Source organism: Idiotropiscis lumnitzeri, chromosome 1 (genome assembly GCF_059441095.1).
Source record: "Idiotropiscis lumnitzeri isolate Australia: NSW breed Sydney's pygmy pipehorse chromosome 1, RoL_Ilum_1.0, whole genome shotgun sequence".
Taxonomy (NCBI): domain Eukaryota; kingdom Metazoa; phylum Chordata; class Actinopteri; order Syngnathiformes; family Syngnathidae; genus Idiotropiscis; species Idiotropiscis lumnitzeri.
The window spans coordinates 185,153-469,327 of record NC_142391.1 but is presented as its reverse complement, the minus strand read 5'-3'; the positions used below and the strand labels follow the sequence as shown (position 1 = coordinate 469,327).

At 48.5% G+C, this 284,175-nt stretch overlaps 10 protein-coding genes, 2 long non-coding RNA genes and 1 other non-coding gene across 18 annotated transcripts in view; 5 read left to right on the top strand and 8 right to left on the bottom strand.

The window, feature by feature from the left end:
• sptbn5 (spectrin, beta, non-erythrocytic 5) overlaps positions 1-12,781 on the top strand; it is a 41,617-nt gene extending 28,836 nt beyond the window's left edge. Inside the window, exons 56-79 of the mRNA XM_088305379.1 lie at positions 30-107; positions 181-353; positions 429-519; positions 890-1,036; positions 1,124-1,297; positions 1,665-1,832; positions 2,336-2,424; positions 2,496-2,682; positions 2,896-2,964; positions 3,026-3,169; positions 4,228-4,424; positions 4,511-4,715; positions 4,794-4,973; positions 5,466-5,621; positions 6,312-6,529; positions 8,929-9,118; positions 9,204-9,380; positions 9,449-9,556; positions 9,626-11,464; positions 11,543-11,626; positions 11,986-12,077; positions 12,165-12,311; positions 12,410-12,531; positions 12,635-12,781. Of these exons, the coding sequence (XP_088161505.1) occupies positions 30-107; positions 181-353; positions 429-519; positions 890-1,036; positions 1,124-1,297; positions 1,665-1,832; positions 2,336-2,424; positions 2,496-2,682; positions 2,896-2,964; positions 3,026-3,169; positions 4,228-4,424; positions 4,511-4,715; positions 4,794-4,973; positions 5,466-5,621; positions 6,312-6,529; positions 8,929-9,118; positions 9,204-9,380; positions 9,449-9,556; positions 9,626-11,464; positions 11,543-11,626; positions 11,986-12,077; positions 12,165-12,311; positions 12,410-12,531; positions 12,635-12,753 (5,154 nt within the window). The 3' untranslated portion in view covers positions 12,754-12,781. The remainder of the gene's footprint in view (positions 1-29; positions 108-180; positions 354-428; positions 520-889; positions 1,037-1,123; positions 1,298-1,664; positions 1,833-2,335; positions 2,425-2,495; positions 2,683-2,895; positions 2,965-3,025; positions 3,170-4,227; positions 4,425-4,510; positions 4,716-4,793; positions 4,974-5,465; positions 5,622-6,311; positions 6,530-8,928; positions 9,119-9,203; positions 9,381-9,448; positions 9,557-9,625; positions 11,465-11,542; positions 11,627-11,985; positions 12,078-12,164; positions 12,312-12,409; positions 12,532-12,634) is intronic.
• A 4,331-nt stretch (positions 12,782-17,112) lies between these two features.
• On the top strand, positions 17,113-19,821 carry foxg1a (forkhead box G1a). The gene has a single exon (XM_088303741.1). It carries the CDS (start codon positions 17,359-17,361, stop codon positions 18,835-18,837), a length of 1,479 nt encoding a protein of 492 aa, XP_088159867.1. The 5' UTR covers positions 17,113-17,358; the 3' UTR covers positions 18,838-19,821.
• Positions 19,822-64,883: 45,062 nt separating this feature from the next.
• Positions 64,884-83,615, bottom strand: prkd1 (protein kinase D1). Its single transcript, XM_088307874.1, has 21 exons — positions 83,186-83,615; positions 79,161-79,299; positions 78,641-78,772; positions 77,944-78,092; positions 77,841-77,864; positions 77,308-77,515; positions 76,873-76,950; positions 76,586-76,772; positions 76,122-76,245; positions 75,665-75,742; positions 75,427-75,585; positions 74,805-74,904; positions 73,886-73,938; positions 72,353-72,425; positions 72,104-72,210; positions 71,267-71,428; positions 70,409-70,507; positions 70,161-70,321; positions 68,290-68,396; positions 65,831-65,916; positions 64,884-65,609 (listed from the first exon to the last, which is right to left on the bottom strand). The coding sequence occupies exons 1-21, from the start codon at positions 83,390-83,392 to the stop codon at positions 65,403-65,405; spliced, it is 2,640 nt and encodes an 879-aa protein (XP_088164000.1). The 5' UTR covers positions 83,393-83,615; the 3' UTR covers positions 64,884-65,402.
• Positions 83,616-98,110: 14,495 nt separating this feature from the next.
• Positions 98,111-99,682, top strand: LOC148342496 (uncharacterized). The gene is made up of 3 exons (XR_015843158.1): positions 98,111-98,158; positions 98,786-98,952; positions 99,476-99,682. It is a non-coding gene; the product is annotated as an uncharacterized LOC148342496 (long non-coding RNA).
• A 1,853-nt stretch (positions 99,683-101,535) lies between these two features.
• trnad-guc (transfer RNA aspartic acid (anticodon GUC)) lies at positions 101,536-101,607 on the bottom strand. Its single transcript has one exon. It is a non-coding gene; the product is annotated as a tRNA-Asp (tRNA).
• Positions 101,608-104,691: 3,084 nt separating this feature from the next.
• Positions 104,692-108,602, top strand: eapp (e2f-associated phosphoprotein). The gene is made up of 6 exons (XM_088307843.1): positions 104,692-104,865; positions 105,602-105,789; positions 106,027-106,128; positions 107,796-107,895; positions 107,967-108,092; positions 108,204-108,602. Exons 1-6 carry the CDS (start codon positions 104,795-104,797, stop codon positions 108,451-108,453), a joined length of 837 nt encoding a protein of 278 aa, XP_088163969.1. The 5' UTR covers positions 104,692-104,794; the 3' UTR covers positions 108,454-108,602.
• Positions 108,603-111,321: 2,719 nt separating this feature from the next.
• sptssa (serine palmitoyltransferase, small subunit A) lies at positions 111,322-113,420 on the top strand. The gene is made up of 2 exons (XM_088307858.1): positions 111,322-111,716; positions 112,983-113,420. Exons 1-2 carry the CDS (start codon positions 111,614-111,616, stop codon positions 113,084-113,086), a joined length of 207 nt encoding a protein of 68 aa, XP_088163984.1. The 5' UTR covers positions 111,322-111,613; the 3' UTR covers positions 113,087-113,420.
• Positions 113,421-115,480: 2,060 nt separating this feature from the next.
• Positions 115,481-190,342, bottom strand: npas3 (neuronal PAS domain protein 3). Of its 2 annotated transcripts, none has more exons than XM_088307828.1 (12): positions 189,821-190,342; positions 171,245-171,346; positions 160,305-160,549; positions 151,110-151,192; positions 141,086-141,175; positions 133,971-134,157; positions 128,192-128,310; positions 127,881-128,074; positions 123,324-123,430; positions 122,025-122,172; positions 121,010-121,125; positions 115,481-120,935 (listed from the first exon to the last, which is right to left on the bottom strand). In XM_088307828.1, exons 1-12 carry the CDS (start codon positions 189,967-189,969, stop codon positions 119,575-119,577), a joined length of 2,901 nt encoding a protein of 966 aa, XP_088163954.1. In that variant the 5' UTR covers positions 189,970-190,342; the 3' UTR covers positions 115,481-119,574. The 2 variants fall into 2 exon arrangements, with proteins under 2 accessions (XP_088163954.1, XP_088163958.1); XM_088307832.1 differs by lacking the exon at positions 189,821-190,342 and adding an exon at positions 187,100-187,634.
• Positions 190,343-194,988: 4,646 nt separating this feature from the next.
• LOC148342491 (uncharacterized) lies at positions 194,989-198,499 on the bottom strand. Of its 2 annotated transcripts, XR_015845717.1 has the most exons (4): positions 198,392-198,499; positions 197,379-197,447; positions 195,615-195,984; positions 194,989-195,570 (listed from the first exon to the last, which is right to left on the bottom strand). It is a non-coding gene; the product is annotated as an uncharacterized LOC148342491 (long non-coding RNA). The 2 variants fall into 2 exon arrangements; XR_015845716.1 differs by having other exon boundaries at positions 194,989-195,984.
• Positions 198,500-198,527: 28 nt separating this feature from the next.
• Positions 198,528-204,304, bottom strand: LOC148342490 (A-kinase anchor protein 6-like). The gene is made up of 2 exons (XM_088307815.1): positions 200,080-204,304; positions 198,528-199,498 (listed from the first exon to the last, which is right to left on the bottom strand). Exons 1-2 carry the CDS (start codon positions 202,192-202,194, stop codon positions 198,758-198,760), a joined length of 2,856 nt encoding a protein of 951 aa, XP_088163941.1. The 5' UTR covers positions 202,195-204,304; the 3' UTR covers positions 198,528-198,757.
• Positions 202,220-245,849, bottom strand: LOC148342489 (A-kinase anchor protein 6-like). The gene is made up of 19 exons (XM_088304968.1): positions 244,910-245,849; positions 243,296-243,502; positions 242,822-242,999; positions 232,744-232,853; positions 232,511-232,664; positions 231,872-232,354; positions 231,576-231,803; positions 231,359-231,493; positions 231,155-231,280; positions 230,674-230,910; positions 227,216-227,338; positions 224,203-224,299; positions 223,814-223,959; positions 213,879-214,009; positions 213,607-213,739; positions 207,555-207,746; positions 204,522-204,605; positions 204,240-204,456; positions 202,220-202,308 (listed from the first exon to the last, which is right to left on the bottom strand). Exons 2-19 carry the CDS (start codon positions 243,439-243,441, stop codon positions 202,220-202,222), a joined length of 3,009 nt encoding a protein of 1,002 aa, XP_088161094.1. The 5' UTR covers positions 243,442-243,502; positions 244,910-245,849.
• A 1,236-nt stretch (positions 245,850-247,085) lies between these two features.
• arhgap5 (Rho GTPase activating protein 5) lies at positions 247,086-264,726 on the bottom strand. Of its 2 annotated transcripts, none has more exons than XM_088307794.1 (7): positions 264,364-264,726; positions 255,170-259,079; positions 252,812-252,965; positions 251,599-251,676; positions 249,863-249,994; positions 249,227-249,332; positions 247,086-249,157 (listed from the first exon to the last, which is right to left on the bottom strand). In XM_088307794.1, the coding sequence occupies exons 2-7, from the start codon at positions 258,896-258,898 to the stop codon at positions 248,824-248,826; spliced, it is 4,533 nt and encodes a 1,510-aa protein (XP_088163920.1). In that variant the 5' UTR covers positions 258,899-259,079; positions 264,364-264,726; the 3' UTR covers positions 247,086-248,823. The 2 variants fall into 2 exon arrangements, with proteins under 2 accessions (XP_088163920.1, XP_088163928.1); XM_088307802.1 differs by lacking the exon at positions 264,364-264,726 and adding an exon at positions 264,030-264,333.
• Positions 264,727-269,716: 4,990 nt separating this feature from the next.
• Positions 269,717-277,137, bottom strand: syt16 (synaptotagmin XVI). Of its 3 annotated transcripts, XM_088304017.1 has the most exons (7): positions 277,095-277,137; positions 274,802-274,987; positions 272,267-272,467; positions 271,855-272,060; positions 270,803-271,300; positions 270,529-270,706; positions 269,717-270,291 (listed from the first exon to the last, which is right to left on the bottom strand). In XM_088304017.1, the coding sequence occupies exons 1-7, from the start codon at positions 277,135-277,137 to the stop codon at positions 269,978-269,980; spliced, it is 1,626 nt and encodes a 541-aa protein (XP_088160143.1). In that variant the 3' UTR covers positions 269,717-269,977. The 3 variants fall into 3 exon arrangements, with proteins under 3 accessions (XP_088160143.1, XP_088160160.1, XP_088160150.1); XM_088304034.1 differs by lacking the exons at positions 274,802-274,987; positions 277,095-277,137 and adding an exon at positions 272,573-272,936; XM_088304024.1 differs by lacking the exons at positions 274,802-274,987; positions 277,095-277,137 and adding an exon at positions 272,733-272,936.
• Between the last annotated feature and the right edge of the window lie 7,038 nt (positions 277,138-284,175).

The window sequence follows — 284,175 nt, the reverse complement described above, 5'->3', positions numbered from 1 at the left end:
CTGGCCTGATTGGTTCATGATCTCTGCAGGTCTTCCTGGCCTCGGTGGAACAGTGTGAGGGTTGGATCTGTAACAAGGAAGCCATCCTGGCCAATCAGGATCTTGGGGTAATGTGGATCTCAAGCACAACTTTGATGGGTTGTTTACAAAGTGGTCATGAAGAAGTTGTGATGTCTGTAGAGCTCGGTCGCCGAGGTCGAGACCCTGAAGTGGAAGCATGTCCAGTTTGAGGAGGCTCTGGATGCTCAGCTGCATCAGGTGGACCAGTTGGAACAAGTAGCCCAGAAAATGATCCAGCAGAAACATTTTGAGTCTGACAACATCAGATCGAGGAGCAAAGCACTCGTTGCTAAGTAACCAATGGGAACAAGTTGACTTTTAGTTGGTCCAATGACATGTCCCCCTCACATGCTTCCATCTGAATATAGGCGGAGTCAGCTCCAAAAGCAGACTAGGTCTCGTCATGAAGATCTGGAACGATCCTTGCAACTACAGCACTTCATGTCCAAGTGTTACCAGGTAGATATTGGACTCCATCAGATGAGAATGGACTCAAGCGGACTCTACGGAAACTGACCGTATGGTAGTAGACATGAATGACTCTACTAGACTTGAATAGACAAATTGAATCTCGTGGAATCGACCAGGCTGTACTGGAGATGAGCAGACTTTAGTGGACAGCTACGAGACTTTAAGGAATTAACCACACTCTCGTGGACTTGAACATACTCTCGTAGACTCAACAGGACTTAACCAAACTGAAGTGAATTCGAATAAACCAAACTCTGGTGGACTTGACCAGACTGTTCAGCACTTAAAGGGACTTCATCAGACTTTAGTGGACTCTGGCGTTATCTGATCTCTGTTTGTTTCTTTGTGTGTTTTTTAGGTGTGTGTGTGGCTGGGTGAGCGTAATGTATTGGCCTCGGATGAGATATGGAGGGACCCAACCAACCTTCAGGCAAAAGTGTTGAAACATCAAAGTTTCCAAGCAGAAATCCTGGCCAACCGCTACCGAGTGGATGCTCTCATTGAGGTCTGCTCAGAGACTTATCGCACTCTCTTTGTGCAATACCTCTGCGAAGGTGGACGGAAATATATTACCGTGTGTCCTTTCTTTCAGGAAGCAGACAAACTGATGGCTGTTGAGGCCAAAGTGGGGGCAGACAAACAGCTTGCTGGTGCCAGTGCCGTTGAACCCAAGGTGAAAACTCGAGTCAAGGAGGCTACTGAGGCCTGGGCCGCTTTGGTCAGGAACTGTGAGGAGAAGAGGAATCGACTACAGGAGGCCTACCAGGTGCTAACATAGTGGGGAACGCTTTATTTGAAGTTGGTTCAAAAGGCACCGGTCATGAACATGAATGAATCATTATGACAGATGTCGTTGTCATTCCATAACCCTAAGCCTAACCCTCGCTAACCCGAACCTAACTCTTAACCCTAACCCCAAACCTCAACTCCCAACCCCTTGACCCAACGTTGCATCAAAAGTGACATCATTTACCAACTTCAAATAAAGTGTTACCTCATAGTGTAACATGCCAAAAAAGCAACAGTGCCGAATGAAATTTCAGTCATTTATTGAATGCAACAAACAGCCAAGCGCAAACACCGTAGACCAAAAAAATCAACAAGAACTAAGTGAGCAAGGGTTTCCTTTTCAGGCGCTGCAGTTCCAGCGCTCCCTGGATGATCTTGACCAGTTGGTGGACTCAGTGGAGAGTGACGTAGCCAACCATGACTGTGGGACTGACCTGCCGTCGGTCAACAGACTCCTAAAGTCCCTACAGGACCTCGAAGACCACGTAGACGGACTACGATCTAGACTGGAGGTGTTGCCTTTTGTGCTCATTCAACCCTCAAAACCAGTTTCTCTTTGCAACATTTTGTTGCGTTCGATTGATGGCCAATTCCCTAGTAGTGTTTCAAAAAAAAAAAACTTGTCCTATAAATCTAGTCACATGTAGGAGACAGGTGGATGACACAAAATTGCCAAGAATTTAAGTTTTCAACATTGTTTCCGCATGAAGCATGGCAGCTCAATTGATGACTTTTGGTATTGTTTGTTTTGGGGAAAATTCAGACCCTGAAGTCAGTTTGATTTAGCAACATGAAATTCTGAGAACATATCTCGCATGAGTAGACCCACAAAGTCTCGAAAAGACTCAGCATCTTTGCAAGTTTGATTTGAATTCATGGTCAGATTGCGCATGTGGAGGAGTCCGTCAAAGGTGAACAAGAGTTCGTCCGTCTGCTATGAAAATCACGTTACACTATTTCGGATTTTGTTATTGCATGTGGCCGAAGCTTGACAGCAAAATTTGATCCCCTGCAGAGTCTGTTCGAGACGGTGGAGAACTTCCGCTCGCAGGGAAACTTCCGGGCAGAAGAATTGCAGAACCGAGTGACTAATACAATCCAAAGGTTGAACGCATCGTTCGAGCCCTCCCCGTGCACACGTTTCGACTTGGAGATTAATGTGGGTTTGAACGCAGGTACAACAGCCTGTCACAGCCGCTGCAGAGTCGGCGGGAAACATTGGAGGCCTGGCAGCTGCTGTTCCAGTTCAGTCGGGACCAGGAAGAGGAGTTGGACTGGCTCAGGCAACGACTGACCAGTGTCACTTCCTCTGACTGGGGCGACTCTGTGACGGGCAGTCAGCAGCTCCTACACAAGCACCAGGTCAGCAAGGTCTTCCTGACTAAGTCACATGTACCTGTCCCAAGTCTGTCTCAAGACTAACCTTCAAATTTCGTTAAAATTGAGCAAGTCACGTGCGCTACCTACTCAAGTCAAAGCAAGTCAAGTGTTTCATGGGAAAAGCAAGTCATGAGTCAAGTCGTACAAATCTTGCGATGTTACAACATGTACGAGTTTGGATTCCAACTTTTCCAGGTGCTGGTACAGGAAATCTCCAGCCGTGCCACTTTGATCCAAGCCGTTCTGGAGGCGGGGCATAGCTTGGTAATAGTTCATAATTATTTGATCAACACGCTGCCGTTCCTCACGTTTTAATCACCAACAGGTAAGAGGTCGTCACTTTGCGTCACATGACATCCAGGACCGTGTGGATCAGCTCAAGCGTCTCCACGGCGACGTGAAGACAGAGGCAGATGCAAAGGGGAAACTCCTTCAAGAGGCAATCGGCATCCACGCCTTCCTGGCGGAGGTCAGGTTGGCCTCTTACGACGTGTTACAAGCGTCCTTAAATAATAGTTTGGCATTCAGGTATGTTGTGGCAATCAAGACTGACTGACACCTTTGTGGAAGCCTATGAGAGGGCAGGCCTGGAAGTCAATGTTGGAAAGACGAAAGTCCTGACACAATCCCGTCCTGCCCACCCTCTCCATCCATGGCGATACGGTCGAACGGGTGCCCAGATTTTTCTTTCTCGGGTCTTTGATCAATAACACCAACGATTCAAGCGAAGATATAAACAACAGGATTCGCTCTGCCCATGAAGCCTTTGGTAAGCTCCATCACCGCGTTTTCTCACAGCATGGTTTGTAAGCACAAACCAAGATTAACGTCTACAGAGCAGTTGTGATTCCAACCCTTACCTTCGGGTCGGAGAGCTGGAACGGAACTTGGAAAAGTTTCATCAGCAAAGGCTGTGGGCAATCCTGGGAATTGACTGGAAAGAATGCATCACCGACAACGACCTTCTAACCCGTGACGGCCTCCCAAGCACAGACGCAATCATCTTAAAGAACCAGCTGCACTTCCTTGGGCATTTATGTCGCAGGAAAGACTCCTCGCTCCCCAAATAGACGTTATTTTGTGAACTGGCTCATGGCTCTAGACTGGTCGGGGGCCCAAAGAGACGGCTGAAAGACCAGTTCAAACAGCTAGATTCCTGTGGACAGCTGGGAGGCTCTGGCCGCGGACTGTGCAGAATGGAGCGGCACAATAGTCAATGGTGTCATGAAATTTGAAGAAGCCCGGGCGCGAGCGGCTGAAGTAAAGAGGCGAAAAAGACACCAACGCCTCTTGTTACCTTGTCCGCATCCGACAATTCTGTGTCCAGACTTTCCACTCACAGCTTGGACTCTACAGTCACCAACCAGCACACAGACGGAGATATCAAAAGGAAAAGGAAACGAACAGAGGAGGAGAACTGATCCTCGTTTTACGAGGCTGCCAAGATAATGATGGCAATCAAGACACAAAGACTACATAAAACAATCACCCTAGTGTTAAAAAAACAAAAAACAATCTTGCATGCAGGTGAGCGAGCTGCGGCTGTGGCTGGAGGAGCAGCAGGGGGCCATAGAGGGCGCTGACATGGGTCGCAGCGAGGAGGCGACGGAGGCTCTGCTCAGGCGTCTGGACGTTGTGGACGTCAAGTTGAAAAACCCAAAGTGCACTTTGGACCAGCTGCGTGACAGAGGACAAATTCTGCAGCGTCTGCAACACCCCAACAGGTCACAAGCGTCTCAGACGCATTCGTCAAGAGCCGTTGTCCTTTCGGCTGTTGTGTTCGTTCATGCTGTTGTTGTCGTCCTCTCAGCCACTTGGTCAGCGAGTGCCTTCCGTCCACGCTGGATCTCTTTGAGACGATCGAGCGCCTTAGCGCGTCACGTCGCTCTGCCCTGGAGGAGCAGCTGCGTGTGTTTGCGTTCCACCGCGAGGCCAAAGAATTCATAACATGGCTGCTGTCGAGGAAGGCGGCAATCGAGTCGAAGGACTGCGGACAAGACATGGAGGAGCTTGAGGTTTGAGATCATCAGAGATGATGATGTTGTTCCACGGTCTTGAGTTGGACCATATCTGAGCTCCTTATTCCCTCACAGGTTCTCCAGAAGAAGTTCCAGGTTGTCGTGTCAGAGATCTCCAGCGTGGGTCAGAGTCGGCTGAGCTCGCTACAGCAGCTCAGTGGAGACTTGAAGCAGGACAGCCAAACCCGCAGGAGGGTGCAGGAGCTTAGTTGCTTGTGGGGCGACCTGGATGACGCCATCAGAACCAGAGGACAGGTACAACCCGGTCCCATGCCGGAGAACTGCACTTCTCAAAGAAGTCTTCTCAAGTCACCCTTCTTTAAATCTTGAAATGGCCTCGGCCCGGCTTACCTCTCTGAGCTCCTCCGCCCCGACACACCTGCTCGGGCCTCAGTTCTGCGGACCAGACGCTGTTAGAGGCACCGAGGACCGAGCGAAGGCTCAGATGGGCTCGAGCCTTTTCCGTTGCCCGGCCTTCTCTTTGGAATGAGCTTCCGCTAAACGTTAGGAAACACTTCTTTAAAACTCATCTTAAAAATCATTTTTACTCTTTGGATTTCACCCCAGCATAAGATTTGGTTTTGGTTTTACTGTTTTGGGCTTTTTACTGCCTTTACTCTTCATTTGTTTTATTGATTGTTGTTGTTTGCCTCACTTTTGCTCCATGTCCATCAAAGTGGCGGTTGTCTTGAAGTGCTTTCGAAATAGCGCCCAGAAGATGAATACGTGTTCCTGTCCTTCATCCAGAAGCTGCAGTCGGCCAGCAAGATCCACCAGTTCCATCTCGATGTGGACGAGCTGAAGATCTGGATGGCCGAGAAGGAGGCTGTGCTGGATTCGGATGAGCAGGCCCAGGACCTGCATGCGGTCCAGACCGGCCTCCAGCAGCATGAGGCGCTAGAGGTCAGCCATTGGGCGCCCAAGTCACCATGGACGTGTTCATGCAAACACAAGAACCATGGCGGATTCGCTTTGGAGCAAGCAGTAAAACACACAAAGCTGTTTGCCAGCATGTATCTTGCCCTCATTTCAAAATCGAGCCCTTGTTTGAACCCCGACTTTTAACCTCCGATTCTGACTCGAAGGTCTTCCTCTAAACTTGAATGCTGGCTTGCCATTCTAATTTACTCCAACCTTAATTTCTAAACCCCAACCATGTCTCTGATCCCTACTTTGAAAACCTGAATCCTTGTTTGAAAACCTTGACCTACCTCGAAAGCCTAATTTTAAAACCCAACTTGAAGCTCCGACCCTGTTCTGCAACTTGATATCAATGCGCTGAACGGAACTTGTCACTGAAACTTGAAATCCAAACCCTAATTCGAAACTTGAATTTGAAATCCCATCCTTCCCTTGAAACTCCAAATCTGTCTTGAAACTCGAATTTGATACGCTAACCTTATCTTGAAACCCTAACCCTGATTTGCAAACCTAAATTGTAATCCTTAATCTAATTTGAAACTGTGTTTGGATTGCTTCAACTTTTCTGGAGAATCTTCATCATTTGAAATTCAATCGCTTGTTTGCAACTCGAAACCACAACGTCTGTTTGCAATTTGAATTTGATTTTCCAACCGTGTTCCTTGTCCTCAGAGAGACCTGGTTCTCATTTCCGGCGAGGTGAACTGCTTGAGGGAGGCGGGCGGCGTTCTGCGTGAGGGTTTTGCCACTTCTGGCGGCTCGGTGACTCGCAAGCTGGACGATCTTCAGTCGTGCTGGGCCGCCGTCCAGGACAAGGCCGAGCGGCGCCGTGCTGCGCTGGCTCGGGCCCAGGACGTGCACAAGTTCTTGGCCCTCAGCGGCGAGCTCATGTAGGTTTGAGTCCCAAGACATCCTCCCTATCCCAACACCAACCAAACATACTGAAACCACCTCGGATGGAACTAGAAAAAGTAGAAAATCGAGTGACAATCTTCAAAAAAAAAAAAACAATATATATATATATATATATATATATATATGTTTTGAGAACCAATTCATATTTTTCCAAGAAAAAATAAAACAATGTCATGAATAGTTTTCAACACAATAAAAAACAAGGTGCTCAACTCCGAGAGGTGATTTTTGATTAGAAACACATTTTATTGAAGAACTAAAAGGACAATAACGTTAAGCCAATCAAAAATATTTGAAAAACATTTTTTTTTAATTATGACCAAAACAATCAGACGAGTGTGTTCGAATGCGGAAGACCCTTCTATCGATTGTGTTTGAGGTATTTGACATTACGCTTACGGAATTGTGGCATAAATCTAATGCCATAGAAAACAGGCGACACCAAACAGTGGCCCTTGGTGTGAGGGGGCGTTCCCGTTTTTAACATTTGTGGCTGCAGCTGGACCATATTGGATTTATTTCTTGATGTATATCAGACAAATTACCGTTTTTATCCCCACCGAGGCACAGCCTCAGTTTTGTCAATTTTAACGACTTCCGACAAAGCGCGCCTTTTTTTTTTTAAGTAAAGATTGCAACTTTTTTTCTTGAAACAAAAAATTCGACTTTATGATTGTCAATTTTTTTTTGTTTTTTTATGTTTCCAACAACATACAGTTTCATTTTAGTCAACTTTACTGACTTGTTTTCTTGCCAAAATGCAACTTTATTCTCATCATCTTTTTATTCCTCTTCTCTTTTATTTACGAAGCGATTTGTGTTAAATGAATAAACAAATAAAAAAAAAAAAGCTGTTTTATACGTGTCAGGTTTTGAAGGAGGGTGAGGAGGACCCAAATGCAGCAAGTGCTTTTAACCCCCCCCCCAAAAAAAATACAAAAAGAAAAGTTTCCTTTTCCAAAAGAAAACTAAAAGGCCAACAAGCAACTAGGAAAATCCAAAATACTAAACAGGATGAAAGTCACAAACAAACACTCCAAAATGACTTGGACCTGACTAGGACTAAAAGTGAGACGTGGAATACGAAAAACGGAAAGTCGCTGAGGAACGGACGCCTGACGCTTGACAGCAGACAACGAAGTCACAAGAAGTGAACGGAACCGAGGAACTAAATAGAAAGAAATTGACGAGACAACGAAGACGCTCGCAGGGAGCTGATTGGTCGACACGAGGGCGTGGTTAAAGGAACTCTGGCGGACGCAATAAGTGTTAACGAGAGACACACAAAGGAACACGAAGAAAAACAAGAGACTAAACTCCCAAACCAAGAAACAAAAACAGAAAATGTTTGTTGTTGTTGAGGCTGCATTTTTTTTTCTTTTTTGTTGCAATGTGATTTGACAAAAAGTGCAAATCTCACAAAATAAAAATCAATATGACTTTTTTTTTAAAACAAAATGCTTATTCTCATCAGATTGCGACTTTTGATTGCAATAAAATGTCAAGAAGATATTTTTTTTCATACACACAAAATACGTCTTAGTTTTTGCGAATGTGTTTTTTTTTCATTTCTGTTTCTATGCTGTCAAGATAAAACGTTGTACTTTGGGAAGAACATTTCCATGTTTTTCCAACGCCCCAAAACTATTTGAAAGATGTCATTTGTCAGAATAAGATGATCATTTTATGAAAAAAAAAAAAATCCCATTTTCCTGAGATGGACACGTTAGCATTTTTTGCCAGTCAAACGCCCGGCCTCCGGCCCGAGCTCGGTGCCGTTCCAGCCTCGACCATAAAAATGTCCGAATATATTTTAAATTGACGTCCCCCGCAGCCCAATTCGCCGAGTAGGTTGAGGTGACCTTTTAGCCGCCTCGCGAACACATCACATGCACCGGGGCCGATTCATGGGCCGGACTAAAATCCACCTCCGGCCCTTTTTTATCAATTTTGTCAGACCCCCACACTGCGCCCCAAAAACGGGCGTCCGGCTGGGCCAGAGGGCCGGACCGTTCCGGCCCTGGGGACAGACTGCCCAGCTCTGGAATTTTCCAAGCAAAATTCAAAATCTTTGCAAGCGTAGACATATTTAGTTTGGATAAAAAATCGTAATCTTTGAAGGATTATTCTTCAAGAAAAAAAATTGGAGTCTTCTGAGAACAAAAGAAACAGCCGGGGTGACTTTTTCCCTTAAAAAAAACAAACTTGATTCTCCTTTGATGACAAATAATTCTTCAGGAAAAGATGCCACTTGATTTTATTTTTGTCTTAAAGCTACAGATAAAGGTTCTAAAAGATGAAGACGATAAGACCGTCTTGTGGCTTTGTCTTATTTTTTTCTGGAGTTTGTTCAACTTTTTGAGTGTGTGCGCAGGACGTGGCTGCGAGAGATGCTGGTTGCAGTGAGGGGCGAAGGTCCGAGCGGCGATGGCTGCGAAGCGGATCAGAATCTGAGGAGGCACCGAGAATACCGAGTCCACCTGGAGAGACACGCCCACAATGCTCAGGAAATCAAGAGCCAAGGTCGCCGCCTCCTTCAGGTTGGAAAGTGTATGGCCAAAGAGGTAAGTGGCAAATTTGAAAGCCTTAACCCAATTTGAACACTCATGTCGGTTCTAAAAAGCCGAACCCTGGTTTGAAACTCGGAAGGTGGAGGAGCGTGTGCGCGAGCTGGAGGATCTTGAGCATTTGGTGTTGAACATGTGGGAGGACACGCATCGTGTGTATGAGGACGACCTGGAGCTGAAGCTCCTCCAGAAGGATCTGGACCAGGCCGAGCGCTGGCTCACCTCTTACGAGGACTCCCTGAGCGCCGCCCACTACGGCGTGAGTCTCATGACCAGAGTCCAGCACTATCTGCTTCATGTCTTATGCGTCTTGCGCTCCTCAACTAGGAATCTGTGTCAGACGTGGTTGACCTCCTGAAGAGGCAGGAGGACCTGGAAGCCATGATCATGGCGCAAAGCCAACACTTTGACGCCCTGCAAAAGAAGACCACCCAGGTTTGTTCCTCACATCACAGGGAAGAAACATCACAATTTCTCTCTACTTGCTCCCTCTTCTCTTCCCAGGGAGATAGAAGCCTTGGTCTCCTTGGAAACGGGGACAAGGGGGTCCTGGAGAGACGCCCGCTGGCCAAAGTCTCATTCATCAGGAAGGTGTCTGGTCTCAAGACCCCACAGATAACCACCTCATCTGGAGTCAGCGAGAGCGGCACCCTCTTCAGCACCTCCTTCGGTCGGACTCTCAGATCTGATGAGGAGAAGCTGTCGGATGCAAGACAACCTACTAGAGTGTCATACAGCCCAAAAACATCGGATCTAAAAACTCCAGGGATCTCCTCCATTTCCAAAGTCAATGGGACCAGCTTCTCCCACAGATCATCCTCCAGATGGCCTCGCAGATTTGACCAGGAAGAGGTGATTGAGGACACCGGCACCTCCAGAACATCTCGCGGTTCTAACCATGAGGGGCTCCCTGAGAGAACTCCTCCTGCCAGTGTTGCATCTCTACAGACGGCGAATGATCTCGAGACTCCGAGGATCTCCTCCTCCCATCGAGACAGCGAGAGCAGCACCTCACCTCGCACAACTGGCCAGGAGTATGTGGTGGGGGGTGACAACATCGCCTCCGGACCACCTCGCAAAGCCAACCACGAGGAGCCCCTCGAGAGAAGTTCACCAGCCAAAAGTCCGGAGCACTACTCCTCCTCCTGCAGAAATTCCTCCAGTGAGTCTGGCAGTTCTGAGCAGGAGGAGGTGGTGGAGGAGGACACCAGCACCTCCTGTGCGACTCGCAGATCTGACCAGAAGAAGCTCATTGACAGAGATCCACCGACCAGAGTTCCATCCCCTCAGAAAGTGACTGATGTAAAAACTCTGGGTATCGCTTCTTCCTTTCGAGTCAGAGAGACCTGTTCCTACTCCAGTTGGTCTTGGAGATCCGACCCGAGGAAAGTGGTGGAGAACACGAGCACCTCCACTCCACCTCGCATATCAGATGATGAGGAGTTCCCGGAAAGAAGACTTTCTGCCAGAATTATTTACTTTCAAAAGGAATCTGAGCCAAAACCACCAATGATTTCTCCTTTCTCCCGTGTTAGTGAGACCAGCAACTCCTCCAGAACCTTCACCAGTGGGTCTGGAAGTTCTGACCAGGAGGAAGAGGTGGAGGAGGACACCGGCACCTTCAGTCCACCAGGCAGATCTGACAACAAGGAGCAACGAGAGAGAAGACATCTTGGCAGAGTTTCGTCCCTCCAAATGGCATCTGATCTGAAACCTTCATGGATCTCCTCATCCAAAGTTGCTGAGACCAGCACCTCTTTCAGTACCTCCTCGGGTCCAACAGTCAGATCCGACAAGGAGGAGCTGCTGGACCCAAAAGTTTCATCCATCCAGAAGACAACTGATCACAAAGCTCCACACATTTTCTCCAGTGCCTCCTCCACAACTTCCTCAAGTCCATCTTGCAGATCTGACCAGGAGGATCTGGTCGAGGAGAACACCAAGCCTTGGGTCCCACATACACCGACAACTTCTCCTCCTCCTCGCGCCTCCTCTCTTCGTCCCTCAGTCAAGCCTCCTTTGGCGCCCAAACCCAGTGTGACTCCTCCGGCGTGGAGTCAGCGCAGTGAGTTCCCGGTCCACCAGGAGGGGCCTTCCCTCCCACCCGGTTCCCCTCGGCCACTCAGAGAGCTCCTCAGTCCTAGGACCAGCAAACACCTCCAGCTACAGGATTCTGGTCAGCGGCCTCCTGAAAAAGAAGAAGCTGAAACTGAGGTGAGTCAGAATTTGGGTTGCCATGGAGACGCATCGCTCAAGATGAATTTTTCCGAGGCAACGACCACGATGCTGGAGGGAACTCTGGAGATCAAATTGAAGCGTGGTGGAGGAGGAGATGGAGCTAAGGTAAGGGCCTGTCATGCATGTGATTTCTGATTGGTTGGCACCCTGGACCCTGCGTTTGATTGGCTGCTGGTGTGCCAGGGGCGGGACTACTGGGACGAGGTGTTTGCAGTGCTGAAGGAAGACTCGCTGAGTTTGTTCAAGGACCAAGAAGCTGCCAAGCAGGTGAAAATGAAGGCTTGAAGCCTTTATTTTAAAACTTCCCTTCAAACCTATCCCTGGCTTCAAAACCTAATTTGAAGCCCTAACCCTGTCTTAAAGCGCAATTTGGAACCGTAACTCTCGCATGACACCTTGATTTTGAAACCCTAACCCTAATACGCGCTCCTTTATACCCTAACCCAGGCCTGAAATCCTGGCACCCTAACAACGGATGTTACATGACAACCTTATCTTTGTTTGAATCCCGAACCCTGCCCTGCCCTGACCCAAATTTGAAGTCCAATCCTGGTCCAAGCCAGTAGTTTAGTGTGGCTAGCAATGTTGCCGCTAACAGGATGTTGACACGTGTCGGTGTTCCTCAGGGCGCCTCCAGGTGGCCTCCTGTCATCTTGAGGGGCGCCGTCTGCAGAGAAAACGCTCAATTCAGGAGCAAAGACAACACGTTCACCATCATGTCAGTCCCCCACAAACCACCACCGCTACAGGCGTGCACGCATCGGTTTTCAACTTTCTCTGTGTGCACTTGTGTGCGTGTGTTTAGACTGGACGACGGTTCTCAGTTTGTGTTTGCGGCGTCCACTCGGGACCTCCTGCAGCTGTGGTTAAAGATGCTCCAGTGTCAAAGTCCGCACAGCACCGCCCACTCGGACCCTATCGACCTTTCGGACCCCGCCTCGAACCACTCAGGGTGACAACACGCTCCTACATGACCCATCCGTCGAATTGACATTCTAATTTCATGTCTGCTCCAACTGTTGTGCTTTTTCTTTGTATTTTACCTCCCAGGCATTCCACACATGAGTGCCTGGAAGGACAAAAGCCCTCAGAGGGTCGGGCTCCCCCCAAACCCCCCCACACGTACTACCGCGCACACCGCTACCCACGGGGGGGCGAGGCCCTCTGCGAAGGTCAGACTGCTAAAATTAGCCACAAGCTAACGGCAAATCAATGAGGAGGAGGATGTGTTAGCATGCTAACATGTTAGCGTGTTTGTTGGTTGTCAATCAAAAGGCGCAGAACCGGACCGCCGTGTCCCATCTTCTTTGGTGGCTCCTCCTCCGCCAACATCTATCGACAGTGACGGCAAAACCAAGATGGCTGCCTTCCGGAAGTTCTTTGCCAGAAAGTAGATCTCTCCGACGCTAACCCAGATGAAGCCTTTGCCACATTTTAGGTTCCTTTGTGGCTCAGCGCCACAAAATGCACTATGGTAGTTGCCCTGCGTTTTTGTGACTTGTTTTTTAACCTATCCTTCATAAAACACATAAAAATTTGCATTAATTTCTAATGCATATTAATTCAATTACTTCATAAATTAAAATTCAATGAATAAACCAGGACAAACTTAGTGACGCCCGTTATTTGCCTTGTCGCTATCACCAACTAAGATGGGTGGGGCCAAGGGAACACGCCTGTCAATCACAGTCACTGTCTCACATGCCGCTATCCCGTTTGATGACGTCATTGTCCATGTTCTGACATCATAGCCTGATTTTTTTTTCACCACTTTTGTGTCATCATTGCAATGTCATTCATTGGCAACTTGTTGAGGGTGTAGTTTACATTGTAGCCACAAGATGTCAGTGTCGCCCTTTGTAAAGGCTCCTGGGGGAAGTCTGGTAAGCAACGCAAACATACTTGCGTTTGATAATTACTTTAAACAAAGACCCTACATCTCTACCTCTGAAATACAAACCAATTTAAATGTGATTCCTTCCCTCTTTTTTTAATATATAAAAAAAAAACGACACAAACAAGATTATTTGTACTTCACAGTAATAAGAATCAAGCTTGGAAAAAAAATGAATAGGTTTACGTCTGTAAACCTTCGTTGATGAATATTTTCCATTTATGTGAACGTCGAGTATTCGCGACATCTTGAAGTTGTTCTTGTTTTGGCCGCTGGTGGGCGCAATTGCCTTACTTGAAAGGACACCAAAAGTGGAAAGAAGACGCCCGGAAAAGGACTTTGGCATCCAAACTTCACGCAGGTGTTTGACCTGACTGAAAAAAAAAACACCACAAAGGTGAAACTTGAATGCCACGCAAATATTTTGACGCAAAGATTTAACACGAAGGGCTCCATTTTCGTGCACAGCACAAGTCAGGGTGAGGTTTTCTTAATTTTGGTGTTTTCAGAGACGGACAGTTTGAAATGGGGCGTTTGCGTCGTTGGCAACATGAACACAGCTGACCAGTGGGGTGTTTTAATAAATCATGAAGGTGACGAAAATAGTCATGATGTGAGTTCAATAAATTGATTTCTGCAGAGGATCGATCCACACTTGTCATATTTATGAATGAAATACCACGACATCCACCACACATACCAGCAGAGCTTGGAATCTGCCTGCACCGCAATTAAATTCATCAAAATGGCATGACACCAATACAAGACAACTTTATTTATACAGCGCATTTCATAACAGTGGCGGGTCGTGCATTTCACACTACTTAGTCCAAATTGAATGAATCCCCCTCTTATTGCTATCATTTATGACACCACGGCTGGAGAAATAATGAACAGAAAGACGCTTATGCCGGACGACCTAGCGTCTCTCGAAGGGTCCGTCTTGAAAATGGCCTTGCAAGTGTATCTGCAATTAAATCCACACTTTTCCTTCCTTTGGCCATTGTGCTTGAAAAAAGCAAGAATATATTTTAGATTTCCAAATGGTCCCCACTTATGACTTTCTGGTGTGTTGATTCCGCATCGCGCTGCCCCCTCACGAGTGAGTATCCAATCGCGAGACGCGTTCATCTCCTTCAGCGGAAGGCCAGCGAGAAGGCCTTACTGTCATCAGCTCGTGATCTGATTGGCTATCACAACTGTCTAGCAACTGTAAAAGCTCCCTTGAGACACAGAAAAAAAAAAAAAAGAAAAAAATATATATATATATATATATATATGTACCAGTTCAGGATGCGACCCTGCCTACTGCCCGAAGATATCGGGGATAGGCTCCCGTGACCCTAGTGAGGAGAAGCGGTACAGAAAATGGATGGATATTATATATATATATATATATATATATATGATAAGGACTTTTTAAATGACTTTTCAAATCTTGTTCAAATCAGGCTCAAGAGTGATCATATTTCTGATTGATTATATCTATTTGCAAGTGAAAAAAAGACAAGTTTCAGGTCAAATGTGGTGTAGCTACAAAAGAGAACATTTAGCAAACCATCACAAGCCAAGTGTGCTATCTTTTTGGTACTTCAACCCCCTTCAGCCTATTTGCTCAGATTCTTCCTTTGAAAAGTTTCTACAGCTTGGACTCTTGTTACTCGTGCTCGAATCTACATAACTTTTTGCGTTCGGCTCGGTCGCTCCAAGTCGCGCACTGCTCCACTGTCATTCGGTGTTCCACAGGGTTCAATGTTGGGGCCTCTGCTGTTGTGTCTGCTGCCTTTGGGTTCCATCTGAAGGAAACATGTTATTTCCTGCCACTGCTGTGGAAGACCGTCAGATTATGCTGGGCTGTTCCTGACCGAGGCCACTTTTGTCTGGTCGAGAGGACGAGAGGAAATCAAAGCCGGAATGGCAATAAATTTCTTGAATTTCAATGAAAAGAAAACACAAGTTACGGTGTTTGATCCCAGTGGCCCTTGCATTTTCCATCCTGCTGACGTGGGTCCGGTGTCTCCTTATCCAAAGGCAACAGTCTTGAACTTGAGTCCTAAACTGGACAGTGATTTTAAATTGGAAAAGAAGTTTTCAATTCAAGCTTTAGCAGTGACTTCTTACAAGGACTTAAAATTCACTTGAAAACTGAAAATTTAACTCGAATCCGTAAGCGCAAAGACTTGACATGTTTTTGTGGTCTAAAAAATGAAGTCTTAAGGACTGAAGATCAAGATTTCAAAGGTAAACTCTCCGCACAAAGACTGAAAATGAATCCTTTCATGAAAAGATCTGAAACAAAGACTGGATTACATCCTTCACTGAACCACGACACCGATTGAACTGTCCTTGTTCAACTCCTTGCAGAACACTTGACAGCGTTCGGTGAGTGACAGCGGCCTCGTCACGTGCGAGCACTTAATGAGGGACATCCTGCTACGGTTCAAAGGTCATCTTCAGGAAATGTTCACGTTTCTTGTCATCGTCTGTGCGTCTGTTGCCGTGGCGACGCGCAACCCTTGAGGCGCTCTGGGGGGACGTTACACCTCAGGCCGCCTTAAGAGTCGGTGGGGGAACGTTTAAGGTGGAACGAGCGGCGCGAAACAGGAAGTTGACAAATAAGAAGCAGGAAGCGGTCACGGCAAGTGCAATCGTGCTAGCAAATAAATACAAAAATATATCCTTGTTGTTAGTTTTTATTTATTTATTTACTAACCTGATTACATTTGGGCAGGTCGCTGATCAACTGGTTAGCATGTCCGCCTCACAGTTCAGAGGTCGTGGGTTCCTTCCTGTCTGGAGTTGTCATGTTCTCCTCGTGCCTTGTGTGGATTTTGTTCGGGTACTGCGGTTTCTTCCCACATTCTAAAAACATGCACGCTATGTTGATCGAACACTCTAAATAGAGCGCCGTTGTTTGTTTGTCTTTGTGCGCCCTGCAATTGGCTGGCAACCAATTCAGGGTGTAGCTCCGCCTACTGCCTGAAGTTAGCTGGGATAGGCTCCAGTACCCCCCCGCGACCCGCGTGAGGAGAAGCAGTATAGATAACGAATGGATGGATGATTACAATTTTCAGTTTGTGCTTTTTACCTTTCTACTGACAGTAACATTTTTTTTCTTCTGTCCTCGAGTGCATTTCAGTTTGTACTTTTATACTTTTTACTTAAGTAAAGGAGCTAACCATAACAATTGATTGTGACTTTTTACTTTAGTACCTTTAATACGCTCCTTACTTTTACTTAAGCAGTTGAATCAGTACATATTCCTTCCATTGACAGTAAAAAACAATTTCTACTTTGGCACTCGAGTACATTTCATAGTTTGTAATTATTTTTTTTTGGGGGAATGCAGTTAGATTACTCCCCATTTAAATAATTCTAAACCAATATTGTATCATATCAAACGTGACAAAGTGGTTCAAAGACGTGTGCGTTTGTTTGCGCGTACAGCGCGCGTTGTGCGCGTTGAGGAAAGATGACGTTTGTTTTCGCCACTGTAAGAAATGACAGGACATTCTGGCGGTCAGTTTCTTTCAACGTAACAGCATAACCGCGGTGACGTCACAGTCCATGCGGCGTCACGATTGTGTGCAATAACTTCTGCATGCAAGCATCCCCCCCCAATTTCCTGCGGCTGAAGCAGACACGTCGCGAATGGCAACGAAAGCCTCGCAACCACTTGGCCTCGTCGCGCTCGCGCTGGGCGGCAACTTCTTTCAGCGTGCGCGTGCGCGACAGCGTGCCAGCGCGAAGCGATTGGCTGCGCGCTGGAGCTCACGCGGCGCTGATTGGCCGACGAGCAGGAAGAGCCAACCAATGTGTCGCGCCGCTGCGGCTCGCTAATTAATTGCTGCTATCTGTCTCCTATCCTTGTATGCTTGCGCGTGTGTGTGCGTGGACGTGCCGCGTGTGTACGTGTGCTTGTACACGCCGCGTGTGTACGTGTGCGTGTGTTTGCCTTTTTCTCCCCAAAGCGAACATGAAATAGTTTGTTGGACTACACTTTCCTTCTTCTCCATCCAACCCCCCTTCCTTGGTTCCTTGCCTCCTTCCTCCCTTTGCCGCGCTGTCGATCGGCTCGGCGGCACACTTCCGACTCCGTTCGGTGATGTTGGACATGGGCGAGCGCAAAGAGCTCAAAATGATCCCCAAGTCGTCCTTCACCATTCACAGCCTGGTTCCGGAGGCCGTGCAGAGCGACAACCACAACCACAACCACGGCCACCACCACCATCACTTGCACAACAACAACAACAACAACCACCACCACCATCACCATCCCGTCCAGAACCACCACCACCACCACCAGCAGCAGCACCAGAACAACGAGCTCAAGCCAGCCGCCGCCGCCGCCCAGCAGGACGCCGGCAAAGCGGAAGGCAAGAGCGACCCACCGGCTCCCGAAGCCTCAATCGGCGGCCAGGACGCCCCCGAGGCGGCGTCGGCCGCGGCGGAGAAGCCGGAAGACAAGAAGGAGAGCAAAGACGAAGCGAACGCGGCCGTGGTTGCGGCCGCCGGCGGCGACGCTTGCATCGGCGGCGGCGGCAAGGAGGCCGAGAAGAAGGGCGGAAAGTTCGAGAAGCCGCCGTTCTCATACAACGCGCTCATCATGATGGCGATCCGACAGAGCCCGGAGAAGCGGCTCACGCTCAACGGCATCTACGAATTCATCATGAAGAACTTTCCCTACTACCGGGAGAACAAGCAAGGCTGGCAGAACTCCATCCGCCACAACCTGTCGCTCAACAAGTGCTTCGTCAAGGTGCCGCGCCACTACGACGACCCGGGCAAGGGCAACTACTGGATGCTGGACCCGAGCAGCGACGACGTCTTCATCGGCGGCACCACCGGCAAGCTCCGCCGGCGCTCCACCACCTCCCGGGCCAAGCTGGCCTTCAAGCGAGGAGCGCGCCTCACCTCCGGCCTCACCTTCATGGAGCGGGCCGGCTCGCTCTACTGGCCCGTGTCGCCCTTCCTGTCGCTGCACCACCCGAGGGCGGGCGCCGCCGTGGGCTACAGCGGGGCCTCGGCGGCGGCGGCGGCAGCGGCGGCGGCGGCGGCGGCGGCCGCGGCGGCCTACCCGGCCCACCCCATGTCGTACGGAGCCGTGCTGGGCCAGAACGTCCACGGCGCCGGACACCCGTTCTCGCCGCCGTCCAACGTCCAACTGGGCATGGAGCGGCTAGTCGGCGGAGAGCTGCCGTACGCCACGCACCATCTGACGGCCGCGGCGCTGGCGGCCTCGGCGGTGCCCTGCGGCCTGTCGGTGCCCTGCTCCGGGACCACGTACTCGCTCAACCCGTGCTCGGTCAACCTGCTGGCCGGCCAGACCAGCTACTTCTTCCCGCACGTCCCGGTGAGCGCGCCGGGCGGCGGCGGCGCGGCCGGCGGCGGCAGCGGAGGAGGCGGCGGTGTTCAGGCCGTCAGGGCCCCGGCCTCCGGTTCGCCGCAGGCCGCCTCGTGTGACTCCCTGAGGCCGCCCATCGGCGCTTCTCTGCCGGCCTTCTCATCCGGACTCTCTGCCGGCCTGTCCGACTATTTCACGCACCAGAACCAGGCCTCCGCGCCGAACCCGCTCATCCACTAACGGAACCGACGACGGGTAAACTCCGCAACTGTAAGTGGAACATTTCACAAAAAGAATTTAAAGTTTAGAACAAGGAAAAAAAAAAACAGGAAATTTCCTGGTATTTTTTATTATCATTATTATTATTATTATTATTATTATTGTTATTCTTAATATTATTCTTGGTGTTCTGGACTTGTGTGTGTATATATTGCGTGCGCGTGTCACGTCGACTAGAATGTTAGATTTTTATTTTTTTTTGTTAGTCGACATTTACACTTGAACATGTTTCAGTATTAACGTGACGCTGATTTCTTTCTTTCTTTCTTACTTTTAAATCTCTGACTGAAGAAATGTAAAACAAGTTGAATGACTGGCACGAACCCGCTTGTTCGTCTTTTCTTTTTTGTTGCCAACATGTCTGCTCGTATTCTAATGCCCCCCCCAAAAATATTCTGCTGCTCTTCTTTTTCTTCTTTTTCTACTTGTGTCGCTTTGACCTCAAAACAAAAAATACAAGAGTGAGGAGGAGGGAAAAATGTTGCAGTCTTGACGAAATAAAAGCTAGCTGAACTTGATCAACTTTTCTGTCAATTTTTCTTTTTGCGGCTGATGTGCACGCGCATGTTTTCTTTTTTTTAGCTTTTAAATATTGCGCGTCCACGTATGTAGGTTAGCGGCACATCAAAGTGTGTCACGCGGCTTCCGTTTTTTTTTTTGTGAGTTGCACGCGTAGGAGCAGTGTGCGTGCGTGCGTGCCTGTGCGTGTTTATATCAGCATGTTCCTCTCAAAAACACACACACAAAAAAAAAACGAACAAGGGCATTTGGGTCGGGTGATGACGTCAGCGTGTTCTTTGTTGTTTTTTTGTCTATGGCCGAAATGGTTTCTTTATGTAAACAAAAAAAAAGTCAGTGTGTTCTTTTTATTTTGTTAATAAATTCATATTGTTATTGATGTCAACATAGTTTGTTCTGAGCTTGAAAATAAAATCCAATAGTAGATTTAGTTTCTTCTTCTGGAATTATTCTGCATCCATTTTCTACTAAACACTTATTTGGAAAAAAAAAGACATTTTGTGTGGCTTAACACAACTTAACCCCCCCCCCCTCAAAAAAAAAAAAATACAATTCTGCTCGTTCGGAAAACAAAACTTATTATTATTGCTGAATGTGCTATTTCATTTTTGTTAATTTTCCTTTCAAATTCTTTTTTAACGTTTCTTTTCATTTGGGGCGGACAACTAAAACGTAAAAATAATTTGAACATAAAAGTCACCAAATGTAATGTCTGATGTAATCTGAAACGAGAGCCAGTGAAGACCTCGAAACGGCGTTCAAAGGGAGGAAGAAATAGAAACTATGGAATACAATACACAAAACTATTACGAAAAATTGTCAAATTCATGCAAAACTTTTGGGCAATCAAGTTTTTTTTTTATTCCATGAAAATGTTTTCTCCGTTCCACAAATGATCAAACATATTTCTTCTTGTTGGTATTTCAATGAAATGTGGAAACGTAGCAAAAAATCATTTGGGTGGCTGCTGACAAATATTGAATGATTCCTTCTTTTTGTCGCTTTTGAATGAAATTAAAAAGGAAAATTATCGACACATTTTTAATGTAAAGGCGCGAGTGCGTCTTTTTAAAAAAAAATTTGGGTTCATTTCGGCTTTGCAAAAAAATGTATTTATGCAATGATTATTTATTTTTTATTGAAAAAATATTCTAATGAAACGAGATGTTTTCTACCTAGCAGTGCCCATCTTCGTCTTCATCATCGTCGCCGTCGTCGTCATCCACTTTTGGGTCATGTGTCGAACCGGCTTGAATTTTCTTGCTTTCCTGGCCTTCGTGTGTGTGCGTGTGTGCGCGCGCGGTTCCGTCGAGCGGGTGTCAAATGGAACCAATTCAAAAGCGGACGATCAGAACAAGTTGGGTTTGTCGTTGTTGTTCTTTGCATTTTGAGCTGCAATCCAAATAATTAGAAAGTGAAAAAAAGTCTCCTTTTATTTGTGCCTTCCACAGTTTGTTTGTTTGGGGGGGGGGGTACAAATCCAAAATGTGCAGTTATTTTTATTAGCGTCAAATGTAAAAAAATGACGATAAATAGTTTGTTTCTTTGGACAGTAAATCACTTTTGATATATAATTAAAAAAATATTGCTTTAAAAAAAAGATATTTTTATAGCTCCAACCTCGTGATGGTCTCTCTCATTTCTGAATTAAGAGCAAATATTCATCTTTTATTTGTATTTTCTTTTTTGTGACATCATTTAGCAAGACATATTTCGGGACCGAAAATAAACAGTCCAGGATAAAATGTTTTAAGGTTGACTCGAACATTGATATGAGTTCCTAAAAAGGTCAATTCATTCCTTTTTATTTGTTTGAAAGAAGTATTTGCTCCACTTAACTTGCTGGATGACGTCAGGATTGTATTTATTAACAATACTTTAGCCATGCGAACGCGCGCGCGTGTGTGTGTGTGTTTTTTGCAAATATAGTGATATGAGCCGCATAATATATCGAAAAAGATAAGCTATGCAATATGCATATCGCAAAATCTTTTTCTCATTTTCAATGGAATTGTATTTTTTTTTTTAAATTTGCCTAGTTTCATGCAAATTGAAAGGTGCATATCCACCCAATAGTTGAAAATGATCTCGGGGGATTACAAGAAATTCGTTGAGAACATCGTGAGCTCGCCTATTTTGCCGCATGAAAAAAAAAGTACTTCTGTACTTCTTTCATTGAATCATAAAAATGTTCCATTTCTTTCGGTACATAATAAATATTGCAATAAGTGTTGGGTGTGAAGGTGGCCGAGGCGCTCGCCGGTGGTGTCACGTGTTAAATCTCGGAGTTGAAATGTCGCGGTGCTACTTGGTGGCCTCCTGCTGAACTTTTGGCCAGAACGACTTTGAGTTTGAATTTTCCTCTTCGTCAATTGATTCCTTTTACTCGGCCACTTTTCAATCATCAAATATTGTGTTTAGTTGATTCTTAGCTAAAAACGAACGTTTAGTTTTTGACACGACATGATTGTTTATTGACGTTTCCTTGCTGACTTGTATTTGTTTGTTTGTTTTGCGCAACAATTTCCACTGAAAGTGAACATTTGAGGCCTTTTCAGTCCTGCTGCGATTTTTTGGGGTTGCCTGAGCGCTAGAAAATCATCGGCATGCAGTGACCAGTTGTTGTTGTTGTTTGTGTGTGCGTGTGTGCGTGTGCGCGTGTGCGTGCGTCCTTGTCTTTGTGCGCAGATCATCAGTGTCCACTTCGGTGGAATTCAAATGAATGGATGCAAAGCTTGTTTTTGATTTCATGTCATGTGTGTTCTGCCACATCAAAACAAGAAAAACAACAGCAACAAATATTTGCAAGACAAAATGACTGAGCGACAACAACAATAATATTTTCGTTGATGATTGATTTTGATTTTAGGATCACAAACGCTGACGTATGACGATTGTTTCTCGCGTCCTTTTTGTCACATTTAGTCACAAAAGCCTTTAAAAGTTGCCAAATGTTTCCAGGTCCAAAATCACATGACGTCGGCATGGAATGCATGTTCGGGATCGTGTATGTCACGCAGGAGAACAAAAAAAAAATAAAGTACACCACGTCGATCCCTTTTTTTTTTGTGTGTATTTGCAGGAAAAAATGTTTGCCGTTTATTTTTTCACAAAGGAAGAACAAGTTGCCAAGTCGTGAATTGAATTGTCAATTGAAAGTTGGCAGTCTGACAAAATGCGAACGCGAATGTTTGGCCTAATTTGAAAGAGAGAGGCTCCGCCCTGGATTGGTCACCAGCCAATCGCAGGCGGAACCAATGAATGAATGAATGGAAATTCGTGTCAGGATTGGACGTTTCCCACATTTTGTCTCAAATGAAGGGAAATCGTGGCAAAGATTTGTGTGGCCATGCGGGTCAAAAGAACAGCGCCAGAATGCTAACAAAGAAGCTAGTTAGCAGAATGCTAACGAGAAAAACGAAACAGTCAAAAGTGACTCAAGATGAAATGCCACAAAAATGTTCTCGTGTTTTCGAAGAATGTTGAACCAGGAAGAAGAATGCGTGTGTGCACGTGCACGTACGTGTGCGTGTGTGCAAACAGTCGACGGCTCGTGAAAAATGTTTTTAATGAGTTCGTCAAAAGCAGCTGTCGGGTTAAACAAACTCAACTAATCCTTTTGTCCAAGTGCAAAGTTGTGCTGCTGCTGCGGAGCCTCAGCCGCTGCTCCCTCCTGCTCCTTCCTTCCTCCTCCTTCCTCCTTCGACTCCTCCTCGCCCCCCCCCAATGAGCAAACTCAACAACATTTCCTTCAACTTGTTCTCATGCTGACTTGTCCCAAAGTGGACGGACGCGCTCCGCTGAGTTCGCTCAGCGCCTCCTTCAACTCGCAAGCGGACATCCGCAAACCTTCCAACCTCCTCCTTTTTCTCTCCTTTCTTCATTCAAAGAAATCAAAACGACAACATCTTTGCTGCTCTTTGGAATTCTTTTCGAATTGCTTTTTTGACTTAACTTTTCTTTTTTTTTCCAAACCACTTCTTTTCCTTCCTCTTCACTTTTGATCATTTCCCCTCATTTTCTTTTCCACTCTTTTTCCAGCTTTTGTTTCACCCCCCCGCCCCCCCCCCCCCCCGCATTTGCCTCTTCTTGCTTATTTCCCACCTTTTCTATCCACTTTCACTTTTCTTCCATTTTCCTCCTATTCACTTTTTTTTTATGCTCATTGCATTTGCCTCTCCTCGTTTTCGCTTTCTCGTTTTCTTGAATCATTCTTCAACTTTGTTTTGTGAACACTCTGCAGTGTTGATTTTTTTTTTTTGGTTTATTTCAAGTTGTTTTGTTTCAATAGTTGACTTTTTATTCTTCATCTTTTGTGTCCGTTTTGGGACCATGCCGACACAGTTGAAGGAAAACATGTTTTTTGTTGGTTAAAATTAATTTGTTTAAAGGTCATTTGCCAAAATGTGTCAGTAAAAATGTTCAGAAACTTTTGAAACTTCTTTGGGTTGTTGATTTCTTCGTTCAAATATTCCATTTTTTTATGTCCTGTTTTTGAGACAGCAATGTTGGGCGGCTTGGGCTTGTCCATTGAGGGCTACGTTGTGGGGGTCTGCTTTGCGGCCCTCAACATGTTGAAGGGGCGGGGCGGCCCATCCAGACAGGAAGTGCAGAAGCCGCTTGACGCCGCGTCCGACCGCTTTAATGCCCTAACGAGGGCTCGGCTTCAACTTTGACCTCTGAACTGAGATTTGGAGTAAAAAAAAAAGGGCTGATGGCGACAACCGGTCACATGACGCAAAGTCGCAGGGCTGGGATGCTCTTAAAATCGGAGTGAAAACGAGTTGGACTTCCTGGTTTGCCCGCCAATCAGAAGGCGACTTGAGCGAGTTGCGCAATCCTTTATTTTCTCAATATTTGGAACATTTCTCATTGTTTTTGTTTTCATGCAAATCATTTTAACAGCAGCAACGTGGGCAGCGCCTCCATTTTTAGCCACTGAGCAATGTCCAACTGGTGTCAGAACCACTTTGCTACCCCAGAATCGTAACCCCGGTGGTTGGTGGTGGCGTGTCCGGACATGCTAGCCACCAAGTCGCTTCGCCTCTTGACGTTAGCCGCACGACATCTTTGCCGCTTTGCTGCCCAGAATGCTCGAGCGACCGTTGAACCTGCGAGCATCCAAACAAATGAAACCGTCATCGTCTTCACGACGTAGCTCGCGAGTCTCTTTGCTTTTTGCTGGAAATTGAGCCACTTAGCTGCCTAACATTTTGGCCACGTAACCTTCTAATATCCTTGCAATCTAAAATGATTGCCTCTTAAAAAAGCAAACCGTCGGTGGTTTTGCTCCATTTCTCAAGTTTCGCTCCTTAGCATTTGAGTTCTTTGGCCAGCCTCTTAGGCGCTTAGCCACCTAGCATGTTAGCCGGCATATACTGTACCTCAGCCGCTCAGCATCTTGGCGACTCAGGTACCGAAAGACAGTTTGAGTTGCTGGCCAGTCACAAGGTGAAAAGTTGGTCAAGTTTTGCGAGTCGGTTTCCATTGTAAGCAAACAAACGCTCACAAGCGCTTTGCTGCCTCGCATCTTTGCCACTTACTGTTGCTAGCCGGTATCTTCACCACCGAGCTAACGAATTAGCCATTAGCCACCTTGAATCTTAGCACTCGTGCACGCGCACACGCACGCTTCACGCCTGTCGCTTTCTGTCACGGGCGTCAGTGAGTCTCGTTTTCGTAAAGCGATCCTCCTGGTGGCCAGCGGTGGGAAAAACTGGTCCTGACAGGATCTCCATCCGGATAGGATCTCCCCACCCAAAACAAAGCCTCACCTGTTTTAGCCCCGCCCCCTCAGCTCCTTGCTACCAAAACACTTTCCGCTCCGCTTTGGATGCTTTGATACCTGAAAAGACTTCCACTTGTTCACCCGCTTCTGCCCCCCTCGCAACCCGCCGGGCCCTTTGCACCCCCCTTTCTCCTCCATGCCAACGGAGCAGAAAATGACAGTCCCCCCCCACCTCCCTCCCCCAAAAGGCCCACCCCCACCCCTACCGAGTGGGCCCCAGACGTCAAAGTTAGCATTGAGGAGCCAAGTGTCCGATATCCGCTAATGTGAGCTACGACTAATTAGCCCATTAGCAATGGCGACCACTCACATGTCATTTATTATTTAACATGCTCCGTGTATGCCTGTCCTGTCCTGTCCTGTCCCATACAGCTAGCGACGCAAACACCAACACACCTCACTAAATTGTGATCTGAGTGGATGTCGTGGAGCACAACTAGCACGCAATTTGAACATGCAATTTGGAATCTTCACAATTTCACCACTTAGCCAACTGAACGGTCTCATGCTGCAATTATTCAAGATATTTATTTCAAATGTTGCAACCGCTTTCCAGCTTAGCGATCCGCGGACATCTTGCGCTTGCCGTCTCTTCGTTGCGTCGGCTCTGCTGAAATTCATCGGTGTGTCGGTGGAATTTGGGTCTGGACGCCATATTTGAGATGGTGCGTAGCAAGCAGGAAGACGTCGACGTCACAACGGATGCCGAACCAGGTCATCGACTCTTTTTGACCAAGGTCATGCCCGAAACTGGATTTCGATGCCATCGAGCATCTCGGCCACTTAGACACCAAAAATTGTTACAACTTCACCATCTTTAGCAACTTAGCCACCTAGCATCTTAGTCACTTTGGCACCTTAATTCTCAGCAACTTAAAAATCTACAACATATTAGCAAGTTAGCCATGTCGCATGTAAGCTAGTCAGCCAACGAGCTTCCAAGTCACTTTAGCTACCGAGTATATCCGCCACTTTTCCACCTAACTTCTGAGCAACTTAACTACTGCAGATAATAGCCAATTAGCCGTGTAGCGTGTTAGCCACTTAGCCAATTAGGTCACATAAAGACATTGTCGTCCAGATTAGATGTTTTTTTTTTTTGACAAGTGGAATGTGTTTGTTATGCACGAGTTGAGTGTGTGCGTGTGTGTGCGCGTGTGTGTGCGTGTTAATCAGTGTGACACAAGGATGAGGACAGGTGGCGTCGACTTTTTAAGTCCCAGCTGCCGCTAATAACTGCGCGCATGTGTTTGCGAGTGCGCGTCTTGGGCTACGCTTGATGATCGAATCCACCAGAGGCGGCGTGGCGGCGCGCTTTCCCACTCCCCCTAAATCACACATCCACACCCTCAATACCCTCAACGCCATATTATATCTTGCCACTGTTGTTTGTGCGACTGTGTGAATTTTCACACGCTGCCGCACACACGCACACACACACAGAGTGAGCTGGTCTTGTTGTGTATCGTTGTGCGTCTGTCTTTGTGTGTGTGCGCGTGTTTCCCATGATGCTTTGGGAGAGGCGGGCTGCTGCTTTTGTTACAACACAAACATGTAAAAACAAACAACAACAACAGTCATTTTTGTTGGACTGTACAAGACGCTTGCTCGTTAGCCTTCAGCCACATTAGCCGCTAAAAACGGGAAAAAAATCTTGATACAAAATGATCAAATAGAATCTTTTTTCAGAATTTGGTTTCATTTCGATCAGTTCGACATGATATAGAATATCGTCGCGTGGAAGGTAATTCTTCTTTCTTTCTTTTTTTTGGGGACTTTTCGGCCGACCTGTTTGGCTGCGTGAGTTGTGTCATTAGACCACGGCTCAAGTCTGGCTTTGGACCGCCCACTTTTGAATAGAGCCGCCCAATCCGGTTGAGCACGGCGGGATGAGTGGAACCAAGAGGTGAGTTTCTCCGCAAAGCTCGTCAAAGGCATCCGTGAAGCGATGACCGGCGGCTACATGCCGGTGTGGCGGCAGCACAGGACAAGAAGACAATCACCTGATCTCAAATCACATCGTCCAAGACGTTTGCGTTTGATATCGGTAAAACATAAGCGAGAACGAGGTCTGCTTTTGTGGAGATCGACACTGATCTGAAAATCTTTTTTTTTTTTTTTTTTTTGCGAGGCTGAAATTGGAAATTGGTCTCAAACCGATTCGCCGATTCTAATAATCATCGATTATTTTGATAACCGATTATTTGTCAATGAATCGACACACCACCGGTGCAATCCAACTGAGAAAACGGGTTCTAACGTGGAGCAGTCCATGTACTGTATAACAATGAGCGGTCTTGCTGGGCGCACGTGTGTGTGCGCGTGTGTGTGTGTGAAGTGTCAAATGTTCCTGAGAATGATCGATCACACGCGCGCTTCCCGGTATGAAATCAAACATTCATGGAGTCACAAATGCGTCAGCGTAGTCGTCGATAAAGACCACGCCGACTGAGGCGATGAAGACGATGAAGACGATGCTGCGTTTTTGTCAGTCGGCAACATTAAACAGCGGGAGCGCCAGCCTGTCAATCAGCGGCGGGTGCGCAGCCTCCGGCATCGTTTCCACGGCAACCGTCTCCAGACCCCGGGCTGAGGGGACGGAGGCCTCTGGCGGGGAAGCGCACACACCAAAACAGACTCGCACATAGGCAAGAAACATACACACGCGGCTAAAAAAAACAAAAAAACAAAAAACAACGATACACACACACAACTAAGCTGAGTGCAAAACCACAAATGAATGGATGATTTAAAAAAATGAATGATAAAGGATTGAACATATCCGCATCATGGTAGCAAAGTTGCATCAGACCCCACCCCCAAAAAAGAACGAATGAGTAAATAGGAATGGGAATTATTCCCAACATGGACACATGAAAAATGATGAAATGAATGAAGATTGAATGGATGAATGAGTGAATTGTTGAATATGTTGTCAAAAGCTGGATGTTGTTCCGTTTAGCAAACGACACAAACGCGACGGCAAAATGGATGACATCGTCGTCATCGTCATCGTGAATGATGATGTCGGTCAGGCTGCCATCTTCTAACTTTGGATTGTGTGTCTGGCGCGTGAAGATGATGATGATGATGATGACGGTGCGTGTCAGTCTGGCGCCGGCCGAAACGCCGACGATTGGGACGTTTGTGAGTCCTCGTCAGGCGTCGTCCTTTTTTGTCCCGCTAAACATGTTTCGCTATTTCCCGCCGTCATTATCGGCTCAATTTTTTTGCTTTTCTTCCTCGTCTTCCTCATCGTTATTGCCGCCGCATCACAATGCGCCGACTATTCAGATCACTCTCGCATTTTGGTGCACGGGGGGCAGAGGGCTGATGCATTAGCGGCGCTCGAGATGCTTAACGCGCTTCGGATGTGAGCGGCTGACAGCACGCAAAAAAAAATCGGAAAAAATCTCTCCTGTGCATCTTTTGTCACTTGGCTGTCAATCAAAGCGCGCCAGACACACGGAACACACGCACACGCTAAAAACGTACGCCTGTGCGTATGATGGTACGCCTCCTCATCATCATCATCGTCATCTTCATCAGCATTTTCATCTTCAGAATTGTCGTCATCATCTTCATCGTCATCGTCGTCGTTCTTTTCCGAAACGCATTCGTACTTGAGCTGCGACTCACAACCAGAAAGGACGATTCTCAAAAATGGATTCGAAGGCACCTCGGGTGAGGGTTGCGGTTTTCAATTTGGGTTTCAACGTCGCCTTTGAAACTTGGGTTCGGGTTTCAAAGGGGGCTTTGAAACTTTCAAAATCGGGTTGGCGTTTCCAATCCGAATTTCAAAGTAGCGTTAGGGTTGGAAAGTCGAGTTTGAAACCCGGGTTGGCGTTTCCAAGTGCCGTTTTTCAAGATTGCGTTTTAGTTTTGGGTTTGCTGGCGATTCGCATGTGGGCGGGGCAGTCAGGAAGTGGCGAGCCGTCGGCCACTTTCAAAATAAAAGCACTTTGCGTTTTCATTTCCTTTCACGCCTGCCACAGATGAGCTCGGCGCCGAGCGTGTCCGACAGGAAGTTGGCGTGCCGCTAAAATAAGAGCCGAAAAGTCTGTCGGACCGCGGCGAATAATGCAAATTGACGCCGCTGGCGACCGATGCAAACGCGTGCGCAACAGACATGCACACACGCGCGTCGATGGCGACCCGAACCCATTTGAAACCTTGGCCTCAATTTCTTTCTTGAAATCAAAATGCCGGCGCCGATTCCCAAGCTGGATCGACTCCCAAATTGCAAATGTTGAATCGTCGTTTTGAAAGCGGAACCCTGCCCGGAAAGCTTCATTTCCAATTTCGAAGCCGTGATTCCAATTTGTGAAACTCTTATGCTCGTTTGAAAGCTGTTCCGCTGGCGTTACGCAACAGCTCCAAGTGACCTTGGTGACCTTTGTGACTTCATGCCGCTAAAAGTCTCGAGCGGCCCGCATTCCTCGCCGTTTCATTTGGGCTTTTTTTTCCAGCGAGTGACGACGCTAACGTGATCGCTGACGTCGTTAGCGGTTCGCGGCGTGCTCAGGATGACGTTAGCTTTTGGCGCGGCTAACGGGATGGACGGCGAGGACCAGGCGAGGTTCAGTGGGCGTGGTCACAGTCAGGGTAGAGCGTGTGCGTGCGTGTCATGGTGTCGCGGCAGGTGTCGGGGGGATTAACGCCGTCAAAACAGAAGAAAAGCAAAACGAGAGATGACGGCTGCCCTTCATTGTCGCCAGCGTGCGCACGCGCGCGAGCGGCGATGCGTCGCGGCGCTCTCTTTTTGGCAAGCTCACTCGAAGCCTTCCCCCGACGTCTTTCAAGCACCCGGAATGGGCACTTTGCTCCAAAGGCTCATTTGAAAGCCTTCAGACCCAAATCGGAAGTTCCAAACCTCCACTACGTGGAAACGCTAACCGTTGCTTCCAATCCAAATTTGAAAGCGTGATGGTCGCCTGAAAGCCAATTTTGAAACCTTAACCCAAATGTTGAAAACCCTAATTGGAAGCTTTGCTAATTTGCAACCGTCATCCGGTGACAAAACTGTCATTGGAACCCCTAATCGCGGGTTTAGAACGCGACCATTGTTTAAAACCCAAAGCGTCTGGAAAGCCGACTTCCAAAAGTCCTCGGTTGGAACCCCAATTTCAAACCCTAACAGGTTTTGTAATCGCTTATTTGAAACCCAAGCGTGAACTTGCGTTGTGTTCAACGTGCTCCAGTAGGAGGCGCTGTCACCAGCCGCTTTCTTTCGTGTCTTCATGCTCATGAATATTCATATTCGCTCATGAATAGTCATGAGGGGGGGGGGGGGCTGCTGATGGCTTCAAGGACATTTGGCGAAAAGCAAAGATTGATCATTTTAATCAGGTTCAATTTGAAGGCGAAGGCTCATGAACGCTCACACTGACACACGCACGCGCGCACACGCACACACGAACCAGTGAGTGTGTTTTGATGCGAGGGAGGGGGGCGAGGGGGGAAGTAACTTTAGCTGTTAATGATGGTGCTCGGGGGGAGGGGGGAGGGGGGAGGGGGGGTTACAAATGACTTGAAGACAAGAAGGTAACACGAGCACCTTCCGACTCACCCTGAAAACAAAAAGCGACACAAGCTTTGTCCCTGCAGCTGCGTGTGCGTGTGCGTGTGCGTGTGTGTTGACACACTTCCTGTCACTAATTCAAATCTCCAACAACAAAAATAGGAAATTCGCGCTCCTGTGCACGGACTACTTTGTACTTCGAAGTACACGCGTGCATATCACGTGTGCGTGTGCGTGTGCGTGTGCGTGTGCGTGTTGACATTCTCCCTGCGACTCATTCTCCTTTGTCAGAACTCCAACAACTTAAGTACGTGTGTGAGAGATCCATTCATGCGTGTTTGAGCTTTCCATGAAGAGCGCACGCACGCACGCACGCACACACGCACGTTACAGTGCATTAGTATAAATATGTGCAAGTGAGGGAGTTCTCGTTTTGTGTTTTTATTTTTGGACGTATGAGTCACACAAAACACTGACAGCTAGTATGTCAACACACACACACAAAAGTACAAAGTAAGTGAATATGAGGAAGTGCTTAATGTTCTTGGAGGCATGAATGAGGCAAATTTGTGTCAACACACACACACACGCACACGCACACGCACACACACGCGCCATTTGGTCCAAGGTGAGTGTGGTGATTAGTGACAGGAGGAATGTCAACAAGGAGCGTTTGTTTGGTCGGAGGACAACACACTTGTACTTAGTGGGCTCAAGTATGTCAACAAGAAGGTGTCACGTGACCACTCGCAAGCAACGACGAACAGGAAGTAAATTCGCTGACGTCAACGACACAAACGCATCCGCAATTCCGAGGAAGGTGGCGCATTTTTTTGGGGGTACAAGGCATAACTCTCAAAATCGTACACAGACACGACGATGGAAATAAAAAAAAAATCCCCTTGTGATATTTTTCCCTAAAAGTTGCGATTGATTCCTCCCAAGGTCCTTTTCTACCACTCATCTTTATTTTAACAAACAATCGCGGATGCATTCTCGAATACGCACGTAAAGGCAAACGAAGCATTATGTCAGGTTGAGAAGCCCAAACGCAGCAAAGTGAGGCAAAAGAAACTTAAAGGCGTTTTTAATGAAAAGGGAAAAAAAAAAAAGAAAACTCTGAACTTGGCGTGAACAAAACACAAAAGTACGAGCAACAAAATACAGAAAAGAAAGAAAACAGCAGACAACGAAGCCACAAGAAGTGAACGGAACCGCAGAAGTAAATCGAAAGAAATTGACGCGACGACGAGGACGCTCGCAGGGAGCTGATTGGTCGACACGAGGGCGTGGTTAAAGGAACTCTGGCGGACGCAATAAGCGTGAACGAAAGAAAAACAAGAGACTAAACACCCAAACCAAAAAGGACAATGCGGACACATGAATGAATATGAAAGACGGGTTGAACCTTACAAAATATTTTGACAAAATAAATGTGCCGGCACAAACCCAAACGCAGACGACAACGATCACGTCGAGAAAAACGGATCTTTGAACGTCACGCGGAAACGTGGACGTGCACTTTTGAAATCACCCAAAATAAAAAGGGCCGGGCACTTGACCCTTTTTTGCCGGCCAGTCCCCTGCCCTCCGGCCTCGACCCTCCGGCTCGATTCATAAAAAATTGGCGGCCCACAAATTCCTCCTCTTAATTTCGGACCGCTTGACAAATTTTCACGGATGTTGTTTGATTTGGATACTTTTCAAGCAAATGTGTGTGTGTGTGTGTGTGTGTGCGCACTCAAAGTTCAGAGACATAAACTAAAGTCAAGCCGTCTGACGCTTTGTCACACACGACATACGACGGCAGCCAAAACATCCCAAAATCGTCAAGACGCGTGCATCGCGTTTGTTTTCATGCGTGGGGATTTTGAAAAGGATCAAGAAAGTGAGAAAGTAAAACACAAATATATTAATAAATTCATTAAAAAAAAGAACGTGAAAAAGTCAAAAATTAATTAATTGATTAATTAATTAAAAAAAAATTGTAAGTCAGTTGAAAACTAGCGTTAGCTTAGCGCGTGTGAACGCGCTAACACGTGTCCCCGTTTTACTCTCATTAACGTGATGACAACTTTTATATGGGCTGATATTTGTGCCACTAGAAACTGAATATTTGAATTGAAGACTGAATTATTGAATAATTAATAATTCAATAATTCAGTCTTCAATTCAAATATTCAGTTTCTAGTGGCACAAATATCAGCCCATACTTTTAGAGCAAAATTCTCATATGGCCATGATATTAGAAATGCAAGTCATCGTTCACTCCGAACACACACACACGCACACGCACACGCACACAATGCGACATTTCATCATTTCCTAAACACAAAACATGCGTGTGAGAGCGCTTCGTTTTCTTTTCTTGACTTAAGACCCGATGCTCACCATTTTGCACAAACGGACGACACGCGCGCACACGCACACGTGCACAAAAACACGCACACTATCGGACGCACTTGAACGTCACGACACAATCTTCACGTGGAAAAGGGAGCACGTGATTTGTGTTTTTGTAAAGGACAACTCAAAAGTTGTGCAGACTGACAAAAAGACAGCGAACCAGTCCAGAGAAATAATTGCGACGCACGCACGCGCGCAGTCTCCGACTTGTGTCAATGCAGATTGTGATGAGGTGAGAGAATTGCTGTTCACACCGCGCGTGTAATTACAGCCACTCAGGTGACTCTGTGCGCGCGCGCGTGTGCGCTGTCGGGGTCACGTTTGTGTGTGCTGGAGGAGGAAAGTTGGACAACAAAAGAGATGGAGGATAAATTTGAGGGAGGGGAAGAGAAAAAGTTGTGAGACGGCCGCGGACTTTTTCAACAGCTTTGGACAAAGAAAAGAAGCACCTGGAGGTGCGCGCGTGCCCACAGAATGCTTGGCGCCACCTCGCTCGCTGCTAGCGCCAATAATGCCAACTTGACGTCGCCTGCCGAGATTGGGCCCATGGCAGTCACGCCGCGTGTGCACGTGCGCGTGCGCACGAGCGCCGCGCTCGCTGTCAAGGCGTCGCTTCGAGCAACTCCGCCGCCTCAACCGCGACACAAAACCGACACATGACTTGTCGGAGCACACGTGACTTGTCAGCCGGACCGTTCGGAACACGTTCCCGCCTTTCATGAGCACACGCAAAGCGTTCCGAGAGGACGAGACTCGCGAGGCGTGTTAAGATCGCGACGACGACTCGCGCCTTCACGCTTTGTGACTTGTTCGGTCAAAGTCGCATCGACACGTTTCCGCTAACTTGACATGCGGTGCGGCCCGTCCCAAACTCGGTCACGCGGCGTTTGCCGGGTTCCGTCGTGACCGCGCCCAAGTATCCTTGCGCAAGACCAACGCCGCCACGTCACTCCGAAGAGCAGCGAACGAGCCAAAGAGCCAAACGTGCAAGTAACTCGGGATTCCTTGATTCGATGTCGCCACCGACGCTCGTTTCCAACAAAGCGTCACCCATTCAAAGTTGTCATTTGCCCGCTCGCGTGACTTGACGAGTCGGCGCCTGCCACTTTTTCTTCTATTTGTCTTTTCCGCGTCCGGCGGTCGTGAGTGTTTAGCAAACATCCCCTAAGAGCACTTTGACATTTGACTCTTCTGCTTCTTCTTCATCTTCGTCTTGACGGAATGTTCCGTCGTCCTCCTCCTCTTCCTCACCTCGACCACGCTCACCCTCAACGCAAACACACACGCGCAGGATTTAGCGCCATACTTGATCGCGCGTCGGCGTTTTTTGCAAACACACGAGATTCCAGTAACCCGAGAAGGAGAACTTTCAAAGCGTGTTTGATGGCATGCGCGGGATGATGTTCGCCGGCATGTTCGTTGCCTTTGTGCGCACGTTTGCCAGCGACTTTTTTGTCATGGGTGCGTTGAAAAGTTGCCTTTGGCGGAGCGCGTTCACCATCAGCGGGATGGGCTCACATTTGCTCGCACGTTTACATTTTCGTCGAGTGCCTACTCATTAGCATGCTAACTTATTAGCATCTTCAGTTGCCTTCTCATGAGCATATTTAGGCGGGCATGCACGCGTGCGGCTTTCCGTTCCGGTTTGTAACGTTGGCGTCTATCCGCGGCGCCACCTGCAGTTTCCCACAGGAAGTTGATTGACAGACACGAGAGGAGAATGGCGAGTTGTGGGCGGCGTGGCATTTTGGGTCCAATTGTCTTTATTTGCGGCAGCGCGGCGGCAAGCTAACGCCACGTGCACGCGCTGCTCTTATGCAAATGACTTTGCATGGAGGCGCGATATTTGGCAAATGTGAAATCACTCAATTCGATTGAGGCGCTCAGAGTGCTCCGCATTTGCGTTGGCCGTCGCGTGCTCTTCATGACGTTTGGCGGAACGGTCAGGAGCGAGCCTGTAAGAGGCGCTAGCGCTTGGCTAGCCACGCTTGGAGAGCCCAAATTTCACGTTTCAAACGTTCACCGAGATGAAAATTCAAGGCTGCCAAAACGTAAACGCGGCCGGATCCATTTGCTCGTTTTCCTCCTCTGGCCGCTGCAAATGCCAACATGCCGAACGCGAGCTCCAAACACGCGCGGCGCGGTACGTGGTGCATGTTGAACGGTGGATTCCACGCGAGCTGGTAATCTTCTCTCATTATTTCAACGACCAACCTAAAGGCAGCACTCAGCCGCATCATGACGGAGCGCGCCATGGCGGGCTGTTGTGGGGGTGAGGGGGCGGAGCCAATATATGGCCGATTTGGGCAAATGGGAAAAGATGAAGATCAACAACTTTTATTGCACCTGTGAGGATTGTGTTTGGTGGCGCGTTCAAGAGCACATTTTCAAGCAGCATGTCAAAGTGCGGCTCTCGCATAACTACGTTTGCGTCGCCGAACAATTTGAAGAGCGCCTCGACTCAAAGATCACGTTTTAAGCGTGCCGAGGTCGCATTTTGCATGTTTTGGGCATTTTTAGCCGCACGTCTCGGAGCTCATCAAGTTGCATGTGGATTGACACGTCGGATGGTTTTCATTTTTCGTTGCAATTTCATTTGCATTCTTTGCGGCGGGTGCGGCAGCTCGCATGTTTTGAGCGCGCCGTTTGGTCGAGCACACGTCCGTGAGCACTTTTCTTCGTTCATTCGCACCTTTCGGGTCGCGTGTTTATTTGCATGTATTTTTGCATATTTGACGGCGCGCTCATTTGCACGAGAAACATTTTTCATTGTATATTTTCGTTTCGTGCGTCGGTGCACATTTTTGGTCGCAGATTCATTTTGATGTTGTTTGAAAAGTGACCCCAAATATTTGCAACATGCTGCCCCCTGCTGACATGGAGTGTGACTGCTTGGAGATTGTACCACTTAACCCGAAGCTGAATGCAGCCCCCCCTTCTTTGCGAATCCGTGCACCCCCCCATGCCTGCGTTTGATTGACAGGATGGACAGATGCTGCTTTATAAACAGGTAACCCGATCTCCAGAGCCCATCTGCTCGCGGCTACTTCAATTCACACTTCACACACACACACGTCGCCAGAAAGATTGACGGCCACACACGCGCGCACGAGCACACGTGCACACACAAATATGGCCATGTATCAAATAAATATGTGACTGGTGCACACAAACACGCGCGTGGGCGGCAAAAGCACACAACCGATCCAATCGACACAAGCGTGACCCGCATCCGGAACCGAACGGACAAACCAGAAACAGAACTGGCATGCCGACGCAAACGCAACCAGGAACCAGAGCCCATGGGATGAGAATCCAGAACCAAACAGAACTCAAATTAGTTACACATACAAAACTGTATTTCCAAAAAAAAAAAAAGCCCGAATCCAAAGTTTGTAAAATGTCAAGAAAAAAAGAACACAAATCACGTTCAACGTATATCGAATTGAATGCACTCCAAAGACGCGCCATCAAGTTATTTGAGATTTTCTTGACAGTGCGTGCCTTTTGACGCGTTCCAAACTTTCGATTGCTCAGGAGCGTTTCCACTTCAAGCACTTTGCGCGGCAACACCTGCGACGCAATCGTGTCCTTTTCCACCGCAGGGGTCAAAGGTCACATCTGGGTTGAACTTCATTTGCAAATGGGTGTTTTCTGTTTTGATTGACATTTGACACAAAGTCCCAATTGTCAAGCTGTAGAACCAAAACCAAATGGAACTGTGTTCCGGAACCAGATGCAACCTTGAACCACCGCCAAAGAGAATCTCAATCCATACAAATACTGATGCTAATGCTAACGCATAGCTCGAGATCCTCAGACTCCAAAAATATCAAATCAAATGAGAAAATGAAACCCTCTCCTTGGTGGAGGTAATAAAATAAATGTTGGGCCCTCATGACCACGGGCACCTGCTGATGCTTACGATGATGTTAACGCTTTGCCAGTCACCTCCCGAAAGGCCACATAACTCTCATGAACGGAAAGAAAATAATTAAACAAACAATAAATGAAAATAAACATCATAATCATCATAAAAAATTAGATTTGGAAGCAACTTTCACGAGGAAACTTCCATGATAAAAATCCCAAATGCTCATGCTAATGGCTAATGATCGCCAGCCACAGCTGAGGGAAACGCTAAAGTTAATGCTTAGCTAACGACTTCCACCGAGAGTCTTTACACTTCAAAAAATGTAAAAACAAACACTAAAACACAAAAATATCCTGATGCCGCGTGCGTATGTCCGCTTTGTCACTCTAACATGGTCAGGCGGCGCGTTTAGCTCTTTAACGAGGGCGACGGCGTCAATCACGCGACCGCGCCACCTTTAAGGGAAAAAAAACGCAAAGCGCTAATAACCGCCTTAAGGCTGAGCTAATGGCTAACCAGCTGGCGTACAGGCTAGGCATCCGCACACGCTAAGCTATAATTATGCGTGGCCCCTGAAAGACTCATCATGTTGTTTAGCCATTAGCACGCGCTAGCATGCCGCCCTAGCGTCGCCCCGCCGCGCTCTGGCATTTCAGAGTGCTAATTATCACAAGTTGTTGGCGAATGCTACTTAGCCGCGGCCGGGGGTCCGATGAGGGGGAGTGAGGAGGGGGGGGGGGGGGCGATTTACGATACCGCCGGTCCCAGAGCCAGGGGGGGTGGGGGGCGGGGCGTGTCAGCGTGTCCGCAGAGAGCTTTGTTTTGGATAATAATAGATTTGTGGGCGCCGGTCACTTGAACGCACCGTCACCTGCTAATAGCTTAGCGGCCGTCCTCGCCTGCCGCCTCACCACAACAAACATCTCAAGTAAACAGGAGGACGACCACCCTGTTGCCAGGCGACCGCGACCGAGCGCTTGCGTGTGTGCGTAATTAGCACCAAGCAAAGAAAAAAAAACAGAACAAAAAAGACGGAAACTTTTTGTTTGCAGTGTACCCTGAACACATCGCATTTATGTTTAGATCATTTCTGCTCAATTTCTAGGCAGGACACGCCCGCTGTGATGCGATTGGCTGTTGCATCGCGGGACGGTCGGGAACAGCGAGATGCCCAATCCAAATATGGATCATGTTTGCACAAAACATTTGCAATGTGTCAATAGGACACGCCCCTTTTGAGCCATGCGTATATGATGACGCTAAACTAGTGGGGCAAAGTATTGGGATGTTCCGTGTTTTTCAAGAGCAATAAATGGGGACGGGTGACGAGATGTGGACGTCGTCCTTCGGTCGCCTTGGCGTCGGCTGATGATGTCACGCGTTATGAAATATTGATGTATTATATTTCTTTGACTCCATGTTTGTTTTACCAAATAGGAACAGTTACCAAAATAATAAAGTCGTACATTTGCTGCTACTTTTGCGAGGATCTTCCTTTTTTTTTTTCTTTCAGTATCCTCTGCGTGTCAGTCGAAAACGTCACGTCAATTCTACGTTGCTTTGGGAATCAGACTGGTTAAGGCTCGGAGGGAAAATATGGAAATGTTTTATTAAGAAATATTTGACACCATATACAGACATTCTATTCCTACAATCTCGTAGCCCGAGTGGACCACTGCATGGTTGCAAATTCGGCAGGAGAAACGGCTACTCGGGGGGCATAGGCGGAAGTGACATAGGACTGTCACGCCAACGAGGCGGTCACGCGGTTATTTTGTTTCATTTTTGTATTTAGCGAATCAAAATATGCAAATCGAACAAAAACAAACACAGAGGAAAAGAAATCTATTTGAAAAATACATGTTAAAGCGTGACGTCATTAGCAAGCGCGCAGCCTCCGAAGGACCCCGTCCACATCTCGCAACCCGGCCCGATCTAGTGCCGACACCGGCACACAACGCCATGAATCAGAACGAGAGACCTGGAATCACCTTTCATTGGTAAGAATATTTTTGGGGCTCTTTTTTTTTTTTATGTCCTGTATGCATCACAAGTACTTTGACATTGACAAAAAAAGTAAAGCCTACAAAAATAGGCGGAGAAAAACAAAAATTCAGATTAGATTTTTTTTTTTCAACGTGAATGCAATCCCGCTGATGGGAGCGTTGCCCCCACCAACATGGCCGCCATGTAGGCACGCCGCTGATACAGCACGCCAGCATAGCACGTCTGCGATTCGCACCTATGGTTGCATCCTTATTAGCTCGTTTTGTAGCATCAGGTATGAATTGTTTAGTAGCGTATTTAACAGCACACATACTAGCGTGCTAAACATCTTCACCGACATGTTTGGTAGCGTGTTCGCAAGTGTAACAAGTTGAAATATAAAAGTATAAATAAAAAATGTATTATTTATAATACGATAGGAATTTAAATATTAATTTTGTTTTTTGAATATTCCCACGCTTTTCACACTAGTGACGCTGTCGATCTGGGTTCTCCTATAGTTTGTAATAAAACAATCTGAGATCGATTATTTATGTCTGTATACACCTAGCGAGCGGCCGTTGGAGACTTTCCTCATTCTGGTAAAGTCTGCTGAGGAAACAACTCACAACACTGTTGTGATGATTTCGCCCTGTTTCAGGGTGCAACACACGCATGATTCTGTCATACTTGGTTGTGTTTTTAATCGCACGTTTAGCAGCACAGATAGCATCTTTGTAAGCAGGTTTAGAAGCAGAGGTACAAGTATGTTTGCCAGCAAAAGGATTAGCATCGTTGTTAGCATGTGAAATAGCGTAACACTATTTCTTGGGGGGTGCTGAGTGTGATTCCGCAATCGGAGTTGGTGGGTGAAAAAAACAACACACGGAGAAGGAACAGCTCCACGTTTGACTTTTTATTCGATCGTCAGCTCAACGCTCCCCTCGCGTCGCCACTCTCCCTCTCGTTCCTTTACAATCGATATCCCTCCGCCAACCCAACGCAACAATAGTTCCCCTTAATACGAAATAAATAGATCTATAGATATCCTAGTAACGATAAATCATCTTACAATAGCATCAAATATGCTCGCCTGTTTAATGGAATGTTTGGAAACATCCTTATCGGCATGTTTGGTCGCATGAATATTAGCATGGGAATGAGCATGCTTTGTCGGATGCTTCTTGTTTCGTATGCATTGTGACATGATTAGCGGCATGAATATGAGCTGGCATGTTTGATTGGAGGCTTATCAACATGTTTCATCAAACTTTTTTATTGTCTTGATGAGCGTTTTTGTGTCAAACAGTTTAAAAGCAAGCATGTGCATGAACGTGTTTAGCAGTATGTTTATTTCTATGTATCCCATCTATATGAATGATTATATTTATATTATTATCTTAATTATTATCAATATTTTTAGCAGCATGTTTCGGCACATACATTAGCATGTTAGCATCAAGTTTTGAAGCATGTTATGTGGCGTACTTATTTTGCATTTTCCATAACGTGACGATATGCATTTGTCGTCGTGCCGCACGGAGTCGCATGTTTATGAGCCTGATCATGTCCATCGCAAGCAATAGCTTGATTCACATTTTTCCTCATATTTATTGGTCTGATATGACAAGCATGTTCATCCCCATGTTTGCTAGCATGTTCATTTTTTTTCTTGTTCAATGTCAACATTGATGCACACGAGCGTATGCACGGACTTGTAACATACACACACGCACACGCGCACGAGCACAGCGAGATGGCGGGCAGTAATGTGGCGCTAGTGCCGTTAGCATTGATTAGCATTGATTTCCCGCCCTCTCGCTTTAATAAATGTCTTGTGCAGCCCTGACAGGAAGTCAACAGTGCGGCGGGCGAATCGACCGCCGAGACTTCATCATGCGCCACGCGCACTACTTACACGCTACTTAGTCAAACGGGGAGTCCATTATGCACGCGCACACAACAAGCGTGCTATAGATGGCCTCCTCTGCAGCCAGAAAGAACAACACAACCAGCATTGGGAGGATTACTTGCCATACAGTTAATAGTTACCTGTTCAAAAGTAATCCAAGTACTCCAATATTCAAGTGAAGTGACTTGGTCAACGCTCTCATGTGCTCAAACTAAAGACAAAAACCCAAACTCAATTTGATCAAAGCCAACTTCAGGCGAAAGGCAGACGACATCGTCAACTGGTCGCCAGCCAGTCGCCGGGCACACCAAGACAAACGACCCGTCGCAATTTACAGCCTCCAATTCATCTTGCATGCTTGTCTTTGGAACGTGGGAGGAAACCAGAGTACCCGGAGAAAAGCCACGCACGCAGACGCGGGGAGAACATGCAAACTCCGCACAGGAAGGCCGGAGACCGAATCCAACCCGCGACCTCTGCCCAGTGAGGTCATCGTGCTAACCGTAAGTGAAACATTTCACATTTCAATTCTATTGACATTTTGGAAAACTTTTTATTCTCATGTCATATCTGTGGAAATGACTGTGATGTTATTTTTGTGTTATTTCAATGCCAATATTTCCCATCCACATTGAATTGATGTCCTTTCAAAGGGGTGAATGATCAAAATATTTTAAAAAAAGAAACAATGACCGACCCCCCCAAAAAATAAAATCTCAGACAAACATTCAAGATGCGCATTCCATGAAAAACTGGAGGAAATTGGGCACACTAATCTACCAAAAATGACCCCCCACTACACACACGCACACGCACCCCCACAACTGCATGTTTGACATCATCATCATCATCATCGCAGTCCGCATGCGCACACACGCGTACACGCCGCTGCGTGTGCGTGCACGCATGCATGTGCAATATCATCATCAACACGTAGCCACGCAAACGCACGCACGCACACGAATAGACCGTATTGTACACGCGCACACTGGCGCGCACTCGTACACGCAAACACAAGAACACGCGAGCATAAACTCCACTTAGACGCTCCAAACACGCACACGCGCGCGCATGCACTTGAGTGCGCGTCTGTAAAATGAACTTGTGGGAGTCACTTTGCACATTTTTGATCCAATTTTCCAACATTTCCAAACGTCTGAAACCCGAGGCCATATTTACTCTTCCTCCTCGCTTCCTTCCAGAAGCGCTAATGCGTCAGGGTGCGCGCGCACGAGCGCGCGCGTGCGCTGATGAGATTTGCATCGAGCGCAGAAACACTCAAAGCATCAAAGAACAACATCAAACTCACCGCGATTGGCTGACAGGATGGCGAGATGATGAGCGCGGCCACGAGCATGCAACCCTAACCGCACACGCACACGCACACGCACACGCACACAACGCGACAAGGACGGCGAGTGGGAAGTCAAGTGATGTTTCGATGGAAATGTTTTTTCTTTGTAGTCGGGTCCCGTTTGATTGTTTCTTGAATTCTTTTAATGGCTGAAAAAAAAGGATAACAACAAATGAAAGGTCAACAACAAAAAATAATGTCAAGACCGACCAGAAAAAGATCTATAACAAAAGACAGGAATAAAAATGATTAAAAAAAATGTTCAACAACAAACAAACGTAATCAACGACTAAGAATTGAACAAAAAAGGACAAAACTAGAGAATAAGAAAAGAGAGAAGAAAATGTTCAACAAAATCAAAAAGATGAACACAATCTAAGTTGTCATAAATCATCAAGAAAAAACACAATTTGCAAAAAAACTCCAAAGAAAAGGAAAAACAACCAAGAAAATGATCACAATCAAAGAAAAAGAAAACAAAAAAAACTGAAATCAAAAACAAGGAAAAGGGAAAAACATTTACCATGACAAGACAATTCAAAATGAAACCAGGAAAGAAAATGAAAAAAAATCAAACAAAAGATAAAAAAAAAGGCAAAGCAAGACGAATCCCAAACACAACAAATTTTGAAAAGAACCAAAACAAAAAAAGGCAAAAAAAAACAAACAATGTCAATCAACAAACAAAAGTTAACCAAAAGGGTAAAACAACAAAATACAATTTCAAATACAAAAAAGGACGAGAGACAACAAAGAAAAAGATCAACAAAAACAAAAAGAAAATGACTAAAAAAAGTCATCACTGAATATAAAACATCAACAACAAAAACCCCCCCAAAAAAAGCTCAAAGACAAAGTGGAGTCAAGTACAATTTTCTGAATGACTTTTTTTCTTTGTGGTAATTCCCCCCCTCCCCCCATTTAATCACCCGGCCCCCACCACCACCACGCCCGCTTGCGCCTCTTTTATGTCTTCCGGCTTGTTCGTCTGCCGGCGGCCATGTTGTTGTTGTCGTGGCCGGCCAATCAATTCGCAGGAATAAAAACGTAACCAAGCCAATCAATTAGGCCCACTTCATTTTCATAACTGCAATCGTCATCCTCGTCGCCGCGACAACAGCCCCCCCACGCCCCCGGGAGAACCAAACTCCCACCCAACCACCGCCTCCCCCGGCCCTGCGCGCCGCTTGGATGTTCCGGCGGTGTCGTGTTCGTGCTGATGGACGTTTGGAAGCCGCCGAGATCCGCTTACGTCTAAGAACTTTGGATCAATACCAATATTTGCCCCCTTCGCCGCCGTCCACTTTCAAAGGCCCGCATTCATTTTTAATGGCGGCCAGCTAATACGCGGACAGATGTGGGCGAGGGCGGCCAGCGCCGGGTCGCCGTCGGGGACTAATTGGCTCCTTGGCGGAGATACTCGATCCGCGTGATCCAATCAGACGCCGGCGTCAGAACGCGGTGAAAGGCGACACTCAGGAAGCCGACGCCGGCCACGTTGACGGCCGGGAAACAACAACCGGGACGGACGGGCAACAAACACAAACGGCGGCGACCCGACATCAGCGAGAGCCACGGCCGAAGGAAAACAACCGCCACGAACGTCAAGGTTCACAAAAAACCACAGCAGATTAAAAGAAAGAAAATGGACGGCCTGATGAAAAGATCCCGAACCGAAAACGACAATGACCATCCGACGATGGCGAAAGAAATAGAAACGAAGCCCCGAGAATATAAACAGATGACATCGCAGACATGGAAAATGCTAAATTAAAAACAAGGATCAAAAACAAAACGACGTACGACGAGCAAAACCCCCCCAAAAAAGAAAGAAAGAGCAAGATGACAATCAAACAACAAAGAAAATCGACAGAGGAAACGATAACGAAGAAACAAAAGCGAGCGTAGACCTCAAACGCCCTCAGAAACGAACGGCCAAGAAAAACAAAAACCATGAAAGGTACGACAATTCCAAATGAATAATACAAAATCAACAATACATGAAAAGCGACAAAGAACATCGTTCAAAAACAGGAAAGAAAAATAAACGATCAAAAAAAAGAGGACGAACACAAAACTAAAGGAAAAGATTGAATCAGAGAACAACAAACAAAAAGATCGACACCAGCAATCGGCAAAAACATCGGAGAAAAATATCGCGCCAAAACCAAATAACAACAACAAGAAAGAACGAATACATGACAAGTGGAAAGGCAGAAAGAAAATCAGCAACAAAAAATCGAAGGAGCAAGAAAGATGAACAAGAAAAAGAAAGCAGCGCGACAAAAAAACATCACAGGCAACAAAGACAGGAAAAAAAAAATGACAAGATGGCCGCAAAAAGTCACCGAGAACAAAAGAAAAAAGGAGAAAAAAAACCAAACAAAGTCAATCAACAAAACAAAAGAAGCTGGTGACTTTTGTCTCGGAGGGGGCAAAGCTCACCGCGATGACATCATCGTTTGCGATCGGTCCACCGACGCGCCGTCCCCCTCGAGACAACCGTTGATGAGCGGTGGCCCGCTGAGCGCTCTGCCACATTCCTTTGACGAGGTTCGATCCCGGACGACGGCGGAGAAGAAAGTGCGACCCCTGACCCCTGGTGACCCTTTCAGGAAGTCGTGTGAGTTTGTTGTCGCGACGTCGGCCGGCTAATTAGCGCTTCACGGATGAGATGAGTCGCCGCTTCGCTTTTGTTTGAACCGCAAAAGCTGCGCTAACATGCTAATGCTACCGACAGCGCGCAGGCATACAAATAAAGCTGAACTCATGGACAAATCACCACTTTGCCAACATGCTCATGCTACCCAAAGGTAAACCACGCGCGCGCACAAGCTTTGCGGGGAAACCAAAATGTTTCTGATGAACAAAGTCAGCCTTGTTTCTATCTTCGCTGCTCGCTTCGCCCGTAGCCGAGCTGCTAGTTCTGCTTCAAGTCCGTTTGCTAACTTTGCTCCTCCGCTTACTGCCGGCACCACCTTGACTTCTCTCCCTCGCAGTCTCATCGGCAACCTTGTCGCTAGCCTGGACGCTAACGAGCGGCACCTCTTAGCCTTACTGCCAGCTTTTGCCGCTAGCATCAATGCTAACGTGTCAGCTAGCCTCTAGCAACGAAATTGTGGAGGTCGTTTCTTGAGTCACAGGTGCAGCCCGCTAGCACGTTAGCGCCACAGCAGATGGTTGCGTCGACTTGCGGCAAAGTCGAGAGCGTTGAAGAGGCGAGCGCGACTCTTAATCCTCTTAAGTCCCAACGTGCGTTCCTTAACGCGTCTTTTCCCCAGCGACATTTTCATCTACACCCGGCCTACCAATCACACGCCCCCCGGGACTTAAGGGGCGGGCTCAAATGTAGGCAGGGGGGGCTGAGGATCAGTGAGTTCCCAAAAAAAAAAAAAAAAAAGTTGTGAGAAGTCAAAGAATGAAAGAATGTCCTCCAGCGCTCGGCAGGTACACTTGAAGGATGGATGGTGACCTTTGAACCCGGGCCTCCGCGATTTGGTGTCGCCCGCCTGAAAGTGAACACTCTCGTCTTTCACCGCACTGCAATTACACGCGCACGCTCACGTGCACGCAGACGCACAGAATGCACATTCGAAGCTAATGTATGAACACGTTCGTACACGCGTGCATTAAGGGCGTGCGTGTGTGTGTGTGTGTGTGTGTGTGTGCGCGCATGGCTCAGTGGTAGAGTGGTTGTCTCCCAATCCAGAGGTTGTGGGTTCAATTCCCAGCGTGTGTCAAAGTGTCCTTGCGTAAAAAAATGCAATCGCTCCGTCCGTCATCAGCGGCACGACGACAAGTCAGTGTCAAGCGCTTTGAGCGCCTCAATCGGCGGAAAGGCGAGATATGAGTGAACGCTCATTTTGGAAAGACCGTGCGTGCGAGTGTGTGTGTGCACGGATGGCCGATGGGCAAAAAAAAAAGCAAACGTGGCTAATTCCTGCTCGCTGCGGGTTACTTGGCGCCGGTCCCACGAGACGGCGGCGCTGACGGACGGATGGCGAGTGTTTGCGTTCCAACGGATTACGGCAAAAGTGTGTGCGTGTGCGTGTGCGTGTGTGTGTTGTCACAGCAAAGCCTCAACAGCTCAAAGCCGGAGCAGCTCAACACCTCACGGCGGCAAACGACGCAACCTCTCAACGTCGCTTCGAGGCCGCCCAATTAGCACAAAGTGAGCGCCGCGCCGTTTTCGCTTTTCCCAAACTTACTTTGTCGCCACACATAAATGGGAGGTTTGCATTTGTGCGAGTACACGCTTTGCCAATATTCGACTTCTAGGCTGTGAGAGTATTCCAGTGTGTAAAATGTATCCGAGTACACGAAAAGTACAGAGAGAGAAGTGGGGGTGGCAAGAGTCATAAAATGGCCCTCATCAATATTGATGCTGATCTGCTAATTAGACTTTGCATGTAACACACACACGCACACGCACGCGCACACGCGCACACGCACGCCGAGGGCAGAGGGACTGGACACCAGCCACTGTGTATGTGTCGGTGTGTACTTGTTTGTGTGTCGAGGGCACTGTGAATGAACGGCCGCGACTATGTGTGTGTGTGTGTGTGTGCGTGTGCGGGGGGAAGTGTGAGTGCGTGAGTTGTATCGGCGTGTGTGTGTGTCCATCGTTGAATGAATGCATCCAAGTCCATCTGTTTGGCAGGAGACACGATTGTGAAGCCATCTGGGCTTGTTTGTGTGCGTGTGTGCGTGCGCGTGCGGATGAGTGTGTGTGTGATCGCCTTGAGGTGTGTTTGATGCAAAGGTGATAAGCGCACACGCACACGCGCACGCACACGATGCTTTGAGAAGTGAGAACTTTGGTTCGGGCATTGCGCGCCATCAACCGAATGAGCGTTCGTTTGTTTATGCCGGTCAGGTCAGTCGCAAGGCATGAACACACACCTCATGTATGGACGCACGCACACCGTAAAGTTACAAATACAAAGAAATGAAGGCAAGAACATCCAGGAACCCCAACAATCTTGTCACGCCTGCCGTTAGCCGTTAGCCGTTAGCTAGCAGCACGCTAATGTTGGAAATGAGAAACAAATGCGGAGTGGTGTGTTCAGCGGTCTTCAAGTTCATGAAGGAGGAACTCATTAGCTTTGCATTTTTACACGTCGGCTCGTGTCGGAACGTCAAAATGACTTCAAAAAAACTCCCAAAGTGGATTATACGCTTAGCATTAGTGGCATCTGTTGGGAGCGACAATGTTAGCTTAGCAAATTTACCATTGGTCCCTCTGCACCAGAAGTTGAGGAGCACTTTGGCAATTTTTGACGCCGCAAAATGCAAAACGCTAACATGACGCCGCACCGACACTTGAATTTCGTTGACGACTCACTTGGACGACTTGTTGGAGCGACGCTATTTGCGCCGGTTAGCATTAGCAGGAAGCTAACCAGGAGGGAGCAGGCAAAGTCTGTATTTAAAAAAAAAAATCATCTTGTGAAGCAGGCAGCAGATGTGAACTTAGTTGTCGTCACTTTGGTGTCAACAACGTGTGCTTGTTTCCAGCTGTTTCTCCGTACGTGTGTTTATTTTACGCCACGCACGCACGCACACACACGCGTATGTGCGCACGCACGCTCGCACGTGCACTTTTGGGGTCATGTGGACGTTGATCCAAACGGTCCATCAATTGAATCTGCGCTGAGAAAACAAACTCTGGAAGTGATGATTATTCCTCACTTGACAGCCGTGCACACACACACGTGCACACACACGTGCACACGCCAGTCTGCACGCGTGTTGAACTTGGATGCGGGTCTCATTCTTTGAATGTTTTGCGTCCTGGCCGCAATAAGGACGGCATAAAACGTGCGCCGGTTTGTCATCGGGCTGCTGAACGTGTTAGCAAACGGTCAGCAACACAATGCAGAAGATGCGACAAAAGTTATTCAACGTTTGATTTCCTATTTGTAAATGTGCGCATACAAAAACATACGCACACATTTCCAACGCAAAAACACACAGGACGTATAAACACACACCCTCCGCACTGCACCGAGCGCCATCTCCACGGCGACGTGACCCGGCCGCGCTCTCCATCTGCAGGCGTCACGTGTCTCCGAATATACGACGAGGACGCTATTTATATGCGGACGAGAGAGACAAGTGGCAGCATCTCCCGCAACCGACCATCTGTCCCCCCCTCCCCCCTTTTACTCAAAAATGAATGACAGCCTCACGCAGGTAGCGGCAAAGAGGGAGGAGGGGGCAGCGCTTCCAAAGAACATCATCACACAAGACACATGAGTAAAGTTGAGACACGATGAGAATTGACATGAGCCATGATAACATGAGGAGACACAAAGGATGAGACAACACGACGTCACGCACGATGATGCGATGGACGAGAAAAGATGAGACACATGATGAGACGTGACGACGTGACCATTTGGACACGACGAGACGTTATGAAACAAGGCACCCGTAGCCACGAGACATGAGCGTGGCGTTATGGGAGATGTTGAGACATGTTGACATGAGGAATGATAAGACATGACAAAGTGGGACATGACTTATTTCAAAATGAGACGGGAACATTCTGAGACATGAGACTCGATGAGAGAGGAGCCAGGATGAAAAAAAACAAGAACAAATCATCAGCGACGCGACACGATGAGATATGACGACATGTCCAAACATGAGACACAAAGAGACATTCTGAGATGTTGATATGAGGAATGATGAAATGGCGCATCCAGCAACATGATAAGACAGTCGGATACTTTGAACGTGACGAATGATCAATACAGCGGCCGGCGAGTGACTTCCGTCCAACATGAAAGACGTGAGAATCAAAGGCCGTCACTTCCTGTCCGCGCGTTTTTTGGGGGTTTTTTTTTTCCTCCGCAGTGACGCCCCCCCGCCGCGTCCTGAGCAGGCGGTGTCAAAGTAGGCCGTCAGCGGCGCTCTTTTGTTGGCGCAGAAGTCTCATTACGCTCATACTCAAACATGTCAGCGCACGCACACAAAAAAGCGCAGGCGCGAGTGACCCATTAGCATAAAAGCAGCGTTAAAGCGCGCTGACAACTTAAAGTGCCGACAATCGTTTTCATTTTTTCCCCCCAGCCCCCCTTCCCGATTTCCAACCGTCGCCGGGGAACACGTCAGTGGCACGCTCGGTCAAAATAGGCCAAGGATCAACACGTTAACGCAAGTCTGCTTCTTGCCACGTTGGAATTGGCTCGTTTTAGGGGCGGGCCGTCTCATGCCGCCTTGCCGGGCCAATTGCGAGCCTCGCTTTGGTACGAATCGTCACGAGACATGAGACAGGATGAGACAGAACGGCTTGAAATGTTTGACGTCAATCACCGCAACAGACGAGAAACGTGACGTGAAACGTGACGCCACGAGAAATGATGCCGATGAGAAAATCACGAGACACGCTGAGGAATGACACTGCACAAAACCGAATGAGACATGATAACGTGATGCGAAATGATGACACATGGCGCGTTGAGCCACGATGACATGACGAAGCGTGACGCGACATCATCATGAGACCTCAGGCGGGACAACATGAGGAAGGATGAATTACACGTCATGAGACATCACATGTGATGAGCAAATGTGCGACATGAGACGCCATGAAACACGTGACATGGAGAGCGAGTCCAAATGATGACAAGGGAGCGAAGGCGTGACCGACCGCATGAACCCCAAATAACAAAACGGAAGCAAATTCTTCTCATGCTCATCTGCCCTAATGGAGCTTGAACGCCACATCAAAGTCAATGTTTTTTTTTTCTGTGATTCCGTCTGGAGGCGGAACTATGCAAATGAGCCAAATTGCCACATGTCACCGCGGGAGCAAAGTGCCTTTTCAGAATTAACTAAGGAGTCAGGCTTGATTTTTTTTTCAATTTGGGCACAAACATCAAAAAGTGACTTTTCCTTCACGTGTCCATTTTGGCCAGCAGGTGGCGCTAGCGCATTTAAACATCCTGCCGGTGTCCCTTGCGCTTTTTGTCCAGGTCTCTGATTGGCTGACACGCTTGGCCTTGGCTACTGGCAGCGAGCGCTGGAAAAGCTCAACAAATTCACACCGTCGGCGACCCGAAGAGACGTCGGCGCGGTTGGCGCCGGCTTTGCCGCCACAGCTGGCGGCCACGGCTGTGTCCGGCTGGCGGCTCAACAATGGACTGCGGCGCGTCAATCAGGCAACGACGCAGAGCGACGAGGCGCTCGCTCGCCAGTCTGTCCCGCACGCAAGCTGGCAGAAAACGAAAAAAAGAGGCTTTTGTTTGTTTGGTCGCCGTTGCCACGCCGACTGTACGCCCGTCTTCATTGGATTGATTTGTGTGGTTGGCGGCGGCGCCTGCTCCTGCTCGCATCACTTCAGGCAAGCAGATCATTTGGGACAGGAGGCGCGATGACATCAGGCGTGAGAAATGAAAAGGGAAACGTGACAAAAACATGAGGACATGAGACATGATAAGAAAGAAGGCGCAAAGTAAGCGACCTGAGACCCGATCATAGTCGACACGCCACGAGACATGCGGTGAGACATGTTAACAACAAGGGACCTGCGACAATGAGACATAAAAAGAAATGAGGTGCGACTCAACAAAGACGGGACATGAGAAATGGTCAAAGATAGGATGAGACACACAAAACCTGAGACATGACAAGAAATGAGACAGAAAGCAACCGACATGATGTTAGACATGACAACATGAGACATGATCACATCATGACATCATCTGAGCCATGATAAGAAATGAGACCCGATGAGACACACGGTGACACATGAAGCGTGAGACATGAGACAAGACACGATAATGGCGCTGAGAGCTGAGAAAATGATAAGACATGATCTGAAATGAAGGCATGCAGCAACTGACATCGTATAAGACAAAGCAAAACTCAACATGAGACTCTGCGGAGACCTGGGACAATGAGACGTGATAAGAAATGAGGTGTGACATGAGACATGATGACAAGTTACACGATCACGTCAAAACATGTGACCTGAGACACGATGACAAATGAGACATGACGACGTGATGACGCGGTACCCGAGACAAGCGGGCAGGAGAAGAAATGAGCTGCAACCTTAGCCGCATGAGACACAATCAGACTTGATGAAACATGTTGACAGAAACAATGACGACATGTCAATCAAATCACAAAGTCATGACGCAAAATGGCCGACAGGAAGTAGATTTTGATATGAAACGTGAGACAATCACCATCAAGCCTTTCCTGTACCTCCCCGCCCTCCACCATCCTCATCCCCCCCTGACCCCCTCCCAGTCGGGAGTCTGTTTGCCCCCCCCCCCCTCCCTCGGTGGGAACAGCTCCTTGTTTGTGGGCCAATAGCTTGGATTCAAGCGAGGCCTTTGTGACGGAGTTCTGCCACAAAGCCTAATGGGAAACCAGGCCCCCCCGATCCCCTCCCTCCCGCTGCCCATCAACGTTTGTCTGACCCCACAGGACCCCCACCCCCCCCCCCCCCCCAGCTCGGGCCCTCCAAGTTTGTTTAAGACATTGAGGGTCCAAAGAAAGAGACAGAAAGAGAGAAAGAGTCCGCCCATTAAGGTAATTATATAGAGCCAACGTTCCCGTGAGGACCCTTAATCGACCTTAATGTTTGTCTAATTGGGGTGGGGGAGCCACGAGGGGGGGGGGGGGGTGGGGGGGGGGTGGCAGAGGGGTCTTTGAGGCGGTGAATGTCCTCTTCCTCTCAGGACAAGAACAACTTTCAGTGCTCTTGTCTCCACCGTTCACACCTTCACACAAAGCCTGTCACCTCCAGCGTTCTCACATTTCCTCCTTTCAAACAACCCCCCCCCCCCAATCCTGACCAGCCCCTCCCTCTACTCACCCGTTATCGTGGTGAGAGGCCCACAAGTCGCCTGCTTGCATCGCCAGTCCTCCAACATGGCGACCATCATGGGTCGTTTTGCCGTCAAGTCTTGGTCGGGCTGGGCACGCGGAGCACTATTTGGCAGGAAGTGACGCATCGTAGCATGTCGAGAAGTTTGGCTCCGATTGTTTTCTGTACGCCTCCGTCGTGTCCACTGTTGTGTACTCACTTGCGAATTCTGAGGCTTCCTGTTTCCTGCTTTCTAATTTTGAAAGACATTTCTTCTGCTTTTTATTTTCGGATTTCGGGAGCTGCTTTCAGGGGCTTTCGACTTCCTGTTTGAGGAACTTTTATTTCCTGTTTCAGGAGTTTTCTGCGTTTTGTTGGAGGATCTTTCGACTTTCTAATTGAGGTTGTTCTACTTTTATTTGCTGTTTTAGGAGTATTTTATTGCACCGCGATTGGCTGGCAAACCGTTCCGGGTGTGACCCCGCCTACTGCCCGAAGACAGCTGGGATCGGCTCCGGCACCCCCCGACCCCCCGCGAGGAGAAGCCGAACAGATAATGGATGGATCGGACTATTTTCTATTCTTTTTCTACTTCCTGTTTTTTTTTGGTGTTTAGCAGCGGATCAATATGATGTGACCTGATGCAAAGACGAAGATGATTTCATTTCCCACGGATGCCGCGGTAGACGAGCGGCATGACAGCGTGACAAATAACCTTTTCTTCACTTTTCCTCGATCGCTGCCCACAAACGCGATTGAAAAAGCTGCCAAAGTGTCCTGAGGCCAAATGAGACAAAATGAGACACCTGTCCAAACCTCTAAAGACCTTTTGTGTCTTTCACAGATTCTAATTGGGCCGCGCCGTTCCTCCTTGTCGTCGTCTTAGCGTGCTAGCGCGCTAGCAGCAGGCGGGTGTGCGTGTGTGTGTGTGTTTGTGAGGTGGGGGGGGGGTCAGTGGTGGGGGACGGGGGGGCTGAATGGGAATGTGATTGTGTTGCTGTCAAGCACTCCCGCATGAACTCGCCTTTTCTTCCTGAGCTCGGACGGCCGAGAAGTGTGAAGAAGAAAGTGGGGGGGGGGGGGGGGGGGGGAGAGAGACACACTTCATTTGTCATCCAGTGGCCTGATTGGAGTGGTCGAGCCAATTCACATCTCGAGTGGTGTTCCCATCGTATACACCCCCCCCCCCCCCCACACACACACACACGTCCACACATCCCCTGCCCCGCCCCTTGGCTGCTGCCAATCAAGCGCGGCGGTGACAAGCGGCCATGTTTGGAGCTGAGAGGCTCACAGTGGCAGTAATGACTCGCGATGCCGGCAAAGCTGCCGCTAACTTGTGTGTGTGTGTGTGTGTTGGGGGGGGGTCACGGGGTCGCCATAGGGGGCAAAAGCGACCACGGCCAACTTTCTCGCTTCACTTTCTCGCGTTTGAATGGAGCGCCTTGACGTCATTGGCCAATGGGACGGCCCAGAAGACGAGGATTTCCTGTCTTCGTACGACCTTTGACCTCCCAGCAGGGCGACGCCATCCACGTCCGCGTTTGACTTTCACCCCGGGAAGGATGGCACTCACGGTTCTTCAAATTCCGTTTGACGTGACCGTCTTTGCTTGCGTCCTTCCTCCCCTCTTTTCTCATCAAGAATTCCTTCCTTTTGTCTTTCCTTCTTTGCTTCCTTCATTTATCCCTTGCCCTTCTCTTCCTCCACCTCCTCCTTCACTTCCTTCCTTGCAACCTGTCCAGGCGTTGGGCGGTCAAAGTAGCTCGTGGCTTCTCCGGTTTCTCCTCGCCGCCTTTGCCGCTGCTTTGTCGCGGCGGCGGCGGCGGTAAGTGCGCTAAATATTTGTGTGCGTGAAGTGAAGGCAGAGCTCAGTAATTGAAGGTGTGATTTGCGGCAGCTGGCGGCGAGTTTGCGAGTGTTTGGACCGCCGGCGGCGTCATGAAAACAGATCGCGAGACGCCGTAAACAAAAGCGACTTGTTATGTCGCAAAGCGCTCGCCGGGACGCCTCGACGCTGAAGGCGACGCTTTCTTCAAAGTTGCAGCCACGGAGAGCGCCAAAGCACCACCGCGACGCCGAACGGACGGCGGGCCCAAAAGCAAGCCTTTGTCTTCTTGACGTAAAGTCTTGGTGACGCGGCATGTGGGTCCCATTGCACGCTTGTCGAACTTGGATGCCGCCTCTTTGCTTCCCCGCGGCAAACGTCAACACGACCCTGCAGGGTTTCGCACCTGGGGGGGGGGGCAAGCAATTGGGGAGGGGCGGCGCCCTAAGAAGGGTCAAGAGTGGCAGTTGCGGAGGGTCAGAGGTCAAGAGGAAGCTCTTTCCTCCAACGGAGAGCCACTTATCACTCTCATCTAATGGAGCGGCCATCTGTCAATCATCGAGACGGGGGGGAGGAGCCAGCAGGTATCCCCACGCCGAGAAGGATGGCTCACGTGTTTACCGCCCGATCTCCCTCGCCAAGCTTTCGCCGATCATCTTCATGATTGATTCGTGATCGCCACCTGCGCGTGTGAGCAGCTGTGTCTTCTGCTGATATCAAGAAATTAGAATTAGAAATGCCTTTATTGTCATTGTACTCAAGAGTGCAATGAGATTAGAGGGCTCCCCTCTCCAGTGCAATACAACAATAATACAGATAAATATATAAATGAGATAAATAAGATGGAAAATAATACTGAAGGGTATATAAAAACACATCACGATGCTGTTCTGCAAGGTAAGGGTGTTCTCGTGTGTGTGTGAGAGTTCAGAATAGAGATGGCTCTCGGAAAGAAACTGTTTCTCAGTCTATTGGTCCTTGATTTGATGCATCTGCCAGAGGGCATCAGGTCGAACAGGTGTGAGTTTGGGTGGGTGTCGTCTTTGACGATGTTGAGAGCCCTTCTGAGGCACCGGGCGGTGTAGATGTCCGACAGTGAGGGGAGAGGGCAGCCAATAATCCTTTGCGCTGTTTTGACCGTCCTCTGGAGCCTCACTCTGTCCGCCTCAGTGCAGCCGCCGTACCAGGTGGAGACACAGCACTCTGCCTCCTAACTTTTTTTTCCATCTCAATAAATTAGCGCTGTCAAATTGAAGGCGTCGGCTGCAGATGAATTTCAACATTTGAATGCTGTTGACTATTTCAACTCGGTTTTCTTGATTTGCAGCCCGTTATTATTTTGAAATTCGTCTTTTTTACCTTTTTTTTTTTCCCGCATCAAATTGCGGAGCCCCTCCACTTTTCGTAAAGCGGAAATGCGACCTCGACATTTAATCGGCACGCCGCGTCTTGTTAGCAAAGAGTTGGAAATGATTCCCACTGTTTATTATGAATTCTTGATATTGTTCAAGTGCGAATGTTGCCGTAATATTTGAATATGTTGAGTGCGGAAATGCTGACAAAACAAAAAACATGATTAGAAACATTACGATATAATTGTTGGCTTTTTTTTTCCCGCCCTTTTGCTGCTTTTTGCTTCCGTCTTGAATCTTTTTGCCGGCAGCATGTAAATGATGCTGGCGTTTATGTTTCCATTTTGAAGTGGCGAATGCTGATGAACTGGCCTGGAAGTGCAATGCGTTTAAAGTGGAAGGAGTGAAAAAAAAGCCGCTTCAATGACAGGTTTGATTTTTTTTTTTTAAAGTCACGCAAAATGTGCGTTTGAAATGCGCAGGGAGGAAATTCAACCGGACCCCGTGATGGAAAACGCAATCGCTTGAAGAAAACGGAAGGAGGCCTCTCATTTGTCAAATGTCGTTCATTTGATCCGAATTGTGCAACGCGCAGCACCTGGAAATATTCAAACTATCTCCTTATTTTCAACGCGTCGAGAAACAAACAAAAACAAAAAAAAGGCGGCAACGTTACAAATGTGAAAAATGTTTCCCAGGATGTCGTCGATTCCGCGACGGCGACAATTTGAAGTGGGAATTCTTAGAACAGGATGAGAAATCTGAAGGAGGATGTAAGCAAGATGGATTTTTTTGGTTGTTTTTTTTTTTTACCAATGGATTCATTTCAAGAAACGGGGTGCGATGCATTGAATTGATGAAATTGGAAGGACGTTTATTCTTGTTTGTGTAACCGCTCGTTAAATGTGCGTCGGATTTATGTTTCTTTGTTTTTATTTATTTTTTATTTTTTTTAAGAAACTGTCAAATGTAAAAAAATGGGATTTGATTTGTTTGTAATGACAACAAACACATTTCAGTACTTATATAAATCAAATAATGAGATCGGCGTGACCCGCGCACACCTGCCGTAAACGCCGAGCGAACGGAAAGGTCAAATCGGTCCGCAAATCTTGGCATTTTCCGTCCATATTGAATCGAGCGATCTAATTGGCCGGCTGTCAAATCCGTCCAAGCCTCGTCAATCCTCCCTTCGTTTGGAATTTTAGCCATAACAATGTGTCGCGCCCGAGATGGCGACTTGAGTGTCCTGAAAATGCGCCGCTGTGGCAAATGGGGAAACTTTTTCAAAAGGCGACGCGTCGACGTTGCTTGCGTGAATGCTGAGTCAGCGTTGAAAATTTGGCAAAATGTGGAATGGTGGCAAAGGTGAAAAATGGTGGCAAGACGTTCTGGATTCTGCGTGGGAATACTGACCCCAAATTTGCCAACGCTTGGAACAGATTGCATCGTTTGCCAAATGCGGACGGATGAGGACAATTTGTAAAATGTCATCAAGTCGAATGAAATGTCTCGGCACGGCCGCGTGATGGTTGAGAAAAGTGGAAATGTTGCGACGTCCGCAACCTCAATTTTCTGCTCACCGATCACTGCCGCAATTAGCCGGCAACCTGATCTCCTGCCTCGACGCCAAAGCCCAGAGGCCGTCGGCGTTGTCCGCTTCCCGAGCGCCGTACCTGCGTACGAGCCGCCGCGTCTGGGAAAATCCTCGCGGCTCTTTCCCAGACACGGAAGGGGCGGCTCCCCGAGGACGACGAGGAGGCGCCGACGCCGGCGGGAGCAGGTGAAGCGTGGGAAAACGCCGACGAAAGGAGAAACATCACATCAAGAGACAAACGTGTGTCTGCAAACGCGGACTCATTGGCAATGAACACGACGCACAAGAGTTGAAGAGAAGGCGGAACATCGGAAAAAGGAAAAAGGTCAAAACGCAAACAGCACAGAGCAGAGCCGTCGAACGTACGAGTCGGCGGCGGCCCGGTAGGCGTCTTCGGACGGTTCCGTCGCGCTCCCGCCGTCTTCTTCTTCTGCTCTTCTCTGTACTCTCGTGGCTCTCGACCGCCCCCTACGGGAACAAATGTGCAACGGCGATGGCGGTCAACCGCCGCCTCCAACTTTTCACACGATTCCACGGCGGCCGAGAAAGGTGGCAACAATCGCAACGCAAAAAGCGTCGCCTCAACATTTCCGTCGTGTTGCGGCTTTTGCAATTGTTGCGATCTTTCTCGGCCGCCGGACGATTCGTCACAGAGAAAATGGCGTAAAAAAAAAAATCATAATAATTTCCTCAAAATTCAATCAAACCACGGTGCAACAAAATGAAACAAACCAAACGTACATTTCAGGTCTCTGGCGTAACACTAGGGGGCGCCCACATACGTGCACGCGTCGAGGCTAACGTATCTCGACCCGACGCGTTCTTCTTCTGCGGCGTTCTAAGAAGGAAATGAGCGCGTCTGACGGCTGTTGATCTTAAATGGAAGCAAAACGCACAACTTGAGCCGTCAGTCATCACGCGATTGGCTGGCAAAAGAATCTCCGGGAAGTGAGCAGCGACGGCGGCGGCGAGCTGATTGCGGCGTGGTCGGCCCCTCGCCATCGGCGGATGAATGGCGACAATCATTTGTCTGATTTGATGCCAGCCGCCGTCTTGATTAATCCTGATTTGGATGGATGATGACCCCCCCGCGACAAGCCCCCCCCCGCACACCTCTGCATCCGTCATCACCAGTATCACCAGTGGCACCGTCAACACACACACACACACACACACACAAGCAAGTGGATGCTCGTACGTTCTCACTCACACACACTCTCAAAAACACACATGCAAAGCCAAAACTTTACATGGGCACACACACGCACTCCCTCTGGCTTCCAAACCTCAACGCTAACGGTTAGCCGTTAGCGCGTCCTCTGGCGGCTGATGTCGTTTTGATCGACAGCGTCAGGTTGAAGTGTTTCACGTGTTTGCTGGAACTTGATTAACTTTTCCCTTTTTCCTAATTAATTGTCGCCTAACTGGCTTTGTGTTTCTTCGCCGCTCGCTGCTGTTTACTTCCTGTATGGCGCTTTAATGTCGCCATCATTATCCCAGCACGCCGCCCGCTTCCCGCCCTCGCCATCACACAGATGTGTTTGTGTGTTTGTGGCGCTCGCTGTCGCCGGTAAACATCGGCTGGCAAACTGGCAAACCGGCAAACCGGCGGCGGCGGGGGGATTCTTTTCAAAAGTTCCCTCGGGAGGCCGGCGGTGCGCAGGAGGTGGCGGAAAATTCAATGTGGCTCACAGATGAAGTGCTTGAGCGGTACGTGATAAGCCAGATGTCCAACTTCGACCTCGTGTGGTCGCCTCGGAAACCAACTTTTCATCTGGACGATCAGCGAGAGGAGCCGCCGGATGATTTACCCGAGGATCCAAAAGTGGTTCCGTGTGAAGATTCTCAAGACAATCCACTTTGTTCATCCTGACGGCGGTTGCTCGAGAACCGTTTCCTGATCAGCGCATCAACAAGTTCTGCAGAACCGCACCTGATTATTTGAATCGCGTGTGTTTGGAGGAGGGAGCGATCTAAAACAGGCGGGATATGGCTCTCCAGGATCCGCGGTTCCGCACCCCTGGACTCGAGGAACCACGACAACTTTGACTCGGGAGATTTCTGAGAGGAGCCACGATGATCGACAAAAGGATCGCAAAGCGGCTCTTTAGATCCCCGACTCGGCGATTCACTTGCGAATCCATCGGAAGACCGAGTCGAGAATCCACTTGGACATTCGCTCCGAGATCCGCTCGATCGTCCTCCGGAAGATTCAATCGAGAATTTACCAGAGAGGCGATCACCCGCCATCGTGATGGAAAAGGTGGTCAGGTGTGCTGCACGCCCAACATTCTCTCGAGGATCCACAAGATCATCCGCCAGTGAAATCACAAGAGGATCCCCAAAAATGATTTCCAGGAGCAGCCAAAAGTGGATCCACCAGATGATCAACGATTCATTATTCACGGGCGTATCCTCTCGATGATCTCCGAGCGGATCCAAAAGTGGAGCAGCCACTTGATGATTCACGTGAGAATCGCTCAGGGATTGAGTGGAGGATCTACCAGATCCTTCACCAAATGGGAGGATCCACTTTGTGACGCTCTTGGTCTGCCAGAAGGGGATCCACTAAATCCGAAAGTGGATCCGAGGTTTTGAAAACCAAAAAAAAAAAACACTCACAAGAGATCCGCATGCTGATTTGGTCCATCATAGTTTGGAGGATCCGCCACAGATATTGGGATCAACTACATCACCACCGGGCGATCCGCCAGATCATTCACAACCGCTCGAGAAGGAGTCTTGAGTCCCGCTCCTCTTTCCCAACTCTCCGTGCTGCAGCACACCAGATTCGAATGCTCGGATCGTCAGGAAGGGTGCGCAGAAGCTGGAAAACCATCCTGCTCATTTGAATCAGGTGCGCTGCAGCACGGACAGGTGGGAGAACAGGCAGGACAGCGGGCGGACCTTGAGGAACAGGATGGAAGACTCCTGCTCCAGCGGCGCCACTACAGCATTCACTAACAAAGCACGACGTTGTCCAAAAGGTTCTTAAAGAGTCAAGATTTATTTCCCAAAGTCACCGAGTGGGCCTTTGCGCTCAGAACAAGGACTAGAATCCCCCAAGAAATGCGTGACGAGTCAAAAACTCAACTTCTTATGTTTTGCTGTTTTGCTAGGTCAGTGATTCTCAATTCTTTTCGGTTACGCTCCCCCTAGCAAGAACAATTGGCCACCCCCAAACTGACACCGTTGAGTTGAGAGCGCCACTGCCAACTACTGGAGTGGAGGTGCAATTACACTTTATTGTAGTACGGCGGGAAAAAAAGCATGTACCCCAGGGTCACATGCGCCCCCCCCCCCCCCACCATTTGAGAAGCACCATGCTAGGTAAAGTCGCTTGAAACCCATTTTGCTCTGACCAACCAATCAGAGGGAGCACAAATGTTGACGTCACGCATCATGCCTGCAGGATTGGACTGCCACGGCAAAAGTCGAAACGTAGCCAAGTCAACATCATGGACGAGCGCTAACTTGGGCTTCGAACGCGCTGAAGCTAGATCGGGCGTGTGTGTGTGTGTGTGCCAAGAGTGACAAGACAACAAGTGTTTTTGCGGTGTGAGTTTCTGTTGCTGCGAAGACAGAGTAAAGCACGACGCGCGAGACGCGTGGTGTTAATTGTTCCTTCTTTTGTTTTTTTGCCGCTTTGTTGTCCTGCGTGCGTCTGTTGCGTGCCATCAACAGACGCAGGGACGACGCACCCGCCAGCCCGCCGCCGTCTCCTCGCCGCGTTGTGTTTCCGAAACACTCAAACCAATCACGCCGACGTGTTTGTCATTCAAAACGCCGACAGGAAGCGACTGCGGCGTTGCCACGGCAACCGCAACATCAACTCCCACTGAAGCACAATTTCTGCATTTGTACGTGTGTGTGTGTGTGCGAGAGGGAAATTTCTCCTGTGAGTGTGTATCTATTTGCGTGTGTGAGAGAGAAAGTGAGGGGCAAAGAAAGAGATGTGTATGAGAGCGTGTCAGTGTTCTATGGACGTGTGAGTGACAGAATATCAACGTGTGTGTGTGTGAGCGTTTGTTTAGGTGTGTAGGCGTGTGCGCGCGCGTGTCTTTGTTTGATAGTGAAAGAGAAAGTGTGTCACTTTGTACGTATCTGTGTTTTTGTGTGCGTCTGAGTGTGTGTCTTCACGCGTGTGAGAGAGCGTGTATGTTTGTGTGTGAGAGAGCGTATGAGTGTGAGTTTGGAACGTTAGTGGGAGAGTGATTGTGAGAGTATCTACCTGTGGCGAGAGAGAGGGAGTGTTTTGTATATGTGTGAGAGTGTGTGTTTTAGTATGAGCAAGGCGTGAGAGAGCTGGTCAGTGCGCACACACACACGAGACCACCCTAACCTCGCAAAACAGCATTGTGATGTGTTTCTATATGCCCTATTCAGTACTGAATTCCATTGCACTGTCTTCTTTATTTATCTAATTTATATATTTGTCTGTATTATTGTTGTATTGCACTGGAGAGGGGAGCCCTCTAATCTCGTTGCACACTTGAGTACAATGACAATAAAGGGATTTCTATTTCTATTTCTATTTCTATTTCTATACGCGTGCATGTTTGTGCACTCACTTGAGAGTGCGTGTAAACGTGCAGGCTGCTCAAGTTGAGGTGCGAGGGCTCTGCAAAGGGCTTCCAGTTCCGTACGCACTTCTGAAGCAAACCAGCTCCTCGAAAATGACTATTTTTTTTTGAAGACGCCCCACAAGCAAATGCTTCTATTTCCGTTTTGCAAACCATCGGCCCTACGATAGGGCTCTCCTGGGAAATCACAATGTCCCATCACTGGGACCTCGGACCCAGCGGATGCTGTTGTGCAGTGGTCACCAACCACCGAGCAGGCTCGCGGTACTTCCGGTTAATTGATGAATCGAGCCTGAAAAAATGTTTGATTGGGAAAGGTGGTCGGCTTCTGTCTCGGATGGACTCTTGACTGCCTCGATGCTCATTGCCGAAATTAAAGCCACAAGCGAGCAAAATGACTACCAAAAAAAAACCGCTCACATACGAGCATGCACCCCACACTCGCGATTGTCAATCTCCTCGTCCTTGTTCGAGCGGCCCCTCACGATAATTCTGTTTCCACAGCAACCACAAACATGATGCCAGCCGCCGGTCCGTAGTTCTGGACCGGGACCCGAAGCCTGAGACTTGAACTCTGACCTTATGTCGTTCCTCCGATTGGTCCGCCGCTTCACGTTCACCGGTCGCGCACGCGCATGCTTGCAATATACCACACGAACACGCACGCGCATGCACTCGGCTCTTTGTCCGAAAAGCTGCCAATAAAAGTGCGCGTGTACGTTTCACTTGCTTGTTTTGTTTTCAACTGCGAAAGATGAAATACATGCGCTGACAAAAATAAGGAATAACAAATTCTAAGGAAAAAAAGAAGCAATTGTAAAAGACGCAGAAAAATGTAAAAAAGCCATGAAAAAAATGACGATTGTGAACAAAGAACCTGCTTGAAAATATTTCATGATGCGGTTCTCCTTCATAAAAATAGACGGAAATGCTCCTTTTGAAATGTTGCGCTTGCATCAACAAACGGCCACGTCATTATTCCGAGGCTTGCCTTCGTTGTTATTCTTCATTTTGATTTATTTTAATGTGGCCAAAGAAAAAAAAAAAGAAAGAGGAGCGTAAAAAGGAAGCAAAAGGAAAAAAAGCTTGGCAGTCATCAGGAAAAAAACGCCAGCAAAAAGGCGACGAATGAAAAAGAAAAAGTAGAAGCATCGCCGGCTTGACATGCTGCGAAGGAAACACAAACACTTGCGTCCATTTTCTGTCTTTTATTAGTTTTTTCTATTTGGTGCAACTTGGGGAAATGGTTCCTGTTGATCATAAAAAAAGCAATTAACGTGTTCTATAGAAATGCAGTCAGGACTTATCTTTTTTTTTATGTGTGTAATGGTGGAAAAATTGATTTCGTCATGACCATTTGGCAACAAAAGCGACTAATTATTGTGATCTAAAAAAAAAATCACATCAATGTCCGTAAGACATGAGTCAAAATACAATTGTTTCGGTTGAAACAGGACAAATCTTAACTATAAAATTCATACATAACTTGACTGACAAAGAGAAAGAAACATTTTAAAATCCAACTTAGCACATGTAACACATTTGTCATTTTAAAATGAAAAATGATGTTCCTGAAGAAACAAGACGTGTTGAAAAATGAAAATACAATCCGATACAATACAATTTTATTTTTATAGCAATTGAGAAAAAAAAAATCCGGGATGTGAGTAGATTTATTTTCACGTCAGCTGATCAATCAAATCAATTGAAATGTTTTGGAATTGCTTAATCTTAACGTGAACGACATGCGAGTGTAAAAAAAAAAAAAAAGAAAAGAGAAGGAAAGCAGCACTTTTCAACTGAAAGACATCATTCATCCTTGTTCACAACATTCTGACGTTAATGAGAAATAAAATCAAGAATGAAAACAACATTTTTGACTTTCGGATTGATTGCAGAATTGTCACGAAAGAAAAAGGGGAGCTGGTCCTCATATTTGCACTTCTCATCAAATGTGACGACATGAACAAATATCAATTCCGATGAGCAAAAGTGTCTTTGTGATCAATCCAACGTCATTCGGTGTTGTTTTGTTTTTTTGCCCCCCCACTAGATCCATCCTTTCACCTGTCCAAACTCTTTGGTGATTGAAATATGAATCACTTAAATTTGCTCATGTGTGCATTTTATCATCACTTTTTCATCATCATCATCGTCGTTATTATTTTGAAGAAAAGATTTGAATTTGGTGCTAAAGTGCCCGAAATATAAATCAAATGCAATCATTAAAGTACATTTATGCGCGTGAATAAAACAATGCATTTTGGTGTGCGTGCGCGAAAGTCAAATTGTGGAGATGTTTTTTTGGGGGTGTTTGTTTCTCTCAGTTTTATGAAAGATGAAATCAATTTCGGTAGAACGTGCTCGCTTTCTTTCGCCTTCTCATTATCTTGAATTATTTTCTCGTTCTCGCCCGTGTGCGTGTGCGTGTGCGTGTGTGTGTTTGGTCACACGGACGTGTTTGTGTTTGTTGTCTGCTCTTTTTAAATGTGTGTGTGTGTGTGTGTGTGTGTGTGCTGGTGCGGCCTACCGCGTCCCAACAAGCACTGCGGTAAGTGTTTTACTCTGGTACACGTACACGCGTCCGCGCGCGCGCGCGATCACGCGTAAAGCGGTTTCCTCTCTCAGGGCGCCATCTAGTGGCAGCAGACGTCAAAAAGTGCGCTCCGAATAATTGGTTGAGCGATTGCATTTGAAAAGAAAAAAGTGAAATCGATGATCACAAATTGTGGGAAACGCAAATCAATTTGCGTTCTACTCACTTGAGTTATTTATACTTTTTGTTTCATCAATTGTGGCGAATCCTGAACTCATTCTCATTGGCTCACAACTTTTATTTCCGTTTTGTTGCCATTTACACACATTGAAGAAATAATGCAACGAGTTTCCAACATTTTTTCCCCTTTTGTATAAATCAGCCAGTCTTGCTTCAAATGAAAAAAACAAACAAAAACAAACAAACAAGGATACTATGGCAAAGCATTTTAGCATAATTTGATATCTACTCGCAAACAAGTAGAACGACTACGTCACTATGCAATGAGACGTAAATGCAAATGAGTTGTCACGTGTGCGCTACGAGTGAAACATGAGCTGTTAAATTGTTATATTAGTCGTGCGCAATGATTTGATAGTAACTCTTATTTGTGCAAGAATGGCCTCGTCATTCTACTCGTGGGCAGAAATGTCAGAAAATGAAGTTCTACTAGTCGTGAGGACAAAAAGCGTCCTCGTAACCGAACTAGAGGAGGAAAAACAAGCGAGCGGTCGCAAGAAAATGAGGAGACAAGCCCAAAAACAATAAGTACAAATATTTTAAAAGGACATTTTTATTTGCGCAGACACATTTGTTTGTTTCTTGACGTGCTCCTTCACACGCACGCCAGCGTACAGCAAACCCGCTTCCAAGTCGCAACTGCGTGCTAACCTCTTAGCTGCTCTTCTCTCCCAGTAAGTTGAAGAAAAGGTCATCCGTCACCGCTCAAGAGGTCAAAGAACGTTTCATCGTTCCCACAAAAATCAGTTTTTCTTCCACGGGTGTCGAGAGTCGGTTGCGGTGTCCGACCGGCTTTTTTGTTGAAGTGCTCCCACTTTGAGCTTGTTACTGTGACAACACACGCTCGCTTTTCTGGCAAGAAGACGAAAATGTTTCCATTAGCATCGTTGATCACAAAAGACAAAGAAGAGAAACGTGCCGTTAGCATCCGATGCTAACGGTGCTAGCACACGGGAGAGCGTCAGTCAAGTTTAGCTAGTCTGGCGTTAGCATTGCGTTTGTATCGCTTCCACGGACCGACAAGCTGCTACCGGTCGCTCGCTTATGTCGGAATAAAGTGGCAAAAAAAAAATACCAAAGTCGTGAGGACGGAAGCTTCGGAGTGTTGAGGTTGCTTGGCACGACACCCGTCAGGTAAGTTACCATCACATTTTGTTTCTCTTTCAACTTGCAGTTTGCTTAAAGCGGTGACTTTGTGCCGCTTTCAGAGTTCGCTGACGCGCTCGCTAAGCGTCTCGAGCTGGTCCTCGCGAGCCGGGTAGGGCGGCGCCGCCTGCTGGCCGCCCAGGTAGTCGTACGCGTGCGCGAGCCTGGCGTGATGATGCCAGCGCAGGTCGTCACTCTCGTGCGTGACGTAGCGCTCGTCCACGCGGCTCTCCAGGCTGCGCAGGTCCAACCACATCTGGTAGTCCTGCAAAGCAACGCCACGCCACGCATCATCACGTCACGTCACGTCACGCCACGCCACGCCGCTTGCTTCACGCCCTCTTTCGTGCAATCATTCATTCACTCATTTGGGAGTCACTCACTCTGGCACGCTCACTTGCTCACTATTGGATGCATTCATTCATGTCGTCACACTCACTCGCTCATGCTAATTCATGCACTCACTCACTCACTCAGCGGTCTGACCTGAAGCCAAGCGTGACTGAGCGTTTTGTCAACACTGAAGCGTTTCCTCATCTTCACCTGCAGAAGATTGTTGATCAGGTCGATGGCTGAAGGAGAAGAAGAGGAGGGGGGGGGGGGGGGCACGAAGGCTGGCGTTACAGTGGAGATGGGGGGGGGGGTGCAATTATCCCCTTCGGAAATATATGTAGGCTCCTCCGGCACTTTATTTCCTCTTCTAAAATGAATTGAATAATTGCAGCCACCCAAAATGTATCGCCAGGCCGCCCTCTCGCCTTGGGAGCGAAAAAAAAAAAAAAAGAAAATCCTGGAGGATGTGGGGGTTCCCCCTCCTGGCATACACCCCCTCCCAGTGAGGGTCAGCAGAGGCTAATGAGCTAAGCTAACATGATGTTAACATTTCTTCAGGGGTCAGCGGTCTGAGTGGCTCCGGCAGCGTTGGGGTGGGCGGGAGGCCGTGGGGCCCAGTTGGGTTTTCGCCATCGCTTGGCATTATACACATGAATGCACCCCTGCTTCAATGGAGTGCCCCCCCCCCCTCAAAGCCCCACCCCTCGCGAGCGCTCGCATTTTTCTGTGCTGTGAAGGGACAATGTCTCCACTCCTTAAAGACAAGAGAAGAATTCAAGCACAAGCTGTTTTTTGGACGGATTAATGCGCTCATCAAGTCAGACCTGCTCGCCACACTTCCTCTTTTTTGCTGGCTAAGTGGAAAAAAACACAAACTAGCTTGCCAACGAATGAATAATCCAGCTCAGTATCGCCCACTCGTAATAAAGTTTGTTTTTAGTTTTGCAGCGTCATGTGACCCGTTGCCGCGGTGACACTGTCAGTCAAAGACGTCGAACGTGACGCGGGAGACGGACCGCCACGGCCACGGCCACGGCGTCGGCGTCGGCGTCCTCGCGTGCTCGCCACATCAATTTCTTCTTTGTCTATTTTGGTCTTTGGACGCGAGTCACGTTGCCGACCGACGTGGCCTCGCTCACTCAACAAACGGTTGCCACGAAAACGCTCGCTCGCTGACTTTCGCTCGCCTCTTTGCGATGAAAGCGGCGGCGAGGCCAAACAAAAGTAGAAATGAAAAAACAAAAACAACGCATCGCAAACTCGAGTCCCATCGCCAAAAGCTCAACTCAAGCGGAGGCCGCCGTGGCGACCCGAACTAAACAAAAAGATGGAGGCGTGACCGTCATGGCCGACGACAGGCGGCGTGAAACGAGCTAGCGCGCTAACGCCAAGCCCGGTCGCTGGATGTGAAAGTTGCTCATTAAAGCCGGCGAACCGGAACGCAAAAGTCGTCAGCGTCTCGCAGCGGCTGACGACTTCCATCCGCATTTCAGTCGTTTGACGCTCCGCCGCGTCCGACGTGATTCTGGCGAGGACGTCGAGTGAGCGGCGTTAGCTTAGCATCCCGGCTGTGCTGAGTCACAATGTCAAAATGAGCCCGTCCAACTCGGCGACATTTGAAACGCTGTGGCGGGCCAACAATTCTTCAACTACCAACCCACTAACGGAGCAAACCGAAGAAGTCAAGTTAGCGAGTCGGGACGTGCCACCGACATTCCGAGATGGCGACTTTTACGATTTTGTGGGTGCGTTGGCCCCCCTCGTCCTTGCCCGTTTGTCCTTCGTCATTCAAATAATCACCATTCCGTCTCCATGCGTCTTTCGTCCTTTCTTTGCATCAGTCGCCCCCCCCCCTCCACACCCCCCCATAAAAAAAAAAAAAAAAAAAAGGTGGACTTTCCGGCACTCATCACACATCACACGAGAGGCCGGCGTGCGGAAAAATTAAGCCGATGACACTCGAGTGAGTTCCATTTTGAAATCAACTTCAAATGAATTTTTGAAATCAATCGATTTCGAGACGACAAGGCGGCTCGGCCAAAGAATTGTGCGTTTCATTTTCCAGGTTAAATGTTACATTTGAAAATACGTCCAACCTGCTTCGTGGTTCTTTTTGGGGTGGGGGTCGATCATTTTCTATTGATATCGATCACCTAACTATCGATATCAAATTATCATCGCATCTCTTCTTTCGCCCGCCACTCGGCAGCTATGACAAAAGAAAAAAAAAAAAAAGATGCGTCTATTTGGAGCTCTACCAGGCATCGCACAAGGCCGACAATTGAAAGCAGATCAAGAAACAAAGTTCACGGAAAGCGTCCTTGCCACGCGCACTAAAGAACGTCCGCAAAGAAAATCGGCGCCATCAGAGGAATTACAAATCCTGAAGCTAAACCGACCGAGGACGCTAATCCAAAAGCAAAGGTCGACAACTTTGGCGACGTCAGCGCAACGGCATGACGTTCTGATGACATCACCAAAGCATCATCCCCCCCCTTAGCTAATTGTGAAGAATTGATCGTCTTTTTGATCGGATCAATTTCCCTGCGGTAACTTTGACTTCTTGGTGGCGTCTAGAAAGTTTTTGCCACGATGCGAACGAGGCCCGGTACCTTCGGGGGAAACTTTCTTCCAGGGGTGCGGCGGGTACATGAAGGCGGCGTTCTGGATCTGATCGTTGATGTCTTCGTCTTCATTAAACGGGAACGTTCCGCTGAGGCTGAAGATGCGGAAAAACAAGATGGCGGCAATGTTAGCGGTCAAGGATTTTATACGATTGACTACAAATGACATGGATTCGGTTTCATGCAAGAAAGAGATTTGCTGATTGTGCAGCGGAAGGTCAGGGCAGGCTGTGTGAAATGCGAAGGTGGCAGATATTTTTTGTACAGGACGAGCCGCACTTCTGATAACGGCCATCAAGGCGCTGCTGTGCGAGATTGGACGAGCCCACACGTCATCCTGCGGGCAGAAGACGTCCACTAAGAGAAAGCGAAAGTTAACTGCAGATGACACATAGCCAATAGTAGGTTTGCTGAAATGTATAAATGATCCTGGGCAACTCGGGGGGGCGTCGTCCTCTGTTGGGTGCAGGGACGCGTTGAGCTGTAATGTTAGGAACCGAGCCCCAGATTTGTATTAGATCTCCGGTTAGGAATAAATCCGCTCCCGCGTGAAGTTGCCGGCTTCCTGGTCATTTCTCTCTCAAAAACGAGCGCGCATAATTGTTGGATGAATGAAGGTCGTGTTTGGTTCACCATTCATGGAGTCAGATAATTAATGCAAACTATTTTGCTAAACTTTTGATACATTTAAAGTTCGAAATCCCAACAGCGGCGAAACTAAAACGCTGCCTTCGAAACAAAAGTTCCAAAATCCAACCCACTTGGAGGGGGGGGGGCTGACAGTCAAGTCTAGCTCGTTTTCTAACTGACGACCACACACAAAAAAAAAAAAACTGTGGCGGACGGTCAAGGCCTTCGAGTCCTTCGCTGCTGGCCAAACATACTCAAGAAATCATGATCTTATTCTCCGCATTGACGTCATTTTACATCCTCGTGTTGAATTTTTAGGCGAGAGTTTTTATCCAATCAGAATTCGGCTCGCTCGTGTCGCCAGGCAGATTTCACAATCGCAGTGGCGCGCACGATTCGTCCGAGGCGTTCAATCGTGCGGGCGTCGCTACTGTGTCTCAAGAGTAACGCCTTCTCGACGGCCTTACACCGAAAGCGATGAACGCGGCTTGTGATTGGATACTCACTCGTGAGGGCGGCGCGAAGCCGAATCGACGCACCGGAAAGTCGGAACTGGCGACCGCTCCGAAAATCTAAAATAGAGTCTTGCTTTGGCCGAAGGGGGGGGATTTAATTGCAGATACGCTTGCGAGGCCGTTTTCAAGAAGAAGCGAGATCGTCCGCCAAGATCCGCTCAGTCGTGCGAAAGTGTCGTTCTGTTCCCGCCGCGGTGTCGTAAAGGATGCGATTATGAGGGGGATTCCATCAAGTGGGACTGAGTCGGACTCGACCGGAGGCTCAGGTTCAAAGTGCGCGGCCCGCCACTGAAACAAACAATCCAAAAAAGGAAGCCAACGACCGAACAAACTAAAACACCAACAAAATGAGCGGAGGGACAAACTCCATTCCCGAGTAAGTGAAACGAAAAAAAAAAAAAGCAAATCAACTCATAAAGGAACAAAGTGAGCAACTCACTAACGAGTGGACGAGCAAACAGACCGACTCCCGACGTAAGAAAGAAACAAAGAACTAAAAGCAAACAAATCTTCCCAAACTAACTCCGAAATGAACCAACCGGCCAACTAACAACTTCCGAGCGTGACCGACTGACAAAGTCAAATTAAGTAAGTAACCGAGGAGCAGTCCGGCTCTCCGGCTCTCCGGCTCTCCGACTCTCCGACTCTCCGACTCTCTTTGGCTCTCCGGCCGAAAAGAGGACAAAAGCAAGGGTCAGTCTGTTGCGTGCGCACCTGACGTAAACGATGACTCCAACCGACCACATGTCCAGCGAGCGGTTATATCCTTTGTTTCGCAGTACCTCCGGCGCCAGGTACGCCGGCGTGCCCACCACCGAGCGGCGGAACGATTTCTCGCCGATGATGCGAGCAAACCCAAAGTCGCACAGTTTCACCTGCGAGCACCCAAAAAAAAAAAAAAATGAAATCAAGTCCGAATAAAAGGAGCCGACGAGTCGCCGATCGGCCGATTCGTTCGTCACCTGCGGGAGAGGATCGGCCGACGCCAGCAGGACGTTTTCGGGTTTCAGGTCGCAGTGGACGATGTTCTTGAAGTGGAGATGACGCAGCGCCACCAGAATCTGGACGGATGCGGCAAAGGCAACAAAAACGCAAAGGAAGGAAGAATGAAGAAAATTAACTTTGAAACAAACGACGCGGTGCGCAATCGGCGTCGCGACGCATGACGATGGCGAAGCTTTGACCTGACTCGGACCAATCGCGCGCAAGCTGAAATGAGCGTCGCCGTCCAATGAGGGAAGAGCATTTCACAGCCAACGACTTGCCGCATATCGTTCATGACGCTGAAAAAAAAAAGCCAACGGCGCGTCGAATCGAGTCGTCAGGCGGCGGCACAAAATCTAATTGTCCCATTTCAGATTCTTTTTCGGTGTCGAAAATAAAACTTTTCTTCAATCTATGCGTTACTTTTCACAATTTCATCCGTATCGCAAAATGCAACGCCAACATTTTTCCGATATCGTGCTCATTAAAACGTTTGACTCATCAAAAAAAACAAACAACAAACGATGATGAAAAGAATTAAAAGACGAGCGTAACCAAGCAAGCAAACTTTTTGAGCGACTGACGGAAGTCACAAACCAGATCATACAAGTCAGCCAAATAAACGACCGACCGACCCACCGGATTTGGGGGGAAACTCATCTGCTCCGTTTGATTTTGTCAAGTAGGTTGCTTACACAAAATCAAATCATCCGGCTGCAGATTAGTATTTTTATTATTTTTTTTAAACTCGACTCTACTTCCATATTATTTCCGTCCAACTAAGTAAAGGACGAAGAAGAAAAACGAAAAGGAAAGAAGGAAAAGCAAGACGACACCTGCGCGATGAGGAACTTGGTGATGCGTTCGGGCAGGCGTCCTTTCTCGCTGGACAGGATCATCTCCAGCATGTCCCCGTCAAGCTTCTCCATCACCACAAAAACGCGCTCGGGCGTCTCAAACATGCAGTCCAGGTTGACCACGCCCGGGTGGTGCAGGTTCTGACGCCACACGCAAAACACATCCGTCACTTCCGCCATTTAGCCAATTCCTGTACGGGAGTCGTTCGAGTCCAAAAGTTAACCCCCCCAAAAACGCGGAAAAAAAAAAGGTTTTGTCAAATTTTGCTCAATTTAGTCGACGAAATGTCAAACAGCTTTGAGTCGGTTTTTTGATCCAAACGCTGAGCAAAGACAAAGGATGTCCACACGGTGCCATCGTGGCTCCAAAATAAACCGAGCGGGAACCAAAACATTTCATTTGGCGCTTCAAGCCACATAAATAAACAAAATCGAGACGCGTTAAGTCCATCAAACTCGTCGTCGTCGTCGTCTCGATCAAGTCTTTTCGGAAAGTCTCCCGAAAATCGACAAAATGCCGACGCCGCGCCCTCCGCCTTACCGGCGCTCACTCGCTGTGTGCGCCGTGGTGGGCGTGGCCAAACCAGGACAGGTTGCAAGACGGGCGACGTGGCCGATAGGAAGGGATGTCATCGATTTAGAACGTCTGACGGACGGCACGCCGCCGAAAAGTCACGTCTCGTTTTCGTCGTCAAAGAGCCACGTTTAGCTCATCGTCGTCTCGTTATCGTCACGAAAAAAAAAAATACGTCGTTGACAAAAACAACACTGCCCCCAACAGTCCGTCGCTTGCTGCGCGTTGTCGTCGGCGCGTACCTGCAAGATGGCCACCTCGTTTCGGAGCTGACTTTCTTGTTTGGTGGGGAAGCGAAGTTTGTCGATGATCTTGATGGCCACGTCGCGGCTCGACTTCCTGTGTTTCCCTGGCGACACGTGCACGTGCGCGTGCACACACGCGAGACAAATGGGGTTACATCGGAGAGGTTCGTTTCTGCGTTGATGATCCCAAAACGGCTTCGTCTGACCGCACGGTCGGCATCCCGAAATGAGAAATCGTCGTTTCACCTCCATAGACGATCCCGAACTGTCCTGAGCCGAGAACTTCATCCGGAAAGATCTGATAGATGGAGTTGATGTCCTGAAGCAAACAACAAGACATTTTATTGAACAATTCATTCACGTGAAGTCATTCCAAGAGCTCTCAGCCCGTTTTGTTCACATCCTCGTGGGCGCACAAAAAAATTGGAAAAAAAACGGTTTTCTTCAATTTACTCATTTCATTTCCTCACGGAGTTTGGACAAAATAAATTTTTTCATGCATGGGCTTAATAAATGATTTGATTTTGGGGAAAACCATTTGACAAAAGAAAATGTAGTCAATTCAACGGAGCATTTTTGTGCAGCTGTCTTTTTCTTTTTCAGGAGGAGGACCCAAACGCAGGGAGGCGAGGCAGAGGAAACTTTAGGGGGATTTAATCAAAAAAAGAACAAAAACCGTGACAGTGACTTAACTAAACTTAACGAGACCGGCAGGAAGGACGCGGAAATGGACACTGACAGGATCACAGAACAGGACAAATGACACAGACGAGGCCAAGCCATCAACAGGAAGTGAAAGCAGCCAGGGAACTAAATACACACAAATTGACGGGACAACGAGGAGCACTTGGACGGCGCGCGCACGCACGCACGCACGCGCACGGTTGGAAGGACCTGATTGGTTAACACAAGAAATTTGGGTAAACCAACACAAGTGGACACAATCGACTTGATGAGACAAGACGAAGGAAAAAAAGGCCAAAACTTGAAAGTAAATACGAAACCAAAACCAAAATATACAGATCATGACACTTGCGGGAGGAGCCAAACGCAGAGAAATTGGATGGCACGCTGGACGTAAATGAATTGAGAAAAAAAAAAACGAAATGGCAAACAAGGAAATACTAAAAACAAGAATCAAAAACGAACACTGCGAGGCCTTGACTTGATTTGGAGAAAAGAAAAGCAACAAGACGCGCCAAAGACTGAAAAGAAGCAAACACACGCGAGACGAGACAAGTGGCAGAGGGAGCTGATTGGACAACGCCGGGGACCGCCGTGACAAGCACAAGCGCACGCCGTCAAAACCGGAAACCAAATTTGAATCCAGATCACTGGAAAAAGACGAAGTTCGAATCGACTTGGACATGATCTCATTTCAGGAAATCAAATTCAACGCAGCTTTTCTTTCACAGTGTGTGGATTGGATGCCTTCTTGGATGTTGCGTCGCTTTTGGGCTTCTTGTGCATGAAACGTTTCCAGTTGTCTCGTCACGTCAGCTGGTGTGTGTGCGCGTGTGCGCGCGCGCGCGTGTGTGCGCTGACAGGCTAATATCACACCTCACTCAGGAGCGCACAAAGAAGACGACATTAGTGTCTGCCGGCTGCCTAATGACCACGCGTCACCATGGCGACGCTCGCTCCGCCTCACGGCGTCATCTCAATCATCTCGGGTGACCACTCACCTTGGATCGTCACACACGCACCACGACCGTGACTGCGCTTCCCACAGACATTCGGCAAGCAAGGGCACGCGCGCGTACGCGTGCGCTTTCTCACCACATTCTCCTCGATGTGACAGTTGGAGACAGAAATACTGATGGAGATTTCCTCTGTGGAAAAAAAAAAAAGAAAATAAAAAACCGGAAGTGCGTCATCAAATTTTGACATCCAGACACATCCCAAAAAATGGAATTCAGCATTGTCAGCTGTCTTGTAAATGTGTTTTAAACGTTCAAAAAATGAAATTGAATGGCCTTAACATGGTCCATTCAAACCAAACTGGTTGCTTGAAACTTTTTCCACCAAATTTCATGCTGGGAATTCAAACTGGCTTCAGGGAGTGAATATAATTGATTTATTTTCATGGAGGAGCCCTGGAAAGGACCCAATTGGAGCCCAAATGGCCGACTTTTCAGCCATGGCTTGTTGAGAATTTGTTGTTGGGTCTATTTATGATCGATCAATTTTATGTCGGCGCCAGTGACTGATTTTTTTTATTTTTATTATTATTTTATTTTTTAATTTGAAATCCCGAGTGTCCCCGAAAAAAGAGGCGTGTCACTTGCCAAGTTTGAAACTGGCTTTGGGGGCTTCATTTTCAAATTCCCCCCTGAAAAATACCAAATTGACCCCAAAATAAGCACTTTGTTGGATGGCATTGCTTGTGGAGACTTTTCGGTCGGACGACTCGTGATACATGTGTCTAGCAAATTTCAGGCTGCTGAGTTCAACGGACTTTGGGTCGAATGATGTCAAATTTTGAGCCACGCGATGACATCATACGACACGAACAATAAAACAGGACGACAAAATATTGTTTGAGCGACAACTCCTCCGGAACCCTCAAACGGACGTGAGCCGCCGCCACCGCGTCGACGTCAACAAAAGTCTGAAATATCCGCGAGGGCTCGGCGTGCGGGTCGGCGCCCACGCGCAACCGATCAGCGGCGCCGTTATTGCAAAGGATTAGACTCACTGTGCCCGTCGCTATGGCAACTGTGGGAGACGGCGGGCATGAGGGCGTGCTGGATGGCCATCTCCCACATGCGGGCCACGTCCTGACCGGCGCCGCTCACCTGGGAGGAAGTGACATCATCAATGACACGCTAGAGGAAAAAAAAAACCCTCACAGGACACTTCATTAGGGACACCGTCAGAGTCTTCCAGTCGTCAAATTCATGAGCGAGTGCGCTGGAGCCCATCCCAGCCATCTTTGGGCAGTAGGCGGGGCTAACACCCTGAACGGGTCGCCAGCCAATGGCAGGCCACACAGAGACGAACGACCGTCCGCGCTCACGCTCGTACCTGGGGGCAATTGAGAGTGTTCAATCGGCCTGCCGCGCATGTTTTTGGAACGGGGAGGAAACCGGAGTACCCGGAGGAAAGCCACGCAGGCACGGGGAGAAGACGCAAACGCCACACAGGATGGCCGGAGCGGGAATCGAACCCACGACCGCTGCGCTGTGAGGTGGACGTTCTAAGCAATCGTCTTCAAAAAGGTCGTCGAAAGCAAACGTCTGAGATGTCGTCCGCTTACGAGCAAACTTCAACGGGCTTCACTTGACAAATTGACAGATTGGAGTTTTTCTTTGCGTCACCTGCACGTTGACGCCGGCGCCGCCGCGCAGGTCCTCGCCCACAAAGTAGACCAGCGCGGCAGCGGTGGTGATCTCGAAACAGTGCGCGTTGGCGCCCTCGGGCAGGAGCGAGAAGGTCCGAGCGGCCTCCAGCGACAAGATCTCCGACAGCGGAATCTCCTGAATGTGGGCAAACATTCCGCATCGTCACTTTGTTCCGATTGTGACGTGGTTAATATTCATGGCGTCATTCTTTTACCTTATAATATTTGCTTCCCGTGTCATCCTGGTACAATGTGATGCATTTGCTGTCCAGACGCCAGTAATGTCGCTTCCTCTGAAACGCAAGCCAATTATTCCGCCGTGCAAGTTTGACTCGAGTCCAATCTGAAAATACTCGAGCTGAGGTGAATTGAGAAGCAAAGTCGGAAGTGAGTGAAGAATTTGATTGTGACAAAAGTAGTGCTTTGGTCCCCTCTTGAGCCATGTTGGTGTCAAGTAGCTTTGTCGAAGAGCTTCCTTTTGACTAAAATAGTGCTTTGGCACCAGTTTGTGCCATCTTTCTGCCAAGGAAATAAAGTACGCCAAAGTGTTTGGACAAAAGTAGTGCCTCGGCTCCACCCGGTGCCGTCTTTCTCCGGGCATTTGTCAATCAATTACAAACAACAAGGAAGACGGCAAGCAGAAATGCTAAGCTAGCGGCGGGCGATGATTACCAGAGTGTCCTTGCTGGTGTAGTGGACCATCCAGCCTTCCTTCATCACGTTGCCGTTCTTCCGTTTGGTGTGTTTGACCGACTGGACGACTCTCATCAGGGGGATGTTGTGACCGGTTGACGGGCTGCGGGACACGCGAGTTGCTCGTGAACAATTTGCGCGTTGGGTTGGAGAGCGGCGGATCTCGAGGCTCTGTCACAAACGCTCGTCGTTTGATGAACAAAACCACATCAAAACGGGCTTGAGACCAAATTTCAACGTCAAGCTTGCTTGAAACCTCAACCGTAGCTTGGTCACTTTTTTTTGGAGCAAATTCAAATTTAAGCTCCCGACTCATGTGAAATCCAAACCCGCCCGCATTTCAAACCATAAACCGGGATTGTAGACAAAAACCACAAAGACCGAAGCCGAATGACTTTTGAAACCTTCCCCCCTTTTTTCAAACCCGAATTGAAATTTGGAACCTGATGGCTCTGTTGGACTCGTCCCCATCTGGATCTTGCAAGTCTCCCGCGTCTCCGGGCTCCGCCTCCGCGGTCATGCCAATGGTCATGTCGTCTGTCGTCATGGCGATGTCATCGACGTCGTCCGTCAGGCCGCCGCAGGCCCTTTCCGGGTTGCCGTCAGACTCCGCCCCCGGACTAAGCAGCTCTACGGGACCAAACATCCAAGTGCGTGCGTGCGTGCGTGCGTGCGTGCGTGCGTGCGTGCGTGCGTGCGTGCGTGCGTGCGTGCGTGCGTGCGTCCTCACCTCCGTTTCTGGAGACTTCTCCTAAGCAGTTGTTTGGAACTTTTGGAGCACAACGCTTGTGACAGTTGAATCGACAATCTGAAGAGCAAATATAAATGCGCGAGTGACCCGGTGACCAGTGCGTTTTATTTTTTTCCCCCCACTATGACGTCCCAGCAGTCGACGACATTTCTGCCGACACCGTAAGCAGCGACGAGTTCGTAGTGAGCCAGAACGGTTGACGTGTGTGAGCTACGAGTACGAGTGAAGCACGAGTTGTCACCGGGAGTCCTACTTGCATGCGGGCGTCAACTTTTTCTTCAGGCCCGAGGTGATTTTTTTTCTCAAAGACCACCCCGGTCGTTCTCGTCGACTCGTTTGCTCAATTGCGCAACTGGCGACGAGTGCACGAGAACACGGACAATTGAAAAAAAACAACAACCAAAAAAAAGTCACCTTTGCACTGCAGGCCTTGCCTGAAGAGTCCCTTGAGGAGTTTCTTGCAGTGCTGGCAGACGGTGGGCCGCGTGTACGAGTGGATGAGGAAGCTGTGAGGAACTTTGACCTTGGACAGCAGCAACTTGTCCAGCTGGATGGGTCGCCCGACGTACGACTGGCAGCTGGCGCGCCGCTCGCGCCCCCACCACGCCTCCGCCGACGACTTCTGACGAGCACACGGCGCTCAGCGGCCTCAATCCACAACCCGACCTGACCTCCTTCGTTGGGCTTTTCCAAACCGGAGCCGGCCTCCGAACGCGACGTCCAAAGCATCGCCCTCGCTCAAAAGCCTCATTTGAAACCTTAGCCATGGGTGGGAAAAGTCCAACTTTCAAACCCCACCCTTTTCTTAGCAACGCCGTTTAATGGCCAATCCCCGAAATGCGAACTCTCGCCCGAAAGCCAAATTTTCAAGCCTCGCGGTCGTTTCAAACCCTGACTCTGTCGCGGAGACCCTAAGCCACGTTGAAGGTTTTGCGGACGGACCGTACCTCCATGTTGGGACTGACGGGGGACTGCAAGACAAAAGAGCAAACAGGAAGTGAGGCGGTGCGCACGAGATGAATTTGAGGGCGCACGTACGGCGGCGCCGACCAGCAGGGCCTCGTCGACGGAATGCGACGGCTCGCCGGAGAGGGGGCGCCCCCCCGTCAGGGACACGTTGGACGGACGGCGCCTCCGCACGCCGCTGCAGTTGTTGGCGATCTTAAAGGCGCAGCGCTTGTGGTAGTTCAGACCGCAGCCTCAAAACAGAAAAAAAAACAAAAAAACATAGTGAGGCACACATCAAAGCGGAGATTTCATTCTCAAGTTGTCCGAATTTTTCGAGGGGTACGCTTCAAGTATTTTCTTTTCCCTGCCGTTTATTTTGGGGTGTAATTCCACTGACAACCAGTGGGTGGCGCTGACCCATTTGGTTTGGCACTTTGAAAGAAGAAGAAAAAAAAAAAGAATCTCACAGAAATCTGGACTTTGCAGAAGAATGTCAAGTCCTCTTGAATCCTGCTTTTCACGCCGACTGTCAGTTCATTTTCAAACGGAATTGAAGGGGGGGGGGGATTACTGTCCTGTCCATACACATTGCGAGCTAAACAAAAATTGGACCAGAAGTTTCCTTTTCTCTTTAATTTTTAAACAACAACAACATTTTAATAACAGTTTTTTTTTCTGAATTGGGAAAGGTCAATCTCACAATATGAAAATCTTTCTTTTTTTTTTAATGTACTCTCACGGCGGTTGCATTTCTTCCAAGGAAATCATTTTGTTTTCTACTCATTTTTTTTCTTTTTACCTTCGCACTTGAGGCCCTGGCGCACAAGCCCCCACAACATCTCGCCGCAGTGGTCGCAGAACGCGGGCGCCCGGTACGAGTGCACAAACAGGCAATGCGGCCGGATCTGGAAGTCCTCCAATGTGGCCGAAGCTGAATGCACAAACACGCACACACACAAAAAAGCTCCGCTCTCCAGAAAGTTGATTCATGTGAACCCGGAATTGAGAAAGAAAGAAATTGAACTTATTTCTTACTTTCAATATATTGCACAAACACAACTGCAAAATTGCACATTTGCAAAATTCACACACACACACACACACACACACACACGCTTGTGCACAAAAATACCCGTATAAGCAAAACACAAGCACAAGTGCACACGCTGAGCTGCATGCTATTCCCTGAGCCCCCCCCCCGCCTCAAATCACTTGCACTTGCTGCACAGTGACCCTCGGGGGGGCCGCTGAATTTGCTGCCATTATCACACACACACAAGCCTGAAAAAAGAAAATAAAATGAATGAAAGTAAGCCGACCAGAGAGGATGGCCTCCACCAGATCTCCGTCTTGAATTTGCGAGGCCGAGCGTAGCAGCTGCAGAACGTTGTCCGACGCCGGGTCATGGCGAAAGAGCAGAATCTTGTCATACATGCCATAAAAGCCGCACTCGGGAATCTGAAGGGGGCGGACGGGGAAGCGAGCGTTAGCATGCGAGCCGCGAGCCCCGACAACCACGGCGATCACCATTGGCCGATGGTGGCGTCAACAAAAGTTGAGCCCGCAGCAGGCGGTTCCGGTCACTTTGGTCCTGTTGCGCAACCGCGCCAAGCAAACAACGAGCTTTAGCGTTCCCAGATTGCGCAAAGACGCTCGATCCGAACTTGCAGTTCTTCAAACGGACGTCGCCATCAATTTGCGAATCCAGCATATTCGTCCGTTTTTTCGAGTTGGAGGTCAAAGTGACCATTTTCGTCATTTCACGTATTAGGATATAAGCTCATGAATCGATTAAGAAGCTAATTCCAATGGAACGCAAGTTCGGAGCGTTCCGACCGGCTCTGCTAGGGAAGGAGGGAAGTCACGTAGACCAAGCTGTTAAATGGTGTGGAGAGAGTTGACAATTTATTTTTAGTAAAGAAAAGAGGTTGCAAACAAATGATGTGAACCAAAAGGTATTCGCCAAGTTCACAAATGTGTATGAATAACAAAAGCAAGTGTCTCCAAACTTTCCAAAAGTCCAAACAAGAGCGCAAGCGAGGCGAACTGAACTCTAAAGTCCCAGCCGCCCCGATTGTTTGTTGGTCTCAGCTGCACAGGTGCAGCTCGTTGATCGGGAAAGCAGGCCGGCCGTGAGGCACGAAAGAGCGCGTTACACAAAGGGCGTGGCCTCGTGGGTGGGCCCTAGCCCAGGGCCGTAACACCTCCGAGTAACGGATTCGAGCGTGATGACGTCAACAAACAAACGAGAGAACGAGGAGGATCGCAAAGACCTTCGTCAGACCTTCGCCTCTTCACTTGCTTTATCTGCGCTCCTCTCGTCCTCCTGATGCTCGTCACCACGGCAACGCCACTCGGTTGGCATGGCAGCAGCCGCCGCTCAAGGTTGCTTCCTCTTCGGCCCTCTTTTAGCACGCGCGTGCGTAAACGCTCGCGCGCGTGCGGGCACGGCGGGTAGCGGCCCTAAAAGTTGCCATTCGGGCTCATGAACACGTCACCGCCGCCGTGATGGCTGGCAGCCGGCGGCAAAAGTTGAAGTGTGGATGAGACACGCACACGTGTGCGTGTGTCTAAAAGCCATAATGGCAGGAGGACACTTCACAGGCGCAATCATCACCGTCATCATCTTCAGTTGCTGGGCAACGCGAGGAAAAAAACCTCAACTGACACAAACGACTTTATTATGACGCTCAGCCACGATGCGTGTGCGTGCGCGTAATTGCCTTTTTTTGGTGCGACGTTGACACAAAAAAGCAAATAAAAATCCATGCACGTTTATACTTTCCTAAGTCGGAGGAAAGGTTTTGACGCGCTGGATTTTTCAACACATCCTGTCAAAATCAGAGCATCGAAATAAAAAGTCCACATTGTCGGAAGAGCTTCTCCAGCCTCTCTCGGGCTACGTGGGGCCTCATTCGGCAGTGTGGCGGCTAAACAAGTCACCACTGGGCCAAAGGAAGTGTGCTGAAAATTTGAACCCACTTTTATTTTGAAGGGGCCATTTTTGCGACTTTTTAGTCACGCTTTGTGGAGCCGAATTATGCCGGAAAATGAGGTTCTGCTCTTGTTCCGGCTCATGAAGAGTCAAATGTCGTTGATCCGTTTCCATCGTTCCGGGGGCGCCTTAGCTTGTAACGGGATATTTGTTATTGTGAAAAGCAAAGCCTGTTCGGTGACGTTATGAAGATCGACTTCCGAGCTGAGCCGTGAGTATTTTGCCATATATGTCAGTATTTACGTTCCAAAATATGTGGCGATTAGCGCATTAGCTCGCGAACGTTAGCATGTCATTTGTTTTGTCGTGTTTTATGATGGAACCACACCCAAGTATTGATGCGTCCATTGTTACCGTCGTACACGTTCCTGACGTGCCTCTCCGGTGAATAAAAAGCAAAATTCATCGACGACAGGAGTCGTCCGTCTTCCCGGCTGTCGCGGGTCCATTTCAAAAACTTCACATCATGTTGACATGACGCTGGCTTAGCGCCATTGCTCCGACGTTCTGCATGACGTCGGAGCAATCGGGCATTTCTCGCACAAGCACGTGGCATTCTTTATTCATTCAGGAGCAGTCTCACAATCGCACGTGCATTACAGACGCACAAATTGATGTGTCCCTTAAGTTGCTTTAATTGTCGCACTTTAGCACTTGAACTGTTAGCGGTGATGCTAACAGCGCGTGACAACTCACACACACACACACACAGCAGGTGACCTTAACACCTGCGTGACAGCATGCCACACTTAACACCTTCACACAAATGAACTGATTAATGCGTGTGCGCGTGCGTGTACACACGTGAATGTTTGTGTGTTTTAACCGTCTTTGTATTGTATGACGATAGTGAGTCCGTGTACAGCACTTTGTGTACCGCAGCAGTCGTTTGAAAGTCTTCTATAAATAAAGTTGAGTTGAGTCGAATGTGTGCGCGTGTTTTTTTCTTTTCCGTGGAGCCTGCAAAGGGAACACAGGCAGAATTATTCTGTCCCCCAACAGAAAGCAGAGCAGTTTCCGACGGAGTCAACGTGCTAAGATCTCACGCGCGCAAAAATGAAAGTACAGGTATGACTCGAAGACAAACGTCACAGTGAGACTTGGAGCAGTCACATGACAACCAAGATGGCCGCTGACATGATTCAAGTAACAAAGTAGCAACTATTTAAATAAGTGTGTGTAACGTGTTGATGTCTGAAGTCAAAAGAGCCCAAATGACGTCACATGACCCAGCGGAGGCGGCGTTCAAACGTTATCGACGGTTCGTGTGTTTAGCCTGCGGCATTACGCATGATCGCCGTATGACCTGCTTGGAATTTCACCCTACACCGCACGCGCGCACACACACTATGAGCCATTATTGACACATATGCCAAAATATGATTTTTCTCGTCGGTGTGCCAAATGCTTTTTAGCGTGTATGCTAGCTGATGAATTTTTTGGAATAGGTTGACATGTTTATTGAAATGCAGACGTGGACCTCCCATCAGACTTGACGCACCGGTGACGAACGGATGCCTGTTTTGACGTCATTTTTTTTTTGCGGTATGATGGGCGAATTAATTGACAACCTGACAGACGGCTTGACGAATAGAAGATTGCAATTTGGATTGTCGTGAAAAATGAGGCACTGACAAATGACGGCTGCTTTATCACGCCGCTGGCCGGCAAAATGGAGGAAAATTGAGGGCAAATTGAATTTGTTGCAAGAAAAACACGATGATATTACGATGGCATTTAACAATTCATCCATGTCAAGTTGGACGCGATTGCCCTCCGGAAGTGACGTCACAACCACGGCGGCCGCTTTGGCCTGCTAAAACAACACAATGGAGTGAGCTCGGTGTGTCCCAAATGGATCGCTAGAATTTGCGCAGGTGTCAGGCTGCCGGCGGCAAAGTCACGGCACATCCATTTCAAATTTGTCGCCATTGGACGGCGCGCTTGCTGCTAGCCAATCGCTGCCAATGGCAACCGGCGCCGCATTGGACAATTTTAGAGGTCTTTTTTCGCCCCCAAGTTAGCCTGTAAGGCAACATTCTTGAAAGGAAGAAAAACATTTGTCAGGCTTTGCGCTCAATGTCTATTTGCGCGTATGCACGTTCACGTTCAAGGTTTCGTTGTTGACTGGCATGTTGAATGCAAACATGCCAGCTGACGCCCACTTTAAAAAGCTGTTGGCATGACGTTAAATGTTTGTTAACATCTAATTGGAATGTTTACGAGCGAGTGTCTGTTCTGTGATTGGTTGAAAAGTGGCTTCGCGTGCACGTTGCAAATGTGCCAAACATTTCTTAGCGTGCTGCTTTTGTCTAATGCTGACGATTATCTTGACACTTCCTGTCCTACCTTCTGGTCCACGATGGAGCAGGCCACCTCGCGCACCTGAGCCAGACTCACGTCCGCCGAGTCCAGCAGGACCGGCTCTCGGCTCAGACCGATCTGGATGTGGAAGGACAGCACACCTCCTCCTCCTCCTCCTCCTTCTCCTTCCCCGGGTTGCCCCCCAGGGAAGGAGAGCGGACTCGGAGTGCGAATGAGTGGAGGCGCACTCATGCCGGAAAAAGAGGAAAAAAGATCCAGACCCAGACGGGCGACGGCAGAAGAGGAGGAAGAGAAGGAGGAGGAGGAGGGGGAGGGGCTGAGGGGAGAGGTTTGGATGTCAGAAGTTCCAAAAAAAAAAGAGCAAAAAATGTGCAAGGTGGAAAAGCGGGAAGAGGGAATGGAGGAAAAGACACTCCACCGGACTCCGGCGCTACTGAGGACGAGGATTTGGGAGGGAGGGAGAGAGGCGAAGGGGATGAGGAGGGGGGGGGGGCGTCGTCCTCCTCATCTTCTTCCTGCTGATGAGGATTATGTGACACATTTGCGCATAGAAAGCGGGCACAAGTTTGCTGAAAACAACACAAAGTTCTCAAAGTTGCCGTGGCGACGCAGCACCATGCTCCCATTGGAGCCACGTGGTCACGTGACGGCGAGGAGCAGCCAATCACAAGCGGGAAGTTGCCGGCTTGGCAACAGAGGCTAATGCTAGCTAGCTCGGTGATTGTTGAATCAAGCCATGCAATAAATATGTCAGCATGAGAATGACGTTTTCGATTTGGAATTTATGAAAGCGGCTCAATAAAAAAAATTTCAGGAGCAAGGGGAGGAAAAAGGCTTTTTTTGCAAGGCAAAAAGTTGCAATAAAACAGGAAAAAAAAGTATTTTTTTTGTTCAAAGGAGAAAAAAAGTCTCGATATTACCACAATTATTCCTTTTTTTTTTCTCAATAATCTCTCATTTCTTGACCGTAAGTATAAGAGATCGCGCTGAGGAATACTTTTAAAAGTGTGTTTGTGGAGTGCCTGTTTAACTCAAGAACAAAACTACTGACCAACTTAATGACTATAGCTCCTAATGAAGAAAGTAAAACTGGAGGACATTTAGTAGCTTGCTAAATGACTAGCTAACGAACTAGCATAGCCACTTAGTCATTCGCTTATTAAATGATAATAAAGGTCAAAGAAAGGAACAAGCTAACAAAGCAAATGAAAACACTCAACCAAACGCTTACTGACTGAATTGGTTAACAAAGAAACTGACGAGCTAACGTACAAAAACTCAAATGAAACAATTTCTAACTAACTCAACTCATATTACGATATATTATTAGATTTTAGATGGACGATCTCTTGCATTCATTTAAATGAAGTCAAATGCACTGCGAACAGGGACGAGGACCGGATCAGTTCTTCACTTCTTCCTACTCCCCATAGACCGCACCGCGCTCGTAACATTCCTTTTTTCTTTTAAATCTTTTACTTCTGACTATATTCTTTTTTGTTCTGTTTATATGTTCAATAAAAAAATAAAATCATCATCATCCAAAAAAAACACAAACAAGCTCATAAGGGACTAACCTGTTAACAAAAATAAAGGAGTAAATATTCGAGCTTATATACAAACAAACCCTGACACAGAAACGTGATTGAGTAATTTACAAAAAAAAACAAAACAAAGTCAATGAACGAGTCCGTCGACGGCATTTCCACCCAACGAGCTTTCAATCACTTTGATGTCAAATGACAAGAAAGGCGTTTGAATTCATTTTGATGCGCATTTCTGTTAGCACCTCTATGGGAGTTCCCATTATATGCTAGCGCTGAGCTAAGGGAGGAGCATTCCGCCAAATAATAGGCGTGAGCAACCTTTGACATTGAAAAAAAACGTTTTTCGAAACGATCGTGACTTCCAGCCGCTCTTGTACGTCAACTTGCGAGCGGCGTCGGCAAACTTTGCCTCCAAACATTTGCACAACAACGCACAACAAGTTGAGTTAGTGCGTCGCCTTTTTAGCACCATCGCACGCACTCGTGATGGGAATCGCACCCGCGCAGGGAGGGAGGGATGAGGGTGGCAAATCTCTCACCTAGTGTGTGTGCGTGTGTGTTTCAGTAAGTCAGACCCTAGTGAGGCGCACAGACGGCGTCCCGGAGGAGAGAGAGAGGCGTTACTCTCATGTGAAAATGTAGACCCAACAAAGTCCTCTTGCGAGTGTGTTTTGGGAACTTTTGTGTTGCTGTTGTTGTGCTTGTGAGTTTCAGACTTGTGCGACCTCGCGGGAGGAAGTGAGGATGCTCTGCAAGATGACAGACGCGCAAAAGCAACCAAACTGCGTGTGTGTGTGTGTGTGTGTGTGTGTTCATAAGGCGGCATGCGTGATCCCACGATGTTGACAAAATGTGTGTACATGTGAGCATGTATTCATCCATCTTCTGTAGCGCTTCTCTTCACGCGGGTCGCGGGGGGTGCTGGAGCCTATCCCAGCGATCTTCGGGCAGTAGGCGGGGTCAAACCCTGAGCGGGTCGCCAGCCAATCGCAGGGCACACAGAGAAGAACGACCATCCGCCCTCACGCTCGTACCGAGGGGCAATTTCGAGCGTCAATCGACCTGCCGTGCATGTTTTTGGAATGTGGGAGGAAACCGGAGTACCCGAAGAAAAGCCACGCCACCACGGGGAGAACATGCAAACTTCTCACAGGATGGCCGGAGCCGGGATCGAACCCACGCCCGATGCCGTCTCTCACTGTGAGGCCATCGTGCTAACCCGTCGGCCACCGTGCCGCCTAGCTTGTGTTCAAGTTATCCTTGATAAATGTGAACGGGTGGCATTGCCGTCCATATCCTTTCATTCCAAGCCAAAATTGAGCGAGGGGGTCAGGTGACTTCTTGTGTGTGTGTGGGGGGGGGGGGGGGGGGGGGGCTTGTGTTGTTGTTGTCGGTGTGTTTCCATGCTTGCTTAATTGCATTACACGTGTGTTGTATGTGCACGCACGTGTGTGACGCACAGTTTTCGTGTGCTTTTCATGCACGTGCGCACGTGTCGGCATTTGTCGTTTGTCCTGCGCTCGTCGCAAGCTCGGGACTGGCACCTTTCACTTTTTCCCTTGCTTGCCCGTTTTCTTTCAATTCCGGCGCTCACCAAAGTTTCTTGTGCCTTCCACGTTGGCCACGTCAGGCAGGATCCTGTCGACCGGACAGCTGGTGTGTTGTCGTGTCGCGTTTCAAGAAATGTCACCTCCGTGACGTCGCTTTCAGCATTTGTGACATCACATGTGTCTTCTTGTTCAGCGTCATCGTGAAGCTCATCCACCGTCATCCACTTGCTCCTCAACTTCGCAACTGGCCCTCAAGATGAGATCCAGAATTGTTCTTGCTCATGTCGACTGACGCTCCAACACAACGCACACATTGCACGCACTTGCCAAAGTTGATTTTTTTTTTTTTGTTTGTATTCAGGTCGTATCTATATGCGGCAACCAAGTTTGACTTCCAGAGGGTCTTTGAGTGCGTGCGTGTGCGTGTGCGTGTGCGTGTGCGTGTGCGTGACATCCGTTCAAAGGAGGAAAACATGCGGGAGTCGGCCAGCCGTCACGTGGTCACTTTTGGCACCGCCTTCGCACCGCGACGAGACGCACCTGCAGGCAAAACCAAACCCAACACAGACGATTCGCGCCATTTGCGCAATACCACAAACACAATCCGGAAGAAGTTTCAAAAAGAGAGTGAGAACAATTTCCCTGTGTGGTGCACGGTGCAATTTGCGTTTGGGCACGTGCGCTTTGTTATGGGCTTGCAGGCGTGTCGTCACTCCAACTCGAACATCTCGTCTCTTCGTGTGCGTGTATGATTGCACACCTCGACTTAAAATGAGGAGGCTGTGTGTGTGTGTGTGTGTGTGTGTGTTGTGAATCTCGAGGCCCATTAGCAAAGGTTTTGATTGACAGACTCAAGGACGATGTGCTGCAGCTTCATTAGTGCTGCACGTGCTGGAGTGCGCGTGTCCGTCTACATTTGTTGTGCCTTTTTGTGCGCGTGTGTGTGTGACAGCGAGTGAGCTGGATGCAAAATGAGAACCTCGTGTATTCCTCGTGCACATTTTCACAAGCAAAGGCGTTTTGTGGACGTGACAGCGATGAGTTACGGCTACCGGTTGCCACGGTAACCGAGTATGCCACAAAGTACACGAGGACATATCTTGCGCTTGCGCACCGCACACAAGCCGAAGTCAACGGCAAAGCGCGCGCGCGCAAGGCTGTAATTATTTCCCGGTCCTGTGAGAAGCAAACTCCCAGCGGCGGCGACACACGAAGCCTCGTTCGACTTCATCATCAAGCGTAAACGTGTTCACCTGCGTCCGACGTGCGCGCGCACGTGTCTGCACGCGCACTCCCTCGGGAGCGAATGTAGCCATCTTTCGTGTGCGTGCGTGCGTGCGTGCACGATCATGAAGCGAGCAATTAAGTCGATTTATTTTTGGACACTTTACGTTTGGAGGCTTCCCGTCGCGTTTTCGAACATTCGCGCGCGTTGATGGAAGTGTGCTGTGTTGCCATGGTAACGCCACATACATGCCATTCCATACATTACAAGTGGGTCCTCCAAAGTACATTTCGGAAAGTACGTTTGATTCTTAAAACTTTCTATTTGGGGCACATTGGACAGGAAAAGATCGAAATTCTCGGAGTAAATTTCACGCTAAAGAGAAGAAGAAGAAAAACTACTCTCCAAAATTGTACGGCGTATGCATGACGAACTTAACAGAATGTAAATGTTAAATACAGTCCATATTGTTCAGCCAACATTCGGCACATGACGTGACATACTTGGCATACGTTATATTGCATTTGTCACGTGACCCTTTTTCCTCGCATTCAATTCATAAATGACGACCATTAATTCGCTGTTGTACGTGATATTAAATGTTGAATGTTGTCTTACGACCATTGCACGCTTTGTGGCAAACGTGACATCATGTCAAGCACTGAAGTACATAAAAGACAAAGATAAAGATGTCCTTGAGGTGTTACAGCAGCAAAGAGATCACATCACATGCACGCACGGAGCATTTATTGGGCACATTTATTTATTCTATTCCATGCGTGACGTAACAAACGCGCATTGCATTATATACTTGAAATGACATGCAGGAAATACTTTCGACAAGGTTACATGCATGACAAATGTTTCATGTCATGCTGTAGTTTGTGCAGCACTTTGTTCGTGTTGAGTATTATACGTTACGTGACGTCATCGGGAAAAGAAAGTCATATTTTCAAAAAGAGGACATCGCTAAGTGCCGAGACAAAAACAACAAGTCCCTCAGCGAAGTGATGATTTGTCCTGCTGGAATCGTCTTTCGCCTTGCTGCTGCTGGAAACATGTGGCGACTTGCTTAATACAGGACACACACACACACACACACACACACACGTACGTCATTACAAATGCAAACAGATGGCCTGCGCGCCACCTGAGGAAAACTACCTGGAGACTTGAATTCTTGTGAACATTTTGAGATTAAAGTCCATTTTTCAAGCGTTCACCAACAAAAAACGCCACGCTCACGTTACAAATCGTAAAACAAACGACTGAATGAGTCCAAAAGAAAAAATACTTTGCTGCACCGCAAGTGCGTGTGCGAGCGCCAAACACACACACACACACACACACACACACCCCTACTGCCTAATTAAGGTGTGTAACTGTTATTGTCGACTGCCATCAAATTCAACACGCATCATTGTGCGCGCGTGCGTGCGTGCACGTGTGCATGAAATAATTGGTTGCTTGAGAACAACACGGCCATGTTTGCCGGACGGAGTGTAAACACAAGTTGAAGACAACACATCACAACAGGCGAGAGACAACAACAAGTCTTTGTTGGGCACACAAGTCAAAAAGCAAAAAAAAAAAAAAAAAAGACAAAATTCACCGCGGGACGTCTTCGTCTCCAGATTCATACGACAACCACACATTTGAAAATAAAGAACATAACGGACCGTTTTCATGTCTTGTTGGACCTGAAACATATTGAAAGGAACCGTTTGAACATTAGAGATGGATGAATCGAAAGCAAATCGGTGCTCCCGGCAGCCTTGGCCCATTTTCCATCCGGTCTGACATGAAAGCGGACAGCGGCTTATTTTGATGTTAAAACTTGGGAATACTTTTGCTGACCAACATTTTCCTTTTATTTAGAATTTGCACTTTTCAGGCAGCAAACCTCCAACGCCATCGTCATCCATGAAGGTTTGTGACTTTGCTGCTTTGACAATTTGAAAAAAAAAAGTCCTTCTTGCCAATAAAGGGAAGCGGTTGAAATCATCAGTAGTTGCAGTGCGAGTTGACATGACATTTTGTCATTGGATAAACATACAAAATGATGTTTAGAAACCACTTGGTATTCATCTATTTTGCCAAAGGTAAAAAGTTATCTCTTAGTTGTGTCATGATCCGCGTCGGGCATGACAGGGTTTTGTTCTTATTTTTACGGTTCATGCGTTTGTGTTGTTGTTTTGTCATCTGTGTAGGGGCGTTTCCCTCTCAACCCTTCGTCCTCATCAGCCACGCACCTGATCCCCATCTGCTCCCTAATGACTGGACTATTGAAGCTTCCCGGTGTCGGGTCATTGTTGCTCCTGACGGACGATCACGACCGCGCTCTGATCTCGTTCACGCTCAGGTTCTCGCTCAGGTTCTCGCTCAGGTTCTCGCTCAGGTTCTCGCTCAGGTTCTCGCTCCCGCTCTCGCTCCCGCTCTCGTCCCTGTTTTTTGTCCCTGTTTTTTGTCACTGTCTTTGTTCCTCGGCTTTTTGTTCTGTTTAGTCACGTTTAGTTCGTCTTTGTCATTTTTGCACCCTTCCACGTTTGTTTGCCCGAGCACCTTGTTTGCCTTTTGGTTTTGTTTGGTTAAATAAATACCCTATAAGTTATCCTTATCCCTGCTTCCTCGCATTTTGGGTCCACCTCCTCTTCGCCGAACGGCGAAGCCTGACAAGTTGTCATTTGAAAATGTACTTCCTCACTGATTTTCAATAAAAAGAAAACCCTTTTCATACAAAGGAATAATGAATACATATTTTTTAAACCTATAACAAAAAATGAGATTCTATTGTTGGCTATCAAAATGAGAAACCAAAGTTTAATGCTAGAAACTGAAACATTCTCTCCGTTTTCACGCACCATTTTTAAATGTGTTGAAAATATTTTTTAAAACACATTTCTCCTATTGAGAAAATATTTCAAACACAATCACGTTTATTTATGAAACACATGAATGATGTATGAATACAAATTGGAGGAGAAACACGAATATTGTGTTGCTGTTTCAGGACACATTCACAGCAAGCGGCCAAAGTCTTCTTGGGAGTTTTATTGACCTTTGCCGCCACCTGCAGGCCACTCAACGTGCCTTCAACTGCGGTCACAACCGATTGGAAAACACACCCCAAAAATATGTTCGTGAGAAACAACAAAAGCAGCCATGGTAATAAGAATAATATAAATGAGAAGACAAAGTCTTTCGTGTTGTAATAAAACAAAACTACAACATGAATGAAAATTTGCGACCTTTTCTGTCTCTACGAGGCTGTAGGTGGCGCCGTTGCATCACTTCCCAGCAAGCCTCAACATGTGACCACGTGTTCATGACGTCACGACACGAACGGTAACAACAATCGCCGATGAAATTAGCTTTAGCTTCTCGGTAAGAACACATCTGTCACCTCTCTTCACCCCGTCAAAGTTTAAAGCACATTAGCTTATATTAGCTTTGACTTAGCTTAGCATTACGCACCTCACCAGACTAGCCAATTTAAAAAAAATGCGTTTGCTTAACATCTGTAAACATTTCTGACAGAACACACGGCACCTTTCTCAGTAGCTGTGATAAAACTGGCACCAGTGAAGCTGAATTTAAAAAAAATAAAATAGCCACAATATACATAACATCAGCTTGGCATCTGTAAAGATCAATAAAAAATGTCAAGCACTGTGAAAAAAAAAATCTTCAAGCATTGTGACGTGGCTTTGCCGCAGATGGGCAAAGCCTTTGTGCGCTTTTCCCAGAAGGCCGAACAAAAAGTGCAAAGTGAAAGCAAGCGGCGGCTCGACAGACAACGGCGGCGGCGGCGGCGTTAAACTGTGCAGGCTCCGCCTCCCCCGCCGCCGCCGCCGCCGCATCGGGTGCGTGTGCGCGTTTCAAAAGGCAAAAAAGCGCGCCAGTGCCGTCTTCCTCCTCGGGTTTTAATTCCCCCCAGCGCCGGTGCTTGAGGCCAAATCTAATTTGAGTGAAAAATGGCAATCCAGCTGTTCAGTTGACAGAACGCAAAGCAAAACACGCACGCACACGCGCGCACACACGACACGCAAAAAAACACACAAAACCCAAGGCCGCTTTCAGGACGCCATCTTCATCTGCACATCAATGGCAGCCGAGCGGAGGCCTCCTAATTACACCCTCGACGCATGTGCGCTTTTCTGTACCCCGTGTGCGTGTGCGAGCGTGTGCGTGCGTGCGTGTGCGTACATGTCTATAGCGAACACAAGATGACTGGCGCCATCTTTCTTTCTTGTTCGTTTGCTGCTGTCAGGCAGGATGGGAGGAACACGCCTTTCAATACACGCATTCACACCAACCAACACACGCACACACGAAAGCAGACGTGCACGCGAAGGCGGCCAGGTGTACACGCTCACACGCACGGACATGCACACGTATATACAGAAGTGCACGCAAGCTCATATTTACACACACAATAACACGCCTTCACACTCTTCACGTGTATGGATACGCGCGTGCACAAACATGGAAAAGCACGCTTGTACGCACACACTCAAATACACGCGTATACGTGCAGAAATCGCAAACATGCGTGCCACGCACACACACATGCACACGTGCGCACGTGAACATATGACGTGGTAAAACAGACACGTTCTCTCATACACACACACACACACACGCAATCACACTTGGACGCGCCTGTACACGAAGACACACACTAACACGCGCACACACTTACATGGGTCTATACACATGAACTATGAGCAACACTTGCACACACCCTGACACACAGATACATATGCAGACACACACTCATAACTTCTCTCTTGCTCTCGCTCAAACACACACACACACACACACACACACGCGCCCACGCACGCACATGCATCCACACACGCTCTTTCATAGTTCTTTCCATGCAGCAGGTGAGTGACAGGACCCCGGTTGCCAGGCAACAAGAAAGCCAATGCAAATGAGCCTTTCCGATTGGAGGATGTCTGATGACATCATCCAAATTTGACATGATGAACTGATCCTCAACCGTTTTGGCTTTTTTTTACTCTCGCCGTCTTTGAGCTGAAAAAGGACTTTGTTTGCTTTGTCTCCCTCTTGTGGCAAGATGACGCAGCGCAGAAACTGTGTGGCGTTGGAGAGTTGAGTGGAGGGGGCGGAGGGGGGGGGGGGGTTGCGCGTGTATGTCGGTTTGACACTTTGAACGTTTGTCTCACCGCGGGTCTTCGTCGCTTAGGAGCCTCATCATCGCTAATTTTGTCAGGCTCCTCCCGCCTAAATGCGCTCAGCGGCCCAATTAGCTCCGACTGTTAGCACCTGCAGCATGCGCACACACGCGCGCACACACTCACGCACGCGCACACACGTTGTCACACGCACACCTTTGAGCGGCGTAGTGGCGAGAAAGTACGCTGCTCATGACTTGGAAGCGCTGCGCCGAAAAGCGCCAGGCGTAAATGTTTGTCTTTTGTCTCCGCTGAGCGGCCGTCAGTCATTTAGCGGCGTCGAATGTGAACGCGGCTTGTTGCCGTGGTGACGCGCGCCGCCGATGCTCACGTTTTCGCCCTCGTTCATGTAGGAACGGTCCATTGTGGCACGTTTGGGAAATATGCATCCGTGTGGAATTTTTGCCGTCGCCGCGCTTGTACCTCAAAACGCTCGTATCTCAAGTCATCTTTTAACGATGCCATTCATCCGTTTCAGGCTGGAAAAAAAAAACTCATTTGTATTTTTCACGATGAGAACTCGTACTCCATAATATCGTACTTTGGAAAAAGACGCTGAAATGAAATGAGAAAGAGTTCAACAATTGAGCTCATCCTCACCACGCAGATGATAAAGAATATATGATTGCGAGTATTCTTTCGTTGCTGAAGTTAATCTATCGCTGGAAGGGTTAGGCATCAATCAGCGTTGGCGCTTTCGTTAGGAAGCCGTTTGGATGTGAAGCGTCATTCTCTTTTTCGTATGTCGAACTTGCCACTTAACAGAGGACTTTCTAAAAATCCTTTGTGAAGAGAAGCTTGTAAAGTCCGAGTGTTACTGGTTCAAACACAGATCCCTGCGGGACGCCGCGGCTGATCTCGAAACACATCTTTGGTTGCCAATGGACACCGGCTGTAATTGAGCTGACAAAGTTCCTTGAATGCCAAAAACATGTTGTAATCGCTCTCTCAATTGGGTCAAAGGCCGCGTCGACATCAAGACAAGTAAGGAAAGAAGAATTTGGCAGAGGGTCTCACTGAAAACTTTTCTTTGCACTGTTTTTGGTGGACGCTTAGAGACGTTCACATATCAAGATTATAACGGCGCGTGTCACGTCTGCTCTCGTGTGGCACGTTAACACGTTCACTTGTGGCATGCTGGGAAACATTCTAGTGTGGTATGGTCGGGGAAACTCATTGACACATGAACAACTTTGCAGCAGCCCCCCCCCCCCCGCCCCATTTGGAGATGAAATTATTTTCAGCAAAGCCCACACTCGAGTCCCCCCCCCATATTGTGCATGTTTGGCTGCGTGGCTGCTTGTTCACGCGCAAATATGTGATGCAATAATTCTGTTCACGACCCGATTGGCTGTGGCAAACGTTCGCTTCCTCCCACATGAGCGGGTGAAGGAGCAAAATTTCTGCTTCAAACCATATCGACGATGTACGGAAACGCACTGCCGGTGGCGCAACGCCAAGCGCGTCTTGAGTCTGCTTGGTGATGATTAATCTTCCCGGAAGCCTCGCGGCCCGCCTGTCATCACGGCAGGCCCCCTGTGGGGACACGCCTCCCAGTTTGAGAACCAATGGCTCTATTAACGGTCTTGGGTGGCCTGTTTAGGACTCACACACTCGTGTAGAAACAAGAACATGTGTTGTGTGGCACCCGTGGACGCAACACAGTGAGCGTGTGTATGCGTGTGTATGGGAGTTTGTAGCCGCACGCACACACACACACACACACACACCCCGTCTGCAGATTGCATGAAAGCCTGAGGGATTGTTTGTTTGTTAGTTTGTTTGACAACACACACACACACACACACACACACACACAGGTTAAGCTCCGCCCTCGTTTTGCTGTCGTCGAATTGCAACGTTTCCTGTCTCTCTCTCTTTCTGGTCGTCTCTCGCCCCGCCCCCCGCCCCGCCCCGCCCCCGGGTGCTTGCGTGCAAGCTGCGGTGTTGTGCGTGCGGCTGAGTGCGTTGACGTTAACACACTGTGACTTGTTACACTCAAACTACTTTCACGATCAATATTCAGTTCACAGCCCAAACACACACACGTTGGGGCGTGCATGTGTGTGTGTATCACACGTGGATGTGTCTATGCGAGAGAGATTAAATGTGTGTCCGTGTGTATAAAGAGAAATAAAGAGTATACAAGCGCGTGCGTGTGCGCCATTAACTCTATTTGTGCGCATCAAACTTATGTAAATTTGAGCGTGGTTTTGAGATGAAACGTGTGTCCGTGTGCTGAGAAAAATGTGATTGTGTGTGTGTGCTTTGTAATGCGTGTGTGCGTGCGTGTGAGAGTGTACGTGTATTTGAGCGAAATGAAATGTGTTTCTGTGTGCATAAAAATAATCGAATTGTGTGTTCGGTCACGCGTGTGCATGCGTGTGATTAAAAGGTGTGTACATAAAAGATCATGTCAATTTGTGCACGTGCGTAAGAATTTAGAAGCTCATTTACGTGTGTGTGTGTGCGTATATATATATATATATAAATGTGTGTGTGCGTGTGCGCGTGTGTGTGTTGTGTGGATTGGAGCGGAGGCTCTGCTGTTTGCTTGCAAGGTCTTGACAGCAATGAAAACGTCACCCAAAAACGGAAGAAAAAAACATCAGGGAGGAGGAAGAGGAGCATCAGAAAAAGGAAGGAGGAGAATGGAGAGCAAGCGCAAGAAAATGAAGAGGAAGGAAGAATCTAAACAAGAGAAGGACGAAGAGGAGAAAGCAAAGGTAGGACGAGGACGAAGAGGAGAAGGAGCAAGATGGAGTGAAAAGGAGGAACAGCAAGAAGAAGAAGGAAGTGTTTGATTTCTCTCTCTTTGGACTTTTTCTTTTCTGATTTTGGCCTCCTTTGTGGTTTCCTTTTGCTTGCAAAGCGAGGTGGGCATTTTTCTCCATTTGGCTGGCTGACATTGCTCATCCGTCATTTTTGTGACGAACCGAATTGCAAATCCGCCGGTCTGTCAGTTGGTCCCCTCAACATCCCTCCCCCAAAAAGTCAGCAAAACCGGCGTCCATCAGTCTGACGGAAGGCCCACCCGCCACTGCATGCTAACACACCAACTTGCTAACAGGCTAGCGAAATACTTTCTATTTGAGTATTTTTCTTCAGCAGAAGCGCTTCTTTCAATTTTGTGTGATCATGTGATTTTGTGTCACATGACCAATCCACGGGATGAGAAAAAGAAGTGATTTGGTGTGAGCCGTGATGTTTGAAAGCGGAGCGGCAATCCAATCACCACAAGAGAACTTTTTACTGGCCTTGTCCAAAGTCGAAGTCCAAACATTTTCAGGCTCCTCGAGCCAATGAAAGATTCATGACGTCATCATCAATGAGTCACACAGAAAACAATGATGAATATTCATGTGTTCACAAAATGTGTTTGGCGTGTGTGTGTGTGTAATTCATAATTCACGACAGACTCGGTGCCATCAATTTGAATTCTTGCATGATTGCGTCATGGCTACGTCACCTGAAGATTCTGTTTTTGGCTTCGGGGCATCATTTCTAATCGTCAGGTTGTAAAATATCTGTTTTTTTTTTTTATTGATGCATTGTTACTTCATAAGATTCTTGCTTTCGGACATTACGTGATATTATTTTAGGTTTTTGAAACAGTGCAACTTTATTGTACTCTCCTGACACCAGAATCCTTTTTTTTTTAAATTTTTTTTTTACTTTCTCTTACATTATTCGAGATGGTGATTACATTAATTTACATCTTTCATGATTTCCCATAATTATTTTTTTATTTTATTTCATTTTTTATTATGTTGCTTCCATGTGGAATGGGACAGACGCGCACACGCACACGCACGCGCACGCGCACTTTGCATTTGGAGACAGCCGCCACTGAAGTCTTGACGTTGTGGCGCCAAAGAGACTCAATATTTTTTGTGCCCTGCTGAGGCATTAGTACATTTATGCCCGTGTCTCTCCCACACGCATACGCACGCGCGTGCGTGCGGGCCCCGTCACCTGCTGGCAAAAGCAATTCGAGTGTGCTGCGTGTTTTGTGCTTTGTTGAGTCTCTCAGACAGCAGAAAACAAATAGCACAACCTTCAGAATATGAGCAAAAACGTTGAGAAATGAAGCAATAAAACAGTTTGATGTTTTGTTATTGACTTTTATTCATATATGAAGGTAAATACATTTATATTAAAAATGAAATCTATTTTGTACAGCTACATTTTTATTTACAAATGTATTTATTTTAGCAATAACTATAGCTCTAATTTGGAGCTGTAATGATTTTTTTTAAATTGTGAAAACGCAAAATTCACAAATGTATTTGATAGGAAATGATACTCGTCATACCCAAATATCAATAAACCTTTTCAAGTCACTTAAAATGTCCATTCAGTGACATTCAGATTGAATCACATTGATGCGATGGAAAAATTGTTTTTGACCCTTGAAAACACTCATGTTGTTACATTTGTGTCTAAAAAACATAAATATATAAACATACATATTTTTTTCAAATGCGTATTGGCACCATTGTTTGAATGTTGTTGTTAATTTGACCTTTTGCGTGTGGATTCTATTTTGTTGGATAAATAACAATCTGAAAATAATACTATAATGAGAATTATATATTTTTATATATATATATATATATATATATATATATATAGATATTATAATTGCAAGAATTAGGTTTGTTTTTATTATTTTTAACTCAGTTGTAATGCGACTTTATTCCTGTCATTTCTCTTTAAAATGTTGAATTCAAGATGCTGTGAGGTGTCTAAACACAAAGACGTCCCGACTAACTGTAAACACGGTAAACCATCATCATCATCATCATCTTCATCTTTTTTTTCTTTTTTTTTTTTGCATTGACAAGCTTCCAGAAGCAATTTAATCAGCTAATTAATCGACCGCTTTAAGTGCCCGAGTGTGTGACAAAGACACACACAGGCATATTATTATTATTCATTCCTTCAGCTCACTGCAACACGCACACACACGCACGCACGCACGCACGCACGCAGCCGCACTGACTGGTGTACACTAACAAAGGAGCTCTCTAATTGGACCGAGACATCAGGAGGTGTCAATCAAATGTCTTTACAAACCGACAATCTCCTCCAAAAGCCATTATACGCCAAGCAGCACACACTGGGGAGCTGTTCACACGCGCGCGCGCGCGCACACAACCTGTGCAATGGGAAGAAGGCTCGTAATGAGATGTTGGTGGTTTGCTCGGACACCTTGAGGCCCAAAGAGAATGTTCTCACCGCTTTCGATGTGTTTAGAAGCACTGGCGGAGCCAGAGGGGAGGTCGGGGTAGCGCTGGACCCCCTTGAAATCTGATTGGACGCCCCCAGGTGCCACCCCAGATGATTGGCATATCGCGGCACCGAGTGCTAAGTCCTTCCTGTACAGTAGGTGGCGCTATGTACCACAAAGCGTTGCAATCCACCTTGCATAGACGAAGAAGAATCACCACTGAAGATCTCATGGCAGCTCGGTATTCACGTCTACACATTTGGCTCGCACTTTACGTACATATTTCTCCGATGATAAATGAAACGAAACGCGAAGACGTCGTTGCTCGTTAGCCTGCTGTCAACTGGCTAAAACGTCTGACTATGAAACTTTGCTCGTCTGTATTTATTCGCCCTGACTTTTGACTGCAGTCAGATCAGCCTCCATTGCAAAGACGAAGTCAAGCCAGCCTCCACTGTTATTTTTAATACTGTGCATCATTAACAAAAACCAAAAAGTTGTAATTCTTTTTTTTTTTAAATCAGTTGTGATGTCAGCCATTTATGTACACTTAATTTCTCTTTCTATCTCAATTGAGAGCATTTCCTGGTGCTATTCTCAGTCACTTGGCTTCCCCCCTGAATGAAAAGAGAAGTTGAAGAACATGATCGAACATACGCGAGTTTGTGCTCTTTTATTCTGAAGGTGGCCAACAGGAAGCGCTTTCGGTGTATTACCGTAATGCACAGTGTGGCTTGACTTCGTCTTTGCGAGTGGAGACTGGCCGGCCTGCCGTGACTTTTTTCGGCTTGAAGTAGGGATTTAAAAACATTGTGCGATTCAAAGTGATGCAAGGAGTAACGTGAACGAGACTGGCTTCTCTTTTCAGAGGCTCAGTTGACAATGAAAAAGGCAGGGGGAGAAGATTTAGAAGCTCTTTTGAAAGCGAACCAAGTCAGCAAAAGACGAGGAAGGCAGGCCACCAGAATTCCGGTCTGCTCGCAGCTCCCATCTTGGGACGAGAGAGACAATGTGATGGACACAACCCATCAGCAGGTCCGAGCATAGAAGCAGTCCCATGCTCTCTTCACTCGTCATTTCAAGTGACTGTCTTCCTACGCTAGGATATGGAATTTGATTTCCGATATTTCCAAGTCTGCAGTCATATGGAAAATGGAAACAATTGAATGGAAATGTACTTATCTTTATAGTGATCTGTAAGATATTTGGATTCATTATTTTGCTAACGTCACTTATCTAAAATCTTCTAGATATTATTTAGTGAGATACTAAATACCATATTTGATACACACAAATTCTGAACAATTATAACAAATGATTTACACAATGAATTGCATAATCTCTTCACATGATACACATCTTATTACTCAAATGTCATCAAAATATTTATGTCTTTTATCCTGAGAAGTCTGTAAATGTTAAATGTTTAGGAATTCTTTTATCATTTTTTGGGGGGGGGGTATTTTGAAGTGTTGGTTACGATGTGTGTTTTTTTTTTAAACAGTGGTTGTGGCGGTGGTTTAATTTGCTTCCACTCATCTTTTTTTATACAATGAAGTTCCATTGAGGGAGGTCACAGAACCCGAAGGTGGCAGCTCCCTTCCTGGTACTCGTCCGGAGAGAGAATGCATCGAGGATGAGGCTGTCGATGAGCAACAAGAGCCAGTTGGACCCAGTACCAATTTCGCTCGGCCGAGAGGCCCCGGCGGGAGGTCGACTTACCTGAAACTTGCTAGTTACTTGCAGTTATTGTCTCACTTCTGGATCCTGAACAATGAACGTGTCGGTGCATTTTCATCATTTTTGTAAAAATGAGTTATTACGAATGCATTCTTGAAAAATTGGTGCCAAATTGTTTTCCATTTTCAGCATTGTTAATAAACTGACATTTATTCCTAAATCTCATCTGTCGTGTGTTTCGTATGTACATTTAAACATATGACACTCCGATTGCAATTGCGCTCGCCTTGCAGTCACAAATTCAACACGAACGATTGTTTGCGAGCGCAAACCACGACAAAATGCCTTGCACGCATTCACCTAGTGTGCGTGTGTGTGTGTGTGTGGCATTGTAACCAAACACATTTACGTATGGAAATTATTGAGAGGCATGTCAACACACACATGTTGACTTTTGTGAAGGCATTTCATGTGTTGAAAACATGTGAAGGAAACCAACTCATGAAGGAATCGCCAAAAGTGGCCCGTTCAGGAAAGTTGACTTTGGCGGGCAGGCTCAACGACCAATCACGGCTCAGCGGTTTTCTGAAGCCGAACCATGATTGGTCGTTGGCTGAGCCTGTGCAACAGTGACGTCCTTTTCAGTCGACAAAAGTGAGAAAATGGTCGCCCCTGTTATGGCTAAAAACGTTGTGGATTTTGCGGCGAAACTCATATTCCATGAATGCAATATGAATCCGAGTGCCGTCTTTTAATTAGTGGGCTTGGATAGAACGAATTATTTTCAAGAAAGTACACATATTGTTTTTTTTAGGTGGGATGGGGACACTTGCTGCCTGAAGACAGCTGGGAGAGGCTCCAACACGCCTTGTCTGCTTTTTTTTAACTCCCTTTTGTGAATGTGTGTGTGTGTGTGTGTGTGTGTTTGCGCGCACGCGGGGTCTGTTTGCAGTCTCCTTGGTGACCACATTTAATCGTCACTCTTGCGTGACGTGGGACTACGTTTGCGTTTGTTGTCATTGACACGTCACGACACACGTGGACCTTCCATGAGGCACACACACACGGTGAGTGAGTTTGACCTTGCGTGCACGTGAGTGCACGTGTTTGAGTGTGTGTGTAGAGTATGTGTGTTTTGAGAGAAAGAGTGCGCGATCTGCCAGCACGCGATCTTGCATACAAATCGCCCAGAATCCTCCCCAAGGAGCATTTGGGTTCATGTGATGGATGTTTGTCCAAATAGCAGCACAATGGCGTGCGTGCGCGCGTGCCAACGCTCAAAGATGGGAAACGCGCACACGCGCTCTTTGCTTCCTGCCTGTCAGCCGAGCGCGCCGATTGGAGCGAGACAGACAGAGACATACGTGTTGCAGGGCGACCAGTCCCGTGTTTGTCCATACATGCACAGACTGAGATCCGTCCGTATTTTTCTCCCTATGTGACCAGCGACCAGTCTGGTGTGACCTGACAATGGCTGGTGACCAATCCATTTCTTTTTGCAACTATGACTGATGTCAGTTATTCGCCTCTATTAGAAGTAAGCAACCTAAACACACACACACACACACACACACACACACACCAGGAGCCAAATAATGCTTTTGACATCCAAAATCAAGGACAAACGATGGATGCATGTCGATTTTGCAGAGTCCCTTCCATCCATCCGAGTGCAATCGTCACTGGACTTTGGGTTGCTCGCCCCCGGTCTCGATGTTCCCCAATTTGGAGGATCGCTGCTAACTGGTAGCATGTCAACGGCATTTTCCATTCATGTTAGCATTAAGATAGCGGGCGGTCGACGCGGTTTGCTAAATAATATTCCCTTTATTAGTCCCACAATGGGGAACTTCGAGATTCGAACGCAGGCCTCCTGGGGAGACTGGGTCCTGAACACGGCGCCTTAGACCACTCGGCCATCCTGGCAGCCAGTCTTTCCTCCCCGTCGGGGAATCGAACCCCGGTCTTCCGCGTGACAGGCGGAGATACTGTCCACTATACTAACGAGGAGTAACTGCTGGAGATTAAGATTGAGATTGAGTTCATGGCGAAAATGTGACTTCACCCAAGGCGGACTTCAGCCTGAAGTGGTTGCCAGCCACTTGCAGGGCACAAGCCGTCACTGAGCTGGAATCGATCCGCTGCCCGAACAAAAGCAGGCGAGTGCACACACACACACACACACACATACACGCGCACACAAAAAAACGCCCCCCCCCCCAAAAAGAAAAAAAAAACAGCCGAACGACGGTTCTCAAAGAAAGAGGAATCGTTGCCACAGAAAACGGTGAGGTGGATTTTTCACATGTCTTGGTGTGACTGACGTCCTCTGACCAGAGGACACATTTGAATGAAGCCCGCACGCAGCAACACGCACACGCGCGCACACGTGCATGCATATGGACACACACTTGTCAGAAGATCATCATGTGTGAGGATATAACACATCTGAGTTGATTCATTTCACTTGGTGCCGTGTGAGCGTGTGCGTGTGCGTGTGCGTGTGCGTGATCCAGCGGTCCACAGCCCACCGACATGATCCGATAATAACCTCCGCACACGTCTCCGTACAAGCGTGGAGGTGTGCGCGTGTGTTTGTGTGTGCTGACATGTGACGCGAGGAGGGAGAAGATAATGAAAGTGCACGTCTCTCAGAAGGCCAACAGGTGGAGTCGTTCTGCGGGAGGGTGGGGGGGGGTTGTCGTCGTCGTCGTCCTCCTCCTCCTCCTTCTCCTATAGGAGAACATGTTACATGCCCAACATATATGAACATGAAGACACACGTGTTCTCCGACATGCACGCCTGTACAGAACATGTGGACTTCCATATATGAAAAACACGCCAACATATCCACACAGTCCACACATATCCGCCTGTGCCTTGTGGGACATGTTTGGGTCGTTCTTGGAGTGCAAAACGCCATAGACGAGCGATGAAAATTACAATTATACTATTATACTACTATGCTATATAATTAAGATTTTCATTGAACAAAAGTCCACTAGCTAAATGCTAACATGATGTGCAAAACGCCTGTCAGGTTCGCATAATTAGCAGAGATGTTAAAGGAATTCCAAACCTTTAAACAATTAGAATATATACATATTAAAACAAGAGGCAAACAAATGTACGAAACTATGATTGTTTTGATACATTTATGTTTTGAGTCAAGTGATTTTTAAATGTCGAAAAGTCTTACTGCTACATGTGACCAAAATGTCATTTATTATGATATTGCTTGACAGGACATGTGGCATATAATAACCGTATGTGCGTGTGTGCGTGTGCGTGTGGGGGTGTGCGCGTATTAGCAAACAGATGAGGCAATTAGGTCTCACGCTGAAAGTCTGTTTTTCTTTGACTGGAAACTCTTGGAGATTCAAACAAATCAGAGGAAGAGCAGCATGGAGTCATCACACACACTGAAAGCGCACGTGCACACGCACACACACTTCCATTGTCCCTGGTTGGTATGCGTGTGTGTGTGTGTGAGGGGGGGGGGGTGAGTGTAGGAGTGTCACCCAGTGTGAGAGAAGGCAGGCAGGCTGCGCGTGTACAGATGTGTGCGATTATGATATTTTTACCTCCTCCGCATGCCTGGCTAATTAGCATCACACCTGCATCTAATTGGCTGAATGAGCTCGTCACAAGGCCGCAAAGGTGGACTCGGCGGCGGCGCGGCGCGGCGGAAGACGTGGGCGGCCTGCGCTTGTTTAGCGACGATGATGATAAGCGCCAAGCCGCACCTGACGAGACACATTAAAGGACAAAAAGGCGGTGCTCAAACAAAACACACGACAACACTAAAACATAAACATGGTTTGACTTTGACAATGAGAGTTTGAGGAATTCTCATTCAAATGACATCTTGTCAATTCTATGTATTGATTAAACAACAAAAGTAATTGGATAATTTTAATTACTTTAAAAGGTAAGGTGAATATTATGTTCACTATTCATCTGCACGAAGATTTGCGCTTCACGTCTTGTACGTTGCTGACATCTGGTGGCGATAGGCTTGAACTGTAGTTTTCATGAACGTTTGTTTATTATTTTTTTTAATTTATTTTGGTTTACAACTTCACCATCCTCTGCCCTGTGACTGGCTGGCGACCAGTTCATGGTGTAGTGCGCCTTTCGCCCGTAGTCAGCTGGGATATGCTCCAGTACCCTCCCGCAACCGTTTACAGGATAATGACATGACATGACTTCACCATCCATCCATCCAATTTCAGGACCGCTTCTCTTGACAAGGGTCGCGGGGGGTGCTGGAGCCTATCCCAGCGATCTTCGGGCAGTAGGCGGGGTCACACCCTGAGCGGGTCGCCAGCCAATCGCAGGGCACACAGAGACGAACGACCACCCGCCCTCACGCGCATACCTGGGGGCAATTTCAAGCGTCAATCGGCCTGCCGTGCATGTTTTGGGAATGTGGGAGGAAACCCACGCAGGCACGGGGAGAACATGCGAACGCCACACAGGATGGCCGGAGCCGGGATCGAACCCACGACCGCTACTTCTCTCACTGTGAGGCCATCGTGCTCACCAGTCGGCCACCGTGCCGCTCGACTTCGTCATCCGTTCACTATTTTTCGTATGTTTTTAAATAACTTTTTAAAAATGTTTTTTCAGTGATAAACTAAATACTCAAATATCCTACATTATAATGTTTTATTTCAGTAGGGACTTTTTTAGTAACAATATATATTCAAATACCGTACATAAACAATTGGGTAAGTGTCATTATTCAGACGAAGCCAGATTTGATTGAATAAAGAAACAATAAGAAGACAACCCAATGCCTGTTTTGTCTTTCGTTGACCGTGTTGTTAACGCTAAATAGTCAAAAACGTCCCCCTAACATGGATTACATCATTACATGCACCAATTAGATCATGTAATGATCTGCTTTTAAAATCGAGTATTACACCCCTGAATTGAAACAATGTTATTTTGAATTCATCCAAATTTTATGTCCTTATTTCATACCGAGCTCGTCACTTCTGGCCAGTTTTAGCCCGCCATTAAACGAATTTGATGGGTGGCGGCAACGCAATAAACCCCAGAAACCATAGAAGAAGAAGTCGTCGTCGCATTTATTAGGAGAAGAAGAAAAAGGCGGAAGTGTTTGTCCTTCGCTCGCTGCGTACCATCGATGTGGGTGTTCGCAATCATTTTCTTGTCACGACTAACAACATGAACAAATGCAGTGCTGTCGACTCGTATGAAATCGAAGAGCCGAGCGACGAGGAGAGAGCAGCAACCAGGTTGTTCACCAACTCGTTTTGCCTTTTTGTTAGCTTTAGCTTTAGCTTAGCCTAGCCGAGCGCTAAACTAGCCGCTATCTTGTAAACAAACCGTCCTTTGCTCTTAGTTGACTACAATCTTTACAAATATCACCTCACATTTTCAAACAGTGAAACGACTCAAATTTTCCTCAATTTTAGTCATTTGTTCGTGCATATGAAGTAGAAAAAAACAAACAAGAAACAATTTTGTAGAAAAAAAATATTGTCTACCTTCCCTGACGAATTAAGCTGTTTGTTGATTTAATTATGTATTTAAGCAAGCCTATCCACCGGTATTCCCCGGAAAAAAACTGCTCTGCTATTTGCTGTTTTTGTTGATTAAAGTCAGATGTTTGCATCTTGGGACCAAGAAATTATAAATGATTATAGCATTGATCATAAAACCAGTTTTTACTTTTGTTAGGTTGACATGAACCTGTTCACATAAGATTTTTTTTTTTTCAAATTTTTGTCCTACTTGTTTCGTTTTTTTTATCAGCTCATATTAATTTTTCTGCCCATATGACTCACCCACTAATTTCCAAATAAAATTGTTCTTCACAAATGACATTTTTGCCATGATTTGATTTGAGCTCCTCTTAGAAATGATGCTTTGGTTTCTGTTCAATTTGGTTTAGTCTGACTATTTTTGGAGTGCATTCATAACGAAAACCAAAGTTGCGCTAATGAAGCACTTGTTGTATTGTTGAGGCAGTTCGGAGGATGAGCTGGACGTGTTGCTGAGCGGCACCCCGGAGCAGAAGAAGAAGCTGATCCGAGAGTACCTGACGGGCGAGAGCGAGTCGTCCAGCGACGACGACTTTGAAAAGGAGATGGAGGCCGAGCTCAGCTCCACACTCAGAACCATGCAGGACACCTGGGCTCCCGCACCCGCTCACACAGGTCCGCATCATAATGTATATATGCAGGTGCGTAAGCGTGGAGGAGCTCAGAGAGGTAGGCCGAGCTGAGACGTTTAAAGATTTGAAAACAAATAATAGAATCTTAAAAAGTACTCAAATGTAAAGGGAGCCAGTGGCGCAGTTTATGTGCCTCTTCAGAGTAAACATAGATGGGTCTAAACGTACGTTTCCCTTTTTTGCTTCCATTCCTTATTCCGTTGTCCCACATTATATCCAGTGGAAAGTTCCAGAAGCGGCGGTGACGGCTCAACGTGCACCAAGCCTCTAACGTACGACAAGATCTACTTTGACTCAGACTCCGACGAAGACAACAAGCCCAGTGAGTTTGCATTGGATGTTGCTTGCATTGTCATTTTTAGGACCTCAACTTAACACCAGTTTTGTTTTCGTCAACAATGAGGATGACAAAAATATGTCGCTAACGCCCCCCCTTTTTTTTTCTTTTTTTTATGACGATAACGAGCCGATGATAAGCTAAACGTGGCTCTCGGATGACGAAAACATGACGTGACGTCAAGGAATTTTCCTCGACGAGACGGGACAAAATTGTTAGCGTGTGGTCCGTCAGACGCGTTCAACATTTCTGACATCCCTTCCTATTGGACATCATCTGACTTTCAGAAACATTGCATTGCAATTGCCGTGTTTCACCGGTGCCTCCCGTCCCCGTTTGGGCACGCCTGCCACCGGGACAACACGCTGGGCACATGCGGCGCACACACTGTCGGCACAACAAAACACAAACTCAAAAAAACCGTCTGCGGTCGTTTGTCTCGGCTCGCACGCACTCGCACGTTTTTCTTTGCTGGACCTCGGTAGGCTCCTTTGTTGTGATAACTGCAAGCTGTTAAAAGTCAACCAGACATATGTTTGATCGTGTTTGGACTTGTGCTTCTGTATTAGAACGAGTCAACTCCAAGTCTATGTTGTTAAAACATTTTTAACATTTTGGACTAATTAGCAGGGGGGTGAGCAAGACGCTCTGTGTAGTCTCTACAATGTAGAGCAGAATGTAGCGTGCTGCTTCCATGAAACAAACCAGAAGTTTCTGTGTTCTAAAAAAAAAAAGATAGAAACATCGCACATCCTACGATGTGACTATTGCGCAAGTGCACATCGCAATCGCGATGTTCAAACGGCATATCGTGCAGGCCTAACTAAAACCTTTTTTGGGGACTTTACGTCGTCTAAAACAAGACTAAAACCTTTCTTTGAGTTTTTGTCGACTAAAACTATCACGAATAGGAATGTGACCAAAACGCATTTTGGACTAAATCTAAAATGCCTGCCAAAAACAACACTGCCGAACACTCCTGTCGGCTTTGTTCCTTCACAACAATGTGACCCGCTCTCATGTTTGATCATCAAAAGCAAATCTCACCACCCAACGCAAAGCAATTGGAAACACACAGGCCGGGAGACTAAATCAAATCCGTTTTTTATGATGGAATTTATTGTAGATTCTCCAAACGAATTAATTTGACTCACAACATAAGGGGCTGGTCAACACGTTTTTTCTAGTTTCAATCTCATTTGGAGTCTTTTCATACCTTGAATACTTTTTTTAAACATTAAAATGGGTTCCCCATTAATTAGGACACCATTTGAAGTATTACACGGCAGTATTAAACACTGTCCATGTCATTTCCCAAAAAAGACTCACGCAAGCGGGCAAAGCCAAACGCGAACGGTGGGCTCACCAAATTTGTTGAAATGGTAGCATCGTTTTAAACTTGCTTGAAATTGCTTTTTTGTCGTTGTCAAACGAGCTTAATGCTACTGTATCATGTCAAACGCCACAGACGGGCTAACCAAATGATCCCAACTGCATCACAAAAAGCGCACACACACGCACACGGAGCAGCAAAGCATAGAACATTGCTTACAGCCTTGAGCTGGACATCTTTTCGTGTATTTATTGTACTTTGTCAAAACTTTTTCAGCTCTCAATTTGCCCAATAGCTTTAAAAATGAGACTGTATGCAGGCGGTTCCGCCGGGCGTCGCGTGCTGACCAACGACGAGCTGCTGTACGACCCAGACGAGGACGAGCGGGACCAAGCCTGGGTGGACGCCAGGCGGCACGGGTAACGGCATCGGGGCTCCGCCCTCGCATTTGTCACGCTGATTGTTGAACCACCCCAACCCCCACTTGCAGGTACCAAAGGAAGCACCGGGCGGCACCCACTCACTCGCGGCGCTCGCAGCACAAAAGCCTTCCCAGCAGCGACGCCATCCTCAACTGTCCCGCGTGCATGACCACGCTTTGTCTTGACTGTCAGCGGTGAGCTCGCACGAACGGGCGTGCACACACACACACACACACACACACACACCCCCGTGCACGCCGGCAGGTTTTGATATGAATGATGTCATTCACTGCCTGTCCCCACAGTCACGAGAAGTACCGTACGCAGTACCGTGCCATGTTCGTTCTGAACTGCAGCGTGAACAAGGAGCAAGTTCTGCGCTACAAGACGCCACGGAACAGGAAGCGCAGCAAGGACGAGGTGGCGGCGCCCGTCGGGATGGAAGCGGACGAAGTTTACCATCCGGTGCTGTGCTCCGAGTGCTCCACAGAGGTCGCCGTGCTGGACAAAGACGACGTCTACCACTTCTTCAACATCCTGTCCAGCCACTGCTGAGTTGGAGGGTATCTCGGGAAAACCGGAGCTGCTGGAATGTTCCCCGACAGCTCGAAGGCACGACCTTTTATTTTTTTTCTTCATCTCTCTGTGCATATTTTTTCATCATTGTCTATAAAGACGATTGCGGGGTAAAGTGGCACCATTAAGTGGACCTTTGAACGCGTTTGTTTTTTGGTTCACTTAAAGAAACTTCTTCCTTTGTGCTTACAAAAGATTTTAGCAAAGAAAACATTTTTGTTTGTACTTTCTACATATTTTATGGGAAGGTCTGAAGTGCGCACACACACCTGTGAAAAATGGCCCCAATGTGAAAAGTCAGCAAGTGTCTTGGATGCTGACTCGCTGGTAATACGAAAAAAAAGTTTCCCAAATACACACCCCTTTGCTCATCTGGGTTGGCAAGTCTTCAAAAGTAGAAAGTCATCGATTATTGACTCAAATGAAACAAAACTAAAATATGCGCCCTTGAAAATAAGAACGAAATATAAATTTCAAATGACTTCATCCAAATAAACAACAAACGTACACGCAACGTCCGAGTGTCGGGGCTTTCTGAGATCTTGTCGACAATCATAGGAACTCCGGACCAACTCGGGAGCGCCGCCCGTTAATTTTTAACACACGCGGCGATTGGCCATGGAGGAGGACACCACCGGACGCCGTCGTCGTTGGGCCTTGGAGTTGGACCCTGACAACTGGGAAATCGCCTCCCACACCAACGCCGACGCTTTATCTCGGCGACCAGACTCCGGGGCGACGTGGAAATATGCAGGTACCCAGACGGAGGGCCGTGTGCTGCTGCTGACACCCCTGGCAGTGCTCCGGGGACTCGGGATGCTGTCCCGGCGTCCGGGCTCGACTCCGGTCCCGGGTCTTCAGATCCGCCGCTCCCTACAGACTGGGCCATGATCTACACCTTGTCGCATGATGGGTCTACAATCAGGGAGCTCCGGGTAAGACGCGAGGACTTTGGTTGGGTTCTGTCCTGGCTGGAGGCGGGCGACAGACCTTGCCAGAGGGAGATGCGGGATGCTAATTGGAGTCTGAGGATTCTGCGGTATGATTTCCACCGGCTGTCCCTGATGGATGGACTGGTCTGCAGAGTGGTTCGGCAGCCGCAGAGGGAAGAGATTACTCGGATGATGATTACTTCTGGATGGTTGTCCCTGCTTTTCTGGTCCCAGCGCTCCTCCGACACCTGCACGGGGGGGGCCCTCTCACCGCTCATCGAGCCTCCGAACGGGTCCTTGCACGTGCCCGGAGTGTGTTTTTGGCCGGGCATGCAACGTGACATTTGTGCATGGTTTCGGCCAATGTTATGCGTGCCAAAGGAGGAAGTCCCCGGTGCCACGGCACCGCGGCCCTTCCAGCGGGTGGCGGCTGACATATTGGAGTTGCCTGTCACATCAAGAGGTAACCGTTATGTGCTGGTTGTCGAAGACTATTTTTCCAAGTTTGTCAACTTGTATGCCATGTGGGATCAACGGGCCACTCCTGTCTCTGAGCACCTCTTTAAGAGCTCTTTACTGGAACATGGAGCGATGGAAACCCTGCACACAGACATGGGCAGGCAATTTGAATCGGACGTTGTGCAGGATCTATGTCGGAAGTTGGGCGTGAAGAAGACACACACCACGGCCTACGATCCGAAGTCGGACGGAATGGTCGACAGGTTCAACCGCACTTTGATTGATCAACTGGCAAAGTCTCTACTATGCTGTGAGGGGGAATGGGATTCTTTCCTGTCCCAAATCACGTTTGCGTACATTAGCAGCGTGCATTCCGGTACGGGGTTCACACCGTACTTCCTCATACATGGCAGGGAGGCCAGGACCCCTCCGAACATGGTGTTGGGTCCTCTGGCGCTGAGTGAGTATAGCTCCAGGCCCCCAGAGGATTTTGCTTGCTCTCTGCTCAGAGGCTTGGACACGGCTTTCAATAAAATGCGGGAGAAGAATCGTGTGGCGAGCCAGAGCCAGAAGTCCTACTATGACACCAGAGTAAGACACGAGTCATACGAGGTGGGGGAGCGAGTGTGGCTGCGTGTTGCAGCAGAGAGCCGACGAAAACTGGCCCCCCACTGGAAAGGGCCCTACCAGGTCCGACGACGGATGGACAGGGGTGACGAGCTGGGGGTTACCTATCAGCTTGGTAGCCCGTTCGTAGATGAGCCCCCGCTCCAGATTGTCCATTATGACAGGCTGCGACATTACACCCTGCCGGAGGTGTTTCCCTTTGACGGCCCTTCGAGGGCTCCCAGGCCCCTGTCCCCGCTTTCCACGCCGCTGGCGGGGGGGTGGCTTCTCCCACTGGATCGTGTGCCTCGGGGTTGGGATCGGAGGTGGTGTGAAATGGTTACAGTTCTTACAGTTTATAATGCACTGATGCAGTTGACTGCTGTTACTGTTGTTTATTTTTTTTTATGTATTTTTTCCCATCTGCTCTTTGGGGTGTTTTGGTTTTCTTTCGCATACTTGCGGTTTCATGTTCTCACCCAGGTTGTGGAAATGGGGACATTTCTTTTGCAAGGGGGGTCGCATGTAGTCGTAGGAGTGGTTCATGTGCTGTAATCTCCGTTTGTTATGACTGGTTTGTGATGACGTCAGAGCGGTGCGACGTCAAACTATTTCCCCCTATTTTTGCAAGAAATGGGGGGCTAACTTCACGCAGGTGTGTTAAATGTGTTGAACGGTTGCCGATTGAATAAACGGGCGGCGCGCCCAAGTTGGTCCTGAGTTCCTATTATTGTTGACAAGATCTCAGAAAGCCCCTACACTCAGACGTTACAGTACCTTTGTGATATAGAACTCCTAGAACCAAAACATTGTTGGCGTAAATCAACATTTACATTAACAGTGCTGTTAATGTTAAAATATAAATCCGCGTGAACATTTCCGCAGATATAAAAGTGCATTTGTCCTTTTGGTTACACATCCAAAACGGCGGAGGGACTGACGTATCGCCGCAATTGGCCAGCTCATTCAATGGGCTCGCCTATCACCGTGTCCTCGGCTACATTTTGATTGGTCGATGTACGGAAGCGTCAGACCGTCACACGCAATCCGGAAATACATGCTGCTGCCTCAAACGCAAGGGAAGGCAGCTGCTGTCAATACAAAGGTGCTAGCTAGGCTATCTGCTAGCACAAGTTAGCAACATGGCTCTCGGCAACTGCTGGAAGAACTTGTCGTGGTTCTACCGCCAGTATCTTCTGGTGACGGCTCTGTACATGCTGGAGCCGTGGGAGAGGACCGTCTTCAGTATCCTTTCGCCGAGCTCTGTGCTCGCTGTTCTTCCGTTTCCCTTGCGGCGTTTCCAACATTGAACGTGGAATTTGCTATGTGCGCTTAATGTTCAGGAATGGACGCACATTGTCTTCGTCGTCGGCGAGTTCAGAAATGGGCAAAATGTCACACCTGAAATTCAGGTGAGCAACAACAAACTGTTACAGGTTATTGCGATGTCATAATTAACGACTCGACTCGATCATGAAGCACTAAGTTAACTTTAATTTATTTATTTTTAATAAACGTCGAGCTCCGTCGCGTCCAGTGACGTCACGACTTGAATTGAAGCTCCATTTGACCTCGCCTACGTTACATCGCTTATGTGCGGGTTACTGATGACGTCACTATTCCGTCACATTAAACATTTAACTGCGATGAATGTTAAATGATAAATGTTGCTATTGAATTTAGAATAATGGTATTTATTTCATTTTTTTTCGTCAATTTGAATAAATCTTTCGAGCAGGTTTGTTAGTATTTAACCATTTTTATTTTTTGAAAATGCTTTTTTTTTACTAACTCTATTTTGTAGTATGACTATTTATGTGCAATCAAGTGCAATATTTAAAAAAAAATTATGTAGGATTTTGACAAACAGTTTCACAAATCTGAGATTTAGTTGCAGTTTTAGTTTTTATTTTTCAAAGCAGTTTTTCATTTTTTTTCAATTTTGCTCAGCAAAATGTGTTTTTTTTTTAATTTTCATTAGTTTTTCCATGAATTCATGTGAACTATAATAATAGTTTTTGTGTCTGCCCAACCATCAAGTGAGAAATTAACCAGCCCTTAAATGTTTACTTTTATGACTATATCTGAAAACTTGTCTGAGCGTCCTGTTACACACTTAGATCACATTGTGACATCACAATTTGACTAAATGAGATAATCCAATTCCCCCCCCCCCCACCGTTAAAATCATCTTTGTTTGGCGACACTTGGGATGTCCAAATATGGTAAATTTCTGAATTTTCACAAATTGATACTGCTGCTTTTTTAATGCCAATAGCTTGATAACAATAAAGTTAAAGATAACGCTTTTTAATTTTTTTTTTAATATATCAATGATGAAAAATCGGCATGTTAGCCACATTTGTGTCGGCCCGTTTTGTCCAAAATGGATTACTTTCATGTTTTGGTCCAGAAGGACGCGGTCAGTAACAAAGGTACGTTTGCGTTTTGAAATTTCCTGTTGTTCTTGTTGACTTGCTGTGTTGTTATCGTTAACCGTGAACGCGTCAGACTCGCTGCTGGTCAGCGTGGCGGGCATGGCGGTGTACACGGGCTACGTGTTCATGCCGCAGCATGTCATGGCCATCCTGCGCTACTTCCAGATGGTCCAGTGACGGCGGCTGTGACGGACGCCAACTGTCTGTCGTCAGAGCGGCGGCCGCGTGGCAAGATTTCAGCCGCCATCCCGTGCACGTTTTTGGACGCTTGCCACGTCCTTCAAATGGACCAATCAATCATTCCTTTAAAACGACAAACAAAAACAGTACTTTAAACTTGTTTTGTTTTTTTTTCTCCATCTTAAGCCAACACTGTTTGTGGATGTCATGTTCCATCCAAATTGTTTGTATTTATCGCACATATAAGTGTCACGTAATTGTTTTGGGGGAGTGGAAATATTAACAATGTAAAGTATGTTTTGTTAAAGTGATGGGAAGAAAAAAAAAAGTGCTTTTGTCTCCCTCTATTGGTTCCCGACAAGATGACTTTTGACGCTCAGATAATGGATGGCTGTTGGGGTTGTCTTTGGCTGTCAGGCCTTTCACAGGCACCAAAAGCGCTCCCACTCTGAACTCTGAAAGTGCAGCTAGATGAGGAAGAAAACGAACACGTTCATTGATTTTCTTTAGGAAAAGGGAATGAAATAAGTACTGAGCCTGCGTCCTACAGAAGTACTGAAGCTTCCACAAGCAGCCAAAGTAGTCAAACGTAATACTTTTAAGTACCGGTACTCATAGTATGGGTGCCTCAAAAGTACTCACTCTGCACTTAATCAGAGGTGCAGATTTTTGTGCAAATACTCGAGTAAAGAAGTACTCGGTCTATTGTTAAGCAGAAGTACAGACAGAGATCATGCGACACTAACAAAAGACATCTTGAAACAACAAAAGTTGTCTTTTTTTTTTTTTACTTTAAAGAAGTTCTGCTTGTTTTAAATGACTGATTGCAGAAAGTCATTATGTGTGACAAAACTGTCTGATGTCTTTTTCTGGACTGATCCAAAATGAAAACTGAAGTGAAATGAGCCCAAGCTGGGTCCTCCTCAGGCCGCGTTTTCGGTCGATGACGTCACTTTCGACGCCATCGGACTGCTCGTGGTGACCAAATTGGCCAGCGAGGCTACATGAGGAGTTGCCTTTGAAGGCGCTGGACGTCTCAGCTTGCAAATTGTCGCGCTGAAATTTGGAAATCATGCGCGGGCGAGTCACGCCGGAAGTGACGTCACATGGCCACAAACTGCAGCTTTTTGAAAAGAAAAAAAAGATAAATGCGGCCTTTCTGAGGACGCAGCCTGTGAATTTGGAAGGCCGCCGTCGTTCGACTTTGAGCTGCAGTAACATTGCGTGTCTGGTGGGGTCACTGTTGTCCCACGGATAATTCTGCCGTCCACTTGATTTTTGGGCTCAGCAGAAAATTCGGAGGGTCCGCCAACGTCTCGACCCATTCGTTGCGCGCCTCGACTGAAGTGGCTTTCATTCCGGGAGGTCGAGGTTGGGTCTGATCTATCATTCATGAACCCTCATTTCGCACGCGTTGAAATATTTAAAGCGCTCGCAGACGCCGCTGACCTCTGCTCCGTCTGGTCGCGTTACGGTTATTTTTAATTTTATTATCATTGCCGCAGGACGGGCAGCAAAAAAAAATGATGAGCAAGATATGAAAGAAAAGAAGCGAAGCGCTGCGGGCTACGCAAGGCGAGGATGCAACGAGTCTGGACTTGGCTCGATGGACTGGCTGCAGCCAATCAGCACCGAGATGTCCTGATGACATCATCAGCAACGATCGGCATCACGAACGACAACACGCTTTAAAAAAAAAAAAAACGACAACGCTTTCAGGAAAACAATTTCTGTACACGAGACTGCAGCAAAGATTGCCAAGTGGACAAAATAAGAAGTTTTTGAGTGAAGACACGTTTATTGCCATTCGGGAACGTCAAGTGTTGAGCTTGTAGGACATTTTTCAACCTTCCAACTATAGAAGCGTGGAATTACCTGTGCGGAGGAAGAATTTTTGACAAATGTCCAATTTCTATTTTTAAATTAGGGACCATATAAAAACGACACTTTTCTTACGTTTAAAGAGATTTTTTTAAGAAAAGACCATGACTAGTAAAAAAAGGCACTTTTTTTTCTTGAAATATTTTTTGAAGAAATGACCCAAGGTCCTTTTTTTTTTAGATTTCTTTCCTTTTTCTTTATAAAATGAGCATGTATAGGAAAGGCGTTTATTTTTAAAGATTTTATTCTTTTTTTAGGTTTTCTATTTTTCCTTTTAAAGAAATGACGTATAGTAAGGCGCTTTTTTTATGTTTGAAGATTCTTTTTTTTAAGAAATGCCCATGACTAGTAAGGCACTTTTTTTTCATTTAATTTTTTTAAAGAAATGACCAGCATATTATGAATAGTAAGGCACTTTTTTTTGGGGGGGGGGGGGATGCCCATGTATAGTAAAGGGGCCTTCGTAAATAATCTTGGCACGCGGTGCTGAACGTGAAGATGCAGCAGGAAAGCAAGTTGAAGAGAAATATTTTTATTGTGAAAATGTCTCCTGCGAGATGTCGTAGTGACGCCAACTTAGTAAACGTAGAAAAGAAGAACCGTTATAAAAATGAGGTTTGCACACGCTCAGTTTGCAGCATTTTCGATGGTCCGACGACAAAAAAGCACAACACCGAGAACCGAAACAACGAAAAACAAGGCAGGCACTCAAAGTTAGCATCTGTTAGCATCGTGTTCATGTTCCTCCTCTTTTGCGAGGCAAAAAAATAGAAATGTTCCATAGCTGCTTTACTCTTTTTGACTCTTTTCATCACTTTTTTTGTGTTTGTTTTAAACTCTTGAATAACACTGTTGACATTGATAGTTAAAGAGCCCCGTTGTCTTCTCGCGGTCTCTTAGAAAAAAACAATTTGTAGAAGAAGAAGAAGAAGAAGAATTTCCAAAACACAGACACAGTTTTGTTCACATTTAAATGATCGGGAGAGCAGCCGCCGTTTTCAAGTCTTCACATACAAACACGGAACCGAGAAGAAGAAGAACGGCAAGAAAAGGCGCTTTGCTGTTTTGTCGCCTTGAGTGCGCGCGCGTGCGTGCGTTGTGCGCATTTGTCGGCCGCCCACAAACGAAGGCTACAAAAGTTGAGAGCGAGCGTGCGACGATTCAACACGCGCCCAAAAAGGCAAATTGCAACGGGCTTTGCGCGTGCATCAGTGATTGGTCGCTACAGAATCGGATAGGACGAGGGAGCGGTCGCGGGACTCGTCCAAAAGTCCTCGAAAAATACATCTTTTTTTCTTTTAAATTGTGACATAGTATTTTTTTTTTTTGTTCGTCTTGAATAAAAAAAAAAAAAGGGACTGCTCCTTTTTACAAAGTTCTTTGATTTGTTTCTTTTCTGCGTTTGGCGGGAACCAAATGAAACGCACGCAACGCACGCATCAAGCCGCAGAGCATTCTGGGAAACGACCGCCACCGACGTCAGCCCGTAAAACTGGACACGTCCCAGCCGGTGTTGGGCGACTTTTCCATCCTCTGAAATCGTCAAAGGCAATTTTGAGCGAGCCACTAGTTGGCGCCACCTTCTGGCGTTGTGTCGTCAATGAGTGGATCGCTCCCTTTTTGAGCCCAAATGGAATTCTTTTTGAGCCTCTGCCGAGAACACCAACGCATTGCCAAGTTTTTTAATTTTCACCAGCGTTTTAGCGTTTGCTTTGCGACATCTCATTCTCAATCTGGAAGCAGTTGTCTACATTGGAGAACGTTGACTTTTCCGTCCCAGGGATGGCGAGTGTTTGTGTTCTCGCTCATTTGATCTGAAAGCGTTGGACTCGTTGTCGCCTTTTCGACCTTTACTGGCAAACGGCAAAAGCGGTTTGCGTGCGTGAGAACAAAACAAGAAGCGACCGCAGAACTCGAGAACGATCGCGAAAGACACAACGGTCGCCCGTACGAAAGGGAACATCAATAAGCCACCAGAGGAAGAAATGGAACAAGCGAGTGCCCCTGGCCACGCCCCTTTGTGTCCAAAGCGTTTAACGAAGCCGCAACATCTGCGCAACGCTCCACCGCGCGTGAAAGGCACAGGCTGATGAATGCTGGTTGAAGCGTCAACACGTCTTGACTCGCGCGCCAATTAAGACGTTGAGGCGGCGTGAGAGGGGCTTGTGGCTCATGTGGGTACAAAATATTGGTTTTCAGCCCCTTTCACACGGCCCGAGCAAACCGGCACAGACACACAATGCGGGTGTTGAGTTGAAGTGACACTCGCGGCTTCGGAGGTAGTACGAGAGGTGCGAAAGGGGACGGCCGTCATGTGGAAAGCAATTGTCGCTATGGAAACGCTGGCGCTACCTTAACACCTCTGATGTTCATTTTCCAACAGGCAGCGTGGGGGGGCTCGTGGCTCATTTGGTGTCCGCACGTGACGATACCAAACATTGGTTGAGCCCCTTTAGCGCTGGCTGAGTTGCTGGAATGCATGATGATGCAATTTGCGACATGAATGGTGAGACGTGTTTTTATTAAAAAAACAAACAAACAAAAAACTGACATTCATCTCGCGTTTGGTGAATTTTTTTCTTTTTCGGGCAGCAAACTTGCGCCTCGTCGCCATTCGCGGATTCTTTTTTTGGATCTGCGACGACCCAATTATTGCGAATTTTGGACCGATCCCCGACTGGTCGGCACTCACGGGAACAATCGTGATCTGAATAAGTGAAGCCGCACCGGCGGCGTCAAGACGACAGCGTGAAAGAGTCCCAGAATGCTTGGCGTCGCTCACACGAAGCGTCTTGGCAGTTTTGTCAACAAGACGACAACACAAAAGCAAAGCATAGAGGAAGAAAGGAGGACAAAAAAAACCCAAAGAAGAAGCAAATACAAGTTTGCTTTTTTTTTTTTTTTTTTTTTTTGATTTTCCTGCAGCTTAGCAGCCACCAAAACCTCCGTGGGCTGTTTTGGGTTCACACGAGAGCACAGAGGTGACACGACGACGACGACGACAACGACGACGACAGCAGTGGCGGCGGCGGCGCACACACAGCACAAAGCAACACACACACACACACACACACACAGGAACAGGAAGTGTCCGTAAGCGACACCAAAAACACGGCGGGGAGGGGCAACAAAAAAGACAAAAAAAAAAAAAAAAACGCCAAAAAAACATCACTTTTACGCGCTGAGCACATTTTTGCGGGATTTTTTTTTTTTCATCATCTTAGCAAAAAATACAAACGACGTCGATTCACAGTGCACACGTTTGTTGTTTTCCTTTCCTCTTTTTTGGGCAACAAGGCGTCCGGTAGATGTGCGGTCGGTCGTTCGGTTTTCCAGAGTCCGGCAATGTGACGGAAGTCAGCGGATTGTCTTCCCCAAAGTTAGCACAGGAGATTCCGGAAGAAGAAGTGCGGAAAACAAGCGTGTCAAATCAAACAGCAACCGGTCCGAGTCCAAGACATTCATTTTTCAAGTTAGCCATGCTATCTTATTAGCATAAAGGCTAGCTGATTAGGGTCATCAACGCTAATTCAAATCCACACTCTCTGACTAGCATCAATTTCAATAGCCGATTAGAATTAATATCAGCCAAGTCCAGAAGCAATGCTACCAGATTAGCATCAATGCCGACCGATGAGCATCAAGGCTACCCGATTAGCAGCAATTCTAGTAGCTTATTAGCATCAATGGTAGACGATTACGGCAGTGGTGTGAAACGATTAGCATGAATACGAACCGGTTAACATCGAGGTCCACTGATTAGCATCAATTGTACAAGTTGATTAGCTTCAAAGCTAGTCAGTAAGCCTCAAAGTACTTCAGTGCGAATCATTTAACAAAAGTTTGCCAATTCACTTCTTCAATGAGCGGACGTTAGCCATTGGCGGCAGCAATGCTAACCTAGTAGCCTCAATGTTAACCTGTAAACATCAATGCTAGCTGATGAGCATCCTTGCTAGCAGACAACCTAAATGCTAGCTAATCCGCGAGAATGCTAGCTCGTCAGCATCAAGCCTAAATTCACTGAAATGATGGCGGCCATCGTGTCGTAGCACCAACGTTTGCGTCATCCCCGAAACTCCGGCATGACGCAACAGGAAGAAGTTCCACATTCTTGAGTCCTTTTTTTTGTTTGTTTGTTGTTTTGTTCTTTTTTTATGCGCGCGTCAGTTTTGTGTTGTTTTTGATTCTCGCCAGGAAATGACAAGCAGGAAGTGATGACGTTAACAATCAACAATCACATTGGCGGAGGAGCAAAATGGCGGCAAAAAGAAGCGAGGAATTAAAAAATGCTACACAAGGTCCGGTGCTCCTTCCTTTCCTCCTTTCCTTGCTTGCTCCTTTCTTTCTGTCCTTCGTTCCATATTTTTTTCCTGTCTTTCTTCCTTTCCTTGCCACCGTCCTTCCTTCCTTTTCTTCTTTCTTAATTCCTTCCATCTATCCTTGGTCTTTGATTTTGTCTTCCTTCCAATGCCTTCCTATCATCCTTCCTTCGGTCCTTTCCACCTTTCCTTCCTCCCTCGCTCATCCTCGCTGGCGACACAGTAGAGTCGGAAAGCACAGTAAGCCGGTCTCCGGTCTTGGCCAGTCTGGGCCGGCGCACGCTAGTCGTCCTTCCTCTCGGCCTGGATGCCGTTCGTGTAAACGGGAAACGGCAGCGTGGAGAAAATTCCGTCAGCGGCCGTGAACACGTTGGCGGCGGTGGCGGGCATCTGCGTCCCTCCGGCGGCCCCCGGAGATCCCGCGAAGGGCCCCGTGGTGGCGGCGGCGGCGGCGGCGGCGGCGGCCGACATGTTGAGACGGTGCACGTGGTGGTACAGCATCTCCATGGGGGTCTTGGGGTCCAGGCCGAAAGCCGGGGCGTCCACAAAGTTCACCGAGGCGTTGGGCAGCAGGCTCCCCGGCGCCACGGCTAGCGTGACGTCAGCGGGGGCGTAGCGGATGGTGCCGGTGGTGTAGACGCGGGGCGGCGTGCTAGCCCTGGGCGCCAGGGTGTCCGCCACGCGGTGCACCAGCGGCAGGACCACGTTGCCGGACTGCAAGCGTTGCAGCGCCTCCAGGTCGCCCGAGCACAGCAGCGAGGTGGACGAGGACGAGGACGAGGAGGACGTGGCGCTGGCGCTGGCGGCGGCGGGCGTGCCCTGTGGTTTGTCGCGTGGTGACGCCGAGAGGGGCGGGGACAGCGGGGCCGCCGAGGAGCCGCCAGAGAGCGGCGCTAAAGCGGACGGTGTGGAGCTTCCATTGTAAGGAGGCTTCCTGGCGCCGGCCCCGCCCTCGGTGGCGGGCGGCGTGAGGACGGCGTCGGGGATGGGGACCTGGAGGGAGCCGCCCTGTTTGAGGTGGCCCGGCGTGGCGGGCTTGGCCGTCATGCTGTAAGGCGACTCGTTGCGGGAAATCTCCCGGTTGGGTGGAAAGTTCCAGATGCTGCTGTCGTTGTCGAAGTTGATGGGCTCCGACATTTCCGTCTTGATCTTCAGGACCCCCGCCGGCGGCTCGCCGAGATGCGACGGGTCGGGTGTGGCGTCCAGCAGCGGGACGCGGCTTGCCGTCGCCGAGGACAGACGCAACTTCCTGCTTCGCGTCCGGTCCCACTTCTGCACTTTCCGCCTCTTGCGGCACGGGAGCTTCTCCACGCCGACGCTCGCCGTGGCGCCGTCTTCTTCTTCTTCTTCTTCGTCCTCCTCCGACGAGGACGATTGCGATGGCTGAACACGCTCGTCCGCCTCGCCGTAATGCTCCACCTTGATCCGAAGGCCGCCGTCCATCCTGCCTGCTGCCGCCGCGTCGCCGGGCTCGCCGTCGGAAGCGTCCAAGCTGTCGTCGCTGTCGGCGTTGCTGGACATTTCGGGCCGCTTCACTTCCTGCTGGGACGAGTACTGCGAGTGGCGGCAGCGCCGCTCTGACTCCGCCTCCGCGTCCTCGTCCCGTCCTAATTGGCCGGGCTCGCCCGCCGCCTTCTCATTGTCTGACGAGACAAACGAAAATCCGAAATTGAATGAAACGCGCAACGTCAAAGTCGGCAGGATGTGCCGCACTTACCCGAGTTTTCTTTGGACTCGCAGTCCGAGTCAGACGATTCTGAGCATTCCGAATTCTTTTCCGGAAGGCTCGGCATCTGGCCAAAGTCGACGGCCGTGTCTTTGTATTCGTGATTACTGTCGTGCAAGTACACACAAACAAGGAATTGTCGGACAAAATACAAAATAAAATTGCAATCATTTATAAGAAGCAAAAATTAGGAAACACAAAAAAAATGATATCACATTATTTAAAAGTTTATATTTTATAGAAGGATTTCATCGTTTTTTTTTTAATTCCCAAAAGATCTTATCATTTACAAAGAAAATAGGCGGTGTGTATAATCGTAATAATATAAAAAATGTCCAAAATAAAATTTTTCTAAAAAAGATTTTATTTTATGAACATGATCCATTTTATTGTTATCATATTAGATTAGAATCAACCAAAAGAACAACACACATATATACATTTTGAGAAATCAAATTTCATTCAAAAATTTAAATAAAAAAAAAATTAAAGCATTAACTCAGGTGATTAATCCCCAAAATTTTAACTCAGTTTGATCTACTTCAAAAATAATTTGCATACTTTGCAAATATTGCACCATCTTAGCTGTCTTTAGCAGGTCTCCGAACAAAACATGTCTTTAAGTTACCGCTGGAATGTGGCGCTCGAGGGCAGTTTTGAGAAATGTTTGGAAAAAAATGCCTGAAAAGATTCCGATCGTATTCAAGAATCCAAGAAAGCAATTCGAACAGTCTTGGAATTAAATATGCTTCATATTGGGTGCTTTTGCATCAATTCCAAGATATTATTCGAGTCAATATCTGGACCAAGCGTCGCAAAAAATAGTGGTTGAAAAATGTCATTCATCACGATTAATCATGGAATTCTTTTGTGATTAATTAGTTAAAAAAGGAATCACTTGACAGCACACTAAAAAAGAGAACAAACGTTTTATCTCTTCGCCAAAACGTCAGTAAAGAAAGCAAAGTAATGGGAAAAAAAAGTTGATATTGTAGTGACATGAAACCTGAGCACGTAGTTGACCCAGATGATGTTCTTGTCGCTGGCGTTCTTGGCGTTGATGGCGATGGTGGCGCTGGACTGGATCCAAATGAAGCCGGCGCTCCTCTGGATCCAGCGGTAGTACTTGGTCACGCATTGGCCTTTGTTCATCACTGTGCACACGCACGTCAGTCATTAAAACAAAAACAAAAAACACCAAAACGACTTTCATTCATTCGTCTTCCGAAAATCAACCGCTGAGCTCGGCTCAACTGGTGTTGTTTTGCTTGCAGGGGGGGCCATCGTCCACTAGATGGTGCTGTGACTCTTCCACTTCCTCCAAAGAAGAGTTGACGCGTATGCGCGCGTATGCGCGCGCGTGCCCGTGTGTGCGTGTGTAATCAAGTCAGCCAATCAGAGAGAAGCAAGGACAGGAACTAAAAGAGAAACGTGAATGTTTGACATTGAAGTAAAAAAAAACTAAACAAACAAAAAAACTCCGCGTTGTGTCGGTAGCTTCTCACGCGTGGCTTTTATCTGAGCTTAGTCACACAATATATGCGTGTGCGCGCGTGTGTCTGTGGGGGGGGTGCTCGTGTGTGTGTGTGTGTGTCAGACTGAATCAGCCAATTTGAGTGCAGCGCGAGCAGTCAGTAAAAGACAAACTTTGTTCTTTGACATTGAAGCGCCTTTGCGTCGTGTTTTACCTGTGAGCACAGGCACGTGTGCGTGTGCGTGTGCGCGTGTGCGTGCGCGTGTTTGCCTGTGCGTTGATTAAAGGTGGTGGCGGTCCGCAGAGACGATCTGAGCTAAAGCGCCTCCAGGCTTCAACACTGAGCTCGGTGTCAAACGCTCGCTCGCTCGCTCGCTTGGTCACGGCCTCCGTTTGTCTTTGTGCAGCGGCGTCCAATCATCTCTTTGACGTCTTTTCAAGTGACGTCCCATGCGATCTTTAAAAAGTGCGTCAAACATAAATGATGTCTTGGAGATGTGATTTGGATCATCGCTGAGAATGATGAACGTGATGAGAGGGAGGAAGGTGAAGACGAGGATGAAGATGAGGTTGAGGAAGGTGTTGATGAAAACAAAATCAAAGACGACTAAATGCAAAAGTGAACTTTTAACACCCCCGCATCTGCCGACTTTCCATTTGCTGAACAGACGTTTGTCACAGACGAGCTGCTAAGCTATGTCACATCAGGAGGCGGGACCAGAAGCGTCCAATCAGAATGCAGCAAAGCAGCATCAATAGGAATTAAGCTTTTTTTTTTTTATGAATTAAAATCCAACTTTGGCGTAGCGGCGCGCATGCGGCGGAACTCACAATCAAGATGACTTTGCCTGATGGCGTCCACGTCCTCGGCGTGGATCAGCTGGTAGCAGCATTTGCCCACGATGTCCACGGCGGACACGTCCATGTAGTCGCTGATCCTGCAAACACACACAAAAAATATATAAATATTCAACATGCTTCCATACAACATACTTTGCACAAAGTTGAAATCGTGTCAGGAAATGTCCACCTGCAGTACACTTGTTCAGCCTGCGCGTGGCGCTGTAAAGAGCAAAAAAAAGACACCAAAGAAGAAGACCCAGAACATCGGCAGAACTCCAAACAAAAATTGTGATTTACTTTAAGTTCATGCCAATCAAAGGAAGGCCAAATAAGGACATGACGAGGTCACGTGACCACGTTTGAGGCGCTTACTTCCTGGTATGACGACATCTCAACAGACGAACAGAACCAAAGCGATCAATTCAAATCACCCGCGCAACAATTTTGAACACGTTGCAAATAATTTCCACATCAAACAATTGGACCAAATTCCACATTTATTGTCAACTCCTTCCACATTTTGACCGATCGCAACTTCAAAATGTTCCAACTTTTGAACTAACGCCATTGGCCAAATTCCCACAGCTCATTTCAAGCCACCAAAAATCGAAAAAGCTCAAATTGTTTTGCGTGTGTGCGTGTGTGTGTTTCTTTTTAAATCCAAATGTCCGAGTTTGGCGTTTTTCAACGGATTCAAAGCATTTCAACGTCAAAAGACACGGCTCGTAACAATTTGGCAAATTTTGCGAAAAGTCAAAACCCAGATTGGAAACGTTCACTTGCAGTGGCCACAATTCTCGACGGCTTCAAAAAACATATTCTAGAAATGTTGGGAGGTATTCTCAATCCCCAAATTTGCAGTTTTCAAAACAAAAACGGAAATTTGAAATTGTCACCTCAAAATTTCGACGTAACTTGAGCGATTCAAAACATTCCGTCAAAATTCCCCAAATTTTCAACATAAAAAGCCCAAAATTTGAAGTTTGTCGTTTGCGAAAGTGTTCCGCTCATTCCCGCTTCCCAAGTCAAGCCAAATTGAGAAATACATTTGGAATGTTTCTTTCTTTTTGACAGTTCAAACTTTTTCAACTCATTCCAATCCCCCCAAATTGCCCCTCAATTTCTTTTTTTTTTTTTTTTTTTTTGAAACAATTCTTGATCAATTCGGACCACTGAATGACCATATTCAGCTTTTTCTTCTTCCAGAAAGCGCAAAGTCAACTTGAGCTCTTGGAAAAGTCCACTCCTTCCATCCCGCTTTCAATTCTCTCTGCTTCTCTGAATTCCCTCACACCTGACTTGATCAATTCCCGCGTCGTACGTCGCCGCGGAAAGCGCACATCGCAATGATCGGCGTCCATTTCAGGTCAAATTTGGTGAGGGCGGTCGGTCGAACATCTGGCGGGCAGATAAGCGCACGTCTCGTTCCTCCTAAAACACATTTCGTCTTCCTGGAATGGAGGCGACGGGCGCTCAAAAGAATCCAGACCGTTTTTTTGTTTTTTTTCTAACCATAAAACACGCCGCTTTCTTCTCTCTTTGTGTGTCGTCGAGCCTGATAGAATCTCAACGGTCAGCCGCTGAAGTCGCGGGCGAGATGCTATCACTTTTATCTGGGCGGCGGCAAGCAAGATAGATCCATCAGAGACTCGCCCGCGGCTTACGGCGAGTGATTGGCTCATGAATACAAATAGGCCACGCGGCGGACAGACGCAACCGAGGACGGACGCGGCATCACGTTGGGAATCTTTAAAGACGGCGGAATGAAATGCAGCCACGCCCAAAAGTGGAAGTCGAAAATGTGGGGGGAAAAAATCCAGTTTGTCACGCGAGCAACGTTGTTAGCGTTAGCACACAGAAACTCCGGCGAGCTGACGGCTCGCCAGCAGAAATGCGCAAAGCCAGATCGGACTCGTATTATTCGTCACTTCAAACAAGATCAGATGCCTTCGCGTGATTAGCCTTGGCACGCTAACATGTTTTGAGCCAAATTCATTGTTAACGGTTTCTCGTCGGAAATAATAGTTAGTTTCGTTAGCATTAGCATGAAGTAACGGAGGGCTCGATATGTTTTTATTTTTGTAATTATTTGCAGTTGGGCTCAATATCATTTTTGCAGAAATCCACTGAAAGCTCGAAAATAGGAGTGGGAGGAAACCAAGAGGCAAAAAGGATCCACTTTCTTCTTATTCTGAAATGATAAAGATAAACGTTTGGAATGAAAACCGCTTCAATGATTAATTACAATGGTAGAATTGAAGCTTTCCGTGGAATCGCCTCTTCAAAAGATTCCGCAGTCCCTTTAAGATTTGATTGGATGCGATGTCGAGTTGTGGACTGCGCCAGAGAAATAGGAAGAACACTTTGGAAAAGTTCATCAATCGATGAGCGTTTTGGTAAGTTTGAAGCGATCGTACCATAAATCGGTTGCGATGCGACATGCGTGAATGTTAGCTTGACGTTAGCATCGTCGCTGTGTGAAGCTCATGTATACGAAGCGCACAATTTTGTTCATTTGATTGATTTGGACAAATTCATTTCTTTTGCTTACGATCTGTTGTACAAGTGGGGTTTTTTTTTTTTGTGCTTATTATCCGTCCCGGTGCCCCGACGGGTTAGCACGATGGCCTCACAGCGAGACGCAGCATCGGGCGTGGGTTCGGACATATGCTTTACTGTATTTCGGGCGGTCGGTGATATCGTCAATTTTTCTCATTTAAAAGAAAAGAAAAACAAAGAGTAAATGCAGGAAGAAAATTGAACCAAATCAAATTCAACTTCAGTTTGGATATTTAAAAATGGGTTTCTCTTTCTAGTGGGGCACAACAAGCGTTCTAAACGAGTCGGCGACCGTGGAAGCGCGCTCATCGCGGAAAGGAATGGCGGAGTAAGAAGTGCTTCGACGTGCGCTCGACTTTTAACGGACGTCCGACTCGAACGGCGTTTGGGCGGAGAGTCGGCGGCTCTGAACGGAAATGCTGTTTTCCAACCGTGACGTAAGGAAACATCAAATAAGACGACGGCTACGTTAGCAATTTAGCAGAGCGGAACACGCAAACGGATGACGTCATCGCGACGAGCAGGTTCCATGTCAAACGTATTGTAAATACATCAATATTTGCACCACAGAGGTGACGAGAGTTTTCAGATCCTCACAATAATCGTTTTCAAAATTATATTTCTCACCAATTTAGCTTTGTTAAGAGACATTTTATTAAGTACATTATTGTAAAAAACAAAAAGGCATTTTCATGTACAGAAATACAAAATGATACTTGACAAATAAGTGAGAAGCACCGGTCTAACATAACTAAGCCATTAAAATTAGGGCTGCACCATATTGGAAAAAAATGACATTGCGATTTTTGGGCAGGCTGCGATCTACATTGCGATATTGAAAGTAGAAAAATTCTCACCAGATGACTCAAATAGCTCTGTTTGGGAAGACTTTGCTTTGTTGCTTAAACAGCTCTGGGACGGCCGCCTGAGAGTCATTTGATACCTTTTGTCGAGCGTGCTGATCATTTTTTTTTTAAACCTCTCTTTCGTGACGGCGTTGAGTTTCACTTTCACTTTCGCCCCGTGAAAAGTTCTTGCATTGGTGATTTGTCGACGCTGTTTGGACTTGTTATCGTAATGCGTCTGTCATTGTTTTTGGAGTCGATGGTTTTACATCGGGTCCCACTAATGAGTCTGAACTGGTTAAACGGGGGCTCGTAATCGCATTGAAATGGTCGGACGGGTTTGTTGTCTGACCTCGTGTTGCCGCCACAACGGCGAGGCACTGTCGAAATTGAATAAATCATCTAACTAGGCTGAGTTACATGGAATAAATTGCCTTTGATTTGGAAACGAGTCGCGACAAGAGTATAATAGTCGTCATTAAGAAGAAGAATATTGTCGTTATCTGTAAGCTGTTTGTAAAATAGTAAAAATTGTTTGGTGGTCTTTTTCGTTACGTTAGAAAAGCATTATTTTTTTTTATTTTTAAACATCCTGGTCTCTGGCTCAACTCCATATGTTACCCCACCCAATTAGAGCCCAGAACTGACCCAGAAGCAAGATCGTGTATACGCTCTATTGAGAGACTCGTTCCAAGTCCGGTCTAATTGACATGATCGAGCGAACGCCGATCTTGTTGAGTTTTAGGCAGGATCAATAAGACTCACGAATCATTGATGATCTAATTGAACGTTTATCGGCGTTGCAGGTTAGGAGTGTCTCGACGTGCACGGAAACTATCCGACCATGTTGAGCGTTAGCGTGCTAATGTGCTAGTTGAGTTTTAAGCGGCACTCACCAACAACGCCTTGTCAAAAGCGCTTTATACTGGCGACATCAGCGCAATTAGCATTAGCATGCTAACAGCCGCTGCAGCTACATTTTCTCCTTGCAGACCGTATGCTAGCACAATTAGCATTGGTACGCTAACGGGTGTGAAGAAAAATCAATAAAAAGTGAAAAAAAAACAAACCGGTGAAACTGTGAATAAAAGTTGTTTTCTTATGGTTTGCACCATCATCAGTTTTGCTCGTTTTTGCTCACCTGTTCTCGCAGTAGACGATCTTGAGGTCCATATTGACGCGCGTGACAAACATTTGACAGTCGATGCGCACCTCGTTGATGGTGGGCGGCGGCAGCGCGTGCGCCACCACCACCATGCCCATGATCTGATTGGGCACCGAGCGGCTGTGCGTCAGCGCCATGCGGATGCGCAGGCGACCGGTCACGTGGATCACCTGAGGGACAAATGTTGACGGTCGGTCACTTCAAAACAAACAGGAGGCTCCGTTTGCCCCGCCCGGACGGCATTGGAGCCGATCGGGAAGCGCCGACTCATCAATGAGGCGAGCCACCTTGTAACCCGACGACTTGATGTGGACGCCTCTCTTGGTGAGCGTCGACTTCATTCGGATGAAGAAGGAACGTTCCAGACAGTAGTCGGGCGACAAGACGCCGGGACTGCTCGACTCCGCTGCAAACAAAATACATTCACTTCCCGTCGTTAGTTTCAAAAAGAAAAACTTTCCGTCAAGTACGGTGGCGACGTCCGCACGATATCGCTGGATGGCCGCCGATTGGTGCGGACGAAAAGGGACAAGTGGCATTTGCTGCCCTCTGGAGGCTACCACCGAAAATGCACCAAACGCAAACGGAAAAGAAAGCTCGGAAAAAGAAGAGGAAAAAAAAAAAAAAACCCGAGAAGCGCTCCGTGTCGTGGCCTTCAAGAACATTGACTGCCCAAATTGTTGTGGCGTCTTGTTTCTGCTGCTGAACTTGAAAAATTCTTTTTCACCGGGTGGTCACGTGACGTGGACAAACACCGATCATTGGCAAATCACAAAATCAACGCAGAAGTGACGGCCGAATTACCGTGATGGACGGAGGACGGCGCAGGCACAGCCAAGTGGGGCCTCACAGTGAGAGTCAACATCGGGCGTGGGTTCGATCCCGGCTCCGCCCATCCCGTGTGCCGTTTGCATGTTCTCCCCGTGCTTGCGTGGGTTTCCTCCGGTTTCCTCCCGCATTCCAAAGAAAACATGCACGGCAGGCCGATTGAACACTCTGGATTGCCCCCAGGTATGAGCGTGAGGGCGGATGGTCGTTTGTCTCTGTGTGCCCTGCGATTGGCCGGCGACCCGTTGAGGGTGTGACCCCGCCTACTGCCCGAAGATCGCTGGGATAGGCTCCAGCACCCCCGCGACCCGCGTGAGGAGAAGCGCTACAGAAGATGGATATATATATATATATATATATGTATGTATTAGGGGTGTAACGAAAACCCAATTTGGAGCGGATATCCGGTTTTGATTCAAATGTTGCCAGTGCGTTGGCGCACGTACAAACGAACCGGTTTAAAAACAGCTCGAGCCGGCCGATGGCCCGTTTAAAATGCGATCCGTCGGTTTAAATCGGTTAAATGCCATGACAAAAGGAGAAACGGGAAAACGGGCGGCAGCGGGAGGAGGAGGAGATGCCGCCTGTTTTCCCGTTTCTCCTTTTGTGGGCAAAGTGTCTTGAGGGACGCGCTTCCCGCAAGACAAAGACGATGGCGAAAGGCGGCAGGTGGCGCCGCGCGACTCGGGAGCTCATCATTATCAAATGTATCTTTGCATCGTGATCATCTTTGCCGTGAAAGTTTGAAGGACGACGCCTTGATTAGGAAGCGCCGACAAAAGCCACCCTGGGCCGCGCCGGCGAAGGGTCTCTGCGGGCCGTCGTGGTCTTTGTGAAGCAAAAAGATGGCCGCCCGCCAGCGAAGCGACATTGTGTCGCGCCAAGAACGAGCTCACGTGACCGAGCGAAAAACAAAATAATGCACGGGTCCTTCAAAGACCAACAAGCTAATGTAGCGACACGCTATCTCAGGAGTCGTTAGCATAAGTCGGCTAGCCGGCAGGTCGAGAATGCCGATCGGCAACAAACGAAAGCGACGACGGACACCGACGCGCGAACGTGGCGACAGCGGCGTGGCAACGGAAGCGCGCTAACGCAGCTCTTGGATTTCATCAGCAGGCTAACGAACAACATGAGAATCGGCGTTGTCACGCGAGCGCGACGTCGAGGAAGGGACAAAGAAAGCAAATGACCACCGGCCAGACTGGAAAGTGAAAAAACTTGAAGTGGGACAAAGACAGCATCAACGCTCGCGCTACGTGGCTCGGACTCGTCGTTACGCTAACGTGGCTCGTCGCTAGCGGTGCCATTTCATCTGTTTGGTCTTGCTTGCTGCGATGAAATCGTTTTGTCCGCCAGGGGACGACAAAGTCCTTTTTCTTTTTTTTTCTTCCAATTTGACTTTTACGAGCCGCCGGCTCATTTTTCCCGCCGGCTGCTTTTTACCCACAATGCAACACGGCAGCTGAGGGAGATCAGAGAGGTGGCGAGCGATCAACAAATGTGCCGTAACGCGCGCACACGCACGCACACGCAGTCAAGTACCCGAATGTGTCTGAAGACGCACGCACAAAAGAGGCCGCCTGCTGTCTTTGAAAGTTGAACAGAGCAAACCACCTCCTCGCTCCAATTGAACGGATCACGTTTGGAGTGTGTTGCGTTCATCGACGTTTGCATTCGTCTGACAAACACGTCAGGCGGAATCGCAGGAAGGAAAGGAAGTGGAAAAAAAGAAAAGGAAGTGGAAAAGGGATGAAATGGGGAAAGCAAAGAGTGGCAAAGACGGGAAGCGGAAGGGACAAGAAGAGGAAATAATAGCAAAGACAAAAAGAGGAAGAAAAGGGATATGGAAGGAGAAAGTGCAGGAAAAAGAAATGTCAAACGTGTCGGCAAGTGGAAAAAAACTGGAAGGGGTGAAGAAAAAGGAAAGCAAGGAGAAAAAACAAAAAGGGACAAAGAAGGCACAGAAAGTCCTGAAAAAACAAAAACACAAAAAAAAAAAAAAAACCCAGAGAATCTCGGAAATGGAATCCAGCTCAACGCCGACTTGAGCCTCGTCAGTTTGCGGCAACTTTGAGTTCGTTGCACTCGGGGTGGACCGGACGCACACAAAGGTGGCGTGCGCGCGCCATTCCGAGAGCGCGTCCTCGCCATTGCGCCGCAGCAAAGCAACTCCGAGCGCACTTCAGCTCCTCGTCCTCTTCGGAGGAGGCAATCGACAAGACTTGACGACGGAGACGAGACAGACCGGCCGATGATTTTTATCGGTCAGCAAGAATGCTCCGAGAGGAGGAAACAACCACTAGGTGGCGCTTGCCACCTGTCGCTCAAGCCGGCGTCGCATGAAGGGAAGTCATTCGCCTCCGTGAAAAGAACCATCGTCTGGCAACCGAACCTTCGCCATCAAAGTGGAGGAAGGAAGGAGAACAAGACGAAAAGAGAGCAAATTGAAAAGAGCAAAAGGAACAAAAAGATGTTGGAGGTCAAGCCCCGCCCCCATCATCCTATGTTACCTCCCATTGATGATGTCACCCTGCTCAAAGGACAATTGAGTTCAGGACACGCACGCACGCGAGCGAGCAAAGCCGATGATGATAAATGTGCGTCATGACTGCGACGGGCTCATTAGCGACACGAACCAAAGCGGCCGTGTTGAAATAACGAAAGAAAAAAAGGGAGGGGCCGCCAGCCCAAAAGTTTTTGGACCCCTCCAAAGTGCATCGTGACATTTCTTTCTATGGGCTCCCAAAAAGGAGCACGTAATATTTTCAAATTGCAAATGTGGCTCCTTGTGCTTCCAATCGGGCAAATCAAAAAAAACTAAAACACGCTTTCTGGAATTTGTTTTTGGAGGCGGAGGCTGGGACGAATTGACAAACTTTTGATGGAATATCACAAAGTATTTGACATTTTGTGATTGATTTTTGATTTTTTTTGCTTTCAAATGCCCTCCGCCCGCAAACGCAGCTTCACTTCAGATGATCCGCCGACAAGGCCGCTCTGGAGTGCCTCGTTGTCGCTCGCGCGTGGGTCATTGTCACAGCGTCACCGAGAAGGGCAAAAAAAAAAAAATGTGATCGATTTGGCGAGCTTTGAAATGTTTCAAATTTGGCGGGATTGCTTCGAGCGCCTCGTTGTCCGCCGTGAGCGCCCACGTGACGAAGCTGCGAAGGCGAGGTCATTTTTCGACGGCCAGCATGTGGAAAGTGAGGTCAGGCGATCGTGCTCACTTTAGAGCGCCGCGTTGCCTGCCCGAGTGCACGCACACATGGAGAGAACGGCTTGATTTTTTTTTTCCTTTCTTTTCCGGACCTCGTTGACATTTGGCCAAGTCGTTCACGTCGGTCTGAACAGTCAAAACCTTTTGCTCCCGTTTGGGCTCGCTGAGCGCTCGACAGCAAACGTACGTTCCGGTGACCTTGCGAGTCGCCGTCAAACGTGTTGCCTTTGGCGGCGTTTTGCGCAAATCATTTCCAAGAGTCCAGTTGCATCATGCGCCTTTCAAGATGATTTTCTGGACTGCAACGCGCTTTGCTCTTTTTCATCATCTGACTTTTGGCCGTGACGGCGCAAACGTGCGCACGTGTGTGATAAGACACACGTTCAAGTCGGCCATTTTGTTTTCAACTCTGCGGTTAGCACACCTGAGCTAAGCCGCGCCTCATCTCGTTTGAGAACGAGCATGTCCGACACCTCTTTGCTTTTTCTTGATTTTTTTTTGTTCTCCTCGTGGCGACAAGTGTCGGCCATCTTGAGCTGCGGGATGTTTGCACAAAGAGAAAAAAAGCAGAATTCCAATGAAAAGCCCCCCTCCGGCCGTCAAGCAGCAGCGAATAAACACGCGGCAGATGTAATTAGCGCAGCGTCTCGGCGGAGCGCCGCAGCCAGCGAGGCAATCTGCGGCGTGTTTGAACGTCCTGATGAAGTGACGTCCCGCGCCCAGATCAAGTCGCTTTGTTTAATTTCCAAATGGATTTCACTCTAATTCTCAAATTATCGTCAGCGGCGGGTGAAAAGTCTTGCAGGCGCCGCAACCGATGCTAATAAGCGCCGTCGCTTCGGATGGAGCGGCATCCTGGCAGACACTTTGCGGACGGGCACGCCGGCGCTTTGCAAGCACTTCCTACTTTCCGCTAAAACCACCAAGAAAAGTCCACTTTGAGTATTTCAAACGAGAGGGCTTCGTCTTGCCGAGCTTCATGCGAATAACGCAAAGCAACATCGACATGCTGACGGCGAGCGAATCGATTCTTTATCCTCGGCCAAAAATGGTTTTCTTTAGAAAGTTACTCGGTAAGCGGTAGAAGCGCGAGTCGGTTCTTCTTGGTTTGTATTGCAGCACTGCCTCCTGGTGGCCGAGGCGGGCGCAGCAGAAGGAGCGGCGCAACCGGTCGGATTGTGGCGCTCACGTCGACCTTCTCGTCAACCGTGTCTTTATGTTTGCAAAGTACAACTTGCGCACTTGTCCTCGGGAGAAAAAACAACAACAAAACGGAACGGATGAATGACATTTGCATTCATTTCAGCGAAGAAAGAAAGAGGTCTTGATTTGAGTGAGGAGTGTTGTCACGGAAACAAAACAACAAATATCCCTCAAGGCACCGCTGAGAAAAAAAAAGGGGAAACATTAAAATGACAACTGTACAAAAAGTCCCGAAAGCTAATTAAAAAAAAAAAAATCCAATTTCAGGTCCATTGAATGTTTAACGGATCCTTTTTTCAAAAATGTTTTTTAAATCTCTGTCAAAAAAGTTGTTTTTTTCCATTCCAGATCACAATTAAATGATTTATGAAATTGAAAATAATTATTTTTCAATTGGAAATACATTTGCACATCATTTGATCATTTTGTACATCCAACCAACTTGATTGCAAAATTATTTTGGACATTTTTTGGGACCTTTTCAATCCATCTGAACGTCTCACATTTGATTTGCATGATCATTTTCAATAAAATGGAATGTGACTTTATTTCAATGAAGTGCACCAAAATATCGAGATGTAATCACACAAGAAAAAATGCAAAGCTTTTTTGCTTTGTTTCTCGCTCGAAAGTGACGCGACGCTCGCTTTTGCTGCTATTGACGCCGAAAGGCTTGGCTGGGAGTGAACGAGTTAATGGCCAACCGATTTAGTTTTTTTCTTTTCAAGAGGAGCCCGCTCATCTTCTCTCCGAGGTTGCCAATCCCAAATGGGGTATTTGCCCCGGATGACTCGGCACGTGACGTGAGCGCTTACCTGGCTCGGGCGTGTCGGGGCGCGGCGACGCCGACGACGCCGACGAGGCGGCGTCCTCGTTGGCGGCGCTCGGGCACAGCGACGACGCCCCCCGGCCGGGCGGGATCTTCATGCCCAGCTGCTCCGCCATCTCCACGTGGTCGCCCGGGTGCACGTAGTCAAACACGCTGCTGCCCGTCAGCTCCACCTGAGGACACGCGGCAGCAAAAACAATTCGTTGGCGAGTCGTTGCTTCCTGTTTTTTTTTTGCTATTACGACTCATTTGAATAATCTTTCAGTTTAACATTTGTTTCTTTCAAATTAAGAGTCCAAATTTGATTGTTTAACTTGGAAAATAAGAACTTGAAGCACGCACATTGGCGGGAGCTCGACAAACGTGTTTGCTCTGCGATTCATCAAAGATTCTTTATGAGGTGCGTGCGAATGCGGTTGGGGGGCGGGGGGGGGGGGGGGGGGGGGTTGTGTGCAAATGTGTTATACTGCCCACTGGTGGCCAGGAGCGCAATGCGCGCTGAAATCGGGCATGGAACCTTCAGCCATCAACTGTTTTATTGTTCAGGTGTTATTATTGTGTTAAAACAAAAGGGATTTTTTTTTCAATTATAAATTTCAATTTGCTTTCCTAATTTCATTTGATGTTTTTTTGCAACACAAAAGCAAAAATTGGAGCCGAGTTAAAAATGAATCGTTCAAGGTTTTGTTGTTGTTGGTTTGAAGAGAAAAACGTTTGCAGGTTTTCTTTTTGCACCATCCAATTTGGTTTCACATTTCAATGAGGCAAGTTCACGTCTGCAGCGCGAATAAAACAAATCAAACATTGAGGTTGCTTTGAAAATATGAAGGCGTGACATTAATCTCAATCTTTGCTGCGGTTTTCATGAGCTGGGAAGGCGAGCGTTTGAGTTCTTGATGGCTTTGCAAAGAACTCATGAAATAAATGAAGTTGCCGCGCGCAACAATTAACGAGGACATGAAACATGAACTACGCGGGCTAATATTTGACGGCGGCCGCTAACGAGACATTGTCGCCCTCCCGCCACATCCCATAATAGTCGGCCTCGTTGCCATGGAAACCGCTTCGGCGCTTTCTTTTTGCCACTCGACGGCCGATGGCACGCACGTGGTGAGCGTTTAAAGGCCCCCCCCCCCACGCAAAAGCGGACCAGGAAAGTACCCCCAAAAAATTTCTTGGGCTGACGTGAAATCTGCTGACGTGTCGACGATGACAGGAGACACAAAAATGTCGCAAGGAGCCATGCCCCAAAATGAACAGGAAGTCTGCCATTTTGGCTCCACGTGGGGTAAATTCTATGAATTGGGATTTGGATGAAGTGGGGGGGGGGTCTGAAATATTCCAAAAATAAAATTGGGACGCTCACGCCTGACATGTGACGATGCGCAAAAACGTGTCGCAATTTGACATTTTTGCTTTCAAGCGGCCATGTTGCGCCGGCTTTGCTTTCGCTTGACTTTTGGGCGGGAACGAAGGCCTGCCAGTGTGCCGCTTTGCCGCCATATGGAAATTGGGTGCGCGTGTGCGCATTCTGACAGGCAGCACAAGCGTGTTATCAGTCAGATGAATGGGGATGAATTTCTTTTGACACGCACACACACACTCGCGCGCGCGCACACACACGAAGTAGGTAAATAGACACTGTGCTTGTCAGCCGCTCAAAAGATGACAAATGAACGCTCCAATATGAACTGTTTTCGACTGCCTCGAGTGTGTGTGCGTGTGTGTGTGTGTGTGTGTGTGGACGTCAGCTGAGTGTGATAGAATGTGATCGATGAAACCAAACAAAACGCACGATGCTAAAAACAATCACATCATGTGGACCATGAAGGAGGTGGGAAGCAACACACACGCACACACGCACGCGCAACGATCAAGATCTCTCCAGCCCTCACTCCTGCGTGTGCGTGTGTGCGTGCACATGCATGCGCGTGCGAGGAGTCTCGGAGGAGCAGGAAGTGTGCGATCAATACGTCGTCTCACACGCTTGTGTCTCAGTGGCCCAAATCACAAAAGCTTCTTCAACCTGCTGGCACACACGCACACGCACACGCACACACACACGCACACGGACGTCTCTAGACACACGCACACAAAAAACGTGAACACACGCAGTTGCCCAAGTGTATGCACTGACGAACGCACACACACACAAGCACGTGGTCGCGCACACACACTTTCACAGGTACACGGACACGTGCGTGTGCGCACACGGACGCACGTACGAACCAACATGAACCGCTTTGAAAGCTTATCTGATGTGTTTTTGAAAAAGAGCGAGTGAGTGTTTAGCATGAGCATGCGAAGCCCGCCGGGATGGAGATAAGTGACACGTGCACGTGTGTGTGCGTGTGTCAGCGCCCCCCCCCCGCCCAAAAAACAACAACAAAAAAACCGTCCGCGCATTACGGGAATGCGATAAGGAAGTTAGCGCGTTCCTCATGCTCAGAGCGACTCATCTCGCCTTTGCCGACAAGACGAACACGCGAAATCCTTGACTGGTCGCCGATGACCAGTCACACGCAGGGGCAAGCAAGCATTGACGCTCACGTGCGCAACCACGTCCACGTTTTATCTGCCGTCAACATTTTGGATGGCGAGACAACAAAAAAAACTCAACCACATCGTGCGTGCGTGCGCAATGATTTGAACAAAAAAACTGAACTGAAAAAAAAAACCTACAAACGAGCGTACTTTTGAAAAGACGTAAACGACATCATAAGTTCACAAAAACTTTGAGTCTTTGACAATTCATTTCATCCGTCCCAAACTTTCGGGGTTGCATTCCAAACATTTGATTGTTCGGTGTTGCTCAAACTGCTGCAATTCGAGTTTTTTTTTTTTTTTTTTTTTGGGCATGCAGCAATGACTTTTTTTTATAGTAGGCCTGCAATTCATTCATCGATTGATTATTTTGTCAATTAATTGATGAATTTGATCCACTTTGAGTCCCTTCTCGTTTGCTATGGTCACGGACCGGACGACAGACGAGGTGAGACGGGAATCTCCGTGGAGCGTTTGCACATTGTGAGAGCGGGAAACACGTGGAGGAGAAGCTGGAGAAATCGTCTCAAATGCAAATCGAATACAACCAGCGCTTCATTGAAGTCATCAATTGCGAGTTGCCGACATTTGCAAAATGCTCCTCACGAGGAAGACTGCCGCCCCGCCCCTCTGCCCCGCCCCTTTCCAACCCGTCTTGCCCGCCGGCGCGTCATTCGTGGCGCTCGCTCAACGCCACAAACGTCACTCACACTTCTTAACGTGGTCGCTGGCGTCATCAAGCCAAAGAAAAAGCAAACAAAAAAGAATCAAAAATTCTTGCTGCCTTGCTGAGAGCCATTCAAGGACAACAACAACAACAACGTTCAAGTGTGCTTTGGTACACTTCAACTTTGCCAAAAGTTTCTCAAGGTCGTCGCGTCACTTCAACAATACGATCGCTCACAAAAAAAAAACAAAAACAAAAACGCACGCTGGCCTGGCAGATTGTGAAGGACACGCATGACCTCTTCCAGGGTGGTGATTGAAATGGCGTGCGTGTCTCCGGGGAGGCCGTTGACCTTTTGTTGACCTTCTACTGCTCATCGATCGAGCGCGTCGATAAAAATGATCGACTTCATTCGTATCCGATGGACTTCATCCGTCACTCGTAGGCTCCGCCCCCACACCGGGCACCCGCCATCAGCCTCGGACGACGTTCGGCGACCTTCAACTTGAGGACCGCTCCCGAGCCTCGTGGCTCGTCAACTTCGTGGGGTGGAGCGGCGATCCCGAAGGTGTCGCTGACGTCTCGGGTGCAGCGGAAGAAACATGCAAATCACAGCCGGACGCCGATGGGAACTGAGAGCCAACGGGAGCAGAGGAAGATGAGGAACAACACGTGGGAGAAAAACAGAGAGAGGAGACATCCAAACGCAGATGCACAATCCGAGAAGGGCATTTTGCGTTGCGTGTACTCGCTCTTTAACTGAGAGTTCAGCCCAGAGAGAGCGAGACGACGCAAAGACTCGCAAGCGACACGCGTGGCTGCGTGAAGAAGCAATTGAGAGGCAAAATGAGCATTTTCATTGAAGCGAAGGGATGAAGTGCAAAAACCGAGAAATTCTCTCCAGAAAACCTGGGAAAGTTTGTTCCGATGACAAGGACGCGCCCCAAAAATTGCAGGTTGGAATTCTCATCCGCTTCCCATCTGCCACACTTTTGATGATGTTGCGGACGGCTTTCAAGACATTCAGGATTTTTCACACAGCCGATGTATACCGGTCGCAACGGAAAACTCTCTCCAGTCAAACACGCTACATACGCGCATGCATATATTTATATATTTATAAAGTTTCTTCCAAAGTGTGAGAATAGCACACTTTGCCGAGGTCAAACCTCAAACATTTGCAACTTTCCGAGTGAAACAAAAAAAAAAATAAATAAAAAAAGCTTTTTGAAAAGCTGAATTGAAATGCGCGACGTCCTTGTCAAGGTCGCGCGCTCGCCTCACCCGGCGGGTGCGCGAAATGGAAGAGAACGCCGCCGCCGTCTCGAAGCGGCGGAGCAGGTCAGAACCCTGACCCGACGCCCCGCCATCTCTCCGCCTTGTGATGCATGAATGTCGAGCGGGTCCGTCACGCGGACGGCGTGCGCGTGCTCGGCGAGAACGCCAAAGGAACCAAATTCACGGTGAACTTTGACCCCTGGTCTGCAGCCCGCACGCATGGAATGGAAAACGCACACACATAATGCATTTTCTGAACGCACGTTTACGTTCACACTCCGAAGGAACACGCGCACGCACGCACGCACGCACGCACGCTCAACGAGTTGGAGTTGTGAAAGATCGGATTTGATTGTCATGACACGCCAGCTCCGGGGTCATAAAATATGAATGGCGCCAGCCGACGTGCGCAAAGGTTCACCTCAATTAACGTGACCTTCCGCTCGCCTTGCCCTCGTGCCACCTCGTGTAAATGGCCGCCAAGAGGAGGAGGAGGGTGCGATGAAAAGAAAGATGACTTGAAAGTCGTCACACTGAAAATTCCACCACCTTGCGACACAACCGCCTTCAAAAGGTTCAAAAGTGACATTTGGCAAAAAATTCATTCGTGGAAATCATCGGCTTTCTGCCCCAAAATTGTGACTCGAAGCCTTTCGCAGTGGATCCACATCAAAGTTGGTGCGCATGCGTCACGCGTCGCCCTCGAATATGGCGGCGGACAATCAGTTCAGTCAATTAAAGAGGAAAGGCTCGTCAACCGCACCGACGCGATGGACCCGCTTCGCCCACTTTCTCCTTCCCAGCTCCAGCATTGATGGATGACGTCTATCAAAAATTTGATTAATTGTCACACGGGTCCCCCAAGCAAGCAAACGTTATCTTGTTCTTTGGTTTTTATCGCCGACGTGACGCTTAGCGCGTCTTTGCCATGTTCACGTGTGGTCTTGAATCACGCACACGCGTCCCGTCCTCCATCTTGTTTGTTGCCAATCGTTCCGTGGCGGCGGCGGCCAAGCAAGAGCGCCGTTCACTTGAGCGATTCCCAAAAGCGGGGAAAAAAAAGAAGCTTTTGATGACTCGACGAGACGTCAAACCGATCGATTCGACGAAACGAAATGAGCTCGTTAACAAATGGTAAAAAATGGCCGCCCATCACGGTTCAAGCTTGCGATTCTTTAGGTTTCAAAAATGTGATTTTTTGTTGGGGCCAAATTTTGATTTATTAGCGTCTTTTTGGAATGTGTCGCCGTCTGAAATTTGACCAATCAGGCTAATTGGCATCATGTCACCTGCGCACCGAATTTCCCCCGCCAATGACTCGGCTTGGCTTCAACCCAAAAATGTTTCAGTTCAAAATTTCGAATCAACTCTTCACTTTTCGGTCTCACCATTTGTGATGTCACCAGGTGACAAACTTGCGCAATCCCACAACCACGTTGGCTTCCTCAGATCTCAGATGGGCCGGGTGAAGATCCATAGTCATTTTCAAGCAATGATGCTTCACTGTGATTTTTTTTTTTATTTCAGATTTTTCACCTTTCTGTACTCAAATGGTGACGTCGTGTCAAATGTCAGCAGCGGTGATGTCACAGTTGCACTCGTTTGCATAACCCCGCCCTCGCATCGCACGTCACCACCGGCGACCCGATCGACGAGGCTGGGTGAGGATCCTGAGCCATTTTCAAGCGCGTGACTTTGAAGAGTGCGATTGCAATACGCATGTCTGACACATGGGGGCGCACCACACGACAGCCTGCGTTTGCATGAGAACAAAAAACAAATCATTCATTCGCATTGTTGGCAAAAGATGAGAAAAAACATTTTCTCAAGCCGCAGTTGGCACCGATATCGACTTGACGCGTGCGCACGCTCAGCTCGTCACTAATGACTTATTAGCTCGGTCAAGGTCAAAGCGCTGACCTTGGAGCTTCCATTAAAGCGAGTCAGTGGAGAGTGAACCGATGGGGACGCGCGGCTCGTTAGCGAGCTGACAACTGACACACGCGCACACAAAAGAAGGGAGTGTGTTCGCCGCACCCTTGATGAGATTGTAAATGAAGCTCATTTGATGACATTTGTCTTTGTTGACCAAATGAGACAATTAAACGGGCCCTGATTGCACATTCCCCCCCGAAAAAAAGAAAGAAAATAGAAAAGCAGAGTAGGGGAAGATTTAGATCAAAAAATATGAACAGAATATTAATTGAGCTAGAGCTGTATGCACACACACACATATATATATATATCCCTTGGCCACCAGGGGGCAGTACAACATTGACAGAGGACAAAATGGCGCAGAATATATTTATGCTCGTGAGTATTGTTGCATGTTTTGCCTCTTTTGTGGTCTTTTCACCGCTTGTGTTCAAACAGAACTTGTTCATTTGATAGTTTTACAGTTGGGGGGGCCCAGCGGGGGAGGGGGGGGGGGTGTCGAATGTAAATAAAATGTCTACTTTTATTGAAAACCAGGACAGAGATTCAAAATGATGAAGAAATTGTCCAAAAAGTCAATTTTTGTATTTTTTTTTTGCAACGTCAAAGCGCGTCTTTGCACACGCACGCACACACAACGCCGAGCAAAGCGCTGGATGGCGATGGCGCCGACTGACCTGCGAGAGTCCCAAGTAGATGGAGACGGTCTCCGAGATGTACAGGAAGCGACCTTCCTTGTTTAGTGCAAATACGAAAGCATCCAGAGACTGGAAAAGAAAAAAACACAAAACACAAAACACGACATCGTCAGCAGTCAATCAACATCGTCAGCGCTCGTGACGATCAATACGTGTGACGCGCTACGAGGCGTCAATGTTAGCATTTTGCTAAACGAGGTGCAAACGCGTCAGTCAACAAATACTAACAGACACAAAAAATCGATCCTTTTTTTGGGTGGGGAGCCAAATGGATTCCTCGATTCATGGGGAAAAAAAAAAACCTACCAACACGCTTTGTGCAGAAATGCGCAACACACACGCACACGTGCAGTCGTGTGTGTCGAACGGCGGATTGAAGCGAAGATCGTGCTGTGACACTCCACGGGTGCAACACATCACACACACACACACACACGGTCAAGCAGCTTCATTACAAGAAGTCGCACTCGCACGCAGCGTGCGTCTCCGTGTGTGACTTTGTGTGAGTGGCGAATAGTCAAGACTAACAACAATCATCATCCTCGGAAGATTTCACGGATACAAAACGTCGCATTCAACAGGATAGGCCGAGGACCGTCGTTATTATTCTTCAATCGTGAGCATCAAAATAAGAAGAAGAAGAATGACCACGATGACCATTTAAACGCTACGACGGCTACTGAGCGCGATCGAAATGTATTCCAACTTTCGCATCATGCACGATTTTCAGGAGCGTACTAGCAACAACCACGACTAACAATGATTATTGATTATTTATTTATTGACAGGCGGCACGGTGGCCTCACGGCGAGAGAAGTAGCGGTCGTGGGTTCGATTCCATCCCGTGTGGCGTTCGCATGTTCTCCCCGTGCCTGCGTGGCTTTTGTCCGGGTACTCCGGTTTCCTCCCACAATCCAAAAAGATGCACGGCAGGCCGATTGACGCTCGAAATTGCCCCCAGGTGCGGGCGCTGATTGTTGGTCTCTGTGTGCCCTGCGATTGGCCGGCGACCCGCTCAGGGTGTGACCCCGCCTCCTGCCCGAAGATCGCTGGGATAGGCTCCAGCACCCCCAGCGACCCGCGTGAAGAGAAGCGCTCCAGAAAATGGATGGACGGATTTATTTATTGACATATTTTTAGAGTTTTAATTTGCAAGAGTTGTTTGCTGCCACTTGATGGTTTGCTCAAAATTGTAGTCAAGAAAATCCCCACGAGAGCTTTTCTTTCACTCACACAACTCGAGACTTGCTGAAACCTGACTTTTGTTTTGCGCACAGCGACAACTGATACGCTCTCACACATCTTCCATTCGCAGTAAAAAAAGGCTTCCGCACACACGATCAAAACAATTTCACATATTACCCAAATGTGCTTTTTCTCAACGGCAAATGAAACTCTCACACAACGATGAAATGCTCTCGCTCCCCTGAAACACGACCGAAGCGCTCATGCGTGAGTCGAAAGCGTGTCCACAAGCGCCGCAGCATGCAGAGCCTTTCTTTCGGGAACCACAAGAACTTTGCGGCAGGCCCGATGAATATTCAGCAGCCGGCAAACCAATCGGGTGCGAGAGAGAGAGAAAAAGCGTCCGAGTCCCAATCAGCTGACCTCGCCTGTCAGACGGGATATTGTTTGGAAGGCCCGCCGCTTGTTTCTGCCGCCTATTTGCATATTAATAACACGCACGCGCACTGGGGCTGGAGGTGTGTGCGTGTGCACAGGAGATGGGCGCGCACACACAAGTGAAGAAAACAACAAACATTCCATTGTCTGGCTCCACACAAGCCCCGTGGCGACACGCGTGTGTGAAATCACGGAGGCTCTGACCGCCTCCTCGTAATTATGCTAATTGCCTGGATGCCCTTGCCTTTATTTATGCACGGCTGCTAAGATAAATAAAAGGAAATTGCTTTGGATCTAACTGTATTCATTTCAGCACGCTAACGCCGCGCGTGTGTGTGATTTGTTTACCCTTCACAAATTCCGCAGGTAATTGCAATTTTGATTCGAGATTTATTTATTTTATTTGTTGCGTGTGGACCGCTTGTGTTGAGTTAATAGTGTGTGAGCGTGCGTGTGTGTGTGTCGCAATAAATTGCTTTGTCCTGTTAAGCAGAATGAAAATGTTGAAAAACTTCTGCAGACAATAACAAAGCAACTTGCACTTTTGCACACACATCTCTCGATGTAGGAGTGTGTACTTCTCTCCGACAAAATCTGACTCAATGCAATTTCTCTACCGACGAGGCCGTCGAGTCACAAGTAGTTTGCTGGTGTCAAACATTGTCGGCCCAAATTTAGTACAGATTAGCATCACCACTGTCAGCCCATTTCAAAACAGTGCAGATTGCAATTGACGGATTAACAGATGAAGTGCTGCATTCGTCGGGGAAAACGCGATCACATCTTGACCTCCTTCGCCAATCTTATTGGCTTGATTTGTTGCAAAAGCTCAGCAGCATTTCAATTCAGCGATAATAATAATCCTAAAAAAAAAAAATGCCATTGGAGTGATGTCTCAACAGCGCCACCTTCACATGGCACACACACACACACACACACACACATGCACGCGCATGCACGAAATGAGGACATTCAGACAGTAAAAGAAAGAAATGCAATTGATTAGCGAGAGCTGCCGAATGCTTCTCTCACTCGCTCGCTTCTTTCAACCTTCTGGAGATTACTGCATCGATCGCGGGCGCACACACACCATGAAGATGAGGACATCTTTTAACCATTCAGAACAGCCCGTTTAAATGTTACTGTCGAATTGGCTCGTGGTGACAAATGGAAAAAGTGTGTGTGCGCAGAACAACAAAAAGGCTGCCGTGTCTCAAAAAAGCCCCAAAAAGAAAAGAAATCAAGCGAGGACGACGCCAACAGGAGGCGTGATTAAAAGCAATTTAGGGAGAAGATGAGCCAAAAAAGAAGAAGAATTTGGAGTCCGCCGAGGAACAAGCGTCGGAAACAAAAAGGCGCCTTGAGACGTCATTTTGAAACCTTTGGAATCGGGCTCAACTCTCACGTACCGACTTCCATCTTTCGACTGTTCGGTTGGGATCCGGATGATGCGCTTCCTGTCTCGCCGAGGCACTTCCTGTCCATCCGCCGCGCCGTTCGGCCGTCTGGCTGACATTCGCACGGCAAAGGGCAACTTTGGCGCCATCATTGCCAAGTGGAAAAGGTCAACTCGCTGCTGATTGGCGACGGAACGATCAAGATGAAGTCATCGATCGGTGGGTGGCGGTGCCGGTGGGGGGTTTGGGGGCAGGCAGGATGGGAGGGGTGAGAAAGGAGGGGGGTGAGTGAGGTGAAAGCGCAGGGGAGTCAGAAAAGGTCAACGTGTCAATAATACAAAGATGGCTGAGGGAGGGGCAAAGGCAAGAGGGCACGGGGGCGGCGCGCTAATGTTTCTATGAGACAGCAAAGCAAGAATATCCGTCCATCCGTCTTCTGGAGCGCTTCTCCTCACGCGGGTCGCAGGGGTGCTGGAGCCTATCCCAGCGATCTTCGGGCAGTAGGCGGGGCCACACCCTGAGCGGGTCGCCGGCCAATCGCAGGGCACACAGAGACCAACAATCAGCGCCCGCAACTGGGGGCAATTTCGAGCGTCAATCGGCCTGCCGTGCATGTTTTTGGAATGTGGGAGGAAACCGGAGTACCCGGACAAAAGCCACGCAGGCACGGAGAGAACATGCGAACGCCACAGAGGATGGCCGGAGCCGGGATCGAACCCACGACCGACGCTGTCTCACACTGTGAGGCCATCGTGCCGCCCCAAAGCAAGAATACATTTCTTAAAGAGGAGAAGAGGAAGTGTGGCATTAGCATTAGCATTAGCATTGGCGCTGACAATGCCTGACGTTTTGTTAAAGGTGTTGCCGTGGCGACCAGGCGGCACGTTCAAAGCTCAACGGTGCAACCTCAAGGACGGAATGCGTTGAGCGCTCTCCAGATGGATGACGTGTCACACACACACAAACGCATTTGCCGTCCAGTGTTGTGTGCGCGAATGGTCACGCTTGAGGCCAGATTAATCGACACAAGTGCAGGTGTGGCAAAAAGATGAGCATGCGGCAAATCATCAGGAAGTGTGTCGGGCGAGCGCCCCGTCGTCCCGCTTCGAGTTGTTGTTTGTTTGTCAGCGTGAAAAAGTCAAACGGCCACACCGATTTGACAGATGCGCCGTGCGATGTTGGCCTCGCGTCGACATATCGGCAGGAAGCGGCCGCAATGATGACTCATCGGTCCCGGCGTGCACGCAAACGGCCATGATTGCTGATCAATAGTGAGCGCTACGTCACGCTAATGATCATCCCCGATGACGGACTTTGAGGCTTATTTTCTAATCACTTCAACAAAAAAAGAAAAAAAGACGAAATAACATCTGAATCTGTAACGCGGCGGCGCTGCGGCGTCCAAATTGAGTCGTCACGGGAAGGCGGAGAGCGGGAGGGAGGAGGAGGAGGAGGAGCGGGGCGTCGGCGAGTCCAAAGCGGCGCCGTTCTCCATTTGTCTTCATTTGGCCCGACGGCCGTCATGCCTTTTGATTAGCCGAACGGACGCTGCGTTGGGAGGGAAGAGAAAAAGGGAAAAAGCCAGCGAGCCGTACGGAGAAGAAGATGTGACGTGGAGGTGCAACAGGAAGTGATGTCACGTTTCAATCAACTTTCATCATCCTGGTGATGATGATGCTTTGATTCCAACCAAGCGAAACACATTTTAGCCGCCTTGCCGGCGTGAAAACACAACCTCGCTTTGCTTTGAAATGATCATGTTGTCTGGAAAATACGCCGAAACTTTTTTTTTGAAAGTGCAATTAGAAACGCTCAACTTTGCTTGAACGCGACTCATGTCAATGCAAATTGGTCCGAGAGCCAAATTGGGACTTTGCCTTTGGCTTGAAAGCATTTTTTTTTTTTTTTTTAAATCTTCACAAATCAACCGGATCCTCAGTTTTCCTTGCGTGAGGGGTCACGAGGTCGCGCGGTCAGCAGCTGGAGTTTTCAAGCCGACTCTTGAAAACGCCGTTTTCGCTTTCTTTCCGAGGCGCTTTGGGGCAAAAACGAAGCCGCTCCCGCAGCGCGAAAGGTGGCGAGACGAAGCCCCGAAAGTGCAAAGGTGTCAACGGTGTCCACGAGGTAAGCCCCGCCCAAACAAACAGCGCAGGAATGTCGAGGAGCTCGAGGCCGGGACACGTGACAACACAAATAGGATTGGCACGCGCACACACGCGCACAACAGATTGCTGATGAGACCTTCGCCTCCCTACCCACAATGCCTCTGGGGAGCTCCTTGCCAGCTGCCGCAACATCCGTGACACGCGCGCACGCAAAGAAGAGCGCGGGGGGGGGGGGGCAACATGAGTGAGAGCCATTCGAGATGAATGAAGGGCGAGAGACATCAACAGTCCAGGAGAGAGAGCGAGTGAGAAAAAAAAAAAAAAGAATCAAGCAAAGAACGCGCTCGCATGAAAATGGAGGGAAGATTTTTGTTTTCTTGTAGCGGGGAACGCGCAAGAGAGAAGGCATGTGCGGGCATACGCGATCACACATGCACACGCACACGCACACGCACACGCCACGAGACATGCTCTCACGCTCGGCTCGCACAAATCGCTCGTCGTCTTCTGGATGACAGTTGAAGCATTAATCCACTTGCTCACAACCTTATAATATAATTATTCGACTAAATCAGCGTTCACTGTGACGCGGTGTGTCTGTGCGCGCGCGCGCGTGTGCGTGAGAGCGAGTGAGCGATCGACCATGGTGTCAAAAAGCAGACAATGTGAAATCACTTCCTGTCAATGAAAACGTCCAGCAGACGTCAGCGCAGGTGAGCGACACAATCTGTTGCCATGGAAACGCCTCCATGACGCAAGACTGAAACTCCTTAGGCTAGAAAACGATGCGATGATTTGATGACCCATGATCTAAATAAGAAATCTAAGAAAGTTGTCGCTCATTATAATGACATGAAAAGAAATTGGAAAATTTGTCCCCCCCCCTTCCAAAAAAAGGTTGTGGGAAAAAAACAAAACAAAAATATGGCTAATCACAAAACTCTGCAAATAACTGATAGATCATAATTTTTCAAATGTATTCGTTTTTGAATTCTAATCACAAATGTCGCTGATCAAATGGAAATGAGTGCAGGCAGACGCTCATTGATACTCGATAAATTGGCCATAAAAAAAACAAAAACAATTAAAAATGTGCATGACACTGCGCAAAAACAAAAATGTGAAAATAATAACACGAATAGCGAAAATCCTCAAGTGGCTGAGGCAAGGAGAAAAAAAAATCCTGAAAAGAGATTTAGCAGAAAATTTGATGAAAAAAAAAAACACTCGCACACACGCACAAATGAGAAAGATAAGAAAAAAAATTGAGGAAATGTGCAAACAATTGATGCTTATTGTAAGTGGCATCAAGTTAAAAAAAAACAAGTTGAATGTTTGTGTGATTGGGAAACAAAAACTGACGTGATAATTAATATTTTTCCAGACAAAATGTGCAAATCATTTTGAGATCAGACGTGAGTTTCAAGTTTTGATTAGCGCTAATCAAGCAGCCATGTGACTGGCGTGTTGCGGACAATCATGAGCGGCAGTGCCGGTGAGCGTTGGAGCCTGCGCATTTTGCGTCAAAGCACCAACCGCGCCAACCGCGCCATGGTCACCTACGCGTAAATGTAAACGTCCATATATTAACCTTTCCACGCGCAGGACGGCGGCTGCCGTGTCTGCAAATTGGCCTCGTTAATCGTTGGCCTAATTGATTGTGAGAACTTTGCGGATGACATTTGAAGAACGCGAGCGAGGCGGCGTGATTGATCGCGCCCGAGCGCGGCGCTAATGAATGCCAGCCAGTCACTAAGCGCCGACGCCGAGCGATGCCGTGCGGGCGCGATTAAGCCCGCAGGCCGGACGCCGGATGTCATCGTGTTAGCTAACACGCTAACTCACATGCTAGCCACCGGGTCAAAGTTCATGCGCGCGCATCGGCGTCTCCTCTTGGACGTTTGCTTCAAAATGAGCCGGCGTTTCCCGACGATTCGGAAGATTTTTCAAATCAATGTGAAAGCTCGGACATCATTTTAGGCCAGTCGATTGGTTTCGCACGTTTCAATTCGAAAATGCGTTCCATCTTTCTGCCAATCGATTTCAAAGCATGACAGAAAGAAAAAAACTTTTCACATGACCAAAACCACAATCAAATCTTTCAGGTAATACAAAAAACAAGTCACAAGTTGGCTTCAGTCGGTCAAACTATCGTGATTCACTCCCACCGATTCCGAGTTTCATTTTCAAGAACTCGTCACGGCGAAGCGTTCAAAACTAAATTGCCGTCGTTGCAAGAGACGCCAACATGCGGGGAGTACGAGAACGCCAATCAGAGATGGCCGCTTGAGCTTATTTGGCCGCACGGTTGCTTTGGGCGTTTGAGGAAGAAAATTTTGTGATCCTTTTCCTCGCTTTTGGTCGACGTAAACGCCGCCAAAAGGTTTTGGTCCATTTAGTCGCCCAAAAGCTTTGAGTTGAAAATTGGCCGGCGAGGTTTGCGGCCAATCGCAGAGACTTTGGGACCGACAGCGGAATGGATGCTCATTGATGGATGCGCTCCGTCGAAGGAAGGCGTGTGAGCGTGCGCCGGCCCACGCCAATGAACGCCGACGCCCGTCGGTGTGACGCTGGTGGGCGTGGCCAAACCCAAGGGAAGGGAGGTCGTCCATTCGGAGCGTGTGACGGACCGCACGCTCACCATTTCGTCCCGTCTCACCTTTTGCTCATCAAAGAAGCTCGTCATCGTCATGAAGGAAAGAGGGGCGTTCACAAAATCTTTTCGGCGCCGTTGACGGAAACAACAGTGCTTTGGCCGGTCCGTCCTGCGTCCTCCGTCCGCAACCTGGGCACCCGTCCGTCCTCTGTCCCAAAAATGCGCGTCCGAATGCCCGCCGCCTCATTTGACGTCATCATGAGCCAAAATCAGCAAGACTTTCAGAAACAATTCTTTCGAACGCTCATGAAAGCCATCGTCGTCACGGAAGAGTTCAGGAGCCCAAAATAATCGCTTCGGATTGGTCGATTGCCGTTGGTTCAATCGTCACAGATATTAACCAGCGCGCCGTAGCAGTCTGGCTAACTGTCACGCCGACGTGGCGGCCATGTTGGCGGGGGCGACTTTGCCCAAAAAGCCAGCGCATAGCCAACGGAAATCAAAACGTTGCTCAGTTCTTCAACTCCTTTCATGTGGTTGACTTTTTGGTCAACGGCAAAGCGTGCACCATTTGGACAGAAAAAAAAAAACAGTACTCAAGACAAGATGGCGGCACCTTTGCTTGTCACGGGGGCAGGTCACATTTGCAGTCAATCCGCCATTAAAGCAGCATAGATGCTAATTAGCATTAGCATGAAGCTAACACACGAAATGATTGCTTGAAATACACAAAGTGGAGCAAATTGTCTTCGTTTTATGTTTGACTTGAATGTCGAACGTGTCGACAAGTTCGTCACAATTTGCGCTAATTAAAGACGTTTTCTGTCCTGGCGAGCGAGCGCGCGCACACACACACGCACACACGCAGAGAAGAAAGGCACACACACGCTCATGTTCAAGACACGCACCGGCGACGCCCGGAGGCGTCACTTCCAATCTCAGCAGCGCTTCAATCAGCGGCACATCTTCACGTCGGGGTTGCCGCGGAAACTCGCGGGGGATTACAACAATATATTATGGGATGTCAAGTGCATCGGCGGGATTACAGCGAGGCGGCCGCGCCCTCTGCTCGTCACGCCGGGCTCGTCAACCCCGCGACGCCTCCGTCTGTGTCGTTTGCGACGGATCATGTGACTCTGTTTTGGTCGGATTGCGATCGGGTGCTGAAGAAGTCAAACTTCTTGAAGTGCTTCGACAAGTGCCACCAGAATAGTCATCTCAAAAAAGAAAAAAATAATAATAATCTTGCGCAAAAAAGAGCATGCAGGGAAGATGGGTCAAGCAAAATGCAAAAAAAAAATAGCAATGAGCAAAAATTAGAAGTTGTCCAAATTTTAGAAAACAAAAGAAAAAGAAAGTGTGAAGTAGCAAAAGATCGGGTCAAAAATAATAAAACGGAAAAAAAGAAAACAAGAAAAATCTTTTTCCAGCTTGTTTTCGATATTGCACAGTGACAATTGTGACGATGACGATGAAGATGATGACAACGATGAAGATGACGATGATGACGGTGAAGATGATGACGATAGCGATGATGATGATGACGATGACGATGACGAGAACGATGATGACAATGACGACGATGATGATGATGACGATGACGACGATGAAGATGATGACAATGACGACGATGATGATGATGACGACAATGAAGATGACGATGACGACGATGAAGATTACAATGATGACGATAATGATGATGACGACAACAACGATGATGATGACGATGATGACGATGATGACGATAACGATGATGACGATGACGATAATGATGAAGATGACGATGATGATGACGATGACGACAATGATGATAACGATGATGACAAACACGACGATGATAATGATGATGGCGATGACGATGATGACGATAACGATGATGACGACAATGACGATGAAGATGATGATGATGACGACGATGACGATAACGATGATGATGATGACGATGAAGATGACGCTGACGACAATGACGACGATGACGTTGATGACGATGAAGATGACGATGAAGATGACAATGATGACGATAATGATGATGACGATGATGACATCAACGATGATGGTGACGATGACGACGACAATGACAACGATGATGACGATGACAACGATGAAGATGACGATGATGACGATAATGATGATGACGATGATGATGATGACGATGACGATAATGATGACGATAACGATGATGACGATGAAGATGACGACGATGATGACGATAATGATGACGACAACGATGACGATAACGATGATGACGACAATGACAATGTGACATTTTGGGTACGTCCTACCTGAAGGATGTGGCTGCCCAGGTGCGGTTCAAAGATGTCCGAGGCCAACGTGCTGGGGGTTCTCCTCCTTTGGCTGCCGATAGCTACACACACACACACACATACCCCCACACACCCACGCATGCATGCACATACACACATGCACACACGTGCACATGCACGTACACACGAGGAGAGAGAAAGCACAGGACCGGACAGAAGAAGACTGGTGAGACTTGGACACACTGAAACAAGCAAAGCCGCGCACACACACACACACACACGCCCACACCCACGCACACACACAGATGCGCACACAAGTTGAGCCAGCCTGGCGTGACAAACACACATTGCACAGGACAAGAGGAACCAGTGAGGTCAGCTGTGTTTCCATTTTAGCCACATGCCAATCCGCCTGCGCGAGGTTTCGCTTACACAACAGATGTCAGCAGCTGCTCGTGACGCGTACGTGCGTGCGTGTGTGCGCGCGTGTCTTATAGCCAATATTCGATCCAAACAGGAAGTAGACGAACAAGGCAGCCATTTTTTCCAATCATTTGCATCGGGAGCAGACGGACAGTCAGGTGGTGAGACGGGATGTGCGTGCGCGTGCACGTGCACGTGTGCGTGTTCATGGCCTAAGGTGTTTGTGAGGTCCCCCCAGACCTCATTAGGGCAAATTTAAGCCCCCGCTCACTCGCAAGCCGCCCTGGCCCCGCCCTCTCCTCTTTTTTCTTACACCGCCGTTAGCCGCCATTAATGATGTCATCAGGCAGCTCATTGAGAAGCTCGCCGCGCCTGCCGTTACGCCCCGCTCGCGTGCGATGATTCTGTGCACGCTTCATCTTCATCATCTTCACCTTCATCCAAAAGAAAAGGCGGACTAAGAGGGCCGCCGAGACTTCAAAACAACAAAATAAAAGAAGGAAAAGTCGGCAAATGATAAAAGCCCCGCGGCCACGCTCTCAGCGCTCAGTGTGCGTGTGTGCATTCGTGCGTATGTGTGTGTGTGCGTGCGTGCGTGTGTGTGTGTGCGTGTGCGTGCGTCTGTGTTACGCAAAGAAAAAAAAAAAAAAAGACAAATGTTTGCGTGCGCAACTAATCGTTCCATTCCAAAGTCAAACATGGCTGCCGACATGACGCTAGCTGTTGACTAAATGGCTGCTAGCATTAGCTTAGCATCATTTCAAATATGAGTGCCAAAACACAGAAAAATACCACACACACACACACACGCACGCGCGCGCACAGAAAGTGATACAAGCAATCAGTGGAGGACGTTAGCAGTGTAAACTCACACACACGCTCACTTGAACGCGCGCGTGTGCCTTCCCCTGAGCTGTTTAAAAAGTCATTAACGCTGCAGGCATTTGAATATTTGATTTCATTTTAATCAGCCGACTTTTAAAGGCGCGTTTCTGCCTCTTTCAAATTTGACCAGCGTTGGCGTTAATAATCCTCGAGGCTCGTGACGCCGTTTTGGCTCAGACGGCCGCAATTTCATCAAAACGCAACGAAACAACGCAGGCCGCTTCGGTCGCGTTTGCTTTCAAAAGAAATGTTGCGCAATCCGACATTAAAAGGCGAGTGGAAACCTTTTAATTTTGGAGTAAAATCTTGAAAGAGGCGACGACGCCGAAGACACGCTTGGGATGATGAAGCAATTCGACGCGAACGGGCCGAGGAGGAGGCGGAGCTTTGTTGTTAACGCCTAATAAGGGCGAAACGATGTCACGTCGAGACGAAGAGGTCTCACTCTGCCCTCGCTTTTAAAAACGTGTCGGAAAGGTCAAATGGAGGTCGCGACAGGACATTTGATTAGGGACACCCTCTCTGTGACGCAAAGGGATGAAAATTGGCGGAAGAAAGAAAAATGCAAATTCAACACGATGGGAATGACGATCAATTTTGGTTGAGGCCAACATGGAGGAAAATGCAAAAAGGATTTCGAAGATCATCTCACACACACACACAAAATCAAATTGAGTAATTTCAACACACCACATTTGCACAGGCACACACAATAAAATACACGCGTGCACAGACAAGCACGTGTGACCCAAACACACACGACACGCACAGATTTAAAAAGACACGCACAACAAAATACTCGCTCAATGTGGCCATTTCATTAGGTACACTTTGACGTCTCTTCACACGGATAATAATGACACACACACGCACACGCACGCGCCCACACAGTGAGGGTTCAGCGAGGCGGGAAGCTATTGGCATTGGGGGAATAGAGGGCGCAGACAAGTAATTAGGAGTCAGCCTACTGTACCACACGCACACGCACACGCACGCTGAGATACACACGGTGTAATTAGGTGGGGGCCATGACGCCTCGGTGGTGAACTGAGCAAGTCTTGAATACCCGCACGGGGATCAGTGGAACACCAGAATATGCGCTCACACACTCACGCGCGCGCACGCACACACGCATATGGCGCTGTCGGCCGTGTGTGTGAGACGAGCGTTCTTCGTGCGCGCTACCGTACCACATTTGGCGAACTGTTGAGTTGAATATTTGCGCAACGCAATCGAGACAATATTTTTAAACCTATGAAAAGTACAACCTAGCTTCTGGGACGAATACAACTTCTTTCTTTTTTGTCAACAAAATATTCAAATGTTCCCAGAACCGCCACAAATTTTTGTGTCGAAAGGTTGCAACAGTGAGTCGTCGTCACCTTTGAGGAGACACGCTCTCGAAAATTGCATCCACAGGTTTTTATTTGACATTTTACAAATAGATGATTTAAAAAAAACGTCGCTTGAAAATGTGCATAGCTACACGCACGAATGCACGCACGCGCTTGTGAGATGATAAACGAACAGGATGCTTTCTGGCAAGCTGCTTGACGATCACATCCAATCTATGTTTTATCTCACAGGGCCAAATGAAAAAAAAACAACAAAAAAAACCACCAACAATAATAACTCGCAGTGAGCGTGTGCGCGCGCGCGCGTGTGTGTGTGTGTGTGATAAGCTATCTGGTACAGTAGAACTATGATGTATGATGCTCATCCCGGGGCTCAGGCACGTCCCTTATGGGAAACTGCGCACGCACGCGCGCACGCTCACAGTCTCGCGATGTGGAGTTGATAAGAGTGAAATTCATTGTGCGCGTGTGCGTGTTGTTGAAGTCAACAGAGAACAAAGGGGAGTTCAAACTTTACACACACGCACACGCACACGCACGCACTCTTGAGAACCTTCTAAGAAGCTCGTCTTCTCCGCAAAAGCAAGGCGCGTTTCTTGACTCAACTGTGCACGCACGCGCGTGCGACTGTAAATGACGCAATATCGTGACAAGAGTGAGAAATGCCCTCTTTTTATTTTCATGTGTCCTCCAAACAGTTTTGCCTCCTGTGATATTTTCCAGAGCACTAAAGTTGTCTTTTTATTTATTTTTTTGCAATTGTGACGTTACAAACAACAGCTAGGAAGCAAAATGCGTCGTCAACTTCTCATTGTGAGACGACCTTCATTCCTTTCATCAATACTTAATTTTAAAGTAATTACGTTACTTTATTAGTTACACTCAACAGACGCTGAAACCAGATTTTGCTTCGACTTTTTAACAAAAAAAGAACGTTTCTTTTCGAATTCAAAATAAAAGGAAGACAAGCAGCCAAACGTCGACATCCTTTATTTTCTTTCCACACATCCAACTTTGTTTGTCGGAGAAAATGTTTTTTTTTTTACCTTTTGCGATATCTGGCTATTTGTGTAGTCACTTTTTTTGCCTTAGCATGTGTACAGCGTTCATTTTGGGGGGGAAATGGAAAAGGTCTTATTTTTTACTCTATTTGCACCCACAAACGCGCACGCGCGCGCGCGCACGCACAAACACACACAGGCTGCATACGAGTTTCTTGTGGGGAAAAAAGTGAGTTGTCAAGAAAACATTTGAGCTTCCCAGAAAACACCAAACTTGTGGGAAATCAGACATTTTTCCAATTCTTTGTGTTCCCTTTCAGGAATAATATCGATGCCAAATGCATCCAACGAGATTGACGACGATGCAAGATGACGTGGCGACCGACTGGCGGCAGCAGGAGGAGGAGGAGGAGAAGCTTTGCGAGTGTTTTGACCAAATGGGCCGGCCGCTAAGCGAGTCGGCGGAACTTCACAGTTGAATGAACACGCCGCGCCTCAAAGACGCGCACGCGCACGCACACGCACGCGCCTCCCTCCTCTCCCTCCTCTTCGTCCTCCTCCAGTTGATCCGCTCTGATTCATTCATCTTTGTGTCCTCCAACTCTGCTGCTTGGCTTTTCCAAAGACATGAAAAGCATTCTTCTTTTTTTTTTTGTGAGCAGGTGAGAAATGTTTGAAGCTGGGCGGCGCGCTTGTCGAAGGTTGCGGCGAAGGTCACCCCGTGTAATGATGAAGTGATGTTTTGCTTCACTTTCGCTCACCATCAAGCGTGATGACATCACTCAGCATGATTGGGGGGGGGGGGGGGGTCATTGTGTGCGTTTGAATCTTGTTTGCGGTGACGGCTGAAGGTGACCTTGACGTGCAGGCAAATGCCGGGAAGGAGAGCCCCCAAAGGTCCGACAAGCCCGCCCACCCGCCGCTGACATCAGCAACACGTCTGAAGCAATCATTGGGCTGTTTTGCTTTAAACACAAAAATGTCATGAAAGAATTGCAAAACTCGTTTTAGGTCAAGAAATGTTTTGTTTCATTTCTGATACATTTTGGCAAACTGTCTAAAAATATGTCAAGAAAGCGAAACGGCGTAGCGAGCTCCGCTATTTGCCGTGGAAATGTTTTTGGAACGTGGAAATCATTTGCTGACTGTTGGTGACCTTGGACGACCTCGCGCACGGCAAACGTCACAAAGCACTTTTGACGGCTCGCTCGCTTTCAGATCAAACACCGAAAAGCCGAGCGGCCGACGAGTCGTCACAGTTGTCATGGCAACGCTCTCGCACCGCTCTATTCGCACGCGGACGCAAACGTTAAAGTTAAAGCGGCGGAAAAAAATCCAAACGTGGGAACAGCGAACATCAGGGCAGCGGCAAAACAATTCAAATTTGGGCATCAGAAACGTTTGCGTTGGCGGCGAGTCAACGGCGGGTCAGCCAATCAAAAGCTGCTAAAAAGACATTGCAAAATTCCAGATTAGCCGAGGGCGTTAGCGGCGACGCCGCGTGTCCTTGGCAAGGTCGCCGCTAACGTTAAACCGCCGGCGCCGAAGCGGCTCTCTTTGTGGCAACATCACAAGTCGCTGTCAAATTGAGATTTGGATTTGGATCAAATGAGGCTTGAAAACGGGGGAACGCGTCACATGACACGTGCGCCCCGGCAACGTTTGCGTTGACGTTCATTTCCACCATCAAGTCTTGAAAGTGACACGGCACGTTTCGATGGCGTTCGGCCGAGGAACGTCGCAAACCGTCGACTCGGAAAGACGTCCCGCTCACTCGGCCGAGCGTTCCTTCGGTTTGCGTCAGATTTGGCGTCTCGCGTTGATGGCGAAGCGCGCCAAAAGTCCAAAAAGAAGAAACCAGCCCGCCAAAAAATTCAACGCACATTTTGACATCTCGCGTTCATCCAATTTTCACTCTCAAGGCAAAAAAAAAATGAAGAATGACGGCGCCTTGTCGAGGCATCGGCGTACGTACGACTTCCCGCTCACGACAACACGCCGTTCATTTTGGGAAAGGTGCATTTAGTCCCCAAACAGCACAAATTGATTTGGGGGGGGGGATTGAAGAGCGCGCATTTAAGGTGCAGACAAAGCGGCGTCGGCGTCACGTAAATTGGCCCGAACGTCTTTCACCAACAACGGCGACTATTCTTCTGCCGTGACGACAGCCCGCTGAGCTTTTGAGTCCGTCGGCGAAATGACGACGCGTGGGCACGTGCTCGTTGTTTCCATGGCGCCGAGATGGAAAAACAAGCCCGGGAATGAAACGCGCGGCCGGCGGGTCCAAACATCCACAAGTTTTTCGCCACGATTGTTTTGACTTTTGCAATCGGCGCGTTTTGCCACGCGAGAGGATCACAACCTCGCCAACTCCCAAATCGCTTCCCGCAGCGTCAAACGGAAAACTTGGCAGCCAATCAAAAGACTTCCCGCAAGATTTTGGGCCGCATCCGACGCTAAAAATAGCGGCGCCGGTCGAAGTGCTCGAGCGTGACGATCTTTTCACACGCAGCCATGTCGACGTTCAACTTGGCGACGTCCAATCGGGGAAAAGTGATATCAGAGCGCCAACGACAATAAACGGACCCCGAAAAAGCGAGTGCAGTGTGAAAAAGGATCTTTGGCCCGGCGGTCATCGGCAACGTCGTCGTCACGTGGCCCAAGCGAGATTGCGCTCGAAACGGTCGCCGCGGAAAACAGTTGTCGAAGCCGTCGGGTTGTTGATCGGCACGTGACGGCCAACAGGCGGAGGCTAGGATGACACGCCCGCCGCCGCCGCCGCCGCCGCCGCCGCCGCCGCAATTGAGTGTCTGCTGTCTTTTTTCTTTGTCCTGCTCACCACTCGCTCGTTCGCTCGGGCATCGTTTAGTCTGGATGAAACGCAACTTGACTTTGGGGAAAGCTCGAGTGGCACCGCACGCACACACAATTTGCACACACACTCAGAAAGCATAAACAAATAGTAGACAATCTCACCATATCGGAAAATAAACACAAACATAAACACGCGCACGTGTATACACAATCTGACACAAATGCACGAACACACACACACGTTGACAATTCGACCAAATAAGAAATTAATGAATTTGTGCTGACCATATATATATATATATATGCACCATGTTCACTGAACTGTGAAAAAAGAAAACAAATCATTTATATTCTAATTGCCCAAATACGGTATGGTGCAAGTCAACAATGATACGAATGAAGCTGCGTGTGCGCGTGTGTGTGGCATTTTACTGTCTGCTGCACTGTGCATGCATAATCAATTAGCAGGTGTCGAAGCGGGTCACACACGCACACGCAAATGCAACAGATAGACCCCCCCCCCCAAAAAACACACACACACATTCGTCTGCATTGCCCTAAATTCACTGGTAAAACACACGGACCGGGCTCGAGTGTGACGCATGCGCGCGCCGGTGGACGCACACGCGTGTCAGGATGCTGCAAAGGTCACACTTGTTTGTGTGGCACAGCAGATGCGGCGAGCGTGTGACAGCAAGTCAAAAGCGGCAACGCTAAACTGCAGAAGAGCAACCGATGGGTCAATTAGCGCAAAGGGCAAGGATGGGGGGGGGGCAAAATATGGAGTTTGTGCTCATATTGTTCGCTGCTGACAAGTCTGCATTTTGGACTCCACAAGGTTTGTTGTCGTTGTCGTCATGGCGATGAACTGAGAAAAGTCGCAGCTTGTCGTCGAAGAAGTCGGAATATTCATCGTCTGCAAGTACTTGTCGTTTAAAGGAGTCCAAGTATCGTTAACGGGAGTCGCAGCAATTGTGGTCAAAAAAGAATCACGACAAGAAGCTAGGCTAACGATTAGCTTCCATGTCAACCTTGCAGCAGTTATTCTGCCCGGCAACAGCGAGCTCCCCGATTGCTTCTCGTCACTGAACACGTAAAGAATTAACGCCATGAACATTTTGGACTCTTTTTGCAACATGCCAAAATGGGAGCTTTGCACATTTTCATCGGATTTGCAAGGAAACGTTACATTTTGTAGTTTTAGGTCGCGTTGGGATTTTTCTGTTTCGTTTGTTGCTTAGTTGCAGTTTGTTTATTTTTTTTGGGGGGGGCGGGGGGTCGCACTTGTTCGCTTTTTTTTTTTTTTTAATGCTTCATACTATTGGAGATTTTTTTTTTTAATATTCCTTTCGTCTTTTTAAATGTATGCATCTTTTGTTGAGTGTAAAAAAAGAACAAAACATTGCATAATAAAGTAAAACTTTTGCTTTCCTTCCAGCAATACAAAAAAAAATAAAAATGCCTTCAGACTGAACTCAAGAAACTCTTGTGGGACAAAAAAAATGAAGTCATTTTCTTTTCTTTTTGTTGAACGTAATCGCCAAAGTAACTCTTTATGCTGCCCCCTACAGGCTGGGAGTGGAAAATGTGGAAAATCTGAGAAGGGAACAAGCAACTTTTGGACATGAGCAAGAAAGATGGTCAAATTGTCTCCTTATATGACCTCAGCCAAAGCAAGTCGTGCGCGCACACGTGCGCGCACGCACGCACGCACGCACGCACGCACGCACGCACGCACGCACGCACGCACAGGTGTTTGGGTTAGTTTCATTAAAATGCATGTGGCTCTTCAAAGTGGCGACAACAATGACGCCATCTGCTGCGGCGAGGCGACCGTATGCGTCGTCTCTCTTTGGAAATACCGGCGCACGCACGCACGCACGCACCTCGGCTGCTGCAGGTGTGGCTTTCAAAAGGTAAAGTCCGCCTCACCTCTTGAGCACAAATTCATCCAAGCTGATGTCGCGCCTCGTTTGCGCACCGGCGAACAGTTTGCCTGCCGGACCGTTTGTCCGTCTCGTTCCACTAAAACGACCGGTCTCCCCCGTTTACAGTCCGTTTGGAAATTTGCCTTTCCGAGACACATCGGTAGCTTGTCGTAAAATTCCAATTCCTCCCACGAACAAGCTCGTAACTCCATTTAAGATAAGATGTCCTTTACTAGTCCCACAATGAGGAAATTTGAGATTTCGCTCACTCTCGTAAAAAAACAAAAAAAAAAAAAAACAATCCATTTTTTCCCCGATTAAAATGAGCTGAGCTGCCGCAAACGTGTCCAGTCGCCCCCAAAAGCCGTCGCGGCATTCAAATACCCGATTTTATTTTTCACTTGACTCGAGCGACGGTCGATCTGAAATGGAGCTGCAAGTTTTCATTTTCCTTTCGGCTTTCTTATCGTGCCGATTTGAACGGCATCAACTGAGCCTAGAGATCCGACCGCCTGGATTTCAATTGTCGGCGCCCCCCGGTGGCCACGTCACGGAAACCCCAAAAGGAGTGGCCGGCGCAATGTCCATTGAATTGAAAGCAAAACAAAACCCAAAGCGGCAAATGGGTTCATTTGAACGATGTCATGCCTGGATTATCGACAATCCAAAATGGCCGCCACGGTTCTGTTCGGGAGGCTCCAGCGGACCGACGACATTTGCATTCAGCATCATTCGCGGAGGGCGCCACGCCGACCGGTATTCGCGTGACACCGTTGTCACGCACGCACGCACGGCCAGCGCTCGTACCTTTGACGGAGGTGTTGGGGGGCGGGCCGTCCATGCGCAGGTTCCACGGGGGGTCGCCCTGGTTGGCAAAGTCCCTCATCTTCAGGTAGCTGATGGTGAGGCGGATGATGGACGCTTTGTCCAGCTGACTGGTGATGGCGCCCGGCAGCGGGAGCATCTTGGCCAGCTCGTAGAACTCAAAGTTCTCCTTCCCGCGCCGCGACCGGGCCGCGTCTCGGGACTTCTCCTTGCGCAGAGCCTGCAGCCTGCCAAGCGACAACATTCGTGAGAAGACACGCTCACGCTAGCTTCATGCTAACAACCTATCCGCACGCTAATGGCTAGCGTCGATGATATCGACACAGGCAGGCAGGACAATCGTCACCGCCATCGATTCGTCATCCCCCCCAACAGCAACTTTGTGAGTAGCAGTCGAAAAAGAAGTCGATCCCTTTTCGTTTGGTAGCAGCGGTGGCGGCAATCCGAATGGCGTGCAAAGTTTGACATTTGTAAGGCGATTTGAAGGTTCGCGGCGGGATTGCAACGAGCTGGAGCGATTTGCTAAAAAAATTTAAAATCAATAAATAAAGTCACTTGAGGACAAATCTGATAGCAATCAAAAACGTTTGCAGTCTGAACGCAGCCTTGGAAGGGATTTCAATCCTCAGTCATTTTTCATTGTCATCATGTTAGCTAGCATGCTATCTATCAGTTGTCTCTGCTGCTTGCTTGACTGGACGAACGACAGCGAGCGAGCGGGAGGAGGCGTGCTTGACTTGGACGCCATCCGACGGATTGATCGGAGGAGCAAACACAAAACTTGTCCTCATCACTGCTTCGCCGAGCGTGTGCGTGTGTGTGTGCGTGTGTGTGTGTGTGTGTGTGCGTGCGTGCGTGTGTGCGTGCGTGCGTGCGCGCAAGCATGAAAGAAATGAGCTGGAAGTATGTCGTAAAGTTCGGCCCGCTGACTTGATGGCGTTTTAAAGAGCTTGACACACACCTTTTGTGCGCGCGTGCGTGCTGGTCATCATGTTCAGCGAGCTGCGTCGCGCTTGTCAGCCAGGAAGGAAGATGCGTGTCGTGTGTTGTGTGTTTTGTGTTGTGTGTTGTGTGTTGTGTGTCGTGTGTTGTGTGTTTTGTGTTTTGCCGCGGGCGCGTCGCACCGGGAAGGTCGGCCGGCAGGATCAATGTTTAACTTCCAGGTCAATTGGAGGTCAAACGGCCCGGCGTCATGTGACAGGGGCGCCGGTCGCCGGGCAGATTTACCGTCCGAGGCGCACGCACTCACGCACGCACACGCGTAAGCCCCGCCCCCACCGGACGGTCATGTGAGGAAATGTGGGAACTTGTCATGTCGTGTTCAAGGACAATCTGAAAAAAACTAAACTTGCGTTGTGCTCAGTCAGCAGGTCTCATTTCCAAACACATGAAAGTAACTCGAATGTTGATCAAAAAATCGTTTGAATATATATATTTTTTAAATCAAGCGATTGGGAGAGACAAAAATAAAGGACTGAAGAGGGAAAAGAAATCCCCCAAAACAAAATCAACAACTTGAAAATTATTTACAGAATAACATCCCAAAAATATTTTAGGTTGTAGAAAAAAATATATTTTGCAGGAATGAAGTCGGCATGTTATGCCCCCCCCCCCTCCAAAAAAAGGTGCAATTTTACAGGAAGAAAAATTGTCATTTTACGGGGCAATAAAACATTTGGATGCCAAGAAAAAAAACAAATCAAATGTTGTGGAAAATCTATTAGGAGTAAAATAGAAAGACTTACAGAAATGAAGTCAAAATATTGACGGAATAAAAACGATATTACAATAGTTGGAGATTTTTTGTCATTTTTACCATTAAAAAAAGAGGACGGAGATTTTAAATTCTAAAAAGTTTTTGACATTTCATCGCAAGCCAGCAAACCACTGCAAGTTGACGACGCACCCGAATCGACTTTTGCGTTTTGTTGTTTTCATTTTCGAGTCCGCCGGCTGGGAACTGTCGACAGCAACGAAATGAAACAAAATCCCCAAAATGGAACTTCCTGTTCCGTTTTGGAGCGGCGACCTTGGCACGTCCACCCAATTTGTTGTTTTTTTTTTTTTGTCTTCATAGAATTGAGCCCAAAATGGCACGCGTCCAAATCGGAACATCGAAACTTCCATCGGCTCCTTCTGGCTTCATCTTGTTATGATACATTCGATTGTTATCGCACAACGCCAATTATTTGTTTTAAATTGATCCATTTATTTGATGTATTTCTTTTGACGTTTGAGCCCCAAATTTCAGAAATGCTAACCAGGACGGGCGTGCGTGGCGAATTTGCTGCCATTTCATTTGCCACATCAACACAAGCCAAAGTAAACATTTTGTATTGTCGGTGTTCCGATTTGACGATGCGGAACCGGTTCCTAATCAAGTGGCGTCAAAACATTCCGCTGCCGGTGAGGAAAATGCTGGAGCTTTTTTTCCAAGGAGACCAAAGTTAAGTGTGTGTGTGAGAAATTCTAATTAATATGTGGTGACATCATTTATTTGGTGGGGGGTGCGAAGCGGCAATTAGCCACGAATGTGCTAATACGACCATTCGTCAACATTAGCACGCGCGTGTCATTGTGGACGTCGTTCATTAGCAAACGTCCGTGCGACACACACAAACGAGAAGAGCGGCAAAAAACACACACGCTTAAATAGAAATATCGATACATGTGCGTGTGCGTGCCGAGAGCGAGTTCATGTTCACTTCCGCACACGTTTACTTTAGCCGACGTTTTTCTGATCAATGGGAGCTCCGTTTTTGTGTTTGAGTGGTGCGAAACTCAAACTACTTTGGCACAATATCACACGTGCGCGCACACGTGCGCAGTCAAGCGTAATCTCTCTCCGGACCCCGAGCTCAACGCCACTAATTAGTTTGGCAACAAAGTCGGAACAACACGCCTTTGGCCTCCAACATGCCTCGTGCGCGTGCAGCAAAGAAGCCCCAAAAAATCCCGCCGACAAGCAATGAGTCTGTGGGACGGAAACAACATGAGCAGCGGCACCACTGCACGTGCACGTGCACAAACTCATTGCATGGACTCCCCAGTGATTTTGCCATTTGCGAATTTCTTATCGAGCGCATGAACTCCTCACGGCCGTTGTTTGACCAGCAAAAACTTTTGGTCGGGGGCACTCGGGTGTTTGAACTCCCGACATGAATGCATGCACTCCCCAAATGATCTTCAACGTCGCCGCATGCAGTCGTCACGGAGCGTACGTAGGAACTCCTCAAGGCCATTATTTGCACGTGGCCTTCACACAGGCAGCAAAAATGGAAAGAAACAACATTTGGATCTCTGTATGAACTCCTCAAAGCCATCCGCTGACTTCCTTCCTTCCTTCCGAGCCACCTTAATCCATTCCTTCCTTTCTATATTTTCTTTTCCTTCCGTCCTTCCCTCCCAGCTCGTTTTCTTCCTTCCTTCCAGTCCGCCTTATTTCCTTCCTTTTTCTTCTTTCCTTCCATCCTTTCTTGCGTTTGTTCTTTGTTCCTTTTGCCTCCCTTCCTTTTTTCCGACTTTCTTTCCTTGCTCATTTCCTTCCCCCTTACGTTCTACCTGCCTGCCTTCCTTCCTTCCCTCTAAATTTGCATTCTTCTTTTCATTGTTTAATCTCCCTTAAATGATTCCTTCCTCCCTCGCTGAGCGCATGAACTCCTCACATGAAGTGTGCCATTCCCATCTGCTTCTTCTTCACTTTGCTTTGCTCGTCTCAATAGTCAGACGACAAGTTTCCTCGCAGAATCATGACTCACTCGCCATCCGTCCGTCCTGCGGTGGCCTCTTGCCACTAGTGCGTCGTTTGTCCACAAGAACACAAGCAGGCGACCAATCAATGGAGGATGGAATGAACCCGTAATATGCCCCCCCACCCCCCCGACGTCCTGAACCGGACAGATGGCCCACTTGGTCGTCCTTCACTGACGAGGTGGACGCGGTCGGAACACGTCCAATCAGCTGAGCATCTGTGCCCTCCCGGGTCTCGCCCGATCATCGACACGGCGACGCGATAAACGCGCGCGTGTGTGCGTGTGAAGGACAGAGCTCCTAAATTGAACATGCATGACGGACTGTATGCTCTCCATCCATCAGGGGTCGCCAACCCCCGTACGACACGACAAACTTTTTTATTGATTGATTTTTTAGGGGGGGCGTGACGCCTTCCCCATTTTTTGGTCCTGGGATTGGCTGAAAAGTGCCGACTTGTGCAGCTTCTAGCGCCATCCGGTGGCATCTGGTGCAGTTGCCGACGACGCCATCGTCTCGCAGCAGCGTTTGATGCAACGCGTCACTTTAATATTTCCGGCTCATCGTTACTTTCATCAATGAAGTAATCTGATTACAGTTACGTTGCAAGATTACAATTCATCAGCGTCTGGCAATTCGTGACAACGCGACTTCATCGTGGCAGCGGTGCCCGTTCACCAACCACGTTTTTTTAATCACAATTTGCGAACGTGGACCAAATCTTAACGTACAAGAGGCGACTTCATTCTTCCCGAAAGACACGGCGAATGAAAAAGCGTCAAGTGAAGCCATGCGGGAGCTGACAATTTGTGCACCTTCGCGATGTTCCGTCCGTGGTTTTCCGAGCGGCTTCTCCTTCCGTGTTTGCTTTCAAGTCCCTGAGACGCACGTTTTATGCGATCCAACGCCAACGGCGGCACGAATGACCAACAAACGAGCTCGGCCTTCGTCCAAAAAGTCATCGTCTGACCGTATGAACTCCTCGAGGGTTTTTTTTTTTTTTTATGCCACACATGCAGACGTCCATGACGCGATGAAGCATTTTTGAACGCAGATGGCACGGCCGTTGCCGTGGCCCTTTTTCGGTGCCGCCGAGCTAGCAAACTTGTTTCAACGTATCGGTGCTCCCAAAATCGTTTGATACGGATATCGTGGAAGGCGTTGAATGACAAGACTAGAACATTTTTATTTGATTTTCATATTATATATATATATAATTTTTTTAATGGAATTTGAAGCAAAATTGGAGGAAAAACTGTGAGAGAATCAATTACCCGAAAACTAATCGTTTCTTTATCGATCATGATTTTTTTTATTTGATTTGAAGTGTTTATTTTTCACACACACATAATGTTGTATGCAAACAAAATACTGCGTTTACAATGTGAAAATTGGACTCCCTCTGAAGCTAAAAGCTTATAAACAGGGATCCAGCACACCACCACCAAATAAAGATTTATCTTGTACTGACGTAATCAATTTGAAATGTCATTTACAAGATGTTTACAGTGCTGGGCAACGGCTCATAGTTTATATAAAAGGATACAAAACCCAAAACAAAAAAAACGATTTTTGTGTGGTGCTATAGCAGATATGATGGACCAGTTCATGTACATTTGAACTTAAATGATAACCAACGATAATTCAGTAATCCATGCAAAAGGGAAAAGTTTAACTGCAAAATCTTTAGATACATATTTCTCCAGTAGCTTGTGTTTCAGATTTCTTTTAAATATAGAAAGCGTAGCAGATTGATTTATTTCATTATCCAATTCATTCCATATTTGTGGGCCCCTATAACATAAACCGAATCGAGTGGATTTTAATTTCCTGTAGGTGAGAGGAAGAGTACAGTGGAATGAGTTCACACCATTTCGTATTCAGCCTGTTAAGCACATTATACATTGTACATAAGTTATGAAAGATGTTACATTCTGGAAGCTTTAGGAGACCATACTTTTGGAAGAATTATATTTAGAGTCAGATATTGCCCTTATGGCTTTTTTTTGTCATCTGAGTAATTTGGCAGTGTATGTAGGTCAGTATTATTCCAAATAATATTACAATAATTCAGATGAGGCTCAAACAGTGATCGAAACAAAGTTAATAACGCCTCGAATGGGAGCAATTGTTTTAGTTTATAAAATAATCCTACTATTTTTGATCGTTTTTTAACCAACTCATCAATATGCTTTTTAAAATTTATAGACTGGTCAATGTGGATTCCTAAGAATTTAGTGGACTCAACTTTGTTAATAAGTCTGCCATCAATAGTTATGTTCAATTCACGATCTCTGTATTTATGTTTATTCATGCCGAAGACAATATAATTTGTTTTGGTGATGTTCAGGGATAACTTGTTACATTTGAACCAAGTATTTACGTTTGATAACTTCTCATTTAAGAGTAGTACAAGTTGATCAATATCTTTATGTGATATAAATAGGTTTGTGTCATCTGCAAAAAGAATTTCATGAATATTGTGCGAACAGAAACCAAATCATTCATATACACAATAAATAAAAGGGGGCCCAGAATGGATCCCTGGGGAACTCCAAATGTGATGTTTTCCAGTCCTGAGTTTTCCCCATTTTCATATTGTAGTCTATCCTGAAGATAGTCCTTGAACCACTGTCGTGACACCATAATGCTCCGATCAATCGTATCAAATGCCTTAGTGAGATCGAGAAAAACGCCAATACCAATTTGTCCCTTCTCAAAAGCATCGTTTACTTTCTCAAGCAAATCCAAAGTGGCCATGCATGTATTGCTTTGTTCCCTGAAGCCATACTGTGAAGAAACTCGTATATTTTGTTTTTTTAAGCAGGCTACCAGTCGCAAGTGGATTGCTCTTTCGAGTACTTTGGAAAGGGTCGGTAATATTGATATGGGCCTATAATTTTGCATTTCATTTATGTTCCCGGTGTTATTTTTGACACCTTCATTTGCTTTGGGACAATGCCGAGCTGGAGAGATAAATTTATTATATGGGCAAGCGGCTCAGCTATCACATGCACAATATTTTTAAGAATTTTGCTACTAATTCCATCAGCACCGGTTGTGTGTGAACATTTCATCTTATTTATAATATTGGTTATTTCCATTTTACAAGTAGGAGTAAAATAGAATGAGTTGGGGTAATTCTTTTTCAGATAATATTTGTAATGTGAGCCTCCTGTTGTAGAAATTTGTTTTGATGGATTTTTTCCAACAGAGGCAAAAAGAAATGTTAAAATTGTCTTAGTCGTGTTATTTGATTGGGTCTGCATTACGGCTTCAGGAAAAACTTCGGCCAATTACCTCATTCAGCACCTTCCAAGATTTCTTCCGATCGCCAGAAGCATTTTTAAAATCGGTCAGAAAAGTAGTTTTGCTTACTAGCTCGTATTAGATTTGTTCATTTATTTTTATATTTTGTGTATTTGCATTTATTTATATTATTTGGACTTTTTTGATACGGTTTATAAAGTTTAGTCTTCTTTTCAATAGACTTTAGAATTCCTTTTGTAATCCAGGGATTTTTTATTTCATTTTGTTTTATTATCCTTTCTGGAATAGTTTCATGAATAGAAGCTCTTATTTCGTGAGTTAGGTGGTCAAATGCCTCGTTCGGATCATTAGAACAATAAATCGCATCCCAGTTTTTTGTTTGGAGATGTTGAGTTAGGTTTTGTCAGTTAGAATCTGGACTTTTCTCTTTGGGTTACATTCAAACGGCCTTTTGGTCCAGTTCATAAAAAACATGAAGATTGTTTAATCGTTTCGATACCTTTTTTGATGGAACGCAAATGATCCAAATTTCCGACGGATTAGCTGAAACATTTGCTTTTCCCAAAATGTTACGGGCTAAATTAGGAAGTGAATAATGATTTATGCAAGTTTTCATCACAATCAATTTGAAATAATGGAGTGAAAATTAAAACAAGTTTTTTTTTTTAAACCACATTCATCGATTAACCGTCAAAGTCATGGAACTTTTAAATATTGATGAGTTGTAGCTCAATTGGAAGATTTGGTCTTGATCCGAAATATTCGTCACTGCACTTTTTTGAACCCACGAGGCGGTTGCGGGAAATGGAGGCGAACGGAGATCAAAACAGGAAAAAACCAACCCCAAAAAAAAAGATGGCACCTGAAAAACCGTCGTGGTTTTCCCCGAGCAAACTCATCACACGCTCGCTCTGCCCACTTCACAAACGAGCGTTCCGATCGATACTTTGCTGCGGACGGACGCACGGACGAGCGGCAACGTGGAAACACTTCAAATGCTCAGGGAGCTTTTTTTTCTGTCTTTGTTTTTTTTTTTACACACAACAGTGAGTGAATTCAATCCATTATTAACGCGCTGGCCGGCAGACAAAGACGGAGAAATGTAAAAAAATTCAAAGATGGAGAAGATGTTGAATCATTGAAGTGCTCGACAACAAAACCAAAAACAACGAGGACAAAAAACATTTTTTTTTTTGGGGTACCAAGGCGGGAAACTGGGAGCACAAAGTCAGCTCACCAAAGACACGCTGGCCTCGTGTGTGTGTGTGTGTGTGTGTGTGTGTGTGTGTGTGTGGCGTTAAGCTGGTCCTGTAATGAGCGAATAACTGTCGTCGTCTTTTTTGAGCTGCGTCTGACACGACACAAATCCTCCTTTAATTTTGTGTCGGCTCCACGCGCGCACGCACGCGCACGCGGTGTCACCCCCTCTCACCCGCACTCAAACGCATACACGCTATGATATTCCAAATCCCTTTTTCTCTGTGACGAAAATCTCCGCAGGCGGGAAACCAAAAGAAGAGAAGGTGGACAACAAGACATGCAACACGCTACAAAAGTTTCCACACACACACACAAATTCAACTATCTGATTTTACTTATCGTTTGATATGTTCAAAAAAAAAAAAATCAACCAATCATATTCACAATATAGGGCTGGGCGATAAAGCCAAAATCGACCGTGATCGACATTTATTACAATAACCGATGACGGTCAATTCGGTTTTTCAAAAATAAGCAAAGTCTTTTCTGTCATGCCCCTTTAAGACGGCGACAGCGCGTGTCGTCACGTGACTCCACCCATCCGAACGAGAAAGAAAACGGACAACGCGCTCGCGGCTGACGCGGCGGAAGAACAAGTAACGTGAGTTGAACTCGTTCCTGTTTTGGCTTCCATAAAGACGACGTTTGAGCAAAATAAAACAAACTCCAACGTGCGTCGTAAGCACCAAAACAGCGCGTCCAACCTTTTCTTTTTCACCACCTCCAACACAACCATGCTGTTGACTTGGAACTTGAGGAGCAAGGCCCACCATCCGAGAGAACGTCTCCGAGGTGGACGCCGTAGCACTTGTGTGCAGTTTTGAGAAATGTTTGGAAGAAAAATGCCTCCATTTTGATCGTAGTGAAGAATCCAAGAAAGCTATTAGAACGGTCTCGGAATTAAATATACTTCATATTTGGTGATTTTGCATCCATTCCGAGATATTACTCGAGTAAATATCTGTTATAAGCTTCACGAAAAATGTAATTCATGGCAATTAATCACGCATTTCTTTCTTGTGATGAGTTGTTTTATTAATTGTAATGATTCACTCAAGCCCCGATTCATTTTGATGTTCAATTTTCAGTTGCGATTCAATATTTCATTTTATTTTTTAAATTGCCGCCACGCTTGCTTCTGTGCGCTCGAGTGATGCTGCAGCGATCCGCAAACGAAATACGCTCTTGATGTTTAGAGAAAGCGTGAAAACGTTTTGCGCATTTTCAAGCAAACCAAAACTCGACACTATTCCGAGTCGCGCTCTTATTAGGAAACGACCGATCAATACTCCGAGAGGAACATGAGCACTGATCCATTTTTTGAATATAGAAAGGACCGAAATCAAAATTGTGCTCAAGAAAACTAAAATCATCACTTGAATTGATTTTTTTCTTTTCTTTTCCATTTAACCTGAATACAAATACCGGTCAACATCCGAAATACGGAATTATTTGGTCCATAAAAAGGAATATACAACACCCAAAAAAACCCTCTGCCGACAGTGCCTCGCCGTTGTGGACAACAAACCCGTCCGACCATTTCAATGCGATTACGAGCCCCCGTTTAACCAGTTCAGACTCATTAGTGGGACCCGATGTAAAACCATCGACTCCAAAAACAATGACAGACGCATTACGATAAGTCCAAACAGCATCGACAAATCACCAATGCAAGAACTTTTCACGGGGCGAAAGTGAAAGTGAAACTCAACGCCGTCACGAAAGAGAGGTTTAAAAAAAATGATCGGCACGCTCGACAAAAGGTATCAAATGACTCTCAGGCGGCCGTCCCAGAGCTGTTTAAGATGAGCAGATGATTTTTTATTGCAAGCAGCACGTGATGTGGTCACGACGCCGGACATTCGCGCCAAACATCCGTCCGACGAGAAAAAAAAAAAAAAAAAAAAAAAAAAAACATCCGTCCGACGAGAAAAAAAAAAAAAAAAAAAAAAAAAAAACATCCGTCCGACGAGAAAAAAAAACAAAACAAAAAAACATCCGTCCGACGAGCCACTTCATTAAGAAGAAGTTGGAAGTCCAAAGTCGCTGCTCGCAAACTGCATCTTCCGCGAATCAGGAGACTCCTGCAACTCCTCGTTTACTTTGAATATTTTTCTTCTCATTTATTCACAACTTTGCTACACCTGCTTTTTAATGCTCTCATATTTTATATTTTAGTTGAAAGATGTTTAGAACTGTTGCTGCTTTCCAGGTTTTTCTTCTATTTTTGTAAACGAGTTAAGGGACTAGTGCACCTGCTCTTTTATCAAATATGTTTGATATTTTGCTGCTTCTTACATTGAAGTGGGAAATACAACGTTAAATATCTGAATTTTTATATGAATCCAATGTGTCATGGTGAGTTGACCAAATTCTTCCCAAACAGAGCTTTGAATTTTTTTTTCCTTTCAATATCGCAGCCTCCCTAAAAATCGCAATGTCAGCGCAACACACACACACACGCGTATATCTATATCTATATATAGCCAGATAGAAAAGGCATCCATTGCAAACAGTGACTCACTGCAACGAGCCCTGATGGGACAAGTGGAAAACAACTTTAATGCTAAGCTAATGCTAGCGTTTCAAAAAAAAGAAAAAAAAACACCATGACGACGACTATTATGTGTGTGGGTGGTTACCATGGCGACGAGGTCTGCTGCTGTCCTCCGGCCAGGTGAAGGGTCTTTGGCCGGGCGGCGGAGCAGCTGCCCGCGTTGGCCGGACGCTCCCAGTAGGGGTCGCTGTAGAACACACGCAAAAAAAAAAACTGGTTAATAATCAGAATCGGAATCCGAAGAAGAAGATGCGACCGCCGTGACGAACCGAACGCCTCGCAGCGCCACACTTCCCGTCACCAGGAGCGCAAATGGAAAGCAGCTTTGTGGTCTCTTTTTTGGGGGGAGGTCAACAAAACGTCCGTACGTCAGACGTGTTCATAACGTGTTGAGACGAGCGGGAGGTCCGGCTTACTTCCTGCCGATTTTTGAGCCGTCAACGGACTGACGTTACCGGGAAGAAGCCCGCCACATTTGTCACACGCGCAAACATGCGTGCGCGCCGCTTTGTCGTTTGACTGCGACGGCCATGCAGGAAATGTGCAAATCCAAACCAGATGCAAACGTCACACAATGTCTCAAAAAAAGAAAGTCACGAAAGACAATAAAAAAGACGTCAAGAGGGAAGAGACGTGATGTCGTCATGCAGTCACGTGACGCGCCTCGTAAAAAAGCGACGAGTCAATTCCGAGTCACGTGACGGAACGTGATTGGGCGCGGTGGCAGAATGACGTCAAACGCGACGTCTTAATCGGGCTGAAGTCACATGATCTCTGAATCAAGGTCACATGACGCCACAATGAAGTCATGACGACGAGTGAATGAAAAAAAAATAACGGATTCATCATCGCAATGACGTCTAAATTTGAAGCCGTGATTTGTCTATATTTCAGCTCACCTTCTATGGGGGGGGCACTGAGGTGAGGAAGGGGGCGGGGGGGGGGTCGTCTGAAGAAGTGTTTAAAGCGCCGGCAGTGTGTTTGATGTTAGCGGCGTCCCGCCCGGCGCTTTCGAGAGCAGCGTGAGAGCGAGCGTGTCGGCTGCCTGATCGAGTCGATCAAACGCTCCTCGTGTTGGCGCCAAAAGGTTAGAAGAGAAAAAAAAAAAAAAGAAAAAAGTGGAGCAGGAAAGGAACAAAAAAAAAAAAAAAGTTCCCCCTTTCAAACCGAAAGCGCTTTTCAAAGAAGAAGAATGCGAGAGGAAGCCCGTTTGTCCAAATGTGCCCGCCACGGACTGGCGACCAATCGGCGGTGCGCCGCTTATCGGGCACAAGTCAAATGTGATCGATGGCAGCCCGTTTGCGACGCTAATCTGGACTAAAAAGACGCACGCATCTCAAACGGTGCGAGAAAAGATGATCGAGTCTTTTTTTGGGGGGTTGCCTTTGAGCGACGATAATAATCGAGTTTCCAAATCAAATCTGCAGGTCAAATTTGATGAAAGCGTACATTGAGTCGCCCCAATAAATAAAACGCCAAACGTCCTGGCCAACGTGTCACAACGACCTCTGCAAGTACGCACACACGTTCAGAAAAACAAACAAAAAAAAACATCACGTGACGCACTTTTTCTAATCAAGCGGCGTCCAATTAGTGGCTAACGATATAAAAGCTTTGTGCTACCACAACAAGCCCAAGATGACCGTCACACTGCAGAACAATAATTCACTTCGCTCGCGCTCGCGCGTCCGTGTGTGTGTGCGTGCGTGATGTATATCAGGCCTATTTAGCGGCACACGTTGAGGCACAGTGCCCTGAGTCTCCATTACAAGGACAATATTTCCTGTCATATCTGATTTGTGCAGGGGGGGGAGAGGGGGGGGGGGGAGTGACTGGGGGAGGGGGCAAGCCAGCGTGCAACAGAAGGGAGGGCGGTATAAAGAAAAGCAACTGGAGGATTTTTTCCTTCACAGGCAGAAAGAAAAAAGGAAGGAAGCCAAAAAGGGAAGAAATGCAGCAAGGAAATGAAAGGAAAGAAGGAAATATAAAAGGAAATGAATGAAGGAATGGTGAAATGAGGGGAAGAAGGAAGGAATCCAACATGTCAATTGGATCCAATCGGATTGTTTTGAAAAGCGACCACGTCATCCGTTTGAAAAAGTTGAGAGGTGGACGCAAAACTGCAAAAAGGTTCTCTTGAAAGCCTTCCAAAAGCGGCTCGTGCGGCCAAAGCCACAACCCGGTTCAAGAACTGTCGGCCATTTTAGCGCAGCTTTCAAGAGCGCCGTCTTTCCACGTCCAGAACTGCGGGCCGCGTTTTTTCTGGCAAAAAGTTTGAGCGCAAACAATTTAACAAAGACGCGGCCGCTAAGAATCCCGGCCGGAACCGGTCCGGTCGCCATTTCGGAGCCGACCGGTCCGCCGAGACGCTTCTCGCAAAAGCGTGGGCTCGCCTCGGACGCCGACGCCTCGTCGCTCGATCTCGCTCTCGCGCCATCGTTGCGCCGCTTCTGACACCGTCGATCGAGACGTACGATGCGGCTTTCTCAGGCACGGCGCTTGCTCTTCTCAAGTTTGGAATGTTTAGATGTGGAGTCCCGCAGGGAAGGGTACTGGGACCGCCATGGTTTGGCACCGAATAACGCGCATTGTCGGGACGAAACAATGGAAGTCTTGCTGGTGAGCTCCGAAAAAAAAAAAAAAAAAAACAAACCCCGACACGTTACTCTTTCGGTCCTGCTTGTTGCTCTCCTCCGACGCTCGAAGAAATGCCGACTTCCTGCACGGCAGAAGAACTCGCCTCCTCGCTTCCTTTCATTCCCACGGAGACTCGCCATCCGTGAAAAAGGCAGTCGGTCGCCATGGAGACGCGTGGGAAAAGGGAATTTTCAGGCAAGCTCCACAGAGGACTCGTGTTGCTTGTTGCTCCGTCTCACCACAACAACAAATATCGGAGTTGAACGTTTGGCGTCACGCCGATCGGAACGGACATTGTGCGGGACCGGACCGACCGGCTCATGAAAAACGGAGGAAAAATGGAAGGAAGAAAGGAAGACGTCCAGGCCAGCGCGTGCCACCATCAAGAAGTGAGACAAATTCCAGCCGATGACGCGGGCTCAGAATGGAGAACGCGTCTCGTTTTTCACGTTAATTCCCTGTTGAGGTGGAGTGGAAATAATGGCCGACCGCTGCTAGATACAAAAAAAAAAAAAAACAGTCGCACTTGAAAGAAAGCGAAAGAAAGAAAAAGCGCAAGCGTGTGTCAATACAATCTATATGCTAATCACGCCTTTAGAGGGCGCCGTGCGCATTTCATGACAAGTAAAAGACTCAAACAGGCACAAAGAAAAAGTCCAAGCGGCGACCGTCAAGGTCGTTTGCGGCATTCGGTGGCCGTCCCGCATCAGATGCAAGTCGTACAAAGATGCGAGCGGCTTCCTTTGCCGGGATCGGTCGCCGGCATGCTCGCCGTTTGTTCAAGTTCGTAGTTCAAACTTTGTTGGCGTTTTCATACAAAAAAAAACAAAAGCAGCTTTCAATTCACCGAGCACTGAACTCATGCTAATGCTAATGCTAATGCTAATGCTAATGCTAATTCCCAAGTTGAGCACAACGGAAGCGGACGTAGAATCGCTCTCGCACGCGCACACACATTGGAAACCAAAAGTTTTGTCCGCATTGGAGGAGCACATTTTTCTTTTCATTTTTTTCCCTTCACATCATTTCAAACACAAATCAAAGAATCCGTTCAAAAATTGCACTTTGGGTTTTGATTGTTTGGTGCTGACAATTTCACATTCGGAATTGATTTGCGCTCCCGGTTTCATATTTCCCAATCCGCAATCAAGAATTTGGGCAAAACATTTTGTAATTGGGCGCGCCTTCCGGGGGGGGCAAGTCAGCGGCAATTTAGCTCCCGATCGACACGAGACGAGAAATGTAAAAAAAAAAAGCACAAACGGCAGTCGATTTCCGAGGAACCGGAAGACGTCACGGCAACGCAAAAGTTTGTCGGACTTTTCAATCGTTTCCATTTGCATCGAAAGCTTTGACGATTTCAAAATCGGGGCTCTTCCTCGAGGGCCGCCGTCCTGCCCGTTTTCCGCCCGTCCCCGGTGCCGCCCAACCGAGCTTCCGCACACCTCGCTGATTATCTGATCATTTGACGGAAAACCTGCAGGACAGCGGCCCTCGAGGAACACGATTGACGAGCCCTGGCCAAGATGGCCGCTAGGTGGCGATGCGCAGCAAGAGAAAGCAAGCGGAAGAAGCGGCTTTTGGGAAGGGCCGAGGGCGCAGACTCGCTTCTTTTGCAATTTCCAAGCGTTGAAACGGCTTCCGTGTCGTCTCGCTGGCAACTTTTGCACGCGCCAGTTTGGGATTTTTCATCTGTTGGCCAACAAGCCCTTTTTGCTTTTGCTTTTCTTTTGTTTGCAAAGTGGCGGCCGCGGATGCCGATGGAGGTGCCATGACGAATGACGGAGCGCCAAACGTTCCCAGTTTGTCTTGACAATTGACTCTTTGGTGACCGCAAATGAATATTTCATGGCCAGAATTGAGATTTTGCTCCCAATTTCCTCTCTGAGGTCATCACAATTTCAATTTTGTTTGAACAATCAACTATTTCGGGACCGCAAATGTTGTTGCATTTGGATTTTGGAAAGGGCGTCGCGACGACACCGCCGCCGGACTGCGCCTCAGCGCCGTCAAAAAAAAGTCCGGCACGTTGTCGCGTCGTCGTGCGCTCGGTCGACAAGTGTCTTGAGCGATTTTCATTAGCGATAGCGCCTCCCACAAATCAAAAAGTGTCGCCGCTGAAGCACGGCTCCTTTCATTTCCTGTCGCGCGAGTGTGAAGGATTGCGAGAGCGGCGGCGGCGGCGGCGGCAAGGAGGATGGCGAGGAAGACCAAGACGAGGAGGAGGCGTTAACAAAATTTGCGCGACGGCCGTCAGTTGACACGAACGGCCGCGCCCGCAACAAAAACAAAACCAAAAAAACGGGCACTTGCTTAGCTTTTTTTTTTTTCTCACCACGGGCTTTCTTACAGATGTGATGGCTCAATTTGGTTCTGAAACAGAACAACAAATTGGACAATCTGATATTAAGTGGATCCGTTTTTCTTTTTCAGTCTTTTGCATTTATTTTGTCATTTGGCTTTTGTGTTTTCCATGAGCACATTTCCAATCTTTCTCCCCAAAAGTGAAACCATTACAAAGTCTGAGCGCCCCTTGAAAAAAAAACCCAAATAAAAAAATAAAACTCATCTTTGTGTTTCGGTTGGATCCGCGAAAACTATCAATCGATCATATTGTGCTTGATAAAAACTTGGAATAATAAAAGAATTCAAGAGAGTGGCCTTGAAGCACTTAGCAAGCATGAACTCGGTTGTGCCGCAGTCTGATTCCGTGCGCTGCTCCTTCTGCTTGGCCACCAGGTGGCAGTACTGCAAAATACTGTCTTGCAGAAGCAAACTTTTCTTGAAAAGTCTTGGAGTTTGGAAATGATTTTCAATGTTGCACATATTTCATGATGTCAAATTAACTTGCACAGGAAATGTTTTGAATGAATGTTTTGCCTTGCCTGAAGACCGCTCAGGAATTTCTCTGCGGAGTAGAAAGAATATATGTCGGTGAGCATTTTTAAACGTTTGTTTGAGTTGAAATATTTTTGCTTCTAAAACGACAATGACCAATGCTAACTGTTAGCAATCAATGGGAATTACGCTAACACGGCTGATGAACGTTGCGCCATTTGCTAGCCGTGTTCGGCTAGCGCTACGCTTCCCACCATTTGCATTTGGCTCCTTCCTAACAGAGTCGTCAATGTAATTGCGAGCAAAGCAGCAGAGCCCAAAGCGTGACACACACTGGAGGGGGGGGGGGGGGGTCTGGAGCAGGAAGGGGGGGGGGGGGGCTATATCGAGAGGAGAAAATGATGGCGGCAAAGGAGCTTGATGCTGGGAGGGAGAGTAGTAAATTGTTCCATTTTTGCGGGTAATCTAAATGCTAACTAGAGGCAACTTATCAGCACAATGGATTCCCGAGCATCTGTTCAAATAACGGGGGATTTGTCGGCCGGACGGCGCGATGATGGCGGCCAGATTAGGACGACGACGGCGACGGCGACGGCGAGAGAGAGACGCCAAGAAATGTATTTTGTGCAAACAAGAACAGATGACGCCCTCACAATTACACCTGTCAGAGACGCCGCGCCGCAATACGTCTGCCGCAGAAGTGGCGCACGCGCACGCGCATTTCATGGAATAAAACACATTTTCCAGAGGCACGATCGCAAGGAGACTTGCGCATGTCTACATGACTCAAGCAGATGCCAGGACAGCGGGGTTTTTTTTCCTGCAAACGAGGGCGCAGGAGACAGGAAGAGGACATGAAGGAAAGGAGGAGATCGGGAGAGGGGCGGAAACAAGGAGAGGAGGTGACAAAAGGAGGAAACAGACGACAACCAGGAAACAAGTCAAGCAAGAAAGAGACGGAAACATCGAAAGAAGGAGTGTCAACAAGAAAAGAAAGAAAAAGCCCGTCGGTGTGTAATGTTGATTCATGACGAGCGAATGAAAGGAGGAGGAAGAGCGCGAGCGTGACAGAGCGCGCGCTTGAGCGATCCAGGAAGTCTTCTCAGGCTTTCGGCCAATCAGCTTGGCTCCTTTCCCTGCTGTGGCTCGCAGCTGATTGGCCCGTGAAAGGACGCCTTGATTTGACACCGCCGCGCACCCCTAAACAGCACGCACGCGCGCACAACACGCGCGCCGTGTCGCAACTCAACACGAGTGCAACTCGCGATGTCATGTTTGACTTGTGAGCAGAATTTTGCGTGTCTGCATTCGTGTGTCAACGTGCGTGCGTGTGCGTGCGTGTTTCCGTGCATACACGTGTATGAATGCGTGTGCATCACAAGTGTACTTGGAAGTCCAGTATCCCTGACACACGCTGACATTTTACAGAGACCCGACACGGCGTGCGCGCGCGCGCGCGTGCGTGTAGGCACTGTGGCGCTAGTTATTAACCTGCTGCCCAATTTCTGTCACAGCTGCTTTGTCGCTCTGAGTGAACAGCTCAGTGTGACTTTGTGCGTGTGAGATAGAAAAAGAGTGTGTCCGCGCGCGTGCGAGTGCGTGTGAATTCTTCACGAACGAGTGGAGGATTCGTCGTGAGATCAGTTGAACACATTTGTCACGAACAAAAAAATAAAAAAATAGCCCAAAACTAAACTGTGAACCCAATATTGCCAAACGCACCAAATTTCCGAGCCTTATTGCAGCGGCAAGAGTTAGTGTTCAAAGTTAGTTCCCCAAACTAAAAGACTTTTTGACGTTTTTGAACGTCAGAATGGCCCAAAATTTGTGATACAGATATGAAATCATATTTACAAACATTTTTTGGAATGTTTTTGGGGGGGGATTGTGTTACAGAGCCAAATCAAATTTTCAGATTCCAAAAATCTGAATTTTCTGGCTATTATTTCTGGGGTCAGGCATTATTGGGTTAAGGCCTCTCCACACCAACGTCGGCACGTCGGACGGGAAAATGACCAAAGAACGCGCGGCAAAAGCCGCCGGAGACGCCGACGACTCGGGACAAGTAGTACCCCTCCCTGCCATCGGCGGCGCTAGTCACTGCGACGATGTCCAATAGCGGCGGCTTTTGTGAATGACAGCCATGACTCGGTCTCGGCGCTTTTCTGTCCCGCCGGCCGTCATGTCCTTAGAGGGCACGTGGAAATGATCAAAGTTCCTTTCGGTCTCGAGAAATCGCTTCAAATGTCACCGTTTGTCGGCGCTCGTCACCTCCCGCGATTTGCCTCCTGACGGCCAATCACAGTGCACGTCCACGCCCCAACGACGACGCGGAGCTCTACGCCGAACAGTCAACTGACGTGGGATTGGCGCGTCGAGAATGAGCGCTAGACACGTTTTCCCTGGCGGAGGTCATACGCTCGTTTGCGTCAAAAGTCGCAGCAGGCCTCGGAAAAACGTCCCCCAAAAAGAGGCGGAAAAGTGCCAAAGTAGGACGAGCGACGCATACCAGCTGACAGCCCACGTGCGCTAACCCAAACAAGATCTTTCTCCGGATTTGGAACTGTTGTCAGATACACAATCAAAGGCAGCGAACCAGAAAAAAAAAGAGTGATGAAGTCACAAAATGGCGTCGTCGTCCTAAAAAAAAAATAAATCATAATTTCGAAGGCGCGATGATTAAAAAATGTGGCGGCCACGCAGCACAGCTCAGATATGCAAATGAACATTTCTTAACGCTTATCTGCAGATCAAATATGGCAGCACACACACAGACAAAGGTGTGTGTGTGTGTGTGTGTGTGTGTGCGCAAAAGAGCTCCTGTTTATCAACGAGCGGTCGGAGATGCAAAACGCTCCTGCGAGACGGCACATCAAAACGGCGGTTTTCGTTTCGTTGCGCTTTGTCTCTACGCGAGCTGTGAGCGTTGCCGATGGCGACCAATCCATTGAGGTACAAGCTAATTCGGCAGCCCAAAGTGCGCGTCGTCGTCGGCCACGACCTCGGCCCGCCTTCCACTGGACCGCCAACTTTTAACGGCCCGATTCACGCCACTTCTGACTCCGTTTGCTCTCGGGTCCACTTTTCACTTTTCACTCGGGTGGGCTCCACTTTCATTCCTTTGCGTCTTCATTCGGGACGTGAGCGATTCTTCACCCGCTTTAAGAATTGTACGCGTTCTCTAACCGGTCGCCAGCCAATGCTTTGGCACGTACAGACAAACAAATTTGGAGTTTTCGTTCATTTGAAGCTAATTTGCACTTTGATTTTCAATTGAAAAAAAACAAACGTCGATGCAAACAATGCTAATGATGCTAAGCTACCAGTGCGCTACTGTCGTCATTTTGCCTCCCAACCCCCCCAAAAAAAACATGAGACGGACATGCTAACAATGCTAAATTTTGCTCAGAATACAAGACATTTTCGTCCGAATTCACAAACATACTCCTCACACACACGCACATTCTGGTTCTGGTCACGGTTAACAATCAATGGTCATGATTTGAACAACTTTTTTATGTCACTCCCACAAGACACAAATTCTTTCCTACAAGGACACGCACACACACACACACACACACGTACACGTATACCACTTGAAGTGCCCCCCTTCCATTGGTTAATAGCTAGCAATTAGCGATTAGCGACTGTGGGTCCTTTGAATTTTGTGGGAAATGCGCCCACTTCACACCTTTTTTGCCTTCCCTAAACAGGCCCCCCAATTAGACGCCTCAAGGACAAAGTGGGCAAGTGAAGGTCGTCTGGGGGTGCATTGGGGAGGGGGGGGGGGCTCGCGTTCACTCACACATTCACGCACAAACGCACGCACTGGCTAAAGACAAGCAGAAAGATGTTTGTAAAAAATGACGATGAAACCGAATGGAGATTTGTCAGATTTGGGAACAATTGTCACGCTGAGATTTTTTTTGTTTTTTTTTGCTTTGACATGCAAAATAAAAGCGCTGTATGCTGGCACACGAGTCAATTCAACTGGCTTGGCGAGCGTCAACAAAACATTGCTGCCACTCCCAGCTCAAGTTGCCAACATCATTTCACTTTGTGTCGTTAAAACAACCCAAATGGCATTGCTGATGGTTAGCGTCATGCTAACATATGATGGAAAATGCAATATCCCAAAGCAACAAATATGTCGACGGATTTTTTATTTATTTATTAATTTTTTGCACAGACAAATTTTGGACCCTCTGCGGAAAATGTCTCATTTAACGGGAAGGAGAAGAAGGTTTGTGTCTGCATGACTGTATTAAAATACTGCCTCCTAGCGGCCAAGGTAGGGACTGCGCATTGAGGTGGATTAAACCTTGAAATTAGGATCCAATCCAATGCATTTTTATGTCTCGAGCGCATTTGGCAACAGCTGGAGTTGTGACCCAGCTCGTTTCATTCTCCGCATTGCATTTCATTCCGTTCCATTGATTTCTTTTGAAAACATTTTTCCTTGTTCAAAAATATTTGCTTTCTTTTTAGCGGGAGGCTGGAACGCATTTCTGTTCATTTCGGTGCGAAAAGAGGATTCAATTTATGGCCTTGGTAGAAACTAATAATTGAGACATTGCTGCAGAAACGCATGCATGAGCGCACACACGCACACTCACGTTTCCCTGGGCAGCATGGGAAATCCTGCGCTCAAGGGTCTCCACACAGCATGAGAGCGACGCTGAAATTATGTGTGTGCGCTGGCGTGCGCGTGTCACCCTGTCACAATTCTCCAAAGACGCATTTTGTCAGCAAGAGGAGTAGAATCGGCACAATGGTCGCGTCTCTCCAAGGAGTTTCCGTCACGCCGCGTGACATCATCCGCCATCGGTCACCTCAGAAGTAATCCGACGGCACGTGCCGTCTCTTTGGAGTCGAGCGCCACGTCGTCCGGTCGGAGCCGCTATCGGGACCGCCGCTGGGCCCATTCGAAACGTCCGATCGGGTTAAACGAGCGCCGCGATTGGCTGTCGGCGAGACAAAAACGGGAGGCGACAAACGCTGACGTTTGAAGCTACTTCTCACCAACGAAATGAACATCTTTGCTCATGTTCACGTCTCCTTCCCGGACAAAACGAGATGCACGAATCGGTGATTTGACGATGGATCACGTCGCATTGTGCCAAGTGCGCTTCGCCGATTTTCGGATTTGGCGTGCCGACGGGGCTCATGTTAGCTGCCCACAAATTCGCATTCATGAAAATCCAAAAACATTTTCCCACGTTATCAAGCACGCTAGCTTTTACGTACGCGAGCTGGCTAACGTTGGAAACGCCATCGCGTTTATCGGGCCTTCGGAAAAAACAAAAAGCGCCTCAAGTGACGGACAATCAAAGCACAGGCCGAAAGCATCCATCCTGCGCTCACGTTTCAAAAAAAAGTCTCATCACACCGGGCTAAGCTAGGCTAGGCTAACGGAGCTAACCGCCATCTCATCCGTCGGAAACCCGAAACTTCATCTCCAGCTCGCTTTCAACGAACGTGAACAACAACCGGAAAGAAACGTTTGCCTTTTTGGATGTTTTCACTCAAATTTGCCGCCATCTTCGGCACGCGTGCTAACGCGCGGCGGGCTAAGCTAACGCTCTCCCAACGGGGGCGCCGTTTTTTTTCTTTTTTTGCGGCGAAATGCCACAAATGTCACCTCGGTCATTCCGAGTTCAAATCTTTTTGGGCGTTTGCGAGTCGGCCGCAATATATTTTAATGAGACTTTATTTACTTTTATTGTTTTCAAGGCAGCTTTGTTTGTCTTTGTTTTTGCTGAAACACTCGGTTATAGTTTGATTTAGAATTAGTTTTGGTTATTTGAAAAAAAAAAAAAATGACTCTTGTTCAAAAATATGATTTGTATTTCCAAACATTTTGTTGCGTGAGACGGAAAGAAAGGACAAAAAAATGCCTCTGCCGCCAATGAACCGGCGCGTTGTGATGTTTCGCCTAAATCGGCGCGTGACTCACGGCAGGCGGGCCGGCCGGACGGGTTTGGGTCACCGAGGTGGACGTCGGTCGGAAAAACCGCGGCCGTCCTTGCCTACTCCGTCCAATTGAAAGAGAAAAACTCTCGGGAAGTATTTCACACGACGCGTCGTTGCCGTGCGGCTCCTCGCAAACGCCGCGCGGCTTTTGCAAAAGCGCCAACATGAGCGGCCAACGCGGCCTTCGCTTCGGCAATCCAAAATTTGAGCGACGCCACGTTGGCCGTCGCTCATTCTTCAATTTCATTTTCAAGGCCTCCTTTTCCCGGAACGACTTCATTTGCTGGTAGCGCCCGGGGGCGTGGCTTCTGCGTCCTCTTTCACGTTGGCCTTTCTTGGATGGTTTTAGTTTTTGTCCTGAAAATGGCGTACAAATATTTTTCCCTTTTTTTTTTTTTTTTTTTTTTTACTTCAAATGCTACTCTTGAGAATACGCCTGAAAACGATTCGATTTGTGGAAATCATTCAGCCATTTTTGACTTTTGTATGAATGGATGAAGGCGCACGTGCGCGTGCGTTTGAAGGCATCGGAGGTGCGGCGTAATTGAAGAGCGTTTTCAAGGACAGATTCGTGCTGAGGCTGCACGCTCGCCACCTCTCACAACATTGCACGCGCACGTGCACGTGCACGTGGGAGGGAGGAGAAGCCCGGAAGACGAAAGGTTGGAGAGGATTGACGAGAGATTTGAAGAGAAGGAAAAAAAAAAAAAGACAATTTTCCCCAAAATTTAAACTTTTTTTTTTTTTTGGTGGACTTTCCGCGAAAGGTTTTGCTAATGCGCCAAACTCAAATGTCGCACGGATTTGCGCACAGCTCGGATTTTTCAGGGATCAGAACAAAATCAAATCAAAAGGTCAACGATGACAATTTGTCATTTGAGGCAACTTTGACAAACATTTTCAGTCAAAGGCGTTTGCACGAGCTCTTCTCCACCTCAAGAAATGAAAATGTTCATGAAGCACCCGCACGAGTCCAAACTAAAATTTCCACCGCGATGGATTGGTTCAAGTTTTCCACTTCATCCAAACTTTTTTTTTTTTCTCCTTGGATTGCAGTTGCGGTGGCCGCCGTTTGCGCTCACCGGCCACGAAAAAAAAGTGCGGGAAGAAATCGGAGAAGTCGTGCCGCGAGACGGCGCCGGCGGCAAGTTCGTTGGGAAGAAGCGCAGCAAGACATCAGAAGAAAAAGGAGGAATGTTTTCCGTAGTCGGGCCCAAATCCGAAGATGGAAAGGCAACTGAGGTCTCTGAACGATGGGTCGATTGTCCAAAATAATCACAGATTAATCCGATGGCGGGTCGGTGACCGATTGAGCTTCGATTCGAAAAGATGAAGCCGCGCTCGAATCGAGAAGTCAAATTGCTCCAAGAGGAAGACGAGTGCGTGGCTTGAGATGGCACAAAAAACCTTTTTGCGGCGGCCATGAAATTTCTGCTGCCGTCATATTTGCTGTCCATCACAATCAGCCAGCACTTTATCGGCGCTATACGACGAGATGAGACGCTCATTCGTGGCGTGGCTCGCAGTTCCCATTTACGAAGGCACAAACAAGCTACAACCGTTTTTTCTCCACAGTTTGACTTCATTCTTGATCCACACACACAGTAAAGTGATTATAAAGCCAGTGCCTGCAGCTCATAGCCGCGTATGCTAATGTATGCACATGCTAATGCTAATTGTCCTCCACCACTCACATGAAAATGACCCAAGCAAGCACCAATCTTCACGCTCACTCGTCATTCATTTAGCATGTGGCTAACTATGCTAAGCTAAATGGCATGCGGTCAAATGATTAGGTACCCAACCCATCCACAAAATTGTTGAGCAATAATGACACCGGCGTCGCACGCTTGCTAAAAGCCGTTCGACTGGCTGCCCCCCACCCCCCAAAAAAAAGCAAACAAGCATGCTAGACGCCAATTACTACTTTCCTACCAGTTTGGCTTCAACGCCATCGAGGACAACAGACTGCACCTTAACACTGCAAAAACAAAGGAGATCGTCGTCGACTTCAGGAGGAACAAGACGCTGCCGCCCCCCCTCTGCATCGAAGGCGTGCGTGTGGAGAGGGTCCACACGTTCAAGTTCCTGAGAGTGCAGATCTCCGATGACCTTTCTTGGAGTCACAACACCACAGCAGTGGTAAAGAAGGTCCGCCAGCGTCTGCACTTCCTGAGAGTCCTCAGGAAATTCAACCTGGACAGGAAGCTGCTGCTAGCCTTCTACCACTCGTCCATCGAGAGCCTGCTGACGTACTGTGTCTCCACCTGGTACGGCGGCTGCACTGAGGCGGACAGAGTGAGGCTCCAGAGGACGGTCGAAACAGCGCAAAGGATTATCGGCTGCCCTCTCCCCTCACTGTCGGACTTCGACACCGCCCGGTGCCTCAGAAGGGCTCTCAACATCGTCAATGACGATACCCACCCAAACTCACACCTGTTGGACCTGATGCCCTCTGGCAGGCGCATCAAAATAAAGACTAACAGACTGAGAAACAGTTTCTTTCCGAGAGCCATCTCCATACTGAACTCTCACACACACACGAGAACACCCTAACCTTGCAAAACAGCATTGTGATGTGTTTTTATATGCCCTATTCAGTACTGAATTCCATTGCACTGTCTTCTTTATTTATCTAATTGATATATTTGTCTGTATTATTGTTGTATTGCACTGGAGAGGGGAGCCCTCTAATCTCGTTGCACTCTTGAGTACAATGACAAAGGGAATTCTAATTCTAATTCTAACATCCGTTCGAATATGGCCCTGTGAGGAGTTTGCATGCCGGGTTTTGTCCGGATACTCCGGTGACCGCCCACATTCCCAAAAACATGCATGCTAGGTTAACTGGACACTCTAAATATTGGGGGGGGGGGGCAAATTTGCTTGGACGTCAGCCCAGCAGCACGTGCGCTCACGTAAGAGCCTGGCATAGAAAAAAAAAATGGCCGACCAAGAAGCGTCGTCAGCCAGCCGCAACAAAATCAGCTGCCACAATGTTGCTAAACACACGGCAGAAAAAACAAGGAAATGCAGCTTGTGTGTCGTGTCACACCGATGTACACGCCTCAGCATACAAACATACACGCGGTCAAACATCAACACACGGATGAAAAAAAGTTGCTCTCTGACATCTCGGAATGATTTTGCGGCGGCGCAGGCAAGCAGCGGGAAGGCCAAACAACAACAACGTTTGCCAAGGCGGACGATTGATTGAAACAGAAAAGAGCGACATCGTTCAATCAAAGAGTTCTTGGCAGAGGACAAAGAAGGCGTGTCGGCCGGTGCGGTTAGGCGAGCGCTTTGGCACCTTCTCGAGCTCCGACATGACATCAAACGCAAATCGGGAACGCGTGGCCAGACATCGTCATCGTCATCGCCATCGTCGTCATCGTCATCGTCCAGCAACAGCGCAACATTCAAGGCGCTCCAAAAAACGAGCAATACTTCCAAAAGCGCGACGATGGCTCGATTCATCGACAACTACTCGACTATTTCACTCGTCGCGGCTCGTCAAATCCTTTGCAATTTCAGCCTCTCCGGCGTCAATATTCGCCAAAGACCATTTTCAAAGCGTGATCATTTGCCAAAGTCATCAAGCTGGAAATGAACCCGTTTCTTTCCCATCCATCCACCCAAAAAACAACTGACCTGTCACGTCGCGGGTCGTGCTTGAGGTTGATGAGGACCCAAACGCAGGCAAGCGAGGAGTGGCAAACTTAAAGGGGATTTATTCAACAAAAACAAAAGGAGAACCGAGAAAAACTAAAATATCAAAAACTACAAACGAACCGGCACCAACAAAATCCAACGACTTGACAAAACTAAAGCGGACTGCGAGAGGGACATGAACATCGGACGACGGAGCAACAAGAAGCGAAAGCAACCAGGGAACTGAATCGACACAAATCGACGAGATGACGAGGAGCACCTGGACAAGACGCGGAGGGTTGGAAGGACCGGATCGGTTAACACGAAGGCTCGGTTCAACCAACGCAGGTGGACACAATCGACTTGACGAGACGAGACACATGAACAAGGCCAAAACATGAAAGTAAATACGAAAGCAAAATCCTGACACCACCGTTAGATCTTCACCTTTGACCTCACACCCGTTTTCTTTGCTTTTTGAAAAAGACATTGGGCCAGTAAAAGCATGGCTGATTTGAAAAGCAACACATTCGTGGCTAGTAAAGTCATCATCATCATCATCAACAAGTGACAACTTTGAGTTGCTGAGGGAAAGCCTCAATTTGTCTTTTCAACTCTGCATGAAAAATTTTCGTCAACGCGCGATCACAAATTGCATCATGCTTCTGAACACAAATGAGGATTTGAGCGTTCAGGTGCCTTCACGTGCACGCGCGGCCATAAAACTTCATGCAGACACGCGCGCAATGACGAACAGTGTCGCGTGCACGCGCCCGACCGCAAACAGAGTTACGCGCACAAACACAGCCACACGCACGCTCACGTCGCTGGCGTTACCGACCGTTGCGTGGGCGCGTGCTCGTGCTGGATGCTGGCCTTGGTGGGCGCCATGTTCCCGTGGGGGGGGGGGGAGGTATCTGGTCGCCTGCTCAAGCTTCTCTTCTCAGGCGTCGGCAGCAGCGCCAATGCGTCACGGCGGCGGCCGCGCGAGACAAAGCCATGTCCGCGCGCGCGCGCGTGCTCGAAAGGGGCGCTTGGCGTGCTGCATGCGGAGCGCGGCGACGGGGACCCCCGCGAAGCCCACGCGAAGCGCCTCCAACGTCCGCGCCTCGCGTCGCGTCGCGTCGCGTCGATCTCAGCCGCCTGCCTGCGCTCCTCCCACGCGTGGAATCGGCACGATGAAAAGGATCAGGACCATAACACGACTCCCCCTCCCACCCCCCAAAAAAGAAGAACCCTCCTGGAGGACGACGCGCCGGTGGGCAGTCGGAGAGCGGCGTGCGTGTCCCCCTCCGACTCTCCTGCCCCTCCCCCGCGTGTTTTCTGTCCCGCCTGCGTGCCGCAAACACGCCGCTGCTTCGTGCGTGTGCGCGCGCGACCGCCTCAATGCCTGTGCGTGCCTGCCTGGAAGCGCGCGTCCGTGCGTGTGGTTGTGTGTATTTTCTTTCATTCACCACCCCCCCAGTCGCGTTTTACAGGTTGCATCCAATGTCAGCGCAAGGTGGGGGTGCATGGGGGGGGGGGGGGGGGGGTTCTCGTGGCTGACTACCTCGTAAATCTCACCATGCAAGCACGCGCACAAATCGGAAAGTTTGCACTCGTTATGGAAGCTGTTGGTGGGCTCCGAAATGAAAGATGACATGAATGAGTCGGATGCAAAGCACGCTCATCCAACTGTTGCTTATTTCGCTGGCGCTTCAAAAGTGGACAAAACGCCAACAAAAGCTGAAGATGAATTCAAATCAACCCAAATGAAAAGTTGAGCCTCGCTCCAAATGGAAACGCTCATTCGGAAAAAACGTCATGTCTTCGTTTGCATCGGCCAGCGTAGCGTCGCCGAGCTTAGCGTGACGATGAGGCCTGCGCTGGCTCGCTCCACCGATGACCTTTCAAGGTCAACGGCATGCCGGCGGAGACGGCAAAACAAATACCCCCCAAAAAAGGAGCGGACTAAACTTGACCGAAAAAAAAAAAAAATGCTGGCGTGAAAGAATGAGCGATTCCGAATGGATTACGTTCTCATCACTGAAACGATTCATCGAGTGCGCCCTCATCGATGCAAATTCATTTTCATTGCAAACGAAATCAGTGAATTACTTCGGAATCACTGAAAAACCTTTTTTGGATCGCGGTGGACTCTCAAGTTGAATCAGTTGCCAAACAAAAATGATTTTGGGAGCAGATTGGGAACAATTAAGCGCAGATTGGAAAGCATATTTTTTGGAATGAGGCTTAAGATATTTTTGTTCGGACTTTTTCATGAAATTGTGTAATTGTTCTTGAAACGGGTTTGAATTAAAATTGGCAATCTTTCTACAAATGTCATCAAAACTCATCAATTCACAATTAACCGTTGCAGAGTTGCACGTTGGCATTCAAAAAGTCGCCCTTTTTTTTGGGGGGGGGGGCGTTTCAGAACTGACACTTGCCGCTATTTTAGTATGTCATTCGTCAAATTCCTTTTCAATGACTCGATGAAATCCCATTTTCTTACAACTTTCCTTTTTATGCCGTTATTAAAACTCAGAACACGAGTGCAAACTGAAATTCATTTTGCTTCAGTTACTCGTAAGATCCATCAGAAAAATTGTCAAAAATGAGTCAAATCTTTTTTCTACCACCGAACAATGTCTCGTGGGAAAATAGGACTTGTGGCATCTTGGTGCCAATTGCAACGATGTCCAAGTGAGGGGAGCCACTTCATTTCGTGTCGCCACTTAAACATGAACATGGCTTAAAAAAAAACTAAAAAAAACGGAAATCCAACTCATTTGGAGGGCATCTGTCAGTGACGCATATATCGAAAAGAAAGCAATGGTTTGAGAGCCCACAAGGGGGCGCCAGCATGGTTAAATTCCATCCGCATCCCCGGTCGTGTCAAGGAGCAAACCCGCCCCCGCCGGCCGAAATGTAAATGGCGCCCACCGGAGGCCTCGGGTGTGCTTGTGCGCGTGTGTGTCGGGCTCCCCACAATGCGCGATGATTAGAAAAAAAAACAAAAAATAAAACAAGCCACAGTGGGGGAGCACCAGGCAATCATTGCGATCATGCAGCAAGGAAGCGAAAGATGGAGGCGGCCCAGCATCCCGCCAAATCAAGTCCAAAGAGAAAAGGAGCTTTCCACTTGTCGTAAAATAGCAAAAGAGCCGCAAACAAGTCTCATTGGCGCCTCACGTGACTTGTCGACCATTTCACCTGCCTTGCGATGACTCGCCCTCTCCACTTTTCACTTGGCAATTTGCAAGCGCGCATCTTAACGCTCGGCAACTCTTTGACGTGCAACGCAAACATTTCACGGCGTCCTCCTTCCTTGTCTTGACGACCTTCTTGACATTGCAAAGTGACAAATGTGACACTTGCGCAAAAACAAAAATAGAAAGAAAGAAAAAGCAAAAGACAAAATGTGCTCCTGCAGCGGCAGAGCAACAATTTGCAATTTAGTTTCGACGTCGTCGAGCTCACGTGCGCCAAGCTGCTTGCTAAAAGTCCACTTGATTTGTTCCGCGTGTCGCGTTCGAGTGCGGATGAGCCACAGGTCGCCTGCTGGGCTGCCTGACGGTACCTTTGCTGGTAGCTTGGGAGTGCCTGCACGCTCTGCGGGCTTCCGTTGCTCGCTCCCGGGACTGGCATGCGCCCCACCGGGGCTCCGCCACCGGCACCGGCAGTCGACGCCGTCACCTGCAGGCTGAAGTCCGGGAAGATCCGGATCATGGTGCACGCTAGCGCCTCCTCGTCGCTTGCCTTTCTTTTTCTTCTTCTTTTTTTTTTCGTCCTTCTCCTCCTCTTCTTTAACCTTCTGATTGAGTTCTGGAAGTCCGAATCATGGTCGGTCCAAAAACAAGCGTTGAAGAAGGCGGGGCGGGGGCGCCGGCGCAACAAATGGCAGAAGCAAGATGCAAATGTTCTTTTTCTTCTTGCTCGGAGTTGTTTTGGTTCTCTGCTCGTCCGGCCGGCGTGCGCGTTCGCGTGTGGGCAGAAGCAGCTCGTGTGCGGCCATCCTCCCCGCCGAGTGGTCGTCGGTCGGTCCGCCCGCCCGCCTGCCAGCAGCGAGCCACGCGCGCGCGCGAGACGTGGTGCGCGCACGCGTAGGTGCGAGTGGAGGAATGACGCCGCGAGCGCGGTGTCGTCGCTGATTTTTGTCGGATGCAATTCGAAGCTCTTGTCTTATTTTGAAAGGCTTCTCGGGAAGGAAGGCGTCAAGACAAAATAGTTTTTGTTTAGTTTTTTTGAGTCGCTTACAAGTTACAACTCATGCACGAACGTCACGTGACTGCAACGACACCATACCATGCGACTTATGCATTAATCGACAACGAATCGATGATATCAGCATCAGGAGCCTCCTTGCGGCCGTTTTACCATCAAGAGAACATTGCCATTCATTTCCTGAAATGTATTTTCATTTGGATAGGAAGATTTTTCTCCAAAATGATCTGCCACGTTTTAGGGGCGGGAAATTTGACGCATCAAAAGTAGCCGCGCTATCATTGCTTGGTGTCGGTTTGTGTGACAACTCAAGTGTACCGGTATCGGTCGGGAAAACAAAGTGGATCTTCAATCACATCCCAATGACTTGGCCGGAGTTGCGATGACGTTTCAGCAGCCAGATGAGTTTGGCAAACATGAATGAATGGAAAATAAATCTTTCAAAAATGAATGAACACAGAAAGACAAAGTCAAAGAGAATTTGGCGCACGTTCAACTTGAATTCAACGTCCCGATTCCATACGTTCAAAAATGAAAACACGCGCACACGATGCAATTGGATTCCGTTGTAATTTGCAGTCAGTCACACACGTTCCGGACGACGTGAAGACACGCCCCCCCCCCCCCCAGGCGATCATCCCATTTCTGCTGATGGCGACGACGTCCATGCAATCATCCGCAAGCCGACGATGAAGACGTCCAAAGACGTTAACGTGACGACGAGGGACAAACGTGCGAGCGCCCGCCTTCAAATTGTTCATATTTGATGAAGATTAGGTCGCTCGGACGCTTGATGGATGAGGTCGACCAGGGGTCAAAGTTGAGAGCGCAGCCGAAGCTTGCCTCGCCTCGCCTCGTCGCCGTAATGAAAAAAAGCAAACGTTTGCGACGCTTCTTCGGCCGCAAGTGATGAATGAACTGCTCGCGGGAATTACGCTCCACGCGGGCTGACGCCGCCGTGCACGCACGCACGCACGCACGCACGCTGTTATCTTTGCTGCACACCTCCACATGCAAATGATGGATAATGGACATCCACTTTTGTCTTCGTCACACACACACACACTTCCATACATATACAGAAAAGCACACAAATCAAATACTACGCACACGCACACGCACACGCACACGATTCACGTGCAGATTGTGCACCCAAAGAGTTATCTGAGTTGCACACCTCAAAACGAAAGTGATTGATAATAGACATCAACTTATGTCTTTGTCTCTCACACGCACACGCGCGCGCGCGCTCGCTCCCTCCCTCCCTGACTCATGCGCATGCATGAGGCGCGATGATTGATGGCGGCCATCACGGCGTCGCTCGGACGCCGCCGTCATTTTCACTTTGCCATTTTTTTTTTGGCCTTTCGGACGCGACGTCTCGCTGTCTTGGTATCAAATTGTTTTTTAAATGTCTTCAGAAGGCCGCTGTGAACATTCAATCGCCACGCACGTGCACGCGCACGTGGCCACGCACACAATTAATTACAGTCATGACAATGTGTTCGAGGACCAGACAACCGGCGATCCTTGGAAAAAAAAAAAAAGCACACAGCCAACAAGGTTGGACTTTTCCATTTTTCCACCCACGGTGCAGCTAATTTGCTAAGTCCCCCCCCCCCCCCCCCCCCCCCCCCCCCCCGCGATCCCCGTCGATGACTCGGAAGCGAGCCGGGTGAAGATCGGCCATTTTCAAAGCGCAACCTGTGTGAAAATCCATCAGGTCGAAGGCAAACAGTGTGGCGGCGGCGCTGCATTGCGGGAACGCCGCGACCGACGCGGCGCGCGAGGCCATTGTTGATGACGAAGTGCTGCGGCCACCGGAGAAAATGCAATCAAATCTTTGCGCTTGGCGGGAGCCGCCGACAGAAAGTCGTTTCTTGGAACGCAAACGGCAATCGGGCCATGTGGCGACACCCCCCCGTCGTCTAGGCAACGGAAGTCACACTCGGCTTTTGCAGAAGCCTCCATGAGACTCAGGTCGGCCCGCTTCACGTTTCTCCCTCGGCCCCTTTCGAAACGTTCCCAAACAAATGCGACGTTTGAATTGAACTTTGCGGATTGCCGTCACCTGGAAAACGGCACTTTTGAAACGTTTGTTCTTGTCGAGATTGCGACATGCGACTGACGTGAAGTCAAATCATTTTTCTTCAATAAAATAATTGCCAGATTGGAAAATTTGAAATAAAAAAAAAAATGCAAATAAGTGAATGCGCTCGATTCATCTTTCATTCTTGAAAAAAACAAAACAACAACAACCCAAAAAATCGATTCTATTCAATTGTATTTTTTGCACAAGTGGAGGCAGATGTGTCAGGGTTGAGGAAGGTGAGGACCCAAACGCAGGGAAGCCAGGCAGGGGTAACTTAAAGGGCATTTATTAAACAGAAAACTAAGGCAAACAAGGAACTTGGAAAAACTTAACGAAAGGAAACCAACTACAGGGACAAGCGACACTTAAAATGACAAGTGACCGTGACAATGACACCTGAACAAGGCCAAAACATGAACCCAAATACTAAACCAAAAATAACAAATACAAATCATGACAAGATGAGCCCAAAATGTCTTTTGGCAGTTCCTTTTTTCGTTGTTGCAGCGCAAATGACAAATCAAGCGGGCGTCACCCCCCCCCCCCCCCCAATAAAGCCTCCGCAATCAAAAGTTTGGTTTGGATTGATTTTGCGTTTGTGGAGTACGAGTTGCGGCCCGCACAGGAGGCGGCCATTTTGCCACTCGCCCTGGGCTGAAAATGTCGCTCAGGTAACGACCGATCACGGCTCGGCTAACTCCCGCCCCCAGAAAGCACTTTTTCAAAGTCGGACCACCTCACTCAGCCGCTGAACGCGTCTCGCCTCGCCTTGTTCATAATTAGCGCCCTTCCGCAGATAAAAATGGCCACGGCGTGTTTTCAGCACTCATCACGCAGAGCGAAGGATTTTCACGGCGCCACGGAAGCTCGTTACTCGCCGGCGGAGCGCATTTTCATTGGCCGCACGCACGCCGGCTCACAGTTTGATCCCGACACAACAACAACATTAACGGCTCGCTTCCCTCGGAGCGCTCCGAACACACACGCTAAGAAGGTGAACTCTGACCTCGCGTCCGGCCGAGTCGGCGCGCCGTTGCCGTGCCGCAGGCCGGGCGGGACGACGTCGGCGCGCTCGTTCCCGACGAACGGCCGGCGGCCCGCGACGCGAACACTCGAGTAGACGGAGCGGCGCGAGTCAACCCGAGCAAATCAAAGAAAAGCACTCGCACTCGCACGTCGAAGCGGAACAAACTTTGCGTTCGGCCAACGTGAGCCCGCAGAGGTCATTGGGCGAAAGGCGGCGCCACTTCTACGGCGCTTTTGGCCGCGCTTCACTTCACACTATTTCCTCAGGAGCAAGTGAGGGTTCGCGATCGGGCTCAAGCAGACTTTGACGCAAAGTTCAGGGATGGAAGCCGCAAACACTCTCGCACTACGTTTGTCATTTTTTTTCCCCCCCGCTGCGTCCGTCCGCCCATCCTTCCTTTCTGTGCGTCCGTCTTGGCCGTCGTTGGCCGGCGGCTCGCATGAGGATCCGCTACACGCCAGCAAGCCATTGACATGGGACGATGCGAGCAAACAAACGTTTAGCCCACTTAGCGAACAGCAAATATGAGCTCACGCGAAGCAAAGCGCGGGAAAGAGTTCACGTTCGGGAGCTTTTTTTTTTTTCACGTTCGGGAGCTTTTTTTTTTTTTTTTCACGTTCGGGAGCTTTTTTTTTTTTCACGTTCGGGAGCTTGGCCGTTCTCCGACGGCCAAAATGACGTCACGTGGGGGAAGGTCAGGAAACAGCCCAACTGGAGTGAACGTTAGCAAATGTTAGCAATCAGTTCAAACAAATGCTAATAAGGAGCTAACATTAGCCAAAGTTTGCAAACAACAGCTCACATCAGCCAAACATTTGCTCAATAAAGCGCATCCGTAGCAAACATTTATCAAAAGGAAAGCTAAATGCTAAGAGCGATGATGAAGGCTAACTTTGAACTTACAGAATGCTGAAGGAAAAACTGAAGCGAGTCACACAGAACGTCAAAAAATAAATAAATAAAAACGGCTCCATTTTTCCCCTCGCCTCAGAAAACACATTTTGTCAAATGAAACAAATAGAAATAAATAAGAAAAAATAAAAGTCAACGTCGGCTATCGTGAGAACCAAAATAAAAATGCAAACAAATTCAAAATGCACTTCATTATTGGCGTGACGCGTTCGCAAAATGGTCCGGCAATAATGAAATGAAGAATTAAGACCGGCCGAATGGAACCTCCCCTCATGAGTCCGAGCAAATGGGAATTGAAAACGAGGACTATTTTTCGACGGCAATTATTGTTTTAGGATTCAAGATTAGCTTCCGCCAGCACATCCGGCGATGACATCACAAACACTTTTTGGACTTTCCATCATGACGTGAACCTGGCTCGACTTCCCGGAATCGTCATGGAAACTAGTCGCAATCGATTGAGGACCGCGACAAAAAAAACACAAACGGCGACTGATCATCAATCTGAATGTTTATTAAGCATTTGCGTAGAGCCAAGCAACATTTGGGTGTTTTTTTTTTTTGAAGCCAGTTGAAATCTCGGTATCAAGTCACACATCAAATCTGACAACTCACCCCAAAAAAAGCAGAAAAAACAATAAATGTTTAGTTCTCACCTCGTGGGAGTTTTATGATCTCCAAACGTGAACATGCAGTCGGGACACACAGAGCAATGCGCGCAAACGCAAACGCATTCCACCTTTACAAATATACACACGTTGAGCATGATCATCCTCATCACCACGGCGGCTAAAAAGGTACAAAGAAGCAAGGCACAAATAGACTCAAACGCAATTTGATCTTCATCCACGCAAAACATGAAAACAGCAAAGCAGGAGCTGCAACATGGCCGCCGGCGTACGCACAAGATGGCCGCCGGCGTACGCGCAAGATGGCCGCCGGCGTAGGCGTTGCATAGATAAAGCAAATGTCCCTTTTGTCACTCAACTTACAGCTCTTCCTCCAAAATAAATGCTTGCGTCGGAGTGCACACGCACACGCGTGTGTGCACGTTTGTGTGTCTACATGTGAGCACCTCCTCGGTGGATGTGTTTCAAATGTGCACTGCGGAGTGTGTACACGTGCGTTTGTGTGCTTGTTTGAGTGTGTGCATGTTTTTAGAATGTAAATGTGCGTGCATACACGTGCACTTGTTTTGTGTGGACGTGTGCGTGTCTGTACATGTGTGTTGCGTTTATGCACACGTGCGTGCATGCGCGCGTGTTTCTGGGTGTCTACAAATGTGCGTGCGCGCTCGTCTCCTCGGCCATTCTTCCATTTCTTCTTCCGCTTCTTCGCTTTTCTTCTTCTTCTTGTTCACGTTCAGCCGTCACAAAGCGGTTGTTGTCGTTGCGAGACGTCGGCCGCTCTCTCCGGTTTCGCCTTTTCGGACGACGGGGACGATCCCTCGCAGTTGGACGCGGATGGCTCCGGCCCCTGCGTTCCCAGTCTGGATGCGAGAAGAAACAAAAAAAAGTAGGAATGTGCTACCTTGACTTCGGAGAGGCACCCCCTTTTTTTTTATTTTTATTTTGTGGCTCGAGCAAAGTTGAAAAAAATCCAATTGGGGTTGTGCGGCACAAGGAGAGCAACGATCACCGATGAAAACACTCGCAAGGAGCGTGGGCAAGCTGCTCATGATGTCACTCGCTAGGCCACGCCCCTGATAGGCACACCAGCATTTTGATCCTAATAATAATTTTTAGTGCGACTGCAAAAATAAAATGTTGACATTTTTTTGGGAGCGCCGGAACGCACAGCAGAACCTGGACTTGCAAGTCAAATTGGTTCCGTGACTTTGCTCAAAACTCAAAAGACGCCACCAAAAATGCGTTTTTCAAAACAGAAAACCACAGACTCAAATTCTGGACGTCGAGCAATAATGCAATTCGTAATGACAAAAAATAGTTCCGACTGCCCATTTTTCTTGTTATTTGCGTATGTGTGCACCTCGGCCACCAGGGGGCAGTGCGCGCCTGACGGTACGTGACACACAAAGAAGACAATCGCAGCTCAGCTTGGTAAACTGCCTCAATGGCTTTCTTTTTTTGGCAGAGGATCAAGAAAATACGCCTGCGAGGAGGACGACGTTGGCTGCCCGCATGAGCCGTGGAAACGTCCGTGACCTAGCTTGATGCTACTTTTGTTAGCCTGTCGGTGGCCTTTTGCACTGTGTGATAGCATGAAGCTAGCGGACCTCAACCACGCGTGTGTGTGTTATTACTGCTCTTTTGTGAGTATGAAACTTTATGAGCATCAGTGGATGATGAAACCCAAGCACACACACACACACTTTCTTCTGCTGTCTGGGTCACAGAGCACATCAGGAGCCGCTTTCAGCATTGCTCTAATTGAGCCTGTGTGTGTGTGTGAACAGGTGGGCCAGACCGGGACACCCGGTGGGGGTCAGCATCAGATTTATGCATCACGGATATCACGTGTGCACGTGTGTGTAAGCGCGAGTGCGTGTGTTTTGTCAAGACAGTGTGTATGCAGCTTTGTCCTCTAGTGTGCGTGTGTGTGTGTGCGTTGAAACAACAACCTGCAGCTGTTGGGCTGTCGGAGCGTCTAAAGGACTCGTGTGCCCTGCCCTGAGGGGGGGGTGCGTGTGCGTGTGCGTGTGTAGTACGGGGGCGCTGAGGTTTGCTTAGCCCTGGAGGCACCCATAGGCCAGCTACTAGCGTACACACACACACATTTAGAGTCTTTGCGCTTTAGTTTGTTTTTGTTTGGTTTTTCTTTTTGGGGGGGTTGTGTTTTATTTGTGGAGAAAAATAGCCGCCTGCCGCCTCATGAAGATGAGCGTTATCGAGCACAGACGGGTCGTTGTCGTTTGTGACCTACTGTGATTGGCCGAAGCAACACTTGGCCACGCCCCCTCGCGGACTCGGTGGCTTCATTGACAGCACCCGCCTGCCGGAGAAAGAAAAACAATTCGGATCAGGAATTGTTCGGGGACACTCAAATTCAATTGCACATATAATTGATGTTTGTCCGATGTCAAAATTGCATCGTGTGTTTGCAAATTTCGCGTCAACTTTAAGGAGCGGCTCGTTGCTATGCGCCGCCACGCGCAAGCAGACAAAGAGTCAAAAGTGCTAAAAGTGGCTAAAAAGTGGCGCTCGCAAGGCTGCGTGCTGATTTGCATGAGGAAATAGAAACGCGCGAGAAAAAAAAAAAAAAAAATTGCGCTAATTCAAGGCTGATGAATCCTAATCAAATGCGACTGATAGTAATTATGCTGATGTTGTTCCCTGGACCTGAAAGTGAGACGTCTGCAAATCCCACCTTGCATTAACACCTCCGGGGGACCGGGTGGGTGGGGGTGTGTGGGAGGGGGAGGGGCGATTGTCGGTGAGAGGAAGCAAACATCTTTGAAATTGAGCTTGAATGAAAGTCATCTTGAGAACATGGCGCTGAAAAATGGGCCTAAATTTGATGTTCACTGAAATGCTTTTTTTTTCTTTTTTTGGTGGTCGGGGGTGGGGGGGTGTTTGGGGGGTTGAGGCTGAAGTCGTTCACAACCAGCCGAGTAAAAAAAAAAAAAGAATCAATCTTTGACGTCTTTAGCCGTCAATGGCAGTAAACGAGTTTACATTCAAAGACAACGAGAAAAAAGTGCTTTTGCAGTTTTTGCAAATGTATAAAAAAAAAAAAAGAAACACCCGAGATGAAACACTTGTAAGTGCAGCTGTGCTCACAATGAACCCACGACACGCGTGTCACATGTATTCTTGTCATGTCAAGTTGCGGAAGACTCGAGGGTGTGAAAGGTGCGGCAGGAGAGCCGCCGGCTGTGTGTGTTTGGGTTTGGACGAACGCCCGCTGAGGGCTCGGCTAATCTTTGGAGGACCGACCTGCTTTTTGGCGCTCGTCTTCGTCTTCACTTCCTGTCGTCTCCGCCCCCCCGCCGGCCTGGCTTCGGGCCGCTTGGTGCCGCGAGCGTCGGCCGTCACTCGCCTCCCGCCGCCGCCGCCGCCGCCGCCGCCGCCGCCGCCGCCGCCGCCCTATCAGCCTCTTTGATCGGCCTGCAGTTAATTTTGGGATTAATGCGCGTGGCGGCGGCGGGCGGCTCTTTTGAGGGATTTGTCGCGGCGCCGCTGACACTTATCTTGGTCATTACGGCGCCAATATTGGATTGAAGCGTTTTAGTATCTGCCAAACATTGGGCCGGCGAGTCTATCGAGGCGACACGCGCCCGGGGATTAAGATAAGAAGGAGCCTCATTTCGACGCGCCTCCTCCCGGCGCTCTGACACATGGCCGTCCCCGAGGCGCCGGGCCCCCCCCCCGCCCCGCTTCACCCGAAGCCTCGCCGCCGATGGGGAAGGCGCCGTAAGGAGGCTCCGAGACCGGCGCCCGGACACCCGCGGGCGGCACGGTGCGGCCGCCGATGGAGGAGGAGGCGTGAGAAAGCTCCGGCGCGGCCGAGACCACGCTCCGGCTCTCCTCGGGCGAGGGTCGCGGCCCTTCACGTTTCGACATCTTTGCCGTCCGCTCGGCAGGCGGCGACGGGCAGGCTTCGCCGGACGGAGCTTGCGGGACAGCGGACGTGACACTCTGGACCTCCTCGGGGTCCCGGAGCAACTTGAGCGCTTTCTTGGTGGGCGGCAAGCTGTAGCAGAGCGGCGGGCCCAGGTAGACCTCCTCCGTGCAGGCGGGGAAGAGCGTCTCCTCGTCGCGGACGTCCGGGCTGGGTGGCGGCGAGGGGGAGGCGGCGGCGGCGGCGACGACGTCACGCCACTCCGAGTCCGGGGCGCTCGCCCGGGTGTCCTGGCAGCCACGGCTCGGGCCCGGCGTGGGCGTGGCGGCGCGGCTGGGGATGAGGTAAGGCGCGGGCGCGGCGCTCTTGTCCTCGGCGCAGCGACCGACTTCGCCGCAGTCGCTGTCGTGGGACGAGAGCGACAAGTAGGCGTAGAAGTCGCCGTTGCGCAGGTGCAAGGGCCGGTGGGAATGTTGCGCCACCTGCGGCCGACACAAAGGTCACAAAGGTCACGTCACATTGCAACGCCAAGAAATAAATGCGCTGACTCGCCATCCGCCGGACAATCGATTCAATTCGGGCAAATCGGTGAGCCTCTGCGGCGCTACGCTTGCCCTTCAAATGAAAAAAAATAAAAACTGCCTTTGCAGCCGCTAATTGAAAATATCGTCAAGAGCCGCAAAGACTTAGTTTGCGGATATATGACAAATAATTGGGATGATATTTCTTTCCAAAATGCATATTTGCATGGAAATAGGATTCATGTCTCTACTTTTCATCGGACACAATTGTAGAATTGATCATTGTATTCGAAAGTTGGGTTGAAAAATATTTATGAATGTCAATTATTATTAAGTCGCTAATTAATTTCTTTTTGGACCGGCAGCAATTTTTTTTTTTGGGTCACACGTTTTGCGTCGACAAACTTCCAGCAACAACGAACAAACGACGACAGTTGGAGTTGAAAAAAAAAATAAAAAAATGGAACTCTACTTCTGTCACACTTTATGCATTTGAAGTGTGCGCGCAGCCAATGGTGCCCGCGCGTGTGCCCGCGTGTTACCTTTTCTCTGATGTGCTGGAAGGAGGCGGGGCTTAGCTCCAAGTGCGTCGACTCTTGCCCGAGAATCTCTTTGTTCCGGCGGGCCTCCGAAGTCCAGTCCAGAATTTCCATGACAAAGTCGTGCACGGCCTCCTCGGCCCGAGGCGGGGAGGGCGAGCGGGGCGGGGGCCGGCAGCACGAGGAAGCACGGCAGCCCTCCCGCTTTTTGGCCGGCGGCCAGGAACGTCTGTCCCGGAATTCGCTCCTGCTCTCCTCCGCCACCAGCGAGGAGAACTTGAACGTCTCCTGGATGGTGATGGCCTTCCTGTCGCTGTGGCAGGGCAACTCGCCCTGAAGCTGCCCCACCAAGGACGAGGCGCCAGCGGGCGGCAGGAACTCACAGGACGGCGAAGAAGGAAGCGCGTTGACGTCCTCCTCCGATGTGGCCGAGGTGAAGGAGTTTCTGAGAAGTTCTCCTCCCCTCCCGGCGAACACAGCCGACTCCTCGCGCAGGAGCTCGTCGTCCGCATCTTTGCCTCCCGAGCCGCTCTGCTCCACGTTCCCGTTCTCCGCGTCATCCGCAAAAGGGCTGCCGAAGCTCCCGGCGACATTTTTTCGCATTTCCTCCTCCTGGTGCAACTCTTGCTCCGGCTCGCTGGAGTTCAGGAGGTGTCCTTGCTCCCGGTTGCTCCCACAGTGGAGCTCACCCCACAGTCCGACTTCTGTCTTTGCGTTGCGAGGAGGTCGCGCCCAAGCCCGGAGCTCCTTCTTCATGTCGTCCAAGCCCAGCCCGAAGGACTCGTCGTCGTCGTCGTCGTCGTCGTCGTCGTCGTCCTCATTCCCGGATGAGGCGAGCGTCAGCCTCTCCTCCTCCTCCTCCTCCTGGACTCCCATCTCCTCTTCGGTGAGGGTGAGAGTGGAGGCGGACAGGAGGTCGCCGTCGTCCTCGTCGTCGGTGCAGGCGGACGCGCTCGAGACGTTGACCACCATGCTCAAGCTGACGGCGTCCGCCTCCTCTCGGTGGCCGCTCCTCTCGCAGCACCTGCGCTTGCCGGCCCCCGCCGAGGCCCGTTCCGGAAGGAGGTTCCGGTGGTTGGGGAGCACGGTGAGCTCTTCGGACCCCGCCGACGACCCGAGCGGCGCCGAGTTCTCGTTGACGGGCGACGGCGGAGCCGGGCGGGAAGCGCGCCAGCGTCGCCCGCCCAGCGAAGGGGAGGCGACCGGTCGCGGGCGAGGAGGAGATTGGCTGCCGAGCGTCACGTCGGAAACGCTGCGAGTCATCTGGGAGGCCAGGGGACTCGGAATGTTCTCCAGACACTTGAGGAGATCCAGAGTCCTCCTGCTCAACTCCCCGGACGACGGTCGGTGGCCGTCCTCGTCTGTGGCCTGGCACAGGTCCGGCTCGGCCGGGCCGAGCGGGCTGTGACAAACGGCCAGGCCGCTCTCCAGGGAGGCGCTGCGATGGAGGTGCTCTTTGGAGGGGAACAGTTCCCGGCCCGGCCACAGGAGGGACTCCAGTGAAGACCCCGCAGACAAGTCGGGACTGACGGCGGCAACTGGATCCAAATGAAACCGGGATGCTCTTTGGTCCAAGTCGTCCTGATCCTTCGTGGAGATCTGGAGGTCGTCGCCCTCGCCGTTCTCCAGTCTCGACGGCTTCCGGTCTTCTTGGATCGCACCTCCTCTTGGCTGCTCTTTGCGAGGCGTGGCGGTGGCCACGTTCACGCCCTCCTCCTCTCCGTTGACGTTTACGCGGCGCGACGTCATCTCGACATCTCCCGCATCGCTCAGAATGCCGCTTTCGCTCCCGGAGCCACGCCCGCCGTCCCTCTCAAGTGGCACCCGTCCACCCAGGAGGTCTGGGAGGGACTCCATGGAGGAGAAGGTGGAGTCCTTGCTCAGGCTCTTCTGGAGCACGTGCTGCTTCCTCTTGAACGCCACGGAGGGCCCGCGGCCGAGCTCTGGCGCTCCGTCCAACGCCACAGCGTGAAGGCCGTACGTCTGGTAGACGGTCGGAAGCACCCGACGACTCATTTGAGGAGCGACGTTCCTCAGGAAGCCGTCTGAAGCCACGCTGGTCTCGGAGCAGGGAAGGTTATGCGTCAGGTCTGGTTCCGGCGCTTCCGGCACGGCCATATCGGTCTCATCCCACTCCCACGAGTCATCTGGAGCCGAGACCGCCGGGGGAGCTTGGCCTGGGCTCACCTGGTGGGGGTCCAACAGGCCTACTTCCAGAAAGTTCCCTGGAACCTGCGGACAAGATCATTTCTTCATTTGGACTATTACACAATACAAGTGGAGTTCCATCGCGCATTTCACAACAATCCCTCGTTTAATGCGTTCCAAAAATAGCTGAAATCCGCAAAGTAGTCGCCTTTATTTTTGTATTTTTTAATTATTTTACTCTGCATTGGATATAGCGGCACGGTGGCCGACTGGTTAGCGCGATGGCCTCACAGTGAGAGACGGCATCTGTCGTGGGCTCCGGCCATCCTGCATGTTCTCCCCGTGCCTGCGTGGCTTTCCTGCGGGTACTCCGGTTTCCTCCCACATTCCAAAAACATGCACGGCAGGCCGTTTGACGCTTGAAATTGCCCCTCGGTATGAGTGTGAGCGCGGACGGTTGTTCGTCGACGTGTGCCCTGCGATTGGCTGGCGACCCGCTCAGGGTGTGGCCCCGCCTCCTGCCCGAAGATGGCTGGGATAGGCTCCAGCGCCCCCGCGACCCGCATGAGGAGAAGCGCTACAGAAGATGGATGGATGGAAAGTTGTAAAATGCATTTATTTAAGCAATTATTTGGCAAATGTTATTTCATGAATTTCAAATAACATCATAAAAACATGAGTATGATTTTGGGATGTTCTTTTCAATTCATGGAATTAAATTTGAGGAAATATTGTCTTAAATGAATCCATTTTGTTTTGTGAAATGAAAGTAGCGAGCACAAAGAGTTGCCCCGAGTCAAGTCGGAAGATTCCGGCGTGGAACAAAGTCATGAATAAATCAGAGTGGACGTAAAAGCGCAACGAAAAAGCTTCAGAAGGCGGCGGCAAAATGTGCTTAGACGCCAGAATTGTTCACTTGCACAGACATAATTATACAAATTGCTCCTCATCTCGTTAATATGAATGTGTGTGTGTGTGTGTGTGTGCATATTAGTCATTCATTGCCTATTAATCTCCGAAACTAGTTGGCCGTGCGTGTGCGCGTGCAGTCGATTTGTGTGTTGCGGATAAGGTCGACGCAATTGAGTGCGCTCGTGGGACACGAAGGGGCGGGGCCTGCCTCCGCCTAATCCAATCCCCCCCCCAAAAAAAAAGGAAAGGAAAGAAAAGAAAAGAGCTTCTTCTGTATTATTGACATCTGTCATTGATCTCACGTTTCACTTCGCCAAACATTGCGAGGAAGTTCATGTGGAAGTCCGTCGCAAAGGTTGGTCATTTTCTTTTTTTAAAGGTGAGAAAAAGGGACGACTTTGAGCACCACGAGGACGACAAAGAGATGTTGAAAGTGCGGAAATGCGAGCGAGGATGAGGAGGATTTATTTTCCTGATGCCGCCGCCATTTATTAGCTTAAGGCGACCCGGACGCCGGCCGGCCCGTCTCGCTCGGCGACATTTTTCACAGCATCGGCCAACGGCACGCATGAATCACGCGACAAGCGCGCCTGCGCCGGTGGGCCAATCGCGTTTTTGACGACGGCCACAAAAAAAAAAAGCAGACGACGAGGATACGTGGAGCTCTCGTTAACGATCCGTCCCGCTTGCCGGCCGATCGGCTGGCTCCAACTTTTTGGGTCTCGTCGCGGCGATCCTCGCTTTCGCTTTGTTGGCGTTTCCTTTCCGTCCTTTCGAGTCATCGTCGACGTCAAACGTCCTTTTTGTCCGTCCGCGTCGGTCCCCGAACGGGTTTGACTTCCTTCCTTTCTTTGTTATTTGGGAATTTCGCACTTTTCCGTTTTTGATTTCGGACCTAGAATGAAATAATATTTTGTCGTCGCTCGCGTTCTTTTGGCTCCGCCTCCGCGACACGTCGCGAGATTACGTTTTCTTCAGGTTCAGGTGAGCGAAAGGAGAAAAAAAAAAAAGTTGGGCATGACACGTCGACGGGCGTGGCAAGTTCAGCTTGGAACGCTTCTAAAAAATATGGCTGAGAAAGTGCCAAATGAAGACAAATGCACTTTCGGCGGCGACGACGACGACGCCGACGACGACGCCGACGACGACGCCGACGACGACGCCGACGACGACGCGTGCTCCCACCGTGCGCTCGCCCAGCTCCTTCTTGAGTCGGTTCTGCCAGTGCAGCGTCTGCATGACGACGGCGTCCCAGCGGCGCTCCAAGTTGATGGACAGCAGCTGCAGGGCCCGCCGGCGCGGCTCCGCCTCCGGGCCCGCCTGCGCGCAAACAAACAAAGGTCAAAGGTCGGCTCCATCCCGCCGGCCGACTTTGAGGTACTCGCCTGGTTCTGTCGGAGGAGCCGGTGGCAGAGTTTCAGAAGCCGGGAGACGCCGCGTCGCCGGGCTCGCACGTCCCAACACAAAGTCTGCAGACGCAAGACAGCGTCACGTTGGACTTTCCCGCCACGTCGTCGACCAAACGCGTCCGATCGGATTTCAGCGGACGAGTCGCCGCGTGGAGCCGATCCGTCCGACGCGCCGACATTTTGAAACCATGACGTACGGCGTCGGCGTCATTCGTAAAGAATGCTTTTGTGTTTGGCGCCACCGCGCAGCTTTTCTCAAAACGCAGATTGACGCGAGACAATTCTCAATTCTCAAGCAATCGGGAGTCGGACACGAGGGCCGATTCCCATTGGCCGTTTGACCGTCCGATCGCATTTTAGGCCGTCCGGCGAGATTCAAACGCAAACAATCGACGGAAGGTCGTCCGCTTCTTATTGCTTGAGGAATCCTTTTGTCTTCCAAATATCAATATTTGGTCCTTCAGTTCCATCTTTTTGCTTTGTCTTGTTGATTTATTCATTTGAATCCTCAAAATCGGACTTTGCGTTTGCGTCTTCATCATTGGACGTCGCCACGCTCGTTGATTTGGCATTCTGTTCTGTTCGGTTGGGGGTTTTTTTTTTTTTTCCACCCCACCTCTGAGTTGCGATTGGACAGCAAACAGCCGATCAGAATCAGCCCACGTGTTCGACTCATCCCACTCCCACGAGTCATCCGGAGCCGAGACCGCCGGGGGAGCCGATCAGAATCAGCCCTCGTGTTCGACTCATTTGGCCGAGCGACACTCACTGGACGTTTTGCCTTCGACGCCGCTGATCGGGGATCGGCGACAACCGCAAACCGCAGGGACGCGCTCAGCTCCAAATTTTTAGCGGAATTTGGTGTGTGCGCGCGCGCAACGATGTTGACGTCTCATATGCGAGCGAGCGGCGAATGGCTGAAAATGTTTCGTCGGTGCGAGCGAGTGACTAAGTGTGTTTCTGTCACCTGCGCTCGTCACCCCCCCCCCGACGCAGGACCGCTTCGGACGCTTGATGCAAATCCCGCCAGCTGAGCGAGGAGCACTTCCTTTCCATTTCCTTTCCGTTTTTCCAATCCGTATTCAACACACCGACAAGGGAATGGCATCGGAGTCTGTCTCGACACGCGCACGCACGTCTCCGGCCGCAGTTTAGCATTTTTTGCTGCCGGCTCGCTTGTCTAAAGAGCAACGAAGATGCTGAATGCGGCGCGCCACAGCAAGACGACCCGCCCGCCGCCGCGCGTCCCTTGTGGGCCCGAAGCTCCAAACGAAATCAAAATGAGAGAAAAGCACGCAAGGTTGAACCAACGCCGGCCGGAACCCCAAGAAACATTCTTCCCGGAGAAAAAGGTCAAGCGACGCGCGAGTCACGGACGGTCAATACGCTTTGTCGTATTTCAAAATGGTGGAATGTTTTTCATGTCATGGGAGGAGTCAACTTTGATTTATTTGATTTTTTTCTTAATTCCATTTCTAAGGTGAAAGGCTCACGTTACACAAAAGGAAGAAAGGACACAATTGAAGGCACGAAAGAGGAGGGTCAGAAAGAGTAAATGAAGGAATCAACACACTCACAATTTGCAAGCAGTGTTGTTTTCTGGCAGCCATTTTAGATTGAGTCATTTGGACCAAAATGCTTTTGGGGATGGTCTTAGAGCAAAACTCAAAAAGCTTTTCGTCGCTTTTAGTCGACGGAAACGCCGCCAAAAGGTTTTGGTCCATTTAGTCGACCAAAAGCTTTGAGTTGAAAATTGGCCGGCGAGGTTTGCGGCCAATCGCAGAGACTTTGGGACCGACAGCGGAATGGATGCTCATTGATGGATGCGCTCCGTCGAAGGAACGCGTGTGAGCGTGCGCCGGCCCACGCCAATGAACGCCGACGCCCGTCGGTGTGACGCTGGTGGGCGTGGCCAAACCCAAGGGAAGGGAGGTCGTCCATTCGGAGCACACGCTCACCATTTCGTCCCGTCTCACCTTTTGCTCATCAAAGAAGCTCGTTTAGCGCGTCATCGTCATGAAGGAAAGAGGGGCGTTCACAAAATCTTTTCGGCGCCGTTGACGGAAACAACACCGCTTGCAAGAGAAGCAAAGTTCAACCTTCCGGAAAGATCCACTCGTCGCGTGCGAGAGAGGGAGTCGATTCATTTTTGGTGTCTAACAACCGAGTGTTTGGCTGACAAGGAGCAGTCACGGGATGCCCGGGGCCCGCTGGAGAAGCGCGCCATGGCAACATGCGCGCTAATTCAATTAAAAGCTAGCGGAGGGGGAAGTGTGTGCGTGCGTGTGTGTGTGTGTGTGTTGGGAGGTTTTGCGGAATAAATGAGAACTAAAAAATGTCAATTATGAAGGAACTCATTTTGAACTTTATCAGGTGATGCAGAAGTTTGAGCGTCCAACATTCCTTCTTTCTTTTCTCTCTTTTCTGCTTTGACGGCAGCTGCAAAGATGAAAATGGACAACCTGATGTTTCTTGTGACTTTTGGTCACAACGAGTCCTCCACGCACTTTTGTGGCTTGGACACGATGCAACCTGCTTTTTCATGAACTTATTTGCTGATTGCATGTGTGTTCGACTCCAACTTGTTTGTTGCTCAACGTGTTCATTCCGTGCGTATGACTCATTTGCATGCACGCATTCAATTGCGCAGATTGCGTGCGTGCGTGCGTGCGTGCGACGCGAGCTGATTAAAATCCCGCTGGCATCCCGCGGCGGCAGCGTTGCTTCCTTCCTCCCGCCGTACGTCCTTCACCTTCGTTCGGGCGACGACGCGCGCACGATGCTCAGCACGCCGTCGCGTTTATCATTTAGGAATTACAAGCTCGCAATTGTTTGTCAGCTTCGCAATCCCGCGCGGATGTCAGATATCCGTTTTATGGTGAACATCGGGCAGATGAACGCAACGTCACGTTTTTCATGAGGTTTTGTGATAAGGAGTACAAAAAGGAGGGGGGGGGGCACCGGAAACACGTCTGAGCTGCACAGGTCATGTGAGCAAATTGGGCCCACCTTGAAGCTGGCGAGCTGCTGGTGGGCGTCACGATGCGGCCGTCGCAAGCACGAGTTGAAGATGAGCAGCTCGGTGTGTCGCAGCCACGCCTTCAGCTCTTTGATGTTGGCCCGCAGACGCTCGGGGACGTCCGAGCCGGCGGCGGCGGCGGCGGCGGCGGCGGCGGCGGCCGGCTGTCCGCAGAGAAAGTTCTGCAAACGGAGAGATGACGACAACAGCGCTTGTCAATCATCCGGCAAAAGCTCAAACTATTCCCATTCGTTTGCATTTCCCATCTGCAAAAGTCCAAATGAGGAAATGAGGCAAGGACGGAAGGAAGCGCGGGTCCGCCATGTTTGCGGCGAGCGTATGCGGAAGCGAAAAGTTTCTTGCCGTTGCTTCCGGAGCGCATCTTCCTCACTCCGCTCGTCCGCGTCGATTAATTCCAGCGTGCGCAGCTGGCGCCGTCTCATCAGCACGATGAAAGACAAACGACAACAAAGAAAAAAAAAAAGTCTCCCGTGGAACGAGACATCGTGGCGGCAAACGCCATCTGCGCGCGTCGCTTCGGCGCCATCGGGACGGCAAAGTTAGCACGACGCGCGTGGAAACCAAAATGAAACGCCGGCGCTCTTCCGCCGATTGAACTTTTCCTTTCGGGCGCCACTTTTGCTCGCCGTGGTCACGTCGGCCGACCGCGACAGCCAATCGGGAGTCGGCTTTCACGCGGCCTCGTCGGGAGATGACGTCGACGTCGGGCGCAAGGTCGCCGATGTGACTCGTGCACGTGTTACCTCCAGCTTTGTGTGAACTTTGCGGGAGTTGCGAGCCGGCCTTCGGCGACTCGGCTCGTCGCGGCGTCTCAGTTGAGCGCGCAGCCCATCGTCAATGGGCGACGAGCAAACGAGTTTTGACGGCTGCTCCGAAAGGCCCTCGAGGTCATCTCGTCAATCATCCGTTCTCCTCATCATCCATCCATCCTATTGACTGAGGTTTGGAGAAAACTCGCGCTTACTTCCATGGAACGCGTCGGCTCTCACAACATCCCAAAACTTCTCTCATGCTCTCACCCCCCTCCGAACTCATCCATCCATCCGATCGAGTCATCATTTTGTCTAGGATTCATTCATTCATTCACTCAAGCGTTTATTAATTCCATCCTTCCATCTCTCATCCATCCACCGACTGCATCAATCAATCAATCCAAAAAAAAAAAATAATAATTTCTTCCTTGAGTCCATCCGTTCATTCATTCATTCATTCTGCTGATGATGACATAATCATGTCATCCTCGGTGACAATAACACCAACAAGTTGCAATTTGATTTTGCGTTTGTCCGTTTTTATGGCGTTGGGTGTTTTCGCCCGCCTTCATCATGACTCGTCCGCCATTTCAATATTGAAACGTGGCGGCGAACGTTCGCTTTGCGATCATCTTTCGTTCCAGGAAGCAGGCGGCCCAACGGCGGGAGCGGCCGGCGCTCGCCATTTATTTGCTCACGCTGATGTGAGCGACGTTAATCCCTCACGTGGTGGGTGGGAGGATGTCGGTAAAGTCCATGAAGCGGGGGGGGGGGCTTCGTTGTCATTCAAATGCATGAGCTCAAAAACTTGGGCCACTGAATAAATGCCCATCTTGCACAAACGGTGACACGCATGAGCGCTCTTGATGGATTCACGCCGGCAGACAACCGCCACGTCTGGCGCTTTTCACACCTTCACGCTTCATCTTCACGCGTCCCGTCCCGTGGCGTCTTCATTCCGACATCCGATTGGCCGCCATTCACCATTTCATTTTCATCCGACTATCATTCGTTCATGCGCCAAGGCTTCCATCCATCCATCCATCACGGCGGCCGATTTGGAGTTGTTGAAAAGCTCCTTCAAAGCACAAAGCGTTTCCCGGCGAGGCAGACGCGCTCGCCACATGCGCCACCGCGCCAACCGCAAAGTTGCTCTCGCCGCAGCTGGACGGGCGTCATCAAACTTCGTCTGAGGCAAAGTGAAACAAACGAGCGCTCGCTTTGCCGCCATATGCCGGCGCGCCGAAGGAAAGGAGGCGTGGCGATGGGGCCGTTGACTTTGTTCCTTTTGGGAGCGCCGGCTCCAATCGGCAAACGAGCAACGTCAAAGGTGACGCGGTGATCGTTGGCACCCAACAAGAGTTAGGGCACACGGTCAACTTTTTAATTTGCTCTTTTTTCCTTTCTTTTTCTTTTTTTGTTTTCTTTTGCGCTCCAACTTCACTCAACACGGCGAAAGAATACCCGAACGTGAAGAAAAAACAACGAGCGGCCGGTGGCCCACGAGGCCAAACGGAAACGAAGCGGCGCCACCAAACGCGATCGTCCGCATTGGGACCAACCGTGACGCGGTTGATGGCGGAGAGGCGGGCGTCGACACCTTGCCGTCATTTGCGCAAACGCCTCACCACAAAAACAAACAAATAAGTGGCACAAAAACACCGACAGCTTGTCCAAATTTTTATGGAACGTCACACAAAATGGCTTGCATGCAAAAAAAATAAAAAGCTCGAACTCGACATAAATCTCTCTCTCTCTCAATATATTTATATATAAATAAATATATATTAGGGCTGTCAAAATTAAAGCATTAACTCAGGTGATTAATCCCCAATATTTGAACTCAGTTTGATTGACTTCAAAAAATGATTTGCATACTTTGCAAATATTGCGCCATATTAGCTGTACATCTTTAGCAGGTCTCCGAACAAAAGTTACCACCGGGCCTTGCGAACCAACACCGCTGGAGTGTGGCGCTTGTGGGCGCTTTTGAAAAAAACTGCCTGTAAAGAAAGTCTCCATTTCATATTCAAGAATCCAAGAAAGCTATTAGAACAGTCTTGGAATTAAATATACTTCATATTTGGTGATTTTGCATCAATTCCGAGATATTACTCAAGTAAATATCTGTTATAGAAGAAAAATGTGATTAATCGCGATTAATCATGGATTTTTTTTTTGTGATTAATTAGTTTTAAAAAAATTTCATCACTAGACAGCACTAATATATATATATATATATATATATATATATATATATATATATAGATAGATATTGGTGCTGTCAAGTGATTCAAATATTTAATCCTAATTAATCGCATTTTTTCATAGTTAACTCGTAGTTAATCGCACATTTTATTCATTGTAAAAGAAATCCCTTTATTTTTTTGTCCCAATATTTTATTGAATTATAATACCTTTAATATATGAGAATTGAGTTGTTTTTATGCAAATTCTTTTTATTTTTTTAATTGAAAAAACCAAGAATTGGGTTCGACTCACACAAACAAAGTCACAAATTGGAGTCATACGAAATATAAAATGCCCAAAAAGTGCAAATGAAATGGGTCAAAATAATGGGCCGAGGTCGTTCTGGTTTTTGAGAGAAGTCCAGTAATCACCGGCGAGCGCGACGGCTTCCGCCTTTTCCGCTTCTTGCAAGTCTTGAATGAGGGTCGCGATGTTGCCTCTGGAGGACAATTGGTAAGTGTTGTCGTTGGACGCAATGCAGAGTATTTCAGCCAGACCTTCGTCCTCCACCATGCGAACGCGCAGTGGCCACCCACTTAGCGATGGCTTCGGCGTTGAACCATCCATCGGTTTCTGTCGCAAATTATCCATGGATGCTTGACAAGGTGCTGGAGAATTGGCAGCAGCGGTGCGCTTGGCCTTCAAATGGTGTTTTCAACTGGACGTGCCGCGATGGGACTTCAGTTCACGATGGCAATACACACAAATGACTTTGCTCCATGAGGTAACTTTTTTTTTAAAAAAATGTGCCGTTCAGAATTGAATTTGCGTCATTTTTACCACTCGCCAAAAGGCTTTTAGTTCTATAAACCGGCGAAAACTCCGCACAGCAAGCCCATGCAGGCGTGTCCTAATTTGTTTGTTTTTTTCTCCGGTCATAGGACTACATTGTTTATTGGGCCAAGATGAGTCTTAATCGCTCGTTAAAAAAATTGACGGCGTTAAAAGGGGGTTGGAAAAATCCCATTAAGAACGCGTTTTTATATATATATTTCTATTTTATATGTAGCTATGAGTGTGCGTGAGTGTCTACTAGATATTTTGCAATCACAAAGTGTGTGCATGTGAAAAAATGTTTTATTCCTTCACTTCTGTGTGTGAGAGAGTGAATGTCTCCTCTTGAGATGAATGTCCCAGCGGCGGTGAAAGAACAGGAAGTGGCACACTGACACTCCATTTATCCCTCTCACACGCACTTCAGCTTGTGTGCGTGCGCGTGAGAGTTAAACGGGCAAAATGTCGCTGACCTCGGCAACGTCGACTTTGGGAAATGTTTGACATGCGCCTCGTGTGACGTTCAACACTCAACGACATTTTTGCAGGCACACGCCGACGCATTCGCAAACGACGTTGCCGCGTTCTCCGGGTTCCTTTAGTTCTTTCTTTCTGCTCGCTTCTCGCCCTCGTTTCCTTCCTTACGAGCAGCCGACCATCTTTCCATTCTTCAGTTTTCTTTCTCCGCCCTTTTCCTTTGTCCCTCCCAAAAATCTTTTCTTTCCCCTCGCTTTCTCTTCCTTCCGAAGCCACTCACACACACGCACGTTACTGTCGCCATTCCCGTGTAACGCTGAAGTTCCACGCGTGCGCGCGCTGAGCAAACCGAAGCACGCGGTCGCTTTGGACAAGAACGGAAAGCAAAGTGACCTCCCCAACGAGGCCGCCACAAAGGAGCCCAGAACACGTTTGAATTGTTGCCGTGGCGACCGCACGAATGAAGCGTTCAAGCGTCGCACGTCGGCGAGTCGAAGCACACGCACCAACTCGGCGGCGGCGTGACGCAAACAAAGTGACATCACACGCAAAGCGCGCGCAAATGTCCCGCGATTGCTCCGTTTGGCGAGCGACGCCACACCGACGGAGTCACGTGTCGAGTGAGGGCGACGTGCGAAGACAACTCGCCGGCGCAGGACGCACGCGCGGGCGCCAGACAGCAAAAAGTGGGCAGATTTTCATTCATTCTCAGTCAGAAACGCCGCCGTCGTCGTGGCCGCCGCCATTTTTCATCTCAGAGCTAAAAGTCAAAAGTGACGTCGCGCTCGATAGAACACACTTCCTGGATTTAAGGGAAAGAAAAAAATCCAATCGATAAAGCCGCTCGCCGCTTCCCTTCTGAAATCGCCACTCGGTTGTGCCACATTTTCGTTTGATCCCCAAAAAATTTGCAAATGCTCTTTTATTTTATTTTCACGCCATCCGTCGCCGCTCACGCTCTCAAAACGCTCTCGGCAACTTTTCCTTTTTCTGTCCGGCCGCTTCACTCGACGAGACTCGGACGAGATTTACACCAGCACTCCAGAAGCGCAAAGTCGACAAACACGCGCGCGCCGTGCAAGATCACAATCAACAGTAGAGTCCAACTCTGCCAAGAAACACACACGAGCGCACAAAGTTGGGTCGGCCCCGGCGTTACCATGGTTACGGGGTCGAGTCCCCCCCACATTTCAGAAGAACACAGCGAGGTTCTTTAACGGTCACACACCTCGAAAGGCATACTGGAAGACACGCACACACGCATACAGAGAGAGAGAGCGAGCGAGCGAGCGAGCGCTTTTCGGCGTGATGTGTTTCGCAACGGCTCGCCTCGTCTCCAACTCGGTGACCGTTGCGTATTTTCCTGACGGTTGGCGGCAGTGAAAGATGATCAATGTTGAAAAAGTGAATATTAAGAAGGCACATCGGCGTTTGCGGGCAATCGCCGCGGCGGAGACGTCTGACAAGACGGCGAGCGACCTCGGGCCCGGCGAGGAGCGCCATCAATATTTCAACGGCGCAGTTGACACATCAAAAAAAGGGAGAGACAAGACGAGGGAGACGGAAAAGGAGAAAGAAGAAGAAGCGAGGCCATTTGGCCTTCATGGAAAATTGATGCGCGTCATGAATATTCATACGCCGATGAATATTTGAGCCAAATTAGCTTCGTCTTTACACTTATCAATCATTTGCAGGCCAGGTGAGCGTGTCGGACCGTGAAGTCGTCATGTCGCGCGCACACACAAAAATATTCATTTGTATTTCTTACCGGGAGCCGATCGTCGCCGGTCCGACGTCGTCGCTGCTCCGACGTGATCGGCCGCCGGCTGTCGCTCGCCGCGGCGTCCTCGTCGGTCAGCGCTTCCCGGACTTGGTCAGACGCGCGCTCAGAGTCGCGCAGGCTGAAGGTGAGAAAAGACGCCGTTACGTTCCGTACATTTTCCGCACGGTCGCCGGCTCAATTCAGGACAAAAGCCACGATTGGATTTGGGGCTTTTCTTTGTTTTTTTTTTGGACAAGTGGGATGATTGGCGGACGCACCTGCTGGTGTGCAGCGTGTGTCCGTAGCGCTCCCCGCTGGCCGGCGAGGTGTAGTGCACGCGGGCCATCGCGGCGGCCATCTGCTGGAGGGCTTCTCGCTGGGCGTCATGGCGACCGGAAAGCAGTTCTGCCTGGAGGGGGCGGGGCGAAGACAGAGTTCGCGACCATGGCGAAGGTCAAACTTTAACGTTGACCGATCGCCGCACGCCGGTCCCGTTGGCGGCGATGCGAGCGGATCGTTAACGGCCCGAAAGTCAACGCGTGGCTACGATTCAGACGTTAATCGCGATTCGCCCGGTGAGAAGCGCCTCCGCCACGGCGCCATCGCGGAGGACGTGCGTATTTCCGGAGAAAAGTTTGCGCATTTGCTTCGGAATCCAAATCGATCCGAATTCAAATGGAATCGGCAGACTTGAGTGGACAGGATCGTTACCGTCGACGATCTTGCGACGGACGCGCCCGTCGGAGGCCAGCCGGCGTGAACGTGGCGCGCCGACAGAAATCGAGCACGAATGGCATTCCGCCGAAACAAATGACCTCTCGTACGAGCACGTAAGCGCGAAGAGTGCGTCGGAGCAGGCGGCGGTCTCCTTCTTCCAATCGTATCCGGGCCACTCGACGGCACTCGCATGAAATTGCGTCCAAACGCCACGGAGATGAGCCTCGGACGTGCGCACGCACGCAACAGTTGTCGGCCGTGTCATCGACTTAGCGGAAGGATCTGCAAAAGGTCATCCAATCTGGAGGAGGCAATCAGGGAGCTCATCAACAAAAGAAAAGGCTGCGGGCGCATTCGCATTGGCTCACTTGCTCAAAATGGCCGACGTGCGACTCGCTTTTCAAATTGTTCTTTTCAAGTCTTTGTGGCTTCACAAGTGGACACCGGCGCGGTGTCACGGGTCATGCCGGGGTTTGGCAGAGGGCCAAGCTCCGCCCTCCGCATGAGCGCGCGGCGTCGGCATTTTGGAGATTTTTGGGAGACTTTCCGAAAAGGCCGCGATAAATTTGAACCGCTTTGGACTCGCGAGTCGACGTGAAGGCGTTTCGATTTTGGTTCTTTCTGCGTCCGGAAGTGCCAAATCAAATGTTTTGATTCCCGCTCGCTTTATTTTGGAGCCACGATGCCACCGTGTGGACTTTGATCTGTTTTTAAGGCCTAATTCTTGAAGAATGAGCAAATGTGGCGGAAACTAAGAATCGTTTTGCTCCAAAAGTCTTGAGACAACGTTTCAAACGGTCGCCAAAAACAAAACGTAATTGCCCGCCAACTCAAAAGTTTGGAGTTGCGTCCGCCGCGTCCTCGAGTGACATTCAGTTGCTGGTGATGCGCGAAAGAGGAACCGACGCCTAAAAGCAAGGCCCACTGCCGTGCGCGTGCGCGTTCCAATTCTTGTCACACTCGTCGCGCAGCACGGCGGTCAAAAGATGTTTGGCGGTGGCGTTCGCAGCTCGATGAGTCGACGTTTTTGGGTCAAGATGGTTGCAAATAAAAAGTCAACGCTGCCAGCGGATTGGCGCGTTTGACCCGGCGACGTGATGTCACCGATCATGTGACAAAAAACAAAACAAACCAACAAACGTTTGAAGCGGGAATATTACGCCTGCACGTTGACCTTTAACAACAACAACGACTCGATGTACTTACAAAAATAAAACGACTAGAGTCTTGACATTACAAATCAAATCAGATACGTGTGTGTGTGCGTGTGTGTGCGTGCGCGTGCGTAGGTCAATACTGCAGGGAGATATTCCAATAAGAGGGTGTTCTTGTCTTGATAGCGTAGAGCAGTGGGTAATGATACACGATCAATAATGGATATGAGGGCGGCGCACGCGCGCACGTCAGTTTTGTAATGCAGTTGATTGCGTCAAGTTGTTGAGTGAATGCTCCACTTTGGTGTTGAGCGCGACAATTTTCAACATTTTCATGCGCTCCGAGAGCGTCCGACCGATACGCCGCCCGTTCCAGATTGGTTGTTTTCACCAAAAGATGCTCACATCAGACCAATCCTTTTTGAAGCGTTAGCTTATGGGTGGCTAGCAAGCTAGCTCGACCGGAAGCTTGTCGACGGACCGCGTTTGAGATCGCCGGCAGACAACGTGTTGCTCTTCTCCACACGCTAAATGTCATTTGCTAAACGCTAGGCTAGCTGCTAGCATGACCAAATGTCTCCACAAACAATCACGCGCACGCACCTCTGAGATGAAGATGTGTCAGGTGTGATGAGGGGGCAGACGTTTCACCGCCTCCCATTAATAGAGCTAATTAACATTAGCCACCATGCTAATTAACATGCGGGCTAATTAGGAAATAACGAACACACACGCCCACAAAACCGGAGAAGGCAACCGAGAGTGCGCGTGAGAGAGAACACGAAAGATTTGTAGCACCGACCAGAGCGAGCTTTTGAAACTAAAGTCATGAAATGAATGCAAGCGTCGCTAAAAAAAAAAAAAAAAAAAAAAGGTTTTCATCCGTCGTTCATGCCGCCATTTCTTAAATTCCTCATCCATTCATCCTTCAACTCTTCGCTTCCTGCGACCGAGAGCGGGCTCTCTGACACAATCTCCTCCACGCTTCACGGTAGGGACAGTGTTCGCTTTTTGTTCCGCTTCATTTTGGCTTCGGGTCTGTTCGTCGAACGTCCTCGTCGCCGTTTGGCTCCCAAATCGGTCATCGCGGCCTCCGCGGCGCTCGAAAGAAATTGTTCTCGTCACGCCAACGCGAGGAATCCGTGACAGAAAATGAAGAGCTCGACAAAATATGGAAGAATAAAAAGCAAATGAAAAATGAGGCTTCACCGAACGCTCAAGAGAAAATTGTTGATCGACGTCAGCCGGAGGCGTGGCCAAGAAGATGAACGGATTTTATTGGTGAGGAGAAGCGCTTCCCGAATGCTCGCTGGGATGGATCCAGAAGGACCGGATGCAAGATCCGACATGGTCGTGATGCGAGATCGGCGTCTCGTGTCGGCCATTTTTTCACATTTGTGCAAAAATACGCGCAAGCGGTCGTCGGATTAACGGCGCTTCAGATTCAAGAGAGAAAAAGTTTTGATTTTTTAGAATGTTTTTTTATGGAATGGCCAAAAATAGCCGTCTGCGTCTCTGAAAGAAGTTGGAAAAGAAAAAAAATGTTCAAAAAAGAAAAAGAAAACATGACTTGATTCATAAAAAAACTTTTTGACAAAACATTGCGTCCTTTGTACGTGAACCAAACTGCCTTTTTTGTTGTTGTTGTGATCACCTGCGCCAGTAGGAGGCGCCGTAACGCACACGCAACCTTCAGACGCTCGCGCACGCCGCCGTGTCACGTTTGTCACGGAAACAATCGAACAAGCGAGCGACTTGCTAAAAAGCAAGTCGGAAAAGCCGGCCGATAATTAGCCAGGTCGCTCGTCACGGCGCGGATCCGATTCTAGCTTGGCCCGGCGCAACCATCGCGACCGGCACTTTTTCTTTTTTTCTCTTCAAAATTTTATTTTGCATGCAAAACATTTGTGCTTATTTCACTTTAAAACGGAATTAACTTTGGATCCAGATGAAACGTTTGGAAATATCGGCCGCGACAAAATAAAGTTGCGACATCAGCACGAGCAACCGCCTGCAATCTTTTTTCCGACGTACTTTCTTTGCGATCGGTGAAGTGACAACGGACAAATCCGATTGGATGATGAAGGTGGACGGAGGCGGGGCTTTGCTGCCTTTTCACTCGCGTCGCGTTTGTCGTTTGATCGGTCATCGGAAATTCACGACAACGCTCCTTTCTTCTCGCTTGTCTTTGTCTTTCTCGTTCTCGGCGGCGGCGCCGTCTTCCCCGTCGCCATCTTCTTCACCCTCTTCATCATCAAACTCGCCGGTCAAAGCGGAATAATTGTCAATGAATATTTAACAAGGTTTCCGACATCGTCCAAACACACCGACACGCACGCGCACGCGGTCGGTGGTGCGTTGGGCCGTGACGGCCAAGTGCACAACAAACGGTAAATAAAGCGCCTCGCAAATCCAGTCGCTACGCGAGGCGAGGCGGACATTTTGCGGTGAAGCGACATTGAAATGAAGCAGCAGAGGTCGACGAGCCACTCGCTCGCCGATCGTACGCCGGCGGACATCGACGTATTTCGAGATGCCGAACTAGCCCGATGCTAACGGTTAGCCGCAGAAAAAAAGAAAGGGAGGCCATTGCCGCGAGTCGGAAGCGGGCGCTTCGGCAGACAACACAAAATTGGAGCTCGCGGACGAATAAAGATAAAGATGTCCTTGAAATAGTCGCACAAGGGCGGAAATTTGAGGCGTGACGGCAGCAAAGATCTTCATCGCGCATGTCGCCGTTCATGTCGAACATTCGCAGCGTAAAAAGCATTCAAAAATGCTACGTATGGACGTAGATTCGGGAAACGCTACACGCTAAAATAAAAGTACTGGTCATGGTCGCCTAGCAACGACAGCGCCCAAAGCGACAATCGCGGACACTTTGAGACAAGCGGCGGCGAACTTCCGATTTCAAAGGGAAGCGCTCGGTCGCTTTCCGCAAGTGACCTTCGCTTCCCGCCCGTGTTGCCGCAGTCGCCTCCAGAAATGGAATTGTCGCGTTCGTGTTGTTTGATTGCGGGCAACATTTCAAAGTGGCATTTGGAGAAAGGAATCACATGACTGATGACTTGAAAAGCAACAATTTGGGGGGCGAGTCACATTCGCTGCGAGCGCTTTTGCCGTTTACCTTGAAAAAGTCGGCGGATTGGCCAAAACCGCTTCGACGTTCACGTTTACCGATTGGCCAAAACCGCCAAAGGCCTCGTTGTTTTGTCAGCCGTGAAGCGCGGAGGTCGCCCCGCAAATCTGCCGGCCGTAAAAACGTCTTGTGGCTCGTGACGAACGACGCCTCGATTAGCTTAGCGGCTCCGATTTACGCTCACGTGCACGCCATCCAACATGCCTCCTCTTCTACTTTTGTCTTCAGCTGACGCTCGGATTCATTTCCTGTCGACGGACGTGCGATGATGCGGCGCCGCGCCGCCATTTCCTACCACGTTGTCCGGCGAGCCCAAGAGAGCAACGGCGTGTCTTTTTTTTCCTTCTAATTTTAAGCTAAATGACACGACAGCGTGTCAGCGCTTATGCCGAGTGGACGTTGCGCTTTGGACCGGACGCCGTCATCGTCCGTTCCGATGATCTTGGCCGTCCGTCCGTCCTTTCTCGCATCGCTCGTTTGCCGTCGTTATCCGTCCGTCTCGTTCGCTCATCCGTCTCGGCATCCATCCCATCATCCAATCGGCCATCAATCCCACACACACTTTGACGGACGTGAACATTTGGTTGGCTTTGGGCGAGCATACACATCAAACAAATAGAAATCGGTGAAACAACGTTGAAATGTGCTTTTGATTGGCTTTGAGTGCAGCAAAGGGGGAGGGGGGGGGCGGTGAGGACGAGGGGGACGTGTAATTAAGTCGCCACGAGAATGTGTGTGTGTGTGCGCAGCTGTTTACATCTACAGGGGTGTGTGTGTGTGTGTGTGTTTCATGATGGTGGACTGAATTATTTCTCCCTAATGAAAAATAAATGGAAGTCAATGTCTCACACACACACACACGCACGTGCACGTGCACGTGCATCAACAAGGACTCAGCCACCCAAATTTTTTCTCTGACTTTTGCCATCCAGATCCAATTGTTTCCTTTTTCCCTCCAATCCTTTCCACGACCTCTTCTTACTCAAATTGGACCGGAGTCGTCCGCTCGCCTTCATCGGTGAAAATCCTCCAAAGAATTACTCGAGTAAGAGTTGGTGTTCAGCGAAAACAAATGACTCCGTAAAAGATGAGGAAAGGGAGACGGAGTCAGAGTGCCGACAACTCGAAGGGGAAGCATTACTTCAGAAAAAGTATTCCTTTCAAATACTTTGGACAGCGACAATAATCCAAAATACTCAAGGGAAGAAAAAGCACCGTTTCCTCCCAAACGAGGGACTCAAGTCAAAGGAAGTGCGCTGATCTTCAAAGTTGATCATGGCAACTAAACGTTGCGCTTGAAAGGCTCCAACGAGTGCAATTTAACTCCCAAGTTACTTGCGTAAATGTTCGAGAGTAAAAAGTAGCATTTCGACTCGACAAAAGCATACGAGTCAAGACGACTCTGAAAAGAGGAATTGAGTGCAAAAAGATGCGCAAGGAAATGGAACTGAGTCGCTAGCGTGTTCTCGTCCACTTGTGGACATTGCAACTCACGTCAAAGCGAGTTGCCTATCCATTGTTTTTTTTTTCATTTGGAACGCGTCGACAATTGATTGAAATGACGCATTTGAGCGATGTTCCATAAAAAAAAAAAAAAACTTCATTTGTGGTCTGCACTTGGCCACTATCATCAAAGTGTGCCGTCTTTTCATAAGTTGAGGGAGAAAAAACATCATCAGAATTAAATATGTGATGACATGAAAAGAGTCGTGACTATCAAAGCATGAAGCGCGTCACTCCGCCGTTGGCAAACGCACGCGAAAAACGGAAATATTGAAATGTCGTGTGGATTCCGTAAAATGAATTTAGGAAGGAGATTTTTGGAGCCAGACAGCCGCGGCGCTCATTATTTCACTTGATTACATTTGGGGGGGGGGAAGCAATTTCTCTGCAGAATTTTTGACTCCAAAACACACACACATTTGCGTTGGGTGTGTAATAGAAAATCTGCGGCTCGGATGACGTTGAAAAATAAAAAATTTCCCATAAAGTGTCGAGTGAGCAAGAAGGACGAGTCGACTCAAAAGTTTTCGTGAACGAATTAATATTGCATTTGTGGAATTTGTATGAAGCAGCAAAATGTTTTGTCGCGAGGTGCCGTCGACTGAAAGCGCCGCCGTGGCGTCGCGTGACGTCACTCGGGTCACGATCAATCGGGCCTCGCCTGTTTTCTGGCCTTGGTCATGTGACGCTCGCAAGCGGAGCCCTCGTCAAAATATTTTTCAAAAGCATTTCCATTCAAAGGTCGTTTGAGTTGAAATGTGCGCTTGGCAAACAAATTAAAGTTGCATCTCAACGTCGTCAAACATTGGTTGAGTTTTACATGCCACAAATTTGAGAGTTTTGGGAAGAGGTTTTTTTTTTTTTTTTTTCAAAATGAAGCGCGTCGAAAGATATGTTTCAAAAAAAAAACTTGAAAGTTTGTTTGCATGACATGCTTTGAACGTAATGTTTAATGCATCAACTCTTCTTATCCATTTGCGTGTGTGCGTGTGCCGGCGGCAACGCACACACGTGCGCGCGCACGGCGCACGTGACGGCTTCCAAATGACCGCGATTTAAACGCCGGATTAACAGCAACAGCGAGCTCCAAATTTAATCTGAAATTATGGAAATTGAGGCGCCGGCGTCTGATTGGTCGTTGCAGGTATCAGGCAGGAGTCCAACAGGGCATGACTTATTTTATTTTTTTTTAAAGATTGTTATAACCGCGGGACATGATTGCAATGAGTCGCAGGCCCGACGACGCGTCACGAATGTTGACGCTCTTTCCTCCTGATCCGCACTCGAAAGTCAACTCCTTCCCGTTTGAGATGCAAACTCAACTCGGTCGCATTTATTGTCGTACCCGACGGCGAGTCCGGTCGTGAAGACGGCCGACCGATGACGTCGGACGCACGCGACCGGGCGAACGCCGACATCCGCTCGAGACGCTTCCGCCGATGCCTCGAGACCTCGCCCGAGTCACGAGGCAAGCTCGGACGGCCGACGCGTCGACGAGGGACGCACGGATGACAAACGGACGAGCCGTCGACGGGGCGGGGCGGAAAACGCAGCGAGATTGAAGGAAGAACTCGACAAGACGTGGAGGCTCAAGGCGGCGGCGGCGGCGGCGGTGGCCCCGGCGGATATCGGCAACAACGTCCGGCGTGCGCGTGCAGAAGAGCCAAGAACGCCCGCAACTTTCCGTGGCTCCCTTCAGCCTCAGCCACCCCGACAAGAGACGTCCAAAGCAATTCGCTGTTGCGGAAGCAAAAAAAAAAAAATGGTCAAACTCAAGCTCCTCCCATCGATTTGGATCCTCGACCTCAACTCCATCGAGGACGTGAAGAGGGGAGGAGCCACATCATCAGAGGAGGATGAAGATCTTTCTTTGGGCTCAAACGTTCGAGGAGAACCATCGAAAAAATCAATAAATAAGGATTTCATGCCCAACCATTTTTTAACATTTTTTTTTTTGGTGGGATTTTGAATGAACTCGAAGTAAAGGTTGCATTTTCATTTTTCAAAAGTTCCTCCAAAGCACAAACATGACATCGTTTGCTGCTCGCTCTTTCTTTCTTTGCTCTGCACCTTCATCCACCCCCGCACCTGGCACACACACACACACACGCACGCACACACACGCACACACACACGCGCAGTCGTCGTGGTCTGTAGGGTGAAATGGAAGCCCGAGGCCAACAAGCTGTCTCCACCAGCGCCACCGATAAGAAGCACACACACGCAGACGTGCACACGCGCAGCTCCACCCAGGGGGGTCACTTATCACTTTTCCCTCAATATTTCCTGTCGTCCTTCTACAAATGCACGCATTGCACAGCCCCCGAAAAAAAAAAGAAAAACTGCAACATTGAACAAAAGCTACATTCTGACATCAGCTGTGTGTGTGTGTTTCAATGTGTGTGTTGCAATGTGCTCATCTGGAGCCATCACGGCACCCCCCCTGCCCACCTCCTCCCCTCTTTCTTTCCCTGGGGGAGGTTACTATGGTCCAGAAAATCAAATGAGAGTGTCTTAGAAGTGCGCGTGCGTGTGTGTGTGTTTTACGGCGGTCGGCAGCAGGACTGCTGTGTTCTGGTTACGAGGAAATAAGATTCAAACCCTTCCTTTTTATTTTTTGGCGAATTATTCTTATTCTCCGTCGCAACATGAAGCCGACGTTGACTGGCTTAGTTTTGAAATCCGGAGGCGGCGTAGTCGGCAACGACGAACTTGCGACCAAGAAATTGCAAGTCGACCTTTAGCGTCACGCAATCGAGAAAGCGTCGACGTCAAGTGGAGATTCCAAATAATCACAAATAATCCATTTTCCCTCGGCGGAGAAATGTTGCCGATTAACGAGTCGATTCACGGAGACGTGGACTCGGAACGTCGGCGAGGTTCCAAACCGACGGCAAACGTTTTGAGGATTGTCCCGGCGACGTCGGTCCTTCCGCTCTCGGCGAACCCGGCGAGACTTTGGCGGCCGAAGAAACTTCGTCTTTTCTCCTTTCATCCCACCGAGCCGTTCGATTCCACGCCACGCTCGCACCCGTCGTATTCCACACCTTTCTGCCTCTCGCGCTGGACGTGTGATGCGATGTCACTTGACAATCCTCACGCACGCGCAGCAAATCCCGCAAATGCGGCGACACACGGCAGACGTCTCCGAACGGCGCGAGGCGCGCGCACGTCCTAATCCCCGCGCCGGAGCGTTCCATTTGCCGGTATCTTCGCCTCGCGAGCCCGCCTGTGATATTTCCTGACATTTACACGAAGCGGCCCTCGAGAAGAAAGCCGAGGCGCCGCCGAGACAACCCAAAGGCGGTTCCGATGATGCCGATGGTTCCGGACGGACGGACGGACGGCGGCGACTATTTGGCCGAGTCGCATCGGTTGTTGCTCTCACCTGCGGCCCCTTTTTTAAAATTTTTTTACATTTTTGGATCTCGCACGTGTGCGGAAGGTGACGATGACGACGCTGACGCCGAATTATTGGGACGCGTCGCTCTTTCATCTTCGGGAAGGAATATCTTCCAACTACGGGAGGAGCCTTGACGCTTTCATCCATTTATGACTTGCAACCTTTCCATCAAGGTGACATTCACGCATTAATTAGGCGTGCGCGTCATTAAGCCGAGATAATGACGAGGAAGCGGGATGGCGAGGCCTCGCGTCTGCGGCCGAGAGATGGAAACCGACAAAGAAATGCGGGTCTGACCTGCGGCCCCTCGGGAGGCTCCTGCGACTGGAGGAGGCGTGTCCGGAGCAGGCGCAGGGCGCGGAGCATCCAAGCGTGTTGGCGGCGGATCTGAAGCTGAAGTTGCTCCCATTGGCCGGCGACCATTCGAAGGATGTCGAGCAGTCCTGAAGGCCAAATCCCAAAAAGGGAGCTCAAACGTGGAGCCCATTCGTTTCCCGGCTCGCAAAGGCCTGTCCGCTCGCTCCTCTTTTCTAATCGCTCGCCTTGGACATTTTGGGTTTTTTTAAACTCTTGACATTCATGGAAACAATGTCAGCTTTTTTTCTTTTTTTTTTTCGCATGGCAACTCATCCGTTTCAAACGTCAAAATCTTAAAAATGAATGCGGCGGCCGCCGTGCGCGCGTACCTGATTGCTGGGCGGGGATGATGGCGAGGAGCGCCACGGCGTCCTCCACGATGCTCTCTTTCAGCGCGCCGTGGCCGTCCACGTTTAGTTTGAACGTCTGAAACACACACGCACACACGCGCACGTGACAAGATTCTCCAGCTGAGGTGGCACGAAACCTCACAGGGAAAAAAAAAAAAAGGGCAAAAAAGACGGCGGACGCAAAGGATCCTTTTGCGCCGACCGTCGCCGCCGTGAGTCGACTGATCTCCGGCGCAAAAACCTATTTTCCAAACGCCATTGAAATTTCTTTTCAATTTCTCTCCATGGATGGTTGACCTTTCGGTGGGCGTCAACATGTCCGGAAAGTCAACCGTCGCGCAATAAAAATCCCAAAAATCAAAAACGGCCCACTTGATATCGGGAGGCAAGAATGTCCGCAGGGGCTGAAATTGAACATTTTTTTTTTTTTGCTTTGTGTTCCTTCGACATGCCGTCCGTCCAACGACATCCGGACGATTCAAATCGTGTCGACCGCGACGCCAACGAGACACTCGACGCGAGCCTCGGCCGACAAAGACAAACAGCCCAGTCGAGGCGCGAATTAGCGACGTGCGGATTAGCCGCCGCAGCATCGGCGACCGTTCGAGCGACCCGTCGATCACGTGACGATAAGACGCACGGCGGACAAGCTGGTACTCTCCGGCACATGTGTTGATTTATTTGCGCCGCGTCGAAAGGTACGTTTCAAAATAAATGAAAGAAACGAATCGACAAGAGGTGGCGCAACGCAAGGCTTTCCGTTCGTTCTCGACGAGAATATTTCCACATAAAACCGAAGAAAAAAATGCATTCTTCATGCTAATTGATTATTTTCCAAGATTTGTATCGATTTTTTTTTTTCAATTGGCGATTTGATGCATTCGATTATTATCGAAGTCAAAATAATAAAAAAAAAAAAAATGTGCATTTGTTGACATATTTCATTCACGATTCGCTTCAAATGAAATTTGGAAGAGTAAATATGAAAGGATATGCTGCATCTCACAGATGAGGAAAAAAAGATCTTCTTTGCAAAAAATAAATAAATAAAAGGCCAATTGGTCAATTAAGAATCAATTCCTTTGATGCATTTCATGAATCAATAGCTCCAAATTCATAATTATCAAATAAAATATTGACGCTAATTGAATGATCGTTGAATACGACTCGGCGGCCACATTTGAAGCATTTGCTTTTGTGCACTTCTTTGACTTTGTGACCCAAAATAAAAATACATTGAAAACGACGACAAACACTTTAGAGCACTTGGAACGACTGCAAAAGGGAACGTCTACGGGAAAATGTTGGTGTAGGGATGAAACATCTGTCCGTCCGGATGAGTTGTGGAAGAATTTGGGGGCGTTTGGCAGCACAAAATAACAAAATGCCCAAAAATCGAAACACATTTAGAGGAGGCGCTTCAAAGCGCGCCTGTTAGCATTAGCATATTAGCCTGGAGGAGCACAACGTCGCCGGCTACGCTTTAGCTTTTAGCATGAGCATATTAGCGGTGCTCTGTGCGTGCGCTAACGAGAGAAGAAAGCAAACAACAAACACAACCTAAAACGTCCGCGTTGACACGCGCGCATCAATCGGCAAACAGGCAATTAAGCACGCCGGCGCACGCTAATGACTACAAAGTACAAGTGTGACTATCTCACGCACACGCGCAGACGAGGCGCTATTGACGGCGTAGCGCTACAAAGCGCTACGAGCCTATTAGCTATGCCGTTTCATCCGACGACACGCGTGCCAATTAGTGCACGCCGATTCCAAGTCAAGCTAACCGGCACACCCAGAAAAATACAAACAACGTAAACACGCATGCGCACTTAAAAAGGAACGCACACGCCTAAATAAGCGTCGAGCTAAGCCAGGTGCGCGCGCGTGTGTGTGCTTGATGCTCTGCTGGGACGATATCTGAAGATGCTCATTTGGAAGTCTGTCCGGGAACATGCAAATCTATGCAAATAGCCGCCGTGTGCGTGCATGCGTGAGTGTGTGCGTGTGTGTTTAAAAGAGGGCAGCTTGTATATATTTCCTCCAAACAATGCAAATACAATCTGTTTGTCTGCGTGTGCGTGCGAGTGTTTACAATCTTGCCAGTTGATGTTTTGTCTCATTGCACTTTGCGCGCGCACGTGTGTGTGTGTGAGAGTGTGTGTCCTTCCTGTTTGGAGCTGATTGTGTGATTTTTTTTTTCCCTACAAATGAGGACGGAGTGAAATGAAAAGAGACAGCAGGGCGTCCGGCGCGTGCGTTCGATCCGATCAAAATGAGCCATAAAAAAAAAAAAAAAGAAGGCGGACGAATGTGACAAATCGACAAGCAAATTAGAGGAGAAATAGAAACAATGTCGAATGTCTGGACAATCACAAATTGGAAAATGAACTGTTGGGGGGAAAAAAAAGCATCATCAAATTTTAGACATGCTGAAAAAAAATATTCAGGCGGCAAAGACTTTCGTTCCTACAAGAGAGGAGAGATGACGTCACTCGTGATGTCGCGCTTCCGGAGGTCAACGTGCGTATCTTTAGACCAGGTCAAATTTAAGAAAGGGGTGGAAAGAGGAGAAGAAGAAAAAAAAATGAAGCCACGCTTTTCCACCGCGGTTCGTGCCGACGTCACGAGAGATGACGTCACGTCACGGCCGTCGTCGCCGCGAATGTCCGCTTGGATGTGGGATTCAATTAAGTCTGCTCGCACTGCGGCCGCAAGCAAAAAAAAAAAGAAAAATTGAACTCGGACCAGCTGCGAAGGCAACCCAGGTTGGATTTAAAAAAATAAATAAATAAAGTGGATCGAGTCGGTCGCATCCTGGCAAAAAAATCAATTAAAAAAAATGGAAAAATCCAACGTGGGTTGCATTTGCCTGCAGCGCAAAGCGAAAATGGCGTCGAATGACGTCAAGTTGAAACGGCCGCAGTCGAGTGCAACGCCTAAAGACGAAAAATGAAAAAAAAAAAACAAAAGTGTGTGTGTGTGTGCTGACCAGGTGAGTGTCCAAGTAGAGCTTGAGCGCGTCCAAGTGAGCGGCAGGCGGCGTCCAATCACTCGTGCTGTCTAGCGCCCCCTGCAGCCAGCTGATGAATCCGTCCAGGTGCCGCACCAACTTCTGTGAGCAGCCAGAGCGCAAAGCGTCACACACACACACACACACACACACGCGCGTCTCGACCTAGCTCTAGAAATGCATTTTGGTTCTTGCCCTCGTCCGCAAGGTGCTCTTTCCTCTGGATGGACTGCATAAGTCAGTGTTGCAAAAGTGTTCACACCAGTCAAGTATTGCTGGCAGCTTCCGAGCGCTTCGGATAGCCAGCAATGACTTTGGATCCCTTTTTCTATCGGCCGGACATCCGGGCTTTGTCGAGAAGCTCGGCTTTCTTCTCCTTGCCGACAGGTCAAGGTTGAGACTTTTTGCCGACTCGGAAAAGGTCCTTCTCCGCGCCGTCGTTGTCTTTCGCAGGATCCGACGTCCCTCGTACGAGGACGAGCTCGCCAGGGCGGGAGGAAGACAAACTGGCCCATATCGTGACGTCGCCACGCTAGCGATGGTCTGAGCCGGATCGTCAGCTGCGTTCGGGCCAAAAAGTTGCAGTTTCCTTTCATCCGACCGCTGGACCGTCTTTCCGATGCGTGAACGCAGACGGCAAGCCGGCCTTGAGATGCGGTTTGTTCGGGCGTGGCTTCTTGTTTGCATCGAGAGCTTTCCTCGTGAACTTTTTGGACTCATTGGTGCCAGCGGCCCGGAGAGACTTCACGCCGAGGGCTTTGCTCCCGTTTCCTCTTGCGCCCTCTTCCTGTTCTTGGAGGTTCACAACGGCACTTTCGGATGACGCTGCCAAGGCTGCAAAGCTTTGTCCATCTCTCGGCTTCTCTGGAACTTCTTGGACTTCCTGGCCGTCGTCTTTTGACGAGCACGTGATGACTGTGGACAGGTGAGTATTTTGGACACGGATGCAATACTTCATGACGTGCTCTCATTTTCGACTCTGAATAACACATTTGGTGCAGAGGTGTGAATATTTTTGCAACAACGAAAAAGCGTGTTTATGAACAAAAACAATGATTGGATTGCGCCAACAGGTGAACACAACATTTTGCTTGGCTCCGTGCCGGAGAATTGAGCGTCGCTCACGGGTGTGAATACTTTTGCAACCCACTGTATATGCAGTTGGCTGGCAACCGGTTCACGGTATCCTTCCCAAAGACGGCGAGAGAAGTGACAGCTCGCCCGCCAGCCTCGTGAGCAGAAGCAATTCAGATTTAAATTCGAATAATGTTGAAAAAATCAATAAATAAATTCCAGAGGCTTGCAAAATGAAAAAAAAAAACAATTATGATTCGGAACATTTGCTCCTTATTTCCGAAATGGTCAAATGAACATGTTTTTAGTCAAGCTATTGTGGGGCAAACTCCCAAAAGAAAAGACATACTGCCACCTGGTGGCCGACTTGAGCATGACGTGCAAAGTGGGCAGAAAAGTCCCAACAACTCAAAAGAAGTCAAAACTCGAGTCGCTCAGTCCCTCGTGGAAAATAAAAGATGTGAGCACAGATTAAAGAATTTTAGTTTCGTAAAAGTAGAAAAAAATACAAATAAATTCAGCCCCTCAAATGTTTCCAGCCGGGGAATTTTCCTCTGCCTTGCAACGTGGGCGGAGCAAGACATCAACGTTTGTGCCAAAAGTGTTGTTGGGCGGAGTCGCACTTGTGAGAAGAAGGAGCCGAGCGGCGGCTTGCCGTCTTCTTGCTCATCCGTCGCCATGACGACAGGCTGCTCATTGAACAGCTCACCAGCTAATTAGCCTCGAGCAAAACCCAACAAACAACGCGCGTGCGTGCGTGGCCACTCGATTGCTTTGGTCTGTGCCTTGCCTTGACCTTTGTTTTTGTTTGGTTTTTTATTTCTTGCACAACATGCGCACGTCAGTCGAGGGCGTGACGTCATGATCATTGTTCACGCTGACCAATGAAAAAAAACAGTCAAAGAGTTGCACGCGTGAAACGGACAAAACCAAACGGGGAGACGGCGAGTGCGCTTTTGTTGACTATCGGGAAGGATTTCGTTTTTTCTTTTTGGTCGCTGTGTACTCACTTTGACGTCCACGTTGTTGAACTTTTTGGGGTGTTTTGCTGATAGAGCTCCAACAAAAAAAAACAAAAAAAGAAGAAAGAAAGAAATAATAAGAAGAATGAGGACCAATATTGTTTGGTGTCATCCAGCCCCAAAAGAGAAAAAGTGAAGAAGACAATGAAGAAAAAGGAACCAAAGTGAACTTCAGCTCACTCGGCGCTTTTGCTCAACGTGGGCCGTCCGGTCACAAGTCAAAACGCAAACGTCACCCAAAAGGAACGCGAGAAGAAGTCGAAAATGTCCGAAGAAGGCGCGAAAGCCGAGAGCGGCCTCATTAAACATGCGGCAAATCCTCAACGTATTGACATTTGCTCGTCTTCCAGAAGGCGGATCTGACTGATTAGCACTCAAGCTCATCAATAATCGGGCTGCCAATCAAACGTGACCTTTGCGGGTGAGAAAATGAGATGATGGATTCGCCCAAAACGCCATCGCGAGCACCGGTGACGCCGGAATGGCTTCTCAGAAACTTTTTTTCCAAAATTGAGTTCTTTTGTGCTTTATTGAGAGAGGAAAAGTCGACACACCCCTTGTCCAAATGCGGCTTTTGGGGATCGAAATGATTTCAAGAGGTTTCCGCCAACGATCTTTGGGGGGGGGGGGTTTAAAAAGTGAGGGAAGAAGAACAGCTGAACTTTCCACTTCAAATTCCCGCGAGGGTGTGCACACTTATGCAACCACACAATCACTTGCCCTTTTTGGTGTGCAGCTCAAATGAATGAAAATGAAATGTTTCATCTTGGGCCCATTGAAGACTTTGACGCCGCAAAGGATCGTGGGTCTTGTAGTGAAATTGTCAACAACAGCAACAGCGGGACAAAGACCGAAAACCTTCTCGAGGTGTCCCGCGAAGGGCTTCTTCATGGTTACTACACTCAGACTCGCGACGTGGGAGGCGCCCTTTTCCCCGATCGGAGCTGCACCGCTCGTCCTGCATCTCCGATCTCTTCTTCTTAGGGCGGGCGACATCGACTTGCCGCCTGTCGACGGGGGTTCCGCAGGAGCTGCTCCGGCCTGTCCCGATATTCAACGGACGTACAAGGCTTCGTCTGCAGAATCTGTTTGGGCTCTCTCCGCCTGCACGGGTGGCACGGGCTAGTCGTAGCGTCCCCACTTCATCTATAACTATCACCCCGTCGTCTCTCGCCCCCAACTCTACGTCATCCATTCCCGAGTCTGGCGCTTCTGAGGATTATCCTCAGGCGCCTCGAGTGATTGAACAACAACAGCAGCAACAATCAGAAAACAGACTTGATCGCGTTTTTTGAGCACAAACATGAGCTCCCAGTTTGGCCAGCCCAGTTGAGTTTTTACCTCCATCTTATTCCACACTTCCGGATCTTTGACCCGGCCGATGTCCTCCGCAAGCTGCCGCACCAGAGTCGCACTCGCACGCGTGTCCACCGGGGGCGCCGCAGGCCCGAGCGGGCGCTCCTCGCCGTCCTCAGGCAGCGGCTCGCTCAGTCGGCCGGACTCCATACTGTCGTCCAATGAGGGAGCGATGTCGCTGGAGGGGGCGGGGCTAAGGCGGGAGTCACGCCTCATTTGACCCTTGACGGGGGGGGGAGGAGTTCAAAATCAATTCCAATGAGCGCAATTAGCGGCGGGAGGGAGTGGCTAGCAGCGCCACGACACAATGAAAGTTCACGATGGAAATTGGCAGAAGCGTCGCAAAGGCGGCAACGCAAACCATTGATCAAAAAGTTGCTTTTTTGGGGGGGGGCGAATGTCAATCGAGGGGAACGACAGAAGAAATTGAAGTCAAAGGGAGAAAAAAAACAAAAAAAAAACGTACCGGCGGTGGCGAAGGGACGTCGTCGCCGCTCTCAGGAGAATCAAAGTTGTCCTGGTTGAGCTCGGTCAAGTCCCAGTCGTCCACGTCCTGCAAAGCGTCGCGACTGCGCCGCTCGCCGCCGGTTCGCTACAACGACAACAACAACAAAGTGAGCTTCTGGAAGACCACCAGAGACGTGAGAACAACTGCCCAAGCTCCGCCCACCAGCGCCCTCGCCAGACTCTCCAGGTTGACGGGCAAAATCTCGCTCTTGTGGATCTGAGAGGGGAGCGCCAGGAACTCCTCGGACCCGTACCAGTGTTCCCGGTCCGGACTGGCATCGGAGGACGACGACCGCTCCTGCCGGGAGGGGGGCGGGGCTTGCGTGAACCAACCAACGCACGACCGACACAAGTCGGGTGACGTGCAAACGCTCGCTCACCTTGCGTCCTCTCGGCTCGAGCGTCGCCCGCGGCTCCGACTCCTCCCCGCTGGCCTCCGGGTCTGAGGACGGGACCCGATCCCTGGCGGAGGAGTCGGAGTCGGAGTCGCCGTCGCTGTGAGCGCAAATTTCCAGCGCGTTGCCGCCGGACGCCGCTTCCGGCGAGGCTTCCGAAGAACTCCCGTTTGTCATCGCGCGGGCCCGTCGGCTGGTGCGAGCATTTCCGAGCTGTCGGAAGGAAGTCACGGTTGGCTTGGAATCCCCGAAACATTTTGAGAGGCGCGCGTAAGACTCACCTTCAGCTCCAACCGGAACTCGGAGCGGTCCGAAGGGTCCATGAGCTGATCCTCGACGGGATCCTCGAGAGCAGCGGAGGCGCTGTGGCCGACTTGGGAGGGCCTCCCGCTGTCGTCCGAGATCAGAGCGACTCTCTTCGGGAGCGACGGCGCCACCTTGCGGTTGTCGGCCGACAGCGGACGCTCGGAGGCCTCGCCTTGATTGCTGGCTTTGCGCTCTCCCGAGTCCGTACGCTTTCGTTTTGTCAACGAGTCTTCAGATTTCGCTGAAGCGCCGCGTTCCGACTCCCGCTTCTTTTCGGAGGCCGCTTCGGGGTCCTCGTCGAGCCGGCGGTTCTGGCCGCTCTCGGACTCGTCGCCGGGACTGTAGTCGCTCAGTTCGTAGGCGGTGATGCCGCAGTCCAGCGAGAAATAGTCGCGACTGCAGCGGATGGTCAGCTGGCCGCAATCGTCGACGTCGGTCAGCGCGTCGAGTCGGCGAGTCTGAAGGACGACAGCGAGTCGTGAAGCTGACAGGCTGCTTTTTTTTTTTTCACACTTCCACAATATTTCATGAATTTAAACGTAGCAGCTCACGGTCAAAACATTTTGGAGGTTCTCGTGAACAAAGTTTGCGACAAATGAGACCGGCGGACGCACCTGGTGTCGGTCCCGGTTCCGGTCCTGGTCGAAAGCTTGCAAGATGTCGGTCTGCCTGCAGAAGTTTCCGTTGGGGTCCTGCAGACCCTGAAGGAGCCGCTCCTTCAGAACCAGAACTGAAACCCGCAGCTGGTGCCAGAGAAGCTGCACCGTCCTGAGAGCGCAGAGACACGCCCACGGACGTCTTCAAGGTGCGCGCGCTTGACACGACGTGTTTGGGTGTCGTCGCTCACCTGATGTCTACGATGATGTTGACCGAGTAGGACAGAAGCTTGAGGGACAACTCCGTCTCCAGAAGGGCGTGGATCGGCTCCACGTGGTCAGAGATGTCCTCGCAGATGTCCTGAAGCACGCATTCGCACGCACACAAATAGTACAGTTGTCATACAAGATGCGTCAATCTTTATTTTGGTCCTTTTTGTCGGGGGACGGGGGGTGGGGGGTGTTTCGGGCACGCTTCGCCGCTCGGGACACGAGAGAAGAGTTGCGAAGCATGAAGTCCGTTTGGCAAGTTTTCAGAGAAATCAGTCAACGAGGTGGCAAGGTGACTCGCTTTGGCGGGGGCGGACGGGACTCGCTCCCCGCTTTCAGGCGGCAAACTGTCGCCGGGCCAGAATGGAGATTCCGCTCAAAATTGGAAGACGGCTGCGGCGCCAAAGCGAGGCCGGCGCGGCGACCGCCGAAGCAAATCGCGTTTCACAAACACGCCACCCATTTTGCGCCTAAAAACTCCAGCGCTCAACTTCGGGCGCGTTTTCTTTCCTGAACATGCCACCAATTAGCAACTTTGGTTTCCACGACGACGCCACCTCAATCTCATTTCCACCAAAAGTTCATTTTGCCCTCTCATTTGACGACCTTTATTCTTTCCGCCTCGAGCTCGACTTACTTTATTCTTCACAATCGTGACTTTCAGTTTTTCGAAACATGACAACGCTTTTGTGAACATTACAACTCTTTTTTTTTTTTTCTAAACATTTTGGAGGTTCTGATGGCCAAAGTTGTTCAGGCATCAAATGGAAGCGCTTAAGTCACATCAAAGGGCGGCGCGTCGACCTCCTCGAGGGAATCCAACACGCGCTCTCACCCTTTCATCTCAACACACCCGAGAACAAACGACGCCGCGTCAAAAACGACGCGCTGGGACGTCAAGAAGCGCCCGAGGGGGGTGTCGGAAATCGTGCACGCTTCGCTCATCAAAGCGCCGGCGCGTCGCTTGCGTTTCGTTCAGATACCTGCCCGCACGTGCGCACCTTTCATATGGAAATTAGCGCACGCACGCACACACACATCTGCTTAAATGAAGAGCTGGTCTGTCTTCTCCATCTCAACTCATTTGGAGGCGCTCACAGCTGCTGGGTGCACGTGCGTGTGTGTGTGTGCGCGTGTGCACGGTTCTGCTCACTGGCTGCTGTGGGCGGCAAACCGACACGCTCAGGTCGGCGCGCACGCATCCACACGTGCACGCGCCCCTGACACCGTTGACACGTCACCATGCGTGTTGCGGCGGTGACGCTCGGATGGCGGACGCGAGGGGCCGTCAGGTCGGATCGCCGTCCTCCGCCGTCAACATCAAAGGCGCAAAACGCATCAAAAGACGTGCCGCCATTTCAGCCAATAACCTTCAAACTCGGCCGCCGCCGTCAAACACGCGCAACCACGCGCACAAGGTCCACGTCTCCAAAGTGAAACAAAATGTCCAAAGCGGGGCTCCTCAATCGTGTTCGTCGAGGGCCGCCGTCCTGCAGGTTTTCCCGTCTCAGCCGATTCAAATGATCAGACGATCAGCAAGGTGTGCAGAAGCTCGATAACGATGGCTCAGGTGGAAAACGGGCAGGGCACCGGCCCTCGAGGAACACGATTGAAGAGCCCTGGTCCAAAGGCTCATCGTCACGCATATTTGCTGGTTTCCATCGCGCCAGTTTGTTCGAGTGAACCGAAATTTGAAGAAACAATTTTGGTAGCCAAATAAAATGAATATCAAAATGCTTAAAAAAAATGAAAAATGTGCATGTGCATTTTATAATATAGTTATCATATATATATATATACAGTGGCACCTTGAGATACAATTTTAATTCGTCCCAGAACAATCGTTGTATGTCAAAAAAATCAAAATTTCCCATATTAATATGGATTAGAATTAGAAATCCCTTTGTTGTCATTGTACTCAAGTGTGCAACGAGATTAGAGGGCTAAGCGAGTAATAACACACATAATTATAAAAAACATAAGATGATGTTAATAAAATCAATAGAAAAACTAATTTTATTTAACTCAGTGACGGTGAGCTGCGGCGTGCAGGAGGACGACTAATACGTAAACACTACAACACTTGCGTAACCCTAAAACATTGAAACACTTATTTCTACATATGTACAGTATACAAAATCTAAACTTATTCCGATCTTTTTTTGGCAGCTTTTCTCCATGCCGGATAACGGAATGAATAGCACTTTTGTTTCTTAAAGTTGTCAAACCATCCACGACTGGCTTTGAACTCTTCACTCCCTTGCGATGATTCCCCCTCCGTCTCGGCTGCTTCACGCTTAAGGTCTTTGAAAATGTCGCTGGCTTTCTCACAGATGATCGCTTCCGAAACGGCGTCGCCAGCCAATTCCTTCTCCTTTATCCATATTAACAGTAGCCGTTCCATCTCGTCATGTATTTCGGTACGTAATTTAGAAATAATGGCGACGCCTTTTGATGGTTGCGGCTTCTTTATGTCTTCCTTCTGTTTGATGATCGTGGATGTAGTGGAAGGATTACGACCATATTCCTTTGCCAAATTGACCGTACGAATCCCACGTTCATGCCTGGAGATAATTTTGTGTTTAATTTCCATTGTGATCATTTTCTTAGTTTTTTTTTTCTCACCACCTTTATCTTTGGGACCCATGGTTAATAACAAAATAGCGTATTATTTACCAAAATAATACAAAAACCAGCACAAAACACTACGAATCACAAGACGTGTGTAAACAGTGAAGCGTCAGCAACCAAACAGAGTCCGACAGTGTGACGTCACCGCAGACTGAGCAGGCAGGCGCGTTCGTATCTCAAAATGTTAGGACATAAATTCATGAATATTTCCTTTCGTATCTCAAAAAAATTGAATATTAGGACGTTCGTATCTCAAGGTAGCACTGTATATATATATATATATTTACAATAACTAATTAATCACAAAAAAATTCCGTGAAGACTGTTCTAATAGAATTCTTGGATTCTTGAATATGATCTAAATGGAGACATCTTTACAGGCATTTTTCTTCCAAACATTTCTCAAAACTGCCCTCGAGCGCCACACTCCAGCGGTGTTGGTTCGTAACTTAAACACGATGTTTTGTTCAGAGACCTGCTAAAGATGTACAGCTAATATGATACAGTATTTGCAAAATATGCAAATTATTTTTGAAGTAAATTAATCTGAGTTAACCAAGCTAAAATATTTAACTGAGTTAAAAAAATGTGGATTCATCTCCTGAGTTGAATTTTGACAGCCCCAATATGTATATATATATATATATATATATACAGTGAACCCCCGCTACTTCGCGGTTCACCTTTCGCGGCTTCAGTGCTTCGCGGGTCTACAAAATATTCAGGGGCATTGTAGTTTTGCCGAGCGGCACAAGGGGGCGCTGAAGCGGTTAGACGGCCGGCGTGCGCCGAAGAGGAGAGTGGACGAAGAAGAGCAGCTTCTCCCGATGCCCATCAGTCCACGCTCATCTCGTATACGTATGTACAATACGCTTCTGGCCATAGATCGCGGTTAGTTAGTCTTTGTCTCGCAGTAATTTTTTAAGTGTAAACGTTTTGTGGAGCCATTCGTGATGCCTCCCAAACGCTCTTTATCCCTTGGTGCATCTAGTGAACCGAAGAGGAGCAGTAAAGCTCTTCATGCCCCTGCCAAAAACGACGGACTAATTATGTTAGTGTTTGCTTGTTTTTGTATGTTTGTTTTGTTTTTGATTGGTTGTTCGTAAGTAAATTGTTTGGTAGAACAGTGTTCTAGTGTGTTCACTCTCTCTCTCTCTACCCGTATATTTTTTTTTAATATATATTTTTTTAAGCATTTTTGAAGGTGCGCCGCTATATATAATTTATTTATTTATTTTTTTTTGAAGGTGCGACGCTACTTCGCGGATTTTCAGTTTTCGCGGGTGGTCTCGGTCCCCATTAACCGCGTTCACTGTATATCGAACCCGGCTCCGGCCATCCTGTGTGGCGTTTGCATGTTCTCCCCGTGCTTGCGTGGGTTTTGTTCGGGTACTCCGGTTTCTTCCCACATTCCAAAAAACATGCACGGCAGGCCGATTGAACACTCTAAATTGCCCCTCGGTATGAGTGTGAGCGCGGATGGTCGTTCGTCTCTGTGTGCCCTGCGATTGGCTGGCAACCCGTTCAGGGTGTCCCCCGCCTACTGCCCGAAGATAACTGGGATAGGCTCCAGCACCCCCGCGACCCGCGTGAGGAGAAGCGCTACAGAAGATGGCTATATATATATATATATATGCGTGCACGGACGCAGTGCCTAAAGGCTCTCCCTTCCAGTGCCCTTTATGACTTTTTATTTATGTTTGCTCGGTCTTCTTAACACCAACTGTGGCACTGTATCGATATACCCGTCGGGGCATCGTGGACATTGGCTATCGATACAAAATGACCATCTCAGAGGAATTTTGCTCTGATCGCAAAATTCCTGACCAACTAGCGAGGCCGCCCGGCTCACCGTGGATTGTCAACGGGACCGGCAGGCGACGCGGACGACGGAGGGAGAGGAAGCAGAAGCGGGGCTGCAGGTCCGGTGTCCTACTAAAGCTACGACAGCAGCCCCACAAGCAACCACTGCCGAGTCTCAAATCCTGGGAAACCGCTATGTGCGAGACAGCTGCGTGATCGTCATCACGGACTCCTGGCTGCTAGCATCCAGCTAGCTGGGCGCTCGCTACATCGCGCGGATTGAACGAGAGACACCGGTAAGAGCAGGGGTGGGCTCTGTGTTTACGTGCACGAGAACTGCTGCAATAACAGCGTGATCGTTGAGAAGTACTCTTCCCCGACATCGAGTACATGCCGGCCTTATTTTCTCCCGAGGGAGCTAACGGTAGTGCCCGTCACCGCTGTTTACATCCCTCCCGATGCTAACACTAGCACGGCGCTCTCGCTACTCGCGTGCGTCATCGATAAACAACAGTGGGCCCACCCTCATGGCGTTCACTTAGTAGCGGGAGACATTCATGAGGCCAATTTAAAGACCGTACTCCCAAAGTTCCACCAGCATGTCAAGTGCCCAACGAGGGGAGACAACACTCTTGACCACGTGTACTCGAACATCAAGCACAGAGACAGAGCCTTCCCGCTCGGCCCCCTCGGCCCGTCGGACCACCTGTCCTTGCTGCTCACGCCTGCGTCGATCCAGGCCCACCGCAAAGACTGTGAAAACCTGGCGTGATGACGTCATGAGTGAATTGCAGGACTGCTTTCAAGGCACCAACTGGGACCCCTCGGATCATCAGGAATGTGTACTGGACAACATCAAGTTCTGCATGGAAACTGCGTCCCTGAAGAGGACCATACGGACCTTCCCAAACGCGAAACCCTGGATGTCCAGCGTAACCATGGCAACCGCCCTCCGATGACATCACGCTGACAAGGCCGGCTCATCCTATCGTCTGCTCAACAATTCCCTTCCAACTCATTCCACAATGTTGTGTGCTTGCGCACCCCCCGCCCCCCCACACACACACACACACGCGAGCATGTTTCTTACCTTGTTTCTTTTCACGCATTCAAAAACGAGAAGCTGCTACGATGTTGCAAACTTGCATGTGACCGTCACAGACTCACTCAGACTTTGCAAGCAAGCGTGTGCGTGTGTGTGTGTGTGTGTGTTGACCTGCTTCTTCCATTGGGTGTTGGTGTGGGAGGGGGAGGGGGGGTGGCAGCAGTTGCAAGTTATTTTGGGACCAGTCTCACCCCTCACACACGCATACGCACACACAAAAACACAACATAACAACACACTACACAAACAGTAACGCACTAAGACAACACTCACACACTCTGTGGCTCTTCCTCACACACACACAAAATCATGTATACAGTGTAATGTAACACTACACCATACACTTAAAAAAACACGCACACGCACACACACACACACTTGGTGGCGCAGTTTGTGAGTTGTGAAGAAGGCAAAGTCAGGAAGTGAAGGACACAAACTTTGACTTTGAAAGTCTTCTTGTTCCCGTGTCACTTGCAACATTCCTGACGTGGCGGCCGCAGTGACATCATCGTGCGCGGCCTCGCTACGGGCTGATATTTGTGCCACTGGAAACTGAGTCTGAATATCATCGATTTGAATGTGAATTGCTTCACCTGAATATTTGAATTGAAAAATGGATTCTTGAATTTAAAACGGAATAAATGAATGACATATCCACTGTTCAAGTTATCACTGGGCCTTGCAAATCAACCCAACTGGAGTGTGGCGCTTGTGGGCAGTTTTGAGAAAAATGCCTGTGAAGAAAGCTATTAGAACAGCCTTTGAATTAAATATACTTCATATTTGGTGATTTGTGCCTCAATTCCAAAATATAATTGAATTACATACGGTATTGCAATATCAGGCCTCAGGGGTGCCTCTAGGATGAGCAATCGATTCCAGATACATAGATCTCCTCCTCGGCCAATCTGGCACAAATATCGGTCCATAAAACAGCACCTTCATTTTTAAGGCCGTAAAGTTTTTCATTCGTATTGGCAGGCGCCACTGCACGGAATATAAGATATCTTATATATATATATATATATACCTATATATATCCCTATATATCTATATATATATATATATATGTATGTATATATATATATATATACAGTGAACCCTCGGTTATCGCGGTTAATGGCGACCGAGACCACCCGCGAAAACTGAAAATCCGCGAAGTAGCGGCGCACCTTCAAAAACGCTTAAAAAAAATAAAATAAAATATATATATATATATATATATATATATATATACGGGTAGAGAGAGAGAGAGGGAGTGAAATTCATGTTATAACAAAAAAAAAAAAATTATTATTAAAACTTATTTTTTTTATTCCCCAGCCATTATTTTTGTATTTATTCAATTACTTCTTTTTGTACTTATTTAATTACTTCGACTTTTACCTGCTGGTACGCCGTCCGGTGTGCCCTGTGAAATGAAAGGTGGCATTCTTCATTTATAACTGACAGCCTCGCGCTCCGCTCATGCCCGGGCGGAAGTTGTTCCTCTTCGGCTTAACTGCCACGCACGCCGGCCGGAGCTCTGGTACGGTCCGAACCGCGCGAAACGTCGCCCCAAATCGTGGAATTTTCATATCTAAAAATCTTCTAGTTAGACAGCATTTCAACTTTTCAGACAGACATTTGGTTTATGGCTCCAAAGGGACTTATCTATAATAGGAAGGGTACTCCTCTCAAAAGCAGAAGGTTTATCTCGTCTTGTTTATCCATCTTTGTCTCTTTTTGTGAAAGAGTCAACAGTCACTGAAATAAATAAGATTTTTTTAGATTTCAGTACTAGGGGGTCTTGAAGTCCTGAATTTCTGTGATGTTCTTAACACATTTAGGATCACCTGGTTAAGGAAGTGTCTCTCTAATCCAAATTCAATCTGGTATTTTATTCCTAATTACATCTTCAGCAAAATTGGAGGACTTCACTTTCTTCTTCAGTGTAATTTTGTGCCAACCAAATTACCTATCAAACTCTCCAAATTTGATCAACAGGCCCTGCTTGCGTGGGTATTGGCCTTTGTCCACAATTTCTCACCTCACAAAACTCTCCTTTGGAACAACTCCAATATACTTGTTCGAAACAAGTCTCTATTTCTTCCCAAATGGCACGAAAAAGGAATTAATCACCTCCTAAATTTATTGGATGAATTGAGCAATTCATGTCTGTACACAACTTTCCAATTCCTTTCAAAATCTTTCATTTAGTGATACGTGCCATTCCTAATGGTCTGATTCAGCTTATGGCAAACCACTTCAAATATAGTAAAGCTGCTCCGACAGATTCTATTTGAACACTAGACGGAATTGAATTAATAGACATCAAATGTAATAATCAGCATATACGACAAATTCTAAAATTGTGCCCAGAGGGAAATCTTTTTGGAATTCTCAGATTGTGGACGTAAATTGGAAAAAAGCATGGCTTTTACCTTACAAATACTGTCTTACTAATAAAGCCAAGGTGATACATTTTAATATCTTACATAATATATATCCGGTTAATTCCTTAATCTCCAAATTTATTGATATTAGCAATATTTGCTCTTTCTGTGGGAATGAAACTGAAACAATATCTCATTTATTCTTTGACTGTATGATCACAAAGCAATTTTGGGCTGATTTACTGCTTCATTTCTTTATCTGTTCTTAATCTGAAGGATATTGTTTGCTATTATAGTAACCCAAATGATAACAATTTTGCATACTTAATTAATTTCATCATTCTTTATGCAAAATTTTTTATCCACAAACAGAAATTCTCAAAATCCTCTCCCAGATTTGTGCCTTTCCTGATAGAGTTGAAATCCATATTTAACTCGATTAAATTAATTAACAACAAGAAAAGCAACAAGATATTGACATTTTTGAACGCCTTTTTCCTTTAAAAGCCTTAATTACATATATCCAGAGACATTGTTCCTGTTTTACTGTGTATTTTTATTTTATTTTATAATATACATTTTTTTTCTACATTCATTATCCCTCGCTGTGAATTCTATTTAAGGATGAAAAATGTATATGTTAGTTTAATACCTGAACTGAACTTGTGATACTGTTGTACTGTATTTAAAATGTTCAATAAAAAAAAAAAAGACTCCAAACCACCCAGAGGCCACTTCATTAGATACACCAGCTCATCACATAGCTTGTTTTTTTGTCTTTTAACTTTGCAATAAGCACTTTTAGCAAAACTCAAGTTACCTCACGTTTATTAGTTCTAAATTTGAAAGGATTTATTTCAGTGAGCGACACATTAGCCGACTGGTAGCAAGATTGAAAATCTCTGAGTTGCAATTCGAGCAAATGACCACCAAGTGGCGCCATTGCTTAATCTAAAGCAACAATGATGAGCAGAGAACGTTTTTCAAACTCTAAATTGATGTCATTATTGTTCTTATTTTGCGGATAGCAAAGTTAAAACAAAAGAACTTGGATTAAGTTGATTTTGCAGCACAGTGATTTGGTAATAATGAAAATAAAACTGGAGAGAGTTGAAATCAGCGCTTTCTGCCCCATTGCAACATGGTGCCTTTTCGCCGTCGGGGGGCAGCAAAGAGTCACTTGAAACTTTGCTCTGATTCGGCCACATCAACATTCAATCAATCATACGGATTCATTTGTTCATGATTTCATTTCTGAACTCATCAAACGGCTCAGCAAGTGGATCCCAAATATAAATATTTGATATAAACACACGTTGAACGACTGAAGTGTGTGAAATAAATTGCGCAAAACGTGAAAAGATGGCATAGAGTGGAGCAAAAGTCCTTGCGCGCATTTGCGATTGATTATTTGCACACTGATTGGCTCACGACGACTTTCGAGATGGACTTTTAAAGGGTCGTCAACTAATGAAGTGAAATGCTCTACAAAAAAAAAAAAAGAAAATATTTTTCGGCACGTTTGCTATCATTTGATAGTGAACGCACTCTTTTTTTTTTTTTTTTTTCTCCGGGTCGCCATCAACGTCATCAGATTGCTGATGTTCGAACGGATTCGTTCATAGCAGACAAGATTTGTTTTGGTTCTTTTGTGAACGGACATCATTCAACGAGTGTCAGGACACTCCGAAGAAGGCGAAAGACTCGCCGAAACATGTCAGGTTACAAAAACAATCTTGTCGGCTCGAAATGTATCCGTTCAAACGTAGATGAGAAGAAAACGACGACAAAATGAACTGAATTCAACTCCAGATACCAATGTGTTGTTTTTGGGCCACTAAACTGAAAAAAGGTCCGAATATTTGGAGCGCCGAGTTCAAAATCTTAGCAACAGTCGAGCGCACAAATGTAGACGAGAATTGCGCTAACTGTGCGCAACCGCAAACAAGAAATCAAGTCCAAGCGATAATCGGTCATCAGATTACTTTGGCAAGTAGACGGTGGCAACAACAACTTCAAAAGTAGTTGCCTTGAAAAGCAGTCCTCAGTAGAGGAAACGAGTCTCTTTGAAACGACAATTGATGATGATTCCAAATTTTAGGAAGTTGGAAGAAAAAAAAAAAAGGCAGGCATGAACTTGCTTACCTTGAGCTGCAGCAAGTGCGTGTCCACGTGCCGGTTGTCGTCGTCTTGCGCCACCGAGCGCGTCAGTCGGGTCACGCGGGCGGCGCTGGCGCGAAGCCACGCCTCCGTTTGCGGCAGGTGAAGCAACACCTGCCAGTCGGCGTACGCCTGCACCGGCGGCGGCCGCCTCTCGTCGGGCCTGGCGAAGAAGGGGCGGGGTCAGCGTCATCGCAACCTTCATCATCGTCGTCTTCATTTTCAACATCATTTTTATCTTTGTCACGATCATCTTTTTCAATTTTATTCTTCTCATCATCATCCATCCATTCTCTGTACCGCTTGTCCTCGCGAGGGTCGCGGCGGGCGCTGGAGCCTATCCCAGCTATCTTCAGGCTGTAGGCGGGGCTACACCCCGAACGGGTTGCCAGCCAATCGCAGGGCACGCAGAGACAAACACATCTTCATCATTCTCATCTCCTTTTTTTTTTTTTTTACCTGCGGCCGCCGTCGGCCTCCGCCGTCGTTTTTCCCATTGCAGGTCGGGCGAATGACGGCCCCTCCTGGTCCGGAGTGGGCGTGGCGGCGATAAGCATGGGAGAAGGCGGCTCGGGGGTCAAAGGTAACAAGGCCACCGCACTCATGTTGACGAAGAGGACGAGGTGACTGGCAGCGGCACCGCTGGCTGCTGTTCATGGGCGGAGCCTGCAGCGTCACAAACGACCAATGGTGAGTCAGCATGACCTCCCTCAAGGCAACGTCAAGCGCGGATGATGTCGTTCGCGCCGCACGATGGCTGGAACGATTCGATTCGGAATCGTTTGTTCTGGCGGGGATGTCGCCAATCGGCCTCGGGACGCATGACGACGTGACGTGATGTCATCTCAAAACGACGAGCCGCACCATTGTCCACAAAGCGCACACACCAGCGACTGGAAATGACGTCATCGGTGCGTCCTACTCAGCGGAAATGGCGCGAGCTCCACTTGCACACGCCGGACGCCAGACGACAGGCGTGCGGGCGTCGGAGGACGCGAGGGTCCCCAGAGTTTCCGGTGTCGCCGCCACGTGAACGATGCGAGACGACGACGGCGCTCGCCGAGGGTGCGGTGACGTCACTTCTCGGTGAGCGTGTCGGGGTGACGCGTCGATGCCAAATCGTTTCATGATGTCATCAGTCCATTTGAAAAGAGAACAACATCGAGCGGAGGATTTCGAAAAACGTCCGCCGACTGAAAAGAATGCAAGCGAGTTCCGCCCCTTGTGCTGCTCTCATCTTGACCACATGGGGGCAGTTCCGAGTCCCAGGACATGCCATTGACTCGTCCATTCCATCCCGCCCATCATATGGCGTGCACTGCCTCGAATTTATGCGGACTTCGAAAGAACGTCGCTTGCGGCTTATCAGCGCAGAGGAGAAGTTTGATTGTCGGTCTAGGTTTTGCCAAACCTTTTGTTTTCAGTCCGCTGCGCCGCAACATCGATGCTAATTAGCATTAAGCTAGCACTTACCTGATGGATACATCTCGTCAGCCCACAAGCAAAATTGCTTTCTGTCATAACGTCAATTTGAAAAGATAGATTGAAAAATGTTCAATACGTCCCGCTGATGTCATCGTTCAAGGTGGAACGCAGGGGGGTGTGCTCACTTTAGGTTTTTTTCCATTCTTGTTTTTTGGCAACAAGTTTAAACTCTATTTCAAACGATATCCGTTTGTCTGCTTGCGTCATCGGCGTGACGGACCACGTTAGCTCGTGGGATTTCATGAAGTTCTGAACGTTATTTCAATATTCGCTGGAGGCGTGCTTCGTTTTTGTCGCCTCTTGGGAGCCGTGACCCCGCCCAGTCAGCCTAACGTGACCCCAATGCGGAGCGAAGGCTCGACAAACGGCACGCCGCAGCGCACGCGGGCAAAACTTTTGCGCCACGAGTGCAAGGCGTCGCCCTGCGCAGGTGGCCTCGACGCGGCACCAGAACAAAGCTGACGGAGGAGTCACCCCACCCTTGGCCCGCCACCCCTTTTGACTCCACCGCCTTTGCGACGTTCACGTGCACTTTTTCCCGAAGGCACCTTCACGCACACATCAAAACACGAAAAGATAAGTACGTACCACTTCTGCTGCAGGCTCCTCGCTCTTCACCGTAATCGAGTAATCGAGTGATGCTGTGATGCTGGTCCGCGGTCGCACGGACGGACGGGATGGATGGATTGAGGGAAGACGAAGGAAGAAAGGACGGATGGCGGGGGAGGCGCCTCCCTCGGCGCTCAGGTCAGTCCCACTGCGGTGCGAGCAGCCACGATGCGAATGCTAACACTTAGCTAAGCGATGATGCAGCACCTTCAGGATGGGAAACACCAGCAAGGGGAGGGGGATACGGGGAAGCGCGAGAGAGAGAGAGAGAGAGAGAGAAGATGGGGACTCCTGTTGTCTTGGTAACTGGAGAGGATGGGATGGAAAGGGCGGGACTCAGCTTTGATCGTTTGGCAGGGTGCGCCGCTCCTCTCCGTGAGGAGAATTGGAGGAGGGCGGGGGTCGAACGAACGGGTCAGCCTCCCACTCTTCCGTCACTAATCTGGGGCAACAGCAGCGCCCTCTGCTGCACGACATGACAACTACAAAAACACAGGAGGGCAGGACAAGGAAACTTTTTGGCCACATTTGATTCTTCAATTGGACAAAATGCAGCACGACACAAAACCATGAAAATAATTTTTCCACGTGTGTGTAAAATTGCTTGTGTCAATCGTGAAATCGTTTTGTGTGAATGCGATTTTTCATTGGTTAGATTAAAAAAAAGCACAATATTTTGTCCCACTGTTCTTTGTTTTTCAAGTTCTTCTTTCATTCATCACGATAAGCACCAGGCTGAAAGCACAAAGGAAAGAACTCAAATACATTTTTGTGTTTGACACAACGACAAATGAAATAGCCAAATGCACCACCGCAGGTACAAGAAAAACCATACGCTAGGGTCGGGTGGAACTGGGGCTGGGCGATAAACCGACAATTTACCGTTACCGAAATGTATTACAATGACCGAAATCATTTTGCCCATTGGGTGTTTAAAAAAAAAGAAAAGCCTTTTCTGTCTGCGGCAATGTTCATGCCCCTTTAAGACGACGACAGCGCCTCTAGTCACGTGACTCCACCAGTCTGAGAAAGAAAACAGACGTCGCTGTCGTAACTGGCGATTCAAATCCAGAAGCTTTTTCACCACCCACAACACAACCATGCTGTGCTGAAAGTTCAAAGTGAGAAGCAAGGTTGGACAAGTGACAACAGCCCATTAACGGAGGCGACACCAAACGAGAGAACATCTCAGAGGTGGACGCGATAGCCTAGCACATAGCTAAAGATAAAGCTCCTCTAGTTCCAGTGGCGCGCACAGAATTTACACGCTTCATGAAAGCCGTATTTCCCGATATGGACTCCATCGGGCCGGGAGCTTAGACATGTCGAGCATTTTGCATCTACATCCGACTTGTGGTCGGGTCGCAACATGGATCCCTGATTGATCCTGACTGTGCATTACATAGACGACAAGTGGCGCCTACGCACCAGAGTACTCGAGACGGCGCATTTTCCCCGATGATGCACACGCGTTTATTTGGCTTGCATTGACATTTTCTTTAGCATTTTTTTAATTTGGCATTATTTACATCATGACAGCATCTTGGCGCAATCTATTTGCAGAAAAAGATTTTGCAAGAGGTACCCTTTTTCTTTGTGACCTTGTTCAAGTCATGCAAAGCAAGATATTTGGAATGTTTATACAAATGATTTTTGTACTTTTATTTTTCTTTGAAAGTAATGTGTACCAGTTGGTCAATAAAAAAAACAGTCAGTATGCATTTCCTGCATTTATTTTGAATTTAGTCCTCGGGGGAATTCATCGTGCATTTATCGTTATCGAGGTAAAATTGCTCAATTTCTCCCGATATTGATTTGAGGTCATATCGCCCAGCCCTAGTGTGGAACCCTCCTTAACTCTCAATTTGGTCAATTTCATTGAATTGAAATCGAATGAATTGGCCAGTCCGCAATCACGTCTGTGACTTTAACAATGATTGACCCAACTATGGCGCGCGTTGAAAATATGTCAGCCACATGTGCAAGTCGCAACTCCTCTTCGCCAAGTTGCCAAGTTAGGTCATCTCCCAGAATTCTGAACGGCAAAGGAGGAACTGCAGGAAAGTTGCAAGACATCTGACGAGCTCAACTCGCTAAATGTTTCACACACACACACACAAAAAAAAACTTTGGGAGGGCAGCAAACAACTGAGAGTGTTTTCTGAAAACAAAAAAGTTTATTTGGAAACAGGATGAACTGTTGGGAGATTCCAGCAGTTTGTCTGCTGACTGAAAATACAAAGCGTGTCGCGCGGGGCGACCAATTGTTTTTTGTTTTTTTAATTCCCCGTTTAGCAGCCGCTCAATGTTTGCTGGCCGAAAAGTTTACAGTCGCAATGAAGTCGTCAACGTTTTGTCCCTTTAACGCCTTTGAGAGAAACGAGGCTTGCTCGTCTGCTGCCAGAACAAGCATAAAAAGAAATTTAAAAAAAAGGCTTCCCACGTCAATTGCTACATTCCCCCCGCTTGCGTGTTCAATGCCATCAAGTTGGAAAAAGGGAAGTGTTTTGTTTCAGGTGCTAGCTAGCAGCTTGTTAGCTTCACGCTAACACGTTAAGGTGGCACTGACCGCCAACATCGCTCCTTACGACGCACGCGCGCGCACACACGTACTTAAGCCACTATCACACACTTTCACGTCACATTTTACTCACCTCTCAAATTAGCTCACGCATTTGCTGACTCACATTTTACACTAACAACACTTGTAGTCAACATTCCCGCGCACGCACGCACGCGCAGCAAGCATCTCGTTAGCTCTCAGCGAGACTTTTTGCACTGCACACGTGCGCGACGCGTGTTGTGCGTGTGGACTGCAAGCATAAGTGCGCGTGCACGCCTTTTCACATTTCGGTTTGGCTTGCCTTTTTCTTTTCTTTTTTTTTGCATGCGTGTGCGTGCGTCTCTGCCCACGTGCACGCAAACGAGATCAGCGAGGAGACTTCCGGCTGTGCGTGCTGCGGTCAAGGACCGTGTCCAGGTGGCAGCCTTTTTCTTCCACAGCTGCATTCTGAGCGCAGGCACGTCCACTGACGTCACGTCACGTCACGTCGTCGAGTCCATCAGCAGCGTTTGTGCTGGTCAATTCGGATAGATTTTGTCTTTCTTTTAAAAACTAATTTCCTCTATTTAGGAAAGAAACAAAAACTTGGACATCGAAGCAAAAAATAAAAAAAATCTGAAATTATTCATTGTCAGAAACAAGAAACTCCCTTTAAAGGGAATTTCTGACAACATGAAGGAAGTTTTCTTTTTTGTTGCGGTTTGCGCTCACAAGGAAACATGCAGACGGTGGCGCTTTGTCAGTTTGTCCACAAAAGTGTCACATTTCCCCTCTTAAATGTGCACGCGCTCAAAATGAGCACACAAAGATATCAAAAAGATAAGCGATGTGCTCGTCTTGTTCTCAACAAGTAAGGATGAGCAAGATGAAGATGAAGAGGCTCTTGTGCAGAAATGTAACGACGACCTTGAGGAAGACGGCAGTCTTTTTTTCCCAACCTTCGTAGGGGGCAGACGTGACATATGACAGGTCACATAGTTGACACTTGACCCCAATGCGCATCACCACGACGCCCCCCCCCCCAAAAAAAAGGAAAAACTAAAAGCGCAGGGGCGGGGGGGTCATTGTCCTCGTCAATGTACAAATCTTTCCTTCTTGACGAGTTCCCTCAGCACTCCCAAAAACCAAAAAAGGGGGAGAGTAAAAAAAACACTGACTCAATTTGTCACATTTCAATTTTGGGCTCTGAGCAAAAGTCTTGAAAATCAGGCCACCGGATTGATTTTGAAACTGAAAATGAATGAATGATCATATTAATCAGCAGTGTATTGTGATAATCAAGACGTCATCAAAACGCGTTGATTTCAGATGGAGTGGGCGTGGCCTTTGCTCAAACCAGCGGCTCAGAGGGCAGCGTGCGCTGGATCTGCTGCGGCTGCAGGGGGGGCGGCAGCTGCAGCGGCAGCAGAGCCTCAACCATGTCGCGGCACGGATGCGGCGGCGGCGGCCCACCGGCGGCGGCGATGCCGTCGTCGTTGCGGACCACGTCGCCGCCGTGGAAGAAGAAGTCGCTCTGCACGATGAAGGCCTCCACCACGGCCTGGTTGAGCTTGGTGCTGGACAGCGTGTCTTTGTTCTCAAAGTCGGGCCGCATGAGCGTCGGCCAGAAGCAGATGGACAAGTTGTCGGCCGTCATCAGCGTGCTCTTGCTGTGCTGGCTCACCCTGCGACACACACACACATGAGCGAGCGAGCGAGCGAGCGCCCGCTCACCGGCGACTTGCCCGTCGTACCTGTTGAGGTGTGTGATGATGTACTTGAAGACGTGATAGTTGACAGAGGGAAATTTGTTGACGATTTCCTTGAGGACGTGCAGACGCTCGGCGTAGTCCGCCAGTTCTGTGGCCACGCGTGCAAACGGGTTCAAAATATTGAAAATGCAACTGCACCATTTTCAAGACATTCATTTGAAACAAATCTTTTAGCCAATAAAATAAAAACATTTTTTTTTCAAATAACAAACCAAATCATTTTTGTGACAAGAAATTAAAATGAAATGTGTAGTTCACTCAATGAACTAAAATGTCAAATGATCTGAAAAGTTGCTCATTTGACAATTTTTTTTTTTTTTTTTTTAAACTATATAGCAATTAACCCATAAAAAATGTATCAACTCAAATCCATCTTGTTTATTCAATATGGAAGGCGACTTTTGCCCGCCAGAGTTTTTAGTCTCGGCAGAAACTTCCAATTTATTTTGTTGCTTGAATTTTTTCATTTTTTTTGGGTGTGCCCGTTCAATGTCAAATTGTTGCGCATGACTTTGAATCCAAAGGCTCATCTTTGTTTTGGGCCAGTGTTGTTTTTTTTTTTTTGTCATTTTCCATGACTGACAACAAGCGGACAAGTCATCACGTGTGCGTTCTTACTTGCAGCCTGGACGAGCTCGGGATGGAGCGCGTACGGGATGAGCGGGTCCGGCAGGTCGGCGAAGAAAGCCTTGAGGGCGCCGGCCGCCGCGTTGATGGCCACGTCCAGCGCCGGCAGGTCCACACTCGGATCTGCGCACGAGCAAAGCAACCGCGTCACATTGCGATCCGCAGCGACGTCGCCGTCTCGGCCGGGATGGCGTCCGAGATGGCGCCGAGGCCCGTCGTGATGGACGGATTGGAGACGGACGAATCAAGCTCAAGAAAAGCTCCGCAGCTTTTCTTTTGCAATCGCCAGAATGGCGAGGAGTCGAAAGGGGCTCGTCAGAAGGCTTCACGTTTTGCGGCCAAAGTCTTTATGGCTAGAAGGTCGATGAGGATGGAGCTGGCGTGAACGGGAGCGAGAGAAAGCTCGACGACAAGGTCGGTGGATGCGCAAGACTCGCAAAACAAGAAAAGCAAGACCACACAATATGGGGCTGGGCGATAAAGCCAAAATCTACCGTGATCGACATTTATTACAAAAACCGTCGTCATTTTGCCCATGTCGGTCAATTCGGTTTTTCAAAAATAAGCAAAGTCTTTTCTGTCTGCGTCGATGTTCATGCCCCTTTAAGACGGTGACAGCGCGTGTCGTCACGTGACTCCACCCATCCGAACGAGAAAGAAAACGGACAACGCGCTCGCGGCTGACGCGGCGGAAGAACAAGTAACGTGAGTTGAACTCGTTCCTGTTTTGGCTTCCATAAAGACGATGTTTGAGCAAAATAAAACAAACTCCAATGTGCGTCGGAAGCACCAAAACAGCGCGTCCAACCTTTTCTTTTTCACCACCTCCAACACAACCATGCTGTTGACTCGGAACTTGAGGAGCAAGGCCCACCATCCGAGAGAACGTCTCCGAGGTGGACGCCATAGCCGAGCACATCGCTAAAGATAGAGCTCCTCGAGCTACAGTGGAGCGCACGGGATTGAAACGCGACCTAAAGGTAGCCGACAAGAGTTATGAAAAATATTTGGCGCAAACCGAGCTTCCCGATATGGACGACATCGGGACGGGAGCTCAGACACGTCGAGCATTTGGCATCCACATCCGACTTGTGGTCGAGTCGCAACACGGATCCCCGTTTGAGCCCGACTGTGCGTGACGTCGACGACAAGTGGCGACGGCGCACCAGAGTACTCGAGACGGCGCATTTTCACGTTGATGCACACGCGTTTATTTGGCTCGACAGTTTTAGTTTTCATTTTATTGATCATTTTTTTATTCGGCATGATTCATATTGTTTACAAGAGTCGAATCGAGGCCTTTGCACGCGGCATGACGGCATCTCGGCGCAATCTATTTGCAGAAAAGGGTTTTGCGAGAGCGGTACCCTTTTTCTCCCGTTCTTTGTGACATTGTTCAAATCATGCAAAGCGAGCTATTTGGAATGTTTCCACAAATGATTTCTGTACTTTTATTTTTCATTGAAAGGAATGTGTACCAGTTGGTCCATAAAAAAAAAAAGTAGTTCATATGCATTTCCTGCATTTATTTGGATTTTGGTCCACGGGGGGGAATTCATCGTGCATTTATCGTTATGAAGGTAAAATTGCCCAATTTATGGCGCTATTGACTTGCGTCACCTCTTCCAGCCCGACGACGCAACCACACGTGGACGCGCGCACGTGCCAGTCTTCTAGTGCAAATGTGGCACATACGTCAACAACACTAACGTGTGTGTGCGCGTCACCTTGGTCAAACTGCTTCTGGAGATTGTCCTGGTCGGTCTTATTGCCACTGACGCGGTACAAGCCTTCCGTGGTCAAACCTGTCAACACACACCAATAAATATTATGCAACCACACGACGGGAAGTTCATCGGCCACGGACTCGTGTCAGCCAGCTTGCGAGTTGCAAACGGGCCGACAAGTGCGACTAACAAATCCACTGAGTCGTCGTCGTTCTCATTCGCCCTCGCAAAAGTGAGAAACAAAACAAGGAGAAGAAACAAAGACGTCAAACGAGAGCCGATTGCACACGCGGCAAAAGCGGAAATGGCGCTTTGTGACGACGACAACAAAATTCACAAAGTCAAAAGACACTCACCGAAAAGAGGCGAGCGACTCAACCCAATGTCTTTTTGCTCCCATGTTTTTTATTCATTGGAATTTCTTCGGGGAAATGCGGACAACAACAAATTGGACCGGCCCGGCGTGCCGGAACGGTTGGCCAACAGACACAAATCAACTTGCGGCAGTCGGATTTGGAAGCGTGCCAACGCCAAATTGAGTGTTTTGATGGCGTCGCTTGAACGAGGACAAAAGCGACTCGTCGATTCCTATCAATGAAGACTTTGGTGCAAGGCAAACCCAAACACGGCGCCTGACAATGGCAATAAAGCCACAACACGCGCGCACGCGCACACGTCGTCACTTTCAGATAAACGACAAGCAGGCAAGGCAATCGTCGTCGTCGGTTTGGAAAAGGCGGCTGCAATTTGATCCTCTGAGAACTTAAACCAGGTCTCCCTTTTTCAAGTCTTGCATCTGCTCAGCGAGTGAAAAAAGGGACGTCAACCTTGGCACAATTCCAAAGTCTTCATTGGAGATGCGGGATGATCAATGTAAAAAAAAAAAACTAAGAAACGGCAAGCTCGGCAATGTGTGTGCGTTGCTGTCGTCCACTCGACGACTCTCACCCTTCAAGAAACAAGACAAATGACAGACGACCCCCCCCCCCCAGTTGAGGCCATCGAAGTATGCGCACCAAAACCAGCAAACATTGCAACTGCTTCCTCCCTCCCAGCATGTAATTGTGCACGTTGGACTTTTTGACAGCAACAAGTGGAAATTGAAAGCGGAAAAAAGCAGACAGCCCCTTCCGAAGAAAATAAATAAATAAATAAAAAATAAGTGTCGGGCGCAGGCGTAAAGCCAGAACGGCCATCTCGTCTCGTTTCTCACCCGTGCGCTCGATGTAGTCGACGCACTTCTCGATGAAGAGCGGGATGGGTCGCTCGGAGCTGACCAAGTTGTGCAGCGGCACGCCAAAGTAGTTGCTGTCCCACGTTCGCCGTGTGGGCGGGTACAGCGGCTTAGGCGCTTTTGACGATTTGGCCTGGAAAAAACAAAAAAAAAACAAACATGACCGCACCGTTGGCTTGCTCGATGTAATCCACATCACAAAAAAAAAAAAAAACTTAACTGACACATTTCTAGCTCAACTCGTGCAAACAATACGAGCGGTCGCTTGCTTTCTCGGGTCCTTGTTCGATTTGTTTTTTAGTCAATTATTTTTTTTATATCGGATCCGTTTGCAATCCTGTTCATTTGGTTTCCCTGAATTTGATTTGAACGTACCGTTTTGCATTCCATACAAAAAATAAAATCCCGCCTCATTGCTGCTGATATCGCATATGATTGATCTTGTATTTCATTTTTAAATAAATTTAAATACTAACATTTTACTGCTGATGTCATTTTGACATGTACTTTAAATTTGGGGAAAATGAACAATTTGACATCCAATATACGGCACAATTTCCATTCTGCTCTCATCTCATTATGAGGAACAATTAAATGAAAAGAATGGCGACACCTCATTTTTTTTTTTTTTTAACACGTTCCTCATGTTTGACTTTCTTTTTTTCTTGCTTGTTGGCACTCACATTTTAGTTTCATGACATTCACAGTATCGTTCACACTGATATTCTTTCATTTTAAAACTAAAAATGGAGCTTTTGAACAATCACATGTGACCCTTGAGCACAAAAGTGCGCACCCCCCTGGACGATGAGGTGTGTTAAAAACAGAAAAGCATGAAGGTGAAGAAGCGATGGGAACAACGTTGAAGTTGACTTGGATTGTTGAGGCTGCAACACGTTCGGCCACCAACGCAGCATCACTTGCCAACCGTTCAAAGAGAACATCGACGACGTCATTTCCATTTGATGGCCGGAACGCCGACGTTGATTATTGCCAAACAATCGATTTATTTGGGTCATTTCCGTTGAATCAAAATTAGGGCTGCAACTAACAATTATTCCAATAATCTGTTGGGGATTTCGTTTACTCAATGAATCAGATTCTCAAACATTTTTCAACAACAAGCTCATTTTACTTATTTATTTTGCTTGAATTTTCAATTTGATCAATTTGGAGAAATCAATACGAAACAAAGGCGTCCTGGTAATGAGCTTTATGGCCACGCCCCCCCGGCCCCTCTCCCCCCTAACATTTCTCGGTGCGAGTCGCGCCAGCGATCGATCACGTTTGTCAATTCAAAGTTATTGTAGATACGACGCCAATAATCCGTCAAAATGTGTTGGACCGTCTCCGACATTATTCGCCTTTCCTTGGCTGACTTTTAATTGTTAGCAGGTCGCTATCTCTTTTTAGATTTGAATCCACAAACTTTAGCTTGAGTTGGGAGAGCCAGCCTCGTCCAGAACCTTTCGCCGGCCCGCCGCTGGCGGAACTACAGTAGCGAGCGGCGTCTGTCCATTGCGTCAGAAATGACGCAATGGGTTTGCTTGACGCCAGCGTTTCGAGTTACAGCCGGACGCAAACATTTTCTGCATTCAATCGGGAGTTGGTCAAATGCAACAAGTTCCAGGTGCCTTTTCAGTCATTCATGACGCGCACGGCTTTCAACCCGTCGCATTTCCGCGAGCCGAGCGGGTCCAAATGTTTCCCACAATGGCCGTCATTCATGTGGGGCGCCCGGGGCAGAGTTTGTCCAGCGATTTGCACGCTACGAAACCATCGGTCACGCGTCATCTCGTGGCCCGCAAATCTTGACCTCAGCACCGGGGAAGCGGGCAACAACGCAAGCACGTGAACCGTCCGGCTGCCGGTGGGCGTGAGATGCGCTCGTTCACTCAAGTTGCTCACCACATTTTACGACAACATCAACAAAATATGGCAGACGTACGTCTTCGAAAGGGCAAATTTATTAACTGAAAAGTGGCGAGTTCAGATTAGTCATGGAAACGGTGATAAAAGTCGGCTCGTGAATTTTGGTTTGGGCTGACATTTCAGAAGAACCGAAAACCCCCCAAAAAAATAAAAAAAATAAATAAATAATTTTAAAAACGAGAAAAACGATAAAGTGGATTCAAACGCCGATTTCGATTTCCGGTCCATTCGTGGATCAAACTTCGCTTTTCAGCTGACTTGACACCTCACCGAGATCCAGAACGCAAAATGCCTCGCCTTTTCACTTTGTAAAAGCAGGCAAAAAATAAAAATAAAAATTTTTAATAATAATAACAATAACAATAATAATAATAATAATAATAATAAGTCAAAAGCCGGACTCACCTTCTTGGCCTCCTTTGGCGTCTTGGGCGTCTTCTTCTTCTTCATCTTCTTGTCTTCCTGTTCAGGGTCGGAGGTGACGGCGGGGTTGTCGATGCCGCCCTTCCACGGGTCGGCAGGCGACAGCAGGGGGTCTTCCTCGCTGCCCCGATGGGCGCGGCCCTTCTTCTTCTTCTGCGTGGCGGGCCCCGTCTCCTCACCGTCGCTGTCCGAGTGGAAACGTCTTTGGTAGGCCTTGGTCTTGCTGAAGAGGATTTTCGAGCGGTGTTTGTACTTGGAGGGCCTTCGCCCGGCCTGGGACTTGCGCTCGTATCCGTTCTCGTCCTCGTGGAGGCCGAACGAGTTGCGTACCTTCACCAGGCGGCCGTGCGCGTCCTCCGGCTCCGAGTAAATGTCGTCGGGCTGCAAAGTTCTGGCCCTCAGCAGGGTGTCGGCAGGGTCGGCGTAGTTGTCCGAAGCCTCCGGGTCGTTGGGGTGCGCGGCGGGTCCGCGCAGCGTCCGGCGGTTGCTTCGCATTCCCGCTTCGATGGTTTTCAGCAAGTTGGGGTCCAACTTTTTCACGTTGGGCCTGGACAGCGCCGGCTTGGGCCGAACGGGCGGCGGCACTTTGTGGTTGCGTTCGTGGTCGCTCACGGGCATGCTGTGGACCGGATACTCGTTGCCCTCCAGGTCGATGCGGTATTTGATGCGTTCGCTGGGCGTGGGAAGAAGCTGCACGTCGTCGCCAATGGGACTGTACGGGGGCGGGGCTTCGTTGTCGTCGTCAGACTCCGGATAGTACGCGTTGTAAGCTGGAGAGTGGCGGTGCGGCGAGGTCGGGAAGGCCTCTTCGGCAGCGCCGCCGCCGGCGACGGCGGTGCACTCCCTCGACGAGCTGTCGAGCAAAAAGGAGCTCTCAATGTCGGCTTTCTTCTCCAGCACTTGGTTGAAGAAGGGCGTGAAAACTTCCGTCTGCCGGTGGTACTGCGACAGCGAATAGAGCGCGGTAAACTTGGCGGCGATCTCGGTGGCGATGTGCTCGCCCTCGGTCATCAGCTCTTTGATGGCGTCGTTCTCAAAGAAGTCCGCCTGGCTGTCGGTGATAGCGACCATCTGAACCGGGATCACGTCGTGGACCTCGGCCAAGAAGGCGCGCAGCGTCGCCATGGACGCCTTGCGCTTGGCCGAGTAGACCAGGATGTAGCCGTGCACCAGCTCGTCTTTGCGGATGCCGATGGCCGAGTGGTAGGAGACGACGGTGACCTGAATCCTCCTCCGACGGTCGCCGATGACCTTCTCCAGGAGCAGCGTGTTAGCTTGGCCCGGCTGCCCGGCGCCGCACCAGCGCGACTCCAGGAACGGGGAGAGAATGAGGTCGACGCTGAAGGGGTCCCAGCACACGGCGCACATGACGATCCGGAGGTCGGCCTCCGACGCGTCTTTGATGGAGGGCGGCGGCGCCAGGACGTCAAAGTTCCGCTTGAGCCCGTCCAGGATCGCCCGCAGTCCCTGCTTGATCTGGAACTCGGTGAACTTGCGCGGGAAGGCGCCCGAGGGAACGTCCACAAAGGTGCACTGGAGCTTGTTGGCCAGCTGCTGTCCTTGGTGCCGCAGGATGGGGATGTTCTTGCACACGCTGTCCCTCTGATTGGCCAGGATGAGGATGAAGGGAAGGGGAGGAGCACATTTCTCTCTCCGGCTCTGGGCCATCTCTGCTCGGATTCGGCCGACGCAGTCGCCGACGCAGTTGAGGGACTCGATGGAATTGAAGACGCAAAAGCAGCCGTGCGGCTTGAACGTGGACACCCACGTGTGGCTGAAGAGCAACGTGGAGTTGACGTCCACGGGCAGAAGCTCCAACTCGTAGATTCTCCCATCCAGGGCGTACTCGTCGTCTGTGGACTGAGCCCGGATCTCGTTGGCCAGTTCTTGCGAAAGGCCGTCCCGTCCCAGGAGGCACAGGTTGACCTTGTCCACGTTGAGGCTGCTGTCGCAGTCCGGGTCGGAGCGGCCGTGGTCCTGCTGAAGCAGCCGGTTGGCGAGGACCTGCTCCACTTTCAGGTCCACGCAGTTGTGGCCGCTGAGGCACGTCTCCTTGGTGGGATGGTAGACAAAGCCAATGTGCTTGAGGAGCAGCGACTCTCTGTCCGGCGCCAGTTTTTGCAGCGCCCGGTATCGGGGCTCCTCGTTGAGCACGGCGTGGATTTCGCTCATTTTGTCGCAGCTCGGCGTGGCGTTTAAGTCCAAGTCGTAGAAGAGCTCGGCGTGCTCAAAAAGCATTTCCTGAAAGTCCTCCTTGGCCCGCTCCACAATTTCCTGCTGGCGTCTCCCGTAAACATCCCTCCTATCCGCTTCGCTGATGAACTTGTAGGCGTCGTCCTCCATGACGAAGCACACGACTTCCTCCCAAGGCTGCCCGGCGGCGATGAAGTGAACCCGGTCCAGCGTTTTCTTGAACCTCTCCTTCATGTCCACCCTGCGCTTTTCCGCCAGCAGGTGCTGGACGTGGCTGTGGTAAATCCTCTCGCCGTCGGCCGTGCTCAGGAGGTCGAAGGGGATCCGCCGGTCGCTGTTGTCGATGTGGTCCGACTGGTCCCAGGGCGTCTGCTCCAGGACCACGAACCAGCACTGGAAATCCGAGCGCTTGCGGATGACGCTTTGCGCTTCGCCCCACGTCAGGTGCTCCACCTCGTCCAAGCGACTCAGCAGGTTGTTGAGGGTCTTGGGCAGCGTGGCGAGGTACTCGTCCCGCCTGCGCTTGATGTGCTCTTGCTTCAATTGCGCGATGTGCTTTGTGAACGTGCTCCTGCCCTTCCGGGAGCCCTCCAAGGTGATGAAGTCCTCGTAGTCGGCGTTGCCCCGCATGTTGCCGACCGCGCCTTTCCAGGTGGTGTGGTAATCCCTCACCGTGTGCACCACGAGCTTCTCAAATCGGTCCGTCACCGAGGCGACGAGCTGCCGTTGGACTTTGTGGGCCTCCGAGTACGGCACCGTTTTGGGCTTGCCCCTGGTTTTGTCCAGCTGCTGGAGGAGCGCGTTGAAGCACACGTCCACGTTGACGTTGGCGCGCGCCGACGTCTCCACGAGGACCAAGTTCTTCTTGCCGGCCACAAACGTCTGAAGGTCCCTCAGGTGCTGCTCGACAAACTCGTCACACTTGGTGGCGGCGACCACAACGGCTTTCTTGGACTTGGCGATTTGGGAGTAGAGGCCGTTGACAAACTTCATTTGGTCGTCAAACTTGCGGTTGCAGCCCTTGCTGACGTCGACGCACAGCACAAAGCCGTCGATGTTCAGCTTGCCGTCCGGCATCTGCTTCTGGTCAAAGTCCTGCTCCAGGCCCAGCTGGTCCGTGCAGATGTACATGAGCTTCTCGGCCGACTGGAGCTTGGTCGTCGCCGCCCGCTTGCTGTACTGCTGCATGTTGGTGCTTCGGTGCGCCTGGAACGTCTGGTCGTCGATGAACTCCGTCTGCTCGATCACTTGGATCTTGCAGTCCGGCCCCTCGTCCCCTCGGTGGGGAACGTCGCCCCAGTACAGAAAGTGGTCATTGTTCACCACGCGCCCCCCAAAGTCAATGGTGCTCAGCACCGACGTGTGCTCCGAGTAGTAGTGGTCGGCGTCCGGTCGCACGTATCGGTTGCAAAGGCACGACTTGCCCACGCCGCAGTTTCCTTTGTCTTTCTCCGTCCCCGAGAGGCCGACCACGCTGACGGCGAACGTCGGGGGGCGCGCGTCTTTGTTCTTGGCCATTTTCTTATTGGCAACCAGTCATCGCCGAGTCGCTCGCTGCCAGCAAAAAGCTCAAGGTATCATTCCCGTCCGTCAGTGGCACGCCGGCGCCTTCATGTCGGGCTTGCGGCAAACAAATGCGTCCACGTTTGCGGTGGTGTCGTCTGGGAGCTGGCGGACGCGTTCTCCTCTCATCACCTGCCTGCAAGGCAAAGCGCGCACAATTAGACGGAGATCATCGCTCACGCGCTTTGCACGCAGACGATTCGCTGCTTCTGCTGCTTGCCGGCTAGCAAAGCACCTCACCAACTTTTGCACCGCGGGCACTGGTGCCAGCAACTTTTTCAGTTGCTTCCCATTTGGACAAGATGAGCTTCCCAAGTCTCTTCTGGTTCAGGTCACTCACCTCGTTAAAAAGTCACATTTTGTTGCCCTTCGTGCGCGCTCCCATAAAAAATAGCGATTATTCATTTTTTATATCAAATGTTTCAGCAAAAGTCCTTGTTAGGAGGAGGGGTGGTTATATAAGGCAAAGAGAGTCATGCACCCGCACTTGTCAAAATAAATTTATATGTATATTAAATTTGGAGCTGTTTGTGGCGAGGCAGATCGCAACAGCAGGCGAGTGCGGCCGGTCCGTTGACGCCCTTTGACCTAGAAAACATTTGCTCGGCCGCGAGAATCAAGAGAAAAATCAGAGCGCGGATCTGTCATCACGTTTGCCGCAACGTAAAGCACAAAACGAGATTATTTGCGTCCGAGACATGGCAGGAGGCGCGTGATCGAGGGCCACGTCCGTTCCCGTGATTTGCACCAGCGTGCCAATGAAGAGGAAATGACGTAGGGCTGGGCGATATGACCTCAAATCAATATCGCGAGAAATTGAGCAATTTTACCTCGATAACGATAAATGCATGATAAATCCCCTCCCCTCTTTAGCTATGTGCTAGGCTATCGCGTCCACCTCTGAGATGTTCTCTCGTTTGGTGTCGCCTCCGTTAATGGGCTGTTGTCACTTGTCCAACCTTGCTTCTCACTTTGAACTTTCAGCACAGCATGGTTGTGTTGTGGGTGGTGAAAAAGCTTCTGGATTTGAATCGCCAGTTACGACAGCGACGTCTGTTTTCTTTCTCAGACTGGTGGAGTCACGTGACTAGAGGCGCTGTCGTCGTCTTAAAGGGGCATGAACATTGCCGCAGACAGAAAAGGCTTTTCTTTTTTTTTAAACACCCAATTTACCGACATGGGCAAAATGATTTCGGTCATTGTAATAAATTTCGGTAACGGTAAATTGTCGGTTTATCGCCCAGCCCTAAAATGACGTTTACGACGAGAACACTCGAAGCCAACGAAATCTGTCCTCGAAATTTGACACGGCAGACAAGAGATGAAATTGGCAAAAATATGCCACATGGCTGTTGAATGTCGCAAAAACTAGTATTGCAATATTTGCTTTGAAACCAAAAAAATGTAAGCAAAGAAATACTTTTTTTTCATGGCTATTGAGTCCAATGTCGTTTATAATTGCTGATACATTGCCAGTTAAAAAAAAAAAAAAAAGTGACGTTTATGACGTCTTTATTTCCACAAGGTGGCATTCACAATCGACTCCTCCAACACAACCATGCTGTTGACTTGGAACTTGAGCTAAACGCTCAAAGTGAGGAGCAAGGCCCACCATCCGAGAGAACGTCTCCGAGGTGGACGCCATAGCCGAGCACATGGCTAAAGATAGAGCTCCTCGAGCTACAGTGGAGCGCGACCTAAAGGTAGCCGACAAGAGGTATGAAAAATATTTGGCGCAAACCGGGCTTCCCGATATGGACGACATCGGGACGGGAGCTCAGACACGTCGAGCATTTCGCATTCACATCCGACTTGTGGTCGAGTCGCAACACGGATCCCCGTTTGAGCCCGACTGTGCGTGACGTCGACGACAAGTGGCGACGGCGCACCAGAGTACTCGAGACGGCGCATTTTCACGTTGATGCACACGCGTTTATTTGGCTCGACAGTTTTAGTTTTCATTTTATTGATCATTTTTTTATTCGGCATGATTCATATTGTTTACAAGAGTCGAATCGAGGCCTTTGCACGCGGCATGACGGCATCTCGGCGCAATCTATTTGCAGAAAAGGGTTTTGCGAGAGCGGTACCCTTTTTCTCCCGTTCTTTGTGACATTGTTCAAATCATGCAAAGCGAGCTATTTGGAATGTTTCCACAAATGATTTCTGTACTTTTATTTTTCATTGAAAGGAATGTGTACCAGTTGGTCCATAAAAAAAAAAAGTAGTTCATATGCATTTCCTGCATTTATTTGGATTTTGGTCCACGGGAGGGAATTCATCGTGCATTTATCGTTATGAAGGTAAAATTGCTCAATTTATCGTGAAATTGAGTTGAGGTCATATCATCCAGCCCTGCCCCCTCCCCAATCCCGAACAGGCGAGAAGTGATCTTGGGCTAACATTCTTTAGCGTGTTATCAACAAACATACAATGCAAAAACCAATCAAACAAACAACCTTTTCTTCTGCCAACACATTTTGGATGCACTGCCAATGACTCTTATTTTTTTTTTCTTTCCAAAACTGAAACTACTGAACAAAGCGTGCAGCAGCAAAGGATGGCTTGCTGGCATTTGTCACGTGACCTGCAGCGCGGCGAGCAGCCAAACAGTCCATCGCAAACCAAAACGCGCCTCTTATTGACGACAACTCCAGCTGTGGTGAAATGCGCAATCGAAATCAAGTTGGATGCCGTTGGATTCTATTTACTACGCGCCATTTTTGCAGCGTAAATGAAGACGACTATTTGTCTCGTTCCTTCCGCGGGCGTGTTGTTGACTTTGGCCCGAGTCGGCCGCCTGCGTGTTCTCACACGCCCCTAATTAATTCCCCCGTGGAGCGGCTCCTCGGGACAAGCGCGGCTGCGAACAAAAATGCCAACTATGAGAAAATGACGAATGCGTTTGTTTCTGGCCGAGTATTGCGTCGCGACATTCCTGGAGCGAGCGCGCCGGTCACTCGGCCAAATCTAAACATCTGCTTCCCATCTTTGGCACGGGGGGCCCCAATGCGAGCGAGCGAGCGAGCGGCCGTTCCCGCCGTCAACACCCACCGGCCGGAAAGACGGAGTGCGCAAAAACATACGCGTGACTTGCCGTTGGGGTCAAAAAGAATCGAGCACGGCCACCTTTCGGCCCTTCCATGATGTGCGTCATTGGAGCGACACGTTCGACGCTGAGATTTGTCAATGGCTGCCGTCGCCTCAGCCGCCATGGTGACCTTTGACCCAAAATGCAACTTGCCAATGCACGTGAGCTAAAAAACAATTTCACGTGCGGCGCTGCTTTGCGTTCTTGACTAAGGACCGAATTTGTGAAATCGCCTCCCAGGTCCTTTTCAGAAACACGCTTGCGACACGCATGTGCGTGCGCAGATTAGCATCATGTGGACGAAAATGGCGGCGCACGGCATCGGCAAGCAGCGGCTCATCATTCGCCTGCAGCTTGAATTCTTTCGGCATTCAACTTTGACCAAACTTGTGAGAATCATCTTATCTTTAGTGGCCTGAACATTTTGGCAGCATTTGTTTCGTGCATTTTCGTGCAGAGTTGCACACATACTATGAAACCACGCATCAACGCAAAAAGAAAAATACTTGGGTTTTTTTTTTTTATGTAGAAGGTCGTGAAATCGGAGGAGTAAATTGGCAAAATGCACTTTGCAAAAGAAAACTAAACGCGTCTTGCTTTTTAATTTTCTTTTTATTTAACCTTTTTGTTTTTGTCACCAGCAGGCATAATTTAAACGAAATTGAAACACGAGTCCAGCTGGAAAAGTAACGAACATCGCACTGCAAAATAGGATGACTACTACTTGATAAATAATTGGGGAGAAAACAGAACAATGAGGACAGCCAAAGATCGGAAATGACGGCGGACGCACGTCAGCACATACGAGCGGGGCGGTTTAACAATTGCTACATGCACGCTTATCTCCACATGAGCGTCGGAAATAAAATAAATAGGGTATTCCCGTGACCGTGAGGCGCACTAAAAAGTTTGACATTTTCTCCGAAGTGGCCATGAGGCAGCCTAACAATGCGTTGTGTGCGATGCAAATGAATATATTCATTCCAAATCAAAAAAGGTTTTCCTGTATAAACAAACATCGAGATATGGCGCTGACGTGCGATTAAACTACCATTAAAATGTTGAAACATTTAAAAAAAAAAAATGAAATCGATCTCTGTTACAAATTTTGAACTCAAGTTTGCCCTCCTAATCTCGTTGCACACTTGAGTACAATGACAATAAAGGGATTTCTTATCTAATTCTAATAATCAGAGACATTGTAAAATAAGACCATTTTGGCAATGGTTGACAAATATATGGATGTAGAAGAATCTTTTTTTTTTACTATAAGGGACATAAGGTCCACCTATATATAAGCCGGGGAGGGGGAGGGAAAAAAAAAAAAGATATACAAGCACCAGGCAATAAGCCGCCGTTTTCTATGTTGGAAAAAAAATGAGTTGTTCATAAATAAATTGTTGAAACAGTGCCTTTGAACACGGCAACAATTTTGCTCATTAAAACAGAACAGACCCAAGAGGAGGAAAAAAATAAATAAATCGAGATTTGTTCAGCGTATTTTCTGAACCATAGAGCGCCCCTTACCGGTGAAAGAAAAATCCAAAGAAAAGCCGCACCGGTGCATTACCTGCATGGTTTAAAATCGAAGAAAAAAGTAGCGGCTGATAATTTCGTAATCATTAATAATTACAATTTCAATGAATTGCATAGGTCGAGGAGTCGCCATCATCAAGTGACGCCGGACGGAAGCCGGTCAGCGAAGGTCAGCGGCTCCAAATAGCCCGCAAGGCATCAAAGAAGAGGTCGGCAATGTGCAAAATGGCAAAAAAAAATAAAAAGTTGGCCGACTGCCTCGCGTTTTGATCCGACCAAAACATTCTTAACGCCGGTCGGCGTGCGAGGCGGCCAGTTTGGCGAGTTGCTCAAGTCGAGTAATGCGTCAAAGAGCCTCCATGTCCTACTGAGGTTGCTTTCCGAATCTCGCGTCGGGAAAGGAACGAGCAAACGCAAATAGAAAAACTAAAGCATTTGAGTCTCCGAGTCGGAACTTACGACGTGAGCTCGGCGAAAACAAAAGCACGACCAGTTGGGCACCTCTCCGAGCGTTGGCGACCAGCTAACGTTAGCAAGGCGCTAGGCTAGCTGCTAGCCTCGTTAGCTTAGCTGGAGCCCGGGCACGAGCAGCCGGCTCGTCGGGGCTCGTCGCAGCTCGTTTAGCCGACGAGGCCGATTGCCGGCTGCTTCGCTGCTGACGACGACGACGACGCCGCCGCGCGGACACTTTGGACCCGCTCCTCGCGAAGCCGCCTCTCGGCCGTTTTCGGACGGCTCGTTGGGAAGCTTCACGAATGTCTGCCCGGCGACATTCGTGTCGTCGCGTACCCACCTAGCAGCAAGAAGAACATGGTCGCTCCAGCGTCCTGGCGGGGGAGCGTCCCCGCCTAGAAAAGCGCTAAAGAGGAGAGGCAAAACTCTGTCAAAAAACAAAACAAAACAACAAAAAAAAAAATCAACAAAAAAGCCGTCCACGAGCCACTCCAAGTACGTCCTGTGCTGTCCTCACGGCTGCTCCATCCGGGGCTGTCGGCGGCGGCGGAGTCACTCGCCCTGCCGGCTGTTGTTGTTTGTGCGCCTGCGGCCGACTTCAAGTCGACTGGCCTCGACTGACGACACGCGGGGACCTGCGAGACGTCAACAGAACTCCCAGTTTGCGCTGCAGTAATGGCGCGCGCGCGTCTCTCTTTAACTCTCTCGCTCGCTCGCTCGCCCCCCCCCCATTTATGTTGTTTTATTTCGAAAGTACTTATATCTTGTCGCTTGTCAGTCGACATATTTTCATGTTCTACCCACTCGATGAAAAAGGTACAAAAGGAGCCTAATGTAACTTTATAGGTTGGCATCAGTGTTACAAAATCTCCACTTGAATATTTTGAAATTGAATCGGTTTCATCAGTTGCCCCCCCCTCCCCAAAAAAAACTTCCTGTCACGTAATTGTTTGCTGGAATTTGCTTAATTGCGTCAAACGAGGCTGCATTTCAAAGGGAAATTTGCTCACCAGGGAATAGAAGGATGAGACGCTTCCTCGTCGAAATGTCCCGGAAAGAAAAGCAAGATTGCTCCGCAATAAGAACAACAACAGAGGCAGCAAGCCAGCAACGACAACAAATCAAATCAAGCTCCAAACAAAATGAGCTCTTCAAGTCATTGGGGCACTATTCGGGTACTGAATAGTGTTTTTATATACCCTATTCAGTATTATTTTCCATTGCACTCTCTTATTTATCTAATTTATATATTTGTCTGTATTATTGTTGCGTTGCACTGGAGATGGGAGCTCTCTAATCTCGTTGCACTCTTGAGTATAATGACAATAAAGGGATTTCTAATTCTAATTCTAATTCAAATATTTTTGAGTGCCAAATACAACGAAGCAGAGAGGCGAGGCAGCATCGCCCCAAAAAGTACTTTTGAAACGAAACGAAACAATAGAGAGGGGGGGGCTGACAAAATAATGAATAGATATTATGAAATGGCAAACGAAAATGCTCGCCGAGGGACTTCACTGGCCGTCCCGCCAGCCCTGTTTGTATGCAGTAATTTATCCATCCATCCATTTTCAATACCGCTTCTCCTCACTAGAGTCGCGGGGGGTGCTGGAGCCTATCCCAGCGATCTTCGGGCAGTAGGCGGGGGACACCCTGAACGGGTTGCCAGCCAATTTCAGGGCACTCACACTCATACCTAGGGGCAATTTCGAGTGTTCAATCGGCCTGCCGTGCATGTTTTGGGGATGTGGGAGGAAACCGGAGTACCCGGAGGAAACCCACGCAGGCATGGGGAGAACATGCGAACGCCACACAGGATGGCCGGAGCCGGGATCGAACCCACGACCGCTACTTCTCTCACTGTGAGGCCATCGTGCTTAACCAGTCGGCCACCGTGCCGCGCAGTAATTTGTCCGTTTGCGTTTTCATGTTTCTGTCGCGACGGCAAAGATGCCAGCGTGGACGGCTTGCAGCAGTTGGGCCACAAAATGCTACATGCTCATTTCATGGTTAAAAATGTTTTCTTGATTGCTTTACCTCTGCATCAACAATGAAATTAAAATTCTCAGGCACCACACTATTCCCAAATGGGCCGGACCTGTAAAATCATGACACATCGATTGATTTCCATTCATCAATTTTCAACTTTGGCCACAATTGCCCACAAGTTGTTTGTTCGTTTCCATAAAGACAGCAGATAGCATACCACAGTGGAAACCTTTATTGATTTCCACGAAAACAACCTCAAAATGCACAAAAACAAACCAAATGGACCAAAAAAAGAAATTAACTCTTAAAAAACAAAAAAAACCGACCAGTTCAAAAAGTGCACTGAGGGAGCTGCTGCAGCTTCAATTAACATTTTCTCGCATTTTAAAGCAACGACAAAAAACTTGCCGAAACAAATTAAAAAAAAAAAACAAAACAATACATGGTTAAACTTGTGACATGTACAAAGTGTCACTGTGTGTCCAGTACGTTGCTGCTTCTTGAAACCTTCTCAAGAATGGATGGACTTGTTGCATTTGCTAGATGCAAGCAGGCGATGTTGGTCAAATGCATTTTCTTGTGTTTGAGGGGGCGGGGGGGGTGTTGTCTGCAGCTCGACCAACCTTGGAATCGCAACTGCAAGCTCGCGTGGGGTCAAAAGACGTGCCATCACAAATCCATTTCCAAAGAAAAGAAGAGAAATAAAAGACATCAGCCGCAATAGTAACAAGGTGATCCTTTTTTTTTTTTGTCTTTCAAACTCACTTTCTCAATGACAGCTAACATCGACAAACAACATAAATTGATGCTAATGTAGCCGTTAGCAGACGCGTCGGACATTTAAAGCCATGAATCGACACGGAACCAAAACAGCATAGCAAACAATAAAAAGCATTTTTGAACAATTTGGGAACCAAAACAAAAATTCCTGGCGGCGTGTTCGTATGAGTGACAGGCAAACTAAGCCGTAGCACTAGCGTGGAGAGCCTGGTGCTAAATGCTAACTTTCGCCAATCAACAAGCTGAGTTTGAAAGACAAAAGCTGCAAGGGATGTAAAACAAATAGACATGAACAAATTATGTCAATATTTGTACGACGACATCAACCTTCTGCGAGCAAGCCTGACAATGTTTGCGCCGCTAGCTAGCCCGTCTTCAATTTCGAGATGTTTTTGTATTCATTTGATGAGAATATCCCCAAATCTAATGAGCTCCAAGTTTCCGTTGTTGACACAATTTGCTGACAATCGGCCCTTGTTGTTGTTTATTTTCCATGTTTGGCATGGAGACTTTATTTTCTCATTCTGATTGAAGCCGTTTCAACTCTAGATTTTTGGTCGCCTGTCTACATGTGACGTCATCGATTACGATCTGTCGTTGACATGCTGTGACACACACAGATCGATCTTGAAACGTTGTTCGTCTATTAAGTGCAGCAGTTGTCATCGTTTTAACACCAAAATAGCTTTCCAATCACATTTTAGGACTCGCACGGCGGAATACTTGAACTCTTCACAATAGTCAATTCTTGCAAGCGCCTGGAAAAACAGGCTGTGACGTCATGCGCGTTCTCCTCGTCATCTCAGAGTCGCAACCAGAAGTGAATTATTTTCCCAAAATGGATGACACATTTGCTCAGAAGAGACAACTGTCCAGTAAGTCTAATCTCGTTGCACACTTGAGTACAATGACAATAAAGGGATTTCTAATTCTAATTCTAATTCTAAGTAAACGCGCACACGCCCCCCTCCCCGCCCCCCCCACACACACTTTGGCCGAGGAGTGATATTGTCATTTCCAAAGAAATGCGTCGCCACTTACCTCAAGCTCGCCCATTTCAGTGTTCTGAATGTTTAGCGGACGACGAACTTTAGCACGAAAGGAACGCCAACAATGTTTAAAGTGAAAAGTATAAAAGACATCCGTAAGCTAAATGTCACCCAATTTTCACAACGAACAATCAATGTTCTCATGTCAAATATATTGTACACAAGCAATAACTGTAGAAAGTAGTGATGGGTCCAGCGACACCGAGGCGTCGATGCGCGCGCCGAGCTTCCAGGGCAAACCCCGTGTCGGTGCGCGTACTGCTTTGAGAAAGTCACGTGACCACTACCAGAATCGTGTCGACACAGCGGTCGCGCGCCGAACTGTGTTCATAAGGAAGCGCATCTGTCAACAGGATGGACGCTCAAAACAAGCATCGAGTTATTGGCGCGTTACTTTGCATTAAAGATCCGCAAGATGGAAGACGTCACTGTTGATGCGCACTCAGAGGTGCAGCGCTTATATGTCAGCAGGACACTTTGCATGTACGGAAGACCCGCTCTTATACTGGAAGTCCATGGAGGCAACGTTCCCTCACCTATTTATATTAGCCACACAGGCCTCTTCAGAGCCTTGTGAGAGGATCTTCTCAAAGGCGGGGGAAATTGCCTAAAAAAAAAAGAAACAGACTGAATAACAAAACGCTGGAGAAACTAATTTTTTGGAATAAAAATCTTTAATTACAATGAGTCCATTGTCATTCACAACACTTTTACTTGGGCATTACGACAGATGTTCTCTTAATTTATCAACTGCGTCTCGAATATCAAAGATTTTTTTTTTATGAAATTGCGTGTATGTAAAAATAATGTGAAAGCAAATGCCTAATCAGAATCAGAAATCCCTTTGTCATTGTACTCAAGTGCGCAACGAGATTAGAGAGCTCCCCTCTCCAGTGCAATACGACAATAATTCAGTTAAATATATAAATTAGATAAGAGAATAATTAGTGCGATGGAAAGTAATACGAAGTAGGATATATAAAAACACATCACGTCGCTAATCAATGGAACTAATAAAATTAGTTTGACAGATCAGTGTCAGATGACCCTGTCAAATGTTTCCTGCAAGTCCACCAGGTGTCAGTATTCAGCAACACAGTGTCAACACAGTGTCAATCTCATCTACCCATCACTAGTAGAAAGCTTTTCTCACCTCCCTGAACATTGTAAACAACGTCAATCAGTCGTGCTTGAACGAGAACGTGCATCGTGCACGCCAATCGTGAGTGTGCAATTTCATTTTTCGGCTGCAGGTGGCAGCAGTGACTAGAAAGTCCAAACGCTGCGGCGCGATGCTTCAAGTTCTTCCGTGGGAGACGAGCTGTGGTCTGGCCCAATTCCAATAGCCACACTTGCACTTTTGTGCCCTTCAAGGGTGTCGCAATTGTTCCTCACGCGGACTCAGCCAAATCATATTACAGGCACCGACAATTCGTTGCGGCTTTGAACAGAAGAGCGGGAAAATGGTGACGTCTGGTGGAATTCCTGTGGCGGTGCCGAAAAAAAAAAAAGACTTTTCGCCTCCTTCGGTTCCAGCGCTTGTTTCTCCACAAAGTTGCGTCTTGCTGTAATTTGAACACGATTTTAAGCAGCGAAATTGCCAAAACGACACCCGCTTACGCCATGTTTGATGATGCATTTCGACCATTATGATGACGTAACATTCTGCAATTTTTGTAAAGTGCGCCCTCGAACATGACGTGAACTTCAACGAGGTGTGCACTTCATTGAAGACGGAAGGGTGGGCCAAAATTGGCGCCGTTTCCAAGCAATGACGTCACAACACATTGACGTCAGCTTGGCTATTCCGACTGTAGAGTTTCCGTGCGCGCGTTCGAATTGGCAAACGGAAAATAGCACCCCCGTGAATCCAAATCAAATTTGGATTCTCCCTATTTATTGGAACGGTGGCGGCGTTCATACGGAGCATTTTTTTCATTTTGGGATCCATTCTACTTAGTCGCGATACTCGGCTATCGTGTTATCCACTCTAAAAAATAATAAAATACATTGTCTCAGTTTTTCTTGAAAAATATCCAACCAGATTCTTGTGAAGGCAAGTTAAGAAATGGGCGTGACCCAAAGCCACCCGGCGGGGCGTGTTCACGCGCAAAAAGGCGAGCGGCTGCGTGTGCGTCAGGCGTCCAGCAGGACGTGCCACCGGCACACTTGCGTGCCGTGCGCGTCCTTCATGTCGCTCCAGTGGAGGCGCTCCTCCTCACCGCTGCTGTTCTGGCCCAGAGCGGCCCAGCCGATCATCTCCTTGCGCTTGAGGCTGCGCCGGCTGCACACGGACGCCAGGAGCGTGACGTCCGACAGCTGGAAGAGCGCCACCTGGAAGACGAAGGTCTCCTTGTACACCGGGTTGGGCTGAGCGCGACGCACCGACGTCTTGCAGCGGGCGATCTCTCGACCCACCGAGTTGAGCAGCGTCAGCCGGGCGAACGTGTCTGAAGCGCAAAGGTCCAAATGGCAGCGGGCCGAGAACGACGTCAACCACACGGACATGAGGAACATGAAATGATGGACAACAGGAAAGGCACGTGAAGAACATGAACAAAATGAAAAACACAAGAAATGGGAAGGAGACTGGAAAGAATTGGCCCAAAAAAAAAGAAAGAAAGACAACGACGGCAATGCTGGAAAAATGATGCGGACGACAAAGAAGAAGTTTGGGAGGCGAGTACCCGGAGCTCTGCTGGCAGCCGCGTTCCCGAAGCGGCTCCCCTTGATGATCTCCACCGACATCCTTCCGGTGGTGGCGCTGTAGGACAAGCCCATCAGAAGCTCGGGGGCGGCGCCGCGCGTCAGCGACTGCGAGACCGACGCGCCGTCGCCGGCCAGGCTCAGCTCCGAGTCGGCGCTCTGGCCAGAGCAAACAACGGGAAGCGGGCGCAGAGGAACACGAGAACATCAGCAAACCAAACGGCGCGAGGTTCGCAAAGCGTTGGCGCCGGCTACCTTGATGTCGCCGCGAGGCACCAGCACCAGTTGGACGTCGACGGGCCCTCCGGCGCGGTCCACGCCGGCCAGGGGCAGAACCTTCTCGCCCATCATCCGCCGCCGAGACATCCTGCCCTCCACGGCGTACATGCGGAAGCGCAGCGCCGACGCCGCCAGCCCGGACGCCTCCAAGCGCGTCAGGGCAAAGGTCTGGCCGAAGCGGAGCGCCGCCGGTTGACCGCCGGGACCCGGGTCGGCTGACGCCAGGCGCCTGAGCGACGTCTTGTGTCTTTGCTTCTTGGCCGGCATGAGGACGACGTGCACCTGCCAGGCGTCCGCTCCGCTGCGCCGCCGGTCGGGAAGATCTCGCGCCGACACCATGGTGACCAGCAGCTTCTCGCCGGCCGCTCGGTACTCCAGCGAGACCAGCAGGTCGCAGCACTTGGAGACGGGCCGCGGTGGGAACGGGCTGGTCGGCAGCGGGGGGGCTGTGGCGGTGGCCCGGGAGCGGGGCTCCTGGGTGAGCAACAAAACAGTGCTCGGCTTGGTCTCGACAGGATTTGAGGCTTCGCGCGGCGCAGTTGTGTTTGCGCTTTTCCTTGTTCAATCTGCGTCGGGGCGACATTCCTCGGAGGTTTTTGTTTTGGTACTCGACAAAATTACATGCTCAATAAATCAGATCAATGTTTTTTTTGTCGTTTTTTGTCGCCGCTGTGTTGCATTGCCAGATTAAAGTTGAATTGAGTTTTTCTCGTCGTCTTTGTTAAGTCGGTTGCAAAAACTGTAGTCCAAAAAGTATTTTTGGAGGAAAATATAAATGATTGACATTTATGACAAAAGGACCGTCTACAAATGACATTCCAGGTGTGGCACAAATCACAGCAAACAAAAACTTTTTGACTTCATTCTGACTGCGGCGGGCGACCTTTCCCCTTTGACACATCTTTCATTGTTCAAATATTGCAGGAGAATAGGATTGCAAAATGTTCTGCAGACGTTGCTTGAAGAAATGTAAAAACGGAGTGCCAACGTAAAAAAAAAAAACAAAGCAAGGTGGAGGCGCGCAGTACCAGATGCGTCCACGCGGCGGCGCCGTCAGCAGTTTGCCAGCGGCCCGCCTCCATGGCGCCATCTGCGATTGGCGGTTGGCCGGCGGAGGGGGCGGGGTTCTCCCTCGAGTGCTGCGGAGCTGGCGGGGGTTCCTCTGGCGCATCCTGCGGCTCATCCCGAAGGTCGTGCTGACTGATCGCCTCCGTGACGGCCGGCGGAAAATCTTCTGGAACCAGATTATCCGCCATGCGGTTGATTTTTGCGACTCAGCTCATTTACATAATTCAAACCTCCCCCACAGCAGGTTCCTCCGCCCACGACTGCGATGCCATTTTCTCGCTTTTGCTGATGACATCATCACATGGCAATAACGGACGTTGGTCTCTATGCTCCCTGGAGACCAGTCCTTAGTTTGTCAAATTGCACGCTTACCTTCATGGTGGGATGGCTGAGCGCCGCCGTCCTGTCGCTCCGACAAGCCGGCGAACTTGTTGCGTCGTCCGGTGGCGCTCGCAGGCAGCTGCTGCTGCGCCCGCGAACTGTGCGCTCGTGACACCGACATCTCAAATTGCTTCATCACCTGGTTGTCGCTGTCTGAAGACGATTGGCCGCCGTCCACGCTCCGGCTCTTGACTGGACGCGCACAAAAGACGAGAGAAAAACGCCGGCCAGTTTGAAATCAAAACTTGACGCCTTTTGAACATGCAAACGATGCTTGTGATGATCATTTGTTTTCACCTTTTGGATCTTTTACTTTGCACAAAACGAATGTCTGTTTTCTGTTGTTCAAAACATTTTCATAGCAGACAAGAAATGAACATGACTCAAGTTTTTTTGTTTTGGTTTCTTTTTCTTGCACGCGTCACCGGCTTCGGCGGCGCTTGTTGCCAAAGCGTACCTTGAGGACGAAGCGCGGCTTTCAAACGGTCCTCCGCCGCTGACTTTTGGGGACGAGAGCGTCGCCTGCGAACCGGAAGTCCTTGTTTGCTCAAGCCGCGGAAAATCCGGCTAAGTGACGAGCTAACGGCTAGCGTCTTGTTTGCGGTGCGACCGGACCGGCGTGTCGCGCTGGAGCGTCTTGTTTGCTTTCAACTGTTTCAACGAGTTTGGCGGCTCACTTTGATCCCTCCCACACCTGACCACGCCCACTTTTCAAAGCAACAAAAACTATTTTTCTTCCTCTTTTTTTACGCTCCCATTTTAAATCTTTTTGGAACACTTTTTTGTCTCCTCGCTCAGTTTGCCATTTTTTGTCAGTCGCTCAATTAATCGAGTCTCTTTTTTTTTTTTTTTTTAATGACGGTCAGCAAGCAAGGAAAAAAAAGAAGACAAGAGATTGCCTTCCAGAGGCAAGCGATTTGACGTAAGGCTCCGTAGCACGGGAAGGCGGTCGACGTGCCGAACGTGGCGTCGTGCATTCAAATGAGGATTTGGGCAAATTGAAGACAAAACACAAAAATGATCAAACGTGAAAATCGTTCCCAATCAATTACCTCTTGAGACGAAAATTTTATTTTGCATCCTTCATTTCAACATTACACTCTTTTGCATTCTCTGTTTCTATTCAAAGGAATCAAATGTTGCCATGATTGCAACGATGAAAAGTAAAACAAAGAAAAAAAAGTTTACTCTTAACATTGAGCATGAAAAAGTGCAGCAACGTTGACCAAGTTGCCTTTGAGCAGACATTTTCAACTCGAATACGCCGAAGGGCCACACTTGACGTTTGAAATGGCTCCCGAATCCGCCGCATTTTACTGTGAACGCATCACAGCAACCAGCAGCAAAGTGTTTATTTATAAAAAAAAAAAAAAGCGGCGCGCTGTCGCCCATACTCGCGGAAGTCTTTTCTTTTGAGGCCACTTGAATGCACGACGTTAAGCTAGCTTTATGCAGAACGTCCGTGCACAGCAGCAGCAACGAGCTGCGTGATGCGCATCATCCCCTCCGTGGCGACAAACGACGTAGCGGATAACCGAGGAGGCGCTCAGCGTGCTTAGCGATCGCTAAAATCAGAAAAGGTGTCCAGTCCACTTTTCACTCAAGTTTGGACAAAAAATGCTCCATTGCCATAAAATAAGACGATGGCCACGTTAGCAATCGGGGTCGCAAAATCAGCTAGGGCTGGGCGATAAAGCCAAAATCTACCGTCAGCGACATTTATTGCAATAACCGACATCATTTTGCCCATGTCGGTCAATTCGGTGTTTCTTTGCATGCTTTTTATGAATGTCTGCTGCTAATGTTGTACATGAGTGATCTCGATCTTTGCTGCTGTAACACCTCAAATTTCCCCATTGTGGGACTATTAAAGGACATCTTTATCTTTATCTTTAAAAAAAAAATAAAGCGAAAAATGGTTTCTGTCTGCGTCGATGTTCATGCCCCTTTAAGACGGCGACAGCGCGTGTCGTCACGTGACTCCACCCATCCGAACGAGAAAGAAAACTGACAACGCGCTCGTGGCTGACGATTCAAATCCAGAAGCGGCTGACGCGGCGGAAGAACAAGTAACTTAAAGGGGGCATGAACATCGACGCAGACAGAAAAGACTTTGCTTATTTTTGAAACACCAAATTGACCGACATGGGCAAAATGACGACGGTTATTGTAATAAATGTCGATCACGGTAGATTTTGGCTTTATCGCCCAGCCCTAAGATAAACAATGACATCATGTATTCTGTGCAAAGAATTGGTGCAAAACATTTTGGGTGTTTAAGGAATGCTTTTCTACATGCACAAACCATTTTGAAAAACGACTTGCAAAAACCTCTTTAGTGTCCTTGTATTTTTTTTTTTGTTTGCACACAACCGTGGCGCAACCCACCAGTTTTTTTCCCCTTAATTACGCTCCACACGGCGGCACGAATAAAGAGCCCACTCATTTGGTGTTATGTGACAACATGTGATGACCTCATGGCGTGTGAGGCGACGCGACGCTGGCGCGTGTCACCGGACGTCTTACCGAGGCCGTGCCGGATCCCCGCCGGTCGCTTGTTCCGGCGCCGGCGCTGCTGCTGGGGCTGCTCCAGACATGGAGCTCCGCCCACTTTAGAGAAGCAGAGCATCTTGTTGATGAAGAGGAAGACAAGCGCCAGGGCGGCGATGAACACGCCCACCGCCGACAGGAAGCCCACCGCCTCCATCGTGACTGGTCGCAGGAGGAAGAGAGGACACACAATGACACACTCATCAGACCACACTAACAGACAACCTCCACGCACACGCACACGGCAGAGCACACGTGACGACAACAACAACGACGACGAGTTGTTAAACATTAGACTTGAGATATCTATCTATGTATCTATATCTATAACTCTCTCTCTCTCTCTCTCTCTCTCTCTATATATATATATATATATAGAGAGAGATATCCCCCCCCCCAAAAAAAGCCACAACATTTTAAGCTCAGTCCCGAAAAGAATGAAAAGACACGTGACGACTTGAAAAGGAATGTTTGAGTGTGGCCCGCCGTCGCCACGGAAACACGTCACCGAGGAGAAGCGAGCAATGGCGGCCGACCGCAAACGTCGCAACGTGTTTAAGGCTCGCCAAACCTTCGCCGTTGACGCACAGAGGAAGCCATGACACGAATGGATGAATGCATGAGTGGGCGAACGGACGGCCGAGCCAACAAACGAATGACGAAACCCGACGAGACGACAGAATGAATGGCCGATTAAGGAATCAATGAAAATGTGGCGAACGAATACATGAATGCATTCGTTGCATGGATGAACGGGTGAATAAAAGGGGGACGGAATTGATTCATGAAGAAAGGATGGATAAACATGATGAAACGAAAGGAAATGAAAACAAAGACATGACGAACGATCGGCCCGGAGCGATTGCGCCTTCCGCTTTGCGCGGCTCGTCAACTCACGGCGCCGCTCGAGAAGAACAAAACACGGCAACCGCGACACGCGACGCATCGCCAGAGCAGCTGAAGGCCAACGGCGCAACTGACAACAACAACCGATAGGACGGCTAAAGTCCGCTTGCGATTGAAAAAGAAAAGAAAAAAGAAAAAGGTCTTTCCTGGCCAAGAGGCCGCGCCGGAAAGCAGCTGAGCCGCGATTGCTCGTCAACTGAGCAACGGCGATGTCGTTTGCAGTGGACCGAAAGTGACAAAACGCACCGCATGAATGGGACCGCCGAGTTGGAATGTATTCGCGCTCCGATTTTTGGGGGCGCGACTTGGCCGTCAAGTTCATGAGCCGCTTTTGCCAAACCTTCAAGAGGTTGAGGACGTGTCACCAACTTGTTCTTTCACTTTGAAGAAGGCCAAAGTGCAAATCAAGAAAAGGCGGAAAAATGTCGCATCGGGTTTCTGGAGATTAGGGCTGGGCGATAAACCGAAATTTATTACAATGACCGAAATCATTTTGCCCATGACGGTAAATTGGGTGTTTAAAAAAAAGAGAAGCCTTTTCTTAGACGACAAGTGGCGACGGCGCACCAGAGTACTCGAGACGGCACATTTTCCCCGATGATGCACACGCGTTTATTTGGCTTGCATTGACATTTTATTTCATTTTATTTAGCATTTTTTTGTTTGGCATTATTTACATCATGACAGCATCTTGGCGCAATCTATTTGCAGAAAAAGATTTTGCAAGAGGTACCCTTTTTCTTTGTGACCTTGTTCAAGTCATGCAAAGCAAGCTATTTGAAATGTTTATACAAATGATTTTTGTACTTTTATTTTTCTTTGAAAGTAATGTGTACCAGTTGGTCCATAAAAAAAACAGTCAGTATGCATTTATTTTGAATTTAGTCCTCGGGGGGAATTCATCGTGCATTTATCGTTATCGAGGTAAAATTGCTCAATTTCTCCCAATATTGATTTGAGGTCATATCGCCCAGCCCTAGTGGAGATGTCAAAGATTCGTCTGCTTTTCTCATTTGGTCATCTTCCCGAAGACGACATAAAAGTGTGCTGGGTGCTGCCGCGAGCGTCATCGTCTGTCAGATGGAGAATTTGATTGGGATCTTTTTACAAGCGCAAATTTCAATCCGACGCTTGGAAACGTTTTTGTTGACGCTTCTTTTCATCGTGACTCTTTTCCGTCTCGGAATGACACGACCAAAGTCGAAAGAACGTCTGCCGAATGATTGCGCAATCTCAAGGATTGCGTCACAATTGCGCCATTTTGACGGAGCGACGACGATTCGGCCCGACGCAGCGTCGTCGTCGACCGTAAGAAACCTCCGGCGACATTTTGAAGGTCAATTCATCATCAAGCTCCACCTACTTTTGAAATCCGAAGACCGAGTTGAGTTGGGGGCCACGCTCATATCGCCTTTTTTTTTTTTTTTTTTCCTCCTCCTTCCACTTTGTCCTCCTCTACAACTCCTTCGATGCCCCGCCGCCACCTCGCAACTCGTCCTCAACTTCTTTTCTTCTGCTTCTCTTCTTCCTAGCGAACTTTTAATTTGTCCTCCGTGTGGGACGAAGGAGGAGGGTGTGGCCAGCGCGCGCACGCACAAACAGCCCGGAGCTCCGTGAGCAAACAGAAGCCAAGAAGGCAAGGCCGCGCCAAGCGCTTTGCGAGCCTGCGTCGGCCCAAGTCGAAGGCCATTTCGCATCGATGAACTTGGGAAGGGAACGGCGGCCGACGGGGCGGCACTGTGGCCTCACAGCGCCGAGGTCGTGGCTCCGCTTCCGGCACCGGCCTTCCCGTGCGGCGGGGGTTGCATGTGAGCGGGTTTCCTCCTCCCATCTTCCCCGAAACATGTCGATTGGACCCTCCGAGTTGTGAGCGTGAGCGCGGCACGGTTGTTCCTCTCTGGGTGCCCTGCGATGGGCTGGCAACCGGTCCTGGGTGTGGCTCCGCCCACTGCCCGAAGACGGCTGGGAGTGGCTCCGGAGAATGGATGGACGAATCACAGGAAGGCCGTCGGGTGTCCGCGCCATGTATTCGAACGCCAAGAGGATTGTCAAGTGTGATTCCGAAACGGATCGGCGGCCCCAAAAGCATGAATCGGAGCAGCCCGGCAGGAATTTGCCAGAACGTCCGGACGTCTCGCTCGCTGGCATTTTGCCGTGTTCAAATGTGCCGCCGTCATCACAACCATCCGGAGCGGTCGCAGGTGCGCTGGAGTCGGTCCCGGCTGACTTGGACACCGGAGGCCAATTCAGTGACGCTGGCACGTTAGCGCTCGGCTCTATTGGCAAACATGTCAATCGCACGCGGGAAGGCCAAATCCCGGCCGGATTCCGACCCGGACCCTGCGACGCGCTCGCGACTGTCGTCGACCGTGCGGCGCCTTTCAATGTCCGCACGTTCCAACGGTGCCGTCGGCTATTTGGACTCAGCCGAGGTTGTTTGTTGCCAGATGATCCCCACCCCCGTTACCATGGTGACCGAACCGCACGAATGGATGTCCTTCAAAGCTGACGTTTCATTGTGATGGCGCGGGAGTGACGACGAGCGTCAGGAAACGTCCGCTTGAAATCTTTCTGTTAAGTGACGCTTGCTAACTCCGCAGTTAGCTTTGCATCAAGCTAGCCGACATGCCCCGCCGGATCTCACTTTTTCCCTTCCTGGGGCGCGCGGCGATGGGCCATTGTGTCAAACGGAACGCAGTACCGTGCCAACGGCCGGCAAGGAGGGCGTACCTCATCCCGCGTGAGATTTGTTTGCCCGAAGTATCTATCGCTGGTATCGGCGGTCTTCACAGGGACCCGATGCATTGGGAAAAGGCTGAGACGGTCCCAATGCCGATTCCCGGCCATCCCTCTTTTCATGGTGGATGCTTAGCTTGCTCTTGTTCAATCCGCTCCCTGGTGAGTTTTGCGGACTCAAGGAGATGAAGAGAGGCTAATTATTGGTCCCGTGACGTCTTTTTGGCCGCCGCACGTCCGCGCCGGCGTTTGCACGCCGGCCTTGACCGTCAGCCAGCGTTGATTTGCGACAGTGCGCTCGGCGTCCAAGAACAGCGAGTACCACCTGAAGGTCCTCTCCATAAACGACGTGACGATCATCGAGGCAGGCCCCGACGAGGTCTAGTCCAGAGACGCTTTTCTCCTCGCATGATGAAAATGCCAGTTGTAAGATGCAAGAATGTTGTCTGTTTGATGTCGACAGAAAAAAAAAAGAAAAGACAACAACAAATCTATGGACGGGGAGGGAGAGGTATGAAAACAAGACGTGAAAGCGTTGATGCGGTACCAAAACATTTGACTGCAAGGTTCCACACAACGCTGGCTTCTCAAACGATCTTTTGTCATCGCACCAATCTTCACGTCTGTCAATCGTCGACGACAGCCTTCTCAGAGATTTTTGGGGGATGAGAAATTGTGCTCTTCGGCATCCAGTAATGACATCGTGAACGAAAAAGAAGTGAGCGGTCATGCTGATCATTCTGGCGTTGGCCACCTGGGGGCAGTAGAGGAAGGACAGACTGAAAAAGACGCCTCCGTTCGTCATTCCAAAGCGTCGACGCTCTAGAACCCGCGGACTTGTTTTTGGCTGGCGGGATCACGAGAAGACCGGCATTTTGTGAGCCAAGGTTTCGGGACGGAACATATGCTACCACGAGGTCAACGAGTAAGGAAGGTGTTTTAGCTTTCAAATCACATCTCAAGTGGACCGGAAGTCCACGCAAATGGGCTTGTCTCGGGGCGATATGATCATCAAACTTTCTCGTCCAAGTCAAGAGTCGTAGACTTTTAATAGTAGGCTTCGAGAGACGGACTCGGGTGCTTCTTTTGCACTTTATTCTCACAGCACTTGACACAATTGCAAAGGTGAGGATCCCCCCCTCCCCAAAAAAAATAGAGGCACGCAATTGGACGGCTGCGACGGCCTCTCCTCACACCAAGAGAGGCACAAAGGCGGTGGCGGCGGCGGCGGCCAGCGCCAGCCGGAGCCACACGGTGCCGCCGCCAGGACGCGGTGCCCTCGGCGTTGGGATTGGGGGTTGGTTCGGGGGCCAGGTTAGTCTCACAGCAGACTTCAGGCGGTACACAAGACGCTTTACAGCCCCTGGTCACCTGGTTGTTGGCGTCTGCAAGACATCAGGAAAAAAAAAAATAAGCCCAAGCACTCGACAGAGTGCTCGCATCACGTGATCGGCGTCAGCCACTCGGCGTCGGGTCAGGACAAACTCACCCTTGGTGATGAAGCAGCTGTGGCCGGCATCACAGAACTTTTCGGTGCAGGCGGCATTTCCAAGACCACAATTTAAGCAGTTGCCTCCAGTGCAGTCAGAGCACTTCAAGGGTTTGTTGCAGCAAGTTGAATCGGTGGGACAAGTCAGCCGATAAGGAAGGGGGGGGGACCAAAAAAAAAAAAGAAAGAGGCTCTTCTTCAAAGTCACGGAAGGGTGTGCAAATGGGGGGGCGGGGTCTCCTGAAAAAGGAGCATTTGGGGGGGTACGAGGTTTCTGCCCAACAAAACGTGTCCACGGTGTTCAGTTATGTGCTTTGGTGGGACCCAAAAAGAAAACAATCACACACAACATCGGTCTTGAAAAAAGATCGGTGAAATTGTCTGCCAAGGCCCAGTCAGTCCGACGACGAACAAACTGAATTCAAATTGCACTTTGCGGATTGAATCTTTTAAAACAGGCGTTTTGGACTTCAGCGTTTGCTAAAAAAAAAAACAAGAAAGCAAAAAACAAAGGAAATATCATTTTCAAATATCCAATTGGTTGTTTGATACAATTCCACTCAAGAAAAACAAGTGTCGTTATCCTGGAGCCTAATCCCAGCGATCTTCGGGCAGTAGGCGGGGTCACACCCTCAACGGGTCGCCGGCCAATCGCAGGGCACACAGAGACGAACGACCATCCGCCCTCACGCTCGTACCTGGGGGCAATCCAGAGTGTTCAATCGGCCTGCCGTGCATGCTTTTGGAATGTGGGAGGAAAGCGGAGTACCCGAAGAAAAGCCACGCCGCCACAGGGAGAACGTGCAAAGGCCACACGGGATGGCCGGAGCCGGGCTCGAACCCACGCCCGACGCTGTCTCACACTGTGAGGCCATCGCGCTAACCCGTCGGGCCACCGTGCCGAAATGAAAATCGACGCGAAATTAGAGCGTAAAAGAAACGGGGGATAAGACGATAAAGGTATACGTCCATATATCCACGGGAGAAAGTACTCCAACAGATCCGAAAACGTCCGGCACACGTTACAGAAATGTATTGCACTTCGGCAGTCACCGAGTATGTCCTACGACTCTCGTTTCGGTAACGCGTGACAAATTTCGGGAGCTGACCACGATTTGAAAGTGCGGCACATTTGAAAGGACGACGTGAAGTAGCGCCGGGTGGTTCGAAAGCGATTTGGTCTTTTTCTCGGTTGGTTTGAGCTCAGCAAAACACGTTTAGTCATTCATGGCGAACGACCAATCAGCAGCCTGCGTCACATTTCACTGAAAATACCGCCGCGCTATTCAGTCAATGGGTGCGATCGTTTGGCACGAATCGGCGCAAGAAGGCCATGTCATTTCCGGTTCGCAGACGATTCAGTGAGTGAACGTAGCAGCCGTCCTGCCGTTGGTTCCCACGTTACACCGGCAACGTTTTCAATAGGAATCGTAACAACGATGCAAAGAACGGCCATATCAGGGTGAGGACAGAAGGTTGTTTTGTTTCAATTCACTCCATCCGTGCACAGGAGGAGGGGCCTCGTTGGGTTCTGACCTCAATCCAATGATTCATTTCCCTTACGAGATCTGTCATGCGCATCACCGATGTGAAGTAATCATCGCGGTCTCGCTGTGAATGTAAGAAGAAGAAAAAAATTGCAAGTCCCTTGATGGTGTCTCCTTCATATTTGCACGATGCTCCGACTCTATCGTGGCTGACGAGTTATCGTTTGGGTCGCCAATCAAAGTCATCCTTTCCGAAAATCAAATGACTTCAAATACAAGCGGGGAGACACCCGAGTCAAAAGTAAAAAGCGGCGCCGCGTCGGCAGGGTCCGGGTCGGCCCCCCTCGGCCACCAAAACGGACGACGTCGCTGGCGACGGGAAAGCCTCCTCGGACGAGCGTTGCGGTCGTCACCTTAGCGGCGGCCCAAAAATCAATAAAGAGCACCAAGAGAAATGCGGTGGGAGAAAGTGTGCCAAAATGTTCACGCTCATTTTGCATCAAATGCAATCTGAATTTTGGGGGCAAAAGCGGAGCAAAGGCAAGCCAAGTAGACGCAAAACACGGCAGAGCACAGAACACGCCGCTCCTCCTCACGATTGTGCACGCTTGTGAGTCGCCAACCGTCGTGGCAAATCAAATCAGGATTTTGGACAGACACCGAAAATTGCGCTCGATGATGCCGATGACATCTTTTTATTTTGCTTTCCCTCCACGTGTCCTCGCAGGCCCTTGCATCTCAAGGCACGAGCGTCAAACTCAGCGTGCGGGTCGACTTTGCACGTCGCCAAGACGCCGATGCCGCCTTCAACAAGGTGCTGAACTTGTCCAACGGTCATCAAAAAGAAGGCTCGCTCGCGTCCCGCCGACGCCTTTTTGGATTCAAGTTGGCTCACGCCCAAACATTTTGGAGTTCAAAGCACGCTAGCCAAAGTCGCAGCCCAGATCGGAGCCCTCGGTCGGCGGACGAGCCGCTCGGAGCGTCGCTGCCATATTGACCCCGAGTCACCTTCGCTAACGGCGCTTCATCGGGGTCGATTGAGAGTGACATCCAAACGCAACGGCCTCAGTCCTCAACGCTCCGTTTTGTGGCCGCCAAATGAACGAGAAGAAAAGTTGGAGCCCTTTCGGACTTTCTTGTTTTGCGGCGCTGCGCAGAAAAGAACATTGGGGTGGAAATCTCGGACCCCTCGAATGAATGCCATTGACTTTTGTGGCCTTCGACACCTTTTAGCGCTTTAGCTCGGCCGCTTTCGGAAAAAAAAAAACAAAAAAAAAACAGGCAAGCACTAAGTCAGTGTGTGGAATCAAATGTCGTGACCTGGAAGCAAAAAAAAACGTCAGGACATCGCAAGGTCACAGAGAACTCACCAACCTTAGCAGCTTTCGACTGAATCGAATTTTTTCTCGTTATTACATCCGCCGCACGCACGTCATTAGAACACGGTTAACAATTGTCAAAGTCAATTTGTCTTTCTGGGCAGGACGCGGCTGCCTTTGGCTCGCTTCGAACTTTTCAGCTTGGCTTTTTTGATTGGCTATCGTTTGCGCCGCCGCCACTTTCTAAATCGCCAAAGCCGGCCACCCGTAAAATCTTGTGGCGGAGCACCACCGAATGTTCGTTTTGGGTGGCCGGAAGAGAATACGACAACAACTTTCCCAACAACTTTGCTGAACAATGTACGTATATATTAGGGGTGGGATGGTTTTTCAGAACCGCCCAAACCGATGCAACCCATCGGATCGCGCCATGGTCACGACGGAGGTGTTATTTGATGCTTGCCTGCAGCTACCCGGTCCTTGTCGGTAAAAATCCAGGCGGGTCGGGGCTGGGAAATGCAGTGCGCTGGGTTGCGCCCAGTCAAAGACGTGACAATTGTGTGTCTTCATGTCCACTAAATGAAGAGACAATCAAGTTAACATTTCGACATGGACTCAGCTCATTCACGCAGGGAGGAATGCTACACCTAATCATTCCTCGATCCATATTAGATATGAATCATATATATATATATATATATATTAGGGATGTCAAAATTAAAGCATTAACTGAGGTGATTAATCCCCAAAAATTTAACTCAGTTAAATATTTTAACTCAATTAACTTAGTTTGACTTACTTGAAAAATCATTTGAATACTTTGCAAATATTGCGCCATATTAGCTGTACATCTTTAGCACATCTCAGAACAAAAGTTACCAGTGGGCCTTGCGAACCACCACTGCTGGAGTGTGGCGCTTGTGGGCAGTTTTGAGAAATGTTTCAAAAATAAATGTCTGTAAAAATGTCGCCATTTAGATCGTATTCAAGAATCCAAGAAAGCTATTAGAACAGTCTTGGAATTAAATATACTTCATATTTGGTGATTTTGCATCGATTCCAAGATATTATTTAAGTCAATATCTGTTACCAGCTTTGCAAAAAATAGCAGTTGAAAAATGTATGGAGGATATCAAAAACAACGGAAGGTTTCAAAACGGATTTTCGACAAGTTTCGGTTGAGATAGCTGCATGAAAATTTGGGGGAATTAAAAAGGTCATGTGATGGGACATAAAGATGGCTATTTTTATTTATTTCTTTTTAGTGCTGGTAAGTGCTCCTAAGCGTTGCGAAGGAGTTTCATTTCATTTCACCAACTTTGAACACTTTTCACATTTCCTGTAAAAAAAAAAAATGGAGCTCCTTAATTCCCGCTTTTAAACTGACATATCTTCACCAAATATGAGCGTTGT

Excerpts from the sequence above, each read along its gene's own strand:
- arhgap5 (XM_088307794.1), bottom strand. The coding sequence starts at position 258,898 with ATGGCCAAGAACAAAGACGCGCGCCCCCCGACGTTCGCCGTCAGCGTG. Across the intron at positions 252,966-255,169 it reads CGCCAAAGGAGGCCAAGAAG|GCCAAATCGTCAAAAGCGCC; the intron begins GTGAGTCCGGCT and ends TGTTTTTTCCAG. Across the intron at positions 249,333-249,862 it reads CGAGCTCGTCCAGGCTGCAA|AACTGGCGGACTACGCCGAG; the intron begins GTAAGAACGCAC and ends GCGTGGCCACAG.
- LOC148342490 (XM_088307815.1), bottom strand. The coding sequence starts at position 202,194 with ATGGCCGTGCCGGAAGCGCCGGAACCAGACCTGACGCATAACCTTCCC. Across the intron at positions 199,499-200,079 it reads TCCAGCACATCAGAGAAAAG|GTGGCGCAACATTCCCACCG; the intron begins GTAACACGCGGG and ends TGTCGGCCGCAG.
- npas3 (XM_088307828.1), bottom strand. The coding sequence starts at position 189,969 with ATGATCCGGATCTTCCCGGACTTCAGCCTGCAGGTGACGGCGTCGACT. Across the intron at positions 171,347-189,820 it reads CTCCCAAGCTACCAGCAAAG|CGACCCCTACTGGGAGCGTC; the intron begins GTACCGTCAGGC and ends TGTGTTCTACAG. Across the intron at positions 151,193-160,304 it reads CCCCAACACCTCCGTCAAAG|CTATCGGCAGCCAAAGGAGG; the intron begins GTACGAGCGCTG and ends GTGTGTGTGTAG.
- syt16 (XM_088304017.1), bottom strand. The coding sequence starts at position 277,137 with ATGAGCGTGGCCCCCAACTCAACTCGGTCTTCGGATTTCAAAA. Across the intron at positions 272,468-274,801 it reads GGGGATCCGGCACGGCCTCG|TCAAGAGCCGGAGCGTGGAC; the intron begins GTAAGACGTCCG and ends GTGCGCGTCCAG. Across the intron at positions 270,707-270,802 it reads TGCCTCGCGGCGACATCAAG|AGCGCCGACTCGGAGCTGAG; the intron begins GTAGCCGGCGCC and ends TGCTCTGGCCAG.
- sptssa (XM_088307858.1), top strand. The coding sequence starts at position 111,614 with ATGGCTCTCGGCAACTGCTGGAAGAACTTGTCGTGGTTCTACCGCCAG. Across the intron at positions 111,717-112,982 it reads GTGGGAGAGGACCGTCTTCA|ACTCGCTGCTGGTCAGCGTG; the intron begins GTATCCTTTCGC and ends TGAACGCGTCAG.
- prkd1 (XM_088307874.1), bottom strand. The coding sequence starts at position 83,392 with ATGAGTGCGCCTCCACTCATTCGCACTCCGAGTCCGCTCTCCTTCCCT. Across the intron at positions 77,516-77,840 it reads CCGTCAGTCCCAACATGGAG|AAGTCGTCGGCGGAGGCGTG; the intron begins GTACGGTCCGTC and ends TGTGCTCGTCAG. Across the intron at positions 72,426-73,885 it reads GTCACATCGAGGAGAATGTG|GACATCAACTCCATCTATCA; the intron begins GTGAGAAAGCGC and ends TGTTTGCTTCAG.
- eapp (XM_088307843.1), top strand. The coding sequence starts at position 104,795 with ATGAACAAATGCAGTGCTGTCGACTCGTATGAAATCGAAGAGCCGAGC. Across the intron at positions 106,129-107,795 it reads CGACGAAGACAACAAGCCCA|GCGGTTCCGCCGGGCGTCGC; the intron begins GTGAGTTTGCAT and ends GACTGTATGCAG. Across the intron at positions 108,093-108,203 it reads CTTTGTCTTGACTGTCAGCG|TCACGAGAAGTACCGTACGC; the intron begins GTGAGCTCGCAC and ends CTGTCCCCACAG.
- foxg1a (XM_088303741.1), top strand. The coding sequence starts at position 17,359 with ATGTTGGACATGGGCGAGCGCAAAGAGCTCAAAATGATCCCCAAGTCG.
- LOC148342489 (XM_088304968.1), bottom strand. The coding sequence starts at position 243,441 with ATGAGTGCGGTGGCCTTGTTACCTTTGACCCCCGAGCCGCCTTCTCCC. Across the intron at positions 231,281-231,358 it reads AGAGTCTGGCGAGGGCGCTG|CGAACCGGCGGCGAGCGGCG; the intron begins GTGGGCGGAGCT and ends TTGTCGTTGTAG. Across the intron at positions 214,010-223,813 it reads AGCCTCCCGAGGGGCCGCAG|GCAGAACTGCTTTCCGGTCG; the intron begins GTCAGACCCGCA and ends CGCCCCCTCCAG.